Source organism: Diceros bicornis, chromosome 6 (assembly GCF_020826845.1).
Source record: "Diceros bicornis minor isolate mBicDic1 chromosome 6, mDicBic1.mat.cur, whole genome shotgun sequence".
In the NCBI taxonomy this organism is placed as follows: domain Eukaryota; kingdom Metazoa; phylum Chordata; class Mammalia; order Perissodactyla; family Rhinocerotidae; genus Diceros; species Diceros bicornis.
Genome location: NC_080745.1, coordinates 37,197,621 through 37,484,248, shown reverse-complemented (window position 1 = coordinate 37,484,248; position 286,628 = coordinate 37,197,621). Strand labels below are relative to the sequence as shown.

The window sequence follows — 286,628 nt, the reverse complement described above, 5'->3', positions numbered from 1 at the left end:
CTTTTTACTTCCCTCTACTATTCTTCTCAGTAATAGCACTATCCACCCAGAGGATAAGGCCAGAAACCCAGAAATTATTCTTGATTCCTTTCTGTTATTACTCACATCCAATATACAGGTGGACCCATAGATTCTGCCTCTAAACCTATCTTAAATCTCTCCGTTCCTTTTCATCTCCATGGTCACTACTTGCTCATTATCTCTCACGTAGAAAACTGCAATAGACTCTTACATGTGCTTCCATTCTTGTCTCCCTGCAATTCAGTCCCTTTTCCCAATACTTCACTCATGAAAATTTTCAAATGTACAGAACAGTTAAAAGACTTATATAATGAACACCCATATACCTATCACCTAAATTTTGTAATTAACATTTTGCTATCTTTGATTTATCACATGTGTATCTATCTATCATCCATAAATTCACATTTTTTTTAATGCATTTCAAAATAGCAGGCATCAGTGCATTTCACCCCTAAACACTTTAGCTGGATATGATTAGCTAGTGTTCGACATTCATTTACGGTACTTTTAAAATTTTTTTGTAAATTTTAAAATTTATATGAAATGAAATGCACAAATCTTAGTGTACCATTTGATAAATTCCTACAAATGCGTTTAACCCAAACCCCTACTAAGATACATTGTTATCATCACCCCAGAAAGTTCTCTGCTGCCCTTTCCCAGGCAATTCCCACATCCATCCCTACTGGAGAGGCACCACTAATCTGATTTTTTTCACCAGAGATTAGATTTGTCTATTCTAGAGCTTCATATAAATGGAATCATATGGTATGTACTATTTTCTGTCTGGCTTCTTTCACTCAGTATAATGTTTTTGAGATTCATCTACTTTGTTACATGAATCAGTAGTTTATTCCTTTTTATTGCTGAATGGTAGTCTATTTGGCCAGTCTCCTGTTGATGGACACTTGGACACTTTACAATATTTTGCTATCTTGAATAAAGCTTCTACAAATATGCTTGTACAAGTCTTTTTGTAGACACATGCTTTTATTTTTCATTGGTAAACACCCTGGAGTGAAACTTCTGGGCCATAGGTAGGTTTTTTCGTGTGTGTGTGTGTGAGGAAGATCAGCCCTGAGCTAACATCCATGCTAATCCTTCTCTTTTTGCTGAGGAAGACCGGCTCTGAGCTAAGATCTATTGCCAATCCTCCTCCTTTTTTGTCCCCAAAGCCCCAGTGGATAGTCGTATGTCATAGTTGCACATACTTCCAGTTGCCGTCTGTGGGATGCCGCCTCAGCATGGCCAGAGAAGCGGTGCGTCGGTGCGCACCCGGGATCCGAACCCGGGCCACCAATAGCGGAGCACGCGCACTTAACCGCTAAGCCACGGGGCCGGCCCGCATAGGTAGGTTTATGTTTAGGTTTATAAGAAACTGCCAGACCATTAACCAAGTGTTTGTAACATTTTACACCACCACCCACAATGTATGAGAATTCTAGTTTCTGCATATCCTTGACAGCATTTGATGCTGTCTGTCTTTTTAGTCTTAATTTGCATTTTCCCATCACTAATGTTATTGAGTAGTTTATGATGCGCTTGGTCATTTCTTTTCTTTTCTTTTCTTTTTTTGTGAGGAAGACTGGCCCTGAGCTAACATCCGTGCTGATCTTTCTCCACTATATGTGGGACACTGCCACAGCATGGCCTGACAAGCGGTGCATCAGTGCACGACGTCCGGGATCCCAACCCTGGGCCACCAGTAGCAGAGAGCACACACTTAACCGCTACACCATGGGGCCGCCCCTGTGCTTGGCATTTCTATGTCTTCCCTTGTAAAATGTCTGTTCAAATCTTTTGCCCAGTTTTTAAAATTGCATTGTCCTTTTACTATTGAGTTACAAGAATTCTTTGTATAATTCTGGATACAAGATCTTTGTCAGATAGGTTTTGCAGAGATTTTCTCCCAGTCTGTGGCTAGCCTATTCATCTTTTTAACAAGATCTTTAGATATGCAGAAGTTTTAATCTTTATGAAGTCTCATTTACCCATTTTTCTTCTATGCTTTTTACTTTCTGTGATCTAAGGAATCTTTTTCAACCCTAAGTAATGAAAATATTCCCCTATGTTTCCTTCTTGAAGCTTTATTGTTTTATTTTCCATTTAGGTCTATGACCCATCTCAAATTAATTTTTGTGTGTGGTATGAGGTAGAGATTGAGTTCTTTGCCCCCACCTCCCATGTGTATTTCCAGTTTTTCCAGCAGCACTTGTTGAAAAGACTTTCCTTCGCTATTGGATTGCTTTGGCACCTTTGCTAAAAAGTCAAATGACCATATAAATATAGGTATGTTTCTGGGCCCTCTGTGCTGTTCTTACGATGTTTGTCAATCCTTATGCTAGTACCACAGTCATGGTTACTATAGCTTTATACTAAGTCACAGTCAGGTAGTGCATGTCTTTGTTCTTTTTTAAGATTTGTTTCAGATATTCTAAGTCCAAAGCGATGGACTTATGCACTCCTGTATAAATTTTAGAATCAGGTTGTAAATTTCTACAAAACAGCCTGCAGGAATGAGATTGCATTGGATGAATAAGTCAATTTGGAGAGAATTAATTTCTTTACAATATAGAGACTTTTAATTCATAATCATGGTTTATCTCTCCATTTATATAGATCTTCTTTAACGTCTCTCAGCAACATTTTGTGATTGTCAGTGTAGAGATCTTGTACATCTTTTGCTAAATTTAAGTATTTTATTTTTTTGATGCTATTATAAATGAAATTGTTTTTAAATTGTTTTCCAATTGCTTCTTGCTAGTATATAAAAATATAATTTTTTAATATTTATCTTATATGCTGAGACCTTGCCACATTCACTTATAATTTCTAGTAGTTGTTTCATAGATTCATTAAGACTTTCTACGTAAATAATCATGTCATCTGAGAATAGAGGCACTTTTACTTCTTCCTTTCTGATTTTTATGCTTTTTATTTTATTTTCTTACCTAAGTACACTGGTTAAATAGAAGTTGTGACACTGGGCATCTTTGCTTTCAACTGATCTTGGAAAGCAATCAATATTTCACCATTAAATATGATGCTAGCTGTAGGTTTTTCATGGATACCTGTTATGGTTATATAATAACCATAAAACAAAACAAAACCTCCAAAATTTAGTGGCTTAAAACAACAACAATCAGTTTTTTAGCTTATGAATTTTCAATTTGGACAAGGCTCCGTGGGGAAAGCTTGTCTCTGTTCCGCGGAGCATCAGCTGGGAGCTGGAGGATCCACTTTGAAGATGGCTTACCCAAATGGCTGGCAAGTGGAGGCTGGCTATCAGTTCCTCTACAGAGACTGCGTGGATTCTTCACAGCGTGGTGGCTGGATTCCAAGAGAAAGCATTCCAAAAGACCAGATGAGAGCTGTTTCAGCATTATGACGTACCTTCAGAAGTCACATAGCATCACTTCCACTGTAGTCACAGGCCCACTCAGCCAGACTCAAGGGAAGGGAACAATCTCTACCTCTTGATGGGATGAGTGTAAATGACACATGAGAAAAGCATGTGAGTTGGGATGTATTGTTGGAAAAGATAATCTGACAAAATGCTCTTTATCAGATTGAGGAAGGTCTCTTCTATTTCTGTGATTAGTTTTTATAATTAATCAATGTTAAATTTTGCCAAGTGCTTTTTCTGCATCTATTGATTTTGCCAAGTGCTTTTTCTGCATCTATTGAAGGATCATGTTGTTTTTCTCTTTTATTCTGTTATTATAGGAAATTACACTATTGACTTTAATAGTTTTTTTTGTGCATGTGTGTGTGTGAGGAAGATCAGCCCTGAGCTAATATCTGTTGCCAATCCTTTTTGTTTCACTGAGGAAGATTGGCCCTGAGCTAACATCCGTGCCCATCTTCCTCTACTTTATACGGGACGCCGCCACAGAATGGCTTGACAAGTGGTGCATCGGTGCGTGCCTGGGATCCAAACCTGCGAACCGCAGGCTGCTGAAGCGGAGCACACACCCTTAACTGCTTGCGCCACAAGGCCGGCCCCTACACTATTTTTTTTTTTTTTAATAATTTTATTTATTTATTTTTTCCCCCAAAGCCCCAGTAGATAGTTGTATGTCATAGCTGCACATCCTTCTAGTCGCTGTATGTGGGACCCGGCCTCAGCATGGCCAGAGAAGCAGTGTGTCAGTGCGCGCCTGGGATCCGAACCCCGGGCCACCAGCAGCGGAGCGCGCGCACTTAACCACTAAGCCACAGGGCCGGCCCCCCCTACACTATTGACTTTAGATTGTTAAACAATTTGGCATTCCTAGGATAAACCCAACTTGGTCATGACATCATAAACTTGTTCTGTATTGCTAGATTTGATTTGCTGATATGTTGTTAAGGATTTTTCCATCTTTGTTCTTGAAGGATACTGGTCTATAATTTTCTTTTTTTGTAACAACTTTGTCAGGTTTGGGTATTAAGGTTATACTGGCATCATAAAATGAGTTGGGAAGTGCTGTCTTCTAATTTCTGAAAGTTTTTATAAGATTATTTCTTTCTTAGATGTTCAATAGAATTTACCATCTGAGCCTGGAGTTTCCTTAGTGGAAATTCAATTTCTTTAATTTGCTATGCAGATTTTGTTTCATCTATGTCAGTTTGGGTTGTGATTTTTAAGGCATCTGTCCATTTCATCTAAGTTGTCAAATTCCTTGGCATAGAGTTATTTAGAAATTCCTGGGGCCGGCCCGGTGGCATAGCGGTTAAGTTCGCACATTCCGCTTCGGCAGCCCAGGGTTTGCTGGTTTGGATCCTGGGTGTGGACCTACTCACCACGCATCGAGCCATGCTGAAGTGGCATCCCACGTAAAAGAACTAGGACCTACAACTAGGACATACAACTATGTACTGGGGCTTTGGGTAGAAAAAAGAAAAAAAAAAGAAGATTGGCAACAGATGTTAGTGCAGGGCCACACTTCCTCAAAAAAAAAACAAAAATCCCTCATTATCTTTTAATATCCATGGGATCCACAGTGATGTCCTTTTCTCATTCTTAATATTGGTAAGTTTTGTTCTTTCTTTTTTAGTTAACAATCCAGCTAGGGGCTTACCAATTTTGTTGATCTTTTCAAAGAAGCAATTTAGAAGTTTGTTATTTTCTCTATTGTCTGTTTTTTATTTTGTTGATTCCTGTTTTAACTGCAAACCATTGTTGATAAAGCAGAGCGATCTCTGTAAAAACATAATCAGACAATTTTATCCCCCTGCTGAAAACCTTCAAGGGCTTCCCATTGCATTTAGAATAAAAGACAAAATCATTACCATATTCCAGAGAGCCCTACATGATCTGGCCTTTGCCTACTTCTCCAACCCCATTTGTTGCTACTCCTTCACTCACGATGCTTCATTCATGCTGGTCTTTTGACAATTCCTATTTCAAGCCAAGCTTTTTCGTGTTTCAGGGTTTCTGTATGTGCTGTTATCTTCAGCTGGGCCATCCTTCCCCCACAACTCTTTGCATGGCTGTTTCCTTTTTATCCTCCATGTGTCAGCTTAAAGTTTAGCACAGCAAAGAAACTTTTCTTTGACCATTCTAAAGTAGCTCTCTGATCCTTATACCCCGCAATTATCTCTATCATGTAATCTATTTACTTCCTTAATAAGCACTTTCCACAAACTGTAATCATTTTATTGATTAGTTTATGTTTTGACATGTTCAAATTTATTGACATTAAGAGTTTCATTTGAATAGGATACTACTGTGTTGAAGTATAGCATCATGGCTAGTAGACTAGGCTGGAGACTCAGGCTGGCTGAATTTGAATCCTAGATCCACCACTTACTGTGTGAACTTGGGCAAGTTACTTAATCTCCCTGGGCCTCGATTATCTCATCTGTAAAAAAGGACTATTAAATAGTACCTACCTTATAGTATTGTTGTAGAGATAGAGTTAAGGCATCAAAAGTGCTTAAAACAAGGCATGGATCATAGTAAGTCCTCAGGAAATATACATGACATTATTTGTCATTGATTTCTAGTGCCTAACATGGGTGTCTGGTATTCAAAGAATGGATGTGAGGAACTGTGTAAAGCGTACAGTTGCTATACAAGTGTGTCAGATATCACTGGCCCAACTCTGCAAGGCAATGTATTACTCATATAATATAGATTTTATTATTTGCCATTCATGCTGACTCAAATTAGCAACAAAACATTTCTGCGAAACAAAACAAATGACTTTATTTCTCAATTGCTCTTTCCATGGATTATTTGTGCCTCATTTCTCCCAACTAGAACATAGGGTCTCTGAAAACAGGGACTGAGACTTCCTTCTTCCCATTAGTGAACATCACTGAGCACCTATTACGGCATCACACCCTGTGCTCCTTATAGGGGAAGAAGGCATGGCCCTCCTCTTGAGGGAACAAATTGGGGGGACATATATAAACAGGCAGTTACCATAAAGTGTGGTACATACTCTATTAGAGAAATACCTGGTGTTAGATGCTACTGGGCATCCAAATCAGACTGTAAATACAGCTAACAGACCTCCCAAGGTAAGCCCCCCATAATGCAGATATAATACCTGGGACACTGTGGGTGCTGAATAAATGGATGTTGAGTACTCTGGGGGAGAATGGAGTAAGATATTATTATATATACGCACTAACATTTCCAACTCCATACACGCAATCGTTGAGAGCTTGGAATGGTAACTCACTTATCAATCCCTAGACCAGACCACTGTCCCATTCTATAGATCAGAGGGCTGTACCCACCGAAAGGCAGGAAAAGAGTAACAATGGAGATCAAAACAGAAATAAATAGTCAATCTTCAAATGGAAGACAAGCTGGCAAGATGAACTTTGGGTTATCAATCTGAAATAAGTCAGATATAAATATAGTCATTATTTTAAATATTCTTCCATTCTGACTGCTTATGTTTAGCATTTGTGCTTTCATAACATAAAAAGTTAAAAGAGAAATAAATGTTGAAATATGAATAAAATTTATTTTTAATATCCTATGTATTCTATAGCAGACATAGAATGCAAATTTTTATTTAAAAAAATATTCGCAGTCCTCTTTTATTGATAACATAACTGAGATACTTATTTTATACATTTAAATTACCTTGAGATTTGATAACAATATTTAGCTACAGTGCAGCCCAGAAATGAAAATATACAAAACAGTTTTAGGAACACATGTATTTCAACCTGCAGGTACACTTATAAATCATACAAAGATATATATTTACTTTAAAATAAAGACTTTGAAAATGAAACCAGTTCATATAACTTTTAGCAAGGTATGACAAGAAATCTTTTATGCAAAAAAATTAAAATTGAAGCAGAAATAACACTTTTAACTTAGTTTTCTAATGTCTTAAAAATCATATCAATTCTACTAATCACTATTTCTGAGGACAGAACTATAACTCACTGCTGTCATGCTTATAATAAAACATAAAAAGTACTCTAAACACTATAAATGGGATTCTTACTTCTTAAACCATTTTAATATAAAGGATAGCAATTCAAATCATGTTTTACATTTCTACCTATGTTTATATTGCACTAAAATTATTTTACATGGAAGAACTAGTTGATGTAACATGACATAATACCTTAGACACATTCTGTAACATTCACATCTATATTAATGGATATTCAATGGTCCACTTAAATAAATGTTCTAGTATATACCAAATCATCTAACAAAAACAAGTCTATAATGCTAATATGTTTTGAGAGCAAAGATATTCAATATTTATTACTACGGCCTTTGGGAAATACACTGACTTTTGAAAACATGTTTAAATCACTCATAGTACCTGGTAATAACATTTGAGCAATATCTGAACATTCTTCATTTATTGTAAGGTCTCTATAGGGCTACTTTTTAAATACAACATTTATTTTATTAAAAAATGAAGAGAAAAAGTGTTTGTCCTTTTATCCAGTGGAGCAGAATTATGAGAAAAGAGATAATAAAAATACTACTTCACTGCTGGCTTCTAAGCTATGTTTTATATAACGTAAAAATTCAATTCTCATCATTCTGCTACACTATAACCAAGCCTGTTTATAATAATTATCATAACCAATGTTAGAGTCTTTGAAAATCATGATTACAAGTAAAAGCTTGGAACAGCAAGATAAAGCTAATGGCAACCTCTTGAATTCCATTTTAAGTTAGTTCTACTTCCAAATAACATATTTAAATGGTTTCAAGTAACCTAACTGATTAGCCAGCATCAGCTTAGGAATTTTTTTTCAATGTTTTAAGGTATAACTTTTGGCATCAAAAAGTATAGTACGCACTTTTGATTCGTGATGAATAAAAAAATCAAGTACTAAAATACCAGTGGTTCCTGTGACAGGGTAAATATCCCCCTTCAAGTAAAGTCCTCCACAAAATTAAAGTAACATTTTATTTCTCCCTCTGAGAGTTTCTTAAGGAAAAGAAATCACAATTTTTTTTTAGTTGAGGTGAAAAAACTGCTTCATAAGCTCATACGTTGTAAAAGCCACTGCTTGAGAGGGAACGCAGCGAATGTAATTAAGAGATAAACCACGATATAATCCTTTTCGAATCCCATGGTGTCCATAGACATACTTCATAGTCTCCCGCATGGTACTGAAAGACAATGGTTAAATGATGACCCTTTATGCCCATACTTGAAGAGACAATTTCAGGATCCATAATACCATTTTTGAAAGAAACTAAAATGCCATCTTGAATAGCTTTTGAAAGGCAAGTATTAAAACAAGCTAAAAATTCACAATAAAAGAGCAATTCATTCCAAACAAGTAGAAGCACTATGCACAGAATTGTGGGGCTCATTAATACAATATATTTTGTTTGTACCATGCCTGTGACATTTATTGGCAACACTATTTCATAATAACATTTGAAATATTGACGTAGTCTTTTTAAAGGATGTATGAGTAGTTGCTCTTTCAGTTTTCATTTCAGCTCGAGTTCTATATTATACATAACTAGTAAATTGTTATAGAACTAAAGCTTGAAGGACTATCTTTCAGATTTCAGTAATAAAGACTTTCTTATTTCAAACAGTGTTCTTTCCTTTCTAACCAGTATTTTGGGCTTTGCTTTTCCCTTTCATTAGGCAATCTGGACTGAAATCTTCAAAAAATCTTTTGGGTGAACAAAGGCAATTCAAAGTCCTAAACAAATGTTCTGCTCTTCCCCTGAGGAACAACACATCACCAATCAAACAGAATGATTCTAAGTCTCTATAGATTGTAGAAAACTCTAGAGCTGTCCTATGCAATAATGGTAACCACTAGCCACATGTGGCTACTGGGCACTTGAAATGTGGCGAGTCCAAATAGAGATGTACTGTAAGTGTAAGATATACCCTGGATTTCAAACGCTTAGTATAAAAAAAGGGATGCAAAATATTCAAATGTTTGAAGTGATAATATTTTAGCTATATTAGGTTAAACAAAAATATTTTAAAATAATTTCATCTGTTTCTTTTCACACTTTTTTTTTAATGTGGCTACCATAAAATTTAAAATTACATATGTGGCTCACATTATATTTATATTTAACAAAGCTGTTCTAAAGTGAAATTTTTAATAGGAAGATTGAGACCTGATTAAAATCTTAATAAAGTTACCAAAGTATACTATAGGAGACAAAATGGAAGATCCACACTACTGGTAAGACCACAGTCCTATCTCCCTACTTACTTTAAATATTATATTACCTAAAGAAAATGAACAATGACAAATGGAGAACTTACAGGCACTTTTCAAATTCTGGAAGAACAGTTCCTAATTGCATTCGCCGACGAGTTACATCAAATGGGTAGCTAAATGATGAAAAAGACAGAAGGACTTAAAAATGATTTTTAGTTTTCTACTCAACAATTATTGAATACAAAGCATTATATATGCTAGGAAATAATGTGTTCCTATTCTCTTATTGTTTTGTCTAATCTGGGAGTCAAGATATAGACACATGAATAATATCAAATAACAATACAGAGATCTCCTTGTCTTTGCTCATGTGGTTCCCTCAAATTAAATGATTCTTCTTTCCCATCACCCAGATATCAAGTTCTACTCATTCCTCAAGGCCAAATTAAATGCAACTTCCTGAAAAAATAAATTGGATGCTTTTCATTGTTGTAACCTTAAGACAGGGTTTCTCAACTTTGGCACTATTGACATTTGGGGTTGGATAATTCTTAGTTGTGGGGGGCTGTCCTGTGCATTGTAGGATGTTTAGGTGCATCCCTGGCCTTTACCCACTAGATACCACAGTAGCATACCCCCAGTTGTGATAACCAGAAGTGTCTCCAGATATTAATAAATGCCCACTGGAGGCAAAATCACCCCAGTGGAAAAGCACTACCCTAAGAGTATTCAGCAAGTCTCCCTGCATATAGTAGACCAACCAAAAATTTTCCTTAAGGGCTAAAATTAACAATACAGAAAACTGCATTTAGAGGACAGAGAACATTCTATGTAAAAAGATTGCCTGATTCTGTAACTATGTATGGCAATGGATGTTAGCTAGACTTAATGTGGTAATCATTTTGCAATATATACAAATATTGAATCATTATGTTGTACACCAGAAACCAGAAATATAATGTTGTATGTCAATTATACCTCAATAAAACTTTTTTAAAAGAAGAAAAAAAAAAAGATTGCCTGAAATGAAATATACAAAAGTAATCTCTTTTAGGAGTAGGACCCCAGGGGATTTCTTTAAAAATTAATTTTATTTGCTAATATTGACTTCTTATGTCCTGTACTAAATAATTTATATATATTATCTCATTCCATCTTCAAAAAAATTGCAAAGTAGTTACTGTTATCCCAACATTTTTTTGTGTGTGTGTGAGAGGAAGATCAGCCCTGAGCTACTAACATCCACGCCAATCCTCTTCTTTTTGCTGAGGAAGACTGGCCCTGAGCTAACATCCATGCCGATCTTCCTCCACTTTATGTGGGATGCCACCAGAGCATGGCCTGACAAGCGGTGCCTCGGTGCGCGGCCAGGATCCGAACCTGGGCCACCAGCAGCACAGCGTGCGCACTCAACTGCTATGCCACAGGGCCGGCCCCCTGTTATCCCAACATTAAGATAAGAAAATTGAGTCTTAGAGACATTCTCCAGTGTCACAAAGCTGCTTTCTACTTTGCTATTCACAGCATTCCATGGTACCTAATATCCATAAGTGATATATGACAAAAATAATTATACACTTTTATACACATTTAAATTTACTATGAAATAGTTATCATAAAAAAAATACCCATATACCAACCAAACAGCTTACAAAATATACATTACCAATAGATGAAGCCCCCTATGCATCTCAATAGCATCTCCAGGAATTTTTTTTTCTTTGGTGAGGAAGATTGGCCCTGAGCTAACATCCATGCCCATCTTCCTCTATTTTGTATGCCGGATGCTGCCACAGCATGGCTTGATGAGCGGTGTGCCGGTCCATGCCTGGGATTTGAACCCGCGAACCCCGGGCCCCAAAGCAGAGCACATGAACCCAACCACTATGCCTCTAGGCCAGCCCCCAGGAATTATTTCTTAATGAGGAGTAGGGAAAGGAAAAAATTTTATGGGGATAAAGGGACCAAAACCTCAACTTGAAGGATTCAGTTTCCAAGCAGGAAAAGATGTGAGTAGAAGGAATTGATTAATAGAGAGAACGTAGGAAGACAAGGTAGAAGGATTAGAACTAGGGAAATAACAACAGAAAAGAAAGAAAATAGCATTCTAGGCAAAGTTCTCAAGTAAAAAATGACAAGACTTAGTGATTATTTGGATATGTACAATGTGAAAAATGATTTCAAAGTATTATCAAGACTAGAAGTTAATGGTTATCAATAACAAATAGGAAAGTTGGCAACTGAGGATTGTCACAAAGAGGAAGACAAGCAAGTAAGATATAAATTATGGAGTTTGCACTGGTGGCAGAAGTCCAAGTAGAAACATCCAAGAGCTTGCTAGAGAAGTAATGGAGAGTCAGTAATGGAGATTTAAATAGAATTGGTTATCTGTACAGAGGTGACCGTTGAAACCATAAAGATAGATGAGCTCTTCTAGATATTTATGGGAAGAGCAGAGGAATAAAGTCTGGCTGGGCCTTAAAAAATCAGCACAGATAGGTAGGAAGAGGAGGACATGAGTCAGCAAGATACCTGAAAAGGGAAGGTTGGGGAGGAGGATCGCCAAGAAAGGGCACTATTACAAAAACCAAGGAACTAGAACAACTGGAAGGAGAGTAAAAGAACCGAGAAGGAGCCACTGGATCTGTTAAGAGTCAATGGGTGTAGAAAATAGCTTAAGAAGAGAAGTGGGAAAGAGAAGACAGATTCTAAGGATCTAAGTTGGAAATGAGTAATAAAGAAAAGGGGCAGTAAAATCAAAAAGAGAATCAGAATAGATAGAGGTGATCATGTCTCTGCAAACGAACAAGTTTCCACAGCCAGGTTTCCACAACTAAACCACACAACTTTTCTTCTTTACCTTCAATCTAGTATGATCTGCTCCTACACGCAAGTACACTGAATCTGCTTTCACAAAGGTAATCCTTAACTGTAAAATCCAGTGAACACCTCACTTTTCAGTACTTATTATTTTTAGTACTTATCTTACTTTGACTTTTCTTTTTCCATTTGATACTCTTTTTTGAGTCTTCGTGACACTACTCCTCCCTGTTATCTTCCTGTTTTTCAGGATACTCCTCAGTCACAGAAAGCTTTTCTTCTTCCTGTTCCTGAAAAGTTCCTGCCTCTTAGCATTCCAGCTTCTTTTTCTTTTTTTTTTGAGAGGAGGTTCAGCCCTGAGCTAACATCCATGCCAATCCTCCTCTTTTCGCTGCGGAAGACTGGCCCTGAGCTAACATCCGAGCCCACCTTTCTCCACTTTACGTGGGCCGCCACCACAGCACAGCCTGACAAGTGGTGTCTCAGGGCACGCCTGGGACCCGAACCCAGGCTGCCAGCAGTGGAGCATGCGCACTTAACCGCTATGCCACAGGACCAGCCCCATATTCCAGCTTCTTTTTATCTCATCTACTCAATGTCCCTTGGCCTAGGGAAATTCTTTTTTTTTTTTTATTTTGGTGAGGAAGACTGGCTGTGAGCTAACAACCACTGCCAATCCTCCTCCTTTTGCTGAAGAAGATTAGCTCTGAGCGAACATCCGTGCCCATCCTCCTCTACTTTGTATATGAGACCCCGCCACAGCATGGTTTGATGAGCGGTATGCCAGTCAGTGCCTGGGATCCGAACCTGCGAACCCCAGGCTGCCGAAGCAGAGCGTGCTATGCCACCAGGCTGGCCCCTCTAGGGAAATTCTTTGAAGCCATGTTTCCAATTACAATATAGTAATACCTTTATCTACGTTCCGACTACAACTTATATTAATATATAACTCCATTGTATTGCTAACTGTCTTAATAAGAATATAGGCTTCTTGAGGCAATAAATTTGCTTTTCCTTCAGTGAACCTCCCAACACTGTCTGGCACAAAGTAGGCCTCCAAGATTTAAAGCAAGAGAAGTTGTGCCTACACACACACACACACACACACACACACACACACACACACACAATAAATGGCTCCAATTTCAGAAACTTCATGCAGGCAAACTGATGAGAAAATACGAAGACTATACTTAGTGTTCCTTTCTAGCTTTCTTTTTTTCTTTCTTTTAAATGAATCCACAGGAAATTGGGTGGGTTGAAACTAATTTGGTCAATTTGGTATGTAATTATTTATAATATGCTTAAAGTGCAGGCACATCTGAAAAAATGTATTAAATTAATTTTTATATTTTGCAAAGGATCCTGTGTTTTAATAATCTATTAGAAAAAATAAAATGATCAACCAATGCTGAAAATTGGGATTGGGTAAATGTAATTTGATTGAATTAAGTTGATGAAGAAACTTACGATATTGTCTGTGCTATTGCTCCAGCAACACCACCACAAAGTAAGTTTATGTGAGTTTTCAAAACTAAGACATTAGGATTGTCTGATGAAGGTCTGCCAAGAAGGGTAGGAGCATAGGAAAGCCCAACACTCTTTAAGGTACCAAAAGTAAAAAATGAAACACCTGAAAAACAAAATATAAATTCACCACGATGCTTAACAGAACATGAGCTGTGAAAAGACACCATTCTTACATAATAACCAATTAACTCAAGGAACTGACTATGCATTTCCTAATTTCTGATGTTTGCTTAATCTAAGATAAAAAGATTTAATTAATGTTTATAAATGACCTAAAGATGACAAAATTACCACCTATAAAAACTATAGCACTGGTTTTCACACACTAATATATAGATCAGTTCACTGAATAAAGGCAGTAGTTGAGCATAATACCACCTTATATACGAATAGAATTAAACAATTTTCCAAGGTTTCACGTGAGTAAAAATTAAATTCATGGTTAATAATTATAAGTAAATATGACAACTTATATTTACAATAACAATGATGGTGTTAATGTAAGATAAAGGCAAAAAATTCAGAAGTGACAAAACATTGTTATTTCAAATCAGTGTCTAGTTTTTCTTCAAGGAAGAGTTATGACCATGAGAAAAATTTCATATTGGCTCACAAGACACATGGAATCTAATAAATACTAAATTAAGTTATTGATAATATGCAGTTGGTGCTTGCTGAACATTTACATGATTTTATAATAGACTCATTAAAGTCATACACTAATCAAATCAAGAATAGAATTCAAGCATTCCTATCAACTAAGCATTACTCAATATATCTTGATATCTACTAAATTTTAAAAACATATTTAAAAAGATACTTGATGCTTAAGAGCAAATAAGCACTAACAAAAATTCAGTCTAGGATAACATCTTGATGTAAGCATTTATTCTTTATACAAAATTCTTATAAGAATTTACTATAAGATTATAATCTTATAGTATTTTGTAGTATAATATATACTATAGTATAATCTTATAGTATTTTGAAATGATGATGTACAATTTTAGACTATTCATACACTTTTATATTTTGGAAATCTATTTCAAAGACCTAATCTTAAATACAGAAAAAGCTCATGACAAGAAAATTCACAGCAAATTACACATAAGTAGAAACAAAAATTAGAAATACCTACATGATGTGGAATGGTATTCAGTGAAATATGACACAATTACTAAAAATGATGTTTGTGAAGAGTATTCAAAAATATGAAAAATATTTGGGAAATGGGGAAACTAAGAAAAAATTATATATACACTATAACTATGTAAAAATATATTTTAAAACTCAGAACAAAAACATTAGAAAGAGATGAAAATATAGCAAAAAATTAAAGAGTTCTGCTTCCACTATAACGGCAATCTACAGGGACTTCGCCACTGCAGAACAACTATATCCATTGCTGGGCTTGCAAAAAGATGAGAAGGCCTCCAAGAATCCCCAGCACTACCATCTCCCAAAAATATAAGCTGGAGCCCACTTGGGAGTTTGGGCCCATGAGAGCGGTGGACTGACTCTACATATTGATGCCAATAGCAGCAGAACCATTGAGATGGATCCAGACATTGGGCCTACAGAAAATGGAATCACTGGGTCTGAAACTCAGAGACTAAGATCAAGTAATAAGCTCATAATTAAAGACCACCAAGCAAAGGAGGAGGCAAATAAATTTATATATTTATAAAAGAGTGGGGGGAGTAAGGATTCAGAATACACAAACAAGAAAAGAAAGGAATAAAAAGAAACATAAAAAAAGCAACAAGTGGAAATCAAATAGCAAGGTATAGAAACAAGTCTGACTATATCAATAATCACAATAACCATTAAGTGGACTAACTGGCAATTAAAAGATTTTACAGACTGGATTAAAAAAATATCTAGCTATATGATGATTACAAAAGAAATACTTAAAACATAAAGACATGAAAAAGTAGAAAATAAAAGGATGAAAAAAGATATACTAGGCAAATATTAACTGGGATCTGGCCAAAAAATAATTATGAATGGGAAGGAATTTGAACAATGACAATATACTAGATGATATTAAGAAAGTTTCATAATGGTATGCAGTTATGCTTTAAAAAATAAGCATAGGGAGCTGAATATTGAAATACTGTAGATGAAATGAAGTGGATTTGCTTTAAAACAATTTGGGATGAGGGTGGAGGGAGTAATTAGGGGTATAGATGAAACAAGATTGGTCATGAGTTGATCACTGTTGAAGCTAGGTGATAGATACATGGTGGTTCATTATACTATTGTCTACTTTTGGATATGATTGAAAATTTCCAAGTTTTAAGGAAAAACAAATAAATAAAATAACAAACTCATGGGATGCAGTTAAAGAAGTATTTAGGGAAAAAAAGCTTACATTAGGGAAGAAAACCCTAAAGGTTAAAAATTAATGAGGTAAGCAACCAACTGAAGAATAAACCCAGAGAAGGAAAGAGATAATTAAGACACGAACAAAGATCAATGAAATGGGAAATAAAGGTAGATTAGAGAAGAGAAAGAAAGGCAAAATTGATTCTTTGCAAAATCTGAAACTGATAAAACAAACAAAAACGAAAAAGGGAATATGACTATAGATAGAGCAGATGTAAAAAAAAATATGAAGAAATAAGGGAAACTTTCTGCCAAAAAAATTTAAAACTAACACAAAAGTCAAGTTCAAAATGGTAAAGAAAGGTATGAATCACCAAAAATGACTCAAGAGATAGAAAACCTAAATGGTCCTACAACCATTCAAGAAATTAAACCAGTATTTAAAATTCATCCCACAATGAAAACCTTCAAGAAACAAATTATTCTAATCATTTTATACATATTCTTCCCGAGTATGGAAAATGAGGAAATACTCTTCAACTCATTCTATGAGACCTATATAACCTCAATACCCAAACCACACAAGGATATTAAAAGAAAAGAAAATTACAAGCTAATCTCACATGAATATAGATGTAAAACTTCTAAAAACAATTAGCAAATTGAATCCAACAGGATATAAAAAGATCATTATATCATAACCAATCTGGGTTGACATTAGAACACTTATTAATGTCATTCATTAAATTAACAGATTAAAGGAGAAAACTATGTGATCACTTCAGTAAATGCAGGAAAGGGTATTGATAAAATTCAACACCAATTTAGAAAAAAATTCTTACCAACACTTCCTCAACCTGATAAATGATGTATACTACAGAAAATATTATGCTAAATGAAGTATTAGAAACATTCCCTTTAAAATCAGTAACGAGCCAAAATGTCCAGTTATCATCATTTCTATTCACTGCTGCACTGTAAGTCCTTAGCTAGTACAGTAAGATAAGATAAATACAAATAAAAAAGAAATAAGGATTAGAATGTAAGTAAGAAAAATGATATTATTTGCACAGGATGTGATTGCCCACACAGAAAACCCAAAGCATCTACAAGTAACATGGTGACTGGCTATAAAATCAACAAGTAGGATAACGGTTAGCTGTAAGATCATATAAAAATTAAATCAAGCAATAAACTGAAAATGTAATTTTCTAAAAGACACAACAAAGCTTATAAGGTGTCTATGAATATATCTAACAAAAATGTCCAAGAACTGTACGGAATTTCATTCGAAATCCCAAAAAGGATTCTTGTACAACATCAAAAACTGATTCTAAAATATACACAGGATAGCAAAATATCTATAGTCCTTACACTCCTGAAAAAAGAGGGATAAAGTCAAGGGACTTGTCCTACCAAATATAAAGACTTACTATAAAACTACACTCGATTATTGTTTTAAGTAGCATTGCAGATCACTGGGGAAAGGAAGGACTGTCTAATAAATGGCACTGGGTCAAATGGTTATCTGTAAGGAGGAAAAAAAGTAATTCCAGGTGGATCAGGGGCTTAAACATAAAATGCGAAATTTTAAAGATCATTCTTAGAAGAAAATAAAAAACCAAGATTCTGCCAAATCTGAAACATACCTGCATATGGAGCCATTCCTAATATAGTAGGCATCAGGCCTCTGTAAAATCCAAGGAAACCGCCTTCCTTTTGAGTGAAGAAAAATTAGAAGTGAGATTACATTGTGTTTATTATGATAAATATCAAAGAACAGAGGCATACATTATAATGGAAAACTTATTCTGGGACCCACCCTGAAACATAGATGTTTTCATTATTATTATTATTAACATCAATAATTTAAATAAAAGAATAATTATTTAGATAGTATTCAAAATATTTTCCTAAATATAAAAGGACATGTTATAGATGAGAAAAGTAAATATGAAATACCTTTGCATAGATTGTTTTGAATGCATGAATAATTCCTGTATAAGTGTGTTCCCCTTTCACCTGGAATGCTAGGCGTACTCTAACCATGTCAAGAGGGTAAGTACAGATAACTGCTGTCATACCTGAGAGAAAGGAGAAATTTAAATGTACAAGAAATTTTTTGACATATACATATCTTTCCGATCATTAGTAGTGCTCTCAAATTATAGCAATGATGAAAACCCAATGAAATCAAAGGTGACATTACTGATAGAATTATATCATAATATCAGCTGAAAAACAACCTTGTTAGTAAAGTGTCAGTTTATAAAATCTTTTCAAGTTCTTCCCATTGTTAAGTTTTATTGTTAGCACCAAAATAGTACAGTGTAAGTGGATCATGAGTATTTTTTTTATTCTATTACTTGCCTTTTCCCAGGTAAAATATCAGAAAGGAAAAACTGACTATCTCCATAGCACTAGGCAAGATATCTGACTTTTTACTTATTTTCTCTAATCCTAAAATGGAGAGATGCTTTATCTACCTAAGGAATTCTTATAAAAATAAACGTATTTTTTTAAAAAAAACTTCAAAGCACAATCATTATTTTCTTTTCAGAATTAAGGTGAATTTGTTATTGACTAAACATAATAAAAGCACGAATGTTCAAGGTCATAGAAACAATTCGTTTTAGGGATAAAATCTCCTGAGAAGTAAATTTAGAATTAAGTTCTAGATTTTCCACCAATATATGATTTCAAATTTCACAAACTATCCAGCTAAGTTATTTTTTAAATTAAAAAATTTGGGGCCGGCCCCGTGGCTTAGCGGTTAAGTGCACGTGCTCCGCTGCTGGCAGCACGGGTTCGGATCCCGGGTGTGCACTGACGCACCGCTTCTCTGGCCATGCTGAGGCCGCGTCCCACATACAGCAACTAGAAGGATGTGCAGCTATGACATACAACTATCTACTGGGGCTTTGGGGGAAAAATAAATTAATTAATTAAATTAAAAAATTTCTATTTTTGTAAAGTACCAAGAAAATGTTTGTTCAGTGTAGAAAGATTAGAAAACATAGACAATCAAAAAAATTAAACATACATATATTCATTCTCCAGTAATAACCACTTAAATATATATTCCAAACCCTTTATACATGTGCATTTACACACATGTAAACACACACACATTTAAAACTTATGATAACATAATTCTATTTTGTAGTTAATTTTTTCTACTTTACATTACATTGTGAATATCTTTCCATGTGAGAAAACCACTACCTGGATGTACTGTAATTTATTAAAACAATCTTCTTAGACATCTAGGTTGTCTCCATTATTTGTTCTATGATATGGTAATGGCAAACAATGCTTTGGTGAATGTCTTTAGAACTAAATATTTTTGTTCATCATTTCCATTATGGATAAATTCCAAAAACAGAATTATTAGGTCAAAGGGTAAAGCTTTTAGGGGCCGGCATAGTGGTGTAGTGGTTAAGTTTGCACACTCTGCTTCAGTGGCCCAGGGTTCACAGGTTCGGATCTCGGGTGCAGACATACACACCACTTATCAAGCCATGCTGTGGCAGGCATCGCACATATAAAGTAGAGGAAGATGGTGGGCATGACGTTAGCTGAGGGCCAATCTTCCTCAGCAAAAAAAAACATAGGGTAAAGCTTTTAATAAAAATTGCTCTCCAGAGGACTGTGCCCATTTATAATGTCATCCATTAGAATAGAAGTCCTATTTTTCTGACTTCTCAGGAGTATTAGATAATTATTAGACAATTAGAATATTCAATTATTAGGTAATTTTCCCAACATTTGATCATTTGATGGGCAAAAAGCATTCTCTCTGTTATTTTGGCTTGCTTCTCATGTGACTTTTTCTTTTTTCTTTTTTTTTGGCAGTAATGTAACTTCAGCAGTCAGTTCTCATCCACATTGTGTAGACTTTTGAAAGTAGTGACAGAATTTTGAAAGTGGTTACCTATTTGGTACATAGGTCATCAATATACAGAGTTTGGTGAATCTTCATCCTCATTATGTTTTCTGGACAACGGCACACAGACAGGGTATAAGACATTCCTTATTCCTGTGGCCCAGACAGCTTTGCTGAGCCTGGAATTAAGGCGCACACCGGGGGGCCGGCCCAGTGGCGCAAGTGGTTAAGTACGCACGCTCCACTGCGGCGGCCCGGGGTTTGCCGGGTCGGATCCCGGGCATGCACCGACGCACTGCTTGGCAAGCCATGCTGTAGCAGCGTCCCATATAAACTGGAGGAAGATGGGCACGGATGTTAGCCCAGGGCCAGTCTTCCTCAGCAAAAAAAGAGGAGGATTGGCAGATGTTAGCACAGGGCTGATCTCCTCACAAAAATAAATAAATAAATAAATAGAATAAAATAAAAAAAGGCGCACACCTGGAGCTCCCATCTCCATGGCAGATTTCCGATCTCTGAGTACCTGAGGGGCACGCTTCTTGAAGCCCACTCCATGAACGCGCTTGTGAATGTTAATCGTCTATTCTCCGGTCACTACGTCGTGGTTACTACGTCGTGGTTGGCAGAACAGCTCTTTTTTTGCCACTCTTCTGTACAGGAGCCATTCTGCTGGGCCCAGGTTGTAAAGGAAGAGCTTGAGGTATTGTCATGACTTTCTTTTCCTAAGTAGGCTTTTAATCCTATATTTTTAGCAGGATAATTTCATCTTTTTTTTTTAATTTCATCTTTTTATTAGTCTTACCAAATAAAAATATAATTTTTTGCCATAACTTTTACTCAGAATAGCAAACGAGTCATATAAAAGTGGCAAAGTGATTTCCATATTCTTGACCTAATTTAACTTTTAGTTTTAAATTTTTTTAGTGTTTGCTTAATTTTATTTAATAGACCTGATATATCTTACTCCATTTACTTAGCAAATGCTACTGTAATTTTGCATCCATTTTTATCAGCCCAGACCTAAATCTACACTAACTTTCAGAGCTTCTGCTGCTCCCCGCCAAAATCTAAATCAGTTTGCCATTCCTTATACATTAATTGGAAAAGAATGTTCTTTATACTACTGTCTAGGTATCTTTCACCGGCATCTCTAACTAGGTGATTATAACAGCATCTCCGAGCTAAAAACCTACACAGCTAATATACGGGTAATACTTTAATGCAAAAACATGCAACCCTTAGTTCTCTCTTGAGAATGACAGAATCTCAATTCCTTTAGACAATGAGTGGAAAGTCAGTTTGAATAACACGTTAAGTAACGCAATTTAATTTTAAATACAAGCAATACTTTGCATCAAGATTAGCCTAATGGTGGTCAGAACAGGTTAGATTCATGGAAGGCTGATTTATGATTGGCTTACCTGTGGTTTAACTGTCAGTGACATTTTATTTATTTTTTTATTTTTATTTTTTAAATTACTAATTTTACTGCTTCACTTGAACAGAGACATTCTTTTTTTGTGTGTGTGTGAGGAAGATCAGCCCTGAGCTAACATCCGTGCTAATCCTCCTCTTTTTGCTGAGGAAGACTGGCTCTGAGCTAACATCTATTGCCAATCCTCCTCCTTTTTTTTTCCCCCAAAGCCCCAGTAGATAGCTGTATGTCATAGCTGCACATTCTTCTAGTTGCTGTATGTGGGACGCGGCCTCAGCATGGCTGAAGAAGCGGTGCCTCGGTGCACGCCTGGGATCTGAACCCGGGCCGCCAGCAGCAGAGCACGCGCACTTAACCACTAAGCCACGGGACCGGCCCTGTTTAGTACTTTCTAAACTTAAATTTTTAGTTCAGAAATTCCATCAGTCTAGTGATTGGAAGTGTCAATTCCCCATTTCAGCCAATTTGATTGTGAGCTGTACATCTGAGCTGTTTCCATTCTATTCATTTTCAGACTATTTAATGTATTTGTTTTCTACCTACTGATATTCAAACCAGCCATGTCTGGCAGTCAAGGTAGTGACTTTTCTAAATGGCCTCTTTTAAGCTGAATCTAAACTAATATAGTACAAATGTGGTATTCCTGAAACAAGGTTTGGTAATAACATTACATTTAAACCACAGCAGATATCTTATTATCCAGATATTTATAAAACTACATATTTTATAGGTTGGCTTAATGTTTTGCAGCTTGTGCTGAAGATTTTGCAAGGGAAAATTTTAGAAAATACAATTAGGAGAGATTATCCATAAACAAGTTGCATCCTTATTGGAATGATTCTTATTAAAAAGTTTAACAAATATAGAAGAGAATCAAAAGGCTGACCATTTTAAGGCTTGATCATACCGACACAATTTGGTTTAACATCAGATTTTGCTAGGATTTTCCCAAGTCATCACTATCCACCTTACTTTTACAACTTCTGTAAATTTTTACAACTCCTTTTTTTTTTTCTATTCCCTAATCTGAATCTCTTTGGTCTTGCCTCTCTCATTTGCTCTCTCTGATTCCATTTATTTCTTCTTTCCTTCTCACATGCTCCAATCCTTCTCATTGTCTTCTTACTGGCTTCAAGTGGCTTAATATGAAATAACTGTGAATTAACAAAGTGGTCAAAATGATAAATTGGCAGAAAATGAGTACCTCCAGAAATCTGTAAAGGTAAAAGAGGCATTAGCTTAAAAATTGCAAGACCATGAGTCAGGCTGAGGAATTGACATAATCTAATTGTACATCAGAGAATAGTAAAAATAATGCCAATGAATACTGGAATGCTAAACTCATGATCTAGTTTTGTAACTTTTCAGCCAGTTTATTTCAGCATATTTTTATGTGGTATATTTCTTTTAAATTTGAGCAATCAATCAAATCTTCCTAAAGAGAAACAAAACCTTTTAATGAGGATGTAAAAATTACCAAGTTATTGTTTTTTGGTTGTTATTCAATATTCCTAAAAGCAACTTAATGATTTAAATGTAATTTTAAAGCTTGGAATGTAAGGAGAGGATTCTTAATAATTTTGCCCTCTGATAAATCTTGAAAACTACTTAATGATTTTAAATGTTTATTTATCTTTGGAATGAGGGGGAAGTAAGAAATATTTTTCTGATAATCATATTTTACCCTTCACTCTAAGTATAAAATTATGAAACTCTCTACAGGGCTGGATTTAGACTTTTAGAAACTCTAAATACAGAAAAGATTATAATGTCTTGCATTGTTCAAACTAAAAACAATACTACACTATAAAGTAAGTTTGAGGATATCCAACTAAGTTCTGATTTTCCTAACAATGACTATGTCAATGCTTTTTAAAAATACCAAATGTCCCTGCTTTGCTGGGGACCTAAGCATGAGCATAGTCTACCTGTCAAGTAATCCAGCACTAGCATTATTTTCTTGGTTTTCCCATTTCAGCTAATTTATTTTTTACTTTTAAACTATTTATTTTTGACTTATGGTCAAAATCGATCAAATGGTCAAAAGAGGTTAAGAGTATGGACTCTAGAGTGAGCCCGCTTGAGTTCAAATCACATTCTACCACTAACTAGCTGTGTGACCTTGAGCAAATGACTTAACCTCGGTTTCAGTTTCATTATCTATAAAATGGACGTCATAATAAGAAGGTACCCAAATTAGTGTTTTATGAAGTTTAAGTGAGTTAATATATAAGTAAACGCTTAGAATAATCTCTGACACATAATAAATATCATATGTAAGTGTTAGCTATTATTATTCTCCCAGTCTATTCTTTTTCATTTTTTGACCCTTTCCTTTAAGAACCATTTGTCTCCTCTTCTCACCAAAACTCCTCCACTTTCAATCTCTTTTTTCCTGCACATCAATGCTCAAGAATTCAAATAAAAAGAGAAGCACAATCAGAGGATTACTGGAGAGAAATATGTAACAAAGTGGAAACTCAGTTTGACCACTAGTAATCAGACTGCCATATATATCAGTCATCCAGTGAGTGACTGGAATTTTCAATTCATAAAGCAAGTGTTTCCCATTTCAGCCCTTTTTCTATATTCACACATCTCCTCCTTACTATTCTACCTAGGATGGCTTTACGGGAAGGCCAAAAAAGCACTCCACGTGGAAATAAGGAAAATCAGAAACTACTTACCTCAAATAGCGGTGGCGATAGTTTTCCTCTTCCCTCATTTTACAATTACAATCCAATACAAAGAGCAGAATATCTTCACCTACCAGGAAGCAATGAGACTCAATCAAGCTGAGATGTGCTTGCAATTTTTGTGTATGTGCAAACTTCTCTTTTCCTCTCTTCAGTCAAGAAACTGAAGACTTAATGATGAATCCAAACTGACTGAGACTGTTTTTTCCCTAAATTATCATCCTCTTATTATCTCTACAGTCTAGAATTCCAGGAATTGTGGTAACCCAAGAACATACGTTAATCAGCAATTAGATTTTGCTGATTTGGAAAGCTTAGAAGCACTCGACATTACTTTCCATAATCACTGTCTGCTTAAACAAAAAACCTCTGGTTGCAAATTATATTTCTAACCACAATAACAAAGACAGATAATCCTTGGTCATTAAAACTTTGGAGATCATATTCTGAAAATATAGTCAATTTAACTCTATTTTCTGCTACAGCAAGAAGCATAAAGAACTTCTTAACAAAGGAACTAACACTATAAGGAAGAGGCAGTAGAGGGAAGACAGGAGTGAATAGAAAGTGGATAATATAGGGTTGGAGTAGAGGAGCATATCTCAACCTTTATCAGTCTCCTTCCTCCCCAACTTCTCAATGAATATAGAAGTAGATTTGAGTTTTCAGAGATGGGTTCCATACCAACTTACCACCATCCTTCCCCATCTGAGGCTACCACAATAGGAGCAGCATCCAGAATTTATGTATATATCCAAAGAGACTGAAGTTCAACCAAAAATACATGGATTCTAAGTAAATACTTTAGACAAAGGAAGGGATCCATGCATCACAGATATAAAAGCTAAGCCACAAAGCTAAGGAAACTGATCTAGAGTAGATGTCCAATGGAGTTCAATTCTACTACATCCTGTCCTTTGGAAGCACATCACTGCTTAAAGCCTGATGATTAAATATCAGTTGTAAAGAACTAAAATTCACCTGTCTGTAGCTGTGTGCAACCTCTGATGAATATGATAACTAAAATTATGCTTTTATAGAATATTCTAGGGAGAGATAATTCAATTATGACATTTAGGAGCCACATTTGCACTCATTATTACCCAAAAGAATAACTATGTGCGACTGTGGATGCCTTTTGTACCGTAGTCTCATGTGGAAATCAGAGGTCTCAGGTAACTGCACGATGTAAGTCAAAGAGCCAAAGGACTAGAGAACATCATGCCCACTCCCTACCCAATGCACACACAAATCAGGCCTCAAATCTATTAACTAAAGAAAGTTCCAATAAAAAAATTCAAGAGCTGGTCTAGCAGCTCAGAAGAACAATTTCTCCAAATATATGAAAAGCTTGTTGCTTCTGAATTCTGGATTAGGGTTCAAGGGGGATAGGATTCCCTCTTAAATATAAAAGTATCCGAGAAAGGTACCTACAAGTCTCTCTGAGATTCTCAAAAGAACAGTGTGCAACCTGTTATAACAATCACTGTCCTTCTAGCTGGGGATGTCCAGCCTCTGCCCTGATTGGTTGCTGCCCATGCTATACTGCTTGTTATTTTTTTTGTGTGTGTGTGTGAGGAAGATTAGCCCTGAGCTAACACCCAATGCCAATCCTCCTCTTTTTGCTGAGGAAGATTGGCCCTGGGCTAACATCCCTGCCCATCTTCCTCTACTTTATATGGGACGTCGCCACAGCATGGCTTGACAAGTGGTATCAGTCCGCACCCGAGATCCGAACCTGCGAACCCCAGGCCACCAAAGCAGAGCACGCGAGCTTAACCACCACGCCACCAGGCCAGTCCCTAAATATTTTGAATATCACCTCTATTTACAACTAAAATTTTCCCTGTGTTACAAATGAGACGAAAAGAGGAATAAGGAATTTAGGTGGCTGGCTCAAGAGCATGTAACAAGTCATTGGCATGGAAGGTTTAATAACATTCCCTCATATTTATGGAGGGCCTCAGATCCTTCAGAATGTTTTCACAGCAATTCTTTACTCAGACCCTCAGAACAACTCAGAGAAAGAGGGAATTGGGCAACCATAAGCTCCACTTTAACAAATGGATAAATGAATTATGGAAGGCTTGGATGATCTGCCCATGGTCAAAGGACAGGTATATAATGGAGGCCAGCCAGGATCCCAGGAAGTATTCTGTCCATTTCACCTCCCAGCCTTGAGCCAAACACCAAACTGAAGTAGACCAAAGACGGCAGCAAGCAGAACGCAGCTGATCAACTCTAGTTTCTAACAACTTCCTTCTTTTTTCTCTTCTCTTTATCCTGTCACTCTTAGGTCCATAGGAACTGGCAGAACAAGACTGATTTCAAACAATTGAACCATACAGAAGGAAAGAAGGAGAAGATCTTCCTTACTTAATACAAACCTTGATTCTCAGTCTCTAGTTTTTCCTTTTTCTGGCTGAGATTCAACATGTACTGGATTGTAGTTGTAGGATGAGGGAAAAGGTTGAAGTTCAAAAAAGCTTTAAAATAAGTTCTGTTGAAATGATCATGAAAAAAATACCATTTTTATTTTGGCAAATATAAAATTTCCAAACTTACATTCAAAGGCCACCAAAGATACAGGAGCAAATACTACTCAGCCATAAGAAACGATGAAATCCAGCCATTTGTGACAACAGGGATGGACATTGAGGGTATTATGCAAAGTGAAATAAGTCAGAGGGAGAAGGTCAAATACCGTATGATTTCCCTCATTAAGTAGTAGATAATAACAACAAGAAACAAACACATAGAGACAGAGATTGGATTGGTGGTTACCAGAGGGGAAGGGGGGAGGGAGGAGGGCGAAAGGGATAATTCGGCACATGTGTGTGGTGATGGGTTGTAATTTGTATTTGGGTGGTGAACATGATGTAATCTATGCAGAAATAGAAGTATAATGATGTACACCTGAAATTTATACAATGTTATAAACCAATGTTACTGCAATAAACAAAAAATTAAAAAAAAAAAAAGATACAGGAGCAAAGATACCAGATATAAATAAAATTAACCAGAACATTTGGGCCGGCCCCGTGGCTTAGCGGTTAAGTGCGCACGCTCCGCTGCTGGTGGCCGGGGTTTGGATCCCGGGCGCGCATCGATGTGCTGCTTCTCTGGCCATGCTGAGGCCGTGTCCCACATACAGCAACTAGAGGGATGTGCAGCTATGACATACAACTATCTACTGGGGCTTTGGGGGGGAAAATAAATAAATAAATAAAATCTTTTAAAAAAAAAAACAGAACATTCATTTCAACTGTTTAAAATCATAGAAACAAAATACAAATTGTAATTACTTAAACATGGTAATAAAAGTAAAACTATTGGATAATGGAAACACTAGTCTTATCTATAATAGCTAGAATTAAAAAAACACTTTTTTCTTTAAAAATTAAAATTTATAATTGAAGTTGTCTTGTTTATTGTTTTCTAATATATAAAACTTTGATGTTAACATGTCTTTTATTTCAGAAAAATGAAACCAGAAACACCATTTCAATGAACACGCTATTCAATAATCAAGTGCCCTGAAAAAGAAATAATACAAAGTCTTCAGGATTTAATTCGTATTCATTATCCTACCTCATCTTGTTGAATTTTGACAGTCACTGGTAAAGTTAAATTTAAGAGACAGAAAATTAAAAAGTAAAGTCAGAAATCATAAATTTTAAGATTTGGAGACTTTACTAATATTTCTCTTCTGTGAAATGAAGATAATTATAGCAGTGTCCCCATAGTATTGTTCTGTGGACTACACGTCAAGTGCCCAAAGATTACACGTCAAGTGCTCAGGTCTGTGAATGGCACATAGCAAGTGATCACACATGTTAGCTGTTACTCATCAGCACCATCATGCCAGTGTAAAATACTGAAATATTTCTATACCAGTCGGCAAACAGCTGTTGCCCCCAAGATCTCCCCCACCATGGCTCTGGTAGCCTCTCCCTGCACCAGAACTCCTACCCCCCCCCCACCACATACCATCTCCTGATCCAGCCACGAAAGAGTTCATTGGAGGCTTACAGAACCTGTGCTATTTGTTAGTACCTCTACAGTTGGGTTATTAAATATTTTGAATATTATTCCTGGTTATTTTTACTACTTATTGAATGTGGGTCAGCCAGCCAGAAGTCAAGAAGAGCTAAATAAACATTGGATAAGGCAAAATCACGGATAAGGCAGATTAGGTTGGACAGTATAAATCGAGGTAGCAAAGTAAGTCTGAAGAGTCATTGGTGTCAGAGTCTGAGGTAGTATCTGGAAAGTCCCTAAGACCTGTTATCCAAGCCCAAGCCTGTATTCTCAACAACCAGAAAGAGGATTATCTATGGCCATAGTGTCTCCCACATCTATCCAAAGGTTTTTGTTGCCTTTTGGGGCCTACCTGCTCAACATCTGTCCCCATTTGTCTCCCCACCATACCACACATGTAGACCTCAAGAGCTTTAGAACTACTAGGGTGCTTAATTGTGCATACTAAATAGCAGAGGCCCATTCGCTCAGAAAGGCCAAATAATCTAGATGCTCTGGACACCCATACCTCTCTCTTTGCCACTGCTAGTACCTACCAAGGAATGTGCAGAACCTTGGTTACAGAAACCTGATATTACCATGGGGTATGTCATACTGTGACTAAAGTAATAGCCAAAAAAATCAACTGAAACCCTACAAACCCTGTGATAACTCCAACAATTAAGATTTTGATATATCACCTTCCAACGGTCTTATTTCCATTAGCAGAAATAAACACTGTTAACATTTTGGTTTATAATCTTGCAGTAGTTTTCTTCTATGAATATTTATACGTATTTACTTTTTAAAAACCAAAATATGATATATAATATTCTCTTTTCTAACTTGCTTTCTTTCTACTCATGATATAAACATCATTCTTTGTCAATAAATACAGTTCTACAAAAAATATGTGTGAGTGATGAAGATCAGCCCTGAGCTAACATCCATGCCAATCCTCCTCTTTTTTGCTGAGGAAGACTGGCCCTGGGCTAACATCTGTGCCCATCTTCCTCCACTTTATATGGGATGCCGCCACAGCATGGCTCTGACAAGCGGCACATTGGTGCGCACCCAGGATCCGAACCCAGCTCACCAGCAGTGGAGCATGCACACTTAACCACTACGCCACAGGGCCGGCCCCTACAAAAAATATATTAATGGATGTGTAGAATTCTGATATATGGATTTTTTTTTTACCACTCTTCTATTGCTACATAATTAAATCATCTTTTGGTATAATAAACAAAACTGCAATGAACATCTTTGTTACTAAACATCACTGTATCATCCTTAATTCTTCTCTTAAATGAATTCACTGAATTTAGTATACGATAGAGGTGGTGCTTAAAATCAGGGAAAAGGATAAACTATTGAGTAAAAAATGTTAGCACAACTGAGCAGTCATTTGGAGAAAAATTTTATTGAATCCCTACTTCATTCCTTACATAAAATTAAATATAAAAAAGACCAATAAAAAAAATCAATATAAAAAGTTGTGGTAGAAAAAATGATTAAACGTGATTAAAAAATGATTAAAAATGATTTATCTTAGAATGGGGAAGGTATTTCTAAACACAACACAAAATTTTGACGCCACAGAGGAAAAGACTAACCCATTTAGCTACGTAAAACTTCTATATGATTTTCTAAAAAATAAGGTTAAAGGACAAATCTAAAACTGAGAAAATATTAGCAATATATGACAGAAAAATAAATTATGTCCTAATTCCCAAATTCATAAAAATGAATATTTAAGAAATAGAAACAACAAAAGGCAGAAAGTAAGAGAAATACAAGTGGTCAATATACATTTGAAAAGTTGATCAACCTTACCCATAATTAATTGCCAAATATTAAAAATTTGGGGGCCAGCCCGGTGGCGCAAGCGGTTAAGTGCGCGCGCTCTGCTGTGGTGGCCCAGGGTTCGCCAGTTCAGATCCCGGGCGCGCACCAACGCACTGCTTAGCAAGCCATGCTGTGGCGGCATCCCATGTAAAGTGGAGGAAGATGGGCACGGATGTTAGCCCAGGGCCAGTCTTCCTCAGCAAAAAAAAAAAAAAAGAGGAGGATTGGCAGATGTTAGCACAGGGCTGATCTTCCTCACACACAAAAAAAAATTTGATGAGACCCAGTGTTGGTATGGTACATAGGGGAAAAGGCCATTGAAAGCATTATGGAGATCCATTTGGCAATGTCTATCAATATTTAAATACACATATCCTTTGACAGATAGAGTAATTTCCCTTCTCAAAATTTATTCTACAAATACACACAAGTACAATGTGTTATTTGTAAAAGAAAAACTGATAATATCCCGAATGTCAGTCAATAGGGGACTGATTAAATAAATCATGGTACATCCATACCTTGGAATATAATACATTTCTTTAAAAAAATAAGAAAGATCTATGTACTGATATAGAAAAGGGTCTTGAGATAACTGTAAAAGAAAAGTTCTAATCCTATAGAATAGTATTAGAAAAGGCATACATAAGAAACTGCTAATAGTGATTGCTTCTAGAGAGTGGAACTATTTTCCTTATCTAGGAGTATGTATTAATTACAGTCATGATAATTTTTAAAAATTTTTCAAAAGAAAAAAATAAACACTTCCAGAAGTAGAATTGTCAAAGGGAATGTATGTTTTTCACATAGTTGTAAGTTTAGACTGTTCCTTACTGTCTCCTATTGTAAAATACTGTTTTTGAGTTGGGATATTAATAGTGATTTCTTGTATAACTGAGTACAGAGAGATAACAAATGTATGCTACTTAATCAATGTCACACATATTACCTTAAACAAATTAAGTATTTTAATAGAAAATTAATTTGTCAGAAATAAAAAATACCTACTCCTCTTACCTGCCATGGATCCAGCCATTAATCTGTGCACATGACCAGAAACTCCCAGCTTTGTAGTAATTAACTAGAAACCAAAAACATCAAATTAAACAGATATTTTTAAAATGTTGTCCCTTTTACTGTTTAATAATGAAGACATTTCAAAAGAGTTACAGAACCAGTAAAAAGAAAATTAGTATTAAATGTAAGTGAAATGAATACAACTATATAAAGTGTTATATCACATCATAAGGAGGTCAGGTATTTCCTCTGTAGCCTCTGCTCTGATTTTGCACTTTTACAGAAGCAATCTAGCTTAGAATTGTCAAATATACTATACTACACATTGATGACCATGAATACTTAAAGTGTGAAAGGGAGTAGTAGGAATAAAATGCTACTATAGACAATGAAGTCTTGATATACTCATGGCCTCAATTCTATCTGACTGACTAACTTAGAATGTTGTTCCCATCTCCATTACCTACTTTTCATTATAAGATACACTATGAAATTTAACATACTTAAGCCCTTTCTGTGTTAAGATGTTTGAGACAATAAACTTTCAGTCTGCCGGAGAAGAGAAAATTAATCAATGAGTAGAGAAAAGCTGTTTAGCTTATAGCACTACTCAAAAACAGACCTGCATGATATAGTTTCTTTATTTTATTTAATAAGAAAATCCAAAGCCACAATGTTCCTCTCCTACAACTGAGAAACAAAAAGCACATTAGAAAGCTATTAATATTTTATGGATTTATTATTGTCTACTTGAAGGATACTTTGGCTCTTCTTCATAAGTATAAACATAAAAAATTTACTCAAAAACGACTAGCAATTCTGGAATAGATAACACCAAAACCAAGTTATATTTACAAATTTAAACTATCATATCTTATTGCTTCGATAGAACATTACTTTATCCATTCATCCAAAGTAACTTTAAAGGCCAAAGCAGGCACCGGCTGGTGGCGTAGTGGTTAAGTGCACACGCTCCATTGCTGGCGGCCTGGGTTCAGATCCTGGGCGCGCACTGACGCATCGCTTGTGAGGCCCCGCTGTGGCGGCGTCCCATATAAAGTGGAGGAAGGTGGGCATGGATGTTAGCCCAGGGCCAATCTTCTTCAGCAAAAAAAAAAAGAAAGAAAGAAAGAAAAAGGAAAAAAAAGAGGAGGATTGGCACGGATGTTAGCTCAAGGCTCATCTTCCTCACAAAAAAAAAAAAAGGCCAAAGCAAATGCCTTGTCAACTAAGTATGATATTCAAGGACATAAAAGAGGAAAACAAGATAAAAGTTCAAGTACCGTTTTATAATGCTCAAACGCCATGAACTGGATTGCACCATAGGGAAAGATTCGAATCATCATTGCGCCATTCCCTTTATACAATCCAAGGTATCCCTCCTTTTGAGGAACAGCACGCAGTGTAGAAAATACTCCTATTTTTAGAAGAAAAATACTATTAAGACACAGAAAACTATCTAAATTCACATTTTCATGACAATCATAGATAAAGATTACTATGCCATCATTTATGATGTAATTTTGCTTGAAGCATTACATAAATAGTAATTTCTGTATAACAGAAATTAAACCTACTTAAAATACATCATACGTCCAAATAGACATATCTCATGTAAAAATATAACACATATTACTGCAAGAACAGCTACAAATTATGGTAAATTATATTTATAATTATCACAAATTATATTAAACTATAGCAATCTAAAAAATATTAACAGAAATATATTCAAGGTCCAGATATTCATTGCAGATGATCAACTCCATCTGGAAGGATGAAGGAAAGTTTCCCAGACTGACCCAGATACATGTGTGGTTTGTTTACATAACGAAACTGCTAAGCAAAGGAAACTGCTAAGCAAAAGAAACAAACATAAAAAGTATCTATTAAAACTATTTAAATTGGGGGGCAAATTTTCATTATTAGGACACTTTAATTAGGAATACTGATAAACAAAGGCCTGAGTTCTGATCCTATATATGGATATGTTTATTAATGTTAATCACTAATCTATTTGCAGTACAGACTTCTCATAAACAAAGCACTACTTCCATTATTAAACTATTTATTTATTTATTTATTTATTTATTTTTGTGAGGAGATCAGCCCTGTGCCAACATCTGCCAATCCTCCTCTTTTTTTGCTGAGGAAGATCGGCCCTGGGCTAACATCCGTACCCACCTTCCTCCACTTTATATGGGACGCTGCCACAGCATGGCTTGCCAAGCAGTGCGTCAGTGCACACCCGGGATCCGAACCAGCAAACCCCGGGACACCGCAGCGGAGCGCGTGCACTTCACCACTTGTGCCACCAGGCCGGCCCCCATTCTTAAACTATTTAAATTCAGCTTCCTTTCGAAATTTTCCAACAAAAATTTGATCAAATATGAAACTAAATCACTAGGCTCATTTCAAATTTTAGAATGCAACTAACCTTTTGATCCCTTCCCAGAAATTAAAATTGTAGGTACTTATTAACATCCAAGAAAAGATATGTCCTAAAAGCATTTTTAACAACAGATATCCAAATGGACTAACAGTCTATTAAAAAAAAATTCTATTATATATATACAGCTGTGTATAATATATAAAATTCTCCCAAAATACATGAATAATTAAACTAAATCTATTCACTGAACCCCCCCCCCAAAATTCTATTAAAGACGTCCTTTGCTGGAAGAGGGGACAAAGGTTAAGCCCTGTTTAATTTGATTCAAATGTGTTTGTAACAATTTAAGGGTAATCAGATTTAGAACAATGGCTACCTAGTAGAGACAGGAAGGATGATGATAAGGAAGAAGTACAGAGAAAGTTTCAACTGTACTGATAATGTTTGTTTCTGAAGCTCTGTGTGGTCCACATATGTTTATTACACTATTCTTTAAAACTCTTTATCACAAACATTTTAAGAGAAACCATAAATAGAAGTGAAAAAAATATAGTACTTTCAAAAAAGGAAATCCAGGAAGCAAAGAGCAGGCGAGGGGGCTGGAGAGGACAGGATACAAAAAAGCACAATAAACAGAAAACATAAGATAAGAGTGAATAAATCAATGATCGCAAAAACAAAATTCAAATGACATAAATTCTGCTATTAAAAGCCAAACATTCTCAAATTCTCTTACAAGGCCATGTCTAATCACATGCTTTTTACAAAAATCTCATCTAAAACAAAATAACAGAGAAAGACAAGCAGATGAAGAATGGATGTTGGATGTTTTCAAACAGCTTTTAAATATCCATTGAGATAATTATATTGTTTTTCTCCTTCAATCTATGGTCTGTGCTATTTTTACTTTGGGAAATGAATTGAGATTTTCTTTTTTTCTTTTTTTATTTTCTTTTTTTTCCCCCCAAAGCCCCAGTAGATAGTTGTATGTCATAGCTGCACATCCTTCTAGTTGCTGGATGTGGGACGCGGCCTCAGTGCGGCTGGAGAAGCGGTGCGTCGGTGCGCGCCCGGGATCCGAACCCGGGCTGCCAGCAGCGGAGCGCACACACCTAACTGCTAAGCCACAGGGCCAGCCCTGAGATTTTCTTTATGACATAACACTAGACCAATTTTTGCAAATGTTACAAGCATGTTTGGAAAGAATACGTATTCTCTATAGGTGCAAAGTCCCCTGTGTATCTGTTATGTCAAACTTGTGTGTTATTTAAATTCTTCTCTGTATCTTTACTTATTTCATCAAGCTAGGATTAGAAGGAACAAACATTTGGTAAAATAAAAGCATATGCCTGTGTATGTATACATTAGCTCTAAAAGGAAATGGAAGAAACTTGTAAAAAATGCTTGATTCCAGGGCCGGCCCCGTGGCTTAGCGGTTAAGTGCGCGCGCTCCGCTGCTGGCGGCCCGGGGTTCGGATCCCAGGCGCGCACCAACACACCACTTCTCCAGCCATGCTGAGGCCGTGTCCCACATACAGCAACTAGAAGGCTGTGCAACTATGACATACAACTATCTACTGGGGCTTTGGGGGGGGGGGAAACAAAAAGCTTGATTCCAAGGAGGGAATAACAGAAGGAGAAAATGTTTGCTTTTGAACTTTTGGAATTATGAACTTGTGAAAATATTATACATTCAAAAAGTAAAAACAGGGGCCAGCTCAGTAGCGTAGTGGTTAAGTTCGCAAGCCTCGCTTTGGTGGCCCAGGGTTCACAGGTTTGAATCCCGGGCATGCACCAACGCACCGCTCATAAAGCCATGCTGTGGCAGGCGTCCCACATATAAAATAGAGGAAGATAGGCACAGATGTTAGCTCAGAGCCAATCTTCCTCCACAAAAAAGAGGAAGATTGGCAACAGATGTTAGCTCAGTGCCAATCCTCCTCACCAAAAATAAATAAATAAATAAATAAATAAAATGCAAAAGCAACAAAATTAAAAGTAAAGATTTTTAAAGAATCCTATTATGATTCATCTACCTATTTTTATATCACATTTGACTGTAAAAAGGTAAATGGACGTCAAAGATTTTCAATAAAGTACAGAAAAAAATTCTTTACACTAACATTGTGAATTGGGGAAGGAGAAATTCTAATTACACTCCTTCCTTTCATATGGCCACAATAATTTTGATTCAAAACAAAATGTCGTTTTTTACGCCTTGGAAGTAATGTCACACATTTTTTAAAAGAAGCTAAAGTAGAAGTTTTATTCAATAGCACATTTTATCTTTGACTGTGAAAATTCATGCTTAAAAAAAGCAAAATTTTAAAAACTGTCTTACTCATGCATATAAAAAGGGAAGTACCTAGAGTAAAATACCCAAAGACATTTTAAAAAGAAAATTAAAAGCCACCAATACCTTTTTTTTTTGGCTTGTATATTTTAAAGATAGATAAAACTCCACATACTACACCATCAGGTAGCTCATTGTTGCACTCCAGGAATCACACTTCAAATTTTGCATGCCTTGTAGGGTACACTGTAACCCACGGCATGCAGCCCTGTAGAGCGTGACATCTAACACGGATATGTAATCTAATGATTACAAATCAGGAAACAAAACAACATACAGCGGCATGGGGAGGAGGTTAAAAGAACAAAACAATCCTGCTCAGACATTCATATGTTGGGTCATTGTAAAACACCCCAAGATATTGGGTAATATAATTCATCTCCTTTCACCCTCAATTTAGACAACAAAAGAAAATAATCTCCTTCCTTTCCAGTTTTATATAATCTTTCTTCAATAAGTTCAAAGGTCTGATTCTTTCTATACATGAGCAGTACACTGTGAAGATACAGAATTCATTGCTGGACACAGAGATGGTAGCAATTTTTTTCTTTCAATTTTAAGTACAGACTTACTATTAAAAATATTGACAAGACAATGATCTATAATTAATATATAACATAAATATCCACTTCATTTTTTGAGAAAAATCACATTTTAAAAACTCAATTGTAAAAATAATTGATTCTTATTCACTCTTTTAAACATCTTTCTTATACACTGACGCTACATAGATCACGCAGAGCACACATCATTTCTCTCTACATTAATTTTTTTCTTTTAAATCTTTCTCCCCTCTAATTGAAAAATATATGTTCAACATGTATTACAGGGCTGGCCCTGTGGCTTAGCGGTTGGGTGCGCGTGCTCCACTGCTGGCGGCCCGGGGTTTGGATCCCGGGCACGCACCGACGCACCGCTTCTCTAGCCATGCTGAGGCCGCGTCCCACATGCAGCAGCTAGAAGGATGTGCAGCTATGACACACAACTATCTACTGGGGCTTTGGGGGAAAAATAAATAAATAAATAAAATTAAAAAAATAAAGAAAGAGGGGCCGGCCCGGTGGCGCAAGCGGTTAAGTGCGCGCGCTCCGCTGCGGCGGCCCGGGGTTCGCTGGTTCGGATCCCGGGCGCGCACCGACGCACTGCTTGGTAAGCCATGCTGTGGCGGCGTCCCATATAAAGTGGAGGAAGATAGGCACCGATGTTAGCCCAGGGCCGTCTTCCTCAGGAAAAAAGGAGGAGGATTGGCGGATGTTAGCTCAGGGCTGATCTCCTCACAAAAAAAAAAAAAAAAAAAAAAAAAAAAAAAAAATAAAGAAAGAAAGGAATAGGGGCCGGCCCCGTGGCTTAGCGGTTAAGTGTGCACGCTCGCTGCTGGCGACCCGGGTTCGGATCCCGGGCGCGCACTGATGCACCACTTGTCCGGCCCTGCTGAGGCAGCGTCCCATGTACGGCAACTAGAAGGATGTGCAACTATGATGGACAACTACCTACTGGGGCCTTGCGGACAAAAAGGGAAAAAAAGAGGAGGATTGGCAATAGACGTTAGCTCAGGGCCAGTCTTCCTCAGCGAAAAGAGGAGGATTGGCATGGATGTTAGCTCAGGGCTGATCTTCCTCACAAAAAATAAAAAATAAAAAATAAATAAAAAAAGTAAAAAAAAAACTCTTTAAAGGAATAAACCTTATCTCCATCACTAATTGGATTTTTTAAAAAATCCGGCTGAGCTGTTAGGCGTGTCTGTAAAGGATGTGACTTCTTAATCCCAATAAACAAATAGTACTTACTTCAATGATTCAAAGATTTTTGTTTAGAGGATATCAGTACCCTAAAATGATAATACATAACCACTAGTGCAAATGAAAAGATTAAACTGGATAAGAGATCCCTTGCAAAATTTGCCCCCAAACTTGAGACCCCCTTTTGTGTCTTCTTTCCACTATAATTCACAACTGGAAATCAAGCCAGGAGATGGATAATGTTTTCATTCATTTTTATCACAAGCATCTATTAACTCACCTAAATGTTTGTAATGGTGATTGTGAGCTTGTAATAAAACCTTTACTCGATCCAAAGGAGCAACTGTTGTTTTGGCACAGCATCCGGCAATACCTAAAAAATTTTTTAAAGGTCAGGAAGAAATTGCATACCATTTCTTTCCAGATGGAAATCATTATTTGTTCAGCCAGCACACCCTATGATCTCTAATTTGGTCTCCATGGGTAGAACTCCCCAGTAGCAGGGATATGCAGATGATTGGCCCCCATTCCCTGAAACTTAATAATTGAGCATGTCAGATGTAAAAGTAAGTTTGAAGAGTGTAAATCTACCCCCTAATACCTGATGAACACTGGGAATCTTGTTAAATGTGGTTATGGAGACAGACACTTGAAGGTATTGACTCAACTGTAAGGCTCTGCTTTAAGTAACCTCCTCTTCTGGATGACTTCATTGAAACAACCAACTTTTACCCATAAAATTCAGTCGTTCACTTATACATTCAGCAGCTATGTATTTGGTCCCTACCATATGCCATATGCAGACATGTGGATGACTAAAGCGCATACATGGGCTTTGGTATAGGTCAGAATTCAGGCCAGCTCTACGAGCTTGGCATGCTTCTAAGGCGATAACATATAAAGACTTTCTGCTATGTTGTTTGTGTCCTCCAAAAAATTCATGTTGAAAATTAATTCCCAATGTGATTGTATTTAGAGGAGGGGCTTTTAGGAGGTGATTAGGTCATGAGGGCTCTGCCCTCATGAATGGGATTAGTGCCCTTATAAAAGAGGCCCCAGAAAGACCCCTGGCCCCTTCCACCACGAGAAAACACAGCAGAAGGTGCCACGTATGAGGAAGCAAGTCCTCACCAGACACTGAATCTGCTGGCACCATGATTTTGGACTTCCCAGCTTCCAAAACTATGAGAAATAAATGTTTATTGTTTATAAGCCACCCAGATCATGGTATTTTTGTTATAGCAGCCTAAACAGACTGACACTTTTGTAAAGTACCTTATATGTAGTGAGCACTCAATAAAATGAGTTGTTACTATCATAAAAAGATGGGTAAAAAGTCTTTGGGTATCTTTTTGGGCCATCCCCGGTGGCCTAGTGGTTAAGTTCAGTGTGCTCTGCTTCAGTAGCCCAGGTTCGGTTCCTGGACGCAGACCTACACTGCTCGTCTGTCAGTGGCCGTGCTGTGGTGGTGGCTCACATGCAAAAAGAGGAAGATTGGCAGGGGGTGTTAGCCCAGGGCAAATCTACCTCAGCACAAAAAAAAAAGTCTTTGGTGTCTTTTTTATGCTTACATTAAGCTCTTCACCATTGCATATTCAATCCACAAGGTACAAGAGGACCAGGATTTTGTGGGTCTCCTTCTCTACTGCATCCCCAAAGACCAGTTCAGGGCCTGGCACATAACAGGCACTCAATAAATGTTTGTTGAATGAATAAATGTAGAGTCTTACTTTACAAATTTTTTAACATGTAAGACAAAATCACTCAAAGTCCATAGACATTTACTTAATAGATCAGCATGTAACTGACGTTAAATTCCCATATTCTGGGCCCGCCCCGTGGCTTAGCGGTTAAGTGCGCGCGCTCCCCTGCTGGCGGCCTGGGTTCGGATCCTGGGCGCGCACTGACGCACCGCTTGTCCAGCCATGCTGAGGCCGTGTCCCACGTACAGCAACTAGAAGGATGTGCAGCTATGACATACAACTATCTACTGGGGCTTAGGGGGAAAAAATAAATAAATAAATAAAATTAAAAAAATAAAATAAAATCCATATTCTGAGATATCCATAAATAAAATGTCTTTTTGTACTCAAATATTAAATCCACATATTAGTTTCCATATCAAGCTTCTCTTATTTGAACTAATGGAAATAACCATCAGCTACCCAAAATTGAGGATAAGCTAAAAATAATTTGCATTTGGGTATATTTGTCAGGGGTATACCCATATTTGCATGGGGTATATCAGAATATTTTGTTATATTATTACCTTCTCAGTTACTATGAATTAACCATATAAGGAAATTATTTAGAATGTGTTCAATAAGGAGTTTCCTTTAATAGTATCTTAACTTGCTTATCACATTACTTTATAGCTCAATTAATCATCACAACATTCATTGAGTTAGGTCAAGTAGCTTTTATCTTCCACTTGAGCAACTGAAGTTAAGATAGTTGCTGAGGCCACTGCTAATCAATAATAATAGTTAACAAGTACTGAGTGTTTACTTTGTACCAGGTACTAGACTAAGAGATTTAACTGCAGGCACTGTGCCAAGGCTTTTCAGGTACTATCTCATTTAACTGTTACAACCTTCTGAGGTAGGTACTCTTATTTTCCCATTTAAAGGATGGGGAAACTGAGGCACAGGGAGATTAGGTGACTTGCCCAATGGTATTTTTTTTTTTTTTTGGTGAGGAAGATCAGCCCTGTGCTAACATCTGCCAATCCTCCTCTCTTTTTGCTGAGGAAGACTGGCCCTGGGCTAACATCCGTGCCCATCTTCCTCCACTTTATATGGGACACTGCCACAGCATGGCTTGCCAAGCAGTGTGTCGGTGCACACCTGGGATCCGAACCGGCGAACCCTGGGCCACCGCAGCAGAGCGCGCGCACTTAACCGCTTGTGCCACCGGGCCAGCCCCTTGCCTAAGGGTATTTTTTCATACCACTTGGACCAGGAACTCTTATACAGTCTTTAAAGTCATACACACTTCCCAAAAATTGGAAGCAGCACTTTACCGAAAGAGAGACACAGATGGCCAATAAGAATATGAAAAGATGCTCAGCATCATTAGTCATCAGGGAAATGCAAAGTAAAACTAAATTAGATACCATTAAACACTATTAAAATGGAAAACAACACACACAAGCACATACACACATGCACACGCCCTGACAATACCAAGTGCTGACAAGATAACGGGGATATAAAATGGAACATACACTTTAGAAAACAGGTTGGGGGTGGCCTGGTGGTGTAGTGGTTAAGCGTGCGTGCTCCGCTGTGGCAGCCCGGGGTTCGCAGGTTCGGATCCCGGTGTGCACCAACGCACCGCTTGTCAAGCCATTCTGTGGCAGTGTCCCATATAAAAAGTAGAGGAAGATGGGCACGGATGTTAGCCCAGGGCCAATCTTCCTCAGCAAAAAAGAGGAAGATTGGCAAAAGATGTTAGCTCAGGGCTAATCTTCCTCACAAAAAAAAAAAAGAAAGAAAGAAAGAAAACAGTTTGTCAGTTTCTTATAAAATAAACATATGATACTCTTAAGATCCAGCAGCCCCTTCCTAGGTATTTACTCAGGAAAAAAGAGAACATATACCCACATAAAATCATGTATGCAACTTTTCATAACCACTTTATTCAAATGGCCAAAAACAAGGAAACAAAGCAAATTTTCACCAACAGATGAAACTGTGGTAAATCTATACAATGGAATACTACTGGTAACAAAAAAGGAACACACTACTGATATACGCAACATGGATGAATCTAAAATGCATTTTGCTAAGTGAAGGAAACCAGTCTCAAAACACTACATACTGTATGATTACATTTATATAACATTCTGGAAAAGGCAAGATTAGAGAGACAGAAAACAGATCAGTGGTTGCCAGGGGCTGGGAATGAGAGAAAAGGAATCACTACAAAGAGAAGTGGAAATATTTTGGGGTGATGAAACTATCCTATATCTTGACTGTAGCAGTCATTATACAACATGTTTGTCAAAACTCATTTAACTGTACATCTAAAAAGGGTGAATTTTACTGTATATAAATTAGACCTTAATAAATCTGATTTTAAAACAAAAAAAACTATGCAAAAACAAACAAAAAAACTATGCAAGCTTCTAAAAAAACTACACAGCTTAATCAAGATTCCTTTGTAGAGTTTCCTATACTTACTGTCTCCAATTCCTTTCCTCCTTTTAAAAGATTTTGTTTGGTAAAGTGTAAGATACATAGAGAAAAGTGCACAAATTGTTAAGTATACCACTTAATGAATTACTGCAAGGTGAATATACCCATGTAAGGACCACTCAAATCAAGAAATGTAACGTTACCAGCCTCCCAGAAGTCTTTCTCCCATACTCCCAAAATCACTATTTGCCTCTCCTTCTCAGAGACAACCAACAGCCTTCTGACTTCTAACATGAATTTAGTTTTACTGTTTCTGAACTTTATATAAACAAAATCACACAGTATGCACTGCTTTGTGTCTGGTTTCTTCTGTGCAATATTATGCCCATGAGATTCATCCACATTGTTGTGTGTGGCCGGAATTTATTCATTTTCAGTGCTGCATAGCATTTCATTGTATGATTATACCATATTTTAGTTAAATATTCTAGTATTGAAGGATATTTGGGTTGCTTTTGGTTTTGAGCTATTGTGAATATTGCAGACAAGAACGGAAATACATATACTGGCATATACCTAGAAGTGGAACTGCTGAATCATAAGACACAGAAATGTTCAGCTTCACAGATAACTGCCCAACCAGTTCTCCAAAGTGGTTGTACCAGTTTACATTACTACCAGCAGCACATGAGGGTCCTGGTTGCTATCCTCACATACACGTTACCAAGACTCTACTGCAATGTCTAGTCAACATCACAAAATGCAACATGTCCAACACTGAATTCCTGATCTCCCCCCACAAGCATCATAAAAGTTGCTCCAGCTACAGCCTTCCCACTTCAATCAATGAGAGCTTCATCCTTTCAGCTGCTCAGACCAAAATGAGTCACTTTTGACTTCTCTTCCTACCGCATCTCTAATCTGTCAGAAACTCCTATTTGTTCTTCCTATATCCAGATTATCACAATTTTTCACCCATATTTACACTCCTACAGTTATTCTCAACACAGCAGCCAAAGTGATCCTTTTGAAACATGTCATATCATGTCACTTTTCTGCTTAAGACTTGCAACAGCTCCCTTCTTCATTCCAAGTAAAAGTCAGAATCTCTACAATGGTTTGCAAGGCCCTTCATTTTCTGCCCCTCTTTACCTCTCTAACCTCCTTCCTCATCAACACCGCTTGGCTCCAGCCACATAGGTCTCACTGCTGTTCTTTGAACAGATGAAGCCCTCTCCTGCTTTGAAGCCTTTGCTTTAGCTTTTCTCTCCGCCTGACTTGCTCCTCCTTAGACATCAATGAGCTAAACTCCCTCATTTCTTCAAGCCTGCTCAAGTGTCATCTTCTCAATGAGACTTATCACAGCTATCCCATCTAATCCTGACCCACTTAGCCTCTCCATTTCCTTGCCCCATTCTCCTTTTTACTTCTTCCCATTTCATTCATCACCTTCTAACATACTATATAACTTACTTTTTCATTTTGTTTATTGTCTTTCTGCTCACAACTCCCCAACCAACGTAAACTCCAGGATCTTTGTTTTGTTCCCGGATGTACACTGAGCATGCAGCAAGCACTCAAATATTCCTTGTATAAATGAATGAATGTCCTTTTTATCAGCAGAACAAAATAATTAAATTCTTAATACTACTGCAGCCTACAGATACGATCTTTCTACAAGTCCTCGTAGAATTTTAAAAATTCCTAGGCTTAACAAATAATTAAGTGATGACAACCCAGATGATCAATTAAAAAAGGGTAGAGATTGAAACACCTCTTCATGGGAAGGCAGAAAAAATTTCTGAGAGACAGTACGAACCTTCTGGCTCTAGAATCACACCAATAGTAGTGCTGTACCAGCTACCTGCCAAGTAGCTATGGCACAGTTTGCTAGAATCATTGGAACCAGTTTTGGTTGTAGAGTTCTGCACAATTTCCCAGTCATCTTTAAAAAGCTGACCTCCATAATTTGTTTTCTTTTAAGCAAACAGCAAAATCCAATTCTACACTTGGTCACCTACGGTCTTTATAAAAGAAAGGGATGCCCAGCACGTTTCACTGAAACCCTGGGGTCTTTGTAAGGAACTCTCCTCTTTTCCCTGCTATCCACCCTTGAAGAATGGGTACCGGGTTCGGCCCTTCCACCTCCCCAGCCCTCCCCAACAGCTCGAGGCCCTTCCTCCCCAGGATCCTGCTGTCACTAGTCAATGATTATCAGAAAGCGGTTACAGCAAGTCAGGGCAAATATCTGGCAGAACACTGAAGCAGCCAGGGTCCAAGAATGTCATCGCGGCCCGACCTGCCTCTGCCACCCCGAGCGCGGCCGGGTCCTCTCGGCGGACACCCACCTCCGGCCAGGAAGGAGCGCAGCCAGTAGAAGTCTCGGCGGGCGGTGGGCCCTCCGGCTCCCGGCATCGCTGGAGGTGGATCGGCCGCAGCCAGGGCCGCCGCCGCCGCCATCATGACCGTGTCGAGAGCTTTGGTCACCAACTTACAAACCACGGGCCGGGGCCATGGCCAGAGCGGGCGGTGACAGGGCACCGACCGCCGCGCGGGCGGGGCGCAATGGCTCCCAGCGGCGCGGCGCGGCGCGGGCTGATGGCGTAGGTCAGGGGCGGGGCCTGGGTCACTGCCGAACAGGGAGTCCCTCGCGCCCGTCGCCTCCGCCGCTCGGTCTTCCCCCTACGTCCATGCTCCCAGCTTCGCTTTTCAGCCCCCTTGTGTTCAGACAGAAGAAGGAAAGCGTGGCCAGCGGGAAGGTCTCTCCGAAACCTATCGCCTCAGAAAGCTCTCTCCCGTCCATTGACTTGTATTGACGATTGACCTGTAACCACCCTTCGGGCTGTCTTCTGACCTCCCTAAGATGAGCACTTTCCAGAACCAACCTTTGGTTCCTCACTCTTCCTAGGAACCTCTGAAATTGCACCATCTTCCACTAAATCAGCTCTGCCTTCTCAGAGCTTCTCAGTGAACCTCAGTTTCTGCCCTCCCGAACCCCCTACTAAGCTTCCACTGCATCCCTACCACCTCTGCCAAAGAAATATTGCTAAAGCAGATTCTTTTTTCTTTGGGACCCTATGAATTGCACAAACATTTCTGCCTTGTCAGGCCTTTTCTGAATCTGTGCCTCTGCTTAGCTCTCAAATTCCATCGACCTCTACTCCCCACCAACCCCAAGTCTCTGCCATAAACTCTTAGGAACTTCCCAGTTTCTTCTCCCTGGCCCTACTGTATTGCAAGACTCTCTCCTACCCACCCCTTCCAGGCACTATTCTCTTACTGTGAGCCCCTCATCAATTCCAGCCTGGGCAAAATTCATGCCTCTTTGTAACCAAAGTTGTTCTGAACTTTTGTCCTCTCTTTCAGAAATTATCTATTATAATTTTCCTCAATACTTCAACCTTCCCTATTACTGACGCTGGTCTCCTCTTTCTCTGTCTATGGATATGCCTCTGCAGGTGTTTTTAGCCACATTTAGTCACTAAAGATGAATCCAGATTTCAAATTTATTTTTTCCCGATGTTCCCAATTTTCAATTTTTACCAGAAAATACAGACCCGTATAATAACATCATTATTTATATTTTACATGTCTAATGTGAACAATCAAAATCTCCCAAAAGTGGGGATAGTTGCACAATATTGTAAATGTAATTAATGCTACTGAATTTTACACTTAAAAAAGGTGAAAATGGTAAGTTTTATATGAAGTATATTTTATCACAATAAAAAAATACAAAAAAGAAATACTTGCTCCCTAAGGTTTTTTATGCAACAGCAGAAGAGATACATCTATAATTTCATGTTACATAACTAGCAAAACTGCCCCAGTTCCTAGTGCTAACATATATTTTTCCCCTGTCCTATAGCCTGTGCTGGTACATCTCTTCTCATCCATTTCCATTCCCAGTGAGATGCACCTTACAGGTTTAATTTATCACTTAATGGCCTCCAACTCCAAAACTCAATCCAGATCAAGGATGGAAAGTTGATATAAATGAGAACTGACAGGTTTAGTTATTTATTTTTTTTTAATAATTTTATTTATTTATTTTTTTTCCCCCAAAGCCCCACTAGATAGTTGTATGTCATAGTTGCACATCCTTCTAGTTGCTGTATGTGAGACGGGCCTCAGCATGGCCGGAGAAGCGGTGCATTGGTGCCCGCCCAGGATCGGAACCAAGGCCGCCAGCAGCGGACTGCGGGCACTTAACTGCTAAGCCACTGGCTGGCCCAGGTTTAGTTATTTAAATATCCAATTATTTCTTCTCCATCTACTCAGCTGGTTACCACTAAACTATCCAACCTAGAGATGTTATAGTGTCCCAGGGCTCAGTCGTTGGGTCTTTTCTATAATTACACTCACTCTTGGAGATCTCACTCAACCTCGTAGTTTCTTTTTGTTGTTTTTTTTTTGTGAGGAAGATCAGCCCTGAGCTAACATCCACGCCAATCCTCCTCTTTTTGCTGAGGAAGACTGGCCCTGGGCTAACGTCTGTGCCCATCTTCCTCCACTTTATATGGGACACCACCACAGCATGGCCTGACAAGTGGGGCATCCGTGCGCGCCCCAACCCTGGGCCGCCAGCGGGGGAGTGCACGCACTTAACCGCTAAGTCAAGGGGCCAGCACCAAACCTCATAGTTTTAAATACCCTCTATATGCTGATAACTCCCAATCTCCAGCCCTTCCACCGACTCCCCAACTCTGTTGATTCATATTCCTAACATCTTCCCATCTGTATATACAATTGGCATCTATTTATCATATCCAAAACTAAATTCCTCATCTTCCTTCGAAAACATGCTACTGCTACAGCCTTCCCTCATTTCATTAAACAGCAACTCCATCTTCAGTCCTAAAACCTTGAGTAATTTCCTAATTAGTCTCCTTGCTTTCTCTTGCCCCCTACTGTCTAGTCTCAACATGGCAGCCAAAGCAATCCTTTAAAACCTAAAATAAATCTTGTCACTCCTTATCCCTAAACCCTTCAATGGCTTCCCATATCACTTAGAGAAATTCTTACGATGGTCTGGTGGTTTGCCATTATATCTCTGGCCTCAACTCCTAGGACTCCCTTCAGTCACACTGTTTCTTTCATTCCTCATATACATCAGGCATTCTCTCCTCAGGGCCTTTGCACATTGCTGTTCTTGCTGCCTGTACTGCTTTCCCCCTAGATATTTCATGTAACTTCCTCCTTCTCTTCCCTCCTTCAGGTCTTTACATAAATGTCAACTTCTCAGGGAGGCCTTTTCTGGCTGTAATATTTAAAATTACACCCACTCCACCCTCATCCCCACCAAAAGTCATTAACTCTTTTCTCTGCTTCAATTTTAATTTTTTCCATAGCACTTATCAGCATTACATATATATATAATATATAAGACATATTATATATAAAATGTTTTTATTATCAGTTTCCCCTGCTAGAATGTAAGCTCCCTGAAGGTAGGGATTATCTGTTTTCTTCATTGGATATGTCATTTGACACTGAATAGATGGTAAATGGTGGTAGATCTACTTAAAGACCAATCCTTTCTATCCCTGTCTTTCGCTTTCAGAATATCTAGCAACTAGTATCCCGAGGCTAAAGAAGTGGGAAAAAACCAATCCCCTCCCTCAAAAAAAGTGCTATTTCATGGGAGGAAAGTGAACCTAATAGTAAAATAAATATAATACACAAATAGAAAGTGGGGATGCAGAGGAAAGATGGATCTTATTCGTCATCAGTCATCTGGGAAGGAAGTAATTGAACTGTGATTTGACGTGGTAAGCGTGGGCCAAGGCAAACTCACATACATACATATGCGTGCACATACAAATAAGGAAACTCAACTTGTTCAAAGAACAAAGAATAGTGCAGTTTGGCTATCTCAAGATCCTTGATCCCTTCTCTGTGACTCCCCAACACTTGTATAGCAGACCACGGACCAATAACGTTAGAGAAGTAGGTCATGAACAGTTTTAATCTTGGGTTAAAGAGTTTAGACTTACTTCAGTGGATAAGAAGAAGCTAATGACAGCTATGTTTTAGAAAAATTAATCTGGAAGAGATGAATGGGCTGATTGGGAAGGCAGATACTGACAAATCTGGCAGTAAGGAAGCTAGTTAGGAAGCTTTTGCAACAATCTAGGCAAGAGGGCTGGCGGGAGCTTGAAAACACAGTGATCAAAAGGGAAATGGGTGGAGGAGATGGCAGCTGCTGGGCTTGCTAAGGAATTAGATACGGAGGGCAAAGCATAGGAAAAGTCAAAGCTACTGCAAAGGTTTTTGCTGGGGTGGTTAAGAGACTTGATGGTAACATTAACAGAAAAGGGAAGAGAGAAAGAGGAACTGGTTTAAAGCAAAGAAGGGGGTTAGGGCTGTTGGCACAAACTGTAAAGATGGTAAAAACATACAAGACTATCAAAGGACAAAGGTTTGGCAAAGGTTTCTTTAAATATAGACAATCTATGAATACCATATAGACCACATCTAACAATAACCACCTAAAAAGCCTTCTTTGAAATCTTCCCCCAATCCCACACGTACCCTGACGTTTTGTAAAACAGGGAGGAATAGGTGTGCCATTTTAATAAACATTGTCATGGACCTTAGCTATCTTCACGTCTTCTACAAGGTAGTCTCTTTTAGACCACAGATCATTAACTTTTATTTACTTATATTTGTCAGGAATAAGCATTATATATCACAGATGCCTTATTAATTTCAGTAACTTGGGGTCATTTATAATTTACCCCATATAGAACGTGTGATCTTTGCTCCTTTAGTATAGAATTTATTCATCGACAAAATTTAAAATATTTTAGATTCTATGCAACTTTACATGAAATTGGACATCTTCATTTTCTTTTATATGCATATAAAATATGGCATATATTTTTGTGTGCAGTGTATCAGAAGAAATGCCATAACAATTTCTGAAAAGATACACAAGAAACTGTCAGCAGTGATTACCTCTGGGGAATGGGATGGATGAAGGATGGGGGAGCTGTATATTTCACTTTTCATTGTATGCTCTTTTATTTTTTTTATTTATTTATTTTTGTGTGTGTGAGGAAGATCAGCCCTGAGCTAACATCCATGCCAATCCTCCTCTTTTTGCTGAGGAAGGCCAGCCCTGAGCTAACATCTACTGCCAATCCTCCTCCTTTTTTCCCCTTTTTCTCCCCAAGGCCCCAGTAGATAGTTGTATGTCATAGTTGCACACCCTTCTAGTTGCTGTACGTGGGATGCCGCCTCAGCATGGCCGGACAAGTGGTGCATGGGTGCGCGCCCGGGGTCCGAACCTGGGCCACCAGTAGTGGAGCTCACGCACTTAACTGCCAAGCCACGGGGCCGGCCCCTGTACACTCTTTTATGTGGTTTGATTTTTTTTTTAAGCTTATATTGGTTATATTTTTGACCTTAGGTAATTAAATCTTAAAAAATTGCATGAAATAAACATAATTCTTACTTTTTTCAACTCTAGAAATAATATTAGACATTCTCAAGTTGTGACATCAGATTTCCGTGGCTAATGTGCAATAGGCAGTTGGGAAAAGTTTGTGAACGTGAGGTAAAGGGTAATCAGGAAAGCAAGGATTTTAGGAAATTGCTTTGGGTTTCTCTTTTGTTTAGTCTTTAGTAATCTAGTATTTAAAAAATGAAAACTGACATTTTCTGGTCAAGTCTTTTTCTACAGCCCACCAAATCTGTATATTAAGTTTCTAACAACACAGTATAGTGAGAAAGAACAGACACATTAAATGTCTACTTCTTTTCTTAGTAAATAAGTGATCTTAAAGATTTACTAAATATCTGATCTTCAGATTCTAATCTGTAAAATATGGGTAATTCCTCCCCCTAAATGTGATGTGAATACCAAATAAGATCATTTAAGGGCCCGCCTGGTGGCACAGTGGTTAAGTTTGTGTGTTCCTCTTCGGTGGCCCTGGGTTTGCAGGGTTCGGATCCTGGGTGTGGACCTACTCACCGCTCATCAAGCCATGCTGAGGCGGCGTCCTGCATAGAAGAACTAGAAGGACCTACAACTAGGATAATACAACTACGTACTGGGGGCTTTGGGGAGAAAAAAGAAAAAAAAAAAGAGGAAGATTGGCAACAGATGTTAGCTCAGGGCCAATCTTCCTCAAAAAGAAAAGAAAGACATTCAGGACAGCAAGGTCTTAAAAAAAGAAAAAGAAAAAAGAAAAAGATCACTTAGGGGCTGGCCCGGTGGTGCAAACGGTTAAGTGCCCGCGCTCCGCTGCAGCAGTCCCGGGTTCGCTGGTTCGGATCCTGGGCGCGCACCGATGCACCGCTTGTCAGACCATGCTGTGGCAGCATCCCATATAAAGTGGAGGAAGTTGGGCATGGATGTTAGCCCAGGGCCAGTCTTCCTCAGTAAAAAGAGGAGGATTGGCAGATGTTAGCTCAGGGCCGATCTTCCTCACCAAAAAAAAGAAAAAGAAAAAGATCATTTAGACATAGGACCTACCACAATGCTTAGCACATGTCAGGTGCTCTATTCCTCTCACTTCCTTAGTATGTGCACCCCTAGACCTGTAGAACAGATCATTATTCATTCAGTCAGTCAACACACATTTACTGTCTACCTACTATGTGCCAGGCATTATGTGAGATGGTCAAGATATAAAAATAAATAAGATAAAATTCTAACAAAGACTTTGTAAGAGAGCAAGCAGCTACAGAAAAGTAAGTACATTCTGTCAGTTATCTATCCTATATTAGGGGTATGCATGGAGTACTGTAAGGTACAAAGAGGAGAGAGATAAGTTCTATGGGAGGGGTGGGAAGATTAGGAAAAGCTAGACACTTGAGCTGAGGCTTGAAAAATGAGTCACAGTTTTCCAGGGAAGTTGTAGGAGAAAGAATATTTCAGAAGGGGAATTGCATCATCTCAGTATAGTTACAATTAGATACAACAATCAACTAGAAATTATTTAGAGCATTGACTTCATTCATTCTTTCATTTGTTCAGTAGGTATTTCTTGTACAGATGCCAGGCATCTGAGATAGAATAGTAAATAAAAATTTGGGGGGATGGCCCTGTGGCCCAGTGGTTAAGTTCAGAGTGCTCCCCTTCAGCAGCCCAAGTTCAGTTCCCAGGCGCTGACCTACACCACTTGTTGGCAGCCATGCTGTGGTGGTGACCCAGATTGGCAACAGATGTTAGCTCAGGCTGAATCTTCCTCGGCAAAAACAAAAAATTTGGTTCCTGGCCTTCGAGGAGCTTGCCCTCTAGTGGGAGAGACAGATCTTAATCAAATAATCACAGAAATTCCTGTAAAACCGAAACTGGGGTAAGTACTTCTGAGAGGAGGCTTAGTGCATGATGATATAAGACATAGAAGAGGGATTTGACCTAAACAAGAAATTTAGAGATGGCTTCTCTGAGGAAGTGATGCTCGAACCCAGAGGTGAAGGATGACTAGGACTTAACTGAGGAAAAGAGAAAGAAAAAGCATTCCAAGGAAAGGAAACAGCCTATGGTGGGAGTGTCTTCAAGTCTGATCACAACCTCAAATACATTACCACCCTATGTCCTTAAAGGGTCAAGAACTGAGATGCCTTCCAGGGATCAGGCAGGTCATTTACATGGACAAATCTGTAAGACAATAGAGGGAGCTGCTAGACTGGAGAACTGTAGAAGTGCTTGCCCTGCCTACAATGAAACTTGTCTGCAAATTAAATTTACTGGTTTACAGGAGCAGAATTTTTGGTGTGCAAGTACAGAAGAAAGTCACTGTGGCTGGAGTGGGGAGAACTAGGAAGTTTGTGATATAAGATAAGGTAGAGAAATAAGTCAAGTCTTATAGCCACTGGCAGTCTTGTAGCCACTGTAGGAGTCCTGTCTTAACCTAACAGAAACATGAAGCCAAAGTGTTAAGCTGTGGTTGACACGGTCAGATGTAGGTTTCAAAAAAAAAAAAAAAAAATTATTCTGCTCATGTCTTGGATAGTGGAATAGGGACAAAAGTTGACTTGAGTAGACTCTTGCCAGATGTGTCACTTGGTCTAGAGTAAAGGCCATGAGAATGGAGGGAAGTGGATGGATGTGAGAGACATTGAAATAATAAAATGGATGGGACTTGGTGATGGATTCAAAGCGGGGACTAGGGAGATGGAGATGTCAATGATAATTCCTATGTTCCTGGTTAACATAATTGGATGAATTCACTGAGGCGAGGATCACTGGAAGAGGATCAGTTTGTCTTTGGGGTAGGGCAAGGTGAAAGGTCAGGGGAGAAGATGAGTTGCTTGGGTGGGATGTATTGGGTATGCACAGGTCTTGGAGACATCCAAGAGGAGATATTAAAGAGTTGAATATATAAGGAGCAGCCTGGGCTGAAGATATAACACTAGTAAGTCAAGGCTAAGGAGAGAGAAAGTGAGAACCTAGCACTTAGCCTTGAGTAACTACAATACTTAATGGCTAGTTAGAGAATGATGAGCTGGCAAAGGAGACAGGGAAGGAGTATCTAGAGATGTAGGGGGAAAAAAGGACTTACAGAAGCCAATGGAAGAGAGTGTTTTAAGAATAATATAGTATTGGAAATGTTGAGTTTAAAAGGTCTGTAAAGGATCTAAGTTGACATAGTCTGGAGCTCAGAAATGGGCTTTAGGCTAGAGAGATAAACTTGGAAGTTTGGGGCATTTAAGTTGCAACTTACACTGTGTTTATTTAGAGAGCAGAGAATAATTTGTAAAGAAGGTACTCAATCAAGAGTAGCAATTATTGGGGCCAGCCCCATGGCTTAGCGGTTAAGTGTGCGCGCTCCGCTGCTGGTGGCCCGGGTTCGGATCCTCGGGCGTGCACCAACACACCGCTTCTCCGGCCATGCTGAGGCCGTGTCCCACATACAGCAACTAGAAGGATGTGCAGCTATGACATCCAACTATCTACTGGGGCTTTGGGGGGAAAAAATAAATAAATAAAATCTTAAAAAAAAAAAAAGAGTAGCAATTATTATTTACACAATTGAGCAACAATAACACTGATGGATTTTCTTAGTGTTTTTCTCCCAGAGGATAAAAACGCTTTGGATTTATTATCCAATTGCTTCTGTCAGTCAATATTTGGCCTGTCAGCAATATTTATTGGGGGTATTATAGTATAAGGTCCTATAGAAAGATAAGATATAAAAAAAAAAAAAATAGAAGAGGGGCTGGCCCTATGGCCTAGTGTTTAAGTTCAGCATGCTCTGCTTAGGTGGCCAGGGTTCAGTTCCCAGGCACGGACATACACCACTCACTGGTGGCCATGCTGTGGCAGTGACCCACATGCAAAACAGAGAAAGATTGGCACAGATGTTAGCTCAGGGTGAATCTTCCTCAAGCAAAAAGAGGAAGATTGGCAATGGATGTTAGCTTAGGGCAAATCTTCCTCAGCAAGAAAAAAAAATTGAAGATATGTCTCTTACCCTGAAGCTTTCAGGTAGTTGAGGAAGCAAAATGTTAACATGTATAATACTAATTAACAATGTCAAAATTACATATCAGTGAGTACAAATTAATAAAGTTCAACACTATTCTTCATGAATGCTGAGGAGGGGTGATAATTCAGAAGTTATCTACGTTTGGTGAGGTTGTTCAAGAACAATTTCCTAGAGGAACCAAGTTGTCAGTGGATTTTAAACAACAGAATTCTAGAGATGATCAAGACCTTTGAAATCTTCAAGACAATGACAAATATTTTTGAAATGCTTCTTATATATAAGGGGAGGAGATAGGAAAGGGACCCACAGAGCCCCTGCTTTGTGCGGGCCTGCAGTAGGTGCTTTATATTTACTGTCATGTTTAAGGTATTGTGACACTGTGAAGTTTACCAAGAAATTAGCCTCATTTGTGCAAACATATAAAATTGTGTAATTGCAGACATAGAATTTAGATAGGACTTCAGAGAGGCATTTAACAAAAATTTCTCGAGTATTGGGTGTCTACTATGTGCCAAGTCCTGAGCTAGGCACTGGGAATATAAAAATGAGAGGTAATCCATTTGAGGGGCATACCTTTTGGTACCCGGAGGAGAGTGAGTGAGAAGTGCTATGACAGAGACATGGGAATGCTGCAGAAGCAGTATTGAGAGAGCCATGAAGCTCCTAATTCTGCCTGGGTAATTATGTGAGGCTTTGCAGACAAAGAGCTCTGTAAGCTGGATTTTGAGGGATAGGGATGAGTTTGCCAGATCAACAAGAATAAGAGTAATATAGAGGAAGGAGAGGAGAGAACAGGAGGGGAAGGACATTCCAGGCAGACCTGTATCTGTCCCAACCTTTCCATCCCCTCTATTCCCAAAGCAGGAGAAAATATGTTTGCTAGGAGAGACTCACTAGGTAATTAAGATAGCTTTAAATGAATTCTCATGGAAGGAGGAAGAAAATATCCAGAAATAATTCAGCCAGTTTTTTTTAAAGTGCCTACTATGTGGAGGTCACCACGTGTGACATAGGGAGAAGCATCAGAATGGTCCCAACATGGGACCGCCCCGTGGCTTAGGGGTTAAGTGCGCGCGATCCGCTACCGGCGGCCTGGGTTGGGATCCCGGGTGCGCACCTACGCACTGCTTCTCCAGCCATGCTGAGGCCGCGTCCCACATATAGCAACTAGAAGGATGTGCAGCTATGACATACAACTATCTACTGGGGCTTTGGGGAAAAAAAGGAGGAGGATTGGCAATAGATGTTAGCTCAGAGCCAGTCTTCCTCAGCAAAAAGAGGAGGATTAGCATGGATGTTAGCTCAGGGCTGATCTTCCTCAAAAAAAAAAAAAAAAGAATGGTCCCAGCATGTTTCAGATGAAAACGAAAGGAAAATACATCAGGAACACAGCACATGGCTTCAGAGCCTGGAGATAATGGGCTGCGGTTACAGAGCAAAACATTCAGGGCTGGAGATTCAGCTCTTTGCAAGTCTTCTGCTGGACCAGGAGTCCTGAATTGCTTATAGTACCAAGAGAGCTCTGAAGAGGGGAGCAGCCAGAGAGAGAACACGGTGAAGGGATTTTGGTTGGACATATAGGAGGAGAATGAGCATAGCCTGTTGGTGTCACAGAAGTCCAGAGGGGAGGCATTTCAAGATGAAGGGGGGAAAAAGGAGAATGAAGCTGTGTTGTGAATGTAACATCAGCAGAGCAGATCAGTGGACTCAGGAATAAACAGATGTTATAGGAACCAGAAACAGTAAGAAATACAATTTGTCATGGAGAGAAATAGGGCTAAAAGTTAGATGAGAGAGCAAGGTCAAGCAAAGGGGTGACCTGGGCAGGATAAACATAAAAGACCTCTAAACAGCAGAGAAGAAGGAGCTAATGAAGAAGAGACTGAAGATACTAGAAGGAAGGGCTCATTAATGTAGTAAAAACTGCCTAAAAAAGTATCATGGAGACTGTGGGCTGAAGGGTACAAGTTAATGCGAAACCATATAATGGGAAGAAACTTCAGGTAAGGAGGGAACTAGTACTGTTGAAGAAGAGAGAGAAAGATAAACATGAAATCTATTGCTTGAGGGCCTCTCTTAACAGCCTAGGCTATGGGCAGCTTTGGAAGTGAGAAAAATGAAGGCTTAGAGTAGGTCTTGTGGCAGGAAGATCCTAAAAAGCTCCCAAAATAAGGATTGCTGAGGAGCAATCAAGACCTTAGGCAGACTCAGGTCTTAAGATTTTGAAGCTAGCTGAGGTTCCAAGAGAATTCTGTTGCTTGCAAGCAGTAGAGAAAACGAATAATGGGGATGGGATGTAGACGTCAAGAGGGGGTGCTTCCAGGTTGAGTTTGAGAGAAGTTAAGAGGACAGTTGAATTAGTGGGTTACAAAGGTTACCATTGAAGTTGCTGGACAAGGCATAAATGGAGAAAATGGCCTAATCTCATCATAGGAAGTAGGGAAGGAGTTTGCACCAAAACATACTCACTTTGACCACACTCAGATAGTTCTTGATTTGGGGTCTGGTCCTTTTGGAAGCTGACTGTAATATAAAAGATCTTGTTTCATCATCATAGCTAGAATATATTTTCGTGCTCTACAGTCACTGAAGATATGCTAATCATTCCACTTCCTTCTAAAACCAATTCTGGCAATCCTAATTTTTTCTCCCTTAGAATATCAATTTGATTTCCTCTTTCTTCCACCTTCTCCACTGAGGTGTCTTTTGGTTTGTACCTACCATATGTTGTATGTACCCTGTGTATTCTTGACAATCTTCAGATTCAATTTAGAAACTTGAATGAGAAAAAGGATTGAGGTCTGTGTCTGCCGGTAAATTGACCAGAAAATGCCTGTTTCTGAAAACCTGCTCAGTGCAAATTCTCTGGTAATTCTCTTGGGTCTTTTCTACTCTAAAGTTTTTCTTTCTCTCTTGGACTCCTGGCAGACCTGACATCAGTATATCTTTTCCAATGCTAAACTATTATTGCAGATTTATCTTGCCCAGCCTCCCCTCCTATCTCCCAGGACCATGCAAATTGTGCTTTCCCAGATCACCAAGGGACAATTAACTCTTTCCTACCTGCTATTATATCACCTATCTATCTATCTATCTATCTATCCATCCATCCATCCATCCATCCATCCCTGATCTCCTTATAGAGAACACTGAGTCTGTCTTCCTTAGTTGTACCATTTATACTACCAAGAATGTATAAGAGTATAAGAGTTCCTCGCCAACACTTAGTATTGCCAAATTTTTAAATTTTTCCCAATGGCAAATTGGCATTCTTCTTTTTTTTTTTGAGGAAGATTGGCCCTGAGCTAACATCTGTTGCCAATCTTCCTCTTTTTCCTTTTTCTCCCCAAAGCCCCAGTAAGTAGTTGTATGTCCTAGTTGTAGGTCCTTCTGGTTCTTCTATGTGGGATGCCTCAGCATGGCTTGATGAGTGGTGAGTAGGTCCGCACTCAGGATCCAAACCAGCAAACCCCGGGCCGCCAAAGCAGAATGCCTGAACTTAACTGCTACGCCACTGGACTGGCCCCAAATAGGCATTCTTTAGGAAAGAAATGGTGTGTGTGTGTGCGTGCACATGTGTATGTGTGTATGAGTGTGTGTGTGTGTGTTTGAGGGGAATATATATTTTTTTTCCTGGGGCAATTAAAAACTCAGGTAGTTAGTAAGTGGGGCAGCTAAGATGAGATTAGATTTATGCCTTTAGAAAGTTAGACAAGCACAGTTCCAATATCCACATTATATGCATTTTCACATCTCTTTTCTGGAGAAGTAATTGGAAATAAGACAGGAATTCTTGCTTTGCTATTTTTTTTTATTTATATTTTTTCCTCCAAAGCCCCAGTAGATAGTTGTATGTCATAGATGCACATTCTTCTAGTTGCTAGATGCACATCCTTCTAGTTGCTGTACGTGGGACGCGACCTCAGCATGGCCAGAGAAGCGGTACGTCGGTGCGCGCCCGGGATCTGAACCCGGGCCGCCAGCAGCGGAGCGCGCGCGCTTAACCACCAAGCCACCGGGCCGGCCCATCTTGCTTTGCTATTAAGAAAGAATGGGGTAAGGTAGTTGTAAGGGTAGTGGAAAATTGCTTCAACATTTATTCTTTGATACTGAGGTCTGGAAAGAATTGCACTTCTTTTCTTCTCCTTGGGTAGACACTTCATGTTATTGTTTAGTTTCCCATGACTTGTTCAACCTTTTACTTTCTATTATAAACATCAGATCTCTTTTTCGACAGGTTCAGATGGACCTGATGTTGCTAGGTGCTATGTTTGAGACTCAGCCAGCAAGGTGGCTTTAACTATTGTCTACATGCTGATGAATCCCGAATTTGTTTTTCCAAGCTAAATCTCTTTTCTGAACTCAAAATTTTCCCAGACTTGGCCAGTGGGAGTAATCTATCCTTTTTTTGATAGGCATTTAGACAGTTTCTAATTTTTTACTGTTGTGAAACACAGTGAAATTGTTGTGTTGCCACAGACACAATCCCACCTTCAGGGCCTTTGTGTTTGCTCTTTCCTGCCATCAAATGTCCCCCAGCTTTCTCCCTATCCCTTTCAGATCTACTCAAGGAACTGATTGCTGTATTTATTTATTTTTTGTAATTTTATTTATTTATTTTTTCCCCCAAAGCCCCAGTAGATAGTTGTATGTCATAGCTGCACATCCTTCTAGTTGCTGTATGTGGGACGTGGCCTCAGCATGGCCGGAGAAGTGGTGGGTCCGTGTGCGCCTGGGATCCGAACCGGGGGAAGCCAGCAGAGGAGCACAGGCACTTAACCGCTAAGTCACGGGGCTGGCCCTGATTGCTGTATTTAAAATTGCAACGTTTCCCTGCATTCTCTGTCTCCTTCCCTTCTTTCCCCTACTCCCTCTGACCATCACCATCTCATGCACTATATATATTCTGCTTATTTGCCTTCTTTATTTTCTGCAAGCTCCCAGCCCCTCCCGCCCCCCCCCCCCCCCCCCCCCGATGATTGAATGCAAGCTCCACAAAGGCAGAGATTTGCTTTTGCTCGCTGGTGTTTCCTGAGTTTAGAACTGTGCCTGGCACGTAGTATGGACTCTTTATTAATATTTATGGGAGGAAGACAATGAGTGTTCCCATGGACATTTTTCTGTGTCTTTGAGTGATTTACCCATTTCAATACTTTCTAAAGTTAATTATTTAAATTAATTGACAAAAGCCAGGATTTGCTATTTCAAGACAGTCCTTTTTCTTTTGTTCTTTATGAAAATCAAGTTTTGAGTCCAACTCTTCCCATATTCTTTTCATCTAGGTCCTAGGAGATTGTTTCTGACAAGGTATTAACAGTTAGGCTTTCGAAAACATTGATTGAGAAGAGTCCATTTTTGCAGTTAAGATTTATTTCAAATGCCACATTTCTGACTTTCTCCAGCTACGGTATTTGTCTGAGTATAGCACTGAAAACACTGTAGTGAAGTTACTGGTTTGTTCTACTTGGTGTCTTTCTCCTGGGTAGGAGGCAAATTTTATTCATCTCTGTATGCCTAGATCCTAGCTCAAGAATAAATGTGAATGAATCAATCAGTGAGAAAGGTTGAAAGTTTAGAACTCTTTCTAAAAAGAACAATCTGGTTACACTTATTAAAGCAAGTATGACAAAAAATAAAAATTACGTGCTGAATGGGGGTAGAATGGTGTGGAAGGCAATGATAGAACGAGTCTTCATTTGAAGTTCGACCTGGAAGGAATGATCGCTCCATGAATCGCATTTTCCTTACCACTGTGACCCCATTAAAGATCTGGATTCCCTTGCCTGTGTAATGACTGACTGCTGGAAGAAGTAACAGCCATCATTTAGGGAGAAATTCGGATGCCACAGTCTGTCTTAATTTTGGCGAATTGCCACTGGTTATTCCTCCTAATGCTGAAAACTTACTTCTTCCTGCGCCTTCATTTCTCCATCCATAAAGTGAGTACGACCACCGGCAAGGTACCGGGCCAAATAACTAACAAAAATATTATGATGACCTTTGCAGACATCAAGCGCTGAGTCAAGGGAATACAACCCGCCTCTGGCTTCTCTCTTTGGTGTTGAGGGCAGTTTTCCATTGCTAGCGACCCAGATATTGCTCAATGGTGTCGTCTCTGACCTGGCACCCCCTTAATGTATCTATAAACATTCCACTTAGAGACCCTAAAATTTTCTCTCAGCCCGAGAGCCCTTTGGAAAACAGATAATAACAGAAAAATCTTGACACCTCTCTCCCTTTCCAATACTCTCCTTTGACCTCAGAAAAAAAAAAAAGTGTTGGGAGGGAGGAGGAGGGAGAAGGGGAGGGGGAAGGAAGGGTCGAGAGGGGAATCCGACTCCAGTTTGGGGAAATCCAGCTCGCGTTTTGCCTCTCGCTCGGCGGTGCAGGGTCCAGCGGAGGCAGAGCCCCAGCTTCACTCCCTGAGGTCTGTCCTGGGGAGACACTGCTGCTCCGGGGGGCTGACCTGGCGGGGAGTGGCAGCGCAGTCCGCTCCGGCGCCGCTTTGTGCTCGCAGCCGCTGGCCCCTCTGCTCCCGGGTCTGCCCCCCGGGACGCCCCCCTGTCCCGCCCCAGTCATGCAGCTCTACCTGCCTCTCCACTGTGAACCTTTGGGAAGCAGCCTCCCACCCCGGGGGCTGGGGCCCTGATCCTGCCGGGAGTCGGTGGGTGTCCGCCCGGGGCCCGCCCGCGCCCCTCGCGCCCGCCAGGGCCCCGGGCTCCGAAGTTGTGGGGACCAGCGCGAGTTGGAAAGTTTGCCCGAGGGCTGGTGCAGGCTTGGAGCCGGCGGGACGCGCGCTGCCCTCGGAGCCTGAGCGAGTAAGGGGTAAGTTGGGGCGGGAGCAGAGGGTAGGGGTGCGGAGACCCGCACGCCGAGGGCGGAAGGGGGCGCGAGGGGCGGCGCTCTGCTCCGGCTGGAAGTGGGCCGGGGCTCGGCTTCCGCGGGTCCTCCCGGGCCGCAGGGGTGGGCCCGCTCCCCGCGGCGACCCCCGACCCCGGGCCGCTGGGGGAACTTTTGTTGCGGGTGGTAAACAATGCCCCCAGCCGGAGGACGTGGCTGCCTGTCCCCGAGGCCTGGCTGCGGCGCAGGGTAGGGGGAGCAGGGGCCCTCCGGCTCGGACCCAGGGCTCTGTGGGAAACCTGGCTTGGGGAGGGCAGGTGTGGCCCGAGGGGGATCCCTGAATGGGCCGGCAATTGATGCGCCTCTTAGGAGTGTCGGATGTCGGGGCACCCCGGGGTAAAGAGAGGGAAGAATTAGGACCAATTGTGAGTGGGGAGCCCGGCCTGTCCCGCGCTCGAGCGTACCCCTAAACAAGTTTTCTCCCTCCCCCATGCTTATATAGGCGACAGGTTCGTTGGGGAAACATTTTGGCGCTTGCCTCCCTCAGCGTTTCGGTGAGGGGGCTTCAGGGACGAAACTTTTGGCGTGGAGGTAGTAGGGGAGTCCTGCCAGAGGTTGACCTGGAATCATACAGATCGGGGAAGAAGGGAATAGCGGATAGAATTAGTGTTCTGTCAAAATGGCTTTTCAAAAACTCTTCTGAGTGCCACCCGGTCGCCGAACGCACTGGCGTTGCCGTCGCATCAGTGCCACTTGGGCAGAATCCCGGAGCGGGCCCCGAGGTGGGAGGTGCGCAGAGCTGGTGCTGGGGACCCGCCGTGCGGCACGTGAGCGGCCGGGTCCCGGCCGGAGGGGCCGGCAAGGGCCGCAGCCGCTTCACGTGCTGGGGAAGGGACCGGGCTAGATTCTTCTCTCCCTCCCTCTCTTCTCTTCCTCCCCTCCCTTCCCTCCCACTCGCTCCCCCCACCCACCCCAACCGATTTAGCTTCTAGAAGGGCTGTGTGCAGTCCAGATATTTCTACAAAAAGTGGTCAGGAAGTTGGTGGCCGGCCCCAGTAACCATTCCACGTGAATGGGGAACTCAAATTGGGCATTTCTAGCCCAATAAAAATTAATGTATCACCAAGAGAACAGATATTGCTTGAACTCGGAGTCTTTCTCCCACCCCCAACTCGTCCTCTTCCCAAATGAACCATCTTGTATAGGTCACTCATGTGCCTCTTCCCCCTCCTCCCGGTTCCGTTCTCGGGCACAAAATGAGCTGCGTAACACAACATAGTAATGATCAGTTATGAAGAAACGTTCAAAAACGGTTTCGAGACCTTGAGCGAGGAAAAGATTAGGTGCACAGCCTAGTGTCGGCGGGGTGCGCTGCGCGCTGCACCCCGAAGAGTTGACGGGCGGCGCTATAGGGCAGCAACCTCAGGTCGGCCCTGAACTGAAATGTGCTGATCCTTTCTCCCTCCCCCTCCCAACAATATAAAGTAAAATAAAAACATCGGCTCCCTTAGGCCTCAGGATGCCAAAAAGAATATGGAAAAGGCGCTTGTTAACCTTGGAGTTATTTAGGGTATATTAAGAATTTATGACTACATACAATTAAAGCAGCGCGGTACACCCGGATAGGAGCGTAAATGAGATGTTGGGAGATTAGTCCGTATTATTTCCAAGAACTAAAGACTCAGGTAACATGATTTGGGGTGTGTTTCCTGATTTGATCGATATTGGTTGCACAGGTTAAAAACCAAGTTCCTTCCCTCTCCAATTAAGGGATCTTAATCAGGTCGGTTGTCAACCTCTGACTGTGTTTAAAGCCATGTTATGATTTCAGTTCAACTTCAGAATCAAGATATATGGTAGTTAACATACACCGTCCCTTTTTCTTTGCAAAGATTAGTAGCTCAGACTTAGAACTCTGGGACCACCATTTACCATTTTCGTGAGAGCTAACTATTACTCTTAGCTCTGGTCTACCAGAATTAATGGTCAGAGGTTTGGATCACCACTGTCCCTTGCCCTTTGTTTCTCTTCCTTCTCCAATCTTCTTTATCTGGTTTGTCTCTCCCCTCCCCCACCCTCTTCTTTGCATCTGTATCTTTCTGTCCCAGCACACTTAAATTTCTGTTCTCCCTCCGTCTTTCTACCTTTAGTCTTGAGCATTTTGATCTCAGTTTTCTTTTTATATTCTAGCTTCATTGCTATAATTTTTTCCCCTTCTTCTGTCTTTTGGCCTTTGTTTTTTCCTTTTTAGACATTTTCTTTCTTTTTATGCTTTTTCTTCTTCTTCCCAATGTGTTTTATACTTTTCTTGTTTTTAGAAGGGTCATTCTATCTCCATTTTAACTTCTCCCTTCCCTTTTCTGTGGCCCTTTTGGCCTTTTTTTTTCTTGCTCTCTGCAGGGCAGCGGGGTTGTTTTACATATGGAAGGAGCCTTTGACTAAATCTGCTGGCATTCTAGTGAATTTCCCTGAACAGCCTTTCCATGTGCCGAGGGCTCTCACACTTCCTGTGGTAGAAAACTATCTAGGAACAGCAAGCAGCCCGCCCACCTCCTCTTCCTTTAGATGTAGAACTTACTTGCTGGAGGAAACTAAGCCAGGTGGTGCCTTTTAAAAAGAAGTGTTTTAAGTCTTGTATTTCTCAGTCAAGTGCGGTAGCCTTTAAATTCTAAGAAGCTGAATGGAGTGACTATGAAATCAGAGTTTCTTTTGCAACTAGCTCTATGTATGCAAATATTCACCACTTTTTTGGCCACTGCTGGTAGTGGGAAGGATTGCAATATAATTTTAATTTGACATGCGGGCTGGATGGTTACATCAGTTCAGCCACTTCCTGCCCAGGGGACTTTGGGAGATCCAGAAGGAGGAGGAATGTAGGTGGGAGAGGATTTTCTGACATGGTGCTGTCAAAATTGTCCTTTACAGACAACTGATAACGGTTTAGGAGGTCAGCTTTTCATTTTCTAGGCAAGGTGATTACTTCAATAATTGTAAAAAAAAGAAAAAGGCTCTCCTTAAGGAAAGACTCTGAATACTTAGTAAGCTCAAATAATAGTGAGGCAAAAATCTGATCCTATTTGTTGACCAGTTTGGTTAGGTAAGTTTAAATTAGAATAATTAGCGGATCCTTACACAGGCCATTTTTGTCATATTCTTCCTGGGGCCTGCTGTTGTTACTTCTACGCTCTGTCCTTAACCTTAAATTCTCTACTTTGGGCTAGCATTGTTGTCTTCCTGTTTCAAATTATGACTTGGCCTCTTATCTCCTGGCCTATAATGTTTGTATCTCATACACTCCTGTCCCCTGTGTCACAAGGACATTTTAGGAAAAAAATTTTTTGTTGTCGGTTAGGGGTCTTAGTGCCCTCTGGTGAAAAGACTTGTTAACTAAGTACTAATGTTACTCATCCCACAATTGTTAGAGTTGTTTTGTTTTGTTTTGTTTTCTCTTCCAGGAAAATAAGAACTCACAGGACATTGTCAATTAATTGCATATGGTTCCCCCTCCTGGGCCTACTATATATGTTTAATAAGAGGGACACCATTTTCTTATTTTCTGCTCTGATGATGTTATCCTGCAGCTTTCTCTGTAGCACTCAGACTCTTGAGTATATTCTAGGGTAGAATAAAACTGATTTTGAGGAATATTGAAATGTCAGTTTTCATCAGAAATGAAAAATGGAAGTGAAATTAGTATTCAATCGTAAATATATGTTACATACTCTATAATAAATAAAAGCACCAAAAAAAGAAAACAGAGCATTTAATAATGTTTACAAATTAATAAAGGAAATAAATTTCCTGAGATCTGTGGGGATAGTTCCATATTTAAATATGGAGCTATTTAATAGAATAGACTACATTATGTTTTTCCCCATGAATTTCAAAAAAAGCTTGCTTCCTCTCCCATCACAAAAGAAGGTTGCATTTCATCAGTGGAGCCAAGGGTGATAAAATTAGGATCTTTGGGAGCCCTTATTTTGTTTCTGATTGTCTGTCCCTTTGGCTGAGTGGTACCCAGTGGTTTCTTCCCTGCAGTTGGGTTTTTCAGGGATCGTTGGCCTCTTTCACGATCTCATAAAAAAGGCTGTTACCATTTAAAGAGCCCACATCTTCCCAATCTATGTTGCCTCATACCTTTTCCATTTCCTTGGCAAGCTCTTTGTCAGGAGATAAGGTTTGAATGGTAAACATTATCTTAATTACAAGTCTGAATTTCTGAAGCACTTCAATTTAAAAATATAAAAGAATATGTAAGAGACTGAGATCAATTTATAAACTACTTTCAAAAGCAGATCCCATGACACCCTCTGGCATATCCAGATTACTTGCCTACATATACGAATTTTAATTTTCATGGCTGATTGCAATACCTAGATTATATATTCCTAATAATTTTTTAGCAGTGTAATCTTGATATAAGAGATAAAGCATGCTTATACCGATATTGTTGAATTTCTAGAGAATGGAATGGATTGCTTTTCATTATCTGAAAAGAACATCCTTATAAAGATTGCTGACTTTCTAGAGGTTGAAATTGGAATGGCTTTTGTTTTCTAAAAATGCTTGTACAAAAAGCAGTGGTCTTTGGAGAAAATATCCTACAGTTCTTCACAGCCAAAGGGTTAGCGCAAGCCAAAACTTTTTTTTTTTTTTAAGAAAAAGGGGAAAGCAGCAGTAAGTTTAGATGCCAAGAACTCAAGTGAAGAATTCTCTGGCCTAGTGTTTGTATTTAGCACAGATTTATGAAAATGTTATTTTTATTGTGGTTAATGTTATCACCAATGTCTTTTTTTTTTTTTTTTTTGTGAGAAAGACCAGCCCTGAGCTAACATCCGATGCTAATCCTCCTCTTTTTTTGCTGAGGAAGACTGGCCCTGGGCTAACATCCGTGCCCATCTTCCTCTACTTTATATGGGACGCCGCCACAGCATGGCTTGACAAGCGGTGCGTTGGTGGTGCGTGCCCCGGATCCGAACCGGCGAACCCCGGGCCCCTGCAGCAGGGCGCGCGCACTTAACCGCTTGCGCCACCCGGCCGGTCCTCACCAATGTCTGTTTAAAAAAATCTTTCTCAAAGGTACAATGTTTTGACTCTAAGCGTTGTGTTCTGGGATCCTTTATTACAGTGTGTGGCCTGTTAGGTGGGAAAAGAAACAAAACAACTATATCTTGCTTTGCAGGATATGGCACATAGACTGTGGGTTAAACTGTAATAATGATAACTATCATTTAGCTTATGTTCTCAGATTATTTTTTGCATTTTGGAGTTATAAATAGCCTTTATTTTTTTTAGCTCCCATTTATTAAATACCTATTATATGCCAGCCCTGTGCTAAGCCTTTTCACATATCATCTTATTTTATTCTCATGGTAACCCAATGAGGTCAGGACTATTATGCTTCCTTTTCTATTACACATAAGGAAACTGAGGTTTAGAGAGACCAAGGAATTTGTTAGAATCACATGGCTAGTAATGTTTCTGAGCTGGAAACTGAACCCAGGTCTGCCTACTTTCAAAGTCCTTACCCTACCTCCCTTCCCTCCCCCCTCAACCTCAGATATCACATGGATGAAACCACTGCTTGCCCTGCCTGAGCCCATTGATACCTCAAAACAACCTCATTTCAGATGCAGAAACCCTGACTCAGTTAGGTCGTTTGCTGAAGGACAAAGCTGGTGATCACAGATTCAAAGTCAGGGCTTTATGATTTGACACCATCTCTAGACACTAACCCAACCACTGCATCCCAGGATTATCTGGAGCAGATCAGTACAACAGAAACAAAAGCTAAATTTGAGAATGATAGAGGGCTGTCAGATTTTTACTTTGCCAAGTAATAACATTAACAAAATAAGCCTATCCCCACCTTTTCATAAAAGAAAGGACTTTTTTTTTTAATTTAATTAATTAATTTATTTTTCCCCCAAAGTGCCAGTAGATAGTTGTATGTCATAGCTGCACGTCCTTCTAGTTGCTGTATGTGGGACGCGGCCTCAGCATGGCCGGAGAAGCGATGCATCGGTGCGCGCCCGGGATCCGAACCCGGACTGTCAGCAGCGGAGCGCAGTCACTTAACCGCTAAGCCACAGGGCTGGTCCCAAGAAAGGACTTTCATTACTTTTTTTTTTGGAAGGACATTTTAATGAGAGAAAATGGGAAGGTGTAATTTCAGAATAAAGGAGAGTTGTTTAAAATGAATAAACTCAACTTTAAGAAACTTTATACTGCCACATTTTTTACTCGTTTTGCCACAGACTATTGATCACTTGGTTGCAGACCAGTTTTTGGTAACCGTTCTCCTACATCACGCTTTCTCACATATCCAATGACCTGTCAACTGTTAAAGAATCCTCACCTAGTCAGTCGTCACACTCTTGATTCTGTGATCTTTAGAGAGTCTATTGATATATTTTGTATGGTGAGTGTTGTTCTTGTTCATAACTTGGTCTTATTTTGGGTCAGGATAGGCAATCTGAGGAGATGAAAAGGCAATTGATGATGGCTCTTGGTCAGCACCCTTTCATTTTCTCCTCTTTTGTTGCTTATCTTTCAAATAATAGTTGCTTGCTTCATATGCTTTACTGTTCTAATTATCTTATTGTCTCTCTATTTCCAATTTCCTTGCCTAGGCATTCATCATGAGACTTTTGGGACCCTTGGTAGGAGGGATTTTAGAACCAGCAGTCTTTGGATTAAGACGGGTGAAAGAGAAAAGAGGGACATCATATCTGGGTGTGGGCAGTGCCTACCACAATACCTTCCTTATACATAGTAGGTACTCAACAGATATTTGTTGGACCAGTGAGTCTTACTTGTAACCTAATCTGTCAGTACTAACTCCTAAGATTTTATGCTATTTTTGTGTGCATGTGAAAAGCTCAAAATTTGTGGATTGTTAATTGGAATGTGGTATTAATATTATTGGATCTCCAGGGAGTGGAGTTTCTTGGATTACATAAGCCTCTTCCTCTGGCTTTTCCAGCTTGATTGTTGAACAGATGATACCTCTGCCTGTGTGGTGATGTGCTGAGGAAAGAGATTAAGGGATAATTTTTTAAGTATCCAAATTTGTAAAGATTGGGATTTGAGCTTTAAACTACATGTGACTACAATAGTTGTGGTTTCTGATGTAAAGAAACCCCCATGCTTACCTTATTCAAAGAACTTCATCACCTTACTCAGTTGTCACAGTAGTTAAAGGAGCTTTATTGTGAATCAAGGGTTTAAAGGATACTTTAGTACTTTTTGTGTCTATTTTCTTTTGTAGTAAACATTCTCAGTTCCCTAATTGTAATTAATAATTGCTACTAAATATTCTATTTCAAATGGGAGAATGCATAGGAAAAAGACTCACTTTCGATGTTTTTCTGTTATTATTTCAGACCAAAATCTTGTGCGACTGAGCTCAACCATGGTGCATCCAGATTCTCCTCAGAAGTGAGACTTTCCAAAGGACCAATGACTCTGTTCCCTGTGCCCTTTCATTTTTTCCCACTCCAGAGCTATGTCTCGATCCCGCCATGCAAGGCCTTCCAGATTAGTCAGGAGGGAGCATCTAAACAAAAAGAAAAACAGCCAACTGAAGAAGACATCCAAGCCAGCCAACAAAAATGTGGCATCAGTCAAGACTGTGAGCCCTGGAAAATTAAAACAATTGATTCAAGAAAGAGATGTTAAGAAAAAGACAGAACTCAAACCGCCTATGCCAGTCAGAAGCCTTCTGACAAGAGCTGGAGCAGCACGAATGAATTTGGATAGGACTGAGGTTCTTTTTCAGAACCCAGAGTCTTTAACTTGCAATGGGTTTACAATGGCTCTCCGAAGCACCTCTCTTAGCAGGCGACTCTCCCAACCCCCTGTGGTCATAGCCAAACCCAAGAAAGTTTCACCTCCTAAGAATTTAGAAAAGCAACATGAGTGTGATTATAAGGTACTTACTGACATGGGAGTAAAGCACTCAGAAAATGATTCTGTCCCAATGCAAGACCCCCTAATCCCTCCTGATATAGAGAATCTAATCAGCTTACAAAGTGCATCTTTAATTAAAGGTGAGAGCCAAGAGACAACTCAGTCTTGGTCCCAAAGGGTCGAGGATTCCAAAATAAATATCTCCACTCACAGTGGCCCTACAGCAGAGATCCTTTCTGGGTCATTGGAAGGGACACATGGTGGTGAAGGACTATTCTCTAAAGAGACATCGAATGATATCAGTGATTCCCCTAGAATGTTTGCTCAGGACACTCTGTGTGCTCCTTTGCTCCAAAGAGCAGCCCTCAAGGTTACCTCTGAAGGAAACCCGAGCATTCAGTTAGAAGATTTGGGTTCACGAGTAGAATCTCTTAAGCTATCTGATTCTTACCTGGATGCCATCAAAAGTGAACATGCTGGCTGCCCCACCGCCAGCTTTAGTAAGGTTATACCTGAATTGGACCATAGAAACTGTTTGTCTATTGGTGGGTCAATATATCCTACCTCATTAATAAAACTCCTTTTGGCAGGCTCAGAACAAACCCTTGGTGCTAAACCAGGTCATCAAGAGGTACTCAAAGGTACCCCAGATCAACAGGAAGTTCCTAATACCACCCCTGTCATAGAACAGGCCTTTAATACTGTCCCACATCAATGGGAAGTTCCTGGTGCTAACCCAGTTCATGGAGAGGTTCTGGGTGAGGCCCCAGAGCCACCAGAGATTCCTGGTGCTATTCCAGTTCAAGGAGAGGTCTTTGGTGCTATCTTGAATCAACAAATCCTTGGTATGGGTGGTGGTACTGCCTCAGACCCACCAATCTTTCTTCCTGCTCCTCTAAACCCAATCGCTACCTATAATGCTCTTCCAGAATGGCCTGAGCCCCAGGGCACTGTTTCATATGGGCTTGAGGTCCAAGGCGCCATGCAGATTTTGTCTTTGGGCTCAGGTCACACTCCTCAATCATCATCAAACTCAGAGATAAGTTCGATACCTCCAGTAATGGCTATAAGCAATATAGAAAATGAGAAGCAGGTTCATATAAGCTTTCTGCCAGCTAACACTCAGGGGTTCACATTAGCCCCTGAGAGAGGACTCTGCCATGCTTCACAGGGCATTGCTCAACTCTCCCAGGCTGGTCCCAGCAAATCGGAAGGAGAGAGCTCCCAGATCAGCATGACCAGCATGGTTGACATCAACACCACAGTGGTGTCTAGGCCAGTGTCACTTGCCAGTACCTCCTCTTCTCTTTCCTACACAACTTTGCTACCTACTTTGGAAAAGAAGAAACGAAAGCGATGTGGGGTCTGTGAGCCCTGCCAGCAGAAGACCAACTGCGGTGAATGTACTTACTGCAAGAACAGAAAGAACAGCCATCAGATCTGTAAGAAGAGGAAATGTGAGGAACTGAAAAAGAAACCATCTGTCATTGTGTCTTTGGAGGTAAGTAAATACCCAAGGGTCTGGGAGAGTCCTGTGAGACTTGGTAGAGTGACCTGTGTGGAGACAATTTGTTTCAGTATTATATCCTTTTACTTTGGTAAAATGTGGCTTTAAGTTATCTATAAGAATTTGTGGAATTCAGAGGTATGTCTTGTGCAGTGATACATTTGCTTATTTTTAAAATTTATCTCAGAAACCTAGAATATACAGTTTTTCCATTATAGGTTATGATGGAGACATCGGGAAATTGTGTGATGTGGTTTTGCAAAGATTTCCACTATGCCTCACTTTGGCTAGTTGTGTGTCTTTTTTGGAAGTTACAAATTTAACAATTAAGAGTGGAACAAATTAATTAACTCCCTTGCAGCCTGAGAAACCAGAGGAATTAAATTTCTTTTGTTTTGAAAGAATTAAACTGCCTGCATCCTTAATCTTGAAACTTGGCCTTGGAGGTATAACAGTAATATCTCTTTCATCTCCACTTTTGGCAGGTGATTTCTACCTACTCTACATATCTCACAGTGTTGTTGGGATTAAATGGTAATCAGAAGTTGAGCCTGGAAAGGTGGCGCTTGCCTGTAGTCCCAGCTACTTGAGAGGCTGAGGCAGGAGAATCTCTTGAGCCCAGGAGCTCTAGGCTATAGTGCACTATGCCGATCGGGTGGCTCCACTAAGTTGGGCATCAGTGTGACCTCTTGGGAGCAGGGGACCACCAGGTTGCGTAAAGAGGGGTGAACCCACCCTAGTCAAAACCAAGCAGGTCAACTCCCTTGCTGATCAGTAGTGGGATCTTGCCTGTGAATAGCCACTGCACTCCAGCCTCAGCAATATAGTGAGACCCTGTCTCTTTTGCCCCTTCCTAATTTAGGAAATCTTATATCTCTTAATATTCACTGTTAAAGTGGTTAAGTGCATGTGCTCTGCTTCGGCGTCCTGAGGTTCGCAGGTTTGGATCCCGGGCGCACACCGATGCACCACTTGTCAAGCCATGCTGTGGTGTCCCATATAAAGTAGAGGAAGATGGGCACAGATGTGAGCCCAGGGCCAGTCTTCCTCAGCAAAAAAGAGGAGGACTGGCGTCAGATGTTAGCTCAGGGCTGGTCTTCCTCACACACAAAAAAATTAAATAAATATAACAGTTTTTTAAAAAAGAAAGTTGAAAATGGTTTGTAAACTCCAAGTGATATATAAACATTAGTTCTTATTATTGCAGTTTATGGACCTAAAGTAGTAAAAGTATTGGTTGACGTAGACTTTAAAAGGATTTTGCAGAGCTTGGTTAAAACTCAAACTTGCTTTTCAGACCTTTAAAACACCTGTCAACTATACTATTTTATAATTTTTAGATTACTCACTTGAAGTTATATTTATTTTGTGTCTACTATGAATACAGGTGTAGTAGAATAGATTAATTTTAAAAAGTATTCTGAACTTAAATTCAGTCAACCTTTTCTATTTCTTTTTTTTTTTTTTTTTATTTATTTTTCCCCAAAGCCCCAGTAGATAGTTGTATGTCACAGCTGCACATCCTTCTAGTTGCTGTATGTGGGACGCAGCCTCAGCATGGCCAGATAAGCGGTGCGTCGGTGCGTGCCCAGGATCCGAACCCGGGCCGCCAGTAGCGGAGCGCACACACTTAACTGCTAAGCCACGGGGCCGGCCCATCTATTTCATCTTTGACTTCAATTATCTGTCCAAAAATTCTGGTTTCCTATTTGACTGAGCCAAACAAGAGATCAGACATTTAACCAGTCATATATGGATGGGCATTTAAGGTGTTCCAAAAATATTTTGTTACAAACCTTACTGCATTGAATGATCTTCCTTTACTCAAGTCACTTCACACTTGTGGGAGTAGATCACAGTGTGGCCAGTAACTTAAAGGTTTACAAACACACATCTGAAACACTTAGTAGCAATGTCTTTAGCAGAGAGACTTCACTTGTGAGCTCCTGATTTGTAGCATTGCCAAGTGACGTCATTGCCAAAGATACTCTATCTCTAATGTGTATAAACAAATTTGTTCCCTTCTTTCCTAAATCTGCATCTCCTCTTGCATTACTTATTTGGTTCAATGGCTTACTATCTACATGGTCACTCAAAATGGAAAATTCAGTCATCTGTGATGCTTTCCTCTCACTCTTCTAGATTCTCTTGATCTGCAAGATCTCTCCATTTTCTTGGCCACTGCTCTAGTTGAGGCCTTTATCTCTTACTGGGACAATTTCAGTATTTTCTTTATTATCAGCAAGTATTTATTGCACTTCTACTCTGGGTTGTGCACTGGGGATATAGTTGTGAGCGTACCAGCTAGCAGGGAAGTCAGGGTGTTGAACGACAAGCTCTCCTTAATGCGGTTCAAGTTTCTTTCTGAAACCCTGATTCTCCTACTTAACTACATTTAGTGCTCTTCTGTATGGGTGATATATCTCAGTCAAAACAAAAGAAAATAGAGCAAAACTTTCAGTGCCTTCTATTTATAGATGAAACCTAGATTCATTAGCATGGAATACAAGACCTTCAAGATTTTGGCACAACTGACCTCCTCTGTCTTGTTTGCTGTCACTTCTCACATTATACTTGAAGTTTCAGCAGTATTGGCTACTTATATTTCCCCAAACTCACCATGCATGTTCCCACCTCAGTGTCCGTGTTCGTGGTACATCTTCCTCCTTTTCCTTTCTGACCAGACTTCACCCATTTACTCACACCTCACGTGCCACAACTATACGTGTATGTTCCCCAGTTTCCATACCAGGGCACTTTGCTTTTCTAGAGGCTGTCTAGGCTTGGTACAGTGATAAGTGCTCAATAAATACGTGTTAGTTAAATGAAAAGAGAATATATTTGTAACTCAAGTAATTAGGGTTATAAACTTATATGTTGGCATGTAGTTTATATCTGTAAACTTGCTCTGGCAAGCAAGTGTGGCCACTCTTGTCAAGTTCTGTTGGTGTGGGAAGAAGCAATATTTGTTAATGGATGAATGAATATCTTGGCTCATAATCTCTTAAGCACCACATTCTTTATTAAAAATAAATTAAAAAACCAAAACAAAAAACTCAACACTTTCATTTTGACATAATTCAGATTTATAGAAAAGTTGTAATAGTACAGAGAATTTGATATATTTTTCAGCTAATTCATAACATTTTGTCGTACTGCTGTATCTCTCTTTTTATCTCCACTTCTCTCTATCTCTGCTCTCTATTTTTTTCTGAACCAACTGCGAGTAAGCCACAGACACGGTATGACTTTATCCCCACACACTAGAGAGTGTATTTCCTAAAAAACAAGGATATTCTCTTATATTATTATCAAGATTAGGAAATTAACATTCAACTATTATTATTATCTAACCCACAGACTTTATCCACATCTCACCTATAAGAAAATGTCCTTTTGGCTTCCTTTAACCTGGAATAGTTCCTCAAATTTTTAAAACAACTTTATTGAGATATAATTGAAATACAATAAATTACACATATTTAAAGTATGCAATTTGATAAGTATGATATATGTATATGCTGTATAACCATTACCACAATCAAAATCCATCACCCCCAGAAGTTTCTTTATGCCTACCCCTTCCCTGTACCCTTTCTCCTCGGCAAACACTGTCACTATAAATTAGTTTGTGTTTTCTAGAGTTTGATACAAATGGAATCACACAATATGTACTTTTTTGGGGGGGGGGTTGTCTAGAACAGTTCCTCGATTTTTGTCTTTTATGACTTTGCTACTTTTGCAAAGTGCAGATCACTTATTTTGCCCCTGAAACTTTCACTCCCTAGTTTTAGCATTCTTTGGTGGTTTTTGCCTGATGGTTGCTAAATGGTGATTCTCTATGTAATAGTTAGCTTTAAACTCTAAGGAAGAGCTTTTCCTTGTTAGTTACCTATTTAATTTATTTATTACAGTATGTACTTGTAGATTTTTATGTTCAATAGGTTATAACCCTTTATTATCATTGTTTATTTTGATGCTCAAATTGTCCCAAATTTGGCCAGGGAGCACCTTCAACCATCCTTTGAGTATTTTTTTATTTTTGTGGCACAAGTATTCTAGGCTTTTCTACCTTCTGTCCTGCCCCAGACCTGAAGTCACTTATTTATCTAAGGACACTTGGTCTCTCTTAGTGGAGAATGATACTTAGAAACCAAGATCTTGGTGATAGATGTGATCATTGTTACTGGAATGTCAGTGTTATGTTCAAAGGTTACTTGAATTAGTTCTTTCTCTCTCTCTCTGTTTCTCTCAGGCTCTGTCTGTCTGTCTCAAACACACATACACGCACACACACACAAACACCACCCTCACCTCTCAATGTGGTTATGTTGTTCATTTGAAATACAGTTTTAATTAATTTATTTCTGTTTATATTCTACTTCAAGATTCCCCTCTACTTGATGATATTCATATTCTCTCACTCTCTCCTGCCCTCTCCCTGCCCCAAAAGATCACTGACAAAGCTGATTCTGAAGAATGTATTAGGTTGTCCTAATATTGAACTCTGGCAGTGATAGAAAGACCTACCTATCCAACAGTGCATGGAAAGGCAGAGGAGAACACAGGCTCTCTGAGGGAAGTTCATTCTGAGAGAGCAAGGAACAGTTGTATACTCTTTCGTTTCTGGTTTCTTTGGCTTAATATTATGAGATTCATCCATAATGTTGTTTCTGATTAGAGCTAATTCATTGTCATTGCAGTATAGTATTCCATTGTATGTATTTATCACAATACATTTATCCACTCTACTGCTAATGAACAGTAGTGCTACTATGACTATTATCATAAATGCCTTTGGTGAATATTGAGTATTCTGTTCTATTGAGTGAGATTGCTGGGTCATAGAATATGCATTTGTTTAGCTTTTGTAGATATTACTAATTACTAAGCAGCTGTGGTTGTTCCAATTAAGACTTTTATCAGAGGTGTTTATGCGAGTCCCACTTGCTCCACATCCTTTTCAACACATTATTTTCTGTCTTGTTTTGTTTTATTATTTATTTATTTATTTATTAAAGATTTTATTTATTTATTTATTTTTCCCCCCAAAGCCCCAATAGATAGTTGTATGTCATAGCTGCACATCCCTCTAGTTGCTGTATGTGGGACACGGCCTCAGCATGGCCGGAGAAGCGGCGCGTCGATGCGCGCCCGGGATCCGAACCCGGGCCGCCAGCAGTGGAGCGCGCACACTCAACTGCTAAGCCACGGGGCCGGCCCATGCATTTTCTTGATGACTGATGAAATTGAGCTACTTCTTGTATGCTTGTTAGCCATTTAGATATCATCTTTGAACTGCCTGTTAAGTCTGTTGTCCATTTTTTTTTTTTTTTGGAAGATCAGCCCTGAGCTAACATCCATGCCAATCCTCTTTTTTTTTGCTGAGGAAGACTGGCCCTGGGCTAACATCTGTGCCCATCTTCCTCTACTTTATATGGGCCGCCGCCACAGCATGGCCTGACAAGCGGTGCATCAGTGTGCGCCGGGATCCGAATCCGGGCCGCCAGCAGTGGAGCGTATGCGCTTAACCGCTATGCTGCGGGGCCAACCCCACTGTTGTCCATTTTTAAATTGGTTTTTCTGCCTTTTCATTATTGATTTATGAGTTCATTAGTTTTGATATAAATCTTTTGTTAAATATATGATTACAGATATCTTTACCTATTCTATCACAACTTTTCACTCAATCATTCTTTTTAACGAACAGACATTCTTAACTTTAATGTACTCCAATTTACCTCCTCTCCTTTATGATAGTTTTTTATGTCCTGTTTAAGAAAATTTTGTCTATTTTTTTTGCCAATTCCAAGGTCATGAAGATATTCTCTTTTGCTTTCTTAAAAAGTTACTTTTTTAAACCTTTCACATTTAAATGTACAGTATATCTGGAATTGACTTTTGTGTATGGTGTGAGATAGGAGTCAAGATTCGTTCTTTTGCATATGGATATCTACTTGACCAGCACCCTTACTGAGATGACCCTCCTTTCTAGCTATTTCGATGTCATAATTCAGGTGATTAATTAGTTCTGGATCTGTTTCTAGACTATTTTTCATTGGCCTTTTTGTCTATCTTTGTGTCTAAACTGTCATCATTACTAGGCTTTATTACTGGTCTTGCTAACTGATAGTATAAGTCCTTCAGCTTTGTTCTTCAGTATTGATTTGGTCTATTTTTTTTTTTTTTTTTTTTGGTTCTTTGCATTTTCATTAACAATTTTGAATTGGCTTATAAATTTCCACCAGAAAACTCTGCTGAGATTTTTATTGCAATTATGTTGAATCTATACATCAATTTGGAGAGACTGACATTTTTATAATATTGAACCCTCCAGTTCATGACCATGGTATATTTTTATTTATGTGTCTTATTTAATTTCTTTCAATAGTGTTTTATAGTTTCCAATATAGAGTTATTTCATTAGTTTTATTCCCAAGTATTTGATAATTTTTTATAACAAAAGTTTTTTAATGTTTATTTGATGCTATCATCAATGATTGAAGACCATTTACTTTGATACCTAAGAATAGTGGTAAACAAATATATTTCATATTTGTTCATCACATCAGATATATTTTACTTACTACTTAAGTAGAGTTGGAGTGAGAAAGAAAAAATGCATTTACAGTTTTAAAATGTTAAGATTTGGTCGTTTTTGTTAGTGCTTATATGAAACAAATGTACATTTTTTTTTAAATTTTATTTATTTATTTTTCCCCCAAAGCCCCAGTAGATAGTTGTATGTCATAGCTGCACATCTTTCTAGTTGCTGTATGTGGGATGCAGCCTCAGCATGGTCGGAGAAGCGGTGCATCGGTGCGCGCCCAGCATCCAAACCCCCGCCGCCAGCAGCGGAGCGGGCGCACTTAACTGCTAAGCCATGGGGCTGGCCCCAAATGTACATTTTAAAAACAGAGCTATTACAATTATTTTTCTCAAAAATATACTGTTAAAAAATGCTTAGCCTCCAGCATATGCCATTTCTCAAACTGTTAAGTTCTGATCTCTGGGAGAAGTAAAAACAATTTTTGACTTACTTTTTTTGGTCATAAATTACATTTTGGTCTTCCACAATAAGATATAATTTCTTTTAATTGTACAACAAGGTGGTTAGAGAGTCTTCCCAGAGATATCTTTTGGCCAAGAGATAAAACGTTATTTTTCTGCCAAGCTTAGTTCAGTTTACTGAACTAATATTCATAAAGCTCCATATTCATAAAGACAGATAATTAAAATTGCTAACTTTATAACTAATTTTCATCTAGGAATTTGTTCTTGGCTAGGTATTGCTCATGTTATTTGTAATTTAGCATTTGGAGACATGCATTACTCTATTTATTGAATAGTGGTAGAAATAAAAAAAAAAGCGAAGGGGAGCTTTTTACACACAGAGAAAGTAGGTGCTTTGGCCAGGCTACACTTGCACAAATAATTTTTATGTTTTTTTGTTGTTGTTGCAGGGGAAGATAGGCCCTAAGCTAACAACTGTTGCCAGTCTTCCTTCCCCACCCCTCAAAGCTCCAGTACATAGTTGTGTATAGTTGTAAGTTCTTCTGGTTCTTCTATGTGAGCCACTGCCACAGCATGGCTACTGATAGATGAGTGGTGTGGTTCCATCCCCGGGGAACCCAAACCTGGGCCACCGAAGCGGAGGGTGCAAACTTGAATCTCTAGGCTGTCAAGGCTGCCTCACAAATAATTTTTAGTGTGTATAATAACAAAACAAAACAAAACAAAACACAGTTGTTTGTAGATATGCTTTTGAGGGCAGGGTATTGAATTATACATCTCTAGCTTGATGATTTTGGTATAGTATCACACATTTAATTAACATTAATTGAATGACTAAATGAGCAGTTTGTGAGTTGGTTGCCAAAGTGAAATCATCTCTCTTGTATTTACTGTAGTTAATGTTGATTTGTTTCCAAAAATATCAAAGGGTTATTATGTGCTTTGTTAGATTAATTAGCAGTGTATAGATATCACAGTAAAGTGTGCTGCTTATTACCATGCTATCTTATTAGCTAATGCAAATTCCACCTGGAAAAAAAGTAATACTTACATAGGCTGTGCTTGAAAACTGAAAGTTAAGTAGTCACATGTGATACAAATTGTTGAACCGCTGTCCACTGCCTTAGGGATAGTGTGATAACTGTCTAGTTCCAGAGATGTCATTTCAGAATTGGTTGACATACTGGTTTTATTTTACCCATTTCAGTGGGAGTAGGGATGGGACAAGCCTCTCCTGGCCACTGCTTTTCTTAGTGTTTTCAAACAGCCGGATCTCATTTTGGCATATGTTGTATATGACATATGGAACAAATTTTTGCTACCAACTCCTTCAATTGAGGGCAGATGTTATATGTCCTTAAATATGCCTTAAAGGAATCTCTTTGGATCACTACTGAGACTTCAGTAGCATACCTCACCACAGAGCTGACCATAGGAAAAAAAACCTTTGGCATCTAGGATCCTTGCATGTGTAAACTCCAAGTATGTCAACAAAACCATGCTGATCTTGATTAATTCTGACCCGTGGGTGTTAATTTCTGGACTCCTGTCATTATGGTTCAAATCTTACCTTGCCATTTTGTGTATATCCAGGAAGAAAAATGTGTGAAACTGGCTAACACCTTTATCTAGTGTCAGCATAATCCAAGTTATACTATTTTTTTTGTGTGTGTGTGTGAGGAGATCAGCCCTGAGCTAACATCCGCCAATCCTCCTCTTTTTTTTGCTGAGGAAGATGGCCCTGGGCTAGCATCGGTGCCCATCTTCCTCCACTTTATATGGGACGCCGCCACAGCATGGCTTACCAAGCAGTGCGTCGGTGCGCGCCGGGATCCGAACCAGCGAACCCCGGGCCACCGCAGCGGAGCGCGCGCACTTAACCGCTTGCGCCACCGGGCCAGCCCCTATACTATTTTTTTAAATTAATTAATTAGTTAAATTTCTTTTGAGGAAGATTGGCCATGAGCTAACATGGTTGCCAACCTTCCTCTTTTTTTTCTCCCCAAAGACCCCAGTACATAGTTGTATATCCTAGTTGCAGGTCCTTCTAGTTCCTGTATGTGGGACGCTGCCTCAGCATGGCTTGATGAGTGGTGAGTAGGTCCACGACCAGGATCTGAACTGACGAATCCTGGGCCGCCAAAGCAGAATGCACGAACTTAACTGCTGCGCCACCAGGCCGGCCCCCCAAGTTATACCATTATATAATAGTGAGCACTGCCGTATGGAAAACGTTTATTTTGCTATGGAGCTTAACTCCACATCTCTTTTTGTTGGTGAACCTCTTGGTTTTTTATTTCAGAGTATTATTTCAAGGGTCAATGGTTTCAAAGCTGCGAAAGTCATTCTCCTTATAACGTAGCCAGTTTTTGTGGCACTTGATGGATGTGGCACAAGTGTTATTAGAAGGAGAGAAGGCGGGATCCTATCTTTTTGTATTATTATCATACTAAAATAAGATACAACTAGCAAATAAATCAAACTAATCTAAGCAATTCAGGTCATTACCTTGATAATGAGACTCAGTGCTCAAGTCGTGAGTATCCAGAAAGTCTTGACTAATTATCATCGGCTCTTCAAGTCTACTGTGAAAGCAACAAAAGAGAAATCTTGCTCTTTTCTGATTTAATTATGCCCCATTAATACTGAGTCACTGTTTTTAAAAGAAGGGCGTGATGTTCTGCAGAGAGAGCAGTGATTAGAAGTGAGACGTTTAAATTACTTCTAAAGCCCAAGCCCAGGATTTAGTAGGTGCTAGCATGTAATTGATGCTCAACAAATGTTTGCTGAACAAATGATTCAATGAGTGAATGAATGAATGAAATATTTAAAAAATGTAAGATTCATCCTATATTTCTCACATATCAATGTCTTTTTAAAAAGTGAACTATAAACCATTTATTATATCCATATGTACTTAATATATTATCTTAGCAACTAGAACCCCAAAACATTTTGGGATTTATTCTATACATGTCATTTTCAAGTACCAAAGATATTAGGATCATGGGATATGTATAACAAAAATCAAGTAGAAGACTCGAGAAAAAGGTTTTTAGGAAAGTGCATAGTTCTTTAAAAATATGTCAAAAAGCTGCTGCCTATGTTGTTTAAATTACTGCCATATGCATTTGTGATTGTGAGTTATACCAAGATGCAAAGTTAGGACAACTCAAAATTCTAAAGGGAAAAGGAGCATGAAAGCTCAAAGTCATGTATTTTTCTAGTTGTAAATGGAATTTAGAAAAACAATTCTAGAAGGATACCTACCAAACCAAATTGTTGGAAGTGCTTACCTATGAGGGTTGGAGTTTTTGAATGGAGGAGGGGTATATTAGAAAATATGTAACTTTAACTTCTTGCTTAAATTTTTCTATGTGGTTTGAATATTTAAATAATGAGCTTGTGTTACTTTAAAAAGTAATAAAACATACTACATCAAAGTAATGTAATTTGCATTTAGAAAGTTTAGAAGCAGGAAAAAAATAAACTGTAATCCTACCTAGAGGCAACCACGAGCAAAATTGGCATATTTGCTTCCAATATCTTTTCTGTATTTGAAAAATAACATAGTTAAAGTCAAGTGGGGTATATTTTTTTCTTCTCTTTTTTCCACTCAGTATATCATCAGCATTTTCCCTTTTAAAATTTTGTAAAGATTTAAAAAATATATTCATAATATTCTTTGGGTAAATGACCATAACCCACTAAACTATTTTTCTTTGCTTCTTACAATTTTTCACATGATAGTGAACTCTTCTTTACAAATCTTCGTTCCCATTTCAGATTATTTCCTTGACACTAGAATCATTAGTCCTTTATTTCAAGCTAAAAGTATTTGCATAACCAAAATATTTAGTATTTTTCTAATGAGTTATTGCCTAATGATTTCTAAATCTTTACCACTTTTGGAAACCTGAAGTTTGTGGTGCAGGTATTTTTTGGAAGGGCAGATCTAGTTCCTTCTCCCAAAATGAGAAACTGAAGTTTCTATTACATTCTTTTTGGTAAACATGTTTTATTGCCCTCTCAAACATGGTAATTGATTGAGCCATCATTTCAGCATATCTCCTAAGTAATGACTGGACACTAGCCAGATCAGATAAGGTAATTGGTGTATTTTTAGCTTTATGGAAAAGAACAATTTAAAAATTACTATTATTATATTAACGCTTTAGTCTTGCTAAACTTTCCACATGTTTTTTGGTTGCTACACAAGAAATTCCTTAGACTAATTTGATCTTAGTTTAAATGATTCCAACATTCATCTTCCATATGATGTTTCAGAAATCATAAAAATAGAACTTCTACATCAGAGGTTTTAATTTTGATGGGCTTCAGTGCTCTGTTGATTCTATCCCCTCAAAATTATATGCAACGTATTCTTTTTGTATGCATTTTTCTGGAGAGATGGTTCATAGCTTTTATTAGATTTCACAGATGTGTAAGTCAGGTCTCCCACTCCCCAAAAGAAAAACAAGTAAGAGAATCAAACCACTCTAATAAGACTTTGAAGGAATGAAATAGACAACTGTTCCTATAATTAGGAAGAAAAAGTTATACTAAGTGTTTCAATATTCCCCCTATGTGGTCATCAGTGTGAGAATGGATCTGTTTGTAACATTGTGATTGTCAGACCTGTGAGGCAGGGATGCCATGAAGAGCAGAAGGGATACCTATAAAGGATCTAGCAGGCTGCCTGCTACATAGTGAGTGCCTAAATGTGGTGGTTATTGTTATATCCTTGAAGAGGTTTTGTCTTCATTTTATTACTTTTCATTGTTTCCCTCTTGCCACTTGACTCAGGTTATTTAGAAGAAAGTAACTGAAGACCTCAGAAGTAGCCAGTCCACACCATTTCAAAAAATGCAAAAGCATTTCTCCTGCTGGAGGATTAAGATGCATTATGAATGAATTGGTTTCACTGTTCCCATGTGATAGAGACCTATAGTTGTGGTTTCCAGTGAAACGACAAGGCCACAGTTATTTTCTTGTCCTTGTATAATGAGAGGGTTTTGGTGTTTCTGCTGTATTCTAGACATTTACACTCTACACCTTATTTTCATATCATATTTCCTATGCAACACCATTTTGTGGTGAGTTTTCTGTTAAAGAGCAAAAGTAGGATCAAGGCAGGAGGAAGTGGGAGGACAAGACAGTGGAAGCCTGCAGTTGATCCAAGCCATGGAATTTTGGATGGAGTAGACATAGTTTAGATTTAGAGAGAAAAGTGTGTGTGTGTTAGTTTCTTCTACCCTTGCAGGAGTAAGAAACTTGTTTAGGAGTTAATACAGAATTGCAGGGAGATTTTTCTACTAGGCAACATAGAAATTAAATTGCCTTCTTTATTCACCTAATTCCATTTTCTAGAGACCCTTCTAGTGCACTATGAGATATTAAAACAAAAATCAATAAAACAAGGAAAACAAAACAAAACGGTGTTTAACTTTTCTCTCTCTCTTTTGTTTTTTTTATTTTTTGGTGAGGAAGATTAGCTCTGAGCTAACATCTGTTGCTAATCCTCCTCTTTTTGCTGAGGAAGATTGGCCCTGGGCTGACATCCATGCCCATCTTCCTCTACTTTATATGTATGAAGCCACCACAGCATGGCTTGATAAGCAGTGCTTAGGTCCACGTCTGGGATCCAAACCTACCAACTCTGGGCCACCAAAGCAGAGCATGCAAACTTAACCACTATGCCACCAGGCCAGCTCCAACTTTGCTCTTTTTAAAGAACCAACCAAATGTGCTAATTGCTAATTAGCATATAAAACTTTAACAAAATTTCAACTTCTTTGAATTGAAACACAGAAAGCTAGCAAAGGAAAGGAAGAAAAGTAATTAGCATTTGTTGAGGGTCTGCTATGGGCCATACACTGTGCTAAAAGGCTTAATGTTACCAAATTTGATCTTGACAGTGACCCATGAAGTATAAGTGTTAGGACACTCATTTTGCAGACTAGGAAATAGAAACCCACTTTAAAAAGTGCATTTAATTCTCTATGGCTAGCAAGTAGTAGAGGCACTCTTTCCATTATGGTAAAGGAGAATTAAATAATCTCTTCTTTTTTTAAATTGAGGTGTAATTCATGTAGCATAAAATTAACTTTTTTAAAAATGTAGAATTCAGGGGCTGGCGTAGTGGTTAAGTTTGCATGCTCTGCTTCGGTGGCCCAGTGTTCGCCGGTTCTGATCCTGGGTATGGACCTACTCACTGCTCATCAAGCCATGCTGAGGTGGCATCCCACGTAGAAGAGCTACAACTCTACAACTATAATATACAACTATGTACTGGGGCTTTGGGGAGAAAAAAAAAAAGAGGAAGATTGGCAACAGATGTTAGTGTGAGGCCAATCTTCCTCAAAAAAAAAAAAAGTACAATTCAGTGGTCTTTAGTATATTTACAACGTTGTGCAACCATCACCACTATCTAATTCTAGAACATTTTCATCACCCCAAAAAGAAACCCAGTACAATTAAGCAGTCACTCTCCATTCTTCCTTCCCCCGGCTCCTGGCAACCACTACTCTGCTTTTTGTCTTTATGGGTTTGCCTATTCTGGACATTTCATATAAATGGAATCATGCAATATTTGGTCTTTTGCATCTGGCTTCTTTCTCTTAGCATAATGTTTTCAAGGTTCATCCATGTTGTAGCATGTATCAGTACTTTGTTCCGTTTTATGGCTGAATAATATTTCATTGTATGAATAAACCACATTTTGTATAAACATTCATCAGTTGGACTTTTGGGTTGTTTCCACTTTTTGGCTATTATGAACAACGCTGTTATGAACATTTGTGTACGGGTTTTTGTGTGGACATGTGTTTTCAGTTATTTTGGATATATTCCTAGAAGTGGGATTGCTGGGTCATATGGTAACTCTTTGTTTAACTTGAAGGAATTGCCAAACTTTTCCAAACCAGCTGTACTATTTTAGATTCCAACCAGCAATGTTGAGGCTTCTAATTTTTCCACATCCTCACCAACACTAGTTATTATCTGACCTGATTATTGCCTTCCTAGTGGGTGTGAAGTGTTATCTCATGCTGGTTTGCTTTACATTTTTCTAATGATTAGTAATGTCAAGCATCTTTTCGTGTGTTTATTGACTATTTGTATATATATTTTGGAGAAGTGTCTATTTCAGTCTGTCTTAGTCTGTTCGGGCTGCTATAACAAAATACTACAGACTGGGTAGCTTATAAACAACAGAAATTTATTATTTTTTTAATTTTATTTATTTATTTATTTTTCCCCCAAAGTCCCAGTAGATAGTTGTATGTCATAGCTGCACATCCTTCTAGTTGCTGTATGTGGGATGCGGCCTCAGCATGGCGGGAGAAGCGGTGCGTCGGTGCGTGCCCAGGATCTGAACCCGGGCCGCCAGCAGCGGAGCGCGCGCACTTAACCACTAAGCCACGGGGCCGGCCCAACAACAGAAATTTATTACTCACAGTTCTGGAGGCTAGGAATTCCAAGATCAAGGTACCAGCATGGTTGAATTCTGGCAAAGGCCCTCTTCCTGGTTCATAGCTGGCACCTTCTCACTTTGTCCTGACATGACAGAAGAGGCTAGGAATCTCTCTGAAGCTTCTTTTATAAGGCACTAATTCCATTCGTGAGGATTCCACCCTCATGACTTAAGCACCTCCCTAAGGCCCCATCTTCTGTATCATCACATTGGGCATTAAAATTTCAACATGTGAATTTTGGGGGCCGAAAACACACAAACATTCAGGCCATAGCAAAGTCCTTTGCCCATTTTAGAATTGAGTCTTTTTTTTTTTTTTTAAAGATTTTATTTATTTTTCCCCCCAAAGCCCCAGTAGATAGTTGTATGTCATAGCTGCACATCCTTCTAGTTGCTGTATGTGGGACTCGGCCTCAGGATGGATGGAGAAGTGGTGCCTCGGTGCGCACCTGGGATCCGAACCCTGGCCACCAGCATCGGAGCGCGCGCACTTAACCACCAAGCCACGGGGCCGGCCCCTAGAATTGAGTCTTTTTGTTGTTGAGTTGCAAGTGTTTGTATGTTCTAGGTACTAGACTCCTATCAGATATGTGATTTACAAATATTTTCTGAGAGTTGTCTTTTCACTCTTTTGATATCTCCTTTGAAGCACAAAAGTTTTCAATTTTTATGAATTCTATTTTATATATTTTTTTCTTTGGTTGCTGTGCTTAATCTCTTTTTATTTTGTCATTCAAAGTTATAAGTGAACTTTACTTTTTACTATGAAGATACTTCACTGGCTTAAAGAGACTAGAATTCTTTTCTTGCTGCTCATTTTCCTACCTATATAGTGCCTGGCGTTTGGTAGCCACCAAACAAGTGTTGGTTGAAATGAATGATACTGATCATAGATGTGGAACAGGGGTGTAGTAAACATTGATATCTGAAGGGGTTAATAACAACTATCATGCATTGAGTACTTCCTAAGTGCCCAGTACTGTATTAAGCACTGACATGCTCATTGTCTCATTTAATCCTTACAGCAATCCTATGAAATTTACATTCTTCCCCTAAAGTATAAAATAAGACATTGAGGCTTAGAGAAGCCAGGTAATTTATCAAAGACCACATAGTTGATCTGGGATTAGAACCTTTGGCTTGGATGGTATCTGCTCATTTTAACCACCATGTCCCTGAGCTAGGGCAACAAGCAATATGTGAAGAACCCAGAGGATGGAGAGGAGTGGGACCAAGAGGTGGACTGGTTGAGGATAGTCATGCTAAGGTTATTGCTGCTATCTTTTAGACTTGTGAAACTTTGAAAGAGATGTTGTGTAAGAATCTTATGGGTTCATTTTGCAAAAAATGTGATTTTTTTGACATGAATCAAATATTTAAACTCTTTGAGTTTGCCAATTCAACTGCTTCTATATTTTAATTTCAAGGTTACATTTCTCTTTAACCATCTTTTTGCGTGTGTGAGGAAGATTACCCCTGAGCTAACATCTGTTGCCAATCCTCCTCTTTTTGCTGAGGAAGATTGGCCCTGGGCTAACATCTGTGCCCATCTTCCTCTACTTTATATGGGACGCCACCACAGCATGGCTTGATAAGCGGTTCATGGGTGCATGCCCGGGATCCGAACCTCTGAACCCCAGGCCACCGAAGTGGAGCACGCAAACTTAACCGCTACGCTACTGGGCTGGCCCCCTCTTTAACCATCTTTTTAGCTCTTTCCCTCCATTTATTTATTTTTTTTTACTTTTACTTTTGCCTTTTTTCTTTTCTTTCTTTTTTTTTTTGTGAGGAAGATTCAGCCTTGAGCTAACATCTGTTGCCAATCTTCCTCTTTTTGCTTGAGGAAGATTGTCCCTGAGCTAACATCTGTGCCAGTCTGCCTCTATTTTGTATGTGGGATGCTGCCACAGCATGGCCTGATAAGTGGTGTGTAGGTCCGTGCCTGGGATCCAAGCCTGTGAACCCTGGGCCCCTGAAGTAGAGTACACGAACTTAATCACTATGCCACCAGGCTGGCCTTTCATTTTTTATTTTTACTTAAAATATTTTTACCCTCCTTGGACTTCATTCCCCTCTGAATCCTAATCTGGTAATTCCATACTTTTTGTGGTAATTTTTCACTCCGCTGTGTCTCTAAGCAGATGTTTTTATATTTTATGTAGCTTTTCTAATTGTCTTCAGCAAAAGAGTTGTTCCAAATTATCAATTTTATTATCACTGGAATTGAAAGTTTTGTATTCTTTTTAACTAATAAATGTAAGATTGTATTATGATGGTATGGTGGAATTAGCATCCCCAACTCCAACAGAAACCTTGTCAATACTAGGTTTATCTGGGAGAGGTTCCAATGTCCCAAAATATTGTGTACTTGAATATCCCCAATTTTTATATTAAATGAGTTTTACTTGCTCTTTACACTGTTTATTTGTACATAGTTTTCTTAATTAGTGACAACCATGGTTCCCCATTGCTGTAATAGAACCACCTAGAAGTCAGGTGTCATACCACATGCTTTTCATAGCCATCACAGCATTTAAACCTAATGTCAGCATTGTCCCTCACTGAGTTACAGGAGGTTGACTTGCTCAAGGTCCCATAGTTAATAGCATCATTGGGATTTGGATACCACCAGGGATATACTGATCTTGTATAAGATAATATTTTGTTTTTTGGTTTTTTTTTAAAGATTTTATTTATTTATTTTCCCCCCCGAAAGCCCCAGTAGATAGTTGCATGTCATAGTTGCACATCCTTCTAGTTGATGTATGTGGGACGCGGCCTCAGCATGGCCAGAGAAGCGGTGCGCCGGTGCGCGCCCGGGATCTGAACCCGGGCCGCCAGCAGCGCAGCCCGCGCACTTAACTGCTAAACCATGGGGCAGGCCCTATAAGATAATATTTTGATATTGTATAATATAATATTTCAAGGTGGACAGGCCAGGAGGAAATACTTTCTTTTCAAAACATCTAAAGTAATTTTCTTTTATCACATGCATAGTGATTAAGAGAATTGTTGGGTGTAGTGATCCTTCATTCCCCGCCCCCCCAAACCCACTAACACTACATTAATTGTGATGGTTAGCAAAAGTAGCCCTATAAACATATGGGTATATGTTCATAAAGTTAGAAACTTAATCACAGCATCAGTGAATGCAATTTGACGTATTCTCAAATGATATGCTTGAAAGAACTGATGTGATGGGCAAGAAAAATGTCAATTCACAGTTTATAAATATCTAGTAAAAACAACAGAAACCATTTATTTATTTTAATTTAAACAACAAGAGCTATTGTGCCCATTGATTAATTATTTGGAAGTCAGGTAAATCAAACAGATTCTGGGGAAAATTGTGTTTCCTTATCTAGTCATTAAGAGGGAGTATCTATGAAACACCATTATAATCCTTTATGCTAAAACATTCCTAATAAGATAGGCAAGTTTTTTATTTAAATCTGCACAGTTAACATAGTTACAAGCTTGAGCTCCTTACCTGTTGATTTCTAAGGTGGACTGTGGCGAAAATAACCTTTTTGTTTTCTTGTTATGGCAAGTATATCTTCTCCTGACCCCACAAGGTATTCCTAAAGGGGTTTACATTCCAAAAGCTCAAAAAGATCCCCTTCAGACACAGAAATGGTAGCAAGTTAGAAGAAATGTCTCTAGTAAGAAATTGAGGGCCATTTACTTATTTTATTTTAAACAGAGCTAATGTGCCCATTGGATAAGTATTTGGATATCAGGAAAATCAGACAGACTTGGGAAAAAAATTGAATTTTAGACATTCTATTATTATAAATATTACAAGCTCAATGGCAAGTTTTTTGTTTTTTTGGTTCCCCCTGAAAAACTATAATTCCCCTCTTCTCTCTATCTGAGTTAAGCTCCTTGGAAAAGAGTTATTCATTAAGTCGGAGATCCCACAGGTGTTAAGCAGTGCCTCTAAGATACTTGGTGTTCTCTATTCTATTTCTGGACTGAATGAAGGAAGGGCATCCCTTACTCCAAAAATTGGAAGCATCTGGACAGCACAGAGTTAGCCTGATGAAAGAGTAACATTTCTAGGCAGCCAAATCCTTGCTTCTCCATAGATTGTTGGAGACTCTAGTAAATGAATTTAAAAACTAAAGAAGTTACCCCTTTCTAAGTAACTGATTTCATCTCAACCAAAACATCTTACATACACTCATTTTGAAAATACCAGTTTTCTCTGATTAGGAGACAGTTATACAAGGGTGTTTTCTAGCTTAAAAACACAGGTTTTCGGATCTAGGACAAACCAATCACCTCTCCTTAGTTCTTGCCTTGAAAAGATAGCTTATATTTGTGATTATCAATTTAACAGGAGCACCGTCGTTGACTTTTTTTTTTTTTTTTTTTGTGAGGAGATCAGCCCTGAGCTAACATCCGCCAATCCTCCTCTTTTTTTTTTTTTTGCTGAGGAAGATGGCCCTGGGCTAACATCGGTGCCCATCTTCCTCCACTTTATATGGGACGCCGCCACAGCATGGCTTACCAAGCAGTGCGTTGGTGCGCGCCCGGGATCCGAACCAGCGAACCCCGGGCCACCGCAGCGGAGCGCGCGCACTTAACCGCTTGCGCCACCGGGCCGGCCCCCGTCGTTGACTTTTAAAAGGACCAATTATGGAAAATTGAAGGATGGAACAAAAAAAGTAACTTTTCAACTGGAATGGTAGAGAATTAAAGGCTGATCACATCTCTTCATATGCATGCTCAATGACCAGCCCTATTACCCAAGCATATCTACTTATGTGCATTTCTCCCCAAAGCCCCTTCACAGCCATACTGGAGTGTGACTTTCAGTAGCCACAATGCTCCCAGTGTCCTTGCACATGTTGTTACTTCCATCTGGAGTACATAGCTTTCTTCTCTCTCTCTATATTTTGCCAACTCCTACTTACCTGTCCTTAGGTTTCAGTGGAAATGTCACTTCCTTTGGGAAACCTTCTCTGTCTTGCATGGCTTTCTGGGCTCATCCTCATTCTATATTGCATCATGATTGTCTGTGTCTCTCTTGAGATGGTAGGTTCTGAGGGGCAGGCCCAGCACCACGTCTGCATATTGGAGGTGCCCAAACTATTAAGTTGTTTTAAGGGGTTTTTGTTATTAAATCAGGGAAATTCATTGTAAAAAAAAAAGAATTAACAAATTTAATTTTTTTTTTTTTTTGGTGAGGAAGATCAGCCCTGAGCTAACATCCTCCTCTTTTTGCTGAGAAAGACCGGGCCTGGGCTAACATCTATTGCCAATCCTCCTCCTCCTTTTTTTTTTTTTTTTCCCCAAAGCCCCAGTAGATAGTTGTATGTCGTAGTTGCACATCCTGCTAGTTGCTGTATGTGGGATGCCGCCTCAGCATGGCCGGACAAGTGGTGCGTTGGTTCGCGTCTGGATCTGAACCTGGGTCGCCAGCAGCAGAGCGCGCGCACTTAACCGCTAAGCCACAGAGCCGGCCCCGAATTAACAAATTTTAAAGAAAACTTTTTTTTTTTGGTTATTAATTTTATTTTTTTATTTATTTTTTCCCCCCAAAGCCCCAGTAGATAGTTGTACGTCATAGCTGCACGTCCTTCTAGTTGCTGTATGTGGGACGCGGCCTCAGCATGGCCAGAGAAGCGGTGCGTCAGTGCGCGCCCGGGATCCGAACCCCCGGGCCGCCAGCAGTGGAGCGCATGCACTTAACCGCTAAGCCACGGGGCCGGCCCTAAAGAAAACATTTTTGGATATGGAATCTTTAAGGCTGTTCAATAATTTTAAGTCTAGGTTTGCTCAACTTAGGAGATACCTAGATGTAATTTGCTCAGAAAGAAGTTGCGTGTGTGTACGTGCTCGTGCGTGTAAAATGCTTTGAGCTTCTCAGTGAAACGATAAATTTTTATGATTTTGCTATTAGATTTGAAACAATTAGATTATCCAAAAACTGAGGGCACAGCTCTCTAGCATGAATGACATAGAGAAGGAGCTCGAAGGTACAGAACTTTCATTAAAAAAAAAAGAGAATATTATTGATTATAAAATACACAGGACAGACTAGCAATAATAAGAAGAAAACTTCCATATATCCTTCACAAAAGGGGAAAATTTTCTAAATGGGAGCATCCTCTGTGATTTCTTTGTTTTTGACAGAAACCCATAGATGCTGTTATTGGATTTCTCTGTCCAAACTATGAATTTAGACTCTAACAGAGGGAGTAGGCTTGTCAATTTCAAGTTTGTACTAAGAATTGTTGAGAAATTGGGGAGAGGTGATATTTCAACCTCATTCGTCTCTGGAGTTATCTATGGTTCACCTCATTGTCAACAGTTGTCACTTGGCAACTGTTGAAGATCACTGCTCATTTGTTCCTTAATTCTTGCTATTGAAGAGCAGTTATTTTTACCAGCAGTGAGCATGACTGTTAGAAGGAACGGGGTGGATACTAGGTAGACTTGGCCTCTTTGAGGGGAAAAGGGCTAGTGTAGATAAGCCTCAGGGAAGGAAGTGGGGGAGGGAGGGAAGCCAGGGAAAGGCTGTGCAAGGGGATCAGCCACCTATACCCAGACTATTATTGCTGACCCAATCACCCAGGAACATCTCCAGTGTTAGTCTTTCAGGTTCCTATGTCTCACAAGAAATAAAACCAAACTAACTTTAAGATCTCAGTTAGAATTGTGAAAAGTACAAGCCATCCTTTTCTTATTCTTGTTGATTGGAAGTTGACAAAAGATGGTACTTGGAATATCTTTTCCCAGGTATCACTGCAAAAGCTGTGACACCCCCTCTCCCCAACAATATGTAAAAAGAGAAATGTAGAAGGATTTCATGGGAGAGGAGAGTGTGGCTAATATTGGAAGGATTTTGTGCTGCAGAGGTGTCAATTTTGGGAAACAGTGAATTCCTCCTGAGATTAATTTAGAAGAAGACTTCTCCTAGGCAGTATTTGTACATCTAGTTTCTTGTGGGTGCAGAATTGCTTATGCTTAGAAAGAGTTTTGAAATTATTCACAGATTTATCTCTGAGGGCACAAAATAAATTTTTTAAAAAGCACACCTAATGTAATGTTGATTTAAAGTACCATTCTTCTAGAAATATGAGCTGCTATTCCTCTATTCTAAAAAAAGAAGCATGTGGTTTTGAAGACGTTTCTTTTAAGATTATTTTGGGATATTTACAGGTGTCTATTGTTGGGTATTGAAAATAAAGAGGAGTTGTGGGGAGAGCAATGTAGATGGTTAGAACTAGGCTCAAGTCAAATTCTAACTTGCTGTGTAACCTAAATAATTTTACCTCCTTGGGTCTCAGTTTATCTATGAAATAAAGTAGTTAGATTAATTTTATTCAGTGTTCCTTTTTAGTTTTAATCATGTGATTTTTAAGAGAAAAGAGATCTCATTTTGTAATCTTTGAAAGAACCTAATACACTTGAGTTATTACAAAATTAAATATCAACTCATGCAAGTTAATAATCATGATTCTTTGTGGGAAAAACAAATAGATTTCAGTGACAAAAATAAGTTCTGAGTAAGTAGGACCACAACACAAGGTTTCTTAGTTTCTGATCTGTCATTCTTTCAACAAGGTCTAATTGTATGCACTTTGCCCTAAATAATAAGAGAATGGGAATGGCTCTCTTGACCTTCAATTTCTCTGCTAGTAATTTCTGATTATTCTCTTCATCAAAGCTCACTGTCACCTAAGCCCTGAGCTGAGATCGTCAAATCGCTAAGTATAGGATTTAGAACAGATGGTCACAACCAATAGAGGTTACCAATCTATTCTGTATTCAAACAAGTGCAGACCTTCATGGTGTAGTATCAGTTAGATATTTGGAGTTAATGTTAGCTCTGGTCATTCTCATTAACCCTCATATTTAGCTGGTATGAGCTTTGGCTTTATTTATTAACTCATTTTACAGAACGTTGCACACAGACCTTCAATGTTTGCTTAGGTTGCCAAGCACAATGTTGTATGGCTTCATGAGTAGCCCATGCAGTGAAAATGCCCATCCATGGGGCTTTAAAAACTGCGCTTCACACCAATGTGGATATTCAGTACACCTAACACTCTGAGCCTGATTTTATTTTATTTTATTTGGGCAAACATACGGATTACACAGGTAATAGATGGCGTTTAAATATATAATTATATCTTTTTAAAGATTTTTATTTATTTTTTCCCCCCCAAAGCCCCAGTAGATAGTTGTATGTCATAGCTGCACATCCTTCTAGTTGCTGTATGTGGGACGCAGCCTCAGCATGGCCGGAGAAGCTGTGTGTCGGTGCGCGCCCGGGATCCGAACCCAGGCTGCCAGCAGCGGAGCGCGCGCACCTAACCGCTAAGCCACGGGGCCGGCCCAAAATATATAATTATATCTTAATGTATCATGGCCACTTTGCTAAATACTGAGCCATCAACCTGAGAAAATGCTGATGCTTTTTAAAAATTATATTGAAGTATTCAAGGGGAGAGGCATAATCTGTAATTGAAATGCAAGGCCCTTTAAGACATGTAGGGCTACCCTTGTGTGCATTGCTGATGGGAAAGTAAAATCGTGTAGCCGCTGTAGAAAATGGCTTGGCAGTTCCTCAAAAAATTAAACAGAATTATTATATGATCCAGCAACTCCACTGCTAGGTATATACTCAAAAAAACAGAAAGCAGGAACTCAAATAGATACTTGTACACCCACACTCATAGCAGTATTATTCACAATAGCTAAAAGGTAGAAACAACCCAAATGTACATCAACAGAAGAATGGATAAATAAAATGTGGTATATACACACAACGAAATATTATTCAGCCTTAAAAGGGAGTGAAATTCTGATACCTCTTACAACATGGATGAACCTTGAAAACATTATGCTAAGTGAAATAAGCCAAACACAAAAGGACAAATATTGTGTGATACCACTTATATGAGGTACCTAGAATAGGCAAATTTATAGAGACAGAAAGTAGAATACAAGTTAGCAAGGGCTGGGGAAAGGTAAATGAGGAATTATTGTTTTAATGGGTACAGAGTTTCTATTTGGGATGATGAAAATGTTCTGGAGATGGAGAGTGGTGATAGGTACATAACATTGTGAATGTACTTAATGCTACTATATTACAAGCTTAAAAATGGTTAAAATGGCGAATTTATGTTATGTATATTTTACCACAATAAAAAAAAAATCTCCAAAGAAAAAGAAATGTAGGGTTAAAAGGTCTTGCACCCATTTTCATTTGCATTGTATTTATCTCGTTTTTCTACCCGTTTCATGCCTGCTTCCTTCCCCACAGAGAGCTTCTTAGTGTGGTCTCAGTGTGCTTGAAGTTGCCCTGGTGGATGTGGTTACGTCAAAATCCACTAGTTTTGCTTCTTCTTGCGTTTGTTAAAAATTTTGAGGGTGGGTGGGTGACGGAGAGGTAGTTTAAAGAGGGAAAACAATGCATGTTGGACTTCCCATTCCAACAAGGAAAGCGTGCTTTTGTGGCAAACCAACAGGCTAGGAATCAAGGGTGATGAAATACAGGCCTTCCGGCCCTCACTCTGTTCCCGATTTCTGGTTGTGGGAATCTGTTCTGAATCCAACTGCAAGTGGAAAACCCATCTTTGGCTGAGCAGCCAGGGAGGCCCTCCTGCCAATCCCCTAAATGTGCTGCTGAAACTCTGGCCCTGTGAGGATGGAGCTGAGGCTGTCTCCCAAGATCTGTGCAGCTGTCAAGGTGGCTGTGACGGGACTGTGACCAGCCTCTGTACTGCTTTTTGGCAGTGACCTTGAGACCTGCCAGCTCACAGCAGCTGTCCTCGCTCTCGCTCTATTGCCACTGTTGCATGGCCAGGGGACTGAAGGGAGGGGGTACACTCCTCTAGCTCTGCGGTTCCCAGGGTCTGGCAAGTTTCATTTATGGTGTCCAGCTCTCCCAGCGCCTGCCACCCACTGGGCATGCGGACAGTCCAGGTGTGTGAGTGTGGATGGCTGCTTGTTCCACCTCTGGCTCAGGGCCCAATCCCTGGAAGTGAGTGGCTCTGTCTGACCATCAGCCTGGTGCGCAGGCAGGCTCCACGTGGGGACCTGCTTGGCAGCTCTGCAGAGAGATACTTAGTGACAGTTGATGATCTTGGGAGCCAGAGGAGCCAGAGGTGCCCCTTTTGTCCCAAAGGTATAAGTCTGCCTCTGGAAGGGGAGGGATTTCTTTGGGAAATAAAGGTCACCAGAAATATCCAGAGCAAGAGAGAGAAAGAAATCTTTTCTCTCCAGCGACTCAGAATGGCAAGTGTATTTTGAAAACTCCTCCCCCCTCCTTGTCCTCATCCTGTCTTTTTCCTTTTAAGTGGCTTTATTATTTTTTTAATCCGCCTTTGTCATTGGACATTTATTGACAGAAATCAAATTGCTGTGTTTCTGGGCACAGCGCCTGCTGCAAAGAGGTGTGGTTCCCGAGGAATGAGACACGCAGCCCAACAGCTGAGCCTACGCTGTCCTCACGTAACCTCCCTGCCTTCAATATCGCCAATATTTAGCCTTGCCTTATAAAGTAAAAATGCACAATACCTTCCAGAGTTTCAGCAAGCCCAAATGCCCCCCTCGGCTCCGTTATATCTCCTGTACGTTGGCGGCAGGGCCGCTCACCCCTCCCCCCGCGCAGACCTGCCCTCAGAGCCGCCAAGAGGTTACTAATCAGGGAGTCTCCGCCATCGATCCGATGGCGGAGACCTGGGGGATTTGTGTGCATTGTTTTTCCTGAAGCCTCCTGTGATTTCGGCGCGACCAGATCCTCTGCAGCGAACTCCATGTCGCAGCTTGTGGCTGCCTGTGTCCTGTGGTGAGAGCGGAGCCGCACAGGAGATCCTTTGTCTAGGAAGGCTAGGCAGAGAAGATCACTTTGGAGTTGCTAAGCTCTGCATTGCCATTGGCTGCACTCTTTGTGGGGCTGTTTTTGCAAAAGGCATGCCCAGCACGTCTACAGTGCTGGCAGGCCAGGGCTGCCTTTAAACACCATGATAATAATACCAAAAAGCAGTTTGCAGAACTGTTCCACTGTAGAGGCTTCCTCTGCAGAAGCAAGCAAGATGGCTACCTCGTGGGCTTCGCTGTGAAGAATGCAGAGGCTAATTAAGACAGACTTTAAGGGGAAAAAAGGGTATTTCCCTACTTCATCTTTATGCAAGGCTTTTTTTCAGTGACTTTTAAAGTATACATTTTACATAAGCTCTTTAGGTTCTGCCTAGCAAACATGTTGATGATTTTAAATGATCTAAGTAGTTTTACAGAGAAATAGCCAAAAATTTTGGGGGGGTGGGAGCTAATTTTTTTTCTTAAATGGAGGCTCATTTTGCAATTTGATTTTTTTTAGGTTATAAAGGAAAACAAGAGGCCCCAGAGGGAAAAGAAGCCCAAAGTTGTAAAGGTAACCAGCTATTGATTAAATCATATTTAATTTTTTTTCCATTTCATATAGTATTTTTCTGTCACTTAGGGGTAAATTTGGAGTCAGTGGCTGTGAATTCTCCCAGATTTTTAGTAGAAAAATGAATTTTCACTCAACTAAAGTGCTTTCTGTCTCTCTTTTTTTTTTTGATGTGCTGCATAATGTGCATATTAGCATCCTTTATTTTTAACTTCACACAAGTCTGCAAAAGGAAAAGTTTATATGCAAAGTGCTGTGAATAAAATTTGTTTTTCTTTGTAGCTCCCTTTGTAGCATCTGCATTTGTGGTGTTGCACCACTGTGTAAACTTAAGCTCTTAAGGAGAAAGACACTATTTGAAGTTGACAGCTATGATCCGTTGTGATTTTAATAGACCTTCCATTAGACACTATTTTAAAATGTGCAATTTTTCTTTCCAAAGGAAAAGATCCTTAGAGGTTTTAGTTCAGCTTAAAATGTGTAAGCCTTTGAGATCTGACAGCCAAATTACAATTGCTTAATCTCAAATTCTATCATCTTTAATTTTGGTATTCATAGAGCTGTAGGAATATGCATATTTCCTTTATTTTCAAAATACTTTGCCTAATGAGTGTTTGGTAGTAACCTAATTCAGTTTATAAGCTAGCAATCTGTGTTATGAGCTTTGTACAGTATTTAGAAGGGTTAATTTAAAAGCATATGGCATTACTAAAAGTTTAAGGCTTGCTTCGGTCTAGCAAATAGATGCTTATGTGTTAAAGGTTTCAAGTGGTATATTGCTATTATAAACACAAGCAAACTGAGCAAGCAAGCTTTTTAGTTCAAGAAGACATATTAAGCAATAAAACTACTTGTCTTTAAGATTGTATTGTGTACATGTAATTAAAAATATTTTAACCTAATCTTAGCTTTTCTTTTGCAAATAAAGTTGTAGCACTCAAAGAGGAACAACATGTTGAACTATGGATGTGGCAAATTCTTATCTCATTTGTTTCCACAGTTGTGTACCTTGAAATTGTTATTGACATGGAGAACCAAACCTTGAATTGCTTTTTAATTGTCTGACCACCTCAAGTTTCTATTTCCTGTGTGTACATAGCATTGTCATGTACATTTTTCATCAACCAATGAGTATTTATTTAATATTTACCACATAGTCATCAGTGTGCTAGGCACTATGATCATTGAAATGAATGAAATTGCTTGGCATAAGTTCTCACTGGGCCTGGACAAATAGAATACTGGTTATTTTCAAGGTAAATTAAACCCTCCTGTTTTTCTTCTGCATATTGATCTACCCACCTGCTTTTACTCCCTTCTCCTCCCCCAACTATAGAAGTGTACCATTCAAAGCCCCACTTATATTTCTCTTTTTTATTGGTGAGGAAGTTTGGCCCTGAACTAACATCTGTTGCCAATCTTCTTCTTTTTGCTTGAGGAAGATTGTCCCTGAGCTAACATCTGTGCCCATCTTCCTCTATTTTGTATATGGGATGTAGCCACAGCATAGCTTGATGAGTGGTGTGCAGGTCCATGCTCAGGATCCAAGCCCTCGAACTCCCAGATGCCAAAGCAGAGTGCTCGAACTTACTCACTAGGCCACTGGGCCAGCCCCCCTACTTATATTTCTTAATCTCTTTTTATACTTTCTTTGTTGGGTGTATCCATCTCAGGAGTTTTGTCTTAAAATCTTCAAGTGAGGAATAGTTTTAGTCCTCCTGTTATAAATGGCTCTCAAATTTGTGAGGAGGTGGGGATGGGGGTATAGGAGAAAGGGAAAGGCTGTGTGGACAAACTAATATAGACTAAGTAAGCTTGGTAGCTAGATCATCACCCGCCTTTGCTAGGAAGTAAAATTGGGCTTTGGGAGTACTATTTAATTCTATGTTTATTTTGTTAGTCTCTGGGTGTCCTGTTGCCTGAAATAAATTTCAGAAGTAAATATACTGTGTGTTGCTTTTTTGAATCATAGCAATAGACTGACTTTTTTGAAAAATAAGTGCCTGTGGGTGGCTGAATTTCATGTGCCACAGCAAGCAGAACCAAATTGTCGCTCACTTTCCTCTACCATTATTGATTGTTGTACAAGAGTAGGGAAATGCTCTAAAAGGAAAAAAAAATTTTTTTCTCATGTTGGCAGTTTAAAATGTTTTCTTTAGTTTTCTGTTAGGCATAGTATTTTTTGTTCTTCTCTAAAGAAAGCTTTGTTTCTCTGTGCCACAATAGAAATGCTAAAATACTTTCAGATTTTAGCTTGATATGTGTAAAATACAATTGGAGCAAATGTAGAATATTATATAACCCTGAAGGAGATGTTAAGAAAATTAAATCCACCATTTGGGAGCGAGGGTAGGGGAGGAGTACAACTTTCAGTTTAAGGTGTTATGGGTGAGGACTTATTCCAGCTGGCTGTTACCCAAGGATCAGTGATGGGAATCTATAGCTTATTACAACTTGCTCTCTGTTCATAATGTACTTCTTTGCTTTTGGCATTGTGCCAGAGGTCTAGTCTGCTTCTTGTGACTCTGGCCTCTTAGATTTCCTTGCTCTTTGTCAGGGTGGATGCTACAGATGTGCTGACTGATTTTCATCTTCATCATCTATTAGGAAATAGTTGGGCAGATGAAGAGTCTGATTAAGGAAATTGGGTGTAGAATTGAAGCTTGTCCCATCATACTCTGAACCTGCTAACTAAAGACTGAATCCAGTTGTGGGGCTGAAGTTGCCTGGCATGTCTCATACCTCTCATCCTTAAACAATCTGTTATCTGTATTGATGATGTATATTTATTCTATTGTGATTCAAAATTTAAAACTATAAATTGTGATCTGAAATCCCTGACTAGAGAGAGCATTTTCCTCTAGCTGAAATGACAGTTTGGGTCAGACCCTGCCATATGGCCAGAATTGGTATCAAACGGTGGAGAGGGGGGCTCAACACAAACTCCTGCCCCCACTGGTGCTGGAGGACCAGGTTCCTGCTCAAGCCCTATTGATGATCAGTAGAGTTATTTTCATAGATAGATGGCACCTTGTTAGCTGTGCTATAATTGTTTCCTTGACTCTTGAGTAAGGTAAAGGTGTGAAATCATTTCAGGCCTTGATTCATGAAATCGGACTTGTGAGTGCCATGGTTGGGAATCCCACTTGGTAGAAACATTTATGTAAATAATCTCCACTTTGTGTGGTGGGGTAGGAGGATATATTCCCGTAAAGAAAGTCAATTTTAAGGTAATATAACTTTGGTTAGGTTGTCAGTCATTGTCCTTGGAGAAAATCAGATTGCACCGTCAGTTAGGGGTGTTGAGAATTTAACAAAGGGGTTGTTTAAAAGGGGTGGGCAGTATTAAGGAAAACACTAGGAATGGTAAAGCATCCCAGGGCTAATGACAGCAGAGAGCCATTGCCACTCCTAGGCATGAAGGGGCAAGGGAGCAGGAACCCAGGTAGAATAGTTGTAGCTGAATAGAGGGAGTGGGGGCTTTGTTATGGCCTTTGGTTATGGGATGTTTCTGCAAAGAGAAAGTCGTGGGGAGGCAAGAATGGAAATAAATAGCCTGACTTCCAGTTTCCTGCTGCTTTCGTTGGTTGATCGCAATCAGAAGCTAAAAGGAAAGGGAGCCCACTGATGAAATATATCCTGGCCAGCTTCCTGTGGCATGTAAGAGGGTGTAGAAGATAGAGTGTGGACCTGGAGTGGCAAACAGAACATATTCAGCATCACTAGTGGTTACAGGGGCAGTATGGTAGGGTCAAAAATAGTACCAGAACCTTGATTATAAAGAAGGTGAGGCTGGGTGAAGAGTATTAAGAACTGAATGCTATTTTTGCAACTTATCTGTAAATCTAAAATCATTTTAAATTTATTTTATTTATTTATTTTGTGTGTGTGTGTGTGTGTGAGGAAGATCAGCCCTGAGCTAACATCCATGCCAATCCTCCTCTTTTTGCTGAGGAAGACTGGCCCTGAGCTAACATTTGTGCCTGTATTCCTCCATTTTATATGGGACGCTGCCACAGCATGGCCTGACAGGCGGTGCGTCGGTGCGTGCCCGGGATCCGAACCCGGGCCTCCAGCAGCAGAGCATGCGCACTTAACTGCTACACCATGGGGCCGGCCCCTAAAATCGTTTCAAAATAAAAAGTGTGGGCATCTCTGAGAGGGGACTGCATTTATATGTTCTGTAATTAGATACTCTTTCTAGGTTGGTAAGGGACATTTTCTAGCTATTTGGTTATAAAATATCATCAAAGTAGTATTTGGAAGAACTGGGTGAACAAATATAAAGAAATGTCAGTGGATATTAAACTAGGAAACCGTCTATAGATGATTTAGAAAGAAAAAATGAAAAGTAAGTGATCTTCCTGCTAGCTTCTGCACCGGCAGCCCTGCTCTTCACTGTTTCCTTCCTTCCTTGATGATGCTGATAAATGAGAAGAAAAGTGGTGAGTGAGTGGGAGTAATGGGAGGGAGTCATAACTCATATCTTACTAGGAGAGAGGACAAGACACTGACATATAGCTGTACTTAGATGTCTTTTTAAAATATGTTTTAAAAGAATCAAATCATAAATGAATCACATTCACACACAGTCTTGATTTGCATGGCATAGGGACATTCAAAATATTTAGTACCATGATTGCCTGGCACATAGTAAGTGCTCAATAAGTGTTCTTTTCCTGAACAACATTATTATTAACATTCAATAAATATTTTTTTTAGCACATACTAAATGCTGGGGCTACAATGGTGTACAAATCAAGGAGATTAAATGTTGCTGAGGAAAGGCAGGCAAAAAAATAAAAATAAATGAATAAATTACAAATTGTGGCGCATGCTCTGAAGGAAACAAAAAAGGTGTGAGAAAGGGAAAACACCAGCTAGGGAAATTGACTTGATGTCTTTGAAAAGTATTCCTTTCATCTGTAAATTGTTGTATGTACTAGTGCTGATTTAAAAGTACCAAATTAGATACAATAGTTACCTTGTTTATTTGTAAAACACATTAAGCTACAAGAAATGGAGGATAACAGTTACTAAAGAGTTTTCTCTACACACTTATCTACAACTTTGTTTCAGTTAGTAAAAGACATAGTTGGTCAAATGATAAACATTTCTTAACTCTGGTTATAATGTAACAGTCCATGACTTATAGCAACATGTTGCAGATTTAAGTGACAGATCAAATACTGAGCTTGACTATTGTTCAGGGAAAAACATGCGATGTTGATTGAGTCCTTCACAGTTCCAGGCAATGAATCCCAGACTTCTGACTGTAACAAAGCAGTGGGGAAAAAATTCAGAGTGGGTGGCGAGAGTATCCACAAAGGAATACCAGTTTTAAAAAAAAAGCCATGTAAATTGGAAGAAGATAATCTCAGAATACAGGACGCTCATATAAATTTAATAATTTAGTTCTATGATTCAACACATGGTCCTTATTTTCCTCATTATGTCATAAGCTGGCAAAAACTCTCAAAGACGTGCGCTCATCCATCAGTGTTTATTCACACGATCAAAGGCACACATGGGGCTTCTGGTTTGCATACCCAAAAATTGTAATATAGCATTTTGCCCAGAGAGGATCAGACTGATTTCAGGGCTGGGTTCTCACGAAGCCAGCTCACACATAGTCAAATCATTCATTTATCACTGGAGCACGTACATTGCCAGTGACTCGAGACCCATGTCCGTTCTGTAATTTCTAGGAATGATCCCAAACAGAGAATCAGAGTGAATAAAAGCCAAGTGGGGTGAATGGGCTTGAGGAAAATTTCATTCAGGCTACAAAAAAAAGTCTGTTGAATTCTTCCTAGCTCAGAAAAGAACATATGCCTTGTTTCTTAAATACGTATGCTCATCTGATACTGTTTGTGTTTTGATAGTACTGGATTCATACTGTCTTCTGGGGACTACCTTCCTTACTGTATAATTTTCCATGTACTGACTAGAATATATTCTCAAGTGTCAGGTAAAAAGAGCCAAATAAGAACTTTTAATTAAATTTTTGTTAAAACCTTACTAGTATCCTAATGCGTTTTCAACTTATAGTTAGTTTAATAATGGAATGTCTTTCGATGTCCAAAATGTGTCATAAAAATAATGTTTTTAAAGACTTGATGACAAGATTTACCTACCACAGTGGCCTACGCAAGAAAATGAAGATTACAGTACCTTTTTTTAACCTGTTCTGATGCTTCATAGTTTTGAATATTGATTAACTCTTTTAGTTCTTTTTGAACTAAAAACAGGACTTTCTGCATGTGATAAATTTTAAGGGAAGAGATGCTACAGTTTTATCATCTATGTATAAAATTTAGTGATGTCATATGAATTTGATTAAAGTATAGGTTCTCTTCATGGTTCTAAGGAACCAGATGTTAAACAATAAACTTATTTTAGAAACTTAGTTATTTTAAATAACTAAATTGTTTAAGTATTAAATTCTGTGTGTGTTTAATTTAAATATAGTATACGCATACACTCCCATATAAGATCATAAGGTTGCTGTGGAGTTGAATTATTGAATACATGTAAAGTGCTTAGGACAGATTGGCATATAGTAATTTCTGAATTAGTGACATTATTATTCTTCTTATTATATCTAAAATGTAATATGTGTTACTAAAAATATATTTTTATTAGTCCCTGTGAATTTTATTTTTTTATTTTATTGAGGTCATATTGGTTTATAATATTGTGTAATTTCAGGTGTACATTATTATATATCAGTTTCTGTATAGACCACATCTTGCTCACCACCAACACTCTAGTTTTATCCGTCACCATACATATGTGCCCTTTTACCCCTTTCGCCCACCCCCTCATCCGCTTCCCCTCTGGTAACCACTAATCTGTTCTCTTTATCCATGTGCTTGTTTATCTTCCACATATGAGTGAAGTCATCCAGTGTTTGTGTTTCTCTGTCTAGATTATTTCACTTAACATAATACCCACAAGGCCATGGGCCGGCCCCGTGGCTTAGCGGTTAAGTGCACGTGCTCCGCTGCTGGCGGCCCGGGTTCAGATCCGGGGCGTGCACCGACTGCACCGCTTCTCCCGTGATGCTGAGGCCGCGTCCCACATACAGCAACTAGAAGGATGTGCAGCTATGACATACAACTATCTACTGGGGCTTTGGGGGAAAATAAATAAATAAATAAAATTATTTAAAAAAAATACCCACAAGGCCTATCCACGTTGTTGCAAATGGGACAGTTTTGTCTTTTTTTTTTTTTTATGGCTAAGTAGTATTCCATTGTATATATGTACCACATCTTCCTTGTCCATTCATCAGTTGATGGGCACTTGGGTTGCTTCCACATCTTGGCTATTGTGAATAATGCTGCAATGAACATAGGGGTGCATAGATCTCTTTGTATTGTTGATTTCATGGTCTTTGGATAAATACCCAGTAATGGGATAGCTGGATTGTATCGTATTTCTATTTTTAATTTTTTGAGAAATCTCCATACTGTTTTCCATAGTGGCTGCACCAGTTTGCCTTTCCAACAGCAGTGTATGAGGGTTCCCTTTTCTCCACATCCTCTCCAACACTTTAAAAATATTAAGTGCACCTTTCAGAAAATGTATAATTTCTTTGCAGTATATTCACTTAATTGACTTATCTGGGCAATATAAACTTATATTCCAGAAAGCCTTTTCTTTCTCTTAAAAATATTACTTCTCCTTTTTCTCATACGGAATAACAAAAATAAGACTTTAAACTTTGAAAATACTAAATTTCTCTCTTTCCCCTTTTGTTTATAAGTATATTTTCTATACAATCAAAGATTCTATAATAAAGACCAGAATATCATCAATATGAAAAATAATCTCACAGTTGATGGTTAGTTTGAATTATAGAATTTATTTATAAAAATAAAGGTAGACTGAGATGAACACATTTGAAACAGGATACAAGTTACAGTGATCTTTGCAAGTTATGTATGTGAAACATGATTTCATCCAGATAAGAATCATATAAGAAAGTTCTCACTAAATTCTCAAAAAATTTATCTTAAATATATGAAGGTATTTTTTTCTATCTTAGAGAGAAATGTTTTCATTTAATATCTTGTGTATTCATTCTACTTTAGAAAAGGAAGAATATTTCATCCAATAACTGTGTATTCCAATTCTTGAAATAAGTTTAAAGTTATTTTAGACAGAACTTCTCTCTCAAAAAAAATAGGAAAAATATATCTGAAATTTTCTGAGCATTTTAAATTTCGATATCACAAGTATTTAGTGCTTTTGATTAATTTTCATTTTTTAAAAATTTTAACTGTATATCTCCTTGTGGTATCAGCAGTACCCAAAGGAAGGCACATGACCTTTAATGTCACATAGTCCTGGGTTTAAGCTCCACTTCTATTTACTAATTGTGTGACCTAGGGAAAACAGATCTCTGAGACCTGTTTTCATTATCTGTTAAAGGGGAACAATAACTAACCCACAAGGTTGTTTAGTAGATTACAGAATTTTTAACTTACTGAATTTATCTCATGCATAGTGGGTGTTCCATAAACTATAGCTATCATTATCATTATTTTTATTATGATTGTTACTATAAAATAAAGTCCTTTGTAGAATATTAATGTGTTTAGATTTTGAGTCAGTTTCATTATGCTTTAAACTAGGTTGTAAACTTTTAAGTTTAGAGCAGCATTCAACTTTGTGTTCTGCATAGTATCTTAATGTAATATCTTGTGCCTACAACTCAATAAACGTCCATTTAACCGATGATTGAATTAATGCATATCATCATGGCCTAACTTTAATCAGTTAGATCTAAACTGTAGAAATTACTATAGTGACATATGGATATATAAGAAAAACTGTACATTCTCAAATCATCAGGCCAACCTTGAACAGTTTCTGTAATGAATAGCTGTGGAAATCGGGATACATATCTAACACATTTATTTTAATTTGATTAACTTTTCTCTAACTTTTACTTGAAAAAATCAAACTTACAAAAAAGTTGAAAGAATAATCCGTTAAACATCTATATTCTTTTTTATATCCTTTTTTTTTTTGCTGGACCATGTGACATTTTACCTGTAAATACTTCAGCATGCCTCACCTAAGACTATTCTTCCACATAACCACAACACAATTATCACACTGAAGAAGTTTAATATTGATTCAGTCTAACCTAAGGTACTATCCATTTAAAAAGCTTCTCGACCTTTCAAAAAAATCCTTTCTAGCTGTTTTCATCCTGATCGAGCATCCAGTCCTAGATCATGTGTTGTATTTGGTTGTCATGTCTCTTTGGTCTCCTTTTGTCTTGTTTTCCCACCATTGTGTGTGTGTGTGTGTGTGTGTGTGTGTGTGTGTTTCTTGACTGATGATTTTGAACACTATTTGTCTTTTATAAAATCTTTTGATTTGAAGATCAAGAAATATAGATAACTGGCAGTAAATTTCAGGTTTCAGATAGATTGCTCAGTCCACATTTAGCTGTTGGGGTCTTTGTTGGAGTGTCCAGTGCTTCCTGGATTGGATCCTAAATTCCTAATTGGAGGAGATTAGCAGACTGAAAAAAATAAATGTAGTTGGGATTAAATTGATCTGGTGCATCTACACCAGGTGGTAGCAGAAAATGGAAGAGAAAGGGATGCCTTAATTATTGGCTCACTCAAATAAAGAAATGATAAAGATGAATTAGTGGTATTTATAAAGCCATGGTGAAGCACTTACAAAGGTATTATTGACTTGCAGTAAGGGTTTTGATGACCCTTATAAAAATCTGAAGGTTCTTTGCGGATTAAAATAAGTAGAAGCCATTTCAAAATGTCAATTTTGTCACTTCACCCATGAAATCTAGTTTGTGCCCTCATTTAATGGATGGTGTAAAATAACTGCACTGCAGGTTAGAACATTCCATCAGAAATTTAATCTAGCTGTCCAGGGTTTATTTAAAGCCTCTGATATTTGATCACGTCACTAAAACAAGTTAAGACCATCAGAAAGCTGCGTTACCTGGGCCACATGTCCTAAAATACTCCGCATTATAACACACGATACAGTTACATAAGGCCTGACAGGCTAACTTCCGCTCAATATAATTTCTAGTGAAAAATTGTCTGTGAAGAATAATTTTTGTGCTGCCCATGGTCAGAATAAAAGACAATATAAACAATGTGTTTTCCTATTTTGACTTTTCAGTCAGAAAAGCCAGTTGGATTCATTGGTCAAGCAGTGTAATATGCTCAACTCTGAAATAGGAAAGCATCTTGTCTTCCCACTTCTTTCTTGTGGACGTCATTAAAATTAAACAAAAAATTTTTATGTAATTTCAAATAACAGAGGAGCTGTAAGAGTAGTACCAAGTATTTCTAAACACCCCTCACCCAGTTTACCCAAATGTTAACATTTTATCTCATTTGCTTTCTCTCTCTCTCCACCTTATATAGATTTTCCCCCTGAGTTCTTTGAGAGTAAGTTTCAGACATGATGTCTCTTTACCCCTAAATACTAAAGTATGCATTTCTTACAAACAAGGACCTCTTCTTACATAACTATAGTACAGTGATCAAAATCAGGAAATTAACATAGATACAATAGTATTATTACCTAATCTACTGATCAGATTTCATCAATTGTCCTTAATAATGTAGTGTGTATCAAAAGATAATCTCAGATCATGCATTGCGTTCAGTTGCTCTGTCTCTTTACTCTTGTCAGTCTGATATTTTCAAAGAGTACAGGTCAGTTATTTTTGCAGAATGTCCCTTAGTTTGGGTTTATTCAATGTTTGTTCATGATTAGATTCAGGTTTACATTTTTAACAAGAAAGCCACAGAAGTGAGATTGTGTTCTTTTCAGCGAATCATATCTGGAGGCACATGATGTTGATTTGTTCCATTATGTACTATGATCACACTGATCATCTCTTGGATAAGGTGGTATCTACCAGGTTTCTCCAGTACTGTTACTCTTTTTCATTTTGTAATAAATAATTTTTGTGGAGCTACTTTAAGACTATGTAAGTATTCTGTTACTTCTCATTGGTTTTTAGCGTTCATTCATGATTCTTGTCTGAATGAAATATTATTGTGATGGATTCTATTTTAACCTAAACATTCTATTTTGTATTTTGTTACCTTTAAGAACAAATGGTAACAAATGTAACTTTGTTTGGGCATAGAAATGGGCTGTCTTAAGTTTTAAAGATTAAATGAATAAAACTTTTAAGTAATAACGAAAACTGCCTATGCCTCTATTTAATGTCCTATTGCACTGTAGCCAAATGGTTAATTTTGGTTGAGAAAGTGGGACTGAGGTTACCAAATGGTAAAATGTGAGTATAGTATCCAGGATGTTGGAAAAAAGCAGATATTAGGATGACAAAGCTAACTAGGCATTGAATTCCAAGGGACTGTGACATAGACTTCATTCCTTCTTTATCTTGCCCTTTCCTGCTCTTATCTTCCACACAACCCTATCTTACCAAGGACTTATACAAAAGAAAGAATTCCAACTCAGTGGAGACAAATACAGTAAAATAGAAGATAACCAATTAATCAGTGACAACACACTCCCCCAATCTAGGACCAAATAGCTTTGAAGAAAAAAAAAAGATTTGTTTATGAACCAGATAGGAAACAAATTACATTAAACATCCTTCAGGATATAATCAAAAAACAAAACTCAAAATTACCTCTATGTGAAGTTTATAGGTTACCATAATAGCAGCAAAAGTATACTTCAGTCCTATGTACAATTAATGACCTGAGGGAAACATCATGTGTAGTCAAAATTAATTTTATTAAGGAAGAAAATGAAAACATCAGTATGATTTAAAAGGAAATCCAGTGAACTCATTTAAAAATAGTTTTAAATTACACACACAAAAAAGAACAATCTTGAAAGAAATTCAAACAGAAATGTATGAAGAGGGGCTGGCCTGGTGGCATAGTGGTTAAGTTTGCGTGCTCTGCTTTGGTGGTCCAAGGTTCGTGGGTTTGGATCCCGGGTGCAGACCTACACACAGCTCATCAAGCCATGCTGTGGTGGTGTCCCATGTACAAAAAATAGAGGAACATTGGCACAGATGTTAGCTCTGGGCCAATCTTCCTCACACACACAAAAAAGAAGAAATGTATGGAGGTAAGGTAAAAGTTCTGTATACTCATTGTCCTCCTTTTTCAACCTCCCTACTCCCTCACATCTAAGAGTTACATATTCTTAACAGTTTTTTGGGTATTCTTCCAGATATAGTCTATATACATACAAATATATCCATAGTTACATATATGTTGTGTACATATGCAGATGTATCACCTCATTCTTTTTTAATAACGGCATTACATTTGAAATATATTTTATTAATGGTGAAATACTCAAATATTAAATATATTATTCAACCAGTTTTGATGAATGCATAGAAAAACACCAATCATTTCTGTCACTCCAGCAACCTCCCCTGTGCCTCTTCCTAGTCAATCTGCTCCCTCTCCAAGCAACTGTTGATCTGGTTTCTATCACCATAGGTTAGTTTTGCCTTTCTATGAATTTTTACATATGGAATTATATAGAATATACTTTGTGTGTATGTGTATCTGGTTTCTTTCAGTCAGGAGTAGAAAGATAGATTTGAACATGTTCGTTTTTTTAAAAAAAAACTTTATTGAGATATAATTCATATACCACACAATTCACTCATTTGAGGTTTACAATTTTTTTTTTTTTTTGTGAGGAAAATCAGCCTTGAGCTAACATCCATGCCAATCTTCCTCTTTTTTTGCTGAGGAAGACTGGCCCTGTGCTAACATCTATTGCCAATCCTTTTTTTTTCCCCCCTTTTTCTCCCCAAAGCCCCAGTAGATAGTTGTATGTTATAATTGCACATCCTGCTAGTTGCTGCATGTGGGACGCCACCTCAACATGGCCTGACAAGTGGTGCGTTGGTGCGCCTGGGATGCGAACCCGGGCCGCCAGTAGCAGAGTGCGTGCACCCAACCGCTAAGCCATGGGGCTGGCCCTGAAGTGTACAATTTAATGTCTTTTAGTAGGGTCCGCTCCTGTGGCTTAGTGGTTAAGTGCTTGTGCTCCGCTGCTGGTGGCCCGGGTTCGGATCCTGGGCGCGCACCCACGCACCGCTTCTCCGGCCATGCTGAGGCCTCATCCCACATACAGCAACTAGGAGGATGTGCAACTATGACGTACAACTATCTACTGGGGCTTTGGGGAAAAAAAGGAGGAGGATTGGCAATAGATGTTAGCTCAGAGCTGGTCTTCCTCAGCAAAAAGAGGAGGATTAGCATGGATGTTAGCTCAGGGCTGATCTTTCTCACACATGAAAAATAATGGATTTTAGTGTACGCACAGTTATACATGGATCACTACTGTCAATTTTGGAACATTTTCATTACCCCAAAAAGTAACCCTGTTCTTAGCAATCACCCCTCAACTCCATCCACTCCAGGCTAGGCAACTAATAATTTATTTTCTATCTCTATGGATTTCCCTATTCTAGACATTTCGTATAAATACAATCATACAAGACATGGTACTTTGTGACTGGTTTCTTTCATTTGGCATAATGTTTTCAAGCTTCATCCATGCTGTAGCATGTATCAGTGCTTAATTCGTTTTTTCCTCCCTTCCTGAATATTCCATTGTATGTATATAGCACATTTTATTTATCCAATCACCATTTCTTGGCCATTTAGCTTGTTTCCACTTTTTGGCTATTATGAATAATGCTGCTGTGGTCATTTGTATACAAGTGTTGGGTGGACATATGCTTTCATTTCTCTTGGGTACATTCCTAGGAGTGGAATTGCTGGGTCATATGTTAACTCTATGTTTAACTTTTAGAGGAATTGCCAAACTTTTCTAAAGCAGCTGCACCATTTTACATTCTCACTAGCAACATGTGAGAGATCCAGTTTCTCTACTTTCTCGCCAATACTTGTTATTGTCCATGTATTTTATCTGAGCCCTCCTAGTGGGTGGGTGAAGTGGTATCTCAGATGGGTAACAACATAGTAAGTGTCTCTTCATGTGCCTGTTGGCTGTTCATATGCTTTCTTTAGAGAGCTATTTATTCATTTTCTAATTGGGTTATTTGACTTTTTATTATGGACTTGTAAATAGCACGTGATGTATTCTACATACAAGTCTCCTATTGGTTGTATGATTTGCAAATATTTTCTCATATTCTGTGGCTTATCTTTTCACTTTCTTGATGTGTCCTTTGCAATACAAAAGTTTTTAATTTTGATGATATTCAGTTTATATATTTTTTTCTTTGATTGCTTGTGCTTTTGGTGTTATATCTAAGAAACCATTGCCTAATCCATGTTTACAAAGATTTACACCTATGATTTCTTCAGAGACTTATGATTTAGCTTTTACTTTAATGTCTTGATCTATTTTAAGTTAATTTTTATAAATGGTATGATGTAGGGTCCAACTTCATTCTTCTGCATGTGGATATCCAGTTGTCTCAACACCATTTGTTGAAGACTATCCTTTCCCCATTGAATTGTCTTGGAACTTATCAATTTTTGAGCTTCATTCATGTTGTGTGTATCAATCATTTGTTTATTTTTATTGCTGAGTGATATTTCATTGTAAGACTATACCACAGTTTGTTTATCCATTCTTTGTTGATGGACATTTGGATTGTTTCCAAATGTTTCTAGGAATTATGAATAAAGCTGCTATGAACATTTTTATACAAGGGTTTTTGTGTGTGTGTGCGTGGACATGTCTTCACTTCTCTTGGAAAAATAGGAGTTAAATTGCTGAGTCATAGGATAGGTGTATATTTAATAATTTAAGAATCTGCCAAATGATTTTTTAAAGTGATTGTACCATTTTATACTTCCACTGCAATTGTGAGAATTTCGGTTGCTCCACGTCTTCTCCAACATTTCGTTTGACAATTTTTTCATTTAGTCATTCTAGTGATAGCTACATTGTTGTTAGTTGTTATCCATCATATGACTCTATAATAACTGCTTTAATTTATTTTCGAATAATACTCTATATATTACCTAAAAATAGTAGCATTATTAAGTCACAATAACATTTTTGGAAAAACTGTTGTCCAGAAGAATTAATTGGATTCTAGTTTTTCATCATTGTAATTATTATTAAAGTAAACCTAGTGGTTAAGTTCGAATGCTCCGCTTTGGCGGCCTGGGGTTCATGGGTTCGGATCCCAGGCGTGGACATATGCACCGCTAATCAAGCCATGCTGTGGCAGGTGTCCCACATAAAATGGAGGAAGATGGGCACAGATATTAGCTCAGGGCCAATCTTCCTCAGCAAAAAAAACCATATGTGTATATAGATATAAAATAAATAATAAAAATAAACATACTTGACTGAACACAGATGTTTACAAGATATTATATAATCTATGCACATGTCATATCACATTGAGCATGTAATAACAGTATGGAGGAGAATAAAGTTAAGTGAGGTGAGGTGGGTTTTTTTTTTATTCTTAGTGTGGGTGGTGAGTTTTGGTAAATTTATAGAGGAAACAGGACCTGTCTTGGAGTTTTGCCATTTGATCTAAGGATTAAAGAATAGATAGAACATAGAGAAGAGGAATTGATGTTCAGAATGTTTAATGATATGTACAAAAGCACGTAGTTGGTCTGAAAAGAGTTAAAATTTCTGATAAAGATAAATGAGATTGCATAATACTGACAGTACTTGCAAATAAGAGCACCTAAATGCCATCAGTGATGTTTGTGATGTCATGGGGAATGAAAGAGGTGCCTGGAAGTTTATTTATTTATTTTTAAAGAGATTCCCTTTTACTTTTTTTATTTTATTTTATTTTATTTTTTTTTAAATTTTTTTGTGAGGGAGATCAGCCCTGAGCTAGTATCCATGCCAATCCTCCTCTTTTTGCTGAGGAAGACTGGCCCTGAGCTAACATCTATTGCCAATCCTCCTCCTTTTTTTTTTTTCTCTTTTTCTCCCCAAAGCCTCAGTAGATAGTTGTGTGTCATAGCTGCACATCCTTCTAGTTGCTGTATGTGGGACGCCGCCTCAGCATGGCCGGACAAGCGGTGAGTTGGTGCACACCTGGGATCCGAACCCCGGGCCGTCAGTAGCGGAGCACGCACACTCAACCGCCAAGCCATGGGGCTGGCCCTGGAAGTTTAAATAAAGGGAAAAAATTACTAAGTGGTCAACTTCACAGAAGAAGAAATATAAGTGTTCAAGAAATAATTTTTAAATGGTCATCCTCTATAATAATTTGAAAAACATACATTATTATAGGAAGCTCTCCCCCCTTTTTTTTGCTTTACAAATTTGGAAAGGTAAAAGAACAAGGCTAGTTAATATGGGACATTTGAGTTAAAAATGGGACAATCTTGGCTCTGTGAGAAAATAAATTGGTACTATCTTTATGGAGAGCAGTTTGGATAGAGTCTTGAAAGTATGCATGCCTACCTCAGTCTCAAGAAAGGAAGAGAGATTTAACAATGTATTTTTTAAGTGAAAAAAATCATTACAGAATGACATATGGTATACATTCTCATTTTAAAAACAAAATAACAATGCGTCAAAAATATTTATCTTCGTAAAAAGGGATCTGGCAGGCTACAAACTAGTTTTCCCTGAGTAGATGATTTAAAGTCTTTCCTCTGGTTTTCCTTATCTATATCTGCTTGGATTTTTTTTTTTCCTGTAATAAGAATGGAATAAAATTAAATAAATTTCTAATTAAAATAAAAAATATAAACCCTAACATTATGATTAAAGAGCAGAGTGATCAGCACACTGAACATTGTGAAAACCATTCCCTCTGTGTAAAAGTTCCAGTTAAGCCTTGAGGCAGAAAAAGGGTCTTGGGGAAAGGGGAATGAGCTCTAGGCTATGATAGGGATATATTTTTTGACTTTTTATTTGGATGTCACTTTTAATTTATAAAAATATTGCAAAAAGTAAAAAGAATTTCCTTATACTTTTTACCCAACATCCCCAAATGTTAACATTTTACAAAACCGTAGTACCATGATCAAAACCAGGACATTACAATTGACACTACTATTTACTATTCTAAAGACCTGACTCAAATTTGGCCAATTTTCCCACTAATTTCCTTTTTTGGTGTAGGATTCATTCTAGGATCCCTCATCACATTTAGTTGTCATGTCTCCTTAGTCTCCAAACTGCAGTAGTTCCTCAATGTTTCAAAATCTTCCATGACATTGGTACTTTTGAAGAATCCTGGTCAGTTATTTTGTAGAATGTTCCTCAAGTTAGGTTTATTTGGTGTTGCCTCATGATTAAATTTAGGATATACATTTTTGGCAAGAATCCACAGAGCAATGTGCCCTTCTCAGTGTATCATATCTGAGTGAACTTTGATCACTTGACTTAAGTGTCTGCTAGGATTCTTCTTTGTAAAATTACTGTTTCGCTTTGTAATTAACAAGTATCTTGTGGGGAGATACTTGGACAGATATCCTGTTTTCCATATTTTTACCCACTAATTTTAGTATCCACAGGTAATTCTTGCCTCCAACAATTATTAATATGGTGTTTACCAAGTAGTCGTTTCCTATTTCTATGATTCCTCTTCGTCTATTAATGGGAATTCTACTGTAGGGGAGCAGTGTCCTTCTTCTCCCACTTATTTATTCCTTCAGTTATTTATTATATCAGGATGGACTCAAAGCTATTTATTTTATTCTGTGGATTATAATCCATCACTGATAGATAATTGAAGGGTTAAGGAAGACTCCCATGTCGGGTTCCAAGGATATAGGTAGATGGGTGAGGGGGTAGGAAAAACCAGCATACTGGATAGTTAGGAGGTAGTTTCTTGTTACTTTGGGTACGTAGGCAAAGGTTGATGAATCACGTCATGGAGGTAATGCAGAGATAGTTCATGCCTGGCATCATTAGGTGGACTCCGTGCCCTTGAAGGTCCCTCCTAACCTTGAGATCCTCTCAGCAGCTTAAGCTTTCTGCTTAAGCTGTGTTTTCTACACAGATGGCATCTTCATAACTTACTTAACTACTAAGCTTCTGTAGTAAGACTTTTATATCAGAGCATGTTTAGCCTCTGGTGTATCTGTCACATATTTAGTAAAACCCATCCGGCACTCCAGGCAAAGGGTAAGGTGTATGGAACTTCGATGTAAATAATCTAAAAATGCCAGACCTGACAGATTCTACCCCTTTCATGTAGCTGGATTCTCATTTCTTAGAACCAAGCATAATGATGTGTAAGTTTAGCTCAAGGTGACTTTGTCTTGGGATGTATAAAGGAGACTATTGCGTTTGTTGTTATCTGGTAACAAGTCCACTGCTTTATGACTTGTTGCTTCCTGCCACTTCCAATTCCTTTTCAGCCCTTCTTCCTTAGAATTTGAGCCTTGATTTATTTCCCTCCAGACAATTCTATTTTTTATAATTTTATTTATTTATTTTTTTTCCCCAAAGCCCCAGTAGATAGTTGTACGTCATAGTTGCACATCCTTCTAGGTGCTGTACGTGGGACGCGGCCTCAGCATGGCCGGAGAAGCGGTGCATCGGTGCACACCCGGGATCCGAACCCGGGCCACCAGCGGCGGAGTGCGTGCACTTAACTGCTAAGCCACGGGGCGGGCCCATTTCTATTTTTTAAAAATGAATTCTATACTTGTCTTTATTTCCATGAGTTCTGAAATATTTCCATGAAGCTAATATAATAGTTTGTTTTTTTTTTTGAGGAAAATTGGCCCTTAGCTAACATCTGTTGCCAATCTTCCTCTTTTTCTTTTTTTTCTCCCCAAAGCCCCAGTACATAGTTGTATATCATAATTGTAGAGTTGTAGCTCTTCTACATGGGATGCCACCTCAGCATGGCTTGATGAGCCGTGAGTAGGTCCGCACCCAGGATCCGAAGCTGAATGTGCAAACCCAACTGCTACACCACAGGGCCGGCCCGCTAATAGAATAGTTTTAACAAACATTTTTTTCTTATTTTGTTCTTTCATTTATTTATTTATTTTACTATACAGGAAATATAGAACTTTCTTTTTATTTAAATATTTTTTTGAATTAATCTTTTCCTCAGCTTTATTGAGATATAATTGACATATAACACTGTGTAAGTTTAAGGTATACAACGTGGTGATGTTACATATATATTGTGAAACGATTACCACATTTTTATATTCTTATAGAATGTCACTGAAATTTTTTTCCCTTTTATAAAGGTAGCTTGTAACATTGGTCTCATTTATTACTGGCCCCAAATTTGCTCTTTTCTGTGTTTTTCAATTGATTGTTAGAGTTAGGGGGTTTTAAATGTTTGAATTTCTACTAGGCGAATACTGTTCACCCCTGGCAAGGGTCCTTTGTTTACCATATTTAATCCAGCTTTTAGTCCCTCTGATTGCTCTTTCCGAAGCTGATTTGTCTGAAGCAGTTTTGCAAGTAAAATACCAAGAAGCCTTGTAGGAATTGCTTCATTAGTAAGGTCCAAATATATAACATCTGCTCGAGCTTCTTCATGCCTGGAGCCTTGTGTTCTCAAAACTCTTGTTAGTTTCCTTGGCTGTCATCTCATTTGTTAGCAAGCATCAAAATGGTTTATGCACAGGCCACAAAAGTCTAGCTGGCAACTTTCCAGAGAGGTGCAGAACAGAGGTATTTTAAGGTCAGGCTGTAACTTTGTAATTCATAAAAAAGAGATGAGAAAAATTCAGCAGTAAGAGAAAGTTTTCAGTGTTCACAGACTAGGAAAGCATTTTGTGGCGTTATTTTTGTTTATTTTTATTAAAAGCATTACACTCAGCTTGTCAGTCTTTACAACCTGAGTTGTATGATATTAAAATTAGGTGATTTTCTATTTTATTGTGTCACACATTTTTTGGGAACTGTGGAATTCAGAAGCTTGGCCTTTTTTTTTTTTTTTTTTTTAAGGTTTTATTTATTTATTTTTTCCCCCCAAAGCCCCAGTAGATAGTTCTATGTCATAGCTGCACATCCCTCCAGTTCCTGTATGTGGGACTCGGCCTCGGGATGGACGGAGAAGTGGTGCCTCGGTGTGCGCCCGGGATCCGAACCCGGGCCGCCAGCATCGGAGCGCGCACACTTAACCACCAAGCCACGGGGCCGGCCCAAGGCCTTTCTGATTTATGTTTTTATTCTTGTCTTCCTTGTTCTTTATTGGATTTGATTCCATGATGTTTGAGATGTTTATGAGGAATTAAAAAGTAATATAGTCCCAGATTTGAATTTGTCTGTTTATAACTCTCAAAGAAATACTTAAGAGGATAGGAGAAAAGGCAGTGCCCTCTTCTGTATGGTTGTAATGACTTATTACTTTAATAATTTTTTTTGTAATGCTTTCATTTTTGTCTGGAATTTTCTTTGCATTACAAAATACATGAAACGATGGCAACACATGTGCTGGTGTTTTATTTCTTTTTCTATTTTATTTTTTTATTTACATTTTTTATTTGTGTATGCCTAACCTCCTCAGCTCAGTTGTGATTTATTTATTTTTCCCCCCAAAGCCCCAGTAGATAGTTGTATGTCATAGATGCACGTCCTTCTAGTTGCTGTACGTGGGATGTGGCCTCAGCATGACCTAAGAACCGATGCGTCGGTGCACGCCCGGGATCCGAACCCAGGCCACCAGCAGTGGAGCGCATGCACCCAACTGCGCACACCCAACCGCTAAGCCACGGGGCCGGCCCGTATTTTATTTTATTTTTTGTTTATTGCAGCCATATTGGTTTATAACATTGTATAAATTTCAGGTGTACATCATTATACTTCTATTTCTGCATAGATTACATCATGTTCACCACCCAAATACTAATTACAATCCATCACCACACACATGTGCCTAATCATCCCTTTCGCTCTCCTCCCTCCCCCCTGGTGTTTTATTTCATATAACGTTAAGTCCAAGCAGATGACATTCTAGATACTTATTATTGTCTTTTTTTTATTGTAAATTTATTTGCTGTGGACGATTCACCTCCCCTAACTGAGCCAAATGGACCTAGTGTTAACAGTTATATTCTTTCAGACCTTTTTTGTTGCATATATAAATACATATGCAAAATGGTATTCTATAATACTGTTTTGCTATATGCTTTAAAAATTTTTTTAAAGTTCTGAAATATACATACAAGAGTGTATATGAGTTTTTTTTTTTTTTTTTTGCTGAGGAGCATTCACCCTGAGCTAACATCTGTGCCAGTATTCCTCTATTTTGTATGTGAGTTGCCACCACAGCATGGCTGCCAACGAGTGCTGTAGGTCCGTGCCCGGGAACCAAACCCAGGCTGCCAAAGTGGAGCATACTGAACTTAACCACTAGGCCATGGGGCCAGCCCCTTTTATTAAATTTATTTTTTTGAGATGTTTGTATAGTTCAGAATTATTACAAGGAGAACACTCTTAATTACCAGTCAAATGGTTAAGAAATAGAACTTTGCCAGTATTGTAACCGCTGTGTGTGTCCCTCTACCCATTTCATTGTCCTCCCAACTCCCAAGAAGAAATTTCTTTCCTGACATTAGGATAATCATTTCCTTGCTCTTCTATATAAAGTTTCACCATTTCTATATGCATCCTTTTTTCTTTTTTTTTTAAAGATTTTATTTATTTATTTTTTCCCCCAAAGCCCCAGTAGGTAGTTGTATGTCACAGCTGCACATCCTTCCAGTTGCTGTATGTGGGACGAGGCCTCAGTGTGGCCGGAGAAGCGGTGCATCGGTGCGTGCCCGGGATCCAAACCCGGGCCACCAGCAGCGGAGCGCGCGCACTTAACCACTAAGCCAAGGGGCCGGCCCCCCTATATGCATCCTTGATAATATAGTTCTTAAGGTTAAATTTCTACAGGATAAATTCCTAGGAGGGATAGTCCGAGTGATGGGCATGTTGTTAAAAACAAAATTTTTTTGGCATAAAAACTTTATCTTTTTTTTCTGATTACAAAAATAATCATGTTTATTATAAAATTATTTGGGCTCATTGTGCAAATTAGTTAAACATTACAGAAATGTATGATGCAGAAAGTGAAAATCCCCAGTAGCTAACCCCATACCAAATGACATTCGTTTGGTTTATGTTCCTATGACTACATATACTAACATTTATTATTTTATAAAAATTAGATTATGCTGTATTACTTCTTTACAGCTTGATGCTCTTCGTATTAATTAAGTATGTACTCCTTTTTGAATCAGTGTAAGTACATCTCCATTGTGATTTCTTTCTTTTTTTTTTTTTCCTTCCCCAAAGCCCCAGTAGATAGTTGCATGTCATAGTTGCACATCCTTCTAGTTGCTGTATGTGGGACACGGCCTCAGCACGGCCGGAGAAGCAGTGCGTCAGGACGCTCCCGGGATCCGAACCCAGGCCGCCAGTAGCAGAGCTTGTGCACCTAACCGCCAAGCCGCCGAGCCGGCCCTGTGATTTCAATCAGTTGAGAAATATAGATTTAAAAATACTATGTAAAGACAAAGGGAATCATTAGTAAAACTAAAATAGAGTGCATGTCTTTTAAGTTAATAGAGGGAAAGAGAATAAAAAAGGAAAATAACCCATTTAGCAAAAAACCTGCCAACACCAAACATTTATTATTATGATAAATATCTATGAAATATGGTCATCATCTAAAAGAAGTGCCTCAGATTGTATAAATAAAACAAAATCTAAATTAAGTGATATATTGTCCACAAGAGAGACTCCTAAAGCAAAGAAGTTGAAACTCAAAAGATGGGGAAAAATACTCCAGAGAAATGTAAACAAAAATGGAATGTACTTCTAGGTGTACATTTTGAATTTTGATAGTTATTACCCTCTGTAAATTTAAACTTGAACCAAGAGCAACGAGTTAATCACGTCTAGATATTATCAATCAGAATTCTTTGTCAATCTGACATTTGTAAAGTGATTCTATTATTTTAATTTTTAAATTATTGCTGAGTTTTTTTCAGCTTTATTGACGTATAATTGACAAATAAATTTGTAAGATGTTTAAAATGTACAACGCAGGGCTGGCCCCTCTTTTTCCCCCAAAGCCCCAATAGATAGTTGCATGTCATAGCTGCACATCCTTCTAGTTGCTGTATGTGGGACACGGCCTCAGCATGGCCGGAGAAGCGGTGCGTCAGTGCGCACCCAGGATCTGAACCCCAGGCCGCCAGTAGCGGAGTGCTCGCACTTAACCGCTAAGCCACGAGCCGGACCAGTGAGATCATTTAAATTCTATTCTTTTAGCAGATTTCAATTACACAATACTTGTGTTATCAACTATAGTCGTTATGTTATACATTAGACCCTCAGACTTTAACTGAAAGTTTGTGCCCTTTTACCAACCTCTTGCTCTTTGCCTTCCGCCCAGCCCCAGACAATCACTTTTCTACTCTATGTTTCTATGAGTTTGACTTTTTTTTTTTAGATTCCACATATAAGTGATACCATGCAATATTTGTCTTTCTTTGTCTGATGTATTTCACTGCTTTGTTTCGGGGGCAAAATTATGCTCAGAGACTGATTTTATCTTTGCCAATATTTTATTTAACATAGGTTCACTGGTAGGGGCCGACCCCGTGGCTTAGCGGTTAAGTGCGCGCACTCCACTGCTGGCGGCCCAGGTTTGGATCCTGGGCACACACCGACGCACCCCTTCTCTGGCCATGCTGAGGCTGCATCCCACATACAGCAACTAGAAGGATGTGCAACTATGACATACAACTATCTACTGGGCCTTTGGGGGAAAAAATAAATAAAAATTAAAAAAAAATAAAAAAAATAAACATAGGTTCACTGGGATTTATAATAGTTTCACACAGCAATAGCACACAGGATAATATCTTTTAATAAGCCAATAAAGAAATAACATACTCCAAACCAATGCTAGATTAATCATACTATTGTTCCAGGCAACTTGGGAGATGAAAGGAATAAAGTCCACATTTTGTCCGAGGGGTACCTTTTTGTATGAGGAGGCACTTGGGAGAGATGGCTTGACCAACTGAGAGCTGACACCCAGCTGCCAGTGCAAAACGAAAGTGAAAAGTCCTGTGTTGCTGGAGCACGTTGCTAGAGAAGGATGATGCAGGTGTTGGTGGGCAGGCTGATATCCTTCATGGGGCCACTGTGTGGTTTGTCACCACTGCTAATAAGGGAGTTGCCCTTAGCACAGCAGGAGCTAATGAAGGTCTTTGGAGAGTTTATTTAGGTCAGCAAAGTATTACCCAGCCCATACCGAAACTCTCAGATAATTCTCACAAACTCTCATTATTTATAGTCTAAATGTCCCCTTGTCATAGTTGCATCTGCACGTTCTTACTGATAAGCACCCATCAAGGTCCCTCAGCTGGGGCTACTGAGTTCTTATCAATGACAACAGATGAGATGATGACATCCTGACACAACTTACTTTATTCTTATATGAGAACAACAACTTTTTTTTTGTCTTTGTTATAAACAAGTAGATAAAAACAACTTCACTTAAGTCATAAACAAGTGGATTTGAAATCATATAAAACCAATACACAGCATTCACTTACCATAATACCAAGTAGATTCATCCATGTTGATACAAATGACAAGATTTTTTTCTTTTTTTAAGGCTGTATTATAGTCCATTGTATATATCACATTTTCTTTACCCATTACCCATTCGTCAGTGGACAGACACTTAAGTTGTTTCCTTACTTTTTCTATTGTGAATAACGCTGCCACCTCGTTGAGGTGATACCTCATTGTCATTTGGATTTGCATTTCTCTGATGATTAATGATGATTAGCACCTTTTGGTGTACCTGTTGGCCATTTGTATTGGCTTCTTTGAGAAAATGTCTATTTAGGTCCTTAAATTTTTTCTTTTTTTTTTTTTTGTGTGTGTGAGGAAGATCAGCCCTGAGCTGACATCCAATGCCAATCCTCCCCCATTTTTTTTTGCCGAGGAAGATTGGCCCTGGGTTAACATCCGTGCCCATCTTCCTCTACTTTATATGGGACGCCGCCACAGCACGGCTTGACAAGCGGTGCGTTGGTACACACCCAGGATCCGAACCTTCGAACCCTGGGCCACCGCAGCGGAGCATGCGCACTTAACCGCTGCGCCACCTGGCTGGCCCCTAGGTCCTTAATATTTATTTCTTTGTTATTAATGGGATGAAACATCTTTTCGTAGAAAGTTTATTAATATTGGAATTTGGTGGATGTAGTTTTCTATGTCAATTTCTTGTGCATTTAGAATTTTTAAAATCTTTATTACAAAGGGAACAGATACTAGTTGAAACATATATTAAAATAGCAAAGTGCTAAAAGTTAAAAGTCCCTTGTTTTCTTTCTCACCTCCTCCCCATCTCTCTCTCTTCACAGCAGTAACCTCATGACTAGGTTGTTGTGGGTATCTTTTAAGATGTTTTAAATCTGCACTTAGGTAGACACCTCTCACCAACCCTCCCCACATACACACACAGAAGACTGTATCATACATTTTTTTTCAACTGCTCTTTTCATATGGTTTGCACCTTTTGCCATTTTAATACATGATGTTTTGATGGCTACCTAGAATTGCATTGTACAGGCATATCATACCATGCTTTATTTACCCGGTCCTGTATTGTTTTGAAATATTTGCTTTTATGATGCAGCTCAAACAAGCCCAAACAAGCCTTCCATAAACATTCTTGTATACACTTTTTAAGTCTTTTTCTTGTTTAAGAAAAATCTAAATCCAGAAATATTTTTAAATTATTACTTTTAATAAACAGGGAAAAATAAGGAAAAATTTCCATCGTTGTAGTTATCTGTGGAAATAAAAGGAGGAAAAACAGACAAACCCATAATGGGGATTTGTATTGGTTTGTAGTACTTCTTAGCCTGGTGACTTCGCCTGTAATTGCTTATCTTGGTTTCTCTTCCTGACTTGCTAGGACTGAGTCATGCATTAAAAGAGGAGTTAGATAGAAAAAGACCAGAAGTCTCGTTAAGGGGAAAGGTGTTATATACAGACTAAGTGGTGGTGTGTGACAAAGGAGTCAGTCTCGTGATGTTAGGGCCCAGAAACTGTTTTTGCAAGAGGCAATAGAAGACTAGAACAACAAGTACATCTAAAATAACTTTTCCTAACCAAATGACACCTGTCATATAATAAGTGTCTGGTTCCAGAAAAGCCACGTTCTGAAAACAAGCATTAGAAAAATTGATATTTAGAAAGGAGAGAAAGACTCTATTCCTTTATTCTTAAAATAATATTTACAAATGAATACGAGCAGAGTTGGAAATCTCACTAGATTAAGCCACAATGCAAGACCTGTATTTTTTCTTTTAAATTTACTTGTATGTTTATTCATTTTTTTATTCTTTAAGAGAAACATCCAACTTTTTTAATGAAAAATTTCAAGCATAAAACAAGTTGAGAGAATAATGTAGTGAACACCACTATACCCATCATTTCAATTCAATAATTGTCTTTTTGTATGTGTGTGAACTATTGGAAGCTTGTAGGTATCATCTTTAAGGTTAAATCTCTTAATAAGAGCCTTCTACACCATCATACCTTTATTACAATTACCTAATATTATTTAATATCTAGTCTATACTTACATTCCCCCATTTGTCCTCAAAATAAAACACATTTCTGAGCCTAGAGGACAGCCACCAAGATTTGTCCTCAGGGGACTAAAGTCCAGGATGAGGAGACAATATTGCAAACAAAGAAGTAAATATAATCAATTGATATGGTAAATATCTGTGCAGAGATGGTAAAAGGAGTGTTCAGTTTTATCTGAGTGAGGCTAGAGGATAAGAAATACTTGATTCTGCCAGCTGAGGAATTGAATGTTAAATACTTGATTCTTCAGATCACCTTTCTTCTACTTCTTGAGAGATGAATAGGTGTTTTTTGGGCAAATTGGATGGGGAGGGTTGAATTACCAAAGGGCGTTCTACAATGAAGTTGCTACTTGAGAAAAGACAAGGCTGCTTAAAATAGCCTAGGGGAAGCAAGGCTGGGGGTGGGGCTGGGGTGGGGATGCTGTTGTTGCAAGAGATATTCTGTAAAATTCGGCCAAGGCCAGGAACTGGAGGCCTTGTTCGCTGGAGTGAAAAATGTGAATTTTGCTCTAGGGATTAGTGGTTTGCAGGTTCTCTTACCAGGCTGCTTTTTATATCTATACAGGGTTTTTACCTTCAGACGGAAGGGAACCATGCAGGGGCTAGTTTAGACTGTGGTTTTCTAAAATCCCCCAGGGAGATGTTGATGTTTAGCCAGGTGCAGTGTAGAATACAGCCTAAAGCAAGGAGATTTGCATTTAAAATGAACCTCTTAAATAACTGCATTGTCTAATAGTTGAAATTTGGGTGGTGCAACTAAGAAACTGACTTTGTGATTTTATTTCATTTTAATTAACTTAAAATTTAAAACTGAAGCAAAATGAACTATTTTTCTATTATATACAACTTTGGTACCGCTACATTTTACTTTAACTATTGAATATTTAGCATTAAATCAAGATGCATTGTGTACACTGAATTGAATAGACTTTATATAAAAAAGTAAAATATCTCTGATGATTTTTATATTAATTACATGTTGAAATAATATTTTTGATAGGGTGGCTTAAATAGAAACATATTAAAATTTATTTCACCAGTTTCTTTCTACTTTAAAAAAATATACATCCTACAAATTCTTAAATTATTTCTGTAGCCCACATTGTATTTTCATTGGACAGCGCTTCCTTAGAACTATATGATAGTTTAGGAGTGGTATGTGCTAGAAGACAATCACAATTCTGAGACTGATCACTAAGGGTATGAGATGAAAGATTAGGTTCTGAAAATGTGTGTTGCCTGACAACCATTAGAATGTGATCTCCATCAGAGCTGGTATCTTTTGTCTCCTGTTAACCATGCCTAGAGCATGTTATGAGTACTCTATAAATATTTGTTGAATGAATGCACTGAGGCAAAAGCAGTAAGAATGGAGAACACAAGATGAATGGAAGGAGTTTTAAGTAGATAGACACTGCTGGACTTGGTGACTGAATTTGGGTCTTGAATGCAGGAGACTTCTGAGAAAACTCATGAGTCGTTAGGTGTGTTTGGGAGTTAAAGCAGGCTTGGAGGAGAGGTAACTCATTAACTTTTAGGCATGGTTGAGTTTTAATTGCCCAGTGAAGACGTCCAGTTGGTGGATGACTTGAGTTTGAAGTTCAGGAGAGAGATCTCGTCTTGATGCAGGAGTCATCAGCAAATAAGTGTAGGCTGAAGGCAAGTATGTGGATAAATGGGGAGACTGGAGAGAATGCAATGGGGACATCATCATTTATAAGTTGTCAGAGAAGCCAGCAAGGGAGACTGAAATGATGGGCTGAGAATCAAAGGGAGAATCTTAAACAGGTGAGCAGTAGTCTGAAAAGATTCTGGAAGTCCGTTCAGTTTGGCAGTTGGGCCCACACTGGTGAATCTTGGGCAGTTTCAGTGAGGTGGTGGGAGTAGAAGCCTAATTATAATGGGTGGAAGAGTACATAATAGATAGTGATTGTAGACAATTATTTGGAGGACATTCTTTGTAAAATGGTGCAGTGAGATAGGGTGGGAGCTAAATACTTCTGGAAGGTTTTGTTTTCTTAAAATAGAAAAGACTTGAGTTTGTTATAGCCTAAGGGGAAGGAGCTAGAAGGGAAAGATTTATTGATCCTGAAACTTTGGCTTCAGAATGCTCTCTGATTTTTCTGTTAGGAATGTGTAAATACCTCTGTGCATATCATCACCAGCTAAGTGCTGAATAAATACTCAGTATTCTTGGAGCTTATGTTCTTAGAAAGCCCAGACAGAAATAGACATTATTTTTTTCTTCAAGGAGAAACATTGGAGGAACAAACTAGAGACTCAAGGCCACATAGGCAATGTGGAAAGAACTAAAAGTTGAAACCTTTAGTGGTGCCTTGAAGGATCATGAGTCAACTAGTTATCTGATGGCCTTCTGGATGGAGTTAGGTGAGGCAAGGTCCTTGATATTATCTTTGATCATGAGGGAGCATTCCAGGCAGGATGACTTGATAGAGGCTAAACCCTGGTGGAAAACAGGATTTGTCATAGGACAAATCTTCTGACATCTTGAGGAACATTTAAGTGCCATTTGAAAAAAAGAAAACAAGGTATTTGGAGCCTGCCTTCTATTATGAGCCTTGACAGTATGAGTGCATATAAACTGCATTTGTTAAGCTAGTGTGATTGAGTCTTGTCTGATTGAATTAGATAATCTGCAATTTGTGTGTTCTTTTAATTTTTTTTTTTTGTATTAAAATGGCAATTCAGGGCTGGCCCTGTGGCTTAGCGGTTGAGTGCGTGCGCTCCGCTGCTGGTGGCCCGGGTTCGGATCACAGGCGCGCACTGACGCGCCGCTTGTCCGGCCATGTTGAGGCCGCGTCCCACATGCAACAACTAGAAGGATGTGCAACTATGACATACAACTATCTACTGGGGCTTTGGGGGAAAAAATAAATAAATAAAATTATAAAAAAAATTTTTTTGAGAAAATAAAAAAAATAAAATGGCAATTCATATTGGGGTATTATTTAATACCAATAGTTTTCACTGAATCTTAGTCTCCTAATTAAATGAAACTGAAAATTTTGAGGAAAAAGGCAAAAAGGTAAACCATATTAGGGTTATCCAGAAATAAGGAGGGTTATGGGCCAAGGAACATTGGGAGGGAAAATAGACGATGACCTCTCATCGCATCCTCTAGAATTGGATTCTAAATTTGGTTCTAATTTCTTGAGCTTTCCTTAATAACTTGATGTGAACCTGGTGTGCATATACTGAATTTGGACATAAGGTGATAATATTTTGAATTGCAATACTATACTGCTACAACTCACAAACAAACGAATAAAAGTTGGCCAGTTGGTACAGAAAGATACTAATTCCCACAATCTAAGAAAACACTATCATGGGAATTGTGTTGTTCTTTTAAGTTCTAAGCATCTATGGTAATCTTAGTTCAGCAAACACTGGTAAATATTGGTAACTAAAGGAATTATAAATGTTAATACTCACTTGCTGAACATTATTATTTTGTTCAACTTACTTGTATAACAGTACCTTGGTGTTAAACTCTAGGACCTTATTAGAGAGACCTCTGATTTGAGTCCTGGCTCTGAGAATATTGATCTGACTTTGGTTAGTTACTTAACCTTTCTAAATCTTCTCAGAAACTTCCTTATCAAAAGAATAGAGATATTAATACACATCTCAGTAGAAAAAGCAAATGAGATAATTCCTATAAAGTGCTCATTATGATGCCTGGCAAGTAGTAAATGTTCAGTACATAAATAATAGCTGTTAATAAATATTATTTTCTTAATTGTGGATATGAGACTGGAATTACTAGGTTTTTGTTATATGTTTAAGGACATGTAGAAAAGAACTACCTAATATGTATTTTTCCCTTAAATAGTCAGTTCATTTCCATGCATATTAAGGTCCAACGATATATGTAAATACATTGTTTCATTTCATCCTCACAATAAACCTCTTCAGTAAGTGCTATTACTAGTCCTGGTTTATTTTAAGGAAACTGAGTCTCAAAGAGGCTTCACAGATAAGGACTCCCTCTAGGCTGTGTGGTTGGTAAGCAGTGGAGCTGGGAGAGGAGCCAGTTTGTCTGATTCCAGTAAAGCCCATGTTCTTAAAAATATGTGAAACAAAGTACACAAAAAATATGAAGAATAATACACTGAACACCAGAGTTGGTTATTAACTTTATGCATGGATAGGCTTGTTCCTGAAAAGTGAGAAGAATGAAAAGGCAGTGGGTTTCGCTTTAGAATCCTCTAAGGAGTAGGCTCAGGGGGATACATCTACAGCTGAGGGACAGAGACATGTGCGAGGGAACCTCTAGGGGAGACCTAGATTTTAGAGTTTGGGTTGAGAATTTCCTTGGGTGTCTACACAAGAGCAGATTAAGTCAATGGTATTTAAGGAATGGTTGAATTTGGCAATTGAACGCTCACTAATAACCTTGGGGGTAGCCACTTAAAATATTTGAATGAGGAGGGAATTTGATAGGATGATAGCTGGAGGCAGATTTGGGGTCTGACATTTTTTGTCTTGCTGACTGGGAATAAATTCTGCTGACTGGGAATAAATTCTACTGACTCACAGCTCCCGAGGAAGAGGTTAAGACAAGGACACCTGTGACTAGGGAGGTTTAGCTCTTAGATCGTGTTTTGTAGTATACATTTGGAATCAATCTTCAATTTACATGTTTTTTGATTAAATAGAAGTTGCCCCTCCCTCCAGTAATGTGCTTCCCCTCCTCCTTTTCCCCACCCTACCAGTTAAAGGATTTACTTTAAGATTCTAAGACCCTGTGGCTAAATGAGGGTGGAGTTTTTGTTGGGGATAGTAGTAAAAAAATTAGAATAGAAAAGTAGTCTGGATCTGGTTGAGAGAATTGGGAAACTTCTGAAGTCTCTGCAATGGTTCCTAAAAGGCCCAGGTGTGGAAGAGCCATAAAGCCTTATGGCACCAAGGTAGGGCAGGTTGGGAAGAATGCAGACCGAGTGCCTTAGCCCCCTACCTCTGCTGGCTGACCCGGCCCTGCCTTTGAACTCCTCACTGGGTGGCTGTAGACAAACTATAGAAACAGATCAGAGGCAAAGCTTAAAGAATATTAGGGCTACAAAATTTGGTAGGGAAGATGTCCTCTTTTTATGCCTAAAAAAGGAAAAAGAGAACTTAATGGCTAGAATTCTGGAGTAAACAATTTTACTGCTGTAGGAAAATAAGGTAACTATTTTGCAGGTCTCCTTTGAAGGAGGATTTTTTTGTTATGTGTGTTAAATGTTTATTTTAGCATCTCCTTAGGTGGATCTTGAGTGAGTAGCTGGCTCACTCAAGATTAAATTTGGATTTAAATTTGGTTTTGTTGGCAAGCAGTTACGGTGAGCATTGTACTGTGGTTGGTTGCAGAGCAGGGGCTGACCTCCACGTTTCTTCTTAGGGGATGTGGGAGGTAAGACACAGTATTGGGTATGATAGCGTCATCTTAAAGTCAACATTAATGGAGGCACCAGTAGTTCTTCCTGAATCTTTTCTCCAAACACTCAATTTTCAGGTTGACAACATAGATCCTGAGAGTGTCACTTCTGATTAGGCATAAATACTTTTTGGCCTGCTCCTTGTGTTCTGCGTGTTAGTTTTTTAAATTGCTTTTTCTCCCAAGAGGGTGAAAATTAGTTCTTGGTGGAGGGGGGTAAAAAAATCTTAGATATTGCGGTGGGGCCGCAGTATGTAAACAGGTGTACAACTATATCTGTGGTATTAAAATTTCCCTATTACGGAAAAAATGTTTTAAAAGACTTCTAGAGTAGAGGGTGAAAAAAAAAAAATGAAAAGCAAGTTGAGAAACACTGATCTCCCTGTAGTAAAGGTCATATTCTTGTTGGACCATGTCTCTGAACATGCTTTGAAAGGCTTTATATTTCCATGTGATCTGAGCACCTGTTTCTTAACACAGGAAATACAGCATGTATGGAATGTGAGTGTGTTGGGAGGGCCTGCAGTCAGACACTATCCAAAGGGCATAGTTATTTCAGAATAAAATATCACTTTGCTCAATGTCATATGAGCTCCTTCAAGACTGGGTTTAAGTGTCGTGAAGATAGGAATGTGGAGAAATAAGGAAATGGAGGGGGCTTGGGAACTATTGGACCCAGATCTGGTCTAAGGAATTCAACATTCCTGTTGGTTCAATGTACAGAGGAGGGGGACCCAGAGCAACCTGTAGTCTTGGGATGGGTATACAGTGGAAGGCAGAGGACTAGGGGACTTTGAATCTCTTACTCTCTTTTAAACTGTACCCTTGGGCCCTTTTAGGGTAGTAGAGGAGGGGAGTGGGAAGATGGGGGTTGCAGAAGAGGAGAACAGACTCAGGTGTGCAGGTGGCAAGAGTTTGGTGTCCCCAGATTGCACATGGAACTTGAAGGGGTAAAACAGCTACCATTCCAACTTTCTGGAAACACTTCACTCCCTTCAGAGCATCAGTTCTCTTTAGAGATAGATGTTAACAAATATTTTGAGATTCAAGATGAATGTTCAGGAATACATTATACCTAAGCAGATTAAAGGCCAAGAAAATCCTCATTAAAAAAGAAAAATTCATAATGTAGCTAGTGGAGCCTATTTCAAGTAGTAGTTTGGAAGAGTGCACTCAGTGATATGATGGAGTCAGCTCCTTCCAGCTCACTACTTGTGTACATTTCTTCCCAACTTATGCTCATGTGGTCACATTGATAGTTCAACAATCCACCGTGGTGGATGTATTTACACCACAAAACTTGGCCTACCCTATGAAACAAGGCTTCCCTACCTCTCACTGTCCAAGCTGATTGTTAACATTTATCAGCATACCACTGAGTATAGTTTCTATAAGACAAATATTGACAGTTGTGAGTAACTTTCCTGAAATATTTTAAACAAATATTAACAAATGCATGTATATACTCTGTACCCCTTCTCCTTATGCTCTAATTTGTTTGTAATTTGATACTACACAAACTATTCTGCATTTAGCTTTTTCACTTACTGTACCCTAGAAATCTTTCCATTAGAGACCTTCATCAATTTTGGTTTAATTTTAAAGGAAATATATTAAAAAATCAAAACAGTATATAATCAGATCTCGGTCTAACAGTTCCCAAGCCCCTTCTGTTTTCTCATTAAGTATTGCTCCTAACCTCTTCCTACTCACCGCTTGTATTAGTTTCTTTCGTATGCTTCCAGAGTTTCTTCATGCAAATGTGAATATATATATTATTTCCCCATACTTTTTATACAAAAAGAAAGATTCCATATACAGATTCTATATCCTCTTTTTTTTTCTTTAACATAATATAACCTGGATATCTTTGCCTATTAACAATGGAATTTTTTTCATTCTTTTTTCTAGTTGCAAGGTATTATGTAGATGTACCACAATGGAATTAGTCTGCTGCAGATAGACATTTGAGTATTTTCAGTTATTTCTTAAAATATCAAAGCTGTGGGGCTGGCCCAGCGGCGCAGCGGTTAAGTGCGCACGTTCTGCTGTGGCGGCCCGGGGTCCACAGGTTCGGATCCCGGGCGCGCACCGTCGCACCGCTTGTCAGGCCATGCTGTGGTGGCGTCGCATATAAAGTAGAGGAAGATGGGCACAGATGGTAGTCCAGGGCCAGTCTTCCTCAGCAAAAAAGAGGAGGACTGGCATTGGATGTTAGCTCAGGGCTGATCTTCCTCACCACCAAAAAAAATATATATATATAAAGCTGTCAGAACGTATGTAATTATGCACAAGTATAACTAGGATAAATTTCCCAAAGTGCAATTGCTGTATCAAAGGATAAGTTGCATTTATAGTTTTGATAATTATTGCCAAACTGCCCTCCAGATGCACTCCCACCAGCATTATATGAGAGTGTATGTTCCCACAGGCTTCCCCCAAGGGCCTAAGTGGTCAAACTTTTTGATGTTTGCTATTCTGGTAAATGAAAAATGTTATCTATGTCATTTTAGTTTGCATTTCTCTTAAAGCTGAGTACCTTTTTACAGTGTCTAACTCAACATTGTAGTGAGGATTAAATGAGTAATTGCAAGTAATGAACGTATTATACAGCTAACATTCTTTGAATTATGACTATTATAGTGAAATTGTTAGTGCTCTTTCTTTATGCTAGACTGGGCTAACAACTTCAGTCATATTATTTCTGACCTCTTAAAAGGAGGAAACTGAAGTTCAGGCTAAATAGCATCTCCTGGGTCACACAATTCTTAAGGATTGCTCTCTTCCCTTCTCTCTCTTTTTTTTTTTTTAATTTTATTTATTTATTTATTTTTCACCCAAAGCCCCAGTAGATAGTTGTATGTCATAGCTGCACATCCTTCTACTTGCTGTACGTGGGACGCGGCCTCAGCATGGCCGGAGAAGCAGTGCGTCGGTGCACGCCTGAGATCTGAACCCGGGCCACCAGTAGCGGAGCGCGCGCAGTTGACCGCTAAGCCACGGGGCCGGCCCAACTCTCTTCCCTTCTCCATCTTAGTGTTCAACATTAACCAGTAATGACAATTAGGTTGGTTTCTTTATGGCACCTCTATTTTATTTTATTTATTTATTTATTTATTTTTTTGTGAGGAAGATCAGCCCTGAGCTAACATCCGTGCCAATCCTCCTCTTTTTTTTTTGCTGAGGAAGACTGGCCCTGGGCTAACATCCGTGCCCATCTTCCTCAACTGTATATGGGACGCCGCCACAGCGTGGCCTGACAAGCAGTGCCTCCGTGCGCGCCCGGATCCGAACCCAGGCCACCAGCAGCGGAGCGCACACACTTAACTGCTACGCCACGGGGCCTGCCCCTGCACCTCTATTTTATTTATTTATTTATTTGTTTGTTTGTTTTTTAATTTTTTGTTTATTGCAGTAACATCAGTTTATAACATTGTATAAATTTCAGGTGTACATCATTCTACTTCTATTTCTGCATAGATTACATCACGTTCACCATCCAAATACTAATTACAATCCATCACCACACACATGTGCTGAATTACCCCTTTCACCGTCCTCCCTTCCCCCTTCCCCTCTGGTAACCACCAATCCAATCTCTGTCTCTGTGTGTGTGTTTATTGTTGTTATTATCTACTACTTAATGAAGGAAATCATACGGTATTTGACCTTCTCCCTCTGACTTATTTCGCTTTGCATAATACCCTCAATGTCCATCCATGTTGTCACAAATGGCTGGATTTCATCGTTTCTTATGGCTGAGTAGTATTCCATTGTGTATATATAACACATCTTCTTGATCCATTCGTCCCTTGATGGGCACTTAGGTTGCTTCCAAGTCTTGGCTATTGTGAATAACGCTGCAATGAACACAGGGGAGCATGTACCTTTACAAATTGGTGTTTTCAAGTTCTTTGGATAAATACCCAACAGTGGAATAGCTGGATCATATGGTAGTTCTATCCTTGATTTTTTGAGGAATCTCCATACTGTTTTCCATAGTAGTTGCAGCAGTTTGCACTTCCACCAGCAGTGTATGAGAGTTCCCTTCTCTCCACATCCTCTCCAACACATGTTGTTTCCTGTCTTGTTAATTATAGCCATTCTGCCGGGCATGAGGTGATATCTCATTGTAGTTTTGATTTGCATTTCCCTGATAGTTAATGATTTTACACATTTTTTCATGTGTCTGTTGGCAATCTGTATATCTTCTTTGGAGAAATGTCTGTTCAGGTCTTTTGCCCGTTTTTTAATTGGGTTGGTAGTTTTTTTGTTGTTGGGATGCATGAGTTCTTTATATATTTTGGAGAATAAGCTCTTATCAGATGTATGGTTAGCAAATATCTTCTCCCAATTGTTAGGTTGTCTTTTCGTTTTGTTGATGGTTTCCTTTGCTGTGCAGAAGCTTTTTAGTTTGATGTAGTCCCATTTGTTTATTTTTTCTATTGTTTCTCTTGCCCGGTCAGACATGGTACTTGAAAATATGTTGCTAAGACCAATGTCAAAGAGCGTACTGCCTATATTTTCTTCTAGAAGTTTCATATTTTCAGGTCTTACATTCAAGTCTTTAATCCATTTGGAATTTATTTTTGTGTATGGTGTAAGGTAAGGGTTTACTTTCATTTTTTTGCATGTGGCTATCCAGTTTTCTCAACACCATTTGTTGAAGAGACTTTCTTTTCTCCCTTGTATGTTCTTGGCTCCTTTGTCAAAGATTAGCTGTCCATAGATGTGTGGGTTTATTTCTGGGCTTTTGATTCTATTCCATTGATCTGTGTGTCTGTTTTTGTGCCAGTACCATGCTGTTTTGGTTACTATAGCTTTGTAGTATAGTTTGAAATCAGGGAGTGTGATACCTCCAGCTTTGTTCTTTTTTCCCAGGATTCTTTTAGCTATTCGGGGTCTTTTGTTGTTCCATATAATTTTAGGATTCTTTGTTCTATTTCTGTGAAAAATGTTGTTGGAACTTTGATAGAGATTGAATTGAATCTATAGATTGCTTTAGGAATTATGGACATCTTAACTATGTTAATTCTTCCAATCCAAGAGCACGGAATATCTTTCCATTTCTTTGTGTCTTCAATTTCTTTCAGCAATGTTTTATAGTTTTCCGTGTACAGATCTTTCACCTCTTTGGTTAAGTTTATTCCTAGGTATTTTATTCTTTTTGTTGCAGTTGTAAATGGGATGATATTCTTAATTTCTCTTTCTGCTACTTCGTTGTTAGTGTATAGAAATGCAACTGATTTTTTGTATGTTGATTTTGGGGTTTTTTTTGTTTATTTTTTTATTTATTTCCCCCCCCCAAGCCCCAGTGGACAGTTGTATGTCATAGTTGCACAGCCTTCTAGTTGCTGTATGTGGGACGCGGCCTCAGCATGGCCGGAGAAGCAGTGCGTCAGTGCACACCCGGGATCTGAACCCGGGCCGCCAGCAGCAGATCTCGCACACTTAACCGCTAAGACACAGGGCTGGCCCTGTATGTTGATTTTGTATCCTGCAACCTTACTGTATTCGTTTATTACTTCTAAAAGTTTTCTGGTGGATTCTTTAGGGTTTTCTATATATAAAATCATATCATCTGCAAATAGTGACAGTTTCACTTCTTCCTTTCCAATTTGGATCCCTTTTATTTCTTTTTCTTGCCTGATTGCTCTGGCTAGGACTTCCAATACTATGTTAAATAGGAGTGGTGAGAGTGGGCATCCTTGTCTGGTTCCTGTTCTTAGAGGGATAGTTTTCAGTTTTTCACCATTGAGGATGATATTAGCTGTGGGTTTGTCATATATGGCCTTTATTATGTTGAGGTACTTTCCTTTTATACCCATTTTATTCAGAGTTTTTGTCATAAATGGATGCTGTATCTTGTCAAATGCTTTCTCTGCATCTATTGAGATGATCATGTGATTTTTATTCTTCATTTTATTAATGTGGTGTATTACTTGCAAATGTTGAACCATCCCTGCATACCTGGAATAAATCCCACTTGATCATGGTGTATAATCTTTTTAACGTATTGTTGTATGTGATTTGCTAGTATTTTGTTGAGGATTTTTGCATCGATGTTCATCGGTGACATTGGCCTGTAATTTTCTTTTTTTGTGTGTGTTGTCCTTGTCTGGTTTTGGTATCAGAGTAATGTCGGCTTCGTAGAATGAGTTAGGGAGCTTCCCTTGCTCCTCAATTTTTTGGAAGAGTTTCAGAAGGATAGGTATTAAGTCTTCTTTGAACGTTTGGTAGAATTCACCAGGGAAGCCGTCTGGTCCTGGACTTTTATTTTTGGGGAGGTTTTTGATTACTGTTTCAATCTCCTTACTGGTGATTGGTCTATTCAAATTCTCTACTTCTTCTTGATCCAGTTTTGGAAGGTTCTATGATTCTAAGAATTTATCCATTTCTTCCAGATTGTCGAATTGATTGACATATAGCTTTTCATAGTATTCTCTTATAATCTTTTGTATTTCTGAGGTGTCTGTTGTAATTTCTCCTCTTTCATTTCTGATTTTACTTATTTGCAGCACCTCTATTTTAAAACAATTATGTTTATACATTATTTAGATGTATCTTTTTAAAAATAAGATAGTCATATATTTTTTAAATTGCCTTTCCGTTAATCCATGATGATTCACTTTTTGTGTGTGTGTGTCACAGTTTCATTAACATACAGTTCACATACCCTACAATTCATCTGTTTTGCTGATTCACTTTTTTTTATATAGCTTTTATTTATTTATTTTTTCCCCCCAAAGCCCCAGTAGATAGCTGTCTGTCATAGCTGCACATCCTTCTAGTTGCTGTATGTGGGACGCCGCCTCAGCATGGCCAGAGAAGCGGTGCGTCACTGCGAGCCCGGGATCCAAACCCCGGCCGCCAGCAGCGGAGCACGCGCGCTTAACCGCTAAGCCACGGGGCCGGCCCTGCTGGTGTACTTTTAACATGGCCTGAACTTGGATTTTTTTCCCCCAGTAGTGGTATATCTGTTTGCTCTGACCACTCTCAGTTTCACTGTGAGCAGCAAGTAGCTGAACAAGAGTAACCATTTTCTTAGCGGACATGCATGTGCACATACACAAACATTATTACATTTAGTAGAATGTGTTTGCAAGAGTTCGGGGGTTATTTCCGAGGGTACAGCACAGAAAAAAATCTTACTATACCCTACTGAAATCTAATCTGTTAAATTGTTTTCTTAAAGTCTAGGTTCAGTAGTTGGCAGTGTGTAGAGCACGTTTTCCTGTATTTAGACTTGTGATACCTAGTGCTTTAAAAAAGCTATATGAGATATAATTGAATAATGAAGTTAAGTTTTTAATTAACCTCATTAATTAATGAGAATGTCTTGTGCTCTTGGCACATAAATGTTAAAAGGATCTCAAGATTTTTTCTGTAGAGGAATATATACATTGAAGTCTCAGTGTACTTGGATATGCACACTTATAAAATTAAAAGTATCAAGAAAAAAAAAAGTGAGAGTCCCCTTTTCCTCACTTCTATTTTCCATTGGTAACTGCTGTTAACATTTTAGGTTTATCCTGCCAGCTTTTTCTGTGTACTAGACAAACGCATGTGTGTTTTAAAGGAAAAGGAATGATAACATCTTATCTGCACCTTGTTTATTTGGGTTAATGGTTTATTATAGATGTCTTTGCATACGATCACTAGATTGATACATGCAGTAATGACTGTAATGGCTGCACGTTATTTCACGGTATGCATATACAAGTGTTTATTTCATACTTTCTCTAGTATAAATGTTATATTGCATTGTAATTTGCTTATGTACATTTCTGCTTTTTTATTTTTGCCATTTGGATGGATGAAAAGTTAAATTTATTTTCATTTGTTTGTCTTCTGGTAACAGCTTTTTGATTTCCACTTAGTGAATTGCATGTTGCTTGTCCTTTCCTCACTCTTCTATTGAGTCATTTTCCTTTCCTTGTTAGTTTGTGGGAGCTCTTTTACAATTAAGAATAGTAACTCTTTAAATGTATTGTGAATATTTTCCCAGTCTATCATTTGACTTTTGAATTTATTTATGGCACTATTTCTTCTGTCTTTTCTGACAGCTATACATATCAAGAAATAAAGACATTTTATGTTGTGATTAAGCGGACAGACACATACAGATGCATACATAAAAGATTTACGTGGTAATACTTATCTTTACTAAATGTAGTGTACTCATATTTTTCTTTACTATTCCATTAAAGAAAAAGCTTTGTCGCAAAGCACTAAATTGGTATCGAGACCTATGGATTATGATCAGCAATTTGAAAAGCACTATATTATAATGTCTTTGCTTTTAAAATTAATATATATAGTCAAAGAAGTCTATCTTTTCCTTTATGGCTTCTTTTTACTCTTGCTTTGGAAGATTTTCCCTTCTTTCTAAATTTTCTTATCCTTACATTTTTTAAATTATTAATATATTTAGAATTTTTGTTGCATGTTATAATCAAACTCTCTCTTGTGTCATTATTAAGAAATTGATACTTTCTCCACTGCTTAGGAATGCCAACATTTTAATTATAAATTATTAACTATTCTTGAGTTTAGTCTCTTAATTTATTTACTGTGTGTTAAAAAATTATTGCTTTTTAATATTAAAAATTTTTTATACTATTGCTTTTTGAAAAAATTGGCCATTATTTCAGATTTATTTTTCAAAAGTTGTTGAAATATAATATACATACAGAAAAAAATATATGTGGTAATGGTTAATTTTTATGAATTTTGACAAACTGAACATAACCTGTGTAACCTGTGTAACCTGTACCCTGATCAAGAAATTAAATATAGTTTATTTCTACTAAGATTGTTTAATGTTTAATTATACATTTAGGTAATGCCTATATATTTTTATTCTGAATGTAACTATTGCCCTTCTGAACTCTGACTCACATCTTTAGTCAATACTCCTTGTTTTTTGAGCCAGTCCTGGTGGCCTAGTGGTTAAAGTTTGGCAGCCTCTGCTTTGGTGGCTGGGTTCGGTTCCTGGGCATGGAACCACACCATTCGTCTATCAGTAGCCATGCTGTGGCAGCAGCTCACATAGAAGAACTAGAAGGACCTACAACTTGAATATACAACCTGGTTTTTCTAGGGAGTCAGTTATGTCATCTTTGTTCAACAAGAAGTCTCCTAGTTTTTGATATCTATATTTTTCTCTCCTGGAGCCATCCTGGAGCCATTGACTAGCACGTCCAGAGCCATGTTAAAGATAGTAGTATATTATTATCTTTCTATTTGCTCCTGACATCAATGGAAATGCCCGTACTATCTCAATTCCTGTGATATAGTTTTGGATGAGCTGTTTCAAGGTTTTAAAAAATAGGGATTAGGTGCAGAACAGAGAGTGATTGCCTAATGGGTACAAGGTTTCTCTTAGGGGTGATGAAAATGTTCTGGAATTAGATAGAAGCAATTGTTACACAATATTGTGAATATACTAAAAACCACTGAATTGTACTATTATAAATGATAAAATGATTAGTTTTATTTTATGAGAATTTCATCTCAAAAAAATTAAAAAGATTATTTTATTCCTTGCTCACCAGAATGGCTAAAGTGAAAAGACAGAAAATACTCATTGTTAATAAGAAGGTAGAACAATTGGAGCTCTCATAATTACTGGTAGGAGTGTATATTGATAACCACTTTAGAAAACTCTTTGGCCTATTTACTAAAGCTGATGATGCATATGCATCTACACACATTCTATGACCCAGCTCTTCCACTCCACCCAATGTGTGTATATGTTCACCAAAATATAGCAGTTAATATGTTATAGCAGTGTACTTGTGATAGCCAAGAACTAAAAATAACTCAAATGTCCATCTATAGTAGAATAAGTAAATGTATTGTAGTATATTCAATCAATAGACTACAAGTATACTTACAACATAGATGAATTTCACAAATATAATTTTGAATGAAAGGAAGTCAGTTATGTAAAGTTTGGAAATAAGCAAAAGAAATCTGTGATAGATGTCAAACCAGTGGTTACCCTTTGGTGGTGAAGTGATGACTAGACGGGAGTTTCTTGGTTGGGATCTGGGTACATAGGTGTTCATTTTGTGAAAATTCAACAAGCTATATACTTATGATTTGTGAAGTGTGTGTTTTCTACTTCAGTAGTTTGCATTAAAATAATAGATATTGCCCATTGAATGGCACCAATGTAAAAATACTTTTAAATTTTATTTAGGAAAACAAATGAATATATCAAAATATTAACAGGCATGGGATTATGATAGTTTCTACTTCTCTTTTTTATTTCCTTCCTATACACTACTTATTGGTATTTTATGACTTCCGGACATGTGAAAAGTGAAAATATTATTTTTTCAGGGGTTTCAATTTAGTTGCTATTAAATTACAAAGCTCCTATAGTTCTTATTCAGATATTTAAGTAGATAAAATATGTAATTTCATTGTTTATTTAACAGGCAGATTTTGACAACAAACCAGTAAATGGCCCCAAGTCAGAATCCATGGAATACAGCAGATGTGGTCATGGAGAAGAACAAAGATTAGAATTGAACCCACATCCCCTTGAAAATGTAACTAAAAATGAAGAAAGTATGACAGGTATTGAAGTGGAGAAGTGGACCCAAAACAAGAAATCACATTTAATCGATCATGTAAAAGGAGAGTTTAAAGCGATTGTGACAGAAGCTGGAAAATTGAAGACCTCTGATGGTGACAGGAAAAAAGTCCTACTTACTGACCTCCTTGAACCTCAAAAATTGTTTGCACAAACTGTAAGAAATGGCATTAAAAATGTACACTATTTATCAACTGAAACAAATGTGTCTTTTAAAAAATTCAATATTGAAGAATTTGGCAAGGCATTTGAAAACAACTCCTATAAATTCCTGAAAGACACTGCAAACCATAACAATGCCATGAGCTCCGTTGCTACTAGTGCGAGCTGTGATCATCTTAAGGGGAGAAGTAATGTTTTAGTCTTCCAGAAGCCTGGCTTTAACTGCAAGTCTTTTTCAGATTCTGCAAACTTCAACTTAAATAGTCATGCTAGTACACCTAATGGAAGTGATCAACCAAAATCTCTAGAAAATATACCAAGTAAAGAACCAAAAGATGGATCTCCAGTTCAACCAAGTCTTCTATCCCTAATGAAAGATAGGAGATTAACACTGGAACAAGTGGTAGCCATAGAAGCTCTGACTCAGTTATCAGAAGCTCCTTCAGAAAATTCCTCACCATCAAAGTCAGAGAAGGATGAAGAAACGCAGCAGAGAACAGCTAGTTTGCTTAATAGTTGTAAAGCTATCCTCTATTCTGTAAGAAAAGACCTCCAAGACACAAACTTACAAGGGGAGACACAAAGTCTTCATCCCTGTCCCTCTTTGGAAAAGCAAAGCTCATGCAACACGGTGGTGTTCAATGGCCAAAATATAATTTCAAAGTCACACAACAGCTTGTCTACTAACCAAGCATCCGCAAAGTCACAGGAATGTTCAAAAGTCACAAATTCAATATCTCTTTTTATACCAAATTCAAATTCATCTAAAATTGACACTGACAAAAATGTTGCTCAAGACAGAATTACTCTTGACAGCTGTTCCCAGAATTTGCATCAGTTGCCACCAACAAGTAATAAATTGGGATATTGTAACAGCAGTAAAAAGTTGGACTCAAAAGATGATCCATCATGTCAAGATACAGTACATAGTAAAATAGAGGAAGATGTTGCAACACAGTTAACACAGCTTGCATCAATAATTAAATTCAATTATATAAAACCAGAGGACAAAAAAGTTGAAAGTACACCAACAAGCCTCGTTGCATATAATGCACAGCAAAAATGTGGTCAGGAGAAGGGCACAATACAACAGAAACCACCTTCCAGTGTACAAAATAATCATGGCTCATCATTAACAAAGCAAAAGAACACAACCCAGAAAAAGACAAAATCTACCCCATCAAGAGATCGACGGAAAAAGAAGCCTGCAGTTATAAGTTGTCAAGAAAATGACCAGAAAAAGCAGGAACAGTTATCATATGAGTATAGTAAGTTACATGACATTTGGATAGCCTCTAAATTTCAAAGATTTGGTCAATTTGGTCCACATGATTTTCCTATTCTCTTGGGAAAAATTCCTCCCCTAACCAAAGTATGGAAACCACTGACTCAAACGAGTTCAGCATTAGAACACAAAAAATTTTTTCCTCCAATCACTCAGATAAAATTTGAACGATATCCTGAATTAGCACAGGAAAAAATAATGAAGGTTGAACCGTTGGATTCTCTCCCCGTATCCCAGTTAAAAACAGAATCCAATGGGCAGGCGTTTACAGAAAAAGTTTATAATTCTCAGGTACAGCCAACAGTGAATGTCAATCAGAAAGCTCATCCTTTACTCCAGCCCTCCTCTCCAGGTAACCAGTGTGCTAATGTGATGGCTGGTGATGACCAAACACAGTTCCAGCAGGATGTTAAAGACCAACTCATGCATCAGAGACTGCCATTGCCTGGTATCTCTCATGAGACCCCCTTACCGGACCCAGCACAAATTCTCAGGAATGTAAATGTGGTATGTTCAGGTGGAATTACAGTGGTTTCTACCAAAAGTGAAGAGGATGTCTATTCATCTAGTGTTGGAGCATCAGAATTTTCCCCAGTAGACAGCGCACAGAAAAGTTTTAATGATTATGCCATGAACTTCTTTACTAATTCCACAAAAAACCTGGTGTCCACAACGAAAGATTCTGAATTGCCAACCTGCAACTGTCTTGGTAAGTGTGTACATGCACGTATATGTGTGCATTCTTCTTCATTTACATTTATTAATTGCCTCATGGCATGACCCAGTCAAGTTTTGGTTTATTTTTTATATATGGCGTGTTTGCCCCATTCATATTCTAGCTAGGATGGATTGAATAATTCTGTCCTCTTTTTTTTTCTGTGGGACCTTTATTGATTCTGCTCAGATAAATGGGAAGTTCAACTCATAATTTGGAAACTTCCTCAACTGGAAAATTTGCTGATTTCTCTCAAGGCTAACTGTCAAGTTGTTTATTTTACATGTCATAAGAATGAATTCCCTTAATACTTTATTATAATTTTTTTAAATTATTTATTTATTTATTTTTCCCCCAAAGCCCCAGTAGATAGTTGTATGTCATAGTTGCACATCCTTCTAGTTGCTGTACGTGGGACCCGGCCTCAGCATGGCCGGAGAAGCGGTGCATCTGTGTGCGCCCGGGATCCGAACCGCGGGCCGCCAGCAGCGGAGCGCGCTCACTTAACCACTAAGCCACGGGGCCGGCCCACTTTATTATAATTTATTCTTCCTATATTCAAAAGAATTTCAACCTGTATTTTGTTTAAAAAAATGTTTTTTATTGTGAGATGTAACATGCATACATATTATAACATGCATACAGAGAATGTAAAATGTATGTATAACTTAACAAATAACTAAAAAAATCTGTGTAATTTCTACCCCAGTCAAGACCTGGAACTGGTTTATTTCTTTATTTAGTTCCTCGTGCTTCTATGCTCTGCGGTATAAAGAGTATGCCCATATATGAAAAAATCCCGTGATCTTGGCCAGTTGAAGAATTTGCAAATCTTTTGGAGTTTTAAAATATTGAATTACTGAATAAATATTGATTTCTTCTTTCAAAAAAAAAAACAAAACCAAAAACCCAAATAAGTTTGTGCAAATAGCTGAGTCATGGACTGATTTCTTACTAACATACTTATATATTTTGTGCCTTAGGAGTACATTGAATTGAAAGAGAACATTCAGAAACTAACAATTAGAAGTTTTATAGTGTGTTAAAAGCCCTGAGAAAGCCTTGCTGGAGTAAATATTCTCAGGCAGTCCTTAGGAGAAATTTGCTCAATGTTTGAAACACATGAAAGCTTAATTTGAATCCTTTACTGATTAGTCACTGTCTGTGGTCAAATTTTACGTAAGTGCTCAAATATAAGAAGAAATTTGTTTCTTTAATATAGTTGTAAAAAATAGGGAGATGAAGGGGGCTGGCCCGGTGGCATACTGTTTAAGTTCACACGCTCTGTTTCAGCAGCCCAGGGTTCACAGGTTCAGATCCCAGGCGTGGACCTACGCACTGCTCATCTCATATACAAAGTAGAGGAAGATTGGCACAGATGTTAGCTCAGAGCCAATCTTCGTCACCGAAAAAAAAAAAAAAAGCCGGGGGGGGGGCATTATATAGAATGTGTCATTAAAATTTGTTAGGCTACTTGAAGCCCCACTACTTCAGCTTTCATATAACTTATGATAGGACAGAATTTGTGGAATACCCTGTTTTGAATCCAGATAAGTTTAATTATTAAAACAGTCTTACTTAAAATATGGCCCCAAATCACCAAGACTGAAGATTTGTCTTAAACACAGGCAATCTTTTTACTAGAAGCAGGTGGTTCATTCCAGAATGGGTAGTTAAAGGATTGTTTGGAAGGATAAAGTATATCATTCTGATTTTTTTTTTAACCACAGTAGAAAAAACAGTGAAATACAGCATGACTTACTTCTTGATTATCCAAAGTATATTTGATATTCTGAAATGAATTCTTCCCATTTCTCCACTCATCATTCAACACACAGTTTTGGCAGCCTACTGTGTGCCAGGCGCAAGGATAGGCTTTTCTGAGAAGGATGTCACAATCTGGAAAGGGTGACAATGCTGTTCTGAGTGGGGTTGAGTTGGGAGAACGAGAGGTTCTTGGACCAAGGACAGAAGAGCGTAATAATGATAATGGCTCCTACTCCAGATCTTTTACTGCAAGTCTGATACTGTGCCATGCTCTTGACTTTTTCTGTTCACGACAAGCCTACAAAAGGAAGTCTTATTATCCCTATTTCACTCAGGAAACTGAGTCACAGAGAAGTACACAGCTAGTAAATGACTAAACGAATTCAGAGACAGGGAGTCCTGACACCAGAGCCTGTGTTTGTAACCTCCATCCTCTGTTGCTTTAAACATCTGAAGTAAAAAAGGGACAGTATTTTTCTGAATATTGTTACAAGTGGAAAAAAGGTCTCTAATTAAAAATGCCATTAAAATTATATACCTGAGTTGATCTAATTTTACTGTATGCATAGTTTCAATGGGATGATTGTCTAGTTTTAAGGCCCTTTCTTTATACATAGTAACTAGTCACAGTGTAGGAATTGAGACAGACAGCATTCAAAGTTTATTGAATATCTACAGTGGACCTGGAACTGCTTTATATATTGTTGCTTACATGTTTTCCTATAATCACTACACGTGAGGTTATTGTACTCATTGTGTAGACATGGGAACATAAAGAAGAGAAACGGGGGCCGGTCCCATGGCGTAGCCGTTAAGTGCGCATGCTCCGCTGCTGGCAGGCCCGGGTTAGGATCCCTGGCGCACACTGAGGCAGCGCTTGTCAGGCCATGCTAAGGCCGCGTCCCACATAAAGTGGAGGAAGATGGACACAGAAGTTAGCCCAGGACCAGTCTTCCTCAGCAAAAAGAGGAGGATTGACGTGGATGTTAGCTCAGGGCTGATCTTCCTCTCTCACACACACAAAAAAGAAGAGAAACAAAAAAGCAGATTCACTGAGAAATCATCCCAAGTGGGGCCATCATATCTAAGGGTAAAGGATTTCCATGGAAGTGTTATGTTCTAGCAAAATAAGAGTAATTAACTTCTAGATTGGGGCCCCTCAAATTTAGCACTATTGGCATTTTAGATGGAGTAATTCTTTGTTGTAGGGGGATTATCTTATGCACTGTAGGCTGTTTAGTGGCATCCCTGGCCTCTACCCACTAGATACCAGCAACACACACACACACACGCACACACACATCTGCCCGGTTGTTACAACCAAAAATATTGCCAAATATCCCCTCGGGAAAAATCGCCCCTGGTTAAGAACCACTGCTCTAGGTCAGCAATAAGTTAAAATAGATCTTGCTTAAGCCACAGAAGTAATCCTGTTATATCTGATGTCCAATCAGAATGGTTAAATAATGACCTTTTCGTGTAGGTACACCATGGCCAGAAGTGCATTCCCCAGTGATTCAAGTTAGACATGATTCTAAGAGGCCAAGTTAAAAATGCTATTTTCTAAGAAATATGTAATTCACACTCAAAAAATTCAAATGGTACAGAAATATGATGCATACCTCTTCTTACAGTCCCATTCTCTAAATTTAAAACCTCTGTTATAGTTTTTCTTTATGAATTAACATTATTACTGATTTTAATTTTGTTTCCAATTTACAAAATTTAGGTCTTTTAACACATACTATTTTTGCTACTTGCTTTTTTAAGGTAATGAAGTCTTAGATTTTTTCAATGTTTGTAAATATCATTGTTTTAATAGCTTTATTGTATTCCACTATATAAACATCCTCTAAGTTATTTAACTTATCACTTACTGACAGATGTTAAGGGTGTTTCTCTCTTTTTTTTTGATATTACAAATAAATGTAACAAGGAACCTTCTGTGCATTTGCATTGTAAATACATAATGTGCAAGTGTATAGTAGAATAAATTCTTAGCAGTGCAATTTCTGGGCTCAATTTTCATAGGATTCGGAGGCCAAGCTTTTAAGATGTATTGCTCTTGGATAACTTAATTTTGCACCTCAATTATTATAGATTTTTTTAAAAGCAGGAGATAGGAGAATAAATATGACCCACATGTTAAAATATTGTTTTTCCTCCTCTGCTTCTTAGAGGAAGAATGAATTAGTTAGTAGTAGAAAGAAAGGAACAAGTTAAATTCCAGGGCCTATTGTCTTAGACTTTAGTTATTAAAGCTTACCAAAACCTTGTCAAGATTCATTGTTCTGCATTGAAAAAAAAAAAATTAAAAATAGCTCCTCCTTGCCCCTATGCAATTCTGTAAAACTTGGGTCTAATAATCTTATTCCTTCCACAGATCGAGTTATACAAAAAGACAAAGGCCCATATTATACACACCTTGGGGCAGGACCAAGTGTTGCTGCTGTCAGGCAAATCATGGAGAATAGGTGAGGAAATATGCTTCCCTGTTAAAATCCTTCATTATTGTGGATCTGACTCAATGTAGAGAATTATCTCTGGAACAAACATGAGGTGAATGGCCTTCAGGAGTATGAGCTGGATGTTTCTTAGGGCCCAGGAAAAACATAGTGTCCTGGTGTCCCTGCTGAGTCCCTCATCCCATGAGCCATTGAGTACTCAACAAGACACTCACAAAGTAAGGCTGTCTTTGTTAAATTCAGAAATACTTATTTTTACGTTATTGTATAATGGTAGAAATAGTTCAAATTATATTCGTCAACATTGCATTCACATTCCTTTTGCTTGTCTTGGAGCCAGGCCATTTTTTTAAAGAGTGATCTTAAAGATAAGTAAACAGAACTAGATAAATAAAAATATCTGCCACACAAAAGTAAACTTTTAACAAAAGTAAATTATGAGGAGTGTTTGATTTTTGTACTTATATAAACCTATGTGGTATGCACATTAAGATGTTAAAAGTGTACACTGCAATTATTTTCCTTTCACTGTGTTTTGTACTCAGGTATGGTCAAAAAGGAAATGCAGTGAGAATAGAAATAGTAGTGTATACGGGAAAAGAAGGAAAAAGCTCTCATGGGTGTCCAATCGCTAAGTGGGTAAGTATTTTGTATTTATACATTTTATTCCACCTATAAAATAAATCAATTTTTTTCCCATGAAAATGTGGACTAAAAAAATACCCACTCCCATTATTCCAGGGAAATAGTAAGGAAGCTATCTGTCTTAGCCTGGGCTTTTTATGTTAAATGAACAAAAGGATATAGCCCTTCCCAGTTGTTACGCAGTCATCTTCTTTGTCACCCCAAGGTCACTACTTTTATCGGTTTCTTGGGTACTTTTAGAGATCATTCAATGCATTTATAATTAGATAGCATAAATAAGTGGTAGTAACATACTGTTTTATATCTTACTTTTATCAGTTCTGTGTTTTGAAATTCTTTCCAGTTTAGTATCATTAGGGCCACCTTAATGAGGATCATATAGTATTGAAAGCAAAACCAAATTTTTTACAACATATTCCCAAAATTGTTCCTATGACTACTTTCAATTTTCTAAAAATGCAGAGCTGTGAGATGTAAGAACTGGATTCAGCTTCCTCAGGAAGTTCTCAACTGAAAAACAGGTTCATGGCCAAATGTATATTTTCACTAGGATATTCACACACACAGTTTATTTGGAATTCTTGAGATCCCTGTGCTATCATTTATTAATAATGATGATTATAATAGTAATAATAAAATAGTAACAATAACAACTACTTTTTGGTATATGTCAGGCACTATGTTAAGAACTTGACACACATTGCCTCATAAATCCTCACAGAGGGACTCTATTATGATTCCGGAAAAGGTAAAAGTCATTATTTTCATATCCCTTTCAAAGAAATTAAGAACATTAAATGCAAAATGGAGATATGATTTGAATCCAGGTACTCTTAAAGCAAGATAATTGCCACACCCTTAGCTACTCTAGCAGACTGTATGGTTACTTTTCTTTTTTTGGGGGGGTGTGGTGAGGTAGATGGCCCTGAGCTAACATCTGTGCCAATCTTCCTCTATTTTGTATGTGGGACGCTGCCACAGCATGGCTTTATGAGCAACGTGTAGGTCTGTGCCTGGGATCAGAATTCATGAACCCTAGGCTGCCAAAGCAGAGCGCACAAACTTAACCACTATGCCACTGGGCCAGCCCCTGGTCACTTTTCAACCTTTGGAAGGTGACAGCAGTGACAAGCCCAAGAGCTGGACACCGAACACTAAGTGCTTTAGAATACTTTCAGTTTCATCAATCTATTTGGAGCACATGGTCTTGTCAAAATATGATAAGCTCAAAGATCTGAGATGGACCTTAATTAATTAGTTATCTTACATATAGTAAAGTGCACAAATCTTTAGTGTACATATCAAAGAATTCTTCATATGTATAACACTACTCAGATAATGATATAAATCATTCTAGCACCTAGAAGGCTCCCTGTGGCCCCTCACAGTCAATAACTCCACCTAAAGATAACCACTATTTTGCCCTTTATCACTAACTATAAAGGTCTTTTTGATGAACTTCATATAACTAGAATTATGTAGTATGTACTCTTTTATGTCTGTCTCCTTTCACTCAACATTTATAGAACATGGATTTAATGGCTGAAGCTCCAACAGCCATCTGGAACTACAAATTGACTTGATAGTGGAAGATATGTACTAGGATGGTGGGAAGAAAGATAGGAGCCTGAGTGCTGATTATTCCAATGGAGCGGTCAAGCCAACACAGGCCTTCTTTTTTTTTTTTTTTTTATAATTTTGTTTATTTATTTTTTTCCCCCAAAGCCCCAGTAGATAGTTGTATGTCATAGCTGCACATCCTTCTAGTTGCTGTATGTGGGCGGCCTCAGCACGGCTGGAGAAGTGGTGCGTTGGTGCACACCCGGGATCCGAACCCCGGGCCGCCAGCAGCGGAGCACGCTCACTTAACCGCTAAGCCACGGGGCCAGCCCTAACCCAGGCCTTCTTAAATCTGGATTTCTTTAACATGAGAGAGAAATTTTTTTTACACATTTAAAACCTGTTATTTTGGGATTTTCTGTTATATGCAATAGAATCAAGTCCCAACTAAGATACCTGTCTTCAGTTTTTCACAATGTGAGTGAGTTTTGGAAGAAGGAAAAAAAACTATTTCAGAATGAGAAAGATAAATAAAGAAACTCATGCTTATTCAGTACTTTTTAAAGCCAGGCCCTGGGCTAAATACTGAGGATACAAACATGAATTAAGATCTGCCAATCATTTCATTTTGTAGATGGGAAGAAACTGGCCCAGAGTCACATCAGCCATCTCAAACACATTTAGAGACTAGGCTTCCTGGCTAAAGTTCACTTTGTCCTCTAGTAACATAAACATTTGCTGGAGTTACCTTGACTCTTGAGAACTAAATAAAATTTCCTAAAATGCTCCCCTAGAAGTCTACAACTTTCACTAAAATTTCTATCATGTGAAGGGTTGGGGCAGGGCTGGGGGTTGGTGGTTATGAACTATTGTTCCCTCATGGATCAACTTCCTGTCCTGATATGCACTGATTTTCACGCTGTGTCAACTCAGCTATGAAAGTTACATCCTTTCCTCAATTTCCACAAAACACTCATTCATACAACTCAATCTCCATGTGTAAGAGTTTTGGTGAAGATACATTTAAACAGTAGCCCGACTGATCTTTATTTATTTATTTAATTTTTGGTGAGGAAGATTGGCCCTAAGCTAACATTTGTTGCCAATCTTCCTCTTTTTTGCTTGAGGAAGATTGTCCCTGAGCTGTGCCAATCTTCCTCTATTTTGTATGTGGGATGCTGCCACAGCATGACTTGATGAACGGTGTGTAGGCCCACACCCGGAATCCAAACCCAAGAACCCTGGGCCACCGAAGCGGAGCTCACAAACTCAACCACTACGCCACCAAGCCAGCCCGCTTTATTTTATTTATTTATTTATTTATTTATTTATTTATTTATTTATTTAGTGTGTGAGGAAGATCAGCCCTGAGCTAACATCCGTGCCAATCTTCCTCTTTTTGCTGAGGAAGACTGGCCCTGGGCTAACATCCGTGCCCATCTTTCTCCACTTTATATGGGATGCCGCCACAGCATGGCTTTATAAGTGGTGCGTCGGTGCATGCCTGGGATCTGAACCTGGGCCGCCAGCGGCGGAGCGCGCATACTTAACCGCTCTGCCACAAGGCCGGCCCCCCTTTATTTTTATATTTATATTTTGTTCACTCTTTGGAAAAAGTAGTAGTTGATTCAAAACTTTTTCAAGTAGGAAATCATATACAGGCTGCCAATTTTTCTATTCGATTATTAGTCTTCTATTGACTTTGTAGTAGCTCCTTTAGAAAATTGACCATTTGTGGTAAATATTGCAAATATATTTCCTCAGTTTGTCATTGTTTTTAACATTCAGATTTTTTAAATGAAATTTTAAATTTTTTGAAAAAATTTAAAAGATGCAAAACTTAGTCATCTTTTCTTTTATGGCTTTAGTGTATTGTATCTTAATTAGAAAAATATTTACCACTTCAGCTTATAAGTAATTTTCCCTTTTCTTTTTGTAGTATTTTAATTATTTCATTTTTTCTGCCATTTATTTTATCCATTTTGTGTGTAGAATGTTAGTAACAATTTATATTTTTCCATTTGATTACCCAGTTATCCAACACAACTTCCTTCATTGTCCCTCTTTTCCCTACTGATTTATATTTGTTTATATTAGTAGATTTTCTATTCTGTTATGTCAGTGTTAATGTCTCTATCAGCATCAAATTACTCTATTTAGGTTTTATAATATGTTTTAATATCTGATAGAGCTAATTCCTCCTCCTTTAGTGTTTCAGAAATTTCCTATTCTTGCCTTGTTTATTTTTCCATATGAGTTTATAATCACTTTGTCTAACTGCAAGAATAAAGTCCTGTTGTTATTTTTACTGGAATCCTGTTACACAGAGAATTTGGAGAATTTATATCTTTTTGATGTTTCGTTTTCCTGTCCTACATTTTATGCCTTTCCATTTGCTAAGCGGCCTTCTGTCCTTCAGGGGTGTTTAAAATTTTGTTCCCATAGAGTTTACATGTTTCTTGTTTTGCAATTTATTTTTCTTGTGTATGTCAGATGTACAATCATGTAATCTGTAGCGACAAATTTATATTCTCCTTTCCAAATTCTATACTATTAATTTCTTTCATTTACTACAGTTAGTCTAACAGACTAACTCCAATTTTATATTGCTTTAAATGTGGCCTCCTTATCTTGTTCCTGTCATTAGTGGGAAACTTCCAGGGTTTTCTCATTAGGAATGGGTCATCAGGGAGGGCCTCTCTGGGAAGGGAACATTTAAGCTGAGAACTGGGTGACAAAAAGCTGCTCAGTATGCCAAGAATACCCCCAAGAATGCAGGGCAGAGCATTCCTAAGCAGAGAAAACAGCAAGTACAAAGGTCAAGGAAGAGAGTACATTCTTTAGTAATCTAAGAGGAGTCCAGTGAAGTTGAATAGGTAAAGAATGGAACCATGTAAAAAGGTAGGCAGAAGCCAGAGCATGTATGGTTTTGTAGGCCATAGTGAGGAGTTTGGGTTTTAATCCCTGAGCAACATGAAGCCTTTGCAGTATTTTAATTAGGGATGTGCAGGGCCAGCCCCGTGGCTTAGCGGTTAAGTGCGCAGCGCTCTGCTGCTGGCGGCCCGGGTTCGGATCCCGGGCGCGCACCGACGCACTGCTTCTCCGCCCATGCTGAGGCCGCGTCCCACATACAGCAACTAGAAGGATGTGCAACTATGACATACAACTATCTACTGGGGCTTTGGGGGAAAAAAATAAATAAATAAAATTATTTAATTAGGGATGTGTTATCTATCTGGTTTATGTTTTATGAAGAGCATTCTAAGGAATTAACTGATAAAATCTGTATTAGTTATCTGTTGCTGCTTAGCAAGTTACTCCAAAATTTAGTGGCTTTGCACAATAAATATTTATTATCTCAGAGTTTTTGTGGGTCAGGAATCTGAGAGTAGCTTAGCAGGGTGCTTCTGGAAGAGGGTCTCTCATGAGGTTGCAGTCATCTGAAAACTCAACTGGGAAGAGTGGGGTGGGGCTGGAGGGTCTACTTCCCAGGGCATTTGTAGGAGGCTTTAGCTCCTCAATGGCTGTTTGCTGGAGGCCTCACTTCCTTATCATAGGACTTAATTGTTTTCTCATGTCATGGCAGCTTAGTTTCCCCCAGAGTGAGTCAATCAAAAGAAAACAAGGAGGAAGCCACAATATCTTTCTATGACATATTTGCCTTGGAAGTTGCCCTTCCAAGGGCAACTTGGAGCCCTATTCACTGTAGGAGGGGACCATGCAAGGGCATAGACACCAGGAGGTGGGGATCATTGGAGACTGGCTACCACAAAATTGAATATCTCTTCTTCACTAAAAATATCAATATGTTAAGGACACGACATTGGCATAGTAAAACATATCTATCTTAACCCTAGCCAATATGTCTAATATATAATACATTTCATCTATCTACCTTAGCTCTATCTTGTCTAAAAGGGAATTGTTTTAATTTGTGAATCTTTATTCACAAAATAATGCTATTAAGCATTAACATTGTTCTTTGTGGAATATATCAACAGAGAAGTTCATAAAATATAAATGTATAGTTTGCCTAAACTATAAAGTTGAACACTCATGAAACTACTACCCAGGTCAAAAATAAAGCATTGCTAGATTCCCAGAAGCCCCAAGAACCTCCCATCCTGACTTTTGTAGTAATAATTTTCTTGCTTCTCTCCCCATTTATGTGTTTCTCAACAGTATAGTTTTGTTTTGCTTTTCCTTTTGTATCTTGCCCACACATAGTACCTTGTACATTTGCTGAAATAAATGGCAGGGATTGGTTCCCAATATCTGGCACTGATAGTTGACATAGGTTCACTAATCTATATCTGTTAATCATTTCTGAATTCTTTACTTATTTGTCTATTAAGTGGCAAAGTGTGAAAATATCCTCAGAACATGGCAGCTGGCTTCCCCTAGAGTAAGTGATCCAAAAAAGAGCAAGGTACCTGGGTTAAGTGATGGGACTTTTGATAATTCTTCCGTCCTGCCTTTCATACCTTCTCTCATGTAATAACAGTAATATCGGTGATATAATTTTGGTATACACTTCTATTTTTTTATGAAGACAAATATGAACTCTGCAGCTTAAAGTTTTCGGTAGTAACTCTCTGTTAAAGTCCTATTATTGGTTTAAGTCTTCTTTAAATGTTCTTAGATACAAAGAAGAGTATTTAACATTTTCCATGAAGTAGCTGTAGTGAAATTAGTTTTTTGTTTTCCCTTTTGCAATATTTCTTTCATAATGAATAGAACATTTCAATATATAGTGATATATAGCTGACAGTTTTCATGAATATGAAAACAATCCCGAGATAAGGAACGAAACAAAGCACAGTTGCTAAGCAACTTAACAAAAATTTTGATATCTACTAATGACAATTCAGAAGTATAATCTTCATAACAAAACCAAGAATTGATTCTGTATATCTCTGAAAAAGAAACAAATAGGTCTCATAAATGATTATATATTTTTAAAAAATCATGTTAAACTTGATTCTTGCAAACTTTCCAAGTTATCTTATTTAAAGTATTCCTGTTTTCCATTACTAGTGCCTGGAGCAATGCCCAGCACATAGTCAGCACTCAATAAATTTTTGTTGCATGAATGAATGTGGAGCTTAAATAAGATTATTTTAGAATAGTGAACATTTTGAATTTGAATTGGTATCTTAAAATAGTATTGCTGTAGTATTCATTGTTAGCTCTTTTCTGAGGCATGGGGAACTTTGGGTATTAGAACTAGTAGTCTGCTAATATTGTCCGACTCAAACTTGAACTTTTAATAGAGGTTAAATGAAAAATAGAGTGAAAGGATTAGGTCTCTCTATAGTCTACAAAGTTTTTAGGACTTCACAAGCAGATTATTTTGAATGACACTAGTACAATTAAGTCTTATATATGGATGCTTTATGCAGGAATGAAGTGAAAGAATGGGGGAGAGGAAATGAAGATCATTCATTTTATTTTTTTTATTTTTATTTTTATTTTTTAAATAATTTTATTTATTTATTTTTTCCCCCCAAAGCCCCAGTAGATAGTTGTATGTCATAGCTGCACATCTCTCTAGTTGCTGTATGTGGGACACGGCCTCAGCATGGCCGGAGAAGCTGTCTGTCGGTGCGCACCCGGGATCCAAACCCGGGCTGCCAGCAGCGGAGCGCGCGCACTTAACCGCTAAGCCACGGGGCCGGCCCAGATCATTCATTTTAAACCAAGGAATCTAATAAACATTCAACTAGTGGATTGCATTGCTCCAAATTTACTTTTCATCTTGGATAGTGTACATTTGTCATGCATTTGATATTAAACATTAACCTAAATCAAACATTGTGTGATTTTATGTACATTTTTTCATCTCTGTTTGCAGACTTATGTTGTTAATAGTGGTTGAATTCTATCCCATTTTTATTGTGTTGCGCTTGCCCCCTTTTCTTTTTTTTTTTCTTTTTATAATGTTATTTATTTATTTATTTTTTCCCCCAAAGCCCCAGTAGATAGTTGTGTGTCATAGCTGCACATCCTTCTAGTTGCTGTATGTGGGATGCGGCCTCAGCCTGGCCGGAGAAGCAGTGCGTCAGTTTGCGCCCAGGATCCGAACCCGGGCCGCCAGCAGCCGAGCACGCACATTTAACCACTAAGCCAGGGGGCCGGCCCCCCCTTTTCTTGAAAGAGAGGTTTATTGCTGCTCTTTTTAGTGGTCACACACAGCAAATTCTAACTGGGCAGCACAACTTTCTGAGCCATTCTCGGTGTTTTACCTTTGCTCTTAACACTGTTTTATTCTTTTCTTGGAATATTTCTTTGCCAGGTGGTCATTAACACTCCCCTGTAATCGTTAGCCTTTGGCAGATGTCTCTGACTCTTTTCTCTGCTGTCACTTTGGATCTTGTCAGGGACTAGTTATCTTGTTATTCAGTCGATTTTGGTGGAAAGAGTGTTGGAGTTTCTCGCATGCACTAGGCTCTGTTAACTCCCTATACTACTGCCCTCTCCCTGCCCCATTGAGCCTTTGAGGCGATGGCAGAAGTAGGGAGAAGAATTTAAACAACAGGCTCTCCAGGTAGCTCTAGTGCCTGAGCAGTTCACCCAGGCACTAGTTCCTGGGTACCCCTCTGGAGGATTGTTTCTTTTTTTTTTTTTTAAAGATTTTATTTATTTATTTATTTTCCCCCCAAAGCCCCAGTAGATAGTTGTATGTCATAGCTGCACATCCTTCTAGTTGCTGTATGTGGGACGTGGCCTCAGCATGGCCAGAGAAGCGGTGCGTCTGTGCGCGCCTGGGATCCGAACTCGGGCCGCCAGCAGTGGAGCGCACGCACTTAACCGCTAAGCCACAGGGCCGGCCCTGGAGGATTGTTTCTTAGTCAGTAGAACAGGTGTGGTGATGAACAGATGCAAGTGAATGTTTTATTGCTTACTCTGGTGTCTGATGTGAGCAGAGTTCTGGGGTGAGGTGTCATCCAAGGTGAAGTATTCAAAAGTTTTCACACCACCTTGCCTAGATTTATGCATTTATATAATCTTCAAAGACTTTCCTTGTTTGGTTCCTTTGTTCTAAGGTTCTGCCTAATATCTGCCTTGGTTGTCTTTGGGCTGTACCATGGTACTGGTTATTTCTGTGCTCTTTGTATATTACCATGTCAGTCTAATAAAGGGAGTAGTTGGTGTCCTGGGCCACTTGATTGGTGTCTGCAATATCTTGCTAATGTGAGAAACCATTTTATGCTTCAGTGGTCAAAATTAGTTTTTGTTAGCTTACTCGCTTATAGAGTTCATTTTTTTAAGGAAACTTTTTATTCAACTATAATATACACAAAGAAAAGTACACAAGTCCTGGGGCCGGCCCCATGGCTTGGCGGTTGAGTGCTCGTGCTCTGCCGCTGGCAGCCGGGGTTCGGATCCCAGGCGCGCACCGACGCACCGCTTCTCCGGCCATGCTGAGGCAGCATCCCACACACAGCAACTAGAAGGATGTGCAACTATGACATACAACTATCTACTGGGGCTTTAGGGAGAAAAAGGGAAAAAAAAGGAGGAGGATTGGCAATAGATGTTAGCTCAGGGCCAGTCTTCCTCAGCAAAAAGAGGAGGATTGGCAGGGATGTTAGCTCAGGGCTGATCTTCCTCACACACAAAAAAAAAAGTACACAAGTCCTAAGTGGGCAGCCTAGTGAGGTTTTACAAAGTGAATCACCCGTGTAACCACCACCCAGATCAAAAAATAAATTATTACCAACACCTCGGAACACCCCCCTTATGTACCCTCCCCTTATATATTACCTCCCTCCAAAGGTTGAAGTTCGTTTTGTTATAATATATAGGTAGCTTTAAATGATCTTAATCAATGGGTGATTTTTTTTTGGTTGGCCGCCATCATTTTGTGTTGAAAATTTAACTCTACTTTGCCTCTCAGGTGATTACTGATAAACTCAAAAGTAATCTCTCTTGGGGGCTGGCCGTTTGGCTTAGTGGTTAAGTGCACGCACTCCACTACTGGTGGCCCAGGTTTGGATCCCGAGCGCACACCGACACACCGCTTGTCCGGCCATGCTGAGGCAGCGTCCCACATACAGCAACTAGAAGGATGTGCAACTACGACATACAACAATATAATGGGGCTTTAGGGAGAAAAAGGAGGAGGATTGGCAATAGATGTTAGCTCAGGGCCGGTCCTTCTCAGCAAAAAGAGGAGGATTAGTATGGATGTTAGCTCAGGGCTGATCTTCCTCACCAAAAAAAAAGAGTAATCTCTCTTTGGTTATATACCCCACACTTGATATGATTGTTGCTGCTAGCTGTGTTTCTGTGTGGTCCACATCTTTTGTGGAGCTAATATAGGACCCTAGTAACTTTGGCATCTTTACAGCTAAGATTGTATTACAAGGACTTTTTTACTTGCTTTTTTTTTAAAAAAAAAAGTAATATAGTTCTATAATGTTTATACAATTATTAAATTTAAATTTAACTTGAATTAAAGTTAAATTCAAAACTAAAGCTAAAGTATCCAAGCTGAAAGTTAAAGCTCTATGTTAAATTAAAATTAAATTTTAAATATCTATTACTTTCAGATTTAAAAATGTATTTTAATTCGATCCTCTGAGGTAATGATGTTGAGCAATTTGGGGTATACCCAAACCAAGAGTTAGCATGTTAGAACTTTGGATGAAAAATGATGGACAACCGCTGAAGTGTGTTAAGTAGAAGAGTGACAAGGTCAATATTATTTGTGGTTAAAACTAATTTTTCTACAGCTTCCTAAATTTCAAGAAAGTTTGGTTAAATAAACATGGGGTTGTTTTCCAGCAGAATCTACTCAAGAGCTTTCGTTCCTCCTCACATACTGAAATGGAATATATAACTCCATTCTTCATGGGTGGTTTGGAACCAGTATTAGAAATTATAAAGGAGGCATCTGACAACTTGCTTAACGTAAAAAAGGCTGAACAAAGATAAGATTCTTGCAAATTCTTAATTTGTAATACTTGGGTTAACAAATGTTTTCAGGGGGCTGGCCCCGTGGCTTAGCGGTTAGGTGCGCGCGCTCCACTACTGGCGGCCCCAGTTCAGATCCCAGGTGCTCACCGCTGCACCGCTTGTCCAGCCATGCTGAGGCAGCGTCCCACATACAGCAACTAGAAGGATGTGCAACTATGACATACAACTATCTACTGGGGCCTTTGGGAGAAAAATGGAAAAAAAAAAAGGAGGAGGATTGGCAATAGATGTTAGCTCAGTGCCGGTCTTCCTCAGCAAGAAGAGGAGGATTGGCATGGATGTTAGCTCAGGGCTGATCTTCCTCACCAAAAACACCAAAAAAAACCCAAATGTTTTCATTGGTGTTGTTAAAATGTTTTTAAATAGAAAAAAATATATATTAATCTAATGGTGAAATCTATTTTGTCATTGTAAATCTAGTAAGTAGAAATTGATATCTTGATTTAACTTGCATTTTAACTAGGCAAGTTAGGTTTCTTTATATATTTATTAACCATTTCTATTTCTTCCATGAAATCACTCTTCATAACCATTTTTTGCTTAGCTTATCTTTCACTTTTGTAAAGAAGACTTCTATCATGTAGTCTGCCACTAATACTAGATTTTCTTTTGACCTTAGCGCTTGTCTGTTATTTTTGTACAGAAACTTGAAATTCTTAACGGGTTAAATGTATATCACTTCCTATATGCCTTCAGAGGTTTTTCATCTTGCTAAGGAAGCTTTTTCCATCCTAATATTATAAAAATAATGTCTCCCCATGTTTTTATAATTTTATGTGTAGATCCAGTAGTTAATTTGAAATTTTTTTGTTGATTTAAAATCCCACTCCATTTTCCACATGTCCATTTTCGTTGACATTGTTCATTGACGTAGAGTAGAAGGTTGCTAGGCTGGTGTTACATTTTTTTCCTACAGCTTTGAAGAAACGTTTTAAATTTAGGACAGTTTCCTTTCATTTGTTTAAAAAATCTTTTTCTTTTCTTATCTTTTAATGTCTAGCCTTCTATCTAGGGACACTACTATGTTCCTCCAACTGTGCTTTCTTTTATAACTTTCTCTTTATATTTTGTATAGTTTTATTATGTCTTTTACATCTTTCTTTTTTGGTTTTCTGTGAGGAAGATTAGCCCTGAGCTAACATGCGATGCCAATCCTCCTCTTTTTTTGCTGAGGAAGATTGGCCCTGGGCTAACATCTGTGCCCATCTTCCTCCACTTTATATGGGACGCCGCCACAGCATGGCTTGACAAGCGGTGCATCGGTGCGCGCCCAGGATCCGAACCTGTGAACCCTGGGCCACCGCAGCAGAGCATGCTCAATTAACCGCTATGCCACCAGGGCAGCCCCAACATCTTTCTTTTTTTAACAGCTTTATTGAGATGTTATTTACATGCATTTTCCTTAAGATAATCCTTACTGCTATGTTTAAATTTAAACTTTAAACTAAATGTCTATGGTTGGTTGTTGCTGGTATATGTTAAAGCTGTTGAGTCTTTAGTATCTGTAAGGAGCCACCTGTTTTACTCTCCTTAAAAATTTAGTAGATTTTTCTTTGATTCTCTTCAATTTTCTAGAGAGGCTATTATATCTGTAAAAAATAATTATCTTCCAATTCTAATATCACTTGTTTCTTTTTATTTTTTTATCACACTGTCTAGTGAATATAAATTCTCACCTTTAATCCTAGTATCCAAAAACAATAGTTCCATTAGGCTTTACGTGCTTCGAATATCTGCAGGTACCAGCAAACGTCAAGGTAGTAGTCCTGATTCAGCAAACAAAATGCTATGTTTCCAAAAGAACAATTATGAAGTCTATATACCAGTAAGGGAAATTAGTGATTACAGCGGAAAAATAATTAAATGCCAGCAGATTAGTCATTGACGTTATGAATCATTTCTGTTTTGTACAGTTGCCTCCTTAGAAATTGCAACAGTAACTTTGTTTCTCAGAACAGTCTTTTCTTCTCTCTCCATCAGTTTTTATATGCTTAGTAGTGAATGGCCCTAAACCACACTAGTCCGCCAGAGGTTTTTTAGAATATCCCAGGTTATCACTCTTGATCCTGGTCTCACCTGCCTTAAGAGCTCCCTGGGGGTGATTTAAATAGGTTGTCCCATCCAGACCAGGTTGTCAGAAATAGTTTATTTGTTTGTTTATTTATTTATTTATTTTTTGTGAGGAAGATCAGCCCTGAGTTAACATCCATGCCAATCCTCCTCTTTTTGATGAGGAAGACCAGCTCTGAGCTAACAACTATTGCCAATCCTCCTCCCCCCACCGCCACAAAGCCCCAGTAGATAGTTGTATGTCATAGTTGCACATCCTTCTAGTTGCTGTATGTGGGAAGTGGCCTCAGCATGGCCAGAGAAGCGGTGCGTCGGTCCGTGCTCGGGATCCAAACCCGGGTCGCCAGTAGCGGAGCACAAGCACTTAACCACTAAGCCACGGGGCCGGCCCTCAGAAATAGTTTAGAATGTACTTTTCAGAGCTATTCATAAACAGGCTCTTGACGCAGAATAATTTATAACCCAGGGTAAGGTGACTGTCATAGAAATGCTAGAAAATCTTTTCCCAATGATCATCAGACTGATCTGTCTTCTATCTTCAATTCTTCTCTGAAAGGGCTAAATCAAAAGTCACCAATACCTTAACTGCCAAAGAAAATTCTAGGTCCTCATAACTTTTCTTCAGCAGTTCAAATTACTGGTTACGCTCCCTTCTCTGGGAAGTTCGTTCTTTGCTTGGCTTCTGCAACACCACTTTCCCCCATCACTCCTCAGCTCTTCAGTCAGCCTGTCTATAATATGCCTACGTGAGCTTATTCATGGCCACACCTTAAGCAGTCACCAATGGGCTGGTTACTATGAAATCCTACCTCTTGCCTGTTTGAGAATGGCATAGGGAGGGAGCAGAGAGGAAACCAAGAATAACATTTGGAGGTGTTTGGATCCAGGAAGGGCTCTGGGGAGGTGTTGACCCTTGAGCTACATCTTAAAAGCAGAGCAAGCATTATCTTTATGTCAGAGATCCCAGAAATAGAACCAACTATATATCGTAATTAAATAAACAGTTTTATAATCACAGAAGCTATCTGGTGTCAATACAATTGGCAAAATTCTTCCTTAAATAACATCCTTGCTTCATGAGGCTTGTTTTCCAAAAATCTTAGAATTGCCTTTGTACCATCTTTTCTCTGGTGGCAAACTCTTGTTTTAGTCACTTCAGAAGGGTCTCCTCCGTGAAGCCTTCCCACTCTTTCTAAACAAAGAGTCTGGCCCTACTTTGTACCCTTATCCTTACAAATGTCTTATAGTGCCCCCAGCGAAATTACAATAGAAAAATGCATTGCTAATATTTTCTCCATTAGTGGAAATGATACCATACATTCAACTTTGTGTTTCTATCATTTCACTTACAGTATAACTTAATCAGCTTCCCAGGTAATTACAAACAATTTGCGGTGTGTTATAATTAGACAAAATGTCTCCTTGTTAACTTGACAGTATTTTGGGCCTGGCTACTAATTGCTTTATCTAAATTCACATACTACTGTTTTGTTTTGTTTTTTGTGTGTGTGTGAGGAGGACCAGCCCTGACCTAACATCCAATGCCAATCCTCCTCTTTTTTCCTGAGGAAGACTCGCCCTGGGTTAACAACATCTGTGCCCATCTTCCTCTACTTTATATGGGACGCCGCCACAGCATGGCTTAACCAGCGGTGCGTCGGTGCACGCCCGGGATCCAAACCGGCAAACCCCGGCCCGCCGCAGCAGACCGTGTACACTTACCTGCTTGTGCCACCGGGCCGGCCCCAAATTCACATACTTCTTAATTTACATTAATTTATTTCAGCTGTTATCTAAGCCTTAATATACATTGAATATTTGTCGACTTACAGATTCAGTTTAACTGAAAATAGAGAGATTTTTTTAACATCACTGGAGTTGGTCCTTTCCATCCAGAGATCTGCCTGTAGCTTGTCTCTTGAGCTGTGACCCCACTGATGCAGTGACTCTTTCCTGGAGCTTGTCCTCCATCACCGAGGGCCATAAGCGATTGAGTCCCAAGCTTGTATTGAGAATAAAATACGCTATGTCCCAAAACTTTGGCCAGGCTTTAGGTAGTCAATCATGTTTTCTTTCTCCCTTTTGTTTTTTTTTTTTAAATTACTGAGGTAGAATTAACATAGAATGAAATATTCTGTTACCAAATACACAGTTTGATCAGTTTCGACAAATGAGGGTGTCATTTGCTTACACTGATGGTTCTTGGGCTCTGCTTTCTGTATATTTGTTATATATCTCGTTTTAAGGTTCAGTGGAACTCGTTACCTGATTGCTTTATTCCATCCCCATGGGACAGTTACTACCCATGAATTTTGAAGAGTTCTCTTACTTCTGCACAGAATCTGCACAGACTTCGTCAAACAGATTTGCTGCTTCTCTTCAATTGGCACTCAAATGAGGCTCTTCTCAAACTTTTTGTTCATTAATTATCAGCTACTTTCAAAACTGAGAGCATATGGCCTTCATTTCGCCAAATTTGGTTGCAGCAGTCTTTTTTTCCCCCTAGTATTTGCTTTTGTTGTTTATTTCTCTACATCTACAGAGATATGATTAGATAACACGTTGGTATCTACCCAGAACTCTTTTGTTCAAATAATTTTAATGATAGGTTGAGTGAAAATAGCAGAATGCAGGATTTAAATGTAGGAGAGATCCAGAAATATTAAGAATGATGGCAATACAATGGATTTTTAAATAGAGATTTTAATCAGAAAGGTTATATCTAATACATTAATCTATAGATTAATGACAATGACTTATTTTCTGTTGTTGAAATCCTGCCTCATTTTCTCTGCAATGCAGAGTATTAGAATGTAGTGGACACAGGAATAAACATTAAGTATGGAGATTAGTTCTCGGAGTATGCCATTTTTGCTTTAAGATGCTTTTTAGTTTCTTAGCATCATCTGTAAATTTATGAGCGTCCTTTCCTTAATTAACAGTACAGTTCGGGGCCGGCCGGGTGGCATAGCAGTTAAGTGCTCGTGCTCCGCTTTGGCGGCCCGGGGTTTGCAGGTGCGGATCCTGGGTGTGCACCCACGCACCGCTCGTCAAGCCATGCTGTGGCTGTGTCCCAAATAAAGTAGAGGAAGATGGGCACGGATGTTAGCTCGGGGCCACTCTTCTTCCGCAAAAAGAAGAAGATTGGCATGGGATGTTAGCTCAGGGCTAATCTTCCTCACAAAAAAAACAAAAACAAAAAAACAGTACAGTATGTTGTAATAGCCAAAACAATCTTGAGAAGAAAGAGTAAAGTTGGAGGACTCACACTTCTCAATTTTAAAATGTATTACAAAGCTACAGTAATCAGGAAAGTGTAGCTCTTGCATAAGGGTAGACATACAGATCAGTGGAATAGAATTGAGTGTCAAGAAATAAGCCCTCGCACTTATGTAAAGTCAATTGATTTTGAACAAGAATTCCAAGATTATCCCTTGGGGAAAGAATACTCTTTTCAACAAAAGGTGCTCGGACAACTGGATATCGACATACAAAAGAATGAAGTAGGACCCCTACCACACACCACATAAAAAATTTAATTCAAAATGGATCATAGATCCAAATACCAGAGCTAAAACTATGAAATCGTTAGACAAAAACATAACTATAAATCCATTTGTTTGGATTTTTTTTCTTAGATTAACACACCAAAAGTACAAATGACAAAACAAAAAAAGATAAATTGGACTTCCTCAAAATTTAAAACTTTTGTGCTTCAAAGAGCTCTATCATGAAAGGTTAGAGAAAGCTAAGAATGGGAGAAAGTATTTGCTAATCAAATATCTGGTAAGGGGCTTGTATATGGAATATAAAAAGAACTCATAGAGGTGTGCTCAGAGCAGGGGGTCTGAAGAAATGACTCCTCTGTTTAAAACACACCCAACAGGAATCTGGGTTCATTGTGACAAGGGGCACAAAACTTGTGGCCTTCCTGTGAACAAACACCCTACACATAGACAAAAACAATCTCCTATATCTCAATAATAAAAGGACAAGCTAAACTAAAAATTGGTAATGTATTTGAATAGACCTTTTCCAAAGAAGATATACAGATGACCAATAAGCACATGAAAATATGCTCAACATCATTAATCATTGGGGAAATGCAAATCAAAATCAAAATAAGATACCACTTCACACTAGGATGGCTATGACCAAAAGGTCAGACAATAACAAGTGTTGGCAAGGATGTAGAGCAGTTGGAACTCTGTACATTCCTATTGTGAATGTAAAATGTTTCCTCCACTTTCCAAAACAGTCTGGTAGTTCCTTAAAAGGATAAACATAGTTACCATATGACCAACCAATTCTACTCCTAGGTATATACCCAAGAGAAATGAAAACACGTCTACACAAAAATTTGTTACGTGAATGTTCATAGCAGCATCAATCATAATAGCAAAAGTGGAAACAATCCAGATGGCAATCAACCAGTGAACAGATAGACATAGTGGTATATTCATGCAGTAGAATATTATTTGGCAATAAAAAGGAATGGAGATACTGATAAGTGCTACAAACATGAATTAACATTATGCTAAGTAAAAGAAGCCAGACACAAAAGGCCACATGTTATAGGATTCCATTCGTATGAAATATCCCAAATAAGCAAAATCCATAGAGATAGGAAGTAGATTAGCAAGTGAAGGGGCTGAGAAAAAGGAGAAATGTGGCGTGACTGCTAATGGGGTTTTCTTTTGGGGAATGAAAATGTTCTAAAATTATGTAGTGGCAATGGTTGGCTAAATCTGTGAATATACTAATAACCATTGAATTGTGTATGTTAAAAGGATGAAGTTTATGATATTTAAATTATATTTCAATAAAGCTGATATCAAAAGACAAATGCATTGTATGTATGAAAGACATTTATTTAAAATATTTGTCATTCCAGCATTATTCAATTTGGTATATGTTTTTAGCACAGGTACTAAAAGAATGTATGATGTTGCATAGGATTTAACAATTTCCTAATATATAATATAAATTATTAGAATAATATTTAAAAATGAAAGGACGTTAGTCATGAATATTACTCCCTGAAGTTTGGATACACCATTTATCATCTAAAGAGACTCTGCCCTGTAGCCCCAGCTTCAAAAGCTTACAAATTAATACATCCGTCTTGTTATAAATAATGTAATTCTTGGGCAGGCCCCGTGGCTTAGCCGTTAAGTGCACGCGCTCCACTGCTGGCAGCCTGGGTTCGGATCCCGGGAGCGCACTGCTTCTCCGGCCATGCTGGGGCCGCGTCCCACATACAGCAACTGGAAGGATGTGCAGCTATGACATACAACTATCTACTGGGGCTTTGGGGGGAAAATAAATAAATAAAATCTTTAAAAAAATAATAATAATGTAATTCTTGACAACAGTTTTTAAATTTAGAATATTTGTATCATTTAAACTGTTTCTGAAATGAGTTGTCCTCTTATTAATAGTGTAACTTGCAGTTTTTGAAATGTTCACAAAATGCGACCACATTGGGTTTTTGTGGTTTTTAGCCATTCATTCAACAAATATTTGATGAGAGCCTCCCATGAGCTGAGTTCTATGCTCAGGAGCCAAGTTTGCAGTAATAAAGCAAAAAGACATAAAATAGTGGCTAATATTTGTTAGATCCTAGCTCTGTGCTACTATAGAAAGGTTAAGAAACTTGCTAAAATGTCCTGAGCCAGTAAATGCCTATGCAGTTTCTATTTTTTGTTCTTAATTTTGATTGTTACACTTTTTGTTTAACTATCACATACGTGCAGAAGACTACAGAAATCCTAAGGTCACAAACTTTTTCTAAAGTGAACACACTTGTGTCACCAGCATCCAATATTACTAGCGTGTCAGAAGCACTCTTCTTGCCCCCTCCCAGTCACTAGCTACTCCCTAAAATTAACTGTTCTCCTGCCTTGTAACATTAGTGACTAATCTTGCCTGATTTGAACTTGATATAAATGCAGTCTTACCGTATGGATTCTTTTGCGTCTTTCTGTTTTCATGCAGCGTTATAATTGTGAGATTAATCCATGTTATTTGTAACTGTAGATCGTTCTCATTCTCATTGGTCGATAGTGTTCTATTATTATGAATAGTTAAAATTTGTTGAGCCGTTCTTCTGATAATTGATATTTGGGTTGTTTCCAGTTTGGGATAATTATGAATAGTGGTATTATCTTTGGGAAATATAGGAATATATTTCTTTTGACTGGCCCTGGGCTAACATCTGTGCCTATCTTCCTCTACTTTATATGGGACATCGCCACAGCATGGCTTGACAAGCGGTGCTTCAGTGTGCACCGGGGGTCGGAACCCGTGAACCCGGGGCTGCCAGGGCGGAATGCGTGCACTTAACCGCTACGCCACTGGGCCTGGCCCCTATAAGAATATGTTTCTGTTTGTTATATACCTAGATGTGGAATTTGTAGATTGTAAGGGTATGCATATGTGCAGCTTTGGTTGATGCTAACACACAGTTTTCCAAAGTTGTTATCACTTTTTACATTCACATAAGTAATAATGTATAAGTGTTCCAGTTGCTCCACATTCTTATAAATACTTGATATTTTTTATCTTTCTCATTTTAGACATTCTACTGGGCGTGTAGTACTTTTTTTTAAGACCTCTTTCTTTTTTAGTTGAAAAAAACACATATAAAATTTACCATCTTAACCATTTTTAAGTGTACAGCTCAGTAGTGTTACATATATTCACATTGCTGTGAAACAGATCTCCACAACTTTTTCATCTTGCAAATCTGAAACTCTATACCCATTAAATAACACACCATTTTCCCATCACCCCAGCCCCTAGTAACTACCATTCTACTTTATGTTTCTAGAATTTGACTACTTAGGTACCTCATATAAGTGGAATCAGACAGTATTTGTCTTTTTGTGATTGGCTTATTTCATCTCGCATTACGTCCTCAAAGTTCATCCATGTTGCAGTGTGTGACAAGATTTCCTTTTTAAGTCTGAATAATATTCCCTTGTGTGTATAAACCACATTTTCTTTATCCATTCATCTGTCAATAGACATTTGGATTACTTCCACCTCTTGGCCATTGTGAATAGTGATGCTATGAACATGGATATGCAAATATCTGTTCAAGACTCTGCGTTCAATTCTTTTGGATATATGTATACTCAGAATTGGGATAGCTAGATGGTATGGTATTTCTATTTTTAATGTTTTGAGGAACTTCCATACTGTTTTCCATAGCAGTTGCACCATCTTATAACCCCACCAGCATATGTAGTGTTTAAAATTTTTTTTTTACTTTGCTAGATGACTAATAACATTGAGCATATTTTCATATGCTCATCATCTGTTTAAATATTCTCTTGTGTTGAGCCTATTCATTTTTTTTTTCGGCCAACTCTCTATTGTGTTTTTATTACTCATTTGGAGAAGTTTTTTATACATTTTGGGTAAGAATATTTTGGCAATTATATGTATTGCAAATGTTTCTCCCACTATATTGCTGGCCCCTTTATACTTTCCTAATCTTTTGCTGGTTAATGTTTTTGATGAACAGAAATTCTCGGGTTTTTGTTTTTTGTTTTTTGTTTTTGTGGGGAAGATCAGCCCTGAGCTAACATCCATGCTAATCCTCCTCTTTTTGCTGAAGAAGACCAGCTCTGAGCTAACATCTGTTGCCAATCCTCCTCTTTTTTTTTTTTCCCCCAAAGCCCTAGTAGATAGTTGTATGTCATAGTTGCAAATCCTTCTAGTTTCTGTATGTGGGACGCGGCCTCAGCATGGCCGGACAAGTGGTGCGTCAGTGAGCGTCCGGGACCGAACCCGAGCCGCCAGTAGCAGAGCGCGCGTGCTTAACCGCTAAGCCACGGGGCCGGCCCTTGATGAACAGAAGTTCATATTTCAGTATAATGCAACTTCTTAACATTTTCCCTTATAATTATTAAAGTTTGGAACCTATTTTAAAATGTTTTACCTGCTCCAAGGTCATGAAAATGTTTTCTTCTAAAAACTTATTATTTTATCTTTCATATTTAGATCTACAATATAACTCAAGTTACTCATGTGAAGTAGGAGTCAGGATTCATTTTTTTTTCCATATAGATATCTACACAGTACCATTTATTGAAAAGACTACTTTTTGCATTGCACTGCAATATCAACTTTGTCATAAGTCAGGTGTTCATATTTATATGGATGTTCTGCACCCTATTCTATTTCATCGATCTCTTTATCTGTCACTGCACCAATGAGAAACTGTTCTTAATTACTACAGCTTTACAATAGATCTTGATATCTGGTAAATCACTTTCTCTGTCTTTCTTCCTTTTCTTGACTCTTCTTGGTCCTTTGCGTTTTCATATAAACTTTGGAACAAATTTGTCAATTTCCACTCAAAACAAATCAAACTCTGATAGGACCTTGGGATTGCATCAAATCTAGAAATCACTTTGGGGAAAATTGACATCATTATAATAACGACTATTGCATGAACATGATCTCTCTCTCCATTTATTTAGGTCTTCTTTAATTTCTTTCAATAATATTTTTTATACCTTTCCGAGGTCTTACACAGGTTTAATACTTGTTTTACTATGTTTAGATTGCTATGAGAAAGTATCAGACTGGGTGGCTTATAAACAACAGAAATTTATTTCTCACAGTTCTGAAGTTTGGAAGTCAAAGATTAGGGTGCCAGCAGGGTTGGGTGAGGGCCATCTTTTCTTTGTGTCTTCACATGGTAGAAGGGACTAAGGAGCTCTGTCAGGTCTCTTACAAGAACACTAATCCCACACCACTCCCAAGGACTTCCCCATCATGACCTAATCACCTCCCCAAGGCCCCACCTCCTAATACCATCACATTAGGATTTAGAATTTAATATATGAATTTGAGGTGGACACAAATATCCATACCATAGCAACACTTAAGCAGCTTTTTGAACCTGGAACTGAAATTAGAGACTCATCTTCTTAATTTTCTATTGTTCACTGAAGGAAATTTGGAAAATCTGGAAAAAACACAAGTACTATGAATAAATAGCATTTTAGCATTTCCCATACAAAGACTGGATCGATATAACTCTGTTATTGGTTTGACAACTTGAAAATTATCTTGTATAACTTTGTTTGATACAATATATATCATTTTGTATTTGAGCTTATTTGAAAGCAAATGTATTCTTATTTGGCTGTAAAAGGACATATAAATATAGAAAAAAATTTTAATATAAATAATTGTGTTTAGGGGGAAGGTCCTAAAGCCAACTCTACTCAAGGGATGCCTTGGTAGCAATGATTGTTAACCATCTGGAGTGACAGAAGAAAGTGATATTGGGTAACTAACATCTTAAGAAGTTTCATCTCAAGTTTATGTAATTATTATAGCATCAGAAATGGAATATTATGCCATTGGTTGCTCCATTTTGGTCACAGGGGTGGGCAGTTTTATCATTTATGGATTATGTACTGATTAATGTGGTCAGTCTCTATGCTTTGTAAATTTGTGATGTATGGAAGGAGTTTTAAATAGAGTTGGATGGTTTTATGTGGTGTCAACATTTTTATGTAATTTTTTTAATGAACACTGGGACCACTGGGCAATGTTTTTAATACTGTTGAAGCCTTTTTAGCACCCCATGCGTATGATGCAGGATAAGTGGATAAATATTCAAAATTAATTGTTGTGTTTTGCATTCACTATGTCAGCTGGACCACCTTAATCTTACAATAAAATGAGTATGATAAATTCTGTGGTAACATGGAAGAATCACAAGAATTGTAGGAGTATTTCTTTATATTAATTATTCTATATAGTAAAACCATTCGCCCAAGGAAAAGATCCATAACTTTCCTCAAATGCTAAATTTCAGTGCTCAAGTTTATTTTGAATGTTGGGAGTCCGTGGTTATTTCTAGCTAGATTTGTCCTTTTGTGACATTTATGGAAGGGCAGGGCAGTTAGTTAGGCTCTTTTCCACAGGATCCTCTGTTGTCTTTTTGCAATATTATATCAGCAGTGAAATAAAATAGACTGCTTGGTCTACTTTTACAGATCATAACCACATACCGCAGATTTCTGTTCTGCTTGTTGTTTGTTGGTCAAGTAACCTGGAATACTCTGTGATGAGTTGTGTGAAGGCAGCTAGTCTGACATGTGAAGGTCCTGTAGGCTTCAACCCTTTGAGAAATAATAATTTTTAAAAAACTAAGATGGAATAATACAGAGCTTTAAAAGCAATATCCATTGCTTTTGACTTTTTCTTGTTTTGCATAAATGAATGCATTCTGCTCTTACAGGTTTTAAGAAGAAGCAGTGATGAAGAGAAAGTTCTTTGTTTGGTTCGGCAGCGTACAGGCCACCACTGTCCAACAGCCGTGATGGTGGTGCTCATCATGGTATGGGACGGCATTCCTCTCCCGATGGCTGACAGATTGTACACGGAGCTTACTGAAAATCTCAAGTCATACAATGGTCATCCCACAGACCGAAGATGCACTCTCAATGAAAAGTAAAAAATCTGTTTTGTACTGCTTTGCTGTTCAGACCTCTATTATATAATGTTAGATTGTTAATTTTAACTACCAACAACTACATATGTTATATGTGAGAACAGGATTTTAGGTATTGTGCAACTAAAAAGAGTGAATATTTCTAGGGGCCGGCCCCGTGGCTTAGTGGTTAAGTGTGCGCGCTCCGCTACTGGCAGCCCGGGTTTAGATCCCGCGCACACACCGACGCACCGCTTGTGCGGCCATGCTGAGGCCGCGTCCCACATACAGCAACTAGAAGGATGTGCAACTATGACATACAACTATCTACTGGGGCTTTGGGGAGAAAAAGGGAAAAAAAGGAGGAGGATTGGCAATAGACGTTAGCTCAGGACCGGTCTTCCTCAGCAAAAAGAGGAGGATTGGCATGGGTGTTAACTCAGGGCTGACCTTCCTTACACAAAACAAAAACAATTATTAAAAAAAAAAAATTATAAAAAAAAAGTAAATATTTCTTTAAAGAGAGATTTGATTTCATGGTGAGTTAGGAGCATTGTAGCATATTCTCCTTTCGGATGTTCTGTTTTTGCTTCTCTCTTTGATACCTGATCCCACTCACTCCTAGAGGCTAGAGGAGAAGGATTTTTCCATACGAGAAAATCTCCTGCATAGTACCATTTTGTATTTCCCCTAGCAATGTAAGAGAATATCTGTTTTCCTACAGTTTTGCCAATGAGTGTGTTGTCAAACTTGAGTTTTTGCCTAATTAAATAGTGATGAATGGCATCAGTTTACTTTTGATTTGCATTTTTCATATTATGAGTGAGAGTATTTTTTTCACATGCTTAAGAGCCATTTGCTATTCTTTTTTTTGTTTTTGGTCAGCCATCTGTTAATTATTCCAGCCCATATTTTTCAAGGATTGTTCACTTTTTTTACTTTTTCATATTGGGGCTATTAACCCTTTGTGATATAATTTCTAAATGCTTTTGCCAGTTTGATATTTGTCTTTTTACTTTTGCTATGTCATCTTCTGTGAAAGTTTTCTTTTTTCTTTTTCTTTTCTTTTCTTTTTTTGGTGAGGAAGATTAGCCCTGAGCTAACATCTGTTGCCAATCCTGCTCTTTTGCTGAGGGATATTGGCCCTGGGCTAACATCCATGCCCATCTTCCTCTACTTTATATGTGGGATGCCTGCCACAGCATGGCTTGATAAGTGGTGCACAGGTCTGTGCCCAGGATCCGAACCTGCGATACCCGGGCCGCTGAAACAGAACATGCAAACTTAACCACTAGGCGACCAGGCCAGCCCCAAAAAGTTTTCTTTTTTAACCTAATTAATTATATCTATCTTTCCTCTTATTTGTGTCTGGATTTTGAGTAGTATTTAACATCTTCTCTCTCGCACATTATACAGTAATTCACCCATGTTTTCTTTTAGTACTTGTTGAAATCATAAATTTTTAAAAACAGAAATCTCTGATGTATTTAAAATTTATGCTGGTCAGTAGTGGGAAGAGGAGATCCGTTTCTATCCTTTTTTCCATTTATCCCGATACTACTTACTAAAGACTACTGCTTGGGGCCAGCCTGGTAGCGAAGCGGTTAAGTGTGTGCACTGACGCACCGCATGTCAAGCCATGCTGTGGCCCTGTCCCATATAAAGTAGAGGAAGATGGGCACGTATGTCAGCCCAGGGCTGATCTTCCTCAAGGAAAAAATGGGAGGTTTCGCATCGGATGTTAGCTCAGGGCCTGTCCTCCTAATACACACGAAAAAAGAGTACTTCTTTTCCCCTTGATTTGAAATGCTACTTAATTGTACGCAAAAATTATATATGTAATGGATTCCTCTCTTATATTTGAATTCGATATCATTGTCCTGGCTTTTCAGGCACTAGTACCACATTTTTTAAATTAAAGAGGCTTTATAATATATTTTAGTATTTGGTAAGGCTAGCTCACCATTCTTGCTTTTCTTCGAGGCTTTCTCTGTTATTCTTTTTTGTTTGTTCTTCCAAATAAACTTTATAATCAATTTATCTAGTTTTAAGACAAATCTAATGATATTTTTGATGAGATTGCATTAAATTAACTTATAATGAACTGACATCTTTATGATATTGAGTCTTTCTATCCCATAACAAATTTTTTTTCTTTCTATTTGTTCAAGTTTACTTTTGTGTCCTTTGAGAATGTTTTGTGTACTTTTCCTCATGTAGGCCTCTCTTTTTTTAAAGAAATGTCATTATATAAAATACAACGAAAATATATATCATCTCCACTCTAATCCCCACATAAGATTAATTTGTATACCTACCAGAGCATTCCTTTGTGCTTATAATATCATTTCATTATATTTTTCTTATCTTTCCAATGCCAACAAGTATATATACATCCTTTTTATGGTCTGCTAATTATTTTGTTATGTGGATGCACAGTAATAATAATACCTCTTGTATGAAGACACAACTCTAAAGGATATACATATATTGTCTTATTTAATCTTCCCAAGAATCTAATAACTTAAGTTTTAATCTAGTTCATCAATGTAGATCTAGCATATCATTTTTTTAAAAATTCATATTTACAGAAAAGTTGCAGGAATACGTCAGTGATCTCTTATATATCCCTTACCTAGATTTTGCAGTTGTTAACAACGTGTCACATTTGCATTTGTATGCATAGTCACACATACACACAAAGTTACATATTATTATTATTGATTTTTTCTTTTTTTAAAGTTTTTTTTTTTTTAAGATTTTATTTATTTATTTTTTCCCCCCGAAGCCCCAGTAGATAGTTGTATGTCATAGCTGCACATCCTTCTAGTTGCTGTATGTGGGACCTGTCCTCAGCATGGCCGGAGAAGCGGTGCCTCGGTGTGCGCCCAGGCAAACCCAGGCTGCCAGCAGCAGAGTGCGCGCACTTAACAGCTAAGCCACGCGCCAGCCCAAAATGCCTGTAGGAATTGTTTTTCTTTTCTTTTTCTTTTCTTTTCTTTTCTTTTTTTTTTTTTTTTTTTGAGGAAGATCAGCCCTGAGCTAACATCTATGCCAATCCTCCTCTTTTTGCTGAGGAAGACCGGCCCTGAGCTAACATCTATTGCCAATCCTCTTCCTTTTTTTCCCTTTTTCTCCTCAAAGCCCCAGTAGATAGTTGTATGTCATAGTTGCACATCCTTCTTAGTTGCTGTATGTGGGATGCCACCTCAGCATGGAAGGACAAGTGGTGCATCGGTGCTCGCCCGATCCGAACCCGGGCCGCCAGTATCAGAGCACGTGCACTTAACTGCAAAGCCATGGGGCCGGCCCCTATTTTTTCCTTTAGGGATTATTTGTGAGGTAGTTTCAGACTTTATGTCTTTTTCCCCTGAATAATACTTCAGATGGTATTATCTAAAAATGAGGGCATTCTCTTGCATAACCGTAGTACAATGATCAAAATCAAGAAATTTAACTTTGATAAAATGCTATTATCTAATCTACAGTTAATATTCAGATATCATCTATTTCCTAATAATACACTCTATAGTAATTTTCCCCCACCCAGGATTTGATGGATTAAGTTGCTTTGTCTTTTTGGTCTCTTAATCTTTTTATCTCAATCTTTCTTTGTCTTTCATGGCATTGACATTTCTGAAGGGAACAGGCTAATTTTGTAGATTGCTACTCAGTTTTGGTTTGTCTGATTGTTTCCTCCTGATTCAGTTCAGTTCTAGGCATTATTGACAGAAATACTGCACTGAGTCCATAATATTAGGACATATTTTAAGTCAATTTGTCTCATTATCAGTCATGTTGACAGTTTAAGATATTCTGCAGAAGCTCTTTTAGGTCTCAAGAATCTTTCACATTTCCTATGTATTTAATTTTTTTAATAACTGTCAATATTAAACTACATTTTTCTCTCTTTCCCATGTATTATTTCAATGACATAAATTCCTTATTTTTCTATGTGGCAACTTTAATTTCCTTCTGCAATTTCAAATTTAACTCCTTTGCTCACATTTGCATCCTATTTTTATTCTCTATCAAGTTATTGTAACATTTTGCCCTTTTAAAACATATCTTCCATCTTTTTAAGAAGATTTAGAGGAAGTTAGAATATTTGAACTATTCTCTCTCCCTTTTTATTCCTTCATAGTGTCTTGAATGATCCTTTTTGTATTCAATGTCATCTGACATATCAGGCATTTTCCTGACTTTCACAATTAAAAGATACTAATAGTTTTGATCTCTATATTTCTATATTCTTTTCATTTTCTGTTTTTTTTTTAAGTGTGGTCTTTTTATTGTTCGTATTTTTAAGTCATTACATAAGTACTTTGTACATACTGTTAGAAGTTTCAAGCATTATGCAAACAGGAACCACAAGAGTGGACTTACATCTGTGGTTTTGTATCTTTGTGTGTATGTTCTAATCACTGTCATCCTCATGTAGAATCTATTTTAGGGCTTCAGAAATGCCCCCCAAATGATAAAAGTATCAAGTTACTGGATGAAACAGGCTTTCTGCTCAATATTTTCTCTTGTCACATTCATAAAGGCTTTCTTTAAAATTGACAAAGTGATTTCACATGCAATATATATTATCCTTTATCAATCCTCAGAGGATTATATCAATGTTATTTTACTGATGAAGGAGCTAAAGTCCAGAGAGGTAATGAGACGCTCTAATTTTCATTTCTTTTTTTTTGTGTGAGGAAGATCAGCCCTGAGCTAACATCTGCCAATCCTCCTCTTTTTGCTGAAGAAGACTGGCCCTGGGCTAACATCCATGCCCATCTTCCTCCACTTTATATGGGACGCCGCCACAGCATGGCTTGACAAGCGGTGCCTTGGTGCATGACCGGGATCCGAACCAGCGAACCCCTGGCCACTGCAGCGGATCACGTGCGCTTAACCGCTTGTGCCACCGGTCCGGTCCCTAATTTTCATTTCTGATAGGGAACAGATCCAGGATTTAATATCCAGACCCTTTATTTCCCCTCCTTGGGCATCTCCAAATCAAACAAGGTTATGGATATTTCAGATCTGTATAGTTTATTGCCATTTATTTGGATTTACAATCTTGAACAAACATTTTAGTTAAAAATTTAGTTATATTCAAGTATTTAGCTTGGTGTTGCTAACATAACACTACTTTAGACAAAATAAGTAATAAAATAGATATGTTAAAATCAGTTCCTGAAATGTTCTGTCTGAGATATTGTCCTGCTTTATCAGTTCATTCCCTTGTAATTACCATCTTGCAGTCGTACCTGTACGTGTCAAGGAATTGATCCAGAGACTTGTGGAGCTTCATTCTCTTTTGGCTGTTCATGGAGTATGTATTTCAATGGCTGCAAATTTGGTAGAAGCCCAAGCCCTAGAAGATTTAGAATTGATCCAAGTTCTCCCTTACACGTAAGTGTCCTTTTTACTTTTGAATTACACAATGAGTATATAAGTACATTCCTTTAAAATTTTTTTAAATAGTAAAAAAAATTAAATATTAAAAAGTAGTGACAAAATGGTAAAAAATATATATATAAGTAAATAGCTTAAAATTCTAAATAAATTAGGTAAAGTCTTCAACTATCAACCCAAATTCCAATTGTCCCTGGCTCCCTCCTCCTTCTCCCCTAACCCCAGAATCATTGTTAAAAGAACCTAGAATTTTATACCCAGCCAAAGTAGGAAGAATAAATAAAGCCATTTGCCAACATTTCAAAGACTCAGAAAGTTTACTACCCACAGAACTACTATGAAAGAATTACTAAAGGACGTAATCCAGAAAGAAGATATATGAAACCGGAACCAATCTGTCCGGGACACGAGGCCATGGTGAGCAAAGAAATTAGTCAACCTTACTATTAAGTTTAAATAAGTTGAGTACGTAATTTTTTAATTAAAATAACAACCTATAAGTATAATTCCATACTCTTATCAACTCAGGGGTGGGTAGGCAATGGGAGGGGGTGGGGCACCTATAGGAACTAAGTGTGGTAATGTTTTATGCTTTGTTGGGAGTGGGGAGGATTTAGATAATGATTGACTCTAAGATCAGTGTTTTTCAAACTTTGAGCTGTGACCAAGAGTAAGAAACATTGTATATTACAAACCACTAAACAGATAGATATATACAAGTAAATAATTAAAACGAAACTGTCGGAAAATAATACTTAGCTTTACTATATGTAACAAAGATAATATTAAAATATTAACAATATCTAATATAGTTATTGCTAAGGATCACTATGATGCAATATAATATTTTTTTTTTAATTTCATTTCATTCCTTTTTAAATGCTAGATGTGACCTACGAAACTGATTTCATGGCCCGCTAATGAGTCATGACCCACAGCTTGGAAAATACTGCTCTAGATTTTTGTAAGAAAAACATATATTCGAGAAAGTGTATGCTTAAAAATTTTTTACATGAATAGAAATAGAATTTATAGCTTTTGAACTAATTGTGGGAAAAAAATCTTTACGAAGAAAATACTCCATAAATCAACAAAAAGAGTTTAAAAAATCGTTAGAATGCAAGATAAATAGAAAATACAAAATAAAACATCAGGAGTTAGTCCAACTGTATCTGAATACAAAGAATATAACATCTTTTGAAAAAGCTCAGAATTAATAATGATCCCTTTAAAGAGGTAATCAAAGTTATTTAGTATTTTCTAGCGTTCCCATCTAGTGCAGTAAATCAAAGAAATGACTTGAGAGAGAGAAGTATCATTTGCAGAGAAAGTACCTTTGAGGAAGTCTAAAAAGAAGTTTAGTAGACCTTTAGGAAAAATATAAAATTTAATAAAGGACATATAAAATATTTGAAAATGGAAACGTATCATGTTCAAAGATCAGAACTCTTGATAACGTGTCAGTTTCTTCCTTAAAATTAACCAGTTAAGTTTTTGTTCCAAATATTATACGAGGAAACTGTCTGTTAGTATATAAATATATTAGCAATATTGACGTTACTGTTCAATTTTTATCCTATAACAATAATATTGCTATATAATTAATGAATGTGAAATCACTTTTTGCTTATGGTTATTATTAATAATCAGTGACATTTATATAGTGCTTATAATACAGGAAGAAGCACTGCTCATTCCAGGAACTGACAGAAGGCCAGTACACAACAGGCAAGGGAGAATGACGTGCATGCAACGGCCTTGTGAGCCATGTCAAGAATTTTGGAAGATCATTAAAGGGTTTTAAGGAAGAGAGTGATATAATTACCCTTGTCTTTTAAAGAAATCTCTCTGGCTGCTCTTGGAGTTGGCCAAGAGTGGGTTTAGCAAGATGAGCTAGCTATGAGAATAGTTCAGGGAAGGGATGAGACAGTGATTTGGAATATGATTGTGACAGAGGACATGGTGAACAGTAGTTGATCTGGAAAGGTTTTAAAAATTAGATGGTGGTACTATCCCTTGACATAGCAGATTTTTAGAGGACAGATTATGAATTCAGTTTGGACACATTGGATTGGAGATTCCTAAAGGAAATCCAAATGGAGATATTAGGTCAACAATAATAAGAACGTGAAGCTCAAGGGGTGGTCTGTGGTCAAGGTGGTAATTATAGCCATAGATGTGGATTCGATGGTCCTAGAGATCAAGAATAGGGTGAGAAGAGCTGAGAGATGTAGGCTTGAGACCCAATAGGTAAGGATCTGATAATAAAAAACCCATATATCTGACACACACATTCATTCTAATGAAACAATTAGAAAGTCAGGATTTTCACAATATGAATATGCGCATTACAAATATAAAATGATACCACTAGTCAGCTAATCAAGTTTTATTTGATTTGTTTCTATTTGCCTACTTTATTTCAACATTTCCATGCAATAAATGAGACCTTTCATAAAATGACAAATTACTCAATCTGACTTGTGACACTTGATGGTTCATAATATTCTACTAGCAGTAAGACGCAATTACCCACTCCACCCAATATTTCAAGTGTTAGAAAGCATAATCAAAATCTTGTAAATCTTGTATTTAAATCATAATTCTAAAGTTTTCCCCAAATAAATGGAATAATTAATGTGTGAGGATAGCCAGGAAGTGTTTTTAAAGTAGAGTCCTGATTTTCCTGACTATTAAGTTACATTAAGTAACAGATACCTAAGTAGACAGATGAATGGAACAGTGTAGTCTAGATATAGACCTTGTATGCATGAATTTCTTATTAAAGCATCAACATAAATCATTAGGAAACCAAAAGGATTATCACTGATACTTTATAGTTGCCAAGATTGAGGCTTGTTTAAAGCACTCAAGAATCAACTTCCAGGCCGGACCCGTGGCTTATCGGTTAAGTGCACGTGCTCCGCTACTGGCTGCCCGGGTTCGGATCCCGGGTGCGCACTAACGCACCGCTTCTCCGGCCATGCTGAGGCCGGGTCCCACACACAGCAACTAGAAGGATGTGCAACTATGACATACAACAATCTACTGGGGCTTTTGGGAAAAAGAAAAAAAAAGGAGGAGTACTGGCAATAGATGTTAGCTCAGAGCTGGTCTTCCTTAGCAAAAAGAGGAGAATTAGCATGGATGTTAGCTCAGGGCTGATCTTCCTCACAAAAAAAAAAGAGAATTAACTTCCTCTGTCTACATTGCTGTATGGGATGACTTTTGTAATCTGATGCATACCAGAGGTGAACTGATCCACATGAAGGTCTTCTTTCTGTGTTCTTGGCATTTACCAAATCTCAAATGAGGCAGAAGCCTCAAGCCTTAAGTCCCTCCTTCATCCTTGTTCTCAGTTCCCCTTGAATTGTCTTCCTTAGATGTGACTGATCATTTATCAATTCACTGACTTGATTTAGGATACAATCATCTCTAAAACTATCACAGAGGTCTTTCAACTATTGTTTAAAAGTCTCCTTTCTCTGCTTCGTGCCTCATACTGTCATCAGTGACATTTTTAATAGAGACTCTTATGACAGTTTTTCTTTGAAAAAATCTTACGTGTTTCTACTATCAGTAGCAATCCACATTCTTAATGTGGTGTTAAGGCTTCTCACAGTCCTAGTAAATCATCCTCAAGGTGTAGCCATTATGGTGTAGAAAAGAAAACACTGGTTTTCAACAACTGATTTCCCACCTATTACCTCTGAAGCTCTTAGCACAGAATCTGATGCATAGTATGTGCCTTATGTGTGTTGCACTCCCGTCTCTGTTATAGAAACTTGTTGCACTGTGTCAAAATTCTTTGCTTCGATGTCTCCCCTTGCCAGCAGGAACCTTGTCTTGATTTGCTTTAAAGTGGTCAGTGCTATTGAATAAATATAAAATATCGTTCTCATTTTTAGCAACATGAGCAGTTTTGCAACTTACCCCTAACACCATTTAGATTTCTAATTAGCTTATAACATAGAATTTTACTTTCAAAAGACAAAATTAAAGCATAAGAATGACTAATCGTTTAGATTTTTTTAAAAAAAAAAGCCATGTTATTTTCTATGGTAGCTGTTTTATCGGGGTAAGTATGAATTGTGTGCCTCAACCACACATCAGCAATGATTTATGATTCATTTTCATACCTTAAACTCCTATGTCATTATGAAACAACTTTTATGGACTATCTTTTCCTATAGGAAAAAAACCTTGAAGATAATTTGCAGAGTTTGGCTACAAGATTAGCTCCAATTTATAAGCAGTATGCTCCTGTTGCTTACCAAAACCAGGTATGTTTTGGGACCTTGTATGATGCTCTTAAACATGGTTGAAATTTCTATGTAAATAAAATCCTTGTTAATAGAAAAGCTTTCCTTTTTTTTTTAATATTTATTTATTTATTTTTACCCCCCCAAAGCCCCAGTAGATAGTTGTATGTTATAGCTGCACATCCTTCTAGTTGCTGTATGTGGGACGCGGTCTCAGCATGGCCGGAGAAGCGGTGCGTCGGTACGAACCCGGGATCCGAACCCGGGCCGCCAGCAGCGGAGTGCGCGCACTTAACCGCTAAGCCACGGGGTCGGCCCTAGAAAACCTTTCAAATTTGAACTTTGATGTATATCTATTTTTATCAGGCAGCTTTAAAAATTATCTAGTCTTTTTTAAAGTCTTCCTGTTGTGGCGATTGAATTAAAACTCCAGAGTGACAGAATTATGATTATTTCTAGCAATAAAACTTATAAAAGCAAGAATACATGCTTCAACACATGATTACTCAATGCAAGATACCATATTAATAGAACAAAGGACAAAAACCATGTCGTCTCTGTGTAGATGCAGAAAGGCATTTGGCAAAACTCAGCACTCTTTTGTGATAAAAACAGTCGACAAACTAGCAATAGAAGGGAATTGCCTCAACCTGGTAAAGGTCATCTACGAAAAACCCACGGCTAACATCAAAATTAATAATAAAAGACTAGAAGTTTTTTACCTAATATCTGAAACAAGAAAAGAATGTCTACTCTTGCCGCTTCTATTAAACATTTTTCCTTAGGCTCTAGTCAGGGCAATTAGGCAAGTAAAAGAAATCCAGACTAAAAAAGAAGAGATAAAACTATCTCTACTAGTGAATGGTGTGATCCTGTATGTAGAAAATAGCAAGTAATTCATACACAAACACAAACTATTAGAGCTAATAAGTGAGTTCAGCAAGGCTTCAGGATACAAGATCAGTATGCAAAAATCATTTTATTTCTATACTCTAGCAATAGACAATCCAAAAATGAAATTAAGAAAAAAATAGATTGTCAAAATTAAAAAATTTTGTGCTTCAAAGGACATCATCAAGAAAGTCAATGAGGGGTGGGGGAAATAGAGAGACATTGGTCAAGGGGTACAAACTCCCAGCTATAAGATAAATGAGATCTTGGGATCTAATACGCAGCATGGTGACTATAATTAACAATGCTGTGTTATATACTTAAAAATTTTTTAAAGATCTTAAATGTTACCACTACACACACAAAATAATTATAATTATGTGAAACCATTGAATATTAACTAACCTTATTGTGGTAATCGTTTTGCAATACATACATGTATCTAATCATCACATTGCATACCTTAAACTTACGTATGTTATATATCAGTAATATCTCAATAAAGCTGGTGGGGGGGCAAATTAACAAGAAAAAGAAATGAAAAAGACAATGACAAAAATGGGAGAAAATATTTGCAAATCAGACAAAGTAGAAAATGTGTGAATATTTATTTTGTTTTAAACATAACCAGAGGTCCATAATTTTTAAATCTTTATTTGTATTGTCATGAATAACATGCTTTCTGTTAAATTCCTACTTTTCATTTTAAAATGAGTTATAAATTCACTTTCTATACTGTTTCATGAATATATATGTATATCTACTTTTTATAGACACTGAAAACTCTGAATATGTGATTGCTGCACTGTATTAGTTTTTCTTCCTAATGGAATAATTTAGGCAACTCGACTTGTTTACCCACCACCAGCAGATATTAGTGTCCTCACCCTGCCTTCAGTCGTAGTCAGTGATTGTCATTTTAGTCCATGTATTCTCAAACTCTATCCTCAATGTTACTAAGCTACGCATTCACTACAATAATACATGGTAGTGTCAGAAATCTCTGAAATTACAAAGTGTAGTTAATTCAAGAACTTTATCAGGTGGTGATTTTTTACTCTTTACTGAAGGTGATCTGTCTGTCTCTTAAAACTGTGTGTCATACCTTCTTCTTTAGGTGGAATATGAACATGTTGCCCGAGAATGTCGGCTTGGCAGCAAAGAAGGTCGTCCTTTCTCTGGGGTCACTGCTTGCCTAGACTTCTGTGCTCATCCTCACAGGGACATTCACAACATGAATAACGGAAGCACTGTGGTATGTACCTAGGCTTTTGACTCTAAAAATTCCATCACTATATGCTTAGGCTGAAGTCCTCAAATGTGGTTGTCGTGACAAAGCATGTTTTATGTTTTGTTCCACGTAGTGTATTTATTGATGGTATTTAAGTTATTATCGAAGAACTTCCAAAATTTTACAGCACCAACCTTAAACAAGTATTTTGTTGAAAGTCTTGAATTATATATTTAATTATGGTATGTTTGCTGGGAGTTAGGAGTACATGATTATTCAAGGAAACAATTTTGTGCTATCAAATTGGTAGGTAGGAAGTTAAGCAACTTAATATTTCTTTTTTGCTTTCTTTACCTCAGGGTTTTTGTGAGGGAACTCTGCCAAATTTATCATCTTTTTTATGCATATTGGTTCTTTTTTTTGTGTGTGTGAGGAAGATCAACCCTGAGCTAACATCTATGCCAATCCTCCTCTTTTTGCTGAGGAAGACCGGCCCTGGGCTAACATCTGTGCCTATCTTCCTCCACTTTATATGGGTCGCTGCCACAGCATGGCTTGACAAGCGGTACCTTGGTGCACGCCTGGAATCTGAACCCGGGCCGCCAGCGGCGGAGCACATGCAGTTAACCGCTACGCCACAGGGCCAGCCCCTGCATATTGGTTCTTAATGCCAGTGTGTATAAAGTTACATTAATATTCCAAAATTATCATAAATATTTGCATTTAGATTTGCATACTATGTTTACAGCCATGAAAAGAATCTCATACCCATGGTGTGAAGTCAATCAAGAGATAATTCATAATAGAGAGTGATTGCCTCTATTTTTGTACTACACCAGTTTGGTTGGTTGGTGCCGTATAAGACATAGCTAGAGGCTCTTATGGTATGATTGGAAGTGCACAGTCTGATCCATCAAAAGTCAGCCTTCCTTCCTTGTTTGGTCGGTGAAGTCTATCAGTGATAGTTTAAGGAGCCAAAATAACTTTTTGCATATCACTCCTCTCCACTGATGTTGACTATAGTCTTTGAGACATATTATTTCTGAATGTTGAAATTTTGTAAATCTATCCAGATGAGTCTTAGCCAGAGAGTATTTCATCGTTATCGCTTGGGTAGTACATTTTTCCTGATTTGCCTCATTATAGAATATCTCTGATGAGGCTGGATTAGGATCAGAGTCAAACTAAATTTTGATTCCTCTTCTCTTGTGCTTGTCTTGCGTATTGCTCAGTGCTTGTTCTTCTCCACTGCTCTCGTTCTTCATGCAATGAGGATTGTACCCAGGACTTGGCATAACTCCAGATTTCCCCATCTCTGAACACCTGAGCTCTTCAAATTCTACTGTCAACTCTGCTTTCAGTCTGTCTATTTCCCCAGTCTTTCTAATTATGCTCCCATGTTTAGTCCTTATCCCCTTCTTAGGCTCCCTGTGGACAGACATATTGATTGAAGTAAATATTGGTGGAAGATTCTAATTTTTAACATACTTATTAAAAATTATTAACAAATTACACCCAAGAGAGTTCAATATTTCAAGGCTTGCTGGCAAATGTGACCATAGATATTGAGAAAATAGTGTGATTTTAAAAACTTTTGGTTAACTTTCTTTACCATCTGTATCCATCATGTTCTATCAACCTTGAAAGTCAAATCTGGCAATTTCATTTACTTCTAGTCTTATAACATCTCTGCTGTCTTAGAAAGAGCTCTTAGATCTAGGAGAAATCTGTTTAATGAAAATTAATTAAACTATTGGATATGTTTTTAATGGATCTTTAATGACATTTAAAAATTATCATTAAAAAATTAATTTATGAAGAAGAATAAGAATATTAGGTATCAAATGTCAGGAATTTCCTGTATATAGTTCTGTATTTTCATTTCTCTATGATGCATAAAAATAACTTTTAGGGGCCAGCCCAGTGGCATAGTAGTTAAGTTCATGCGCTCCGCTTCGGCAGCCTGGGGTTCACTGGTTCAGATCCCAGGCATGGACTTTCGCACCCCTCATTAAGCCGTGCTGCGGCAGCATCGCACACGTGAAATAGAGGAAGATGAGCACAGATGTTAATTCAGGGCCAATCTTCCTCAGCAAAAAGAGGAAGATTGGCAATGGATGTTAGCTCATGGTCAATCTTCCTCTCCAAAAAAAACAAAATAATAACTTTTAAAGTAAGGAGAAGGGCTGAGATAGGTTATTAAAGTATTAGCATATAAGTCCTGCTAGAAAGAGAAATCTCTTGTGTTTCTTCTTTTGTTTCATTAATATCTGTCAGTTTATTTAGTGAAGAAAATAAAAATCACTCTGACAAAAAGGGCAGAAAAAATATTTATTGTTAGATTCCACTTATAGGCAGAAGTGAAAAATCCTAGAGGGAAATGTAGCAAATTAGAAAATTCATCATAATTAACTCCCCTCTACCTAAGGAATGTGACATTATTTAAATATTAACAAATACGGCTGGGGCCGGCCCCGTGGCATAGCGGTTAAGTGCACGCGCTCCGCTGCTGGCAGCCTGGGTTCGCATCCCGGGTGCACACTGATGCACTGCTTGTCAGGCCATGCTGTGGCGGCATCCCATATAAAGTGGAGTAAGATGGGCACGGATGTTAGCACAGGGCCAGTCTTCCTCAGCAAAAAAAGAGGAGGATTGGCATGGATGTTAGCTCAGGGCTGATCTTCATCACAAAAAAAAAAAAAATAGGGTGACGTATAGGCTAAAATAATATCTTCTTAATATTTATTTATTTATTTATTTATTTAAAGATTTTATTTATTTTTTTTTCCCCCCAAAGCCCCAGTAGATAGTTGTATGTCATAGCTGCACATCCTTCTAGTTGCTGTATGTGGGACGCGGCCTCAGCATGGCAGGAGAAGCGGTGCGTCGGTGCGCGCCCGGGATCCGAACCCGGGCTGCCAGCAGTGGAACGCGCGCACTTAACCACTAAGCCACGGGGCCGGCCCTCTTCTTAATATTTAACATGAAGACAGTGAACAATTCACTAACCATTCCTTAACTTAGGCAATGGAATGTAACAAAACGAATGCCTGATTTTTAAAATATTATAAAATACATAAACATGTATATCGTTTACTTATAGAATCAACTCAGAACTATACTGGTCTGCTTACAAACAATTGATAACTTACTAGAATTGAATAGTGTTGAGTGCCTTGATATATATGATATTTATCCAAAATTAATATACTGGCAGTAAGCGATTGAAAATAAAATGGGAATACTGGTCCCTTTCACAATGGCAACAGTAAGAAGGTAGAAATAACTATGATCAATGTGCAGGACCTATATTTCCCATCTCATGTTTTCTTCCTATCAGGTTTGTACTTTAACTCGAGAAGATAATCGTTCATTGGGTGTTATCCCTCAAGATGAGCAGCTTCATGTGCTGCCCCTGTACAAACTTTCAGACACAGATGAGTTTGGCTCAAGGGAAGGAATGGAAGCCAAAATTAAATCTGGAGCCATTGAGGTCCTCACACCCCGCCGGAAAAAAAGAACACGTTTTACACAGCCAGTTCCTCGTTCTGGGAAGAAGAGAGCAGCGATGATGACAGAGGTTCTCGCTCATAAGATCAGGGCAGTGGAGAAGAAATTCATTCCTCGAATCAAGCGGAAGAATAACTCAATGACAAACAACAGTAAGACTTCATCGCTGCCATTTTTAGGTGAGGCCAACGGCCACTGCTAATTTTCTGTGCACAACTTTCATTGGCAGAAGAGTTTGGACTTTGCTTTGCATCTTATTTTCCTTCTCCTTTATCTTTGCTACTCTCTTAGGAATGAGGCATTATGAGAAGAAAAATTTTAGATCAGAATATCAATTAATCAATTAACTTAGTTAATTGTTCTCAAATCATATTCGTTTTTAATATAGTTTGCTTAGAGTTCAAACTAAGACACTGAATATATTTCTATATACTTGCCAAAACTAAGAGTCAGTGAAAAAGTGACGCAGTATTTCTTGGTATTTTTTTCTACTTATGGTTTTTTTTTTTTTTAACTTATTGTTTGTTCCCTATCTATTTTGAAGACCTACTCCTTCTTGGCATACATGAAATGACATGACTTCCTTGAAATCTTCCTTGATCACCTTTAGCATCAATTTAAGTAATCCAATCAAGAAATATTACTGAGCATTACTTTCTAGGTATTGGAAATGTAGCAGTGAAAAAGAGAGGAGATAGTGCTGTGAAAGAATTCTATTTAAATGGGATTGTCAGAGAAGGATTCACTGAGAATGAGGCATTTCAGAAGAGTTGTAAAGGAAATGAGAATCAGCAATGTTTTTATTTGGAGAAATAGCATTCTAGGCAGAGGAAATAGCAAGTGCAAAACTCAGGAGGCAGGAATTTACCTTTAATACTTGATGCAAGCAAGGAGGCCAATGTGGCTGGAGCTGAGTGTGTAATGGGGGAAATAGTAGGAGACAAGATCAGAGAGGTAAGAGGGATGTCTGAGCAATTCATCTCACACTTTATAGACTGCTGTAGAGATTTTGGCCTTTATTGTGAGAGGAAGGTTACTGGAGATTTCAGAACAGAGAAGGGCTATGATTCGACTCAAACCTAACAATCTGGTTACTGAGTTGAAACTAAAGTAAAGTGGAGCAGAGAATACAAAAGTAGGATGGGGGCTGGCCCGGTGGCATAGTGGTTAAGTTCGTGCTCTCTGCTTCAGTGGCCTGTGGTTCGCAGGTTCAGATCCCAGGTGCGGAGCTACACACTGCTCATCAAGCCGTGCTGTGTCGGTGTCCCACATAAAGTAGAGGAATATGGGCATGGATGTTAGCCCAGGGCCAATCTTCCTCAGCAAAAACGAGGAGGATTGTCAACGGATGTTAGCTCAGGGCTAATCTTCCTCACAGAAAAAAAAAGAAAGAAAGAAAAAAAAGAAAGTAAGAAGATCATAAATTGGCTATCCTAACAACTCAGGAGAGAGATGATGGAACTTGGACCAGAGAGGCTAGTGAGGAGGACATCAGAAATTTCTGATTCTGGATATGTTTTGATGATAGAGTCAATAGGATTTCTAATAGATTAAATCTGGAGTTTGGACAAAACGGAGTTTCAAGGTTTACCCTGACATTATTGTCCTGAAGAAAGTTGAAGGATGGAGAAGCCACCAACTGTCATGAGGAATGGGGAAAGAAAAACAGATTTTGAAAGATGTAGAGGGAGATCAGAAGCTCACTTTTGGACATGTCAAGTTCCAGACATCTGTCAGACATTCAAGTCTAGAGGTCTAAGCAGCCGAATAAGAGTGTAGTTCAGAGAAGAGATTCAGGCTAGAGATATAATTTAGGAAGTCAACTGCATAGAGATATATTTCAGCCATGAGAGTGAATGAAATCACAGAGAAACTGAGGGAGATAGAAATTTGATCAAGGACAAATCCTGGGAATTCCCAATTTGTAGAGGTTTCAGAGATCAAGAAGAACCAGCAAAAGAGAGTTGGAGGGTCTGGTGAGGTGGGAGTGAAACCATAAGAATGTAGTGTTTCAAGGAAGGCATGATCAACCATGTCAAATGCTGCTTCTGCTTCAAGTGAGATGAAGATTGAGATTTCACCCTTAAAGATGAAGGCTTTTGGAGGCCCTGCTAGAGCAGACCTCTTCAGTAGAGTGGTGATGAGAATGAATGAAGTGAATTTATGGGGAAGTGGGAGAGAAATGGGAGAAATTCTTGTGGTTGCCTATAAAGGGGATCAGTTGAATGTAGTGAAGGTTGTAGGGTTGAGCGGTTTTTTCTTTTTCTTTTTCTTTTTCTTTTTTTTTGTGAGCAAGATCAGCCCTGAGCTAATATCCATGCCAATCCTCCTCTTTTTGCTGAGGAAGACCGGCCCTGAGTTAACATCTATTGCCGATCCTCCTCCTTTTTATCCTCTTTTTCTCCCCAAAGCCCCAGTAGATAGTTGTACGTCATAGTTGCACATCCTTCTAGTTGCTGTATGTGGCACATCGCCTCACCATGGCCGGAGAAGCGGTGCGTCGGTGCGCGCCCGGGATCTGAACCCGGGCCACCAATGGGGCCGGTCCCGAGAGGTTTTTTCTTTTTACTTTTTTTTTTCCTTTTGGTGAGGAAGACTAGCCCTGAGCTAACATCTGTTGCCAATCCTCCTCTTTTTGCTGAGGAAGATTGGCCCTGGACTAACATCCGTGCCCATCTTCCTCTACTTTATATGGAATGCCACCACAGTATGGCTTGATGAGCAGTGTGCAGGTCAGCACCTGGGATCAGAACCTGCAAACCCCGGGCCGCCCATGTGGAGCACGCAAACTTAACTGCTACACCACTGAGCCGGCCCCGAGATGTTTTTTTCTTAAATGGAAATTTTAAAAAATTTACAAAGTGTGTGAATTATATAATGAATCCCACCTCCTTCATATGCTCCCACTTTAAAATTTTTTCAATACATAGCCATTCTTATTTCATCTATACCCTTACCCAGGCCCCGCCCCTTCAATTTTTTTATAATTGCAGAAGTCATATCGTTTTATCCATTGATTCATCAGTATGTGTCAATAAAAGATAAGGAATCTTTTATAATCATAATACCTAAAACAAACAAAAAATCAAATAATGCCTTAATACCTATCAGTGTTCAAATTACTCCATTTTTCTCCTAATTGATTTTTTGTTTTTTACATTTGGTTTGTTTAAATCAGTATACAAACAAGGTTACACATTATATTTAGTTCATGTGTCTCCTATGCCTTTTTTTATTTCAAGCTTGCTTTTCCTCTCTTTTATTTATTTATTTATTTATTTATTTCTATTTTTTATTTTTTTGAGGAAGATCAGCCCTTGAGCTAACATCCACGCCAATCCTCCTCTTTTTGCTGAGGAAGACTGGCCCTGGGCTAACATCTGTGCCCGTCTTCCTCCACTTTATATGGGACACCGCCACAGCATGGCCTGATAAGCGGTGCATCAGTGCGCGCCCGGGATCCGAACCTGGGCCACCAGCAGCGGAGTGCGTGCACTTAACCGCTATGCCACAGGCCAGCCACTCTTTTTCTCTCTTTTTTTCTTTTCTTGTTATAGCAGAAACCATTGTCCTGTAGAGATAAATTCAGCTTCAATTTAAAAAAAAAAAATTACTATGGCGAGTACACTCTGTGATTTGTACACTTCTGTTTCTTCACATTAGGTACATAGTGTGTGATAGTGTCTCTTTTGTGTGACATTAAGACTGATCCATGAGTCATTTGCTGTCAACCCGATTTGCTGATTATATTATCAACTTTTTACCTGACAATTTTAGAAACACTTATCATATTCTATATTCTTTATTTCATTTATAGTAACAGTCTATCATTTGTTTTCATTTGTTAGTTGATCTTTTTTTATAAAGAAATATTGTCCTTATCAATAACTTGTTAATTCTGAGGTATGGTTCATGTAGGGAAATCAGAATCAATGCATAGCTATTTGCCTTTATTCACCAGTTTTCAGAATACAAGTTAGTTCCCAAGCACTTCCAGTGTGGTCAGGTTTTTAAAAATTTAGTATCATTTGGATCTCATGGTTTATAACACAGTTTATATTTCAATGCATATTAAGTAGGGGTTTTTTCCAACTAAATTTGAAAATGCTTTAAAAATCCTCAAATTGTTCCATCTTTGATCAGTAGAAACCCATCAAGCTGGTTTCTGAGTTCTTTTGTCACGACCCCAATCATCTTTGATAGCTTCCTTAGCCTCTGTTCCAACAAGATGTTCCAGGCTCATCTTATATAATCCTGCCCCATATCCAAAATCCGCCTGTTCTCCAAGGAGCCTAAAGAAAAAAATACACCATGAATTTATACTGATGTTCAAACTTAGATTTACGGAGTATTCCTCAACTTCCTTGATTTCTATATTTGTAAGAGAGGTTGTTTGTTTTTGTAAGATGAGAGAAATGGCAATGCAGACATTTATATAATGCTGGGAAGGATTCAATAAAGAGATCGTGAAGAGGCAAGGCGGGAAGAATTACCATTCCTTTTTGCTTATAGCTCCATTTTATTTTACAGATGCTTAATTTACGTTTATTTTAGGATTCATGTATCTGGTTTCATGCTGCTGGTAAACAGCAATTATCATTTTCATCTTTGTGTCATTCCCTAATAGCATCTTAGCATTCTTTTAAATAAACATCCCTTTAGTAGCCATATGCACAATATTTGGCCCATAACCTCTTGTCCTTTTGTAATCTTATGCACAAGAACTTTTTTTATTTTATTTTATTTTTATTTTTTTGTGAGGAGATCAGCCCTGTGCTAACATCTACCAATCCTCCTCTTTTTTTGCTAAGGAAGACTGGCCCCTGGGCTAACATCCGTGCCCATCTTCCTCCATTTTATATGGGATGCCGCCACGGCATGGCTTGCCAAGCTGTGCGTCGGCGCGTGGCCGGGATCCGAGCCGGCGAACCCCGGGCCGCTGCAGCGGAGCACTTAACCGCCTGCGCCACCGGCCCGGCCCCACAAGAACTTTTTTTTTTACAAGTTTATCCAACTCAAGAAAAGACTCATCACTGTTTTACCCTACCCTTCCATTCCCATGATTTATATTCTGTTGACAACTTAACCTGTGTAATAATAGATGCAGCCACAGATAGTAGCACAGGTTTCCTGATGTATCATTCCCTGGGTCCTATGTATAAGTTCTCTTTAGAAATGAGAACTAACGTGTCTCTAGGTTGTATCATCTGAGGGAAAAATTGCAGATCTTCTGAACTGGGTCCATGTTTGCTATTATATTGTTAATTATTTTAAAACATGGCCACTTTACTTTTTCCATTTCTTGGTCCTAAAATCTGCTGCTTTTGCACTCCCAAAAGTTTTTTTATAGCTTCAAAACAGAGACAATGTCCTCAAGAAAAATGTTTCCATTTGGTGTGAGATTTATGTGGGTATGTCAGAGCAGATGACCCACATTGGCCAATCTGATAATAATGACCTACCTACTTAGTGAGAAAGAAACAAAACTTAAATGCACTTGTTTTTGAGGGTTACAAATGGGTTTTTTTCAACTAAAATTTTTTATTTGACTTCCTTTTGCCTCATAATTAACTTTGCCAGTTATGATGCTTTCATTACGCAGAAATACTTATAAACTATTACTTACTTTTACTTTTTTAAAAAAAAATGAGATCATGCAATACCTAAAATGTGTCTAAACATCTCTTTGAGTAGTTAAATATTGCTCTGTGTCATCATATCGTCAGCTACACTGTATTCCAGTTTATTTACTTCATAGCCAATTAGGTTATTTCTAATATCTTACTATTTTATTTTATTTATTTATTTTTGTGAGGAAGATCAGCCCTGTGCTAACATCTGCCAATCCTCCTCTCTCTCTCTTTTTTTTTGTGCTGAGGAAGACTGGCTCTGGGCTAACATCCATGCCCATCTTCCTCCACTTTATATGGGACGTCGCCACAGCATGGCTTGCCAAGCGGTGCATCAGTGTGCGCCCAGGATCTGAACTGGCGAACCCTGGGCCGCCGGGCTGGCCCCTAATATCTTACTATTTTAAACAGTGGACATCCTTCTGGCTAAATCTGTGAACTTGTTTATGATTACTTCCGAAGGGAAGAATTCTTTGAGGAGAATTGTTGGGTGAAAAAGCCTACCAAACTACATACCTTTTTTAAGGCATGCTTGTGTGTTTGACTTATATAGGGCCAAACTGGCCAACATTGCCATCATCAGTGTTTTATGTTATTCTTTGCACTTCTCTTTAAAAATGTCTTTAAAGACAACTACCAAAAGTAGTTTGTACTTATCTTCAAATTTGGTGTCCTTTTCTCTGTTTAGGGAGTAAAACCGAGGCCTTGCAACCTGAAATAAAAAGTGAAACTGAACCCCATTTTATCTTCAAAGAGTCAGACAACACTAAAAGCTTCTCACTGACTCCATCCATTCCTCACCCAGTGAAAGAGGCAAACTTATCTCCAGGCTTCTCCTGGTCCCCTAAGAGTGCTTCGGCCACAACAGTTCCTTTTAAAAACGATGCATCAGATTCGTACGGGTTTTCAGAAAGAGGTAGCAATCCCCACTGCACAATGCCTTCTGCAAGACACAGTGGTGCTAATGCAGCTGCTGGGGAATGCACTGGAAGTGCACAGCCTGGTGAAGTGGTTCCTCTTCCCACCTTGTCTACTCCTGTGACAGATTCCCTGGTTTATTCTGAGCCTCCCACTGGTCCATCTGAGCAGCTAACTTCTAATCAGCCAAACCAGCAGCCCCCATTCATCACCTCTCCTCATGAACTTGCTTCCTCTCTGGTGGAAGAAGACGAGCAGCATTCTGAAGTAGATGAGCCTCTATCAGATGATGCCCTCTCAGACGACGCCCTGTCTCCTGCTGAGGAGAAGTTGCCCCACATTGATGAGTATTGGTCAGACAGTGAGCACATCTTCTTGGATGCCAATATTGGTGGGGTGGCAATAGCGCCTTCTCACGGCTCTGTTTTGATTGAGTGTGCCCGGCGAGAGCTTCATGCTACAACTCCTGTTGAACACCCAAACCGGAATCATCCTACACGCCTGTCCCTTGTCTTCTACCAGCACAAAAACCTGAATAAGCCCCAACATGGTTTTGAACTAAACAAGATTAAGTTCGAGGCTAAAGAAGCTAAGAATAAGAAAATTAAGGCCTCAGAGCAGAAAGACCAGGCAGCTAATGAGGGTCTTGAACTGTGCCCTGAAGTTAATGAATTGAACCAAATTCCTTCTCATAAAGCATTAACATTAACCCATGACAATGTTGTCACCGTGTCCCCTTATGCTCTCACACATGTTGCGGGGCCCTATAACCATTGGGTCTGAAGGCTTTTCTCCCCTTAATGCCTTTGCTAGTGCGTTGTATTTTTTCAAGGTGCTGTTAAAAGAAAGTCATGTTGTCGTTTACTCTATCTTCATCTCACCCATTTGAAGGCTGAGGTAAAAAAAAAAAAAAACGGGGTGGGTATTTCTTAACTGTGACTATATTTTGACAATTGGTAGAAGGTGCACATTTTAAGCAAAAATAAAAGTTTTATAGTTTTAAATACCTAAAGAAATGTTTTGGTTAGGTGTTAACCTTGATAGAATCACTCAGTTTGGTGCTTTAAATTAAGTCTGTTTACTATGAAACAAGAGTCATTTTTAGAGGATTTTAACAGGTTCATGTACTATGATGTAAAATCAAGACACACAGTATTAACTCTACACAGCTCCTGGTGCTTAACCACATCAACACAGTTAAAAAAAATAAGCTGAATTATTATTTCATGGTGCCATTGTTCCAACATCTTCCAATCATTGCTAGAAAATCGGCATATCCCTTTGAAATAAACCAATGAAATGTTTTCTCTCTTAAAATATCTCTCCTGTATAAAATAATTCATTATTGTTAGTAATGGTTGGAGGCTGTTCATAAATTGTAAATATATATTTTAAAAGCACTTTCTATTTTTAAAAGTAACTTGAAATAGTATAGTATAAGAATCCTATCGTCTATTGTTTGTGCATATTTGCATACAAGAGAAATCATTTATTCTTGCTGTGTAGAGTTCCATCTTGTTAACTGCAGTTTGTATTCTAATCATGTATATGGTTTCTGTTTTTTTAATGTGTCCTTTCTCATTCAAATATTAGCTACTTATATAAAATATTTAGATCATGCAAAAATTGTTAATTATCTCTAAAATTGGAATTAGGAAGCATATCACCAATATTGATTAACATTTTCTTTGGAACTAAATAAGAGTGGTCTCTTCTGATTTGTTGAGCAACAGTGGCCCCAATTTACTTTCACACCAGCTTTCTCAATGTAATCCATGAAAGGTATTTCCAAAAGGAGATGGGACATAGGTAATACTATTCAGAAGAGTCAAATGCTTCTAAAGTTTCAGGGTTATAAAATACAAAAATTAAGTAGCAAGAACCCTACCCATCCCAAATTGCCTTATTTGTCCTGAAAGTCATTGTGGTACAGAATAAGAATAAAATTCCTGTAGAAATCTTTTGAAAACAAATTCCCTATCATCATCTCACACACCTACACCCCAAACAAACAGTAGGAATGGTATTATAAGTATGGTTTGTCCATTAAGAGCTAATCCAAAGTAGTTTAAGCATATTAGTTTTCAGAATGTGATAACTCATCTTCTCTGATAATTGCCTATGTGCTAAGTAACAGGAAAATAGGCATTCCATTTATTTTAGTCCTCCCATTCTTTTTTCCCGTTACTTTATTGACTCATAGCAAAACTAAAGGAATTGGCCAAACAAAATGTTTAGAACAAGAAGAAATTTCAATGAAATACTTGATTCTGTTAAAATGCAGAGGTGCTATAACATTCAAAGTGTCAGATTCCTTGGGAGTATGGAAAACCTAATGGTGCTTCTCCCTTGGAAATGCCATAGGAAGCCCACAACTGCTAACACTCACAATTTTGGTGCAAAAGCAAACAGTTCCAACAAGCTCTCTAAAGAAAATCTCGTTGTAACTTATATTAAAATAATATATGGTGCAAAGTATCAGTTTCAAGCTTTTGACTAATCCAAGTAAAGGAATATGAAGGGATTGTAAATAACAAAATGTCCATTGATAGACCATCATCTTGTACAAGTAGATTTCTGCTTCTTGAATATGTAAAATAGGGTAATTCATTGACTTGTTTTAGTATTTTGTGTGCCTTAGATTTCTGTTTTAAAACATGTATATTTTTGTGAGCCTAAGGTTTCTTATACATATAAGTATATAAATAAGTGATTGTTTATTGTTTCAGCTGCTTCAATGAGATATTTACTAGTATTAGACTATCAGGAATACACCCTTGTGATATTTCGTTTTAGATTTTAGGCCTTAGCTCCCACTAGAAATTATTTCCTCACCAGATTTAATGGATAAAGTTTTAAGACCCTTTATCCATCCACCCATCCATTGATTCTTCTGTTCAACACTTATTGAATGTCTGCAAAATTTAAGTATTAGCTTTTGTTTTTATTTGAATCGTCACCCAAGACATAGTAAAATTGAAGAATTAAAATCCTAAAAGAAAGTCTTAGACATATTTTTCAAAGAAATAGCAAATTTCCTTCAAAACAATCCATTGTGATATATCTGCAGCAATTCAAATCAATTACTAACTTTAAATGAGTTCCTTAACAATCTAAACTTGAAGCACCAATGTTGACTTAGAGGAATATTGGGATTTGTGAAGTTAGTTTACCAAAACAAGTACATGAAAATATCCAGTCTCAACTAAAATGTTTCCATTCCATTATTATAATTAACACCATGAATGGCCTGTCTCAACTGATAATCCCATGGTGGGAGCCACACCTGATTCCTACCTTGTTGGGCTCTATTTTGTAAGTTTACCAGTTTACCATCCCATTGTCTGCCCTGTGATTTTTATTTTTTAAGTTTATGCTTACTCAATGTTATGCAGCATTGTGATTGTATGCTGGCTACACTGCTTTTAGAACACTTTTTCTCGTGAAGCAAGAAAATAAATTTGAAATGACATTTTCACTCAGAAAACTGGTCATCTAACATTATTTCTACACCTCTATTATGTTTTACTGTAATGATCACCTTTTGTTTTACCTCTTTTATAGCACTCACATTGGGTTGTCAATCTTCTGCCTTTGTTCATGGTATGATAATTGAATTCGTTGATACATGGCCCCCAAGTTAGTCCAACCTCTTCATAATATGTTACAAACTTACCACTATGATGAAAGAATAACTCCTGCCTATTGTAGAATCCTACAAAATATGCCGCCCTTCAAAATCTCATTTTCAATGGCTCTTAGGCCATCGTTGAAAAACTTTTCTTGTGCTTGTCAGCCTCACCTACATCTTCTTTCCAATTCATCCACAAAGTACAAAATATGTCATGTCATAAACCTAACAAATATATTATTGGAAAGTGAGGCTAGCCAAAAATGTATAGCTATAGGTAAATTTTTGCAACATGTTAGCAAAAGGCTTGCATCTTAAGTAACCTTGCAGCATCTTTATTATGCAATCTGCATGTTGATGAAATAATTTCATTTGTTAAATATAGAATTTCAACTAGATGAGATCCATAAGCAGTTTACTTAAGACATAACCCCAATACATACTTAATTGAATGCATACCCTTATGTAAATGAGATACCAACTTAATTCATATGAAGTAATCTACTTTGTAATGTTATTACTTCAGTGGACTCCTACTGATTATCATTTCACAACAGCATGTATGAAAATAATCCCAAACTATTTAAGTTTGGTCTTTAAAACAAATCACATTGAGATCTTCTATCTGGGACAAAGTTTTGACATTGCATGACAACTTCCACCGATACTGGGCACAGCATTTCCTTTGAATGTGCCAAGTCAGTCAGTAGCTGTATGTGACCTTTAATATATAGCTACCTTCTATTTCACAACTTCTTGATGCATGGAAATCTTTTTTTTGTCTAGAGTTAGTACAACAGTGAGTTTTGATCTTTTGTAGAAATTTACAATAGGAATTGTGAAATAAGGTAATAAGGTAGTGGCCTCTCACAGCGCCAGAAGACACCTTAGAAGTCATATAGTTGGATCACTGGGGCCCAGAGAGCAGATGTCAATGTTGGTGCATAATTATGTTTGTAAGTAAAATTTAAACAGTCGAATGAAGGCCACTTTCTGGTTAGGAGGACTGTAGAAAAACAATCTTGATTTGCTCACCCGGAGGGTATTTTATCATGGGAAATAACCTTTTTTTTTGGTACAAGCCAAAAATAAAATGGCTTTGGGTTTTTTTCCTGAGAGGTTCAAGGAAAGAAGATAAGTAAAATTGGATCAAGATTCCCCTGCCTGCAGTTTTATGGGCCTTGTGTGGGAAATCTAGCTGACTTTTACCTATGAAACTGTCCTGTTAACTCATCCTACAAAATGTGGCAATAGTCTCATCTATTATTCCAATAAACAAATATCAAGTACTTATACAGTCCAGGCTTTTATTTCCCCTGGAACAAGGGTTAGGCATACATAAGGAGTTATAAAATGTTGAATGGTTGAAATAATTGGGAAAGTATATTTCCGTTGTATATATTACTACCTAGGCATGGTTGTACAGTCTCTTCACGCCTACTGCCTAGTTGGCCTCACAATTAAGTCCCAGCATAGTTTATTTTGATGTGGCTGTTTACATGTATTAGAATATTGTTTTATTGTACACAGCTCCTAAACCTGCCCCTAAATGTATTGAACTTGTAACTTCGACATCAGTAGTACGGCACACTTAACCAAGTGATATAATCAGTGCTCTGATTCCTGAAGGAGTCTGAATTTATCCAAATCAAATTGTGCTCCGTGATGAGCTTTGTTCTAACAGGTTTAGAAAATTATGCCATCCATGGCTCTAGAATTCAGAAAGAATCTATGTTGTTTATCAGACGCTGAATTTGTGTATTTTCGTAGACCGTATTGAGATTCATTGGCATCTTTTTGCTTTTGTCTTGTGTGTAAAATAGAGACTAAGTTAATTTTGGAGACAGTGGGACTGGCTTTTATGCAAGCCATCACTCTCTTTGTCCACACTGAACTCTACAAACTTTAATTCTCTGCATTCCAGTATCTGGATGACTTCCTTTCAATCCCTATCTCTTCTGCGCACCCAATCAAATACCACTGTTTGCTTCAAAAGGCATGTATTTTATTCCTTCAAGTAATCCAAAGGTATTTCTTATTTTGTCACTTAATTTTCACTTCTTCATTAAGGGCCCAACAATGTGTTCCTCTTTTGGTAGTATACAATATTTGATATTTCTAGCTTTAAAAGTCCAATAGTAATCTTTTCTTTGTTGGCTGTGCTCCTTTCCCATACCTTCTGTGATATCCGTGATCCTGTCTGGGTCACACATTTTCTTCTAGTTTGTTCAGCTGTAGATGTTCCCTAAATTAAAGCAAAACTTAGTCTAAGATAAGGACGTTATTATCAGATGTTAAACATATTAGCGGATTTAACCCATTTGTGTTTGAGTGCAACTTCGGAAATACTTGGTTAACAGTATAAACCTAGTTTTTCTAAAAATGGAAATATTGTCCCTAGCAGCTGTTACGAAAGGCATTCTCTCTTGTCTTGTTCATCAGAAAAAAATCTTGCAGCTGTCAGAAACATTTGCATTTTTGGAGAAACAATATTGGAAAGTAATTTGGTTTCTTCTCCATTTATGTAGGTATAAACGTATAATCTTTGACCAGAAACTCGGCTTATTATTTTTCTTTTCTCATTTTACCGACGCTAGAGTGTCACTAAGTGTACTTTCATTCTTTTTACCGTTTTAATCCTTTCCTCTGATTTTCTTTAAATTAAAACTCTATTGCTTCCCCTCTCTCTGTTCTATCTCCATTCCCCATGTCACCTACACAAATACACGTGGTTCATTTTAAAACTAGCAGTGATCTTGGTCAGGTTGTCTTCCTGTCTTTAAAAATCGTGTTTCACAAATCCTTTTTGGAATAAAACCAAAAAGAATCAAGAGCTTGTATTCAGCCCTTTTCAGTTAGAGGCGAATTCAGTTTTTAGAAGCAGATAGTGATCATAAGACATAAGACCACAGGTTAACATCGAGTGCTCTCTGTATCAATCCCAACAATGTTTGACTCTCAACTCATTTATTAGTGTTTGAGTGTTTTACAAAAAATTATATAGGAAGTTAAATATTCTAGCACTATTTCTATATGGCTTTGCTATTTCTGCACAACGCATCATACTAATTATAAATTATCTGACCAGTGACTTTGAATTAGTAACGGATCTGATCTATAGAATAGACAGTATTTTTTTGCATGTTTTCCTCCTTATCTCCAGGCCCAATTTTGTGAGTGGTATCTATTTTCCAATGTAAATTTGCCTTTTGGGAATTTGGTTGTTGGCAGTAATAGGAACTATTTATAATCTGGATGAAAAAGTTTAAGCTCTTTTGAATGCAATAGAGGACGTTAAGGTGAAGAAAGGAGGGAGAATTGTGTTCCTATTAGCAATCTACAAGTTCACTCTGCCAGTGCAACACTGGGAAATACTTCTCCCCACTCCATAGCAGTTTCATCTGAAAAATAGCAGCTCAAAATGAAGAACCATTTTGAAAGCAAATACAATAGTAAGAAAAATTATAATCCTTGTACTTTATAATGTTTTATGTTATCAAGCTGCTTTACTATGTGCTACTTTTTTCTCCCCAACATGGAGAATTGGACAGAGAACAACATTCCCATCTTACTGATGAGGAACCTGCAGATTAGCAAAAATAGCAAATGGCTTGCTTCAAGTCAAACAGCAAGTCGACCCATCTGAAGCTAGAATATTTAATATCTGCAGACCGCTAAATGCATTTCTGCACCATAAACTATGACTTAGAGGGTGTTATCAAGTAGAAATTTTGTCAGACCTGGTCTAAGAATAATATAAAAGTTACTATTGTATGCAAAACATGCTTCTGGATTATTCTGTTTCCACTATTTATTTACCCAGCTATTTTCTTATGCATACTTTGGAAGTTCTCCCCAAATTCCCAGGACTTCTGCATTAGGGCTTAGATTAGTGACGTTTTATTTTTAACTTCTGTAAAAATAATTTTATATAAAGAATGTCCCTGGACTACTAAAACAGAGGGAAACATCCTAAATAAAAATTGTTTAAAAAATATTATTTTTAAAAAGACTAAGGTCAGCCACTCATAATCAAAGTTTAATGTATTTGTTATATTGAAATGCAGGTTTCTTGAAGGGAATGTGATGGGTAAACTATTTTAGTTCCCAGACACTAGTGGTAAAAAGATAAAATCGTTGGCATCTCAGAGATAGTGCTGTCTCCCACTAATTTGAATTTTTGTTTTGTTTTTGTTCCACTTTGTTTCCAGCCACATAAAATGTCTGGGTCAAAGGTTTAACATACCTGTGCTCAGAGAGTTAAGAAAAATAATGAGATGTATTTGTAAAGCTTTTAGTAAGCTCTTTGTAAATATAAGGAGGTAGGATATTTTGGCTATTCCATCAGTAAATTTATGGGTTACAAATGAAAAACCCAGGCCCTAAATAGTCACATAAATTCCACTTTTGGAGATTCAGTTCGGTAACTGCCTATCCTCATTAATGCCTGTTTGTGATATAAAATGGTTGATGACATAGGACTTTACAAAAACAGCTCTTTAAAAAAAAAAACAAAGGTTAATTATTTTTTATCGCTATGTACGGTCATATTTTTTTTTTAACTTTTGTGAGATAACATTGTGATGGGTGCTTTAAGAGAAATATTTTTCCAGAAATGGTTTTGTCGTAAAAATAAAGGGCAGCTTTTGCATTGTGACGAATGGGTGGATGGTCATCTTTGGGTTACTAAGAAATCATGAAGTGTTCCCTAAAGAGAAACTTGTAAAACTACTTGGCAGAAAGAAAAGCATTAATTTCTAGTTTTTTCATTTTCTCTTATGCTATATGATGACTTACCAAGTAGATTCATGTGCATATCAATACATGTTCAAAGGAGAAGACTGAGTGCTTATCATTAGTGGGAGTAAAATATTCACAGATTCTTTACCATGGTGAAATAGAGTAGTACTGAATTCCCAATAGAGAAATAGCGATTTCACAAGTTAATATTCCTGTCTCTAGCTGACTTTTTTTGTTTGGAGTGTATTTACTATTTATTTTGTACCTTTGATTTTTTTTGCTTTGGGGGATTTATTTTTACCTAATGCCGTCCTACTGTATTAAATATCCCATACAATGAATAAGTTAGTAAGGAAAAGATTTTAAAATTCCACAAATATTTGTTTTTGGTTCTTAACATATGGGGGAAACGGTTTAAAGAAAAAGCACTTCACCATGTAGAAGGGAAAGAGATAATCTTAATTATGATGATTTCAATTCAGGATCAACATGTAGTGCTCTGCATACAAGGGAACACTTACTAGCAGTACTTGAAGACTTGTGAGTTGGAATTGCATGTTACTTGAAAGACCTAATTAAGCTAAATTTTGGTGCACAGCAGTTGTACATGATTTCATGTTTATGTAGCAAAATGCATTGAAATGTACTAGTATTGAAACATACATGTAAAGATAGTTGTGGAAATTGTCTATTATATTTTCCTTGTGTGTCTCATTTATTTAGAGCATAAAGTTTCTTTTTTTTAATTGTTCTAACTGAATAAGGCTAAATGAATACTGTAATTGAAATTATATTTTAAATCTTTGTCATGAGTTTTTAAAAAAACTATTGCAAATTGTATCATTCCTGATTACACAGAACTTTGTGGGTGGTTTTAAATAAATTTTATACTTCTATTTTGCACCTGATAGTCTAATTTTTCTTTCCTTTCAAAATTGTACTTTTTAAAGTTTAATATCTGATGAAATTGACACATTTTTAACTTCAAAGGAGTATAAGATTTAATATTAGGAGATGACCAAGTATATGGATTGTGTTTAAAACAAAATCAAGATGGCTACATTTATGGAATCATTATTATGTGCCAGAAACCTTGCATTTTATATAAATTATTTAATTCCCACAGTGATACTATTGTGTAAGGACTCTTATCGACCCCATTTTAGAGATGAATTCTGAAGCTTAAAGTGGTTAAGTTCACATCCCTAGTAACTGGCCGAGCTGTTAATCACCTTGAGTCTAGACTGACTCATGCACTCCCTTGGGTTCATCCTTATTTTAATAAGCTTAATCCTGAACACAGCATGCTAACAGTATTTTAAAGTTGATATCCTAAAGTATTTATTAAAACCTGAAGGGGAAAAAAAATATTGACAATAGCTTTTTAGTGCTATTACAGCAAATATCCCAGGATAAGTTAACTTTAAATTGATCTAGTTTGAAACCTAACCCCGCTACTGTAGCATCCTAGTAGTCCTCTTCCTTCTAGTAAAGGAACAACTCCATCCCCTTACCCTACCTCCTCCCCAGGTTGAGCTGAGCAGCTGGAAACTACATTTTCCACCTCCTTCCTGACTGGTTAAAAGGGAGAGATGTGAGTTAGGCTGACCATACGGACATGGGCAACACCCTATGGGATGGCAGAACAGCAAAATGGAAGGAACTTGGTCCCTGGATGACCTACTCTCCTAACTCACCTATCAACTTGGTCTTTTTTTTTTTTATTTTAGTGTGTGTGTGTGTGTGTGTGTGTGTGTGTGTGTGTGTGTGAGGAAGATCAGCCCTGAACTAACATCCATGCCAATCCTCCTCTTTTTTTTTGCTGAGGAAGACTGGCCCTGAGCTAACATCCGTCCCATCTTCCTCCACTTTATATAGGATGCCGCAACAGCATGGCCTGACAAGCGGTGCATCGGTGCACGCCGGGGAGCTGAGTCCGGGCTGCCAGCAGTGGAGCACATGCACTTAATCCCTACGCCACGGGGCCGGCACCCTCAACTTGGTCTTTTACATGAGTGAAAAATAAGTATTTTTTCTATTATTTTGCTCTCTGTTAAATAGCTCAACCAATATCCTAACTAAACATCCACCTCTTAAGACAACTATCATGTTTTTTTTAATCTTCTCCAGGCCAAATATACAATTCCTTCAATGTTCCTCTGGTAACATAGTTTCTGGATCCTTTAACTTCTTAATGCTCTCTAGGCAACAGCCTGAGTTATCTTTTAAAAACGGATCTCAGATCATGACATTCCACTGCTTAAAACACTCCAATGGCTTACCATTGAACTTAGTATAAAAATAAACTCCTTACTTGGTCTGCAAAGCTCTGGGTGGCCTGGCTCCTGCTAACCTGTCTCATTTACTATGCTCCAGCCACCCGGAGCTATAGTTCCTTGAATAGGCCAAAATCTTCTCTGACTCAAAGCCTTTGTACCTGCTGCCCGGTTCTACCTTCAGATCCTCATACGACTAGCTCCTTCCCGTAGTTCTTGTATCAGCTCAAACGCCCTATCACTTTTAATATTTATACAGTGTTCAAGCATGTTAATGTTCCATAATTGTGTCACCTCCTATAATCAAACATTTTGACTATTTCCAATTTTTTACTATGATAAACAATAAAATGCTGGATTAAAGGGAATGCACCTTTATTTAAAAAAATTTTTTTAATAGTTAAGACATGCCTTGGGCCGGCCCCTTGGCTTAGCGGTTAAGTGTGTGCGCTCTGCTGCTGGCGGTTCGGGTTCGATCCCGGGCGCGCACTGACGCACCGCTTCTCCGGCCATGCTGAGGCCACGTCCCACATACAGCAACTAGAAGGATGTGCAGCTTGACATACAACTATCTACTGGGGCTTTGGGGAAATAAATAAATAAATAAAATTAAAAAAAAAAAAAAAGACATGCCATTGGTACAAAATTCAAAAAATAGGAAAGACATTAAATGGAAAAAAGGAATGACCTTCCTACCTCTGATGCCCATTGTTTATACTTGGGATGCTCTTGGCTACAACTACAAGAGGCTTAAACAATAAACAATGCATTTTCTGACAAAATGAGAGATCCAAAGATAAGTGATTCCAGGTTAATAAATTCAGCAATTCAATGATATCAGAGTTTCAGATCTGTTTCTCTGCAATTCTCTCAGGTTTACCTCATGGTCTTAAGACGACTGTCACAACTCAAAGAATCAAACTTTTCCTAGCTTTACCTAAAAGTCCTGAAGAGCAGTTTCTCTTGTAGTCTCTTTCTAATCAGGGACAAAACCCAAAAGCCCTCAATATATTTCTCCTTATGTTTCATTGGCCGAGATTTTGTCACATAGCAATGACTAAACCAATCGCTAGCAAGGAAAATTAATTACCATAATTGGCTTACATCAATCAATATTTACCTCCTGGAGTGGTGAACATGAGAACATGATGTAATCCATGCATAAATAGAAGCATAAGGATGTACACCTGAAATTTCTACAATATTATAAACCAATGTTACTGCAATAAACAAAAAATTAAAAAAGAAAAAAAAAAGTTACCTCCTGGGGCTAAAAAGATCCTCTTTTCCTGAGGTCACATCTGAATAAAATATGAACTGTCAGCAAAGGTAGAAGGAGAAGGGAGAATGGTTATTGGGTAAGCAACCAATCTGTCTGCTGAGCCTAGCCTAACTTCCTCTTCCCAGAGGCCACCATAGTTAGCTGTTTCTTGCATATCTACTGAGATCCGCATATGCAAACATAGCAAACATTTGCTTTTCTTTTTTAAATCTAACAGTCCAGATCAACCCATATAGAACTGCCTTCTTTTTTTTCTTTTTTGTGAGGAAGATCGGCCCTGAGCTAACATCTGCCAATTCTCCTCTTTTTTGCTGAAGAAGACTGGCCCTGGGCTAACATCCATGCCCACCTTCCTCTGCTTTACATGGGACGCTGCCACAGTCATGGCTTGACAAGCAGTGCATCGGTGCACACCCAGGATCCGAACTGGCGAACCCCGGGCTGCCGCAGCGGAGCACGCGCACTTAATGGCTTGCGCCACCGGGCCGGCCCCTAGAACTGCCTTCTTATTGTTTTTTCTGTTTTTTGTTTTTTTATAATTTTATTTATTTATTTTTTTTTCCCCCAAAGCCCCAGTAGATAGTTGTATGTCATAGCTGCACATCCTTCTAGTTGCTGTATGTGGGATGAGGCCTCAGTGTGGCCGGAGAAGCAGTGCGTCGGTGCACACCTGGGATCCGAACCAGGGCCGCCAGCAGCATAGCGCGTGCACCTAACCGCTAAGCCACGGGGCCAGCCCTGCCTTCTTATTGTTAACGCCTGTATGTTATATTCCTTTGTGTGGACAAATCATATCTTATTTAACTAGTTCATTGTTGATGGATGTTTAAGTTTTCCACGTCTTTTGAACGTATATTTTTAAATGTTTATGGTAAATATTACCAAATTGTCCTCTGGAAGGACAGTACTGTATTGCTAGCCCATCAGCATGGGACCATACAGTTTTTTTTTTTTAATATGGTAAATGGTGTATAGTCCCATGAAAACACAAACTATATGTACATTTCCCTTGAGAGACCCCAATCAAAGCCAGAACAAGCAAGACTGGCTGCATTCCACAGCTACTCTCCCTGCAGCTATCAACACCAACTGACCACAGGAAACTACAGATCCCAGCCCCACCTGTTGGGCCTCACTTCCACTCACAGTTTAGTTTGTATTGCCAGATGGCCAACTGTCCTACAAGTGCCTCTCAGAACTAAATGCAACATGCATTACATTCTTTGTTTTGGTCATCCCTCAAAGTATAAGCCCCTCTGGTCAACGATCACCTCCTCAGTGGTCATCCCCATACTGCTCTGTACTATCTCTGCTGACCCAGCCATTTAGTCTCCCACTCTCCTTCCCATCCTTTCAAGGAGACCTCTGGAATACTTACTCTGTGATCAGCAATCTTCCCTGTGACTTTGACCTGATCTTTTCTTTAAATGCATGCTGTATTACCTTGTATAAAATGAAATCTGGGGGCTGGCCTGGTGGCATAGTGGTTAAGTTTGCATGCTCAGCTTCGGAGGCCTGGGGTTCGCCAGCCGAGATCTCAGGTGTGGATCTACACACGCTCATCAAGCCATGCTGGGGCAGCATCCCACATACAAAAAATAGAGGAGGATTGGCACAGATGTTAGCTCAGTGACAATCTTCCTCACCAAGAAAAAAAAGTTAAAAGAAAAAATGAAATCTGGTTTTCCCCCTGAGGGCATCGTTATGCCTGGAGCTCACAAGTGGGAAAGCTTATCTCTCACACTGCATCTGAGTGGGAGTGAGGGTGGGGGATGTTCTCCTTGTCCCCAAGTGCTCTCCCTTTAAAATTCACACCAGCTAGCTCTACCATGCCTCCCCTTCTATCACCTTTCTAAACACTCCTCATTTGTTGATGACTTTGCCCTTGGCACACGTTATTCCTCCCTGCCCTACTTCTTGCTATTATTCTGGGTAATTTCATTGAACAAGTAGATACCTCATCTAATACCTTCACCTTGATCTTATCTGGTCACCTTCTCTCCCACTTCACCAGAGCCTCCTAGTCCCACAGTCTCAGAAAGGAATATATCATCACTTCCAAAATCGTTAGTTCAAACATCTCACATCTTGACCTCAACCTCCTATCTGTCCTGTTTGTCCTATCAGTTTTTTTCTACCTCATTGGAACCTCCATTAATCTTCCTTTCTTCCTATGCAATCTTTCCCTCTCTATCTGGCTTACTTCCTGATTTCGATCATTCTCCTGCCAACACTTTACATTCTCTTTCTAATCAGCTTTCTCTGACTGTTTAAGGAAGAATATTTTGCCACAGATGAATGAAAATCCCTTCTCTTTGCCAGGCACCAAATTTATTACTAGGCTATTTTATAAGGGCATGAATAAAAAGTCCAGAACTTTAAGAGACAGACATTATTCAGAAGCATTTTTCAACAAAGACCTTTTATTTTCTTAAAAACATTTTTTAAATTTATGTTTACTAAGGCATAATTTACATACAGTAAAATTCACCCTTTACATGAGTTCTATGAGTTTTAATAAATGTGTACGTAACCACCATAACAATCAAGTTATACAACTCTGTCCCATAGAAATCTCATGAAAGTTACATTTGTTATTAAAAATTTTCTAGTATAGCTGCATTTTAAAAAGTAAAAAAGAAACAGGTGAAATTAATTTTAATAGTATATTTTATTTAACTCAATATATCCAAAATAGTATCATTTTAATATGTAATGAATTGATGAGATTCTTTTCTTTATTTTTTTCTTTTTTTGTACTAAGTCTTTGAAATTTGGTATGTATTTTATATTTACAGGACATCTCAATTCAGATGTTAAACTTCATATTAAATACTTAATATTTGGGGCCAGCCCAGTGGCTTAGCGGTTAAGTTCACGCATTCTGGGTCCGCTTTGGCAGCCTGGGGTTGGCTGGTTCAGATACTGGGTGCAGACCTACTCACCCCACATCAAGCCTTGCTGAGGCGATGTCCCACATAGGAGAACTACACCTCTACCACTATCATACACAACTATGTACTGGGGATTTGGGGAGAAAAAAGAAAAAGAGGAAGATTGGCAACAGATTGGCACAGGGCCAATCTTCCTCAAAAAAAAAAAGAAATATTTTAAAAAAAGGAAAAAATACTTAATATTTCATCAGATTTACACTTAAAAAAAGACATACCCAAGTTATTCCAAACATAATTAAAAGTTTTCCAACAACTGAATCAATTATCAGATTTAAGTTTAAATTTTGATTAATTAAAATTAAATAAAATTGAAAGTTCAGTTCCTTGGTTGCACTGGTCACATTTCAAGTGTTGAATAGTCACATGTGATTAGTGCCTACAGTATTGGATGGCTCAGATTACAGCATATTTCCATCAGCCCCCAAAAGTTTCCTAGTGTCTTTTATAGTCAATTGCCTCTCCACATGGAAGCCCCTGGCAATGACTCATCTGATTTCTTTTGTCTAGTTTTTTGCCTTTCTCAGAATGTAATGAAAATTGAATGGCTAGCTTATTTCATTTAGCATAATGCTTTTGAGATTCATCCATGTTAAGACTCTTTATTTACTACTAAAGATAACCTTAAAAAACAACCAGGTGTTATCCATACTAGTTTCCCAGCCCTCTAGTGACTAGGTTTCTCTCCTTGAACTGTTTCATGTACCTGAGCAGAAATGGAATAAAGGTTATAATAGCTTACCATATGCCAACACTGTTCTAAGTGCTTCCCTATAAACCGTTACATGGTTAATAGTCATGTAGGGCCGGCCCAGTGGTGTAGTGGTTAAGTTTGCACGCTCTGCTTTGGCGGCCCAGGGTTCGCAGGTTCTGATCCCGCGTGTGGACCTATGTACCGCTCATCAAGCCATGCTGTGGCGGCATCCCGTATACAAAACAGAGGAAGACTGGCACAGATATCAGCTCAGGGCTAATCTTCCTCAGCAAAAAGAGGAAGACTGGCAACAGATGTTAGCTCAGGGCCAATCTTCCTCCCCCCCGACCCCCCAAAAAAGACATATAATCCTCAATCAGGAAATAGGCACAGAAAAGTTAAGTAGCATGCCCAGCATTATCACAGCTATTAAGAGGAGGAGCCAGGATTTGAACCTAGGCAGTCTGGCTCCACAGTCCATGCTCTTCACCTCTACTTCCCTCCACCCATCCCTGCCCCAACTCAGGTGATGCAGAGCAAAGGAGCTACTCTGTGAGATGACTAGGTCACTACTTCTCCATTTTGTGATAGCCTCCCTCTTTTACATCTAGGACTGATAATAATATACAACTTTCCTTTCTTATTTGGACCAGTGAGAGGTGGAATTTCTCTGTTCTTTAACACAGTAATACAAAGTAGTGAGTGTGCCAACATTTTCATTACTTAGTGCATAATATACAGTCTGAGGAAAATGTTATGTTTTTGTTCTCTCTTCTTGTTTTTTACATATAAATTAATTCATGAAAATGGAACAGCCTAAGCCTTGCTCACCTAGAGACTGGTTATTGATTCCATATTCATAGATGAAGACTGCACAGTCACATGGCATATGGCCCAGAAGCCTTTCTACCTACTAAGGCTGGATTATCCAAAGGTCCCCTGGCATGCTGGCAGAATCCCAACTCTCATAGTCACATAGTCCCAATTACCAGTGTCAACTGAGCCTGTAACAGTTTCTCTAATCCATTCAGTCTGTGTACACCTTTGGACTCCATTGGTTCTCAAATGTTGACTGCCTTTTTCTTCAGAGAAGACGTAGAAACCACAGACAGAAAATCCTCTCTTTTTCCCCTCTATGGCTTCTTCTTCTTCTTCTCTTTTTTTTTTTTTTGTGAGGAAGATCAGCCCTGAGCTAACATCCATGCCAATCCTCCACTTTTTGCTGAGGAAGACCGGCCCTGAGCTATCATCTATTGCCAATCCTCTTCCTTCTTTTCTTTTTTTTTCCCTTTTTCTCCCCAAAGCCCCAGTAGATAGTTGTATGTCATAGTTGCTCATCCTTCTAGGTGCTGTATGTGGGACGCTGCCTCAGCATGGCTGGACCAGCGGTGCATCGGTGCACGCCCAGGATCTGAACCTGGGCCGCCAGTAGCAGAGTGCGCGCACTTAACTGCTAAGCCATGGGGCTGGCCCATCCCCTCTATAGCTTATAAATCTACCTCCCCCCGCATCCATCTTCTGCTTCCTATTACAATGAAGGAATTGTTCTTCCTCCAATCAAAGGCTAATCCTTCTATGTGTACTCTGGCTTCTGTCTCATCTAGCCTTCTCAGGGAATTCACTTCTTCAGGAGAGAATTATTTCTTCTTTCTCCTATAACTTCAATCTCAATACTGGATCCTCTCTGTCAGCATTTAAATAATTCTAGTCTCTGGCATCATAAAACAAACAAGAAACGGCCCTTCAACCCCACATCCCTCCCTTAGTGCCACCATCTCTCTTTCCAATCATGGCCATTTCATAAAATGGTAATTTATATAAGCTCCTTCCATTTTCTTACATCTGGGACCATATCTAAGCACCTAGAATTTATGAGCTTTCCAAGAATCTATGGAAATATTAAAATCCTGTTAAAAAATATTAGCTCAATATGATACAGAAGGAAAACTACAAAAATCAAAACTTGGATTTAATTATTTCCAAGCAAAGCAGAAAAATCACGTCAACATCTTCATTAATTTTTCCAATTTACTATTCATAAAAATTCTGTTTCACTGAAAACAATCTGTTGGTTGGATTTTTCTCACTTCTTAAGAATTCCCACATATGCATAAATAATGAAGAGAAATGTTAGTTGGTTATAAATTAAAAGAGTTACTTGTGGCAAAATAATTTCAAAAGCAAAAATATACAAATTTTTTTAAGTGCATATTAAACATTTTACATATATATATAGAGAGAGAGAGAGAGAGAGGGATAGCGAGTGCATTTAAAAATGTTTACTGATATAGCATGAGACTTTTTTTCTTTTTTAAAGATTTTATTTATTTATTTTCCCCCCCCAAAGCCCCAATAGATAGTTGTATGTCATAGCTGCACATCCTTCTAGTTGCTGTATGTGGGACGCGGCCTCAGCATGGCCGGAGAAGCGGTCCGCGCCCGGGATCCGAACCCGGGGCACCAGCATCGGAGGACGCACACTTAACCGCTAAGCCACAGGGCCGGCCCAGCATGAGACTTATTTAGTGCAATTTAGCAACTGCACTTGCTAAGGTCACAATTACTTCCCCTCCCTCTTAGGGGAGAACTCCTCGTTCTTCAGGTTTTAGTTAAATGCTACTTCCTCAGGAGCACATATACACACTCTTGACTAAGAAAGGTGTTCCCATTGCTCTTATAGCATCCTGTTTCACCTTCATAGCACACTACATCACAATGGTAACTTAAATATCATCACTAAGTCCCAATTTACCAGCTTGAAGTAAAAATGAGATAAAATTCCTAGTTGGATCCATGGCTGACAATTAGTTATCACTAATTTAAGCTATATGTTTAGAGAAATCCTGATAAAAATACCACCTACAGGATATTCTGGGAGGAACAAGACAAGCTTACTTTAAAGTTACATGGAGGGGCCGGCTGCGTGGCTTAGCGGTTAAGTGAGGGAACTCCGCTGCTGGCAGCCCGGGTTCGGATCCTGGGCGCGCACTGACGCACCGCTTCTCCGGCCATGCTGAGGCCACGTCCCACATACAGCAACTAAAAGGATGTGCAACTATGACATACAACTATCTACTAGGGCTTTGGGGGAAAAATAAATGAATAAATAAAATTATAAAAAATAAAAAAATAAAGTTCATATGGAATAAGGAATAGCCAAATAAATTCAGAGGGGCAAGGAAGGAGAGTAATGAAGGAATACTGGTTTTACTCAATATTAAAATTAAAATATTTTACAAAGCTACAATAATTGAAAGAATATGGTTAGGGCGTAATCAATAATAGATCAGTAGAACAGAACAGGAATCCAGAAGTAAACCTAAACACATATGGAGAATTGCTATATTTTAAGAGTGGCATTTCAAATCAGTGGGGAAATAAAGGATTATTCAATGAATAGTTAGAACAACCCAGTAGCCATGTGGAATAAAGAAAGTTGGATTCTTACCTCACTCCTTACCCTAGGATAAATTCTAAATGGATTGAAAACTTCAATTTAAAAAACAAAACCGGGCCAGCCCCGTGGCTTAGTGGCTAAGTACCCGCGCTCTGCTACTGGCAGCCTGGGTTCGGATCCCAGGCACACACCGACGCACCCCTTCTCCGGCCATGTTGAGGCCACGTCCCACATACAGCAACTAGAAGGATGTGCAACTATGACATACAACTATCTACTGGGGCTTTGGGGGGAAAATAAATAAAATTATTTTAAAAAAAAAAGAAACAAAAGAAAAAAATAGGTAAGTTCAACTTCAAGAAAAATTAGTAAGTTGTGTGCATGAAAAGACACTATTAAGAAAGTGAAAAGATAACCCATAGAAAGGGACAAAATATTTGCAAATCATATCTCTGATAAAGATCTAGTATGCAGAACTAGAACTCTTAAAACTACACACAAAAAAAGATAACCAAGTCTAAAATTGAGGCAAGGTGACAGTTGTATAGCACTGTGAATGTGTTTTATGCCACTGAATTGTACGCTTTTTTGTGTGTGTGAGGAAGATCAGCCCTGAGCTAACATCCATGCTGATCCTCCTCCTTTTTGCTGAGGAAGACCGGCCCTGAGCTAACATCAGTGCCCATCTTCCTCCACTTTATGTGGGACACCGCCACAGCATGGCCTGACAAGTGGCACATCGGTGCCACCCGGGCTCAGAACCTGGGCCACCAGCATCGGAGCACGTGCACTTAACCACTACACCACAGGGCCGCCCGGAATCGTAGGCTTTTAAAAATGGTTACAATAATAAATTTTTATGTTATATATACTTTACCACACACAAAAACATCGCCAGAAAGTGTGGGAGGGAATCAAAAGACTTGAGTAGACATTTCTCCAAGAAGATATACAAATGGCCAAGAAGATTCTCAATATTATTAATCATGTGGTAAATACTAATGAAAACCGCCTCACACCCACTAAGATAGCTATAATAATAAAATTCAAAAAGAAAAATAAAAGGTGGAGAGGATGTGGTATAATGCTAACAGGAATGTAAACTGGTGAAAACAGGTTGGTGATTCCTCCAAAAAGTTAAGTATATAAGGTCCATGTGATCCAGAACTCCACTCCTAGGTCTACACCTAAGAGAACTGACAATAAGAGTTCAAACAAAAACTTGTATGTGAATGTTCATAGCAGCATTATTCATAATAGCCAAAGACTAGAGACAATCCAAATATTCAAATGACTAATAGATAAATAAAATGTGGTATTATCCATTTAAAAGAATAGTTTTAGCCATAAAATGGAATGAAGTACTGATACATGCTACAGTAACCTTGGAAACAATATAGTAAGTTACTGAAGCCAGACACAAAGGCCATATATTGTATGATTCTATTAATATGAAATGCAAGGACAGGCAAATCCATAGAGACAGAAAGCAGATTACTGGTTGCCAGTGGCTGGAGGGAGAAGGGATTAAGGAGTCACTCCTTAATGAATAGGGGTTTCTTTTAAGGGTGGAGGTGATGCCGGTTGCACGATCTTATGAATATACTAAGAGCCACTGATTATACAATATAAAATATTTAAAACAGTGAATTATATGCTAAGTGAATTTTATCTTAAAAAAAAAAAGATGCCACAGGGTATGGCCATTCTTTCAAGTACTTGAACTAGAAGAAAAAATGGCGAAAAAACACAAAATGGCGGAGGGCTCATCTCATCACGTGACTTCCGATTCTCTCCTTCCCACACTCTCGAAAGCCTTTTCCTCAGAGATTTTCCATTGACACAGCCCGGCTCATTGTTATGCGAAGCCTAGGTAACTCTTCTTAGGCGCGCTGTAGTTCTAGCCGCGTAATGAAAAGGGTGAGCGTATGGAGGGCGAGCTGGAGAGCGCGCACGTAGAACGTAGATCCGTCAGCGCCGTTCCTCGGGGAGACGGGGAGGAGGGGAGCGGCGTGGAGGAAGAGGGGGAGTTGGCGCATGCGCCTAAGGCTGATGGGTTTGAAATGGCTTCGGTGCTAGCCGGGACGCGATTCAGGTGAAGGTCTGGTCCTCGCGGTTGGAGCGGCGGTGGCCGAGCCGTGCTTCTTAACGTGCTACCAGATCTGCGAAAGGGCCGGGAGCGACCGTTTTGGTAGCACGGCGTCCATAGGCCGACGACGGTGGGACTCTTGAGCCTGGGGCGGGAGGGACGCGGTCCCTTTTGTGCAGGTCGGAGCAGGCCCCGCGCGGCCGGCCCCTCCCCCACCGCCTGGCTTTTTCCCCCGCGGCCCCTCAGGTGCCCCCAGCGCCCCTCAGCCTCGCGCTGGCGCCCCCGGAGGGACTGCCGACCGCCCTCGGTCGTTCCTGAGCCGCTGCGGCTCTAGCCTCCTGGTTTCCGGCCCGGGGCGTCGGGGCAGCTCGCGGCGGCGCGGGTGTTGGGGGATGGAGGCTTTCTCCTCCCGGCGCGGAGGTTAAGGGGACCAGGGGTCCCGGTGTCCTCCCGTTGGCGCTTCGCCCAGGCTTGTGGGACGGAGGATTCCGCCTTCTCTGGTCTGCGGCCCGCGAGGAGCTAGGGTTGGAGGAAGGTAGATGGCAGAGCTCTGGTCCCTCCGAGTCGCGGGGGGAAGGAGAGGATGCGCGGGCTGAGATCTTTGCCTTTTCTGGCTTGATTTTGGGGGGAGGGGTCTTCGGGATGGTTCTTTAAAGGGGCATCCGTTAATTCAACTGCCTTTCTCCTCGAGGGAGGGGAGAGAAAAGGAGCCCCAGTTCCTTTCCTACTCGAGAAAGTGAGGAGATGTTCGTTATCTGAATGATATTCTTAAATACCTTTATTTGGTGTCTCGTCCCAGTTTCCGTTATTGGCTTCATCACTTTCATTCCCCAACTCATTGCCAAAAAAACCACGCAGGCTATATTGCCTTTGAACATAAAGCTGTGAACTTATTGTTAAGAATTGGGTGGATAACGCAGATGGTCTTCTGTTTAAATGTGACGGTTTGTAGTCGCAGAAAGAAGTACCTTTTTTGTAAGGTTACCCTGAATGTCATATATTGAAATTGGGTTCTTTTGGTGAACTACTTGATGTACAATGTTTTTGCTGCATGTTGGACGTTCACATGCCCATTATTGTTTATACCTAGATCTATGAAGATGCCCTTGACAAATTAAATGTCTTACAATAATACTTTTGTGATATTTATAGTTTGGTTGAACTTTAAAATGTGAATCCTTTCTTAATAGATCTCTGCTATAGAAGAAAAACAGGAGAAGGTTTTTTTCCTCTTTCTTCATGGCTCAGTTTGGAGGACAGAAGAATCCGCCCTGGGCTACTCAGTTTACAGCCACTGCGGTATCTCAGCCAGGTCAGGCTACTGAACACATGTACTGTAAATATGAGGAGGACGTGTTATAACTATGAGAATTAGGCTATGCATAATATTGTAAAATGTTTGCAAATAATGTATCTTTTAAGTTTATCTGTGAAGCTCCTTTTAAAAATTCATAGATCAACTACTAGCAAAAAATCTGTTTTACACTGCAGTTTGGACAGTTTTATAGTTTTTCAAACAGTAAATTGATTAACTGTTAATTGATTTATGTTGGAGGTTAGCAGCCACTCATTCATTAGAGTTTAACTCATTTGACATGTTAAGGTGTCAGTATTCACAAGTTGTATGTAAAAATAAATGTAGTAAAAATCCATATGTTATGGAAAATTGTATATGATTGTGGTTCTCAGTTGTTTGGTTTTAAAGTAGAAAAATGAACTCTAAAGAATTTATCAAGCAAAGGGAAAAGATAAATAGATATAAAAGTAAATGAATATTTACATTTTCAAAATAAAGTCAACAAAAAATGTCACTGAAAATGTGTTTCAATAAGTTTCTTCTCATTGCTGTTAGGAAGAAGTTTTTTTCCCATTTCTTGACTTATGGTTTGAATCTTAAGTTTCCCAAGGCTTCTATAGAATGAAGTTTTGAATTTCTTTGAATACTCAGAAAAGTTGCAGGTTATTCTGTTAATTTGAATGTATTTTTATTTATGACATGTCTGATACTAGTTTTTGTTTTACTTAAAATATCTGTTTTGTAGTTCGAGGTCAGTTGCAGAGACTCTGTGATCTTCTAACTTGGGTGTTCTAAAATTTGATGGACATGATTAGTTATGTAGGTGACCTTTCTCCTTAAAGAAATGGATATTTTAGTGTTTTAATTACTCTTGATTTGGGGGGTTAAATGATCCATAGTTACTTCTGTAGGCAACAGAAAATAATGTGAAATAATAGTTATAGATTATATTTAATTCAGATTCAAGTATTTTTCCTCTGTGTTAAAGAATGGGGAATCTGGTATTGACTTAGTTTTGATGAAACATGAATTACTAGCAACTACTGTGTGTCCAGAAGCAAGTGCTGTATATTGGTATTTTGGTAAACTAAGCATGTTTTACCTGGCTTTTTCTGCATATAATTTGTTTTAAATTCATATCTGTATTGTTCCACTAAAATAGCCATTATGGTACAATTCTATTGTCTGTAGCTCTGAACATTTGTACTGTAATTACTTAAATGTACATTGTACTCTCTTGTTTTTATTTTAAGACTGAGCAAAGGAAACACCAAAGGTTTATAAAACTTGTCAAAGACAGTCAATAGTAAATATAGGTTTCCCTTTCCATATTTGGCAATAGAGAGTCCAAATGTAAATAATAGGATTTATGTAAACAGAGCTTGTATTTGTGCTGTAAGAAATTATTTAGGGGGGCTGGCTTAGTGGCATAGTGATTAAATGTTTGCATGCTCCCCTTCGGTGGCCCCCGGTTCGTGGGTTCGGATCCTGGGTGCAGACCTGCACACCTCATCAAGCCATGCTGTGGTGGCATCCCATATACAAAATAGAGGAAGATTGGCACAGATGTTAGCTGAGGGCCAATCTTCCTCACCAAAAAAAAAAAAAAAAGAAAAGAAAAGAAAAAAATTATTTATGGATTTTCTTGGACCTATCATTAATCAGAGTTTTTCAAAATCTAAATCTTTTTTTTTTTTTGAGGAAGATTGGCCCTGTGCTAACATCTGTTGCCAGTCTTCTCTTTTCTCTTTTTTCACCCCAAAGCCCCAGTACGTAGTTGTGTATCATAGTGGTAGAGTTGTAGCTCTTCTGTGTGGGATGCTGCCTCAGCATGGCTTGATGAGCAGTGAGTAGGTCTGCACCCAGGATCTGAACCAGTGAACCCTGGGCCGCTGAAGTGGAATGTGCGAACTTAACTGCTATGCCACTGGGCTGGTCCTGCAAAATCTAAAATTTTATTGATACATCATGACTTCAGTAAGCAGGAAGGTGTTTTGTTATCATCTACCCTTAGCTGTCCTATAAAAATCCTGGAGTAGGCTCTAAATGGAACTCTCTAGTGATATTGTTTTTTTTTTAATGTTTAATTTCTAGGTGTTGTATTTTGGGCTGCTTCCTGAAAGCTTGATGTTTTCTTGCTTTCATCTTAAAGTCTTTTTGACTAATTATTATCTCACCTTGTTAGAACTGATTCTCAGAGCCGTACAAATTTCTGTCAGTTAAATTTTTTTCAATCCTGAGGCAATTAAAATATGTCTTATTTACACCTAATTTCAATGGAGAACTTTTTTTTTTTTTAATTCTTAAAGGGATCTTACATCTGTGATGGGCAGAAAAATCAAGACCTGCATTTATTATGGTGTTCCTCCTTAAATCTTTTTTTTTTTTTTTGTGAGGAGATCAGCCCTGAGCTAACATCCGCCAATCCTCCTCTTTTTTTTTTTGCTGAGGAAGACGGCCCTGGGCTAACATCGGTGCCTATCTTCCTCCACTTTATATGGGACGCTGCCACAGCATGGCTTACCAAGCAGTGCGTTGGTGCGCGCCCGGGATCCAAACCAGCGAACCCCGGGCCGCCGCAGCGGAGCGCGCACACTTAACCGCTTGCGCCACTGGGCCGGCCCCCTTAAATCTTTTTTATTTTTTTAAATTTTATTTTATTGAGGTCATAATAGTTTATAACATTGTGAAATTTAAGTGTACGTTATTGTTTGTCTGTTACCATATATATGTGCCCCTTTACCCCTTATGCCCACCCCGCAACCCCCTTCCCCTCTGGTAACCACTAATCTGTTCTCTTTGTCCATGTATTTATCTTCCACATATGCGTGAAATCATACGGTGTTTGTCTTTCTCTATCTGGCTTATTTTGCTTAACATAATACCCTCAAGGTCCATCCATGTTGTTGCAAATGGGACGATTTTGTCTTTTTTTTTTTTTTTTAATGGCTGAGTAGTATTCCATTGTGTGTGTGTGTGTGTGTGTGTGTGTGTGTGTGTGTATATGGATATATATGGATATATATATGTATACCACATCTTCTTTATCCTCAGTGGAGAGCATTTTAACCTAGTATAATACCTTAAGTTTTCTCCTGGCAGATTCAAATATAATTTGAGAAGAAATTTTAACAAAGCACATTAAAAGGACTTAATTAGGGTAATAGTGTAGGTGCCAGTTTAAAAAAAAAAAATGTTCCTATTGAAATATGCCAGATATATTAGTTTCAGAGGCCACTATCATAAATCAAATGACCGTACAACAGAAAAAGGTTAACTGAATAATTCAACTCAAATGAAGTATTTTGATCTTTGTGTCTGTATTTCTGACTTGTTTTCACCTGAAAGCATATAAAAATTACCACTGTTTACTTTTTGTATATAGCTTAACGTGGTTTTGTTCAGCTAATGCCTTTGCTATTACATTTTCTGGCAAGGTTATTTTGTATTTGCACTAACTGAAAATTCTCAGCTAACCAGTGATTTGAAAATTTGAGTGCATTCACACAGATGAGATATTTAAAATAATATTAAAAACTTCAATAAAAGCTTGCACACTAGCAGTTTATTGCTGAAATCTATCAGTATTTTAGTTGTTTCTGGTTAATTTTGATGCTGAGCCTATTCAGTTAAAGAGAGTCAGTAATTCCTAGATGGCATTGTCTGTCACCTTTAATTTTCTTTTCCTTTAACCCACATATTCAATCATATATCAGACCCTTGACTTTTTTCCCTTGTGAAAATGCCTCGACTATACTCCTCCATTTTACATTTAGGCTCTCTGCACTTCACATTTGGGTAACTGCATAGCTCCTATGCCAGAGTCTCTCACCTAACTTTCAGGCCCTGCCCTACCTTTCCCAAACCTTTATATCCTAATCCACAGTGCTTACCATAGATCCCTTCACTTAAGTCAGGAAGCTCTTTTCTCCCTCTCTCACTTGGTGATGATGCTCTATATTTATTATCCTTTATTTAGTTCTAACTGCTTTTATTGGCTTCCTCTCTTTCTTACTGGATATACTACTACTAATTTGTCCCCCAGCTCCAGTGTGTGTCTCAGATAACTTGATAGTCCTAAAGCATAATTTCTATCTAAATCACAGAATTTTTCAAAGCTGGAAGAAGCTGGAGCTAGATTCTGTCTCAACTCCTTTCTCTAACAGATGAGGAAATTGAGCCCTAGAATGGTGAAGAAATTTGTTTAGGTCTCACAGAAGGTCACAGAAGAGCAATGTTAGGACCTCAGAATTGTGGTTCATTGTATCTTCCATTACTCTATTCTTTTATTCATTTGCAAAAATGTCTTTAAGGACATTTAGAATACCAAGGTCTTCTGTGTTTCCAGCCCCATTTCTCATTTCTCCCACACTGAAATGCTTGTTCTTAATATTTACCCTATTTTTCTATCTCCTTGCTGAAGTACTGTGGTACGTATTCAGCAGCAGTCATACTTGGGACCAGAGCTTTTAGGTTTGAAAGTCTAACAGTTTTCTGTCATGTAAAGAGACATTGAGAGAGTGAGCTGGCAAATCACTGATTGAATCTTTAAGTAGCCATTACGTCAATTATATTGACTAGGGGTGCCTTCAGTATGTTTGACTCAACATATTTGCATGTGTATATGTGTATAATTGCAACAATATTTAAGTGTGGGGTTGGATTTAGCAGATTCAGACTCACTCATTTCTCACTCATTTTCACGCTTATTTCCTTTGACCATTTGTAAGATGACTGCATTCTGGCTATAGAGAAAAATGATCTAGTTCAGGAGTTAAAACTATAGTGATACGTGGTGCTTTAACACAGGTGACTGGAGCTAATACCAATACAGTGTTTTAACTGTGATTCCATTTTTCCTACCTCTTCATTCTGACCCAGTGGTCATCTTTTAAAAGCCCAGTCTCTTGAATCAGCAGCTCAAGTTGTTAAATTCCAAGATGCATGGTCTTTTTCAAACGAATCATCGCTGATGTACTATGTATACTTCACTTAGATTAGTTAACCCTTGATAGACTTGGATGTTTCCAACTCATTTGGTAGAAAAGGAGGATTGCTACTGGTGTGGCTTCCCCTTTTTAGATACTGTGAGTGCTGTGTAATAGCAAATTGTCTCTAAAACATTTTTCTAAGAGTAAAAAAATGCACATACGATCTATTAAGGCTCATTGTTGATGCGTATTTTTTTCCTCATCCTCTGAGCGTGCCTCTGTTACTTGTGCTTTCATCCAGTGAGAGCTGCGTTAACATAGCATACCATAAACCAGTGAGTGCCCGATCTCTCTATCCTGAGTTGAGTGTACAACAGTTGAATGTTTATGCAGTTGTGGCTTCTGTAGTACTGTGTTTTATGATCTGGGAAATAACTTTGATCTATTATAGCTGAAAATGTATTGGAAGTAACATTGAAAGTTTGAATGTTAACTTTGGGTGATACAAGACTCCTTGAAAAAAAATGGGGTTGAAAACTAGGTAAATATCAGAGGCAATTAAGGTTGGAAGAAATTGTATGACATTACAAATGGTGTCTTCAACTGCCTGGGAGGGTTGACCAACAATTATTTGAGTAGTAGCTAGAAGAGACTGGCCACGATTACTAGTCATCACTTCCATGGGAGTTCAAGAGAGTGTAAGAGCTATTGTCTGCTAGGATATTAATCTTTATAGAGACTATAAGAACCCCATATAACATTGATTTAGTTTGGTTAAGGCTTTGCCTCTTCCTTATAGAGCAGCACTGTCCGCTAAGTAGACCTTTCTGTGATGATGGATATATTCTATACGTGTCTTCATTGTCTGATATGGTAGCCACTAGCCACATGTGGCTATTGAGCACTTGAAATGTGGTTAGTGTGACTGAGGAACTGAATTTCTAATTTTATTTAATTTTCACTAATTTAAGGTGAAATAGCAACACATGGCTGGTGACTAGTGTATGGAACAATGCAGTTATAGAAGATTACAACACCTGGAATATGTTATATTTAAAATCCTAATTTGTGCCTTAATCTCTTTCCTTTTGTTTCTTTTTTTTATGTGAGGAAGATTAGCCCTGAGCTAACATCTGATGCCAATCCTCCTCTTTTTCCTGAGGAAGATTGGCCCTGGGCTAACATCCAGGCCCGTCTTCCTCTGTTTTATGTGGGACGCCGCCACAGCATGGCTTGACAAGCAGTGCGTTGGTGCGCACCCAGGATTCGAACCTGCGAGCCCCAGGCCACTGAAGTGGAGCATGCACACTTAACCACTACACCACCAGACTGGCCCCTCTTTTTTTTTTCTTAACATCCTTATGAGGTATTTATTTTCATATAACCGGAAGTTTGTACCTTTTGACACCCTTCATTTGTTATTCTTCATTTCTTATTCTTAATGCCTTAATTTCTTGTTCTTGAAAGGTAACGGATATTTCCAGTCATTGGGTACATTATGGGCTTAGAATAGAACCTCAAAAGCCACAGCAAGGATTGACCAGTAAGTTATCTGGTTGTAAGAAAGTTATCTGTACAGGGGAGCATCAAAGTTTTGTATTTGTGTGAAATCTAATCTTTAAAGAGCACTTCTTAGGAAAGATGTTGAGTAGAAGATGACATTTAGAAGATTTGTTCACTTGATTCAAAATCTTGGTTTATAAGTATTTTAGTAAATCCACAAGTTATAAAGACAATCCCTTACATCTTCATATTGTTTTTCTTTCCAAATAGTGTGAGATTACTTTTTGAACATGTATCGATATATGGAAATTTCACAGGATGAAGCATTGCTTGACCAGTACTTTAAATAATTTTGTAAAAGGTGGAAAAATAAAGTTTCTTGAGCCAGTTTGAGGTTTTGAATTTTATTCATCGTTTCAGACGGATGACTCATCTTAGTAAAGACAGAGCACCAAGGTATAAAGATAATAAGGATTTTTAAATTTAACAGCGAGTTTTATAAGATTAAGGGACAAGAGACAAGGGACAGGTACCTCTTTTGTGTTTTTAAAGGTGTGTTCACTGGTATTGAGTAAATAATAACTAGTATATCATAACATGAAAATTTCAGTCATGTGAAACTGATTTTACATTTTAGAAAATAATATATTCTACATTTGTCCTTAATGGTTTCAGAAAACTTAGCCCTTAAATTTACTGTTTTACCTGGTAGCCTGTGGTCATTTAGGGCTCATTTCATAGGTTTGTCTGTGGAAGTACTGATACATAGTGATAAGCGTACCTGTCTCAGATCGGTCATGAGACCTTCAACAATCACCTCACATCAGGTGCAGATAAATGAACACACTGTTCCAATGGGGGTAATTGGAAAAGATCTTCTATTGACAAGTGTCTGGCCAGTTAACCTAGGGAGAAAGAGTAAATCAGAGATTAATGCCTTTGTACTTTGCAAGTTGTAGAATTATTTTGCAGAATATTGAGTATAATAATTTGCATGAAGAATGGAGAATGCTGTGTACAAATATTCAAGAATAGCTTCTCAGATATCCACAAGAAAGGGGAGCATTAATAAATATTAAGGAAATATAATTTATGGAGATTAAAATCTCAAATGTAAATGATTTGAAAAAAGAGCTGTTTTACAGACTTAAAAAAGCCACGACCACATGCATGGTGATTTCACAAAATTTGAATTAACTAATTAGTGGTATGAAGCAACTGCTAGAATGTAAATTTATTTCCCATAAATTTCTCCTGTCAGTTGAACCTTTCATTACCAATTAATCTGTTTTGTAGTTTCTAATTTGTCATATTGACTGTCAACAGTAGGAAAGAGATGTGTGGGTATCAGCTATCATCCCATCTACTTACTACTGGGCTGCTGGATGCTGCCAGGGTCCAGAACACCTAGAAAAACTACAGGAAAAAAATAGACTTTCTGAGATATTGGCTCTGAGCCCTTCTGCTGTGGCAACTATCACTATTATCTAGGGTTCTGGAAATTGATAACAGCAGACTGAAGCAGAGCAGATCTGAGGTCAGCGCTCTGGTGGATAAAGGAGATGGGTATGATATTTGAATCATGGATGTTACTTTTGTCAAATGTCATTTGACAATGACATGTCATTTGACATGTCATTCTTAGAATTTAAAGTACTGATAATTTTTCCTAAGGTCTTTGCCTGTCTTGTGTCTACATGAGAATTTTGCTTCTATTGTAGAACAGTGATTCTTAACCTTTTTTGGGTCTACTTCAATCCATAGTTGAAAATCTGATGAAGATTTTGAATTTTTTTTTGTGTGTGTGTGAGGAAGATCAGCCCTGAGCTAACATCCACGCCCATCCTCCTCTTTTTGCTGAGGAAGACTGGCCCTGGGCTAACATCTGTGCCCATCTTCCTCCACTTAATATGGGACGCCGCCACATGGCCTGACAAGTGGTGCATCAGTGCGCATGCAGAATCCGAACCCTGGGCCGCCAGCAGCGGAGCACGCGCACTTAACCGCTACACCACGGGCCGGCCCCCCTGATGAAAATTTTGGACTTTTTGATCTGTGATTTTGCGTACAATTTCAGAAGGTGAAGAAGATGACCCACTGGTTAGAACCTGTGCCCTAGATTTTGGTACCTTTTTCTCTATTCTCATTGCAGTTAACCTCATTTTGAACTTACATTGGTGTTAAGATATTCCCTACTTCTTTCTGTTTAAATTCATTTAATTAGTCCTGGTTTTTCCTTTCTGCCTGTCTGTGACATCTAACTTACCTTAAAAACAAAAGAAAAAATAAAAGATTAGTGTGGCAAGGATTTAGCACTTTTTGTTTAGGACATTTGGAAGGTTTTTTCTCATCTTAGGTTGTCCGCTTTTTTTTTCTCCTCCTCTTGTAATTTTTAAAAATCAGTGTTTTTCACTGTTTTATCAGGGAGTAATTAGTAATAGTCAAGAATTCCAAACATGATTTCTGGGATGTTTGTCTTATGTTGTTGTTGGTTTGTTTTATTTTTGAATAAAATTAATCTGGACTCTTAAACAACTGATTGATGATGAACCTCACACTTCTGAAGATTTTTTGGGATATTCTAGACTAGGTGCTTTGGTTAGTACATTAATGCTCTCTGTTCTTTTCCTGTAAGGCACGATATTGTTCTTTGTAGAGAGTTATTAACTAACTAATAGCTGTAGAGCAGTATTTTTTCAAGTTATTCTCAGTTACAAGCAAGATGCCTTGGAAAAGGGAGTGTTGCATGAACAAATACTGCTTTTATGGCAACCTCTCTGAGATTCATAATGCTTAGTGGCATAATAAAGGCTCTGAGAAATCCTGCAGTAAAAATATATGCTTGATTTGCTGTTTCCCAAACTTTTTAAACCTTGGACCTGTTTTTTCGAACTTTATTGTCCTGGGGAACTGGTCATTTTTCCAGGAGATACAATTTGGGAAAGTGCAGTGCTAGACCACAATTTTTAGTTGATTGCTTTTTTGCATTTAATGAAATTACATAAAAGCATCAAATAAAATCTCATGTTCTCTTCAGCTTTTAGCCTTGTCCAAGGATAAATTAAACATTAAGTGTCTAAGTCTGTTATTCTGAGCTCTCCCCGCACTTATTTGTCTTAAGCAAATACTCATTTTAAGTCACTGTGTGGTTAATTTTATCTCTCCTTGCTTTTGTACAGTAGTGCACTAACATTAAAAACTTTTTGTGCTTTTAAAGTGTTGTTCTGTATCCTAGTTTTACAATTCTTTAATGCAAAGTGGAAGTACATGAAAATTCTGTCCAGTAGGAAGTTTTAAGGGTGGAACACTTTCAGCAACACTGTCCTTAATATATGATTCTCATCTGCTTGAAGATAAAACAAATTCTATATTAATAAAGGAAGATAATTTATTTTCTACACTTCTTCCTAAAAATACTTATTGAGGGTACTTTAGCCTCTTGGTCTAGGTAAGGTTTCTTGGGTTCATTTTATAGTTTAATTTTGTAGAATAATCTTTTGTTATATCTATCATGACATGAACATTTTAAAGCCGTTGGGATCTGGGGTGGGACGTGAATCAGTTAAATTCAGCCAGGCAACAAGCATCACTGAAATTTTACTTGAGGTTTTTACTAGATAATGGCAGAGGATAATGCATACTAGCACTCATGGAAAATTCCTGGAAAGCTTCCAAATAATCTTATTTTTTTTTTTCCTCTTTTTAATCTCATTTTAGCTGCATTGGGTGTTCAGCAGCCATCACTCCTTGGAGCATCTCCTACCATTTATACACAGCAAACTGCATTGGCAGCAGCAGGCCTTACCACACAAACCCCAGCAAACTATCAGTTAACCCAGACTGCAGCATTGCAGCAACAAGCAGCAGCTGCAGCAGCTGCATTGCAACAGGTGAATCTTTAATAGGTTTTAATAAGCAACATAGAAAACTATCAAATCTGAGTAGCCAGGATAGGTACCTTTACTTTTTGAAGAATGAATACTTGTGGGTTTTTATTATAAGTGCTTATTGTTTCTTCCTAGTGATAAAAATTACATATGCCCAGGACATAACAGAGAAATATAGTTGCATAGTCTAAATTTGTAAATTGGGCAGTTCTTATACCTTTATTATTTGAACAAAATTTAGTTCTTGATGGATCTCAGAGTTTAAGTAATCTCATTTTGTATATTTTAGATGAAGTTTACCTGTTCCAGAAAATTTTTTTTAGTGTAGTTCTTGTTATATATTTGTATGTATGTATGTATACCACTTTTTGAGAATCAGATAACTAATATCCATGTTGTTTTTTGAAAAATCTTTTTTCTTTCCAGCAATATTCACAACCTCAGCAGGCCTTGTATAGTGTGCAACAACAGGTTGGTTTATATTTTCCATGTTAAAAACTGATTTTAAAAATAGCCATTTGTTCCAAATTCAATTTACATAGATTTTATTTCCTCTCAGCTACCTTAATGTGTAATTTGAATTCTTTTGGGATGGGGGAAATGAGGTAGATGAATGTCTCCAAGGGAGAGGAAGATAGGAGAGAGGTCCTGAAAACCCAAATCCTCAGCTAGCAGCCAGTCTGTCACATGTTCCTATGAGTGCATGCAGAGGATAATCTGGAAGGAATCACTCTATTATTGAGTCTTTGGCTCAATATTCCTGTCTGGAACCTCCAGCCCTACTGTGATGTACTAAATATATGTGAAAATGAAAAGCTCCTTTTTTCTTTTTTTTTAAAGCCGGTTTCTTTTTTTTTTAATTTTTATTTATTTTTTTTCCCCCAAAGCCCCGGTAGATAGTTGTATGTCATAGTTGCACAGCCTTCCAGTTGCTGTATGTGGGACGCGGCCTCATCGTGGCCGGAGAAGTGGTGCGGCGGTGCCCACCCGGGATCTGAACCCAGGCCTCCAGCAGCGGAGCGCGTGCACTTAACCGCTAAGCCATGGAGCCGGCCCAGAAAAGCTCCTTTTTTCCACTGGAAGCCTAAACTGTAGATAGACTGCTGGCTTAACCTTTATTTTTTTAAAGCAACAAAACACTCCTTTTTTTCCCTTAATGAAATTCTATATTGAAACCCAATGTACAAAATATTAAAATAGAGCTGTTGAGAGCCAGCCCGGATGGTCTAGCGGTTGAAGTTCAGCGTGCTCCACTTCGGTGGCCCAGGTTCTATTCCCCAGGTGCAGAACCACACTACTTGTCTGTCAGTAGTCTTGTTGTGGTGGCAGCTCACGTAGAAGAACTAGAAGGACTTACAACTAGAATATACAATTGTGTACTGGGGTTTTGGGGAGGGAGGAAGAGGTTAGAAAAACTGAACCCAAGGAGAAGCATGTCAAGGGAAAAAGAATTTGCTCTGCTGATATCTGGATAGTTTCTAGCCTAAGCTCCCACTCTAGGCTTTTCCAGGATTAAGAGGTAGTCTTCATTCCTTTTCAGTGCCATTTAGAAGCTTCAGGAAAGTATAGCAGTCAGGAGAAGAAAAGGGGATACAAGAGAGAAGGACCAAAAACTGGATCCAAAGACAATGTGGAGAAACATGAGGCTTTTCAATCCCTAAACTCTTGTCGCTAGATCCATGGCTCAATTTCCTCCTTGGCTTAAGTCCTTTGGGGCTTCAGAAGCATTGCATTTTCCCTGAAGATTACAGTATCTCACTAGTAATTGCTTTAATCTTCTAAAAAATTGACAAGAGATTGATGTAAAAGTTGGCTATCTTGTTTTCAAAATATCTTCAGACTTATTTTACTACTGTTATGAAATACATTACTAAAGATTATGTGTTAGGTTGAACCATATGAAAATGGCAATACTCAAATGCTCTTGCCTTAAAAAATGCCTTTACTCGGGTCTGGCCCGGTTGTGTAGCCATTAGGTTCGCATGCTCCGCTTTGGCGGCCTGGGGTTTGCAGGTTCCGATCCCAGGTGTGGACCGATGCACTGCTTGTGAAGCCATGCTGTGGCAGTGTCCCATATAAAGCAGAGGAAGATAGGCATGGATGTTAGCCCAGGGCCAATCTTCCTCAGCAAAAAAGAGGAAGATTGGCAGCGGATGTTATCTCAGGGCTAATCTTACACACACACACACACACGCGCACGCCATTACTCATATGTTCTTGACTTACAGAAAAATAGTAATTTGATAGAGTTATCCCTAATCCAAATCCATGGTGACCCCAGGTAAACAGTGTTTTGAATTAGAATCTCATATAGGTTCTTTTATCCTAGCTTAAGTCAAGTTTCTATTCCAGAGTATTTAAATCCCCCCCCCCACACCAATTCTTTATACTTTCTGGAAATGTTATGCTTGCTATTGCCAGAAAAACTGTATGTCAGAGTCTGTGGTCCTTTATGGTCCCCATGCCTGTGGCGAGTCTGACCATTGGCAGTACTTCTCATTTTAGGATTATATGTGAATTGGATAGCCAGTGATATTTTTGATACAAGTAGCATACTGATGATATGGATTCATTTCTGTAGTGTGGTAATTAACACATGGCAGAAGTAGAAATCTTCCCCTCTAGGGACTTAGGTGGTTTTTTTGTGGGTCTTATTCCTATGAAATAACAAAAAAGATAATTTTCTTTATTGTTATTGAATGAGTTATATATCAAGTTTGCAGTTAAAAATAGTTGCAGGAGGGCCCGGCCCAGTGGCGCAAGCGGTTAAATGCGCGCCCTCTTCTGCGGTGGCCTGGGGTTTGCTGGTTCGTATCCCGGGTGTGCACCGATGCACCGCTTGTTAAACCGTGCTGTGGCGGTGTCCCATATAAAGTAGAGGAAGATGGGCGCAGATGGTAGTCCAGGGCCAGTCTTCTCAGCAAAAAAGAGGAGGATTGGCATTGGATGTTAGCTCAGGGCTGGTCCTCCTCACAAAAAAAAAAAAAAATAGTTGCAGGAAACCTTATACCTAATGACCTCTGTTACTTTTCACATATTTCTTAATTAGAAATAAAGTACCTATTTAATAGGAATTTTACCTTGTTATATAAAGCATCTATGAAACAACAGTTCTGATTGATCCTTTTCTTTTTTCTTTCCTGTTTTTGTTTGTTTTTTCTTTTTTCAGTTACAGCAACCTCAGCAGACCCTTTTAACACAGGTTAGTTCGTTAAAAAATATTTTTATGTCTTTTGGATATCTGAATGAAGAGTAGTCCAAAGTTTTATTCCTATTCTCGTTTTTCTTTCAGAGTTTAAAGACGAAAATTTGTTAGATTCACGTAATAGTTTAGCAATACTATATTATTAAATAAAGGTGGAAAACATGTTTTTGTTTTTTCTTTTATGGTTTTCGATTGTAGATCCAGCTGTGATCTAGTTTGAATAAATATCAGGTCTTATTTTAAACTTAATACTGATTTTGGCTTTTACATTTCCTTTTAGCTAACATTTTTAGGAAGTTTTTTTGCACACATTATATCTTTTAGCTTGATCTTAGTAGGTGAAGTTACTGTGTTACATTATCAGCTTAATTCTTCAGCAACATTAAAAAGCTTTTGAACTTTTGATATGTAGTGCTGTTTTAGGCTTTGTGGACCACTTATGGTCTCTGTTGCATATATGTTTTTCATTTTTACAATTCTTTAAAAGTGTAAAAACCATCCTTGGCTTATAAGCTATACAAAAATCATAAGCTCTGGGCTGGATTTGGCCCATGGGCCATGATCCACTGACCCCTGCTATGTACTTAAAGTGAAATGCTATGCAACTGTTAAGAAGGAATCGGAACTTCTAATAATAACTAGTCACAGTGATTGCCTCGTGACTAGGCATCTCAGTAGCTGGAGAACAGGAGTAGGGGAGCAGCTTATTACTGTATAACCTTTCATACCCTTTTTAGTCTTGAATCTGTTATTTTTTAAAAATAGAGTACACTTCGGGGCCGGCCCGATGGCGTAGCGGTTAAGTGTGCACCCTCCGCTTTGGTGGCTCGGGGTTTGCAGGTTCGGATCCCGGGCGCGCACCGACGTACTGCTTCTCAAGCCATGCTGTTGTGGTGTCCCATGTAAAGTAGAGGAAGATGGGCTCGGATGTTAGCCCAGGGCCAATCTTCCTCAGCAAAAAGAGGAGGCTTGGCATCGGATGTTAGCTCAAGGCTAATCTTCCTCACACACAAAAAAATGAAGTACGCTTCAATTGAGAAGCCAACCTCACTTTCTCTTTTTATTAAAGAACTTAAATTGACTAACAGCTATTTCATATTTTCAATCTCCAGTAGTAGAATTTCCAGATTAAGTAGAAAAGCTGTAAAAGTTTGTGTTTTCTTAGAATAGCATGTCCAAAAGTGTGCCCAGGAAGCCTTAGTGTCTTAGGGTGTTAAAGAAATTTCATGAGAAAATAATTTTGTGGTCATAGTTTAAGAAATGCTGAATTCCTTTACTATATACTATAGGACTCTCCTTTTTTTTTTTTTTTTTTTTTTAATTGTAGAACTTACAGACTTGTTTTATTGGGCAGGTGTAAAACAAATTCCATAGTTTGACTTGAATTAGATAATTATTCCTTTTTTTTTAACGATTTTATTTCTATTTTTATACAGAAGTTTTAATCAATAATACATTGTTATTCATGCTTGATTATGCCAGAAAACACCAATGAAAGTGTTACTTTTTCTTTTTTCGTTTTATTGAGATATAATTGACATGTAACATTGTATTAATTTAAGTTGTACAACTTAACGATTTGATATATGTATATATTGCAACATGATTGCCACAAGTTTGGTTAACATGCATCACCTCACATAATTACAATTATTTTTTCTTCTGTTGAGAACTTTTAAGATCTTTTCTCTTAGCAACTTTCTGATATACAGTATAACTATAGTTACCATGCTATGCGTTACTTCCCAGAACTTCTCTATCTTATAATTGGTAGTTTGTACTTTCTGACCACTTTCACGGATGCCCCCTCCCCACCTCCTCTGGCAACCACCAATCTGTTCTCTGTTCCTATGAGTTCTTTAGGTTTTTTACATTCCACATGTAAGTGCAATCATACATATTTGTCTTTCTCTGTCTGACTTATTTCACTTATCTAAGACTTTCCTGAGTATTATGCCACTATCGATTTTGAATTTCTAAGAGAGGGCTACAGTATGCAGTTTTTTAAACTGACTGCACTGGGTTATCTTTTTTTTCCTGGAACAACGTGTGAAAACATTCATCTATGGAACTTAATGATGAAATGGATTAAAAAAAAACAAAATTTCAGACTTGATTCTCGCTCTCAAGGTGTACATGTGTGTTTTCTAACTTCAAATAAATTATTTTTAGCATTTTGAGTTAGTTTTAAGTAGTCTTTAATTTCTAGACTATCTCAAATCATTACGTTAATTTGATGTTGATTTTCTTTTATAGCCAGCTGTTGCACTGCCTACAAGCCTTAGCCTGTCTACTCCTCAGCCTGCAGCACAGATAACTGTATCATATCCAACACCAAGGTCCAGTCAGCAACAAACCCAGCCTCAGAAACAGCGTGTTTTTACAGGGGTGGTTACAAAACTACACGATACGTTTGGATTTGTGGATGAAGATGTATTCTTTCAGCTTAGGTAAACTTCTTTAGGTGTTGGCAGATGGCTTCTTATATTTAGCATTAAGTGTATTGATAGGACACCTACTCAATTGAGGCATAGGATTGTGGTTTAGTTATAATTTTCTGTTTCAGTCATTCAGCTTGTATTATATTTTTACATGTGACCTTTTTTGATGGCTAATGTGACTGAAGATATCTTTTGATTATTAATAAACTACTTGTGGTGACATCTTTATAAATGTTTTATGGGAGTGAGTTAGCATTTCTTTTTTTTTCTGTTCTTTCTTTCTTTCTTTTTTTTTTTTTTTTTTGAGGAAGATCAGCCCTGAGCTAACATCCATGCCAATCCTCCTCTTTTCACCAAGGAAGACTGGCCCTGAGCTAACATCTGTGCCGATCTTCCTCCACTTTATGTGGGATGCTGCCACAGCATGGCCTGACAAGTGGTGCATTGGTGCGCTCTGAACCTGGGCCGCCAGCAGCGGCGCACGCACACTTAACCGCTACGCCACGGGGCTGGCCCCCAGAGTTAACATTTCTGACTATTCATGGGCAGGCTTACGGTAAGATTAGGGATTGGAAATAGTCATATGCCTTTTTTTTTTTTTTTTTTTTTTTTTTTTTTTTTTTTTTTGTGAGGGAGATCAGCCCTGAGCTAACATCTGTTGCCAATCCTCCTCCTTTTTTCCTTCCCCAAAACCCCAGTAGATAGTTGTATGTCATAGTTGCACATCCTTCTAGTTGCTGTATGTGGGATGCGGCCTCAGCATGGCCGGAGAAGCGGTGCGTCGGTGCGTGCCCGGGATCTGAACCTGGGCTGCCAGTAGCGGAGCACGCGCACTTAACCGCTAAGCCACCGGGCCAGCCCCAGTCATATGCCTTTTAAACTTTAGTTTTTTGTTTGACGTATCTAATGACAATATATACCAAGAAACATTTCTTAATTGAAAAATTAATGAATAGGATTGAATGATTGATGAACTGACATATCTAAAATAGTATTTTGTTAGTGTTGTGGTGGTTGCAGGAAACATGAATTTCCTTAGATATTTCAAATATATTTCTTTTTTTTTTTTTTAAAGATTTTATTTATTTATTTTTCCCCCCAAAGCCCCAGTAGATAGTTGTATGTCATAGCTGCACATCCTTCTAGTTGCTGTATGTGGGACTTGGCCTCAGGATGGACGGAGAAGTGGTGCCTCGGTGCGCGCCCGGGATCCGAACCCGGGCCACAAGCATCGGAGCGCGCGCACTTAACCACCAAGCCACGGGGCTGGCCCTTCAAATATATTTCTAATGAACTTCCTTAGAAGTACTTTATTTGGGAAATAAATTTAATCACTGTGTAAGATTTTTCTGTAAGTGGGTCTCCTGTTTTCCATCTTTGGTTTTTTTTTTTCCCCCCGGTGAGGAAGATTCGCCCTAAGCTAACACTTGTGCCTGTCTTCCTCTATTTTGTATATGGGATGCCATTGCAGCATGGCTTGATGAGCGATGCATAGGTCCATGCCCGGGATCCGAACCCACGATCCCCAGGCCGCCAAAGCAGACCATGTGATCTTAACCACTACGCCACCAGCTTGGCCCCCTGTTTTTCATCTTATATGCATTTCTCTCATCTTTCTAAAGCCCAAAGCAAATTTTACTCTTGGATTATAAAAGTTAGAAAGTGCTATGGAGGAAGGAACACAATATTAGGAGAATATGGGGTGGAAAATTATTTCTTCCACTTCAAACCCTGTGTTTATGTAGAGAGGGTGAAACATGGTCAGTTCTAAAATAAACTAAGTCTAGGAGGTATATCTGCTTTTTAAAAGAGCTTTTTAGGCTTCCATTTTAGATATAGTTTTACTTTAAAATACTGGGTATATAAAACTGTTTTGGAGGAATCTCTTTTAGTTGTATTTATATTTAATTTAATTTTTTTCCAGTGCTGTCAAAGGGAAAACCCCCCAGGTGGGTGACAGAGTATTGGTTGAAGCTACATATAATCCCAATATGCCTTTTAAATGGAATGCGCAAAGAATTCAAACCCTGCCAAATCAGGTATATAAAATATTGGGTTAGGTATTATAGAAACTTGGGAATTGAGTCTTCCAATTTACAAAGTTTCTTCTTTTTAAAAATTTATTTTTAATTTCTTTATTTTTGTAAAGAATCAGTCCCAAACCCAGCCTTTACTGAAGACTCCTCCTGCTGTACTTCAGCCCATCGCACCACAGACGACATTTGGTGTTCAGGCTCAGCCCCAGCCCCAGTCACTGCTGCAGGCACAGATTTCAGCAGCCTCTATTACACCACTGCTGCAGACTCAGCCACAGCCTTTATTACAACAGCCGCAGCAGAAAGGTATTGCATGCACCGTATCTTTGCTTTTTATTAAAGTTTCAGACTAATATATAACTATTTAGTTGTTGAAATAATGACACTATGCTTTTAATTACAAAAAAGGCAGGGACTTCCAGAATACTTGAAAGGAAGCTTGAATATCTTATGTAGACCACTTCTACTTCCAAAGCTGTTTAGGAGTATTTTTATTTTATTGCTCTTTTTCAAAGACATGCTCTTGGTGAACTTAAATATCAAAACTAGTAATCCTTTGTCTGCCGTATCGTATCTGTAATGAAAGAAAACATTTTTGAGACTTACTGACAACATTTTATATACATGTAGAGTCTGGTGATAACACTTGAAATTACTCATTGAACCATAGTGCATCAAATAAATGAGCTATGTTTTAAATTTTCGTTTGCAAATTATTTGAAAGTCTGGACATTTTCTTATCAAAATATTGGTAAAAATGATAGCCTTGGCTTAACAGAAGCCTACTTAATTGGTATTTTTTAAAAAAGTAATTGTGGCGTTTTCTTTTTTATTATGTGAATTATGACACACTTATAGCAAAGGGATAAAACAGATTACGGTGTAGCACATTATTAAATGAACACTCGTGTAATCACTACTTTGGTTAAAAAAATACAACATTGCTAGTTAACTCCTTTTCTTTTTTAGTGGTTTTACCCTCTAAATATGCATCCTTATAATACAGTTTAACTTTGTTTTTGAATTTCACGTAATGTGTCATTCCATTTATATAATCTTTTATGTAAGACTTTTTTGTTCAACATTAATGTTTTAAAGTTTTTCGTACCATTTATTCCATATGGCTCTAGTTTCTTCATTTTCATTATTGCATAATATTCCATTGTATGAATATTGTGTAATTTATTTATTCTTCTTTGGTAAACATTTTGGTTATTTCTAGTTTTTGATTTCTGAAAATGCTGCTATGAATATTCTCATATATGTGTCCAAAGGCAGTGTGCCTGAGTTTTTCCAGGGCGTATGCCTTCATTTGGAATTGTGGAGTCTGAGGGTTTGAGTATCTTTAACTTACTAGGTAATGCCAGACTGTTTTCAAGCTACTTGGTTCTTCCCTGTATCTGACCTTTAGTCCTTTGATTTCTGATTTTTTTCCTCATCTTTTTCCTAAGAGGTTTTATTTTCCAGTTGTGAATTGGGACTTGCATACGATTTTTCCCCTGCCACTGTCTCAAGAAGAGATAGGGCTTCTGTGGGAGGGCTTAAGGAAGCAGTGTTTCTGGTGGTGATGTGTCCCATGAGCTTGGTGGATGAGTGGCGGGAGCAGTGAGAGTAGAGTAGAAAATAATAGAAGAGAGCAAAGAGGTGTGGCAGGGTGGGGGATTTCAGTGGAGTTGGAGGTATGCTAAGGTTTAGTTGGCAGAAGGGTAAGGAAATCTCCATTGGCAAATAGGATTCCTTTAGGATTGCCAGCCTGTTAATCTTTAGCTGGCATAGTATTACTTAACATAAGAAATGTTCATAAGTTAGTGGTTTTTTTTCCCCTCAAATTTTTATCATGAAAATTTTCAAGTATACAGAAATGCTGAAAGAACAGTATAATGATTACTTGTATACTTAAAACCTTGACAGTTAACATTTTATCATGTGTTTTATCTGCATATGTGTATAAAATATACACAGTTTTTGCTTAATTATTTGAAGTAATTAGCAGAAATTATGATATTTTATCCCTAAATACTTAAGCATACTCTTTTTTTTTTTTTTGTGAGGAAGATCGGCCCTGTGCTAATATCCATGCCAGTCCTCCTCTTTTTGCTAAGGAAGACCGGCTCCAGGCTAACAGCTATTGCCAATCCACCTCTTTTTGCTGAGGGAGACTGGCTCTGAGCTAACGTTTATTGCCAGTCCTCCTCCTTTTTTTTCCCCACAGCCCCAGCAGACAGCCGCCTGTCATAGTTGCACATCCCTCTAGTTGCTGTATGTGGGGCGGCCTCAGCATGGCTGGAGAAGCGGTGTGTTGGTGCGTGCCTGGGATCTGAACCTGGGCCGCCAGTAGCTGAGCGCGTGCACTCAACCACCAAGCCACAGGGCCGGCCCCAAGCATACCCTTTCTAAAAGAGAACATTTTCCTATATTACCACAATCTATTATCACTTCTAAGAAAAAGCATTTGATTATCCAGTTTATATTCACATATCCCCAGTTGTCTCCCAGATGTCTTTTAAGGTTGTTTTCTGTTTCCTAAACAAAAAGCCAGTGAAGTTTCATGCATTGTATTTGGTTATGTTTCAATCTTTAGTCTTTTTTATTCTAGAATAGTTTCCCACTTTTTCTTTCTTTCTTTTTTTTTTTTTTTTGTGAGGAAGATCAGCCCCGAGCTAACATCCGTGCTAATCCTCCTCTTTTTGCTGATGAAGACCGGCTCTGAGCTAACATCTATTGCCAATCCTCCTCCTTTTTTTTCCCCAAAGCCCCAGTAGATAGTTGTATGTCATAGTTGCACATCCTTGTAGTTGCTGTATGTGGGACGCTGCCTCAGCATGGCCGGAGAAGCAGTGCATCAGTGCGCGCCCGGGATCTGAACCCGGGCCACCACGCACTTAAGAGCGCCTGCTCTTAACCGCTAAGCCACGGGGCCGTCCCAGTTTCCCACTTTTTCTTTCTTCGTTTATGACATTGACTTTTTGAAGAAATTGAGTTGACTTGAAGATTCTTTTGGAATGTTGTGTTCTGTATTTGTCTTGATTCCTTGCCATGTTTTTACCTTGTTCCTCTATCTGCCATATAAACTATAAACTAAAAGCTAAGTCTAAAGGCTTATGGCAAGGACACATTATAGGTGATGTTTTGCAATTCATATTGCATCATAGTAGGAGGCACAGTTTGTCAACTTCGTATGCTCTTATTGATGCTAAATTTGATTACTTGGTGAAAGTGGTGTCCATGGGTCTCTCCGTTATGGTTTATTTTTTGTCTGCACAGATAAATCTATAGCTGATACTTTGGCATCCTGTAAATATCTTGTTGTATAGCAATCTTTGGTTTAATGTCTATAGATCAGAGGTTGGCAAACTACAGCCCTTGGATTTGGTCCATGACCTGGTTTTATATGGTCCCTGAGTTAAAAATGGTTTTTGCATTTTTAAAGAGTTGCAAAGAAATAGACTGATATACAAATAGTTCTGCCATTTGCAGGCTGCAAAGCCTAAAATACTAGCCAACTTTTTCTATCTGTAATATTTAACCAGGGAATGCTTTAGAACTTTGTTTAAATAAGTTAAAATATTTTTTTATGTTTCTTTTAAAGCTGGTTTATTGCAGCCTCCTGTTCGTATAGTTTCACAGCCGCAACCAGCACGAAGGTTAGATCCACCATCCAGATTTTCAGGAAGGAATGACAGAGGAGATCAAGTGCCTAACAGAAAAGATGACCGAAGGTATGTTTTTAAAAGTATACTTTTGATGATGATGATGGTTGTACAATGTGAATGCACATTGCATTTATTAAGAATAAAAATGGTTAAAATGGTAAGTTTATGTTATGTATATTTTACCATAGTTTTTAAAGACTTATTAAAAAAGTATACTGTGAAATCTTGTTTATATTGCCTATTATATTTCATTAAAGAACTCTTCTATAATGCCAGAAATAATAGTAATTTTAGAAAAATTTGCTTTAAGTCGTGAAAGGGAGAGAGAAAGACGTAGATCCAGAGAAAGATCTCCTCAGAGAAAGCGTTCCCGGGAGAGATCTCCTCGAAGAGAGAGAGAACGGTCACCTCGGAGAGTTCGACGTGTTGTTCCACGTTACACGGTTCAATTTTCAAAGTTTTCTTTAGATTGGTAAGTTCTTTTTTCCCCCATTGTTTTATTGAATTACTAATTTTGTGATTTTTGTATAATTTGGTAGAATGTTTTTCTTGCAATTTTCATTTCTTGAAATGTAGTGCTCTTAGTTTATATAAGGGCAGAAATACAATTTGAAGTTGTAACTTAGTTCTTTATGAGGGTGCATTATTTTCATGCACTCATTAAGGATATCAGCTATTGAAAAAGGTAACCCCTCTGTGATGAAATTGTTCCTTAATGTTAGAATCATTTAAGATCTAGATTTATTGATAACTGTATGAAGTTCATGTATAGTCCATTATGTATGATGAAGTAATAATACAGCAATGGACCAATTATTTCAAGTTAGCTGTGGCAATATATTATAATAGAAACATAGACCTACATATACACTCACAGATATGTATACACATATACATATACACATGTCTATGTATATACACATGTGTGTATACATAAATAGATTTTCAACCTTTGGAATCAGAGGTCATGGGCAGGTTACCAAGAATTTCTGAGCTTCACCTTCAAAATGGAAGTAGTTTCAACCAGCACAGTTATCATGTGGTTAAGTTGAGTTCATGTGTCTAAAGCATAAAACCCAGTGTGTGGCAGTTGTAGATACTGAATAATTAATGGTGGTGGTGGGATATGGTGGCTAACTAGGAAATAGCTGCAAAGTTGTAATTCATAAAAAGACAATTGGTATGACTAAGGGAAAGGAAGAATCATCTAAAGGCCCTGGGACTGGCAATTGTATATAAGATAAATTAACAGATGGAAAAAACAAATAGTAAAATAAGAAAAATGAATTATTAAAAGCAGCATTTTAAAGCTGTTTGGCATGGGAACGAATAACTGTATGCATTTCAGTGTCCTGAGAGGATATTGTTGCATTTCAATGAAGTATAATAATTAATATTCATAGTACTGGCCTATCAAAAGTTAAAATTTCTCTATGTTCAATTCTAGATCGAATAAACCAGTGTGTTTTATTTAAGCTACACAATACCAAAAAAATTTTGCTTGGTAACTTTGCTTAATTGTTATGTAGTTGGTGTTTTACTCTTGCTTGTGGTCAGATCAGCAACTACTCTTAATTTATATTAGTTTTCTTGTTATCCCTATTTACTTGTATACTTAAAAATATCTAGTCTGCATATTTCAGAGAAACTCACTGAGACCAAAACCACTTCTCCAGCCTCAAAGATATTCAGTAGAGTAGCTCTGCCTTATTATGGAAAGAGGCATAGGATATAAACTGAACAGCTAATCTCCTTCCAAGTTAGACCTTTGCAGTTTTATTTCACCACTTTGAAGTAACTTTCCAGAATATCAGATGAACCCATTACAAATAAAAATTTTAAAGTTTCCATACTTCTTCTCATCTGTAGTTGTGGAAATTAAAATTTTCTTATAGTAATATGATTGTAAGAGACTATATGCCACGAAGTTGTTTATTATACTTCTTATCTTTTGTTTTATTATAGATTTTATTCCTATGGGGTAAAACATGACTTCAGAAATTCTAGTGATGGTAAACTAGGAAAATATTATACATACTTTCTGTTTGCAGCACTTCTTTAAACAAAAACAGAACTCACGTACCTGTTTTTCACATTTTTATTATTTTGACAGCTGAATTTTCTCCAAATAAAATCTATTTACAACTGTAACTGACTATATATTATATTTCTTACTTTTAGGCTTCAAATAGAAAGACATCCCTACAAATATATTAGTTCACATTTCATACCTTTGTCTTTGAAAAAGACAACGTAGTTATCTTTTCATCTTACAAATTGTTGGTGTTTTCCACTTATCATTATGCTTTTAACACAAATCTCTTGACTTTTTACCAGATTGATTTACCTTTGAGTTCTTCTTTAAAAGTTCTGCTTCTTAGGAAAAAGGAAATCATCCTTTAAAAAAATCAGTATGCCAGATTTAAAAGGCAAGAAACTTATTTTTCTCTTTACATAATAATCAGGTATGGATCTTAATCATTAATATAGAGAGGTATGAAGGTGTGGATAATCCAAAAAACATTTGGATTTTACTTTCATGTGGATTTTTATATTTAATTTTGAATGTAAATATGTTTGATCTAGGATCTTACTGTAGAATAAAGGTTGTATTTTTTCTCTACTGTATAAACCTGATTGAGGAGCACTCATACTAATTTGGTACCACTCTTATCCCTTCTTTATATTTGTTCTATATGAGCCATAATTTTCTCAAAAATGCAGTTTCAGCTGAGGCAGAACTGGAGCTGGGGTTGAAGTTATTTCAAAAGGTCTTCTCTAATGAATTTTAAGCTACACACAAAAAGTAAAGAAATAAAGGTAACACTTAGGTACCAGTTATTTATTCAGCACTGTAAGTAAACAAATTTGAAAATGAGATTTTCATATGCCTCTGTGCAAGTCTGTAGCTGATTGATAATTGACTCTGTCTGTTTTGAGCTGGCTTTTATCTGTGTCAGGTTATATATTTAGCTTCAGAATTGAGTGAATGTTTGCATAATCTTTCCTGTTTATTCACTACTTATGTCTATTTTTCAGTCCTAGTTGTGACATGATGGAACTAAGGCGCCGTTATCAGAATTTATATATACCTAGTGACTTTTTTGATGCTCAGTTTACATGGGTGGATGCTTTCCCTTTGTCAAGACCATTTCAACTGGGAAATTACTGCAATTTCTATGTAATGCACAGAGAAGTAGAGTCCTTAGAAAAAAATATGGCCATTCTGGATCCACCAGATGCTGACCACTTATACAGTGCAAAGGTTTGTATTCTGCTGTGATATACAGCTGAAATTTCTGAGCATTCATATTAAGAGTGTATGTGGAGTTAATCTTCAGAAAGTGGTTATTAGGTTGAAGACTCACATAGCTATGTTTTCTTGTCTGCCTGATTGTGTTTTGGTTGTTTAAGTAGTTTAATTTAACCTCTCTTTCCCTTACTTCTTAGGCTGTAAAATCATGTAAGTTTTAACATTTTGAACCTTATAAAAATGTGAAGATGTTATTGAGCTTTTTGTAATGTTTTATGACTTCTGGTAGCGCCAGATAAAACAGAATGTTGGATGAATGAATGCACTGTATGTTGGTCTTCAGGGTAACATTCAGTATATTGCTTAAGGGTCAGTAGTTTTCTGCTATTTTAAAATATTGATCAAAAAGCATCCCTTGAAAAGTTAAAACTATACAATTATAAGGTATCTAATACCATTACTGCTATAGCTTTTTATTTTTCCATTTTATAAAAAATATCAGATATCTAATATGAAAGGATAATTAGTAGTGCTTTTCGTTTTCTTACACTACTTTAGACTTTTGACAGGATTGAATTATTTGACTATAATAGGTAATGCTGATGGCTAGCCCTAGTATGGAAGATTTGTATCATAAGTCATGTGCTCTTGCTGAAGACCCCCAAGAACTTCGAGATGGATTTCAACATCCTGCTAGACTTGTTAAGGTAAAATGAAACATTTGTTTCAACTTCAGGCATATATTCACTTCGCTTAGTTCTAACTGTGTATATATATATAAAACTAAAAATACCATCCTTTTAATCTTATTGATTGTTTAATAACTAATTTTATATTAAGGTACTCAGAATTTAATGATGTAGATGTTTTTCTCATTACAGATTATGGCTATATCTTATGTGTATGTCACTAGTTCAACTGTTGTTTTGGTGTTTTATATTTGTAGCATAGTAAGATCTTAGGGATAATGCATCTAGTGTATCTTTGGGTGCTGTTAAAGTTTGAATTATAGCTTTCTGTAAAAGAACTCTTTATCTGAAGAAATATTTTAGAAGGATGAGTTATGATGTGTAAATCCTATTCCATTGCTGAAATGCAGTGTGGAACACAATGAACTGAACTCTTCCTTGACTGACAGATTCCAGAGGTAGTAAAAATGATATTGGAAAGGTTTGTACCTTTCCTTTTCAAGTATTTTATTTGTAATTTGACAAATTGCATGATATGTGTAAATGATTCTTTGTTTTGAATTAGTTTTTAGTGGGCATGAAAGGCAAGGATGAAGCTATGGCCATTGGAGGCCACTGGTCTCCTTCGTTGGATGGACCAGACCCAGAAAAAGACCCCTCTGTGTTGATTAAGACTGCTATTCGTTGTTGTAAGGCTCTGACAGGCATTGATCTAAGTGTATGCACACAATGGTAAGTACCAATTCATTTCTTGATGAGAAATGTTTTTCTAGTAGTTTATGTAGGTGTTCTTGTCTATCAGCCTTTTTCCCCCAGTTATTTTAGCAACCTTGATCGTGCAGGTAATCTCAAAGGAAAATCCCCATTTGTAGCAAAAGTTTATTTGGTGCCAAAAATGTTTGGGGGAAAAAGGATTAAGAACTAATCAAAATAAACTGAAAATTTAAATGTTTTGTTATGCTGTACTTTGGAAGTTGGATGTATGTTGAAAATATTTTTCATTTCATGCATAGCTGGAGAAGATCGTCAAGAGAGAACTTCATTTCATTATAATTCTTTTGTTATAAAATGATGTAGTTGCTGATTATTTTTGTTCAGCCATATTTTCTCTTGAGGCTTATTTGTCCTGTGTATTTTAGTATATTTCTTGTGTCTTAATTGAGAATATTCTTTTTTAGCACATGAAATCTGAACAGCTATCCAGCTTCTTCAGGTATTCTCTAAAATAAGGGTAGCTCTGTAATCAAACATGAAAATGCCTTGGGGAACGTATTCTTTTAACCATAAAATATTGTACAAATGTACCAAAAGAGGAACTATGGCTTCTATAATTTTTTTTTCTTTAGACCAACCTCAAGTTCTTGCAGCAAAATTTCTTTACTTGATGTGCTACAAGTGAACTAGGGTCTTTAAAATGTATTTTAGAATTTTTTTTCCAACATGCTTCTTCCCTTGCAACAGGTACCGTTTTGCAGAGATTCGCTACCATCGCCCTGAGGAGACCCACAAGGGGCGTACAGTTCCAGCTCATGTGGAGACAGTGGTTTTATTTTTCCCGGATGTTTGGCATTGCCTTCCCACCCGCTCAGAGTGGGAAACCCTCTCCCGAGGATACAAGCAGCAGCTGGTCGAGAAGCTTCAGGGTGAACGCAAGGAGGCTGATGGAGAACAGGCACTGAACGCTAATCCCTTTTTCTATTTCCGCTTCTCACAGGCACAGGAACACAGGCACAAATGCACACCACACACTACATAACAAACACACATGGAGGAACATAACTGGTAACAGCGACTGGTAAACCAGCTTTCAGCAGTATAGCTGTATGTTCTTTTCTTTTAAAAAAAAAAAATCTGTCTATTAAACTAACTTTAAGAGTGCTGAGACCTCAAAGGAGAATAAGTTGTGCTTAAATTGCACAGAATTTTGTTTTTATCATAGGTCTAGTTGCTGGAATCTGGGACCAGTTGTTGAGCAAGAATCAGTATTAAGCCATTTTAAACATTTTGCCATTTTCTAAAATTTAAAAATTTTTCTCTTTCACGGTCATCAGTTCTAGTCATGGATTTTTGAAATTGGACAACCACAAGTCTGAGAGATTTGAAATTTCAGGCTATGTGGCATCGTCTTTGGTGCATTTGAAAGGTCTGACTAAATCAGTCTTAACTTTGGGTGGCTTGAAAATTGGGGCAAGATCACACACTGTGTGGTTAGTGGAGACCGGCAGTGTTTGTGCATCCCTGATATCCTTTGTGTTGTAATTTATCACCCTTTTGTGTTTCACAGATCTGGCTTTGATTGGCTGATGAGTGTCTTTGTGATCAGTTAAAAGTGGTAGAATGTATGTACGTGGACTTGCCTAAATAATAACTTTAGGAGAAGACAATCTGAAACATTTGTGACCTTGCACAGATCAGCAACAGACTTTTAAAAATAAATTACTTTTATTTTAAGGTTTCAGAATAGTAATTATGTTCCTAACTTTGTATATCAGGATGAAGAAGAGAAAGATGATGGTGAAGCTAAAGAAATTTCCACTCCTACCCATTGGTCTAAACTTGATCCAAAGACAATGAAGGTAACTTGGAAAGTGAGAGTATTTAATTTGAAATCTCTCAACAGGAATAGAGAATGAGGACAGTGTTTTTTCAGATAAAAGCCATTACAAATGAAGTCCATTGATTTTATATGAATATTCTATGTTGTACTTATGTGTGTGTATAAAAATTAACAAAAGATGATTTCATAAATATTTGTTGAATGCAATATACAAGAGCCTATAGCATGAGCACCATTGTTTTCTGATTTGGGGACTGACCAAGAAGGCAGAATTACTACACTATTTAAATTTCAGAAGGGAAGAAACATAGGAAAAAGATTATCTGGTTTTTAAAATAAAATTTGCAAGTAAAAAAGTGGACTGATATACATCTGAAGGGAAGGAAATAATAATTTAAAACCTCTTTTGAAAATCTTTTGTTAATCTGTACTAGTTTTTTTTTTTGCTCTCCAGGGTCTCTGGACCTATTATCTTTCTACAGTTTTCCATCTCTAGGCCTGTAATTTGAATGTAGATACATAGATTCTACATACATTTATTCTAAATAGATCAGAAGATCAAGGGGCCGGCCCCGTGGCTCAGCGGTTAAGTGCACGCGCTCCGCTGCTGGCGGCCCGGGTTCAGACCGGGTGCGCACCGACACACCGCTTCTCCAGCCATGCTGAGGCCATGTCCCACATACAGCAACTGGAAGGATGTGCAGCTATGACATACAACTGTCTACTGGGGCTTTGGGGGGAAGAATAAATAAATAAATAAAATTATTAAAAAAAAAAGAAAGAAGATCACAGGCTGATTAGTACTTGCTGTTGCAGCTTGTTATTTAACACATAAAAGCTGACCTTTTGGTTAACCTCTGTTCTCAGTAAAAAACAGTTTTTCTTTTTTATGAAACTGTATTTTTAAACCCACATTGCTGTTTTAGTTAGTGGAGAATGTGTATCATAAGAATGTTGGTTTGTTATTCTTGCACTACTTCAAGTTGTTGTCATCAATATTAGGTTTCATATGGAGTCCTATAGACTTAGAAAATATAGGCATTTAGAGTAAGCCTGCATCCCAGGACTTTTTGTCAAACTGATGGCTTTGCTATAAGTTTCTTATTTTGAAACTTGTATTTCTTTTGATTATAAATATAATGCATGTTTATTTTGGTACATAACATAAAAAATAGAAGAAATAATTACCCAAGCCTATCACTCAAACACAGCTGCGCTTAAAATTTTGATGTATTTTTTTCCGTTCTTTTTTCTGGGTGCAAGCTATGTGATTGGTTGGTTGGTTGGTTCTAATCGTGTTGTATAAAAAAGGTGCTTTCTCATCCTTTTAAATTACTATTAGCGTTTCCTATGTAATTATTTTTAAATGTTCTGTACTGTTCCATCTAGTTGATAATAGTTCTGTTTTTCTTAGGTATTACTCTTTTATCGGGTATTTAGATTCTTCACTTTTTTCCAGGGAGAGCCTATTATAAGGAATGTATAAAGTTTTTTTTGTGTGTGTGTTTAGGATATTTTCTTAGGGTAAATTCCCAGAAATTAGAATTACTAGGTCAGAGAGCATTAACTTTTTTTTTTTTTAAGTATCTTAAAACATGTTGCAGGGCCGGCCCTGTGGCTTAGCAGTTAAGTGTGTGTGCTCCGCTACTGGCGGCCCGGGTTCAGATCCTGGGCGTGCACGGACACACCGCTTCTCCAGCCATGCTGAGGCTGCGTCCCACATACAGCAACTAGAAGGATGTGCAACTATGACATACAACTATCTACTGGGGCTTTGGGGGGAAAAAACAGGAGGAGGATTGGCAATAGATGTTAGCTCAGGGCCGATCTCCCTCTGCAAAATGAGGAGGAGTAGCACGGATGTTAGCTCAGGGCTGATCTTCCTCACCAAAAAAAAAAACACGTTGCAAATTATTTTCCAATGCTAATTCTATCAGTTTGCATTTTCACAACCATTTTACGAGCTGTGCAAGTGTCCCTTTCATCAGAATTTTAAAAAATCAGACAAAAGATAATTGCAGAGTTTGTTTACTATTTCAGTATCCATTTTCTTTTTCTGCTCTGTATATTTAGGTAAATGATCTTCGAAAAGAATTAGAGAGTCGAGCTCTTAGTTCCAAAGGATTAAAATCCCAGTTAATAGCCCGATTGACAAAACAGCTTAAAGTAGAAGAGCAAAAAGAAGAACAAAAGGAATTAGAGAAATCTGAAAAAGAAGAGGAAGAGGAGGATGATAGGAAATCTGAAGATGATAAAGAGGTATATACTAAATCACTTAAATATACTAAATAATATATTAAATATAATACTGGTTAATAGGGAGTTCTTGGGATATGTGTATGTGTACTTTTATTAAGGTATAATTTACATAACAGTAAAATTCAACCTTTTTAGTGAACAGTTCTGGAAGTTTTGACAAATACATATGCAGTTGTGTTTCTTAAAACGGGGATATGTTCTAGGAAATGTGTCAGGCAATTTTGTCATTGTGCAAACTATTTACACAAACCTAGATAGTATAGCTTACTACACACCGAGGCTATATGGTACTAATTTTACGAGACCACTGTCGTGTATGTAGTACATCATTGATTGAAATGTCATTATCTGGCACATGACTGTAGTCATGTAACCACCACCACAGTTAAGATATAGAACAGGTCTGTCTCCCCCTAAAAATCCCCTGTACCCCTCTGTAAGCATTTTTTTCTCTCACCTCGCCAGCCTCTGGGAGCCACGGATCTGTTTTCCTATAATTTTGTTTTTTTCAGTATATCATTTAAATGGAATATATAACCTGTTGAGTCTGACCTCTTTAACTTAGCATAACCTGTTGAGTCTGACCTCTTTAAACTTAGCACAATGCATTAGAGAATCAGCCATTATGTTGTGTATATCAGTAATTTGTTCCTTTTTATTGCTAAATAATATTCCATATCAGTGTATCACAGTTTGTTTATTTGTTCTCTACTTGAGAGACATTTATTTCCAAGTCATGTGTTTTTAATCTTCCCTTTTAAAAATGAATAATAAATTATAGATTTTAGTAAAGAAAATTTGTTAGGGCAGTTAAGTTCAGAAATTGGGTTCTAGTGAAGTGCTTGTCCTAGAATTTTGCTGCTTCTAAAGCTTTGTGTTTGATTACATCTTAATCCTTAAGATTCAGAGACTGTTTATTCAAGCCATTTTATGCCTCAGTCTTATGCCCAGTAGGATACTGCTGGATGCGTTTGTTTTCCGAATTTGAAGTATAGGGATATCTTAAGTGTGTTATAACACCAATAATTGGACAAACCAATATTATATGTTTCCTAATCTGATGCATTGTGAAGTATACATCATTATTTATGAAGTATTTCTGCCAAAAATGTTTTACCTTAATCTAATTGTGAGAAAATAGTCTGATAAATTTAGAATGTGAAAAATTCTACAAAGCAACTTGTCTGAACTTTTCAAAAACTGTTCATGTAATGAAAGACAAAAGAAAAAAAGTGATTTAGATTAAAGGAGGTTAGTGAGACATGACAACTGAGTGAAACTTGACTGGATCCCGGATAGGGGAAAAAAAGCCATGAAGAGTATTTTTGGGATAATTGGGGAAATTTGATTATGGATATGGATGTGATATTAGATAATATTGAAGGAATGTTAAATTTTTTGGATGTGATAATGATTTTGTGATTATGTAGGAGAATTACCTTGTACTTAAGAGATGCATGGATTCATGGTTTCTTATTTTATTCAATAGGCTATAAATATTTATTTTGATAGTGAAATTGTCTTATAGTTGGCCAGTGGGAGCCCTTTCAAATTGGCTTCTGTGCTCATCGTTTTTTGAGGATCCTATTTTGTAGCACAATACCATGTTTCAGTCTCACTGTGGAGACCGGTAATGGTATTTAGAAGCCAAGATGTGCTCATTGTTATCCTTGTTGTCCTGCTCCCAACCCCTCTCAGTGAACAGAGCTATGGAATAGATATATATTCATGTATACATATGCATACCTACATATATATTTACATCTATATTTGTTACAACATCTTTGTATATTGGAAGTAATGAGTTTATACTAATATCTCCAATTCTACTCCAACACCGCAGAGTTCGTTCTGATTTTCTGCCTTTCCATATATCTAACTCCTTTCTCCAATAATGAGAAACATAGCTTCGTTATACTTAGTATATTTACTTATTTGCTCAATTGTCCACTGCTTTCTCTCTCTCTCTCCTCTGGATACCCTCCTTATTCTACTTTGGTCTCAATCTCTTACCTTGTGCTGTTTCTCTGTATAGATGCCCTCCTTGCTCCATTTGAGTTTCATTACCTGGTAACTGGGCAGCTCATCTGCTCTGGGCCATTGTAGCTCTCTCTCCCTGCCGGCCTCCATCCCTTGTATAGACAACTGCTTTGCTTGGAGGAATTGCTTTAGAACTGAATTGTTCAGGACAAGAAGAGTAGAAAGAAAAAGCAAATAAGAGCCAGTTTTCACTTTTTGATGTTAGTGGCCATTGGTGCCCAAATCCTAGATCCATTGATTTGTTGGGGTTGAAAAATAGTGGTATTATAATTATCATTTTGTTTTCACATCATCTCCTCATCTGCTGTTTGGTTACCCAGTGGTACAGTTTTATCTATTGGTAAATTCATGTAGAAGAAGGCAGGATCAAGGCTTGATTCTTTTTTTTTTTTAAATATAGAATGCTTCATGAATTTGCATCATCTTTGTGAAGGGCCCAAGCTAATCTTCTCTTTATCATTCTAATTTTAGAATATATGCTTCTAAAGCAAGCACTATTTTTTTTTTGTTTATCTAGTTTTCAAGATAATTAATTGCTTCCCTGCCATCGTCAGATGTTTGTTTTTAAACATCATTATATGTTCACAGATTTAAACACATTTGATGGGTTTCAGTCCTTTGCAATTCTTATCCTCATTGAAGCTCAAATTGTCCTGTTTTTTTTTTGCCAGTGGATAGAAACGTGTATATGCAGATACACAATACTAATATTAGTACCACCACCAATATTATTGCTAAAATTAGTTTAAAATATTTTTACATTTTCTATCCCTATTTTCTCCCCATTGTTTTTATGAAGTACTGTAATTACATTGTTCGAGCATGTAGCATTACATTGCTGTACTCTCTCTTTTTTTTTTTGTGAGGAGATCAGCCCTGTGCTAACATCCGCCAATCCTCCTCTTTTTTTGCTGAGGAAGACGGCCCTGGGCTAACATCTGTGCCCATCTTCCTCCACTTTATATGGGACGCCGCCACAGCATGGCTTGCCAAACAGTGCGTCGGTGCGCGCCCGGGATCCGAACCAGCGAACCCCGGGCCGCCGTAGTGGAGCGCGCGCTCTTAACCGCTTGCGCCACCGGGCCGGCCCCTACTGTACTCTCTTTTAATCCTTGTTTAATCTCGGTTCTACAAGTATATTTCTAATGCTCAGCACTAGTCCTTTTGTTGTTATTTCTGAAGCTTGCCTCTGGTAGATTCCTCAGAGCTCATGGTATCAATATTTAAGTTCTTGTATGTTAATAACGCTTTGACCATGCCGTTTATACTTGAAAGTCAGTTTTGCTGAATATAAAATCTTTGGCTCACATTTATTTTCCTTGACTATCTTAAATATGTTACTCTTTGTTTTGATATAAAGTTTTGCTTTCAAAAAGTGATGGTAATGCAGTTTGTTTTCTGATACAATCACCTGCTGTTTTGCCTAGATGCACAAAATTTCTAATTTTGTTAGAAATGTCTCTTGATATTGGTCGTTCTGTGTTAATATCTTCAGATGCATGATGTGCTCTTTCAGTAGATAGTTTGAGATCTTTTTTTTTTCCAGGAGAGTTTCTCTTCATCAAAATTTTTTTGTGTGTGGTAGAATATACATAAATAAAAATTACCATTATATCATTTTTTAGTGTACAATTCAGTGGCATTAAGTACATTTACAATGTTTTGCAGCCGTCACTACTATGCATTTCCAGAACTTTTATCATCATCCCAAACAGTAGTTCTACTTATTAAACAGTAACTCCCTAAGCCCCTCTCCCCTGTCCCCTGGTAACCTCTACTTTACTTTCTGTCTCTGAATATGCCAAATCATACAGTATTTGTCCTTTTGTGTCTGGCTTGTCTCACTTAGCATAATATTTTCAAGGTTCATCCGTGTTGTAGCATTTATCAGAACTTCATTACTTTTTAAGGCTGAATAGTATTCCATTAGGTGTATATACTACATTTTGTTATTCATTGGTCTGTTGGTGGACACTTGGTTGTTTTCACTTCTTGGCTATTGTGAATAATACTGCTATGAACAAGCAAGTTTTCTTAAATAATAGTTCTTTGTATTTTTTCTGTTCCCTTGCTTTTGTTTTCTTTAAGAAAGTCTGTTATCTCATGTTGAACCTTTTTGCTTCCTCAGTCATACTTTTTTGAATCCTTTTCCTCTTCATTTCTTTTTCTTTTTTTTTTTTTCCTGTGAAGATCAGCCCTGAGCTAACATCCATTGCCAATCCTCCTCTTTTTGCTGAGGAAGGTTGGCCCTGGGCTAACATCTGTGCCCATCTTCCTCTACTTTATGTGAGACACCGCCACAGCACTGCTTGACAAGCGGTGCATCGGTCCATGCCCGGGATCTGAACCTGCGAACCCCTGACCGCTGAAGCAAAGCGCGAACTTAACCACTATGGCACCGGGCTGGCCCCTTCCTTTCTTTTTGATTTAAAAATGTTCCCCATTACCTCTGTTCTCTTAAGTTTGCTTTTGTATTCCTTCTAGTTTATTCTTAAATTTCTGAAACTATCTTTTCTTTCTAATTGTTTCCAGAACTCTATCACTACACTTTTTACTTTTTAAATTCTTATTTATGTTGTTCTTTCATATCTTATAACATTTTCTTAATTTCTTTTAGGACAGTTTAAAATAGTAAGTTAAAATTTTTATCTATCTTGTGGCCATGTCTTTCTGGCCCACTTTCATTGTCTGCAGAGATGTAATTCTGCTCCTTGTTCTCTTTTTTTAAAAATAGTAACTTTGTATGGGATTTGACCTCAATAAATACTTTTCTGTTGCTCATTTTTATGTGAATTTAGTTTGCCTAAAATTTTGTTAGAAGGAGATTGCCTCAGATAGTTTTTCTAACTTCACAGAGCTCTATGTTTTGTTGTTTTCTTGTGTTGTCAAAAAATATGGTGGCTTGCTTTCTGAGATTTTTATCTCTATTGCCCTCTATCACTTTTTATCTGGACCTTCTCCCATGTCTCTGCTCCTGTCTTGCTCACTATAGATTCTACTGCCAGAAGTTTCTCCTCAGTGTGGGACTCTGTGCTGGAAGGATGCCCTGATAAATCAGCTTTGTAAGTTCATAGGGTAGAATGTTCTAGGCCCTTTCAGATCTTAACATGGATCCCTTGTACTCACTCACTATTGTTGGGGGTAAAACCTTGCCTAGTTTCGGCTGCTGTTCTTAAATTCACCTGCTGTGCTTTCCAGTGAATGCCTATTGACTGTTTTGTGGTTTTCTTGTTCTTAGGTCCATCAGACGACCCCATTGCTTCCTTTTACTTTCCCCCCAGACAGACACCAGTAACACATAGAACTTTTGGCTCTTGTGGCTTTTTCCCACCCACTTGTATGTTGGGGTTCGTTGGAACTACCTTGTTACCTCGTTTTGTTGTGAACATAGGTAGATTTTGGTTTGGTATCTAGATTATTCTCTTTTTAATTTGGTGATTCAGGAGGATCCAAAAACTATGCTGCGACCACTGTTTTCCCAAAATCCCGTGACTTATATAATGTTAAAATAGATGGGGTTTTTTTTCCTCTTGAGAAGGCAGTTTCTTATGCTAGGAAATCCAAAAGAAAGAATTAGTAGCCATGAAGCTGCTATCCTCTTTAGTAAATTTGAACTTTCCTCCCTTCCAGATCCAGTGGTTGGTATAATCACCATAAGGAGTTGTGGGAATATTGCCTTTTTTTCTTTACATGGTGTACATTTGATATATATATACGTATTGTACATGGAGGTTTAACCATTACTTAAAATTTCAAATATATAGGAAGAAGAGAGAAAACGTCAAGAGGAAATGGAACGCCAGCGTCGGGAAAGAAGATACATTTTGCCTGATGAACCAGCCATCATTGTACATCCAAATTGGGCTGCAAAAAGTGGCAAGTTTGATTGTAGCATCATGTCTTTGAGTGTACTTTTGGACTACAGATTAGAGGATAATAAAGAACATTCATTTGAGGTAATGTTTTAAGTTTGAATTGGGATCCAGATAATGTCCACACATTTGGACTTAATATGGTTAATTTCGGTTAATATGTCTCTTAAATCTCTTTTGAGTGCCTTTTTCATTGCTTCTGTTTTTCTGTTCTTTTCTTGCAATTTATCTTTTTGAGAGCAAACAACCAGGTGATTTTTCCAGTAGACTCACTTTTGCTGATTGCATTTCTGTGGTATGGTTTAAATGTTCTGCTATTCTCTGTATTTCCTGTAAATTGATAGTTGGATCTAAAGTCTTAATCAGGTTCAGGTTCAATTATTTTCTTCCCTAAAACTACTTCATAAGCAGTGGTGTGTTTTTTTATCAGGATATCAGGAGACACATGATACATAATGTCTAATTACCTCTCTTGGGAAATAAGGTAACACTTTATTATTTACTCTAGAATTAAAATAACCTTTAAGGGGATTGAAAATTTTACCTGTGATGATTGAGGTGTAAGGTAAAATAATTGATATTTATCTTTGAGCAACATGAATCTATTTCTTTGTACCATTATTTTAGAGCAGCTTTTATAACATAGTTTGTCATTTTTCAAAACAGTTGAAGGGCTGGCCTGGTGGCATAGAGGTTAAGTTTGCATGCTCAACTTTGGCAGCCTGGGGTTCGCGGGTTCAGATCCCAGGTGCGGACCTATGCATTGCTTATCAAGCCATGCTGTGGCAGGCATCCCACATATAAAGTAGAGAAGATGGGCGTGGATGTTAGCTCACGAACAGTCTTCCTCAGCAAAAAGAGGATTGGCAACAGATGTTAGCTCAGGGCTAATCTTTCTCACCAAAAAAAAAAAAAGAAAGAAAACAGTTGAAGATTTTATCCTAAATAAATGATTGCTTCATTCTTTAAATAAAACAATGTCAAATATCCCAAAATATTAATTTTGTAATAGCTTGTACAAAATTATAATTGTGTTCAATTATTGTATCGTATCAACACATCTCACATTCTTTTGTTTTATAAATTATATTGGAAAAATCAGTCATATTTACTTGACCCAAGAGGTAATAAGCAAATGGTAAGATGAAAATGAAGTAAAGTACTTAGGCCTACAGACATTTATTTGCAAACAAATAGGAGTACTGAGGCAGTTACAAAACATGAAGTGCATGCTTATTGGTCTTGCTATATTTACAATTTTGTATAGTTCCAGTAAGCCAGTGTCCTTAAACGTTATATACTATATATGATTTTATTTTTATTACCAGTTGCCATAAATTTAATAGTGCCTACCCTGTAGTAGTCATTCAAGAAATAAGTAAGTGATAAAAATAGTTTTTGGTATTACTGCTTATAAAGTATATACTGTATATCTAACCAATGCTGTAAGAGGATCTGAAATTAATGCTACTCTAGTGGAAAGAAAGCAATTTGCAAAACAGCCGTTTGCTAGCAAAATGATCCTTTATTTTTTCCTCCCCACCTCACTTATCCCCTTGGTTAGTTTCCTTTTAATCTATCATTAAAATGCAAAAATAATTTTGGTACATGACTTTAAAGGAAGTTATTCTGTAACTAAGAAATATCGTATATCATCATAAAATTATGAATCTTTGGCTGATTTAATATTAATGCTAGGGGTATCTCTGTCTTTCAGTGCTTGTAGATGAAAAGATATGTAGAATTAATTCTGCTCTTCTGACACATTTTAATTAGTTTTCTATCTCTAGGTAATAGGAAATTCTAAGGAAAAGATATGCCTCTTGCTATTTGCTTACACAAATGGAGATTTTGTTTAGTTGCATTAATAATTAAGAGAAAGTGGAATTTTCAACATGTTAATGGTCATTTTACTAATAGATTTATTTAAAACATATAAAGACTGGGCATGAATTAAAAAAAATAGATTATAAAATCAATTATAATTTCAGTACATTTGTATTATCCTTTATGATCAGGCAAATAGTCTGATTAAATATACAGAACAAATTGCCAAAGGTAACATATTTTAGAGCTGTGGTCAACCATTTCAAGTTGTAGACTCACTTAATCTGTTGAAAGCAATTTGCCTTAGAAGTATTTACATAGAGAATTTAGTATATAATTTTAGGATCATGAGTATGTTAAAGGTCATTATCCATGTATCCTTGCATAGTAATGATGTATTCTCCCTACTCAGAATTTTGCATTGGTTTTTCCTGCCTGGAATTCTCTTCTGGATATATGCATGGCTCATTCCTTTGCCGCCTTCAGGTCACTTTGCAACTGTTACCTGATCAGAGAGCCCTTCTCTGGCTATACTCTCTTATTACTCTTGGGATTTTTATCTGCTTTCTTCACTGCTGTATCCCTAATGCCTTGAACAGTCCCTGGCACGTAGTAGGCATTTCATAAAAACATGTTGAGTAAATGAATAAAGTACATTAACATTAAGAAATTGTTGTGTAAGGTAGTAGAAATCCTTTTTTCCTACTTATTTTCAAATTTTCTGTAGTACGGTTTTTTTATGATATTTCACCAAAAGTGTACTAAACATAGTATTTATATCCTCAGAGGAGTTTTTGAGGATTTTGAGGCTCCTCAACATCATTTACATCAGTTATTATAACTCTATTGTTAGTGCACATTAATTGTTAGATGTGGCAAGTTATTATTTGATAAATTATTGTGACCGTAGTGACTTTATTCAGTATTTCTGTTAAAGTTGGCTTGGTTACTGTTGGTATCTTTCTGTAGGTCTCATTGTTTGCAGAACTTTTCAATGAAATGCTTCAAAGAGATTTTGGTGTCAGAATATACAAATCATTATTATCTCTTCCTGAGAAAGAGGACAAAAAAGAAAAGGAAAAGAAAAGCAAAAAAGATGAGAGAAAAGATAAGAAAGAAGAAAGAGACGATGAAACTGATGAGCCAAAACCCAAACGGAGAAAATCAGGCGATGATAAAGATAAAAAAGAAGATAGGGATGAAAGGAAGGTCTGTAAATATTTCCATGACCAGCAACCTGATTTAGAAGTTTTCACTTTGTCTTCTAGAGTGTAACAAATAATGATCAATTCCATCAGAAGAGTGAAGCATAAAGGCCAAACTGAAATATTTTAATGTATTATTAGAAATTTAAGTCTTTAAATTGAGCCTGTATAAACATCTATACCTAGTTTTCTTTTTTTAAGTTTAAGGCATACAGCATGATGGTTTGATTTACATATATTGTGAATGGTAGTTTATTAAAGTCTATTATTGTTTTAAGAAATTTATAATGTGATAACTATTCTAAGTAAATTTAGTGGATTTAATGTTTTTTTATTTTACTCATTTAATGTTTGGTGAGATATCTTGCTTAATTATAAGGCATTTTAAATTACAGAAAGAAGATAAAAGAAAAGATGATTCTAAAGATGATGATGAAACTGAAGAAGATAATAATCAAGATGAATATGATCCAATGGAAGCAGAAGAAGCTGAGGATGAGGAAGACGGTATGATTCAAATTTATTTATTTATCATTAGGGTGAAAAATACGTTTTTTGTTTGGTAACTTTGCATTACTGAAATCTATTTTTTTTTCTTAAATAAACATTTATTTTGCCTTTTGTCATGTTTTTTTCCTCCTCAAGTGTTTTCAAATCCTCGTTTTGAGCCTCCAACCTTAAAATACATAGCTTTCAGGTGAATTATTTACTTCTTTTTCAAGAGTGCTGAAAATGTGTTTTTTTTTGAAATCCATAATTTTGATATTCTTAATATTTAGAATAGAAACAGTAAAATATTCTCTAGTGAAAATCTGTATATATTAAGTAATTGTTTTATTAATTTTTAGGTGACAAGATTATTTTAAGACATGTTTATTTTTGATTAACATATATAATTAATACTCACTCAACTTCAGGAAAAAAATTTTCCTGAACATGGTGCTTAAACTTTGTCATAAAAGATGTAATAGTCCCCATTGTTTCATAGAATATATTCTTCTTTAGAAAACTAATTTTAGTATTTTTTTAAATTATGAAGACTATCATACATGGAAAAGAGTACATATACCGTTTAGGTAGAGCTTAAAGACTAATAGTAATAAACACCTGTATACTTGTTACCCAAGTTTTAAGTAACAAAATTTTACCAATAGGAATGATGCTCAAAATACTTAATAATACATGTTCTTATCAGTCATAGATGCCAACCATAAAGTACCTGAAAAGTACCACTGAGTACCTGTCAGTCTCTTTGTAGATTTGGGGCTTTTTAAAAAAAAATCTTTTCCCGAGATGAGAAAATCATAAGAGATTTTTTAATTGTACATATCTCTGAGGATTATTATTATTTATGGTATTTTTGGTTTGCGTTTACATTTTCTTCTTTCTACCAAAGCCTTTTATTTTTCTTCTCTTTGATGAAAATATTGAAACATAAAAGAAATTGAAGGAATACTGCATTGAACACCCTATATCCAACAGTCAATTCGTTTGTTAATATTTTGTCTTATTTGTGTTGTCTGTATGTTTGTTATGTGTGTGTTTCTGATCCATTTGAAAGTAGGAATTCTTTAACTTGCCTAAGACAAGACATTCTATTAACTACAATTTCACACCTAAGAAAATTAACAATAATATCATATGCCATCTATTAATACCGTCTAATATCCAGTCTTCATTGTCCTAATAACCTCAATAGCAATGATATAATATGCATGTATCAATGTTTCTTCATTTATCTTCATTTTGCTCAATGAAGATTAGCCCTTCAACAGTCTATTTTCTCTCCCCTATCCTCCCAGTATTGTTTTATCACTGCTTTAGTTAAATCACTAAACAGTGTTCTCATTATTTTATCTATTAGAATGTCCTAGCTCTCATCCCTTAGTTGACTTATTTATTTCTTCTACTGTATAACTCCCTTGGTGGTGTTCTCATACATTCTCCTTACTTTAAGTACTGTCTATATACTGACAGTTGTCAAATTTGTATCTCAAATCAGACCTCTCTCCCATTCTCCCATATCAACTGCCTGCTTGACATTTGCACTTAAGCTGACATTTCAAAATAAACGTGTCTAAAACTGAACTCCTGCTTTCTTTCTTCACCAAAAAGAAAACAACAAAAAAAGTCCTTCACCCTCATCCTTCTCCAACTCACTTGCTGGTAACTTCATCCTTGTAGTTACTCAAGCTAAAACCTAGGAGTCATCCTTGACTCCTTTGTTTTTGTCATATCCCATTTCCAATCTATCAGAAAGTCATATTGCTTCCATCTTCAAAACGTATCTTGAAGCAGACCATTTCTCACCAGCTGCACTGAACTAATCCTAATCCAAGCCATGTTGTCTCTTGCCTAGATTATTTAATAGCCTCTCAACTAGTTTTCCTGCTTACCCACTTCTCCTCTAAAGTCTCTTCTTAATACTTGCCAGAATAACCTTTGTAAAATTTAAGTCATTTCGTTTATTTGTTCAGATTCTTACAGTGGCTCCATTTCACTCTGTGAAAAAAGCCAAAGTGTTTAAACAGTGGCCTATAAGACCTTAGCACATCAAGTCTCTAATTTCATCTTTTATCACTCTTTCCACTGCTCATTGCACCTCAGGCACCCTCACCTCCTTGAACCCATTTCATATCTTCCTGTGTTAGGAGCTTTGCATTGGCAGTTCCTTCTGCAAACTCTTACCCAGAGATCCACCTTCCTGACTCCCTCACACTTGAAGTCTTTGTTCAACAATCACTTTCTCAGTGAGGCCTACTCTGCACCCTACCCTATTTAAAATTGCAATCCTCCCCCCAGTACACATTTCTGATCCCTCCTTATCCTGCTCTACTTATAGAATATATAACCTGTTCTACTATACTATTAACTTATTTTACTTAGTCTGCCTCCCGCTTGAATATAAGCTCTTAATAAGAAATAGAGGGATTTTTCTCTGACTTCTTTGCTGATATATATTGCAAGTTCCTGGAACAGTCTAAATATCCAAAGAGGCTCTGAATAGATATTAGTTAAAGGAATATCACAAACTGCAAGCCAAATAAGGTGATAGGATTATAATTCTTTTTTGGTTTCCTTGGTGGTTCCAATTGCTGCTTGCTTATGTTATCATGTTTGTTTGTTTGTTGCATAGTTTATTGTATATCTCATTATTCTGTCAAGTTTCTGAAAGACCACTCTTTTTCCAGTGGAAAAGTAGACTTGATCGTTTAAAAAAAATGAAAATACGATGTCAGTTAATGTCTAAAATGGTGTTGAATCTTCTTGGTAATCAGAGGAGTAAGTAACAATGAGTCTATTCTTTACCTATCAAATTGATGACAATTAAGTTTTTAATAAAAGGTAACATTAATTTAACAAGGGTAAAGAGAAGAGTTCCTTCATCATTCTTGGGATCAGTTTTAATTGTTGTACCTTTTCTGGAGAGAATTTTGGAAATGAGAATTAACCATATCCTTTCTAATAACAACATGGATGTTTATTCCATAACTGTTCATAAAATAAAAAATTAGAATCTTAATATTCAATAGAGAATTATTTAAATGCATCTCGATATAGAAATGCAATTAAATTTTTTGCAGTCATTCAAAAAGATTTTGGGGGATAGTGACATGGAAAAAGATTACAAAGTAGTTTTTATAGACAGCATGTTCCTTTAAATGTATTTCATACGCATAGATATATGTGTGTGGGGAAGAAATAAAAGCACATGATCCCTGCCATAATTTTAGTATATTTTTGTGTGGTGGAATTTATTTATTTTCTAAGATGAGCAAGTATTACTTGGATTTTTTAAAAGTTATTTTAAAAATATAAGTTCAAGGAGAGACACAGGTTTGAAAGTGACAGCTTTCAAGTTAAATGCTCAAATAAGGTGGAACAAGTCTACAGAATGTGAATAAATGAAAGGAAAAGGGATTTAACCTTTGTGTAGTATATGGTACACTCTTGATAAAAATTGTATTATTTAATCCTCACAGTTACACTATTATTTTTTCCATTTAATTGAGGAAACTGAGGGTCTTAGCAGTAAATTAGTATACCCAAGATAATAAAGCTATATAGTGGCTGAAGAGTACTCTGTACTAAATTATATATAAGAAAAATAATTAGGTTCCAAGGATACATTCTCTATTTTTTTAAATAGTTTATTGAGGTGCCAGTACGTACCACAAAACTCACCCATGTTAAGTGTACAATTAATAACTCTTAGTAACTTTATAAAATTGTGAAACCAACACCATAATCCAGTTTTAGAACATTTGCCTATTTCCTTTTTTTAATAGCTTTATTGAGATATAATCCACATACCATACAAGTCACCCATTTAAAAATATACAACTCAGTGGCTTTTAAATATTCACAGAGGGCCTGGCCCCGTGGCGCGGCAGTTAAGTGCGCACGCTCCGCTTCGGCGGGGATAGCAGGTTCGGATCCCGGCGCGCATTGACACACCGCTTGTCAAGCCGTGCTGTGGCGGCGGCCCATATAAAGTAGAAGAAGATTGGCATCAGATGTTAGCTCAGGGATGATCTTTCTTACCAAAAATAAATAAATAGATAGGTAGGTAGGTAGGTAGATAGATAATAAAATAAAGTAAACATTCACAGAGTTGTACAACCATCACCACAATCAATTTTACAACATTTTTATTTACCTCAAAAAGAAAGCCTGTGCTCATTAGCAGTCTGTCTCATTTCCATTTCCCTCCAACCTCTTCAGCCCCAGGCAGCCATTAGTCAGCTTTCTGTCTCTATAGATATTCTGGACATTTCATGTAAATTGAATCATATAATATGTGATCTTTTGTGACTAGCTTCTTTTCATTTAGCATGTTTTCAAGTTCATGCATGTTTTAGCATGCATATTCTCTTCACTAAAAGTTTTTGCTATGTTGTTACTATTCAAAGACAGTTTCTCACCTGAAGCAGTCTTTCCCAGAGTGTCCCAAGATATTAGTAGATATTAAGCTTAATAAAGTATACTGGTGCCAAATAAATTTGGGAAACTTGGCTTAAGCAAAGGTTGGCATGTTTTACCACAAAATATATTATCTGCTTATGTGTGTTGTGGATGTACAAGGAGGAAATATAGTGTGAAATTCTTCGTAGTATCTCAAGGACTAGTTAACTCCTAGTGTTTACTATATCTCATGTATTTTACCAACAAACCATTTGTTACTGTGAGCTTTTTGATGGAGATCCATTTGAGAGAGGCAAGAAGCCTCTAGAACCAAAATTTCTCTTTTAAAATTGTTCATGCATCATTAAATAACTGCAAAAAAACTCTTTAGTATTTGTGTATAATTCTTGAAATGACAATGTATTAGTTCACTAGGAGTACTTAAAAAGTACCTCACACTGTAGCTTGACCAATAGAAATTTATCGTCTCGCAGTTCTCAGAGGCTAAAAGTCTGAGATCAAGGAGTCAGCGGGGTTGGTTCCTTCTGAGAGCTGTGAGGAAAGGATCTGTCCCAGGCAGCTCTTCTTGGCTTATAGATGGCCTTCTTCTCCCTGTATCTTCACATCACCTATCTACATATGTCTGTGTCTAAATTTTCCCTTTCTGTGAAGACCCAGTCATTGGCTTAGAGCTCACCCTAATAACCTCATTTTAACTTGATTACCTCTGTATAGACTCTTTCTTCAAATAAGGTAACATTCCGAGGTACTAGGGGTTAAGACATCAGTATATGAATTTTAGAGGATACAGCTCCAGGCATGGAAGATTAATTCTTTAATGTTAGTTCTATAACAAGCTAGTAATGGTGGTTGGCCTGAGACCTCAATGGCTGAGGTCTTGGAGAACTGGGTAGCCTAGGAATAGGTAAGAAAAAGTAGTTTACTTTTTGCCAGTTGCTTTTTGTGTATTTTGAATTTTGCACGGGGTGCATTATATTTTCAAAAATTTAATAATAACAAAAGATATTATTCTAATCTAGAAAATGAAAATAGGGTCATGACTTGTATAAATCGCTCAAGTATTCTTTTTGATATTTGAATATTATCAAGACTACTTACTACAGTACAGATTTCAAGTCATATATTCCACAGTTACAGTTTTTGAGAATTATTGATCCAAGTTACCATCTTTTATCATGGGACACATATGTTAGTGTTAGCCAATCTGGATATTAACACTGTTAGGTTCTGCATAATTATCGTAAGAACCTCTCAGTTTCTTTTTTGTTGTTGTTTTCTTTGTTTTGTTTTATAATTTTATTTATTTATTTTTCCCCCAAAGCCCCAGTAGATAGTTGTATGTCATAGTTGCACATCCTTCTAGTTGCTGTATGTGGGTCGCAGCCTCAGTATGGCCGGAGAAGCGCTGCGTCGGTGCACGCCCGGGATCCGAATCCCGGGCCGCCAGCAGCGGAGCGCGCGCACTTAACCGCTAAGCCATGGGGCCCGCGCTCAGTTTCTCATATGTAGGGGTTTTTTGGGCTGAGGAAGATTTACTCTGAGCTAACATCTGTGCCAGTCTTCCTCTATTTTGTATGTGGGATGCTGCCACAGCATGGCTGCCGATGAGTGGTGTAGGTCCACGCCTGGGAACCAAACCTGAGCCACCAAAGCGGAGTGCACTGAAAGTAACCACTAGGCCCTGGGACTCCTGTCATACGTAGTTTTATTTTGCAGTAATCTATTTTGCAGTTAGTTTTAGTAATTGGCTGTTTTTCCTTTTAGCTTTTAGAAAATATACTTTAATTTGTTTTCTTTTGTTTAAGTTTGTGTTAATAGTTTTCAATTTCATACTCGTGTAAAACTCATTCATTTTTTTTGAACTATGTCCTCCAAATATTTATGAAATTAAGTCCTTTTGTTTGATTCAATGAAGTCAACATTTTTCCCTCCCTCTAGTCTCCTTGTAAATTTCTTCTTATTATTCTTTATAACTGTTTCTTATAAAATCCAAACTATTTTTATTCAATTAATACTTCTTTGCTGCTGTGCCTTTTGAAAACTGGCCTGTAATAGAAAAGTATTTTCGGTCTCTACAATAGTTGAAAATATCCATATTAATGAGTTTTTTGCTGCCGTTGTATTTATTTTATAGATCGGGATGAGGAAGAAATAAACAAACGAGATGACAAAAGAGATATCAACAAGTACTGCAAGGAGAGGCCCTCTAAAGATAAGGTATTTATCGAATACTGTATTTTTTTTTTTTTTTTTTTTTTTTTTTGGTGAGGAGATCAGCCCTGAGCTAACATCCGCCAATCCTCCTCTTTTTTTGCTGAGGAAGACGGCCCTGGGCTAACATCTGTGCCTATCTTCCTCCACTTTATATGGGACGCCGCCACAGCATGGCTTACCAAGCAGTGCGTCGGTGCGCGCCCGGGATCCGAACCAGCGAACCCCGGGCCGCCGCAGCGGAGCGCGCGCACTTAACCGCTTGCGCCACCGGGCCGGCCCCTCGAATACTGTATTTTTTATAATGTGATAATTTCCATTTCTTACATAATCCAGACTTCTTATTAAATATAGCACAGTCATTAAGTTTATTGGTCCTTGTTTATCTATGTATTACTACTCAGAGCAAAATTCAGCCGTTCATGTTTTGATATTTGTGGCTATGTGAGATAACCAACATGTCTTATTCTTTTATTTATTTATTTATTTATTTATTTAAGACTTTCTTTCTTTTTTTTTTTTTTTTAATTTTATTTCTTTATTTTTCCCCCAAAGCCCCAGTAGATAGTTGTATATCATAGCTGCACATCCTTCTAGTTGCTGTATGTGGGACACGGCCTCAGCATGGCCAGAGAAGCGGTGCGTCGGTGCGCACCAGGAATCCAAACCCAGGCCGCCAGCAGCGGAGCGCGCGCACTTAACCGCTAAGCCACGGGGCCGGCCCCAGCATGTCTTATTCTTTTCTCACATACACATAAACCAGATCAACTCGTTTTTGCTGAGATAAGGCCAAGGTCTTTTAAGATTTTGCTATTATATGGACACAGTTTCAACTTCTTATTTTTCAGAGGTAAAAATTGTATACTATATTTTCTACTGCATTTTCTTTAGGAAAAAGAAAAGACTCAGATGATCACAATTAACAGGGATCTGTTAATGGCATTTGTTTATTTTGATCAAAGCCATTGTGGTTACCTTCTTGAAAAGGATTTGGAAGAAATACTTTATACTCTTGGACTACATCTTTCTCGGGCTCAGGTAATCTATCTTGTGAATATTTAAAAAGAAAAGTATTTTTTTCGGAGCTTTATCTTTCTTTTTAATCTCTACTGACTTTTGGAAATACAAAAGCAATATAGGCTAAAAGTAATATAGTCAAGCAATACTGAAATGTATAAAGTAAAAGAAAGTTATAAGTCCCCTCTCCCTCTAGTTCTACTCCTCTGGCCTAATATATAACCTACTAGATCTTTTTGTAAGCAACTCATGTATGTGTATATATAATAGTTCCAGTTTTATAAGCAACACGTGAAATCATTCTATACATATTGATACACAGCTTTTTTTCATTTAACAATATAGTATTATGGGCATTCTAACATGAAAATAGATACCCACTTCATTCTTTTTATGACTGCATAGTATTCTGTCATATAGAGGTACCATAATTGCCTTAACTAGTCCCAGTTGCTAGATGGTTTTCATTTTTTAGTATTACAAACTACACTGTAATAAACATCTTTGTACATATACTTTAATGTATATGTTAAGTGTTTCTATCAATTTTAGACTTGAAAAAATTTTTTCAAATGATAATTTTGATTTTAGTTTTAAGGAGAACGCAGTTAAGAAAAGCATAAGTGCTCTAATTGAGTGGGAGTGGATACCTCAGAAGACAGCTGCCATTGATATTCATCATATGCGAAAATTAGAACTCAGTTGTTCAAGGAGAATCAAAAACTTATTTTCATCTTTTTGTTTACTTGCTTGCATAACAGGTAAAGAAGCTTCTTAATAAAGTAGTACTCCGTGAATCTTGCTTTTACCGGAAATTAACAGATACCTCAAAAGATGAAGAAAACCATGAAGAGTCTGAAGCATTGCAGGAAGATATGCTAGGTTTGAGTATATTATTTTAAGATCGTGATTTTACAACTATATTATTAATTAAAGAGGAAAAAATAACTTAATAAAATATGGTATCTTGTTTATTATATTATAGGAAACAGGTTGTTACTTCCAACGCCAGTAGTAAAACAGGAATCAAAAGATGTGGAAGAAAATGTTGGCCTTATCGTGTACAATGGTGCAATGGTAGATGTAGGAAGCCTCTTGCAAAAATTGGAAAAGAGTGAAAAAGTAAGAGCTGAAGTAGAACAGAAGCTGCAGTTACTAGAAGAAAAAACGGGTAAGGAACAGCATTGGATATGTCAGTACTTTTAACACTGTTGGAATATATGTATGTGTATACACATATATACATACCTATACACACATACATAGCCATACCTTGCATTTTAGTCTGGGCAGTAATGTAACTTTACTTTTGACCATTTCTGTTAAAGGTTATAAAATTGCTTAGCTTTATAAGATTTTTTTTTTTTTCTGGTGAGGAAGATTAGCCCTGAGCTAAGATCTGTTGCCAATCTTCTTCTTTTTGCTGAGGAAGACTGGCCCTGGGCTAACATCCGTACCCATCTTCCTCCACTTTATATGGGACGCCACCACGGACGGCATGGCTTGACAAGCAGTGCGTCACTGCGCCCCCGAGATCGGAACCTGCAAACCCCAGGCCACCGCAGTGGAGTGCGTGCACCTAACTGCTATGCCACCGGGCCGGCCCCTAGCTTTATAAGATTTAATCTTAGATCTTCATGTGTTTTCTCAGGTTCCTTTGTTGTTCTGTTGCATCCTTTTAATCCTCCCCTAGTTCCACTTCATTTTCTCCAATTTCTGTTACTTTCTCTAGTCTATACAATCATCTAAAAATGAACACTGATTTAGAAGTAATACTTAGGCAAAATGTAATTTAATTTAATTAATTAATTTATTTATTTTCCCCTCAAGCCCCAGTAGATAGTTGTATGTCATAGCTGCACATCCTTCTGTAGAGTTGCTGTATGTGGGACGCGGCCTCAGCATGGCCAGAGAAGTGGTGTGTCGGTGCGCGCCCGGGATCCGAACCCGGGCCGCTAGCAGTGGAGCGCGCACACTTAACTGCTAAGCCACGGGGCCAGCCCACAAAATGTAATATAAATGAAATGAGTATTAACAGTGTTATTTATAACCATTGAAATTGACATTTGTGGCCATTGTAAAGAATTATATCTACTTTTTATTTTCCTGGTGGAAATATTTTTAACCTCAAAATTAAGTTGGATATTTTAAGGGGTGAGATGGTGAACTTTGGGTTTTTTTTTTTTAACAGATGAAGATGAAAAAACCATATTAAATTTGGAGAATTCCAACAAAAGTCTTTCTGGTGAACTCAGAGAAGTTAAAAAGGATCTTAGTCAGTTACAAGAAAACTTAAAGATTTCAGAAAACATGAATTTGCAATTTGAAAACCAACTGAATAAGACAATCAGAAACTTATCCACAGTAATGGATGAAATCCACTGTGTGCTCAAGAAGGTTAGCAGTTTTGTACTTGCAACGTTTTCATAGTTTATTTCAATTTTTAAATCTATTTCTGGCAATTTTAATGTTATTAAGCTCTTAGTGGTTTTTCTAGGAGCAAATACCAGTAGCATTCTGTTCTTCATCAGATTAGTCAAAAGCAATTCCCAAAAGATTGTATTTTCCTAGAACTTTGTTGGGATGTCAACATGGTTTCTGTGTACAGAATTCTTAAAGCAAGTTTTATTTGTTTCAGAACCAGAGAGTGAGTTTGAACTTGGGGAAGATAAAACCATTCACTTCTTTTTTAAACCCATTTATTGTGGGCAGAGTTGAGAAACCTTTGGCACTATCAAAATTAATGTATTAGTATTCTTTGTCACTAAAAAACAATCTAGTAACTCAATGCCATTGTAAACTAATGTCAATAATTGAGAGATCTTCCACATCCTGGGTCTCACTCAAAGAACAAGAATTAAAAAATCTACGACAGTGCAAGGAATATACTACTGTTATTTTTCTAATTTCTCAGGACTCAGATGGCTTTTCAAATTCTTTAAGCCATTCTGCATAGAGTTGAGAGATGGATTTCTTTCATAGTTGCCCCCAGGGTCAATTTTCCATAGATGGTAAAATGGCCTATCTGGAGTATATCTGCAATGTTTTTTATTTTTAAAGTTAAATTTAAGAGAGTCTAATAAAATATACTTTTTCCTTGTCTGTTGTTTTATAGGATAATGTGAAGAATGAAGATAAAGATCAGAAATGCAAGGAAATTGGTACAAGTGTATGATAAAATATGTGTAGTGATGAGGATTGGTGTTAAATAATGTAATATATAAAATCATGATACAAGAATGTTTGAAAGTGATGCATGTTTGATTTTAGTAGTATAAATATCTGTTAGTTCAAATGATGTATAAAGTTTTATGAATGTGCGAGTCTCTGCTTTTGAAAATTGCTTGTAATTCCTGGCATTCAAATTATTAAACACTCCTTGAGTGAAATAATTTTGCATTGCAAAATGTTTTAGGATGAACTTTGTTATAGTTTTAACCGCAATAAAGTTCATCAACTTAATTGACAGTAGTATTTAATTACCAAAGGTCTTTTATTAAAATATCTAGAAAATTGTAATTTTATTTATAGGATTATCATTTTTAGGTTTAAAAAAATTTTTGTCTTAAAGTTTCAGTATAAATCATAAAATAGCATGCTGCTTAATTTTTGCAAGTTTTTTGAACCAGACATTTTTTTCTTGTCGTAAAAAAAAAAAAACCTCTAATTATGAGTCTCTAAAAGCATTCATTAAAAATTCAATTCATCCAAAAGACAATACATCAAAAACGAAGAAATAGACAATTACCGTTATTATTGTATATGTTAGGCTTTCCATAAAACTTATAGTTCTGATGTTAATGTTACTATTCAACTCATGAATTGTTCAAGTTTCCCAGAATAGCACCTATATTACTTTTAATTTTGAGGAGTTTTTAAAAAATGCAGTATATGTCAAATGTACAGTTTAGTACCAAGCCAGTAGATGTCAGTATGATGCCTTAAGTTAAGCCTTCTTTAATTAAAAATAATTTTTTTCATTAGTCTCTGTACTTCCTTCAGAATTTTAGTGGATACATAAGAATTGATTAACTGTTGAGTGAAAAAGGTAGGAAATATGATATACTCTAAAGCAATGATTCTGAGCAAGGGGTGAATTTGCCCCCACAGGACATTTAGCAATGTCTGGAGACCTTTCTACTTGTCACCTCTGGGTGAGTGCTACTTGTGTCTAGTTGGTAGAGGCGAAGGCTGTTGCTGAACGTCCTGTGTTGCATAGGACAGCCCCCCATAACAAAGAATTATCCAGCCTGAAAAATGTCACTGGTGCCCAGGTTGAGAAACTCTGGTCTAAAAGAATATAGGGTTAAGTGACATGTCTTTCAGATAACACTAGTGAAAACTGAATAGCGGTCTTGAGCAGATGATTAGGTTTTTTTGTGTTTAAATAACCCTTCCTGGAACATTTGACTGTCATAGAAATTATGCTATATTAGGATTTATTTTATTTTATTTTGATAGAGTAATGACTAGGTATTCCAGTAGGTGAACATGAGAATGTAAGTGCCCCTTTACACATGTCTTAAGGTGAATGGAATCCACATGGCTTTTACCGAGAAATAGATTAAAATACCGGAAATTCTTTCAAACCAATTTTTGTCTTAAGTTGCTGTTTTTGGTCTTATGGTTTGCTGAACTTCTCTGAAGTCAGATTCCTGATTGATCTATAATTATACAGTTATTGTGTAAATGTTTCTCCATCTTCAAGGTAAGATGAAATATTATAGAGTAGTTGGAAAGTGTTTTTTTTCAAGGGAAAATCTTGGAGAGAAACTTTTAACTAAAAGACAGTAAGGAAGATAGTTCTTAGTAGAGGTTGTTTGTTTGTTTGTTTGTTTGTTTGTTTTTTTGGTGAGGAAGATCAGCCCTGAGCTAACATTTGTGCTAATCCTCCTCTTTTTGCTGAGGAAGACTGGCACTGAGCTAACATCTATTGCCAATCCTCCTCCTTTTTTTTTTCCCCAAAGCCCCAGTAGATAGTTGTACGTCATAGTTGCATATCTTTCTAGTTGCTGTATGTGGGACGTGGCTTCAGCATGGCCGGGGAAGCGGTGCATCGGTGTGCGCCCGGGATCCGAACCCAGGCTGCCAGTAGTGGAGCGTGCGCACTTAACCACTAAGCCACAGGGCTGGCCCTAGAGTATATTTTTAAATGAGAAAAATCATTATAAAGTCCATCTGTCAAACTTATTTTTCCCAGAGATATATAAACTAGAATAATATTGGGAGAAGGGAGAAAAAGTATAAATCTTTCCATTATTACTTAGGGGTAAATTTCTTAGAAAATAATTTCATGGGAAGTGGAAAGTGAGGTGATTAAGCTTAAAAAAAAAAAGGCAAGTTACATATAGAAAAATTGGTTTTAGAGAAAATGAGGGGGAAGAGAACTTGTTTTTGCCTTTCTGAACGGTTTTGGATATTTATTCAGAAGTAAAAATGCAGTCTATTCTTGTATTGGGTCATCTGACATTGACCAAGCCAAAATATTTAATCAGATAACACAATAGGTCTATGATAACATTTAATTTTATTTTCCCATTCTTTTTATGTTCTGGATGCCTGATCTTGCATTTTAATGCTAGATTCAAACTGAAATTTTAAGAATTTAGTATTTCTTTCTGAATTTTGCCTAAGTCCTGGAAAATCACTCTTCAAAAATGTAACAACACAACAAATCCTTTTTTAAGAGAATTACAGTAACACTTAGACTTTGCATATGTACACTTTTCACTCATCTCAAAATTTTCAGTAATATTCAACACATACTTTTTAATATTTTACCTAGTCTGATCCCTAACCGCAACCTATTACATAACTACTTGGAAAGGAGGTGACTGATACTGGCTCATGAATTAGTGCTTTTTCAGAGACTATGGAATTCTTCTCCAACTTTTTTTTTTTCTTTTCCCCCCAAAGCCCCAGTAGATAGTTGTATGTCATAGTTGTACATCCTTCTAGTTGCTGTATGTGGGACGCGGCCTCAGCATGGCCGGAGAAGTGGTGCCTCGGTGCACACCCAGGATCCGAACCCGGGCTGTCAGTAGCGGAGCGTGCACACTTAACCGCTAAGCCACGGGGCTGGCCCCTCCAACTTTCTTAAGTCAAGTTTGTGCCCCTTTAAGAAGGTTGAGGTGATCTCGCCTTTTACCCTAACAATCCTAAAACCTTAATCATAAAGTCTTGTAGCTTGAATGAATGGATAGTTTTACCAGTGAAGAGAATAAGAATCTTAATCCTGTTATAAAATGCAAGACGTATCCTCTGAAGTGGCGAAAGAGTGCTGGTTCTTTGGTATTAGTTGTCCTAGTAGAAGGGAGAACTTCCTGCTATTATTTCTGTTGGTGAAATTGATAATAAACCATCACAAGGGACAGTGGAACTACTTAGTACAAATAATCCTAGCATCTTTTTATTGATAAAAGTTAATTTCAGGATCATAGAGAACAGAATATATAAAGCTATATTTTGAAGATTAGGCTTTAATCCTCTGAAAATAGTAAGCAAGGCAAAACCATTAAATAAAAATTTTGAATGTAATCCAAAGAATAAATGTTAGAGGATATTTCAGAATATTTGGAATACATTCTGTAAACAAAAGTCTGTAGAAACGATCAAGGGGAAGAGCTCAGCCTAGAGTCAGAATTAACCATTCACTGACATTCAAATCACTTAATAGACTTGAAAAATCTCAGGTATGATTTTGGTATCAAATAATATCTGATTTTGGATGATACCAAATTTTATAGGTTTATAGAATATTTTTATATAATTGACCTTAACTTATATTAACAATTTAAACAAATTATGTCCCAAGGAATTCGAAAACCATAGTGAAAGCTAAGAGGAGCTAACCCCAGGGCTCTTTTCCAGCTCACCTTTCATGTATTTTAGCAGATTGAAACCTAAATAATTCAGTAATTACGTGGAAAACAAAAGAAACATGTAAGGACCCTGAATTGGATGGGCTGGACTAGGTGCGACAGATTAACTGATGTCCCTTTCGTCTGCCCTCTCTGTGCACCCTGAGAGCTCACAACACTGCATGTGTTAGCATATAATTTCACCTCATGCCCTGCACAAGTGCATGACTTGCACAGAACATTTCATCAATTGTGTACCCCTGGGCCATTTTCTCTTTAAATCCTAAGACTGACCAGGATATGGAGTTGTACCTTTGCTAAGAGGCCAAGCTTTGGGGACTTTTACCAAGGTGAACTTGGGAGGAAAGTTACTTAAAGATGCTTTTACGTATTTTGTACATCTTTTTGGTGTGTCTGTGTGAGGAAGATTAGCTCTGAGCTAACATCCAATGCCAATCCTCCTCTTTTTGCTGAGGAAGATTGGCCCTGGACTAACATCTGTGCCCATCTTTCTCTACTTTATATGGGACGCCACCACAGCATGGCTCGACAAGTGGTACATGGGTGCGCACCTGGGATCTGAACCTGCGAACCCTGGGCTACCGAAGCGTTGCGCGCACTTAACTGCTACACCACCAGGCCAGCCCCTGGTACATGTCAATGTCCATCTTCAGCACCAGTGCAGACGTGAACTTGGACATAGGTCCAAAAACCATGACAATCCCTAGAGTCTCAGCACCTTCCCTATGCTTCAGTTGAGGGAAAAATCTCAAGTGCCTTAGTCCTGTGGGCCACAGAGTCTTACCTGAGATCAGGTGGATGAACAGCAGGGATTTCTGCCACAGTGACAGTGTGATTGTGTTGTGCCTTAATACAGAGGTTATCGCTTCCTTCTGGTAAGAAAAACAATATGTAGAAAGCAAAAAAAAAAAAGTTTGGAAACTTCTCGTTTTCTGCTAAAGAAAGGAATTAGGAATATGTTAAACATTGATGAGTTTCCTTGTTAGAATATGGACAAAATTTATTGTAAATATATTAGGTAATTATTCGTGGATATCTGTGCCCACAAAGCTTTAATTAAAGCATTCGGTGAAAACAGATAATGCTACTTTATATATAGCAAACAGTAAAGATATTCTCTTTAGGTACCTAGATAGAATTGTTTATAATTCCAGCAGGAAAGAAATGGTGTCTTCAGTGGTTGGCTGGGTCCAGGCCAGTCTTTGTGAGTTCTCTGTGATGCAGGTAATAACTGACCCTTGAGAGGCTACTCAAAGGCTGAATTTCCTTAGCTACTTAGATCTCTAAATACTGACCAGAATTCATCAGAAATACTACAGTGGGGACTGTAGATTTTGTTTAGGGTTTGTCATGATCCTTAAAGTCTTTCGGAGCACTCTGACAGTCATATGCATAGTAGAGAGGGGACACTCCTTCCCTACTTCCTTCAATGTGTCCTTTCTAGCCCTGCATACTCTTATCTCATCAGGCCTTTGCAAGTCCACAAGTTAACTCTGAGATGGTGTTGAATCTTTTTGTGGGTCTGAGATAACCTGAGGTGGTTTTCATTGTCAGAAGCCATGTAGGTTTGCTCCTAGTGATGTGAAGTCAAAGTAGGTACAAAAAGCGTGTATTGATTTTAGGCAAAAGATTGAAGTGAACACAGTAATTAGAGGCACCATAAAAGGCTCCTCTATAGGACCAGAATGCAGCACATTTCCTGATTTAACTGCAATGCAGTTGCCATGTCTGTGGGTTCCAGGAAAGAAATTTGTTCCACTATAATTTTGTATTCAGACTATTTTGAAATTGATTAAAATTAATATCTAAGAATATCTTTACAAATTACCTGTTAAATGAATCTTAATGAAATGATAAGAATTTTCCAGGAATCATTATTAACATGTTTCACTGCCTTATTTTGTGTTTTATTAATAGAGTAGGTGATATTTAGACCATAGTTTATTAGCTAAACTGGGAATCTTTTGAGAGAAGAGGAGGGTGCCAAGAATAATTATATCAAGACACTAGGTATAAACCAGGACTGTCTCAGGCAAACTGATTATTGTCTACTTATTATCCATCTTATGGGTAATATTGACGTGTTTTTGGTGTTCATTGGTTTAAAAACAAGCCTCAGGCTTATACATAAATGAAGATTAAGTACCAAAGTACTTTTGAGCATAAATTATATACTTAGTTTTTCTTGTGTGTATAGAGGACGTATGTCAGATAGTCAGGTAAGGTACTACTTAAGTCACTGAAGTCAGCTCCTTATTTCAGCCCTGTTAATGACAGAGTCTGAATGTGATCATTGTGCCTAAACTAAGGCAGTGCTTCTCAAACTAGTATGCATCAGAATCACCTGGGAGACTTAAAACAGATTGCTGGGCCCCATCCCCAGAATTTCTGATTGAGGAGGTCTGAAGTAGGGCCCTAGAATTTGCATTTTTAAATTAAGGTATACATAGAGAGCAGGTTTCCCTACTTAATATGTGATTTAAAAATCTCTAAGAAAATGTAGCAGTTGTCTTGGACATATTACCTCTGAGCAATTTGGGCTTTTTCTGTAGGGATAATTATTTCTACATTGGATAAGCTATAGTAGACTCTGGAACATTTTTTTGTGTGTGTGTGAGGAAGATCAGCCCTGAGCTAACATCCATGCTAATCCTCCTCTTTTTGCTGAGGAAGACCAGCCCTGGGCTAACATCTATTGCCAATCCTTCTCCTTTTTCTCCCCAATGCCCCCAGTAGATAGTTGTATGTCTTAGTTGCACATCCTTCTAGTTGCTGTATGTGGGACGCCACCTCAGCATGGCCGGAGAAGCGGTGCGTCGGTGCGCGCCCGGGATCCGAACCCGGGCTGCCAGTAGCGGAGCACGCACTTAACCGCTAAGCCACAGGGCTGGCCCCAACACTGAAACATTTATCGAAAGAATGAATACAAGTCTAGGAACCTGCAGGTAGTGACTTTGAAAAGCTACTTTGAGATGGTTTCTTTATGGGAAGGATCACAACTGCTTAAACAACTGCATTAAATAAACTGGGAAAAATCAATCATCATTTCTTTGTAGTTTGGTTTTGTTTTTTTCCCCCCACTTCTCACCCTCAAGCTGACATGACTGTATAATTCCTTTGTGAGGTGTCAAATTCTGAACGTAATCTAACTAATGTGCAGTGTCAGTGTGTGGTCCCCACCATCTTTTGGGTGAGTGATAAGTAGGATCCTCATATATAATAGTTTGTGAAGGTGGTGAAGGGCTTAGTTGGGAGAACAGGTAGGTGGTGAGGGGACCTATCAGCTGGCTTGGGCAAGAACACTAGAGTAGGTTGCGGGTCTGAGAGAAAAAATTAAAGAATTGAGATGGTCAGCAGGGAGAGGTAAGCAATAGGCAACCAAGTCTTTTTGACATGGAGAGCTCCTAAAAATGTCAAGGCAAGCAGTAGGCAGATATCAGAAGCAATAAGGGAGGATCTCTTGAAGAGATGTGAGTTGTGAGCAAAGGCTTTCAATTCCAGGTTCTCTGTATGTCTCCAACCAGGGGTTAGTCATCTGTCTGAATCTTAAATGAACTAGTCTTCAAGACAGTGACTTCATCCTCTGAAACCTTAACTGAAAAGGCTGTGTTCTCTCCTTGAGGCAGAAGGGGAGCTTCCAGGACTAGTTAGACCCTCAGAGAAATTGCTTTGGATGGGCAAGGCAAATGGTGAGAGAAACTTAATTCAGCTAAATTAGATAAGTTCCTAAAATGTTGCTCCATTGAGTATTTAAAGAATTAGAATGTGTTGGTAATCAGTGGGACTGATGATGTATGGGGTTCCTCCTAACTGCTGCTCCCCTAAGTCCTACTCAGGGCTGGCTAATAGTCCAGATTCTTGTGTACAGGCTGACTTCACTATCCAAAGGTTTAATTTGGTGGGTGGAGAAAGTAAAGGGGGTGAGGAGATGGTAGTCCTCTAGGCAGTGTCAGTATTACTGAAAATCAGGCAGATGATAATCTTAGTTCCAGGGAAGTTGATCAGTTTGAATTAGATGTCAGCCAGTGGTGAGGCCATGAAGACAGAGTCCAGCCCCTAAAGAGAGGATTTTGCAGGCCGTCAGGACCCCAACCGCAGAGGCAAGATTCAGAGCTGGGGCCCCAAGTTCAACAAACCACTTAGACGGAGGCCAGGAGCCAAAGTAGAGGCTCATCTACGCAGATTTTGATTGAAGCCTAGAGCTTGGTGAGGGTGATGGCATTTGGGTTGACACTACATTTAGGACAATGCAAGTAATAAATCCTATCCATTGGTGTGATGCACTCCTAAGGTGTCAGGCGGTTTGGATTAGCTCAGAAACCTGGGTGAGCCTAAATCTACAGTTTAAAGATATCTGATACTTAAAACTAGGCAGGGCTAAAATGCAGGCTAACCTCAGGTATTTATTAATCCTTACAGATATTAAACCTTACAGATATTTATTAATCAAAAATATCTAAGCGTTTTAATATATTTAATATGTTTTGTTGGTGTGAGCCAGCCAAATTTCATATTGAGTGAAATCAAATCCAGAGTAAATCTGGATTTGGAATAAAGTAAGAACCCTGCCATTCTAAAGCTAAGCCTTCAGCTCTACAGTTAATTTTTCTGTTTTAGAACTTGGTCATGTTCAGTTCTTGGTTGCCTAGGACCTCCAGCAGTCTGCAAGATAAAGATCAGTTTAGGAAACAAGCCCAGAGGTGAAAGCTGTGATCCGCAAGCTGCTTGTTTTCCCGGGCATTCAGCGTTGCTCCAGCAGTTCTCTTGCTTATAGACAAACTCAAGACCAGTAAGCAAAACCAATGCTTTTAAAGAGTCCTTGTGTTTTCTGTAGGAGATGCTAAGCTGTCGTGAGCCTGTGTTAAGAGATTTTGTTCACGCAGGCGCAGAGTGCGTGAATCTGTTGGAACAGCTTCCTTTTAATGGTAACAAAAGTCTTATTGTGAGCGTCGCTGGGTTAACTGTAGTGCTGGCTTCTCTCTCATTGGATTTTTTCCCCCAAGTGGTATTTTAAAACATCTATTCTTTTGTAAGATATTTAAACTTTAAAAATATTTTGAAGTCTAGGTTTAGATATCTCAATCACCCTTTGAGTATTTGGCTCTTGGCGTTGTGTAAAACAGTGTCTTGAGAGCAGATGGCTTTCCAGTTCACTGGTTTCAGAACCCTTGTCCCCTGGACCTAACATCAAAGAATGCCATATAATCACTTTAAATTTTTCTCCTTTATTGCACTACTGCAGTTTCATTATTGTTAACATGTGGTTAAGCGGGTGCTTCTTTGTATGAAGTTTGTTCTAGGTTCTCAAATTGGGGGAATTAATTTAACTTCAGAATTGAACTTCTACCAAACACTTTTTTTAATTAGCATTTATTTGTATGTTCATGGCCTTTGCCCGAAAATTCTCTGAGCTACTAAATCAGACGCAAATTTCACCTTTGTTTACATAAGCTTGTTGTCCAACAACAATTGATATTGTACTGTTGCTCCAGCAGTTCAGGCAAATGAAACTTCATAAAGCACAGGGAACAGCTTTAAATGTGATCTATAGGAAGCCATTAATAGACGTTATTACAACACTGATCTTGGAGTTCAAAACTTTTAAAAAAAAAAAGTTTCTCACATCTAAAGAGACAAAATATGGGCCGGCTCCATGGCTTAGCGGTTAAGTGCGCGCGCTCTGATGCTGGCGGCCCGGGTTCGGATCCCGGGCACGCCCCAAGGCACCACTTCTCCATCCAATGCGAGGCCAAGTCCCACGTACAGCAACTAGAAGGTTGTGAACCTATGACATACAACTATCTACTGGGGCTTTGGGGGGAAAAAAATGAATAAATAAAATCTTTAAAAAAAAAAAAAGAGACAAAATATGAGGAATTTGCATGCTGTGGTTCATGGTCATTCTAAATTTTCAGATTCAAGATAAACCAAAAACATAAATTAGCCTTAGGATTAGTGTGCTATGACAAATCCTCCTTTGCAAGGGTCATTGTAAGAGTTTGGAATTAATATAGCAGTTAGTAGTCTATGCTTCAGCAAAAAATTGGTCATGTTATTTTCTCCATTCCAAATGTGAGAAAAATGCAACCAAAAAAAATCAGAAGTTATTGCTTTGTGGTCCCCAGATAGATGTAAAGGGTTTCACATCATCTGGCCTCAGTAAAACCTCAGATCTACTTCTTAGTTGAACCTGGCATCCCAGTCTTTTTATAAGATTCTATTTCCAAATGCAGCTCACTGGTTATCTCTAGCCTTTTTGTCTTCCTTCAGGCAGCGAAAGAGTAGAATCTACTTGTAACATATAAAGAATAAATATTTAATGTCCATTCACTTTCTTTCTTAAATAGATAGACCTGTTGAAAGCGAATCCCTGGCGACATAAAGACTGCTTACTGTTTCTGGCTGTAACATAAATATTTAATTAAAACCTATTTCGAACCATTGTTCCTTAAGGTATACAGTACACTAGCCTTAGGCTAAACTTATGCCATTTCCCATATCCATCTGTTATTTATCCCCGAGTTTTTACCAGCTTTGCAAACTCGGGAGGCATTCACCTGGCTGTTGGAAATGTTTCCAGGAGGTGAATGTTTAACCTTTGAGCTACCGTTTCCAGAAGAGAACCAGCCAACCAAACATCACTATAAGAATTGGAATTTGGAATAAAATGAGAATTCTACCATTCTAAAGCTAAGCCTTCAGCTCCACGGTTAATTTGCTTCTGTTTTACGGCTTGGTCATGTTGAGCTCTTGGTTGCCTATAACCTCCAGCAGTCTGCAGATAAAGATCACCTTAGGAAACTGAAGCCCAGAGGTAAAAGCTCTGATCCACAAGCTGCTTGTTTTCCCTGGCATGCAGCATTGTTTCAGCAGTACTCTTGTTTAATTATCAAGGGTTTGTTGTAAGTAAAGATTCTTCTTTAATAAATAGAAGACCAGTTCCCATTTCTTGGGAGCCAATCTTTATCTGCTTGGATAGGACAAAAGGTTTTGAAGAAGGTCATTATTTCATTTGATTCCATTGCTTAAGATTATAAAGTTACACATACACTTCTGTTAGGATTATTGAGAGAATTAGCAGTTACTGTGTTAATATACCTATATCCAAAATGACAATTGGAAAAAATAAAAGGTTGAAGTGCCACAGTATAAACATAAGAGATAGGAACCTAATGAAGGTGTGGTATATGGGATTTAGTCAGTGCAGACAGGAAGGATTGATTGACCTGGCACACTAAAACAAATTTTATTCCAACAAAAAAAATTTTAAGAAGAATCCAGATTCCTTCTACATTTTAAAAATGCTGATTCAGACCAGCTGTGATTTGATGGTGCTTATATTGACAGTAAAACTATTAAACTCCTTAAAATAACAGCAGAATTGAAAGGCTAAGCTCAGGGTCAGAGCCACTCCTGTCTTGTACTGTTCCTAGCAGTGACTATTTATGTGCCACCTTGCCCAGCTTAAAATGCTTCCTGTTTGTAAAGGGACTATTCAGTATAAACTTTTCATGTAAATTACTTTGAGAAAATGTATATTATCCCTAAATGATATAATCCCATAGATAATCACATTCTTCCAGGTCAAAGCAAAGATTCTCATGCCTTTACGAAACACCTTCAAGACAACACTCTCTCAAATGAAAATGATTTTACATCCAAATTTTAATTGAGAGAATGATAGAGGAACTATAAATCAGAGCAAATAACATTGAGATAAGAAAAAAATATGACATAACTCTGGGATTTTATGTAAACGATAGATATTTATAGTTACAAGATGGATATAAGAAATACCTATTTTGTAGAATCTGTTTCATAGTATAATGTATAATCTTAATCTTATCTCAGTATTGTTTTACCCCTCTTCTATCCCAGTTCTTACCCTAAATCATGCGTCATTCAATCACTTTATTTAAGGTTATATAATACGGTATTTCATCATCCTCCCACTTTGCAAGTGAGAACACTGAGGCAGTGAACCAGAACTATGGGGACTTACCTCAGATCACACATACACTTAGAGGAATGTTTGCCTGCCAAACCATGTAACAGTAGCTGAAGTCTCTCCCCAGCTTCCTAAAGAAGTGAAAAGATTTGGATTGCTTTTCTTAGTTCTCATGATAGATACCGAATAAAAACAAGATGTCTTTGGTTTTTTTCATAATGAACTGGAATTCAGGGAAATTTACTAAAAATTCTTCTTTGGGAGCCTATACTATTTTTGGAAAAACAGTTTATGATACTTGGAGTTTAAGAATGATGTAGCTGTGATGAAAGCTATGCTCAGGTATATATATTTATATACCAGCAGGATCACCCATGGTGGGCAGGTTTCATCAGGGCTTCTGGACTAAGACAGACTAGGAAGAAGGACCTGGCCAACCACTTCCGAAAAAATTGGCCATGAAGATTGGCCTGTGAATAGCAGCAGAGCATTGTCTGATCCAGTGCCGAAGGTGAGAGGATGGTGCAAAAAGACCAGGCAGGGTTCCACTCTGCTGTACAGGGTCGTTAGGAGTCGGAATTGACTCAAAGGCACTGACAAACTGAGGAACTCACCAGAAACTGGTGTGTTGCTGCTTCAGTGATAACTTCACCCATCTCTCCTTCTCACAGTGTATCCTTGGTGCCTCACTTGATTCCTATCATAAACTTCTTTTTGGGCCTCTACACTGCTGTTTCACAACGAATTGAGTTAAGCACTCTGATACATAGAATTCCTTTGTGGTTTCCCCTTTTTGTTTGCAAATGTTGAGCTTATGGGTTCAAGAATGGAGATGTTATCAACCATAGTGAAAAGGAATCAAACGTATGTAAAACGTTTGAGGGTGAAAAGTGGATGAATGAAGGCCAAGAGGGCAGACATCTTCATTCCAGATAGCTGGCAAGGGGCTGTCTCAAACATTTGGGTTGAGGAATGGTATATTGAGTTAAAAATGGTGAAATAAGTCATTTTTGCTCACTATCCTCTATTCAAATCGAATAGAGGATAAAAATAGAAAAATAGAAAAATAATTAAATAGAGGGAAAACTCCCGCCTCCAATGAAAGAACAGCCAGAACTTCTGTGAAGTGAGGGTGCTCACTGAGAGCTGACATCGCCCCTCTTAGACCTTGAACAATATGTATCTTTCCAACAAGTGTCAGAGTCTTTATGGAAATATTCTTGTTTAGAGCAATCCAATAAAACAACAAGGATAGGCCAATGGAGAAGAAGAGAATATTCTTAAAGAGATCCAGCGTTTTGTTTGTTTGTTTTCTTTTTTCCCTGGGGAAGATTTGCCCTGAGCTAACATCTGCTGCCAGTCTTCCTCTTTTTTTTTTTTTTAATTCTGTGAGCTGCTGACACTCCCCAACACTGACAGACGAGTGCTGTGGTTCTGTGCCTGGAAACCAAACCCGGGCTGCTGAAGCAGAGCATGCCAAACTGTAACCACTACGCCATCGGGGCTGGCCCAAGAGATCCAGTTTTTGGCCAGGAGATAGAGCTGGGGATAAACCAAGCCATCCTCGCCATTTGTTTGATCTCTGACCTAGCTTCTTACTTAACAGGAGACTTTGCAGTGAAATGGAGTGCAAGAGAAACTATGGTAGCAACAGGCAGAGGGCCTAACACCTAGAGGGCTTTGCATCAATTCTCTTGAATCCTGAGAGCTGAGGGGGGATGTATTCCTAGAGAAAGCAAAGGAAATAACAGATTTGGTGAAAGGGTTTAAGGGGAGGTTCCCCAAGGAACGTAGGACCTAAGTATAAAAACAATTCCTTCTCTAAAGGAACATAAGCAAAAGGCAGATGTAAAATATGAATTTCCAAAAGAAATTTCCCCCAACCGTGGGCTCAGAGAAATAGTTCTCTATGGTCTTTAAGAAATCTTCCTTTTTTGGGGCCAGCCCCATGGCTTAGCGGTCACGTGCGCACGTCTGATACTGGCGGCCCGGGTTCAGATCCCGGGCGCGCTCTGATACACCACTTATCTCGCCATGCTGAGGCAGCGTCCCACATACAGCAACTAGAGGGATGTGCAACTATGACATACAACTATCCACTGGGGCTCTAGGGAGAAAAAGGGAAAAAGAGGAGTATTGGCAATAGATGTTAGCTCAGGGCCGGTGTTTCTCAGCAAAAAGAGGAGGATTGGCATGGATGTTAGCTCAGGGCTGATCTTCCTTGCAAAAAAAAAAAAAATCTTCCTTTTTTAAAAAATTAGAGAATTACAAAAGCCTATAGAAGAGAAAGATAAGAGAAATAATGAACTGGAAGAGTTCAGGAAAGGAATAGAAGTCAAAAAACTATACAGAGAAAGTCACCTTAAAATCAATAAAAAACAGAGTAACAAAACTAAAAACCAGAGACCTAACAGACTCAAAGAAATTAAGCAAAATAAAAAGGAAAACAGTATATTAAGTTGAACCATATGAAATTATAATGTCCAATTATTTTTGACCTACGAAAAAGGCAGTTTCTTATGGTTGCTAATAAAAATGGTGCTGGAGGAAATGATAGACTCAACGGAGGAAGGAAAATTCTTTGCACCAGCTTTTAATGTCAGGAGACAATCAAGCAATGTCTAGAATGTTATAAGGGAAAATAACCCAAGAATCTTATCTCTGGTCTAGTTGTCCTTTAAGAATAAAGGCAGGGGTTGAAAACACCAATGCGTAAAGGTACACGCACCCCTGTGTTTATTGCAGCGATATTCACAATAGCCAAGACTTGGAAGCAACCTAAGTGCCCATCAAGGGACGAATGGATACAGAAGATGTGGTATATATACACAATGGAATACTACTCAGCCATAAGAGACCATGAAATCCAGCCATTTGTGACAACATGGATGGACATTGAGGGTATTATGCAAAGTGAAATAAGTCAGAGGGAGAAGGTCAAATACCGTATGATTTCCCTCATTAAGTAGTAGATAATAACAACAACAACAAACAAACACACAGAGACAGAGATTGGATTGGTGGTTGCCAGGGGAAGGAGGAGGGCGAAAGGGATAATTTGGCACAAGTGTGTGGTGATGGGTTGTAATTAGTATTTGGGTGGTGAACATGATGTAATCTATGCAGAAATAGAAGTAGAATGATGTACACCTGAAATTTATACAATGTTATAAACCAATGTTACTTCAATAAAGAAAAAAATTTAAAAAAAAGAATAAAGGCAGGGGCTGGCCCCAAGGCATAGTGGTTAAGTTCACACGTTATGCTTGAGTGGTCCGGGGTTCGCCAGTTCGCATTCTGGGTGGGGACCTACTCACCGCTCGTCAAGCCACGCTGAGGCAGCATCCCACATAGAAGAGCTACTACTCTACAACTATGATACACAACTATGTACTGGGGCTTTGGGGAGGAAAAAGAAAAAGAGGAAGATTGCCAACAGATGTTAGCGCAGGGCCAATCTTCCTCAAAAAAACGAAGAATAAAGGCAAAAAATAGATAATCTCAAGCATATGTGAAATTAAAGAATAACAAACTCATGAACCATTCTTAAAAAAAATCTACCAGACGATACAACTGTGAAAATTTCATTTACAATATTCAATTAAAAATAAATCCTTAGGGGGCCAGCCCAGTGGCCTAGCGGTTAAGTGCACACACTCCACTGCTGGCAGTCTGGGTTTGGATCCCGGGTGTGCACTGACACACCGCTTGTCAGGCCATGCTGTGGCAGCGTCCTATATAAAGTAGAGGAAGATGGGCACGATGTTAGCTCAGGGCCAGTCCTCCTCAGCAAAAAGAGAAGGATTGACATGGATGTTAGCTCAGGGCTGATCTTCCTCACACACGCACACACACACACACACACACATTAAATAAATATTTTTAAATCGTTAATAATGTAAATATAATATATTGAAAACTAAGAGTGCCCTAATTTCCCCATCTTTCACAATAGAAGAAAATTAGATACTCTCTAAAGTTGAAATGTACTTATTTCTATGTGTTTTTTTGGTAATCTTTTAACTCAGTTTGGAGAATTCTATTAAAAATAACTCTAGTTTTTAGAAAAATCTAAAGTTCAACAATTCATTTTCACTTTACCTAAAGTAAAATTGAGTCTAATGCTTTTGCAAAAACTTTTTTTTTTGGAAATAATTATAGATATACAGGAAGTTGTAAAGATAGTATAGAAAGGTCCCATTATACTCTTCCCTCGTTTCGCCTGGTAGTTACATCTTACGTAATTATAGCACAATATCAAAACCAGGGAGGGCCGGCCTGGTGGCATAGTGGTTAAGTGCAGGAGCTCTGCTGCAGCGGCCCAGGGTTCAGATCCCGGTCGTGCACTGACGCACCGCTTGTCAAGCCATGCTGTGGCGGCGTCCCATATGAAGTGGAGGAAGATGGGCACTGATGTTAGCCCAGGGCCAGTCTTCCTCAGCAAAAAGAGGAAGACTGGCAGATGTTAGCTCAGGGCTGATCTCCTCACAAAAAATAAACCCAAAAAACCTGGGATTTGACATTGAAATAATGTGTGATACAAAGTTCTATGTCCTTTTTTTTTTAAGACTGGGGAAAGTAGAAGGCCATGCTGAGTCCCGTGCTGCTCTTCAAACTAAAGCCGCCACGGGTGTTTCTGTGAAGAGGTGAGGTTGCCAGGCAGTCCCCAGGGTCAGCTGATCTCTGCCCACTTTGAAACCCCAGCAACTCACCAAGTCATCTCAGGCTGGGCACCTCAGGGCCTCTGTGCTTGGCCTGAGATGTGAGGAGGGTTTCTATTGTTGTTTTTTGCTTGCAATTTTTTGTTGAGATAAAATTCACGTAATAATCACTGTTTTTTTTTTTTTTTTGGTGAGGAAGATCGGCCCTGAGCTAACATCCGCCAATCCGCCTCTTTTTGCTGAGGAAGACCGGCCCTGGGCTAACATCCATGCCCATCTTCCTCCACTTTATGTGGGATGCCACCACAGCATGGCTTGACAAGCGGTGCGTCGGTGCACGCCGGGATCCGAACCAGCGAACCCCAGGCCGTGGCAGCAGAACTCGCCCACTTAACAGCTTGGGCCACCGGGCCAGCCCCAGTAGTCACTCTTTTAAAGTGTTCAGTGGTTTTTAATGTACTCAAAGTTATGCAATCATCACCACTATCAAATTGCAGAACATTTTCATCACTCTAAAAAGAAATCCATACCCATTAGCAGTTAGTCATTTCTCATTCCTCTCTCCTCCCAGACCCTGGCAACCACTAATCTACTTTCTGGCTCTATGGATTTGCCTATTGTGAATATTTCATATAAATGGAACCATATAATTGTGGCCTTTTGTGTGTGGCTTCTTTAATACTTAGCACAATGTTATCAAGGTTCATTCATGTTGTATAATGAATTAATATTTCGTTACTTTTTATGGCTGAATAATGTTCCATTGTATAGATACACATTATTTTGTTTATCCATTAATAAGTTGAGGGACATTTGGATTGTTTTCACTTTTTGGCTATTATGAATAGTGCTGCTATGAACATTCATATAACAAGTTTTTGTGTGAACATATGTTTTGATTTCTCTTGGGTATATATCTAGGAGTGGAATTCCTGGGTCATCCATTGAATTTTTTATTTCCATTATTTTATTTTATTTTATTTTTTATTATTATTATTTTTGGTGAGGAATAGTGGCCCTGAGTTAACATCTGTGGCAATTTTCCTCTGTTTTTGTATGTGGGATGCCGCCATGGCATGGCTTGATGAGCAGTATATAGGTCCTCACCTGGGATCCGAACTTGCGAACCCCAGGCTGCAGAAGCAGAGTGCGCGAACTTAACCACTACGCCACTGAGCTGGTTCCTATTTTATTTTTTTTATTTGGGATTTTTTCCAGTTTTATTGAGATATAATTGACATACAGCACTGTATAAGTTTAAGGTGTGCAGCATAATGATGACTTACATAATATCGTGAAATGATTACCGCAGTAAGTTTAGTTAACATCCTTCATCTCATATACTTACAAAAAAAACAAAAAAGAAAGTTTTTTTCTTGTGATGAGAACTCTTAGGATCGTCTCTCTTAACAACTTTCAAATATACCCTATAGTAGTGTTAACTATAGTCATTATGTTGTACGTGACATCCCCAGTACTTATTTATCTTATAACTGGAAGTTTGTACCTTATGACCGCCTTCATCCAATTCCCCCACCCCTGACCCCAGGCTCTGATAACCACAAATCTGATCTTTTTTCTATGAGTTTGTTTTTTTTGTTTGTTTGTTTGCTTGTTTGTTTTAGATTCCATATATAAGTGAGATCATTTAGTATTGGTCTTTCTCTGTCTGACTTATTTCACTTAGGTTAATGCCCTCCAGGTCCATCCATGCTGTGGAAAAGGGATTTCCTTCTTTTTTTTTGCTGAATAATATTCCATTGTATATATATACCACAATTTCTTTATCCATTCACCTGTCAATGAACACTTATGTTGCTTCCATGTGTTGGCTATTGTAGATAATGCTGCTATGAACATGGGCATGCAGACATCTCTTCAACACTGTTGTTATATTTTTAAATTCTCATATTTCTATTTGGTTCTTTTTTATATCTTCTATTTCTTTGCTGAAGTTTTTTATTTCTTTGCTGAGACTTTTTTTTGTTTGTTTTAAGCTTGTTCTTAATTGCATTGAAGCATTTTTATGATGGCTGCTTTAAAATCCTTGTCAGATGATTCTACCATCTGCATCATCTTTGTGTTGGCATCCTCATTCACTTTGAGATCTTCCTGGTTCTTGGTATGACAAGTGGTCTGTGATTGAAACCTGGACATTTTGGTATTATAAGACTCTGGATCTTATTTAAATTTTGTATTTTAGCAGACTGTTGTAAGAGGTTCGCTGGATTCGATCGGAGACATAAAAAGGAATTTTCCAACCCAAACGAATGGACTGATTGCACACTTTATTATATAGGGAAGAGGAAAGGTGAAAGTTAGCAAATAGATATGGAGAATACAGGAAGTAGCTATATACAAAGAAACATCAGACTGGGTACTTATAACATCCAAATAAGTCAATAAAAAGAGGAAACAACATCAGATCCATCGAAAAAGAGAAACATCAGATCCATTGAAAAGGAGAAACATCAGACTGGGTACTTACAACATCCACTCCCTTACACTGGGGAGAGTCCCTTTAACTGAAATGGCTAGGCAGGAGTGCTGATAGAAAGAGGTCCTGGGCAAGGCGTCCACCCCACAGGCGAGACTCTCACCAGGCCTCAGTTTTCAGCAGCTTATATAGTATGAGTAATCTTCAGAGTAAGCATTTGGTGTTCTCATGCACAAATGATTATCAGTTGTGTACATGCATTGAGCTCCTTGGTTATCGTCCCAGCCTGGCACAGATGGCCAGTCCATCCTGGGCTATAACCCCCGAAGAGTCTTGTAGTCTTACAAATTGCAGCTATCTCTGTGGGAGAAGGGCCAGTTCCCACCACACAGAAAGCTGCTTTATATTCCTTTGTGTGCTGGTGGCTGTAGGTTCATGGACCAGCCAAACATGGCCGTACTCATGTCAAGACACAGACACCGCTCAAACCTCTGACACCACTCCAGTGGGTGAAGAGGGCTACCACTTTGTTACTACCAGATCAGGGTGGAAGTCCAGGATTTCTACTCTGGGTCCTTTGAGATGAGGGGGAATTGTTACTTATGTGTGGGGATGGGCTTTCAGGCCCTCCAATAGGCCTCTGTGGATACCACTCTGGCTGGGAAGTGGAGGGGCATCTTGTTACTCCTTTGCATGTGGCCTCCACTGACACTGAGCAGGGGTGGTCTTGTTACTGCTGAGCTATAGTGAAAGTCCTCACTTTCAGCCTGGCCACCTCTGACACCACCCCAGTGGGGAGGGGGAGGGGCACTCAGTACTGCCAGGTCGGGGTAGAAGTGCACGCTGCCCATGTGGTCTCCACTGACACAGCAGGGGGTTGGGGGTGGGGCTCACCACAACTCCTTCTCCATCACCACTCTGGGGGGTGGGAGGGAATGGGGACACGTCGTTACAGCCTGGCAAGTGTGAAAGTCTAGGCTCTCCTGGCCTTTGCTGGTTGGATGGTGGTAGAGCCACAGTGTTTTACATGATGTTTGGCTGGAGTAGAATGGTTATTACGTCACAGTTTCTGTCTTGCTAGGCTGCCTCTTTTCCTGGTCCTTTAGCTAGAGAGAGCAGGCTTTTCTTGAGGTGTTAGTTTTGTCTGTGCCCATTGGCATTTCCAGGTTGCCAGCTTCTCTAGTATCCAGTCTGGGATATATGAAGCAAAAGGAAAACTCAGGGAACTAACCACGGTGGTGGTGTTCTTGGGTCCTGAGGTCCCTAAGCCAGTCTGCCTCTCTCCACCTTTCAGAGTCTCATTATGCTTGGGAAATACATATACATATACATATACATGTATATGTACATATATGTATATGTATTTTCGGAGATATATGTATATATATATATATTTCCGAAGGTTTTCAGTTACGTTGAGTGGGAAGAATAGGGAAAATTTTTAATTTAAAATATGATATATAATATGATTCCATTTTTCTAAAATTATGTCATTCTATGTATATATTTACCTAGAAAAATGTTCACCTTGCTAAAGATGATAATTTCTGGGTGGTAGAATTTCAAATGGATTTTTTTCTTTGTGTATGTTTAAAAATTTTTTTTTTTTTTTGTGAGGAAGATCAGCCCTGAGCTAACATCCATGCTAATCCTCCTCTTTTTGCTGAGGAAGACTGGCTCTGAGCTAACATCCATTGCCACTCCTCCTCCTTCTTTTTTTCTCCCCCCAAAGCCCCAGTAGATAGTTGTATGTCATAGTTGCACATCCTTCTAGTTGCTGTATGTGGGACGCGGCCTCAGCATGGCCAGAGAAGTGGTGCCTCGGTGCGCGCCCGGGATCCGAACCCGGACGGCCAGTAGCAGAGCACTCACACTTGCGCGCACTTAACCACTAAGCCATGGGGCCGGCCCTGTTTAAAATTTTAATGATGAGATGTATCATTTTTTAAAAAACAATAGAGGCATTCTAAAAAAAAAATGTGTGGTTTGGGGGAAGTTGGGGAGATATTAACGTCTGCAAAGAAATGTCTACCACCTAGAAAATCCAGTAAATCTCCTTTCTGAGTGATCATAATTGGTTTAAAAAATTTCTCTTTTCCTGTTGTCCACTAGTGTGATTTACCTCTCATCATCTTTAAGCAATTTGAATGTCCAAGAGGGATAGTTTGTTACTTTAAAAAGCAATTCTTGGCTTCAAATTCATTCAAGGAACAGGGACACTATGGGTGTATGTACCCTCTTAAAATTCAAAATATAAATGAAATTTTAGGCAAATGTGAAAAGGCTACATTGATATGAAAAACAAATCATGACATTATGAATGTACTGAATGCCACTGAACTGTTCACTTTAGAATTAACAATTTTGATTTATTTAGAATAAGCAATTTATATTATGTGAATGGCACTTCAGTTTAAAAAATTGTGGATTCTTTTGAATAACAAACTATGCCCTCTCAAAAAAAAAATGGGAGAGTTTTCTTAAGTAGTAAGATCTGCTCATCTTCTTAAAATATCCCAATATGCACATTAAAAAATTTATTGACAATAAATTTTTAGGCAATCTAGTATAAAATAAGCTTGCTTTATAAATGCATCTTTCCCCCCATGCGATAGAGTACTTTCACGTGTAAGAAATGTGTTTTGAGAACTTACCGGCCCTTGGAGGTGAACCTCTGATTTCTTAAAAAATTCAGAACTCTGAAGTGGAGGGCCTTCCTGGTGCTCTTGAATTGAATTCCAAGGAAACTGATTACTACACATGGCTCTAATAAAGTTTTGCCATAAACATCTGTGGGAAACCTGAGGGTGATCTTTTAGAGGGATATTCCATTCGCAGGGCCTGTTAGCTGTTTCCCCCTGAAGTGTTAGGTCCCCTTCTGGTAAATGAGTTTGACTCTTTTTTCCTAAGGAGTCTGGAGAGCTCTAGGGATTGTTAAAAGGGCTGCCTTTCACGTTTTAAGCCCTGGTTTGAATCTAATCTGGGTTAACCTTGTGACCCTGAATTGTTTATGTGAAATGAGGTGGTGATCTCAGCCCTGACTTAAGGAAACGCCTTTCACATAGAAAGTGGCACTAATTGGTCTCTGTGTTGACAGGCTTAGCTGAGAGGCTCATGATTGAATGGGCAGTGAGAACAGAAACTATATTACCCCACCTCAGCTCAGCATGTTGGCTGGAGGACACACAGGGCAGCTACCAGTTCTCCCCTCTTCCAGCAACATCCAATTTGGTTTTTTTTGTTTTTGTTTTTGTGTTTTTTTGTGAGGAAGATCAGCCTGAGCTAACATCTGTGCTAATCTTCCTCTTTTTGCTGAGGAAGACCGGCTCTGAGCTAACATCTGTCAGCAGCATCCAACTTGTAAAGCAACTGGGTTGGGCTAGGAGACCCCGGAGGCCTACCATTTGTGCACCAAGACTACTTTACATACGTCTGGCCCTGTTCTGTAAAGCAGTCTCAACAGTGATAGGGCTCTAGACCAGGGGTCTGCAAACTTTTTCTGTAAAGGGCTGAAGAGGAAATATTTTAGGCTTTGTGGACCATACAGTTTCTGTTGCAACCACTCAACTCTGCTGACAAAAGCAGCCATAAAGAATACATACATGTGGGGTTGGGTGAAAGGGGTAAAGGGACAGTGATGTGCGGTGATGGACAACAATTAGACTACTTGGGATAACCATGATGAAGTCTACTCAGAAAATGATAAACAATAATGTACACCTGAATTTTCACAATGTTATAAACCATTGTTATCTCAATAAAGTTATGGGGGAAAAAATAATACATACGTGAATGAGTGTGCCAGTGTTCCAATAAAAGTTTATGGACACTGAAGTTTGAATTTCATATAATTTTCACATGTCAAGAAATATTATGCTTCTTTTGATTTTTTTTTGTGTATGTGTGTGTGAGGAAGATCAGCCCTGAGCTAACATCCATGCCAATCCTCCTCTTTTTGCTGGGGAAGACTGGCCCTGGGCTAACATCTGTGCCTATCTTCCTACACTTTATATGGGACGCTGCCACAGCATGGCCTGACAAGCGGTGCGTTGGTGCGTGCCCGGGATCTGAACCCGGGCCACCAGCATCAGAGTGTGTGCCCTTAACCGCTATGCCACGGGGCTGGCCCCTGATGTTTTTTCAACCAATTAAAAATGTAAGGATCGGGGCCGAGCCAGTGGCATAGTGGTTAAGTTCGAGCACTCCACTTCAGTGGCCTGGGGTTTGTGGGTTTGGATCCCGGGAGCGGACATACACACTGCTCATCAAGCCATGCTGTGGTGGCAGCTCGTTTACAAAATGGAGGAAGATTGGCACAGACGTTAGCTCAGGGACAATCTTCTTCAAGCAAAAAGGGGAAGACTGGCAACAGATGTTAGCTCAGGGCCAATTTTCCTCACCAAAAAAAAAAAAACCAACAAAAAAAATCATAAAGATCATTCTTAGCTTGCAGCCTATACAATAACTGGCAGGGGGCCAGACTTGGCTCCCAACCTGTAGTTTGCTAACCTCTGCTCTAGACCAAAAGTTGGAGATCTTCCTCACTTCCATTCCTCACTCAACCACTAACTAGCTATAGGACCATGGGCACTTCTGTGGGCCTCAGTTTCTTTGTCATGTGTTTGGACAGAATAAGGAGGAACAGGACTAGATGAAACACAGTTTCTTCTAGCTATAACAGATTGCCCGATTCTATTATAGGAGCATAAGTCAACTGAAGCAAAGCTATATATGTGGAATGGACATTAGTTTACTCAAAAGAAACAAATAAATCTTAATATTCTCAATGTTAATCTTTGTCCTAATATGAGGA

At 38.0% G+C, this 286,628-nt stretch overlaps 3 protein-coding genes, 2 non-coding genes and 1 pseudogene across 11 annotated transcripts; 4 read left to right on the top strand and 2 right to left on the bottom strand.

Moving 5' to 3' along the window:
* Positions 1–6,969: 6,969 nt before the first annotated feature.
* On the bottom strand, positions 6,970–44,410 carry SLC25A16 (solute carrier family 25 member 16). Of its 3 annotated transcripts, XM_058543318.1 has the most exons (9): positions 44,203–44,410; positions 37,996–38,088; positions 32,515–32,648; positions 31,232–31,295; positions 18,292–18,413; positions 17,979–18,045; positions 13,942–14,104; positions 9,756–9,824; positions 6,970–8,620 (listed from the first exon to the last, which is right to left on the bottom strand). In XM_058543318.1, the coding sequence occupies exons 1-9, from the start codon at positions 44,315–44,317 to the stop codon at positions 8,464–8,466; spliced, it is 984 nt and encodes a 327-aa protein (XP_058399301.1). In that variant the 5' UTR covers positions 44,318–44,410; the 3' UTR covers positions 6,970–8,463. The 3 variants fall into 3 exon arrangements, with proteins under 3 accessions (XP_058399301.1, XP_058399303.1, XP_058399302.1); XM_058543320.1 differs by lacking the exons at positions 32,515–32,648; positions 37,996–38,088; positions 44,203–44,410 and adding exons at positions 24,338–24,416; positions 26,734–26,846 and having other exon boundaries at positions 31,232–31,293; XM_058543319.1 differs by lacking the exons at positions 31,232–31,295; positions 32,515–32,648; positions 37,996–38,088; positions 44,203–44,410 and adding an exon at positions 20,696–20,816.
* A 15,316-nt stretch (positions 44,411–59,726) lies between these two features.
* TET1 (tet methylcytosine dioxygenase 1) lies at positions 59,727–199,293 on the top strand. Of its 5 annotated transcripts, XM_058543314.1 has the most exons (14): positions 59,727–60,123; positions 66,771–66,912; positions 67,524–69,550; positions 95,383–95,436; positions 137,898–140,211; positions 144,368–144,458; positions 144,995–145,088; positions 167,977–168,188; positions 173,424–173,574; positions 173,908–173,994; positions 177,771–177,860; positions 179,848–179,985; positions 183,302–183,650; positions 189,790–199,293. In XM_058543314.1, the coding sequence occupies exons 3-14, from the start codon at positions 67,646–67,648 to the stop codon at positions 190,800–190,802; spliced, it is 6,498 nt and encodes a 2,165-aa protein (XP_058399297.1). In that variant the 5' UTR covers positions 59,727–60,123; positions 66,771–66,912; positions 67,524–67,645; the 3' UTR covers positions 190,803–199,293. The 5 variants fall into 5 exon arrangements, with proteins under 5 accessions (XP_058399297.1, XP_058399294.1, XP_058399298.1 ...); XM_058543311.1 differs by lacking the exon at positions 66,771–66,912; XM_058543315.1 differs by lacking the exons at positions 66,771–66,912; positions 173,908–173,994.
* Positions 161,531–161,660, top strand: LOC131407774 (small nucleolar RNA SNORA11). The gene has a single exon (XR_009220639.1). It is a non-coding gene; the product is annotated as a small nucleolar RNA SNORA11 (small nucleolar RNA).
* Positions 199,294–211,198: 11,905 nt separating the features above from the next.
* On the top strand, positions 211,199–263,871 carry CCAR1 (cell division cycle and apoptosis regulator 1). Its single transcript, XM_058543310.1, has 25 exons — positions 211,199–211,209; positions 212,270–212,391; positions 222,528–222,700; positions 223,124–223,168; positions 225,867–225,899; positions 228,159–228,352; positions 230,268–230,382; positions 230,493–230,685; positions 233,969–234,098; positions 234,343–234,504; positions 237,072–237,297; positions 237,879–237,992; positions 238,540–238,706; positions 239,436–239,646; positions 240,467–240,550; positions 242,605–242,790; positions 248,595–248,786; positions 251,499–251,738; positions 252,130–252,241; positions 258,795–258,877; positions 259,763–259,909; positions 260,650–260,770; positions 260,874–261,059; positions 262,080–262,285; positions 263,004–263,871. The coding sequence occupies exons 2-25, from the start codon at positions 212,319–212,321 to the stop codon at positions 263,061–263,063; spliced, it is 3,453 nt and encodes a 1,150-aa protein (XP_058399293.1). The 5' UTR covers positions 211,199–211,209; positions 212,270–212,318; the 3' UTR covers positions 263,064–263,871.
* Positions 238,344–238,408, top strand: LOC131407772 (small nucleolar RNA SNORD98). Its single transcript, XR_009220637.1, has one exon. It is a non-coding gene; the product is annotated as a small nucleolar RNA SNORD98 (small nucleolar RNA).
* On the bottom strand, positions 245,221–245,321 carry LOC131407753 (U6 spliceosomal RNA; annotated as a pseudogene).
* Positions 263,872–286,628: the final 22,757 nt, after the last annotated feature.

Excerpts from the sequence above, each read along its gene's own strand:
- TET1 (XM_058543311.1), top strand. The coding sequence starts at position 67,646 with ATGTCTCGATCCCGCCATGCAAGGCCTTCCAGATTAGTCAGGAGGGAG. Across the intron at positions 144,459-144,994 it reads AGGCAAATCATGGAGAATAG|GTATGGTCAAAAAGGAAATG; the intron begins GTGAGGAAATAT and ends TTTTGTACTCAG. Across the intron at positions 179,986-183,301 it reads TGAATAACGGAAGCACTGTG|GTTTGTACTTTAACTCGAGA; the intron begins GTATGTACCTAG and ends TCTTCCTATCAG.
- CCAR1 (XM_058543310.1), top strand. The coding sequence starts at position 212,319 with ATGGCTCAGTTTGGAGGACAGAAGAATCCGCCCTGGGCTACTCAGTTT. Across the intron at positions 234,099-234,342 it reads AACAGAAAAGATGACCGAAG|TCGTGAAAGGGAGAGAGAAA; the intron begins GTATGTTTTTAA and ends ATTTGCTTTAAG. Across the intron at positions 240,551-242,604 it reads TTGATCCAAAGACAATGAAG|GTAAATGATCTTCGAAAAGA; the intron begins GTAACTTGGAAA and ends CTGTATATTTAG.
- SLC25A16 (XM_058543318.1), bottom strand. The coding sequence starts at position 44,317 with ATGATGGCGGCGGCGGCGGCCCTGGCTGCGGCCGATCCACCTCCAGCG. Across the intron at positions 18,414-31,231 it reads AATGGCTGGATCCATGGCAG|GTATGACAGCAGTTATCTGT; the intron begins GTAAGAGGAGTA and ends CCTTTCTCTCAG. Across the intron at positions 14,105-17,978 it reads AGGAATGGCTCCATATGCAG|GTGTTTCATTTTTTACTTTT; the intron begins GTATGTTTCAGA and ends TTTGTTTTTCAG.